Here is a 288,358-nt window from a genome sequence, read left to right as displayed (position 1 = left end):
TTTTATGCCTGGTGACGCAGGTAAACCTGTGTACCATGGGTCAGCTTTGACTGACAGGATTAGAAACTGGCCTTCCTGTCCTTACAAGATCTATCAAAAGATCTGACTCAGGGTTTAATGAGAAACCCCTGACCCAAATGAACTTGGTGCGTCATCATGACGTAAATTTACACTTTTCCACATATAATGCATAGCATGTCACTTTCAGCTGCAAAAAAAGGACTAAGCATGGTTCTTTTCCTCTTCAAAAGCATGCATTCCTCAATTGGCTATTTACATGATTAAGTAAATGAGACACCATGGGAACGGATCCATAGTCTGTGCTGCGTGTGTATTTGCCAGTAATGCTAAGTCACCACAGTGAACTATAATCCCAGAGAATTAAAGCTCTATTTAAAGACACAGAGTTAAGCAGGATCATGTCAAATCAGCCAGAACAACAATTATGCATTTATTTTAGCGCTGCCAGACAGTAATAAATAAATTAAATTTAAGTGCTTAAGAGAGAAATAACATTGATGGCTATGACACGTGTGTGAACAGAAGCTAAAATGCTCAAATACTTAACTTGTCATCATTCTTTGTTGCTAAATCCGAAATACACATGCGAAATGCTAAGTTCTGTTATGAAACTCTAGATGGCACAGGCTGATGGGTCCTTAACGCAAACTGACGATAGGCACAGTGTTAAGCTACTTGGCAAAAGCTGATTGGTTAATGTTACATATTTAGTTAATGAGCTTGCTGCTTTGTGGCTGGTTAGCATTTACTAAACAAACACAGTATGTACCGTGCTTTCAGAGTTCCTCAAAACCCTCACCTTCCCTAGCTCCACCTGTATAGATCTGCTATAGGTCATTTTATACGCTATTTGTGCAGCAGTAGTGTTTCTTAAGAACTCAAAGCATTGTATTGATGTATGTATCGGCAGTAGCAAGTTTCTGTATTTACTTTGCAGCAATATTCTACATCAACAGCAATAGCTAACAGCAGCAGCATCGTAGATCTATTCCACCAAGACCAAATACATTAACACTGTCATATCCATTACCATGCTCAAATTTTCAGAGAGTTGTCATGATAGAGCTACGTCTTTCACCCCACAATCCTGTGGGGAGCATTTACACGACACCGTTTTCAACTAAAAATAGATTTTTTTCTTCAAGTGTTTTTGCAGTTAGTTCAAGTTCGAGTTTTTGCGAACCATACCATTATAGTCTTTGTTAACCACGAAAATATGAATATGTGAGAACAGTGTTGTCATGCACATGCATATTACATGTTCACACTATATAAATACCTATACGCACGTAGTGTCAAATACTGGCCAACTTTTTAACACCAACTATATTTTTCTAGTTCCATGTGATTGGCGTCGTTACGGAAATGCTACATGCTAAGGTGTCCCGAATGTTCTGGGCTGTGTTTCCCAAAAGTATCATTAGCTTTAAAAACTTGAACTCCAAGGCACTTAAATTGTATAGTGAAAAGTTCGCAACGCATAGATGTACCTCTCAACAAAAGAGTTTTAAAGGGGGGGTGAAATGCTCTTTTTCACTCAATATCCTGTTAATCTTGAGTACCTATAGAGTAGTACTGCATCCTTCATATCTCCAAAAAGTCTTTAGTTGTATTATATTTATAAGAGAAAGATAGTCTGTACCGATTTTTCCTGGAAAAACACGAGCGCCTGGAGGCGTGACGTGTGGGCGGAGCTAAAGAATCACGAGCGCGAGTAGGCTTTTGCGTTGAGAGCGTTTGGAAGCTGTCACATTACCGTGAGGAAAAAAACATCCAAAACAAACCATGGCTAACAGTCAGATTCAGACATATATTTATGATCCAGAATCAGATCCAGAGGCTGAAATTTAACAAGTCACATCTAACCATCTAACGTCTCACAGACCCATACTCGAAAAAAACTTTCCGAAACTTGTGACAAACCGGAAGAGGTATTTTTGGAACAAAAATACTCCTTCAAACGCACAACTTAATTTTTGAAACTTTGTCCATGTTTAGCATGGGAATCCAACTCTTTAACAGTGTAAAAAACTCAGTATGCATGAAATAGTATTTCACCCCCCCCCCCATTTAATGTATAAAGTCAGTGATGTAATAAAGGCTTTTTTAACTTTTCACTATACGATTCAAGTGCCACACATACGATTTATCGAATAACCATTGTCTAGGTGGCATTTTGGTATATGAAATAAGACATTTATTGACTTAATCAGGCAATTTTTAACATGAAGATTTGAATTCTTAGGTTTTACGAGCATTCAAGAGATGTTTTGACAATGATAAACAAACAAGATAACTCACATTCAGTACACCTTATAAAGGATCAACTATACTTTTAGCTACATTCCCTCTCTGTCTCTGGCCAACTGGATCTTAAATGTGACATTACGGTTTTCCATAGACCAATATATCCAAAACAACCTCCTCATGGGAACTTCATAATATCTGTCTGACTTCATAATTTTGGTCTGAGCAAATTTGGATAAATGGGCATTAATTATCTCAAATGATTAAACGAGCAAAAGCTGGCAAAGTGATCAGAGTCGTCTTTGTTTTTAGAGAATGAGTGAAGTTTCTTGCCCATTGCTCATTTATGTAAGCTCTGCCCACAGGAAGCTGTGTGGTTTCATTGTTATTATCATGACCCTGATCCAGCTTCCTTCAGTCTCCAGCTGTGAGAAAACAGTACAAGAGTCTTGCCCATTTTGTGAAAAACAAAACTTCAAAAAGAAAGAAACTCAAACTTTCCAACATCAACATTTTGAAACTAAGACTTTCAGCACAGACTGTGTGTGCACTTGAAACCTTCTCTTCCTGCAAAACCAAAATATATAGTGCCTCGCACCTCTGAGTCGTATCTGCGCTGGATAAAATGACAATACAAACTAGAAAATATAATTCCCTCAGACTACTCAAGTTTGTATTGTTACATAAACATTGTTCAGGATTTCTGTCAATTCTGTCAACTTTTCTCACAGACATACAAAGCATTCAAGCACATTTGAGAACATCATATAGGCAGGCTGGATAGTGAGCTAGCCTAAAATGGAAAGAAAATTATGCTCATCATAATATTTTATTGGCATATATATGGTCAAGTCTAAATAACTTGTGGGGAAGTCATGGCCTAGTGGTTAGTGAGTTTGACTCCTAACCCTAGGGTTGTGGGTTTGAATCTCGGGCCGACAATACCATGACTTAGGTGCCCTTGAGCAAGGCATTGAACCCCAAACTGCTCCCTGTGCGCTGCAGCATAAATGGCTGCCTTGTGTGTGTGTGTGTGTGTGTGTGTGTGTGTGAATTCTGAGTCAACATACTTGGATGAATGTCACGTCACTTCATAATGATAAACCACTATTATTTCAAATATGCATTCTACATTCCACAATCAAGAGCTGCTTTACAGATGATGAAAACCAATGGAAACAGCTGCTGGGACATTTCCATACCGTGCAGGATAAGCTGACTGTATCCATCTGCACATGAATACCTGGGGGCGTCGAGTTTGTCTCATGTGACAAGCTGGAACATCGATGGCCTGATTGACTTCACACTGATCTGATTGCAGAGTAGACTGATGTGTGTGTGTTCTGCATCCCTTCAGCCTGAAGCTCACAACATTGAGCCATAAATAACCATTAGAGCTCGCTGATAATAGTCACATACACTCCTGTTCCACACTGTCATTTACTAGCCTACATGCTCATTTTAAATCAAGGGATTGCTATAATTAAGTATATATATAAGGATTTTACATCATTTCATTTGAAAAAGTTAAGGCTGATTAAAAAATCATTTCTGAAAATTATGTTTCCCAGTTTCAATCCACCTTTTCTTGTCGTTAAAAATAGGCGCAGCCATTTGTAAATTATGTGGGTCTGGCTTCCGGTTCCATCAACAAAACACTTCGTTTTGCTGCTTGATATTAGAAATTAATGTGTATTATCATACACTTTTAATGTATTATCTTGATTATGAACACACTTGTTTGTAAGTGCAAACTGTTTTACCGTTTACGGCACGTTGTTATTGTCCTCGTTAGCAGTGGCTAATGTACCGGAAGTCTAGCCGAAGAAAAAGGTTCATAGCATTCCTTTTTTTTTTTTTTTTCTCTTTCAGAAACAAACAAACATAAATACTTAACACCAATTAGAAGATAAACAAAAAAGGGGGATATATATAACAAATATACATCATGGACAGTAAAAAAAAAAAAAAAATTACAGTTTACAAATGACATTTTTTTAATATGAGGGATGTTTTTATACATTCCTTGTTCCTGGTAGTTGAAATCAACGAGTCATAAAATATTTTAAGTTCTTTACAAAAAAAAAAAAAAATATATATATATATATATATATATATATATATATATATATATATATATATATATATATATATATATATATATATCACCTTCAAAGTTTTATCAACTACATCTGATCCAGTATTACAATAAAAAAAAAAGATAATTGATTCGTCTATTTTAATTATTTTATAAAATATATAAAAAACCAGCCGTTCATAGCATCCCTATTATTGTCATAGACGTTTAGGAAGTAAGATGAAGCCACAAAAATGCTGTATAAAACAGTATTTTTGATTATTGAGCTTGAAGATGATTATTACTGACATTTCCTTTAAAAAAACGGAACTCTAGCCTCTATTTGAACCTTGTGATCAGCTGAGTTGTTCCCATAATTACGATGCATGAAGTGAAACCGTTTATTTAAAAGGAGGAAAAACATAACAGTTGAAATTAAAGTACAGAAACGTTTTTCATGGTTTCCATGAAAATGCAATAGTAGGAAAAATATTTTATACACTGTTTAGTAAATTAATTAAAGCATTACATTATTATTATTAATAAAATACAGATTTTATTTTGTCTTTAGTCTGTTTATTAAAACATTTATTTAAAAGGAGGAAAATTGTATAACAGGGTTGAAAAAAAAAATATGAAAGCCCTGTTTCATTAAGTAAAATGTATATTTTTATAAAAAATAAAACAAACACTCATATAAATAAATAAACTTACACAAAGATTGAAAAATAAACTAAAATGTCCAAATACTTATTTTGCCTATGCAGTGATATCATGTATTATTGCTGTTTATGAAAATGTAACTACTGTCTGTGCTTGTCCTTCAACTAATAGTTGTTTTTGTTTACAATGGTTATTATACTGTTTATACACATTCCATGTTTTCAAGTTTAATCGGTTGCACTCCTGTTGCAGTGAACTGTGGGCATGTGACTGATGCCGTGTGACAAGCATTTCATGTAAATTGCATCATTGCACAATCATTTGAATAGTAAATGAAAGGTTTGACTGGTTAAACAGCAAGTTTCCATTGAGGTTATAGCTTCTGTTGTAACAGGTGAGCAAAGCAGAGTCCAGAGGCCCATAAATTTCAGATAGTGCTCATTAGAAACGAGGCGGATGTGGTTGCAAACAGCAAACTGACTGAAAGCTGCAGGATGCTCAGTGGGATGGGAAACTGTCGCCCTGTATTTGACCATTTATGGAAAAATTGCAAGAAAAGGAAATGCAGTTCTGTGAAAAAAAAAACACACACCCACAAATCCTCTTTTAGCCTGTTTATTGAGTCAGTAAATGCATATAAATGATTCACTTTCTTCAGAAAGAGACATGTTGATGTGCTGTGATCTCAGTAATGAACAAAGTGCTTGAAAGATAATGCCTAGTACAAATAAATAAATATTATTTTTTACAAAAAAAGGAAAAAGAGATTACAAAATGTAGTTCAAGTATCAGAAGCGATCAGATGAATTACCGTTAAGAGCCAGTATATACAGCATTGCACCTAATCGTGTGATAAACAGGATGTTTTACACTAAAAATGGAGCCAAAAATGGCTGTTCAAAGCAACTAGATCTCTTCTCAGAACTGTATATTTACAATTAAAGCTGGTACTTCGATTCGAAAGTGTTAAAATTTTACTACATTCCTATAAAATCTCTTACAAAGTCAAACTGTAAACATTTGGTTAACAAGGGTAGAACTGTACATACAATATCAAACACTATTTCAATCTCTTAATCAGGCTTTGACGAAGCTGAAACTAAAATAATAAAAGTACACTAAAATCCAAATGTTACTTTTTTCCTCCAATATAATTCTCATAATGTAAAAAAAAAAAAACAGCTCTGGCCTGATCGCTCAAGCACTAGGCACTCTAGGAAATTAATAAATGAACAGTATAAAAAATGTGTCTGATATCCATCAAATCCATAAATTTAAATTAAATATAAACAACAAATATAAACACTGCTTCACTTTGTCCCATCCAAACACACATAAAACACCCTGTTTTCATAACCTTGCGCATTGACCTTGTCATCAGGTCTTAAAAAGACACACAAAAACAAAAATACACACTCACAATCCATATCCATAACACAAATCATCTGAAACTGCAGTGGACAACATGAGAACTTTTAAACAACGTTCAAAACTGCAAGCAGCATTACAAAAGGTAAGTCATCATTGCCCTCAGAATTTAAGACAAATAAATGCATATTGTCTAAATGTGCAATTACAATGTGCAATATATATGCAGCATATGTTTGAAAGTGAGTGCAGAAAAGCCATGAATCAGCCCGAAAGCATCCGCGGGTGATCTTTGGTCTGTTTTAACATCGTCCTTCAAAGTTCAGGGCATATTCTTACCGTCAGTGTTAAAAAAAAAAACTGTCCGAAATCAAAATAAAAACATCTCCAAGTGGTATCCTGTTACGTAAACAGGGAATAGTGTTCAAAAATGTGGGGGTGGTTTACAAAATCATTTAATCCGTGCCACTGCCTCGGATTTGCCTTCATGCACAAAGACACAGAGAGAAATCACTAAACTCCTTACTAGGACAAACCACAGGACACGTACAATAATAACGAATAAAGGACAAATAAAAATAAAAAAACCCAGGTTGCACTCAGTGTCCATTTTTTGAAAGATGACCACACACTTTCTCTGGGACGAAAAGAGGAAGCAGCTTGACAGGAAACTCTTCCGCGCTGAGTAAAGCGATCCAGTCTTCAAATCTCACAGGCAGAGCTGAGGGGCTTCGTGGCACTCTATGGAGCATTTCTTCAGGTTCTGTGAAAAAAAAAAGAATGAAGATTGTTTGGTTAATCACTGAACAGCGGATCTACTCAATAAGCTAGCTGCTAGCTAAGTGCATTTTAGCATTACAGCAGTTAGCATAACACAAAAACAGTGTTGTTTTTGTTTTGGGCCAGTCTGTATGGAATCTGCAATCAAAAAGTGAATATTTCCAAAGTGTTTCAACAGCAAATCCAAGCTCTACATATTTTTGCACACTTTACGAGTTTATTTACGTTGACAATGTTTTTAGCTAATTGTAACCTTGTTATTCAGACATCAGCATCGGTGTTCGCCATGAATGCCAGATGTTAATGCTGGGTGTAAACAGGGCCCATTCGTTCTACATCCATTTAACCCATTTTACAAGATTTCAATCCGATCTGGAGGATCCACTTGATTTTATCCGAAAATGTTTGCAGTCTGCTAATATCATTTACTATTTAAATACATTTCTAATAGTATTTAGCTACTCTACTACATTAGTTTATATTACTATTACCTCTGAAACAGCAGCACTGACACCACTTGTAGATAATGTAGAAAAGTGCGCCTTTAAGCGTGCAAAAGAGGAGCGAGAGACATACAGTGATCATTTACAAGTGGGTATCCAGAAATAAATTGTAGTGTAACTACAGTTAACAGTTGCATAATAAAGGGGCTATATTTTAAAATTATAACATTTAGACTTCATGATCAGTTGTAATGTAGTTTTACATTACCATTTTCTACCCTTTCTCTAAAACAAATAAGATTGCCACTGTACCTTTAAGACTTTTATATGCAAATAAGGCTGTCATGATTGGCTAAAGTTTAGATACTGCGCTTATCTTAATTATGAGGACATCTGGGCCAAAGGTTTAATTGGATGTCAATGACCATAAGATATGAGAAATGTTTTCTTGTTGCATTAAGAGTTGATAATTAGAGTCAAATTCATTGTATGGCCTATTTTAAGCATTTGAGGAAGTATAATCATTTGAAAAAGATAAGGAAGAAACAGAAGGAGGAAATACTTACAGACAAGCTTCACTAAGCCAGTGCTGTTGCACATAAGGTGGAATGAGGAAGAATAAACAGAATGAAACAGAGAGAAAAAGGAAGAGAATGTGAAAGGTCAAAGTATGAAATGATTAGGGGTTCTGGAGAGATGATATGACATGGATATAAGGACAGTGAGAGTGGCTCACCTGTGTGGGCAGAGCGAGAGTGGTGTGTGACGCTGAACACAGGGACAGCTGGGCGGGCGTCAGCTCTCTGATGATCGGATCGTCCAAACCCTCGATGCGGGGCTTCTTATTGGGTTCAGGGCTGGTGAGAGGGGTCACGCTGTTTCTCCTGATCAAAGTGCTCGGGCCTCTCTTCACCTCCTAGAGAGAGAAGACATAACAAGAGATTAGAACCTGAAATAGTAAAAAAGTGTTTGTGTGGAGTGTATATGTTTGTGCTTACCTCTGGTCTGTCTCTGTGTGTGTTCACTGCATCCACATTAAGAGAGATGGATTCAACTTTGCACCCTTTAAAACACACAAACAAAACACACAATTAGTTTGTGTTATTCTTATCAATATTATTCAAATATGATCCGAGACTATACTCCTACCATAAGCCACCGGGGTCAGCTTCAGTACTGTGTGGAGTGGACACTTCAGGTACGGCATTTCATCTGCCGACAAGAAATTAAAAAAGTTAGTATAAATGCACTGCAAATAAGTACAGGGTGCGGATGGAGATTAGGGGTCATTTACTTATGACTCATGTCATTCCAAACTTGTATGGCTTTGTTTTTCTTCTATGGAACAAAAAAAAAAAAAAAAAAAAAAAAAAAAAAAAAAAGAGATATTCTGATGAATGTTCCTGCTGCTCTTTTCCATTCTACGAAAGTGGTGTTGTCAATCTCTAAAATAAACATCATCAAGTATTTATTTTTAAAGCGTGTTATTTCAAGTATGCTTTGGTAACACTTTAGATTAGCAAACACATACTCACTATTAAAGAGTTTTCCCTTAATGAACTCATAGTTTTGCTTCTTATGGACAGTAAGGTAGTTTTTGTAGTAGTTACAGTATATTTAAGTAGCTAGTAGGATTAAGAGATCTAGAATATGGATATGAATTAATATGTACTTTATAAGTGCTAATAAACAGCCAATAATCTAGTTATGCATGCTAATAAGCAACTAGTCAATAGTGAATAATGTTCCCTAATCTAAAGTGTTACCTACTCTTTTAAAAGTCTCCTAAAGTGTATTTTTTGGAGCTCAAGTGGAACTTTATCATCAGTTTGTGTGGGAAAGAGCATATGGGAATTTCTACCAAACCTCTATTGTTTTCCATAGAAGTGAGAAACTCATAGAGTCTGAAACTCAGAGTCTTAAATGACACAAAGGTGAGTAAATGATGACCCCAAGTTCTATTTAAGAATCTCACCTGCACTTTTGTCCAAGAAGTAGGCTAACAGGCAGCGCATCACAGCCTGATGACAAATGACAAGAACATTTTTCTGTCGTTCCATTTCCATGGTCACAGGCTCCAGCCGCTGAACCAAATCCTGATATGACTGGAGAACACAGAAGCATTTTATTAAAGACACTTTCTTAAACCTTGCCATAGTATAATAGGGGGATTTTATCGGTTTGTACCTCTCCGGAAGGGTAGCGGTAGTAGTATTTATCTTGATCTCTGAGAGCAAACTCCTCTGGGAACCTCTCCCTCACTTCTTCATAAGTCATCTCCTCACACACACCCTATAGACAACATACGAACATCTTAAGAATGAAATTGAAGTACCTTTGGAGAAACACCAAACCAGAGACGCACGAGTTTACTTACAGCGTCAATCTCATTCAGGGCTTTCCACGGTTCGTACGGCACGTTGAGGGCCTCGGCCGTTTGGATACTACGGCGCATCTGGCTCGTCCAAACCTTCAAGTCCTTCAAGTTCTGCTCCTCCACAAATTTAGCAAGAGTTCCTGCGAACTACAGAGTGGAACGTTTGTTATTCTGGAGAGTTTGGATAAATTTGACACATGGGTTATTTAATACTCTTGGCTAGGACACGGATTCAAATTTTAACCACCAAATTGAGCTAACTTGGCAACAACACGCTTGTTTATGAAAGCTACAAATCACTTTTAGATGAGCTACCCAATCTCACAAGTCAAACATCCTGCATTATTTTCATTCTTTTCCAAGATTTACGAGCGTAAGTACCTTTCGTCCTCGTGTAGACAGTCCAGAGTCTCCGCCCAGACGGCCCTGCAGGTTATGTTGGCTCTCACCGTGGCGGCACAAATAAATCGACCGCGGCTGCACGTGGATGTTCATCAGGTAATAGACGATCCGACTCTGGATGTGGTCTTGAATGCGGTTCACCAGGAATCTACGGCCCACGTCAATCACTTTGATGAAGGACAAGTTTCTGTGAGGACAAACAAGTTGTTAACCTTGCGATGTCAAAGACAAGTCATTGACAGAAAATTTGCCTGTGTGTTTTGATAACATACTTGTCATAATGGTCAGGGTCAAGTGGCTGATAGTTCATTCTGTAACACTCGATTCTTTTCTTAAAGTCCTCCATGGCATCCGTCTTGTTGCAATCTTGATAGTCCGGACATGACACCTTAACTTCCTGTTTAAATATTAATGCAGTGTTTAGCGGTTTTGCACACTTTAGCGTCAGTGATTTAGCAGTCATTTATATAATTAAGCTCTACATATAAATGTTAAATTTGTTGTCTGAAACTCTTAATCATGAAACATACCAGGATATTACAGGCAATTACATTCGGGTCGTCACAAAGAGACTCGATGAAGAAAATCTGCAAAAGTACATTTGTATTAGTGGTCTTCGTCCTTCTTGTAATTTTCATCAAAGGTGATTTTCAAGATATTATGACCGACCTTGAAGCCATTTTCTGCACCAAAATCCAGGATCATATCCCGTCGCTCTCTGGTTGAGTTTGTGGCATCAAAAACCTGTGGAAAGATACGGAGGTGAGAATCTGCTCTATCTTGAAACTTTCTGCAAGCCGTTTATACATCTACAGTAGTGCGCTCAAACGATTAATCGCGATTAATCACATCCAAAATTAGGGATTTATTATGTATATTTAAATACACACACACACTCACACACATATATTTTTTTTTTTTTCAAAATCGTCTTTTCAATTAATCCACAAATCACATTAGTCAAGGGCCGGGCAGCAGCTGGCCTGTACAGTTAATGAATAACACGGATCAACTACGACAGCCTTAAACGACACATTGTGCAGCCCTAATATAAACATTTGTATTTTTCCTTGAATATATACGCATTCATGCATGCTTATGTATAGATACATAACAAATATACAAAGTACACACACATATATTATGTAAATAAAACGTTTATTTTGGATGCCATTAATCGTTTGACGGCACTTAAAGATACAGTACTCACAGCCACTTGACCTTCCTCTTCGGTGAGGTAATTCTTGACATCTCTCAGCGCGGCCAAGGCACACTGGCTGGAGACAAAACGAAATGATTAATTACTTCATAGATCTACATAAAAGAGTGGAAGAAGAATTCATTTCTATCTCATGGCATAGTGTAGTGCAGGCACACAACTCACTGTCGGATTTTTACAGCATCCTCATTGTCCGATTTGAAGAAATCGTAAGAGCTGTAGTTTTTCACTGCCTCTCGTCGATACTCGCCAACGTTAAAGACTAGAAATACACATTGCGCAATTAAGAATTAAGAAAAATAATAATATAAAATACAAACATATTTATTCATTTAACATTGCTTGATTTGTTTACCTTTTGTGGGAATACCGATCCAGTTGAGGTAGCGTGTGAGTTTTCTTGATATGTACGTTTTGCCCCGAGCAGGAAGCCCTACCATCACGATCACTGTTGGGGAGTTTGCCAGGTGGGGGCCTCCACGTGCTAAAATTAAAAGAGAAAATAAAATACATGGTCACAATTTGCTGAAAAATGTTTAATCGCAACTCACCATTAGCCTACATTTTAGGGTTTTTCAAGATAAATGGAAATTTTTCTTTTAATTTCCCTCATTCCACATGATGTCCCAGTCACGTGCAATGTGCAGCCTTTTAGTGACCCTCCCCACCAGCTACTGACCAGGTCATGTGCACACAGATGCACTTTCAAAGCTAAATATTTACTACACTTAAATGCACATTCCATGCCGCCGGCAGCGACGCAGATGAGTCTCACTTTCTCGTACACACACACAGACACATAAATCCTCCCAGAAGTAAATGTTTCTGCACAAGTCTGACGTTTCTTAGGAATTGCCACAAAAAAAATGTATTTATGCAGTTGTGCATTAGGCTAGGATTCACTTTGAATATGTCTCTATTCCATCATGGTATTGATGAGGTAAAAGTAATCCCCGTGAGAGGGAGAGTGAAAGTACACCGCAGTTTTTCTCAATGAACTACAGATGTCCATTGGCAGGTGGCCATGTGAATAGGCAATGTGAACCAGTGCAGTTGGGGTTAATCCTTAAGAAGCTCCCCAACAGAAAACTCAGCTCAGTCAGCAGAGACAGACCATGATCTTATTAGGCTTTAACTGGCTGTCCACGTACACTGACCAGACAGAATCTCACGGAGAACATGTCTACATCATGATTCACCCCAAAATATGTTATATTGTATTTATAAATTACACTATGTATAAAGGAAATTGTGAACGGAGTCCCCACCCCCCATTTATTTATTCCTTCCTTCTTTCATTCTTAATAGCGATTTCATTATATTCTACATTATATGGTAACACTGCAAAAAATAAATAGATAAAATACTGTCCTGGATACAAGTTTTTTTTTTATCTGCAAAAATAAAATGTGATACAAAAAATTAATAATTGCAGAAATTATTACCATTATTTATATTAAAATGTTATGGTTTACTGATTTTTTGTATTTATGCGTTGTTTTTTTGTTTGTTTGTTTTTTCAATTTATGTTGTCTCCTGCGAGCTTTTTAGCTTCACAAATTTGAGCAATCGATTTATTATTTATTGCATTAAAGTATACCTTAATTTATCGCAGTAAGCAACATGAGGGTCAGGGTGATATCACTGAAGCAGCAGATATTAAAAAGCATCACTTGTGTCGTGATGAGTAATTCCTGTGCGTACGCTCGCTCCGAGTCCAGGTGAATATATTGACCAATCAGAACCCAGTATGATCGGAAGACCCAATATTCCCACATTCCTCTGCAAATCCCTGGCGTCATCAGCGCGCCTTTGAGTCCCAAAATCTTTACAAAAGGCGATGCGTGTGGGCTTCCGTGAACACCGAAACACTTGAGCCACCGTTTAGAATGTTAAAGGGACAGTCATTCTGTTGTCATGGCTACCGATGACCAAGTGCGCATTACTGCTGAATATGCTCGCTGATCTTTAACAGAAAATTTGATGTAAATATAAAAGTAGGTAACTAATGTGGTTACTCACATGGGCAGGGGATTGAAGGTTTGTCATCCTTAGAGGGAATCCAGATTTTTTGGATCCTGTTCTGTGTTAGTTCCTTTGGCATTCCTTTAGGATTGGGGAATACCGGCAAGATCACAGCGTCCCGTTACACACCGGATTCGGAAATTCCAAGACTTTTTGACGAACGCGACCGAACAATGACGAGTTAACGTCGCTCTTCTTTGTAAATCTTCTTCTTTAAAACGCTGTTTGATGATTTGCTTCCACAATAAAATCTTTACAGACCTACTTGCTCTGCTTCCCGGTAATCTCTAACGGCACGTCTCTCCTCGTCTGCGCCTTAAATACGGAACCGGCAGTGCGATGCTGTGACGTCACCACAGAGGGCGTGTCTGCCCGAGAGAGCGATCACATGCGCCACCTGGCGGCCAAAAGAGAGCTGAGTTATTATGAATAAAAAAAAAACACCGCTATGATGTTCACACTTTATATTCGTGCGTTGAATAACAGAGCACTTATTATAATTATGTTGATATTTTGTTATATTTCTAGAGGCTAATGCTATGCACAAACTGATCAAAGGCTTGCAAGGCTGTGCACTCAAGTGAATTCAAAATGCAGGTCACGCGTGGAGTGGGCATCCCCTCTTGCCTACGTGCAGAGAGTCACTACGTCAACCCATCAATCTCCATAAACCAGTGAAATAATAGCAAGCGTCTTGAGCTATAAATTCACAGGCTTGTTGTGTTTCAAATGATTATCTCCTGCCATAAAATTCGTAAATTCATACTATATTTAACGGTCAACACTTAGGCTGCATGTGAAATAACAGGAGTCCGTTTTATTTCCGCATCAGCTTGTACTTAAAAAAACAACAACAGCTGATGAATCAGTAATTAAATGAAACTTAATGTGCATGTAATTTCTAGAGTTTGTTTGTTTTAAAGCCTAAATAAGAAAAAATAATTTTCCGAAAGAGTTCCGAAATTCTAGAATCATGACAATTTAACATTTTTGGAACATTAAATTGTGACTTTTCTGAACTTAACGTTAATGCAGACCCCTTTTTTCCTTTTTATTTTTTTACATTTTTTAATATAGCTGAATATTGCTATACTTAGTGATATAATAGAGAAACGTCTATGAGAAACAGATGACTGCGCTGCATTTATTAATCACGCCTTTGTTGGTTTTGAGCTCTTCGGTGTGATGCTGAGAGCTGCACGTACAGGATGAAAACCGAGGATGTGACATCACTCTACTACAACATCACATCATCTCTAGTCCGAGAATATTACACTCATCGTTAAATGGAAACATTATTTATTTTAATTTTTTATTTTATGTCTAGTTTTCACGTGGCAGCGCTTTAGAACACTCACCGACCGATATTTTAGAAGACATTTGAAGGTACATCGGGAAAAAAGTCATTCTGTTTCTCCTCTTTTCACACAGACATGCGATACCCAAAGAAAACTAGTTAATTACAAGTAATGTGAGAACAGCTTTGTTTTCCCCAAGCTTCATGACACTTTCCCTCTCTTTCATGTCTTTGTTAATGCACAATGAACGTGTTTCCCATCGACTGCCGAGCTGACCCAGATCCCTGTCTGACCGAACTCTCAGTTTTTTTCTTTTGGCTGATATTTGCGCGGGACACACTGGGTGAGCTGAAATAAATATCATCCCAAAATATGTTTAGACTCTGTAGAATTTATAGCAGTGTTTGAAGGAAATCTTTCATAAAGCACTTATACTGTCCTTTTGTTTGTTAAAATGCTTTTATTGTCCTCATTTGTAAGTCGCGATGGATAAAATGGTCTGTTATCTTAAATTATTACATGTAAATATAAATGGTATATGTCTAGAAGTTAAAAGTAGGCTAATAAACTACATGTGTCTTAACTTTGTACTATGGAGATTAATTAGCCTATAGCCTATCCGTGGATTTTCTTTAAAATATTATAAATACACTTTAAATAAATACTTTATCCATTTCAACAGGCTATAATTGACCACTAAAGGCCCAAAACTTCATCTGGCGATTTGGAGGTGGGCTCTTTTGACTTGGGAGAGTTAGCAAACACCAACCACCCAGATCACGCTACAGATCACATAGAAAAGCTGTAAAAACCGCCCAGAACATCTTTGCAACCAACAAACACCTCTGCAAACTTATCACAATGTTGCAAATTCATATGACGTTCTTAATTTTTGTATAGGCCTAATCTGCTCTTGCACCACAAGAGCTAGGTTTCAAAATCATACATTTCCATGTGAATCGCATAATACAAACTTGTGCCCAATTGCAAACATATGCTTTCTCCTGCAACTGGATTGAAGCATTCTGAACACCTTCATTTAAAGTTTCATTTGAAAAACAGAAAACTCTTTGAAAATGTAGAAACTCTCAAACCGGTCTCATGGCAGAAATCTTGAGCTATTTAGGAAACAGTCTAAATAATGTTTAACGGGCTCCATGCAGGAGATTTTACTGGAATTGGGGTTACTGACTGGCAGACATGACGTTGATGGCTGTTCAGTGAAGTGAACTGCTAGATCTGTTATTGAAGTTGCTTGCAAGACATGTTTCACGTGAAAGATGTGGAAATGTGAATTGCTTCATGCATATGAACAAGAACAAACAAACACCTACAATAGGAAACGACTCTCTGAGGTAAACACTAAACAGTATGCAGGGTTGTTGTGATACACACTGTTACTGTAAAGTGTTATCTGACTCTCTATGAGTAAAAATAAATAAGCAGAGAGGGTGAAAGGCAAGTGATCCTGAAGTTGTCCCAAGAGCTGATTAACTCTGCACAGGGATAAGATGTCAAAAACAGGAATAGACCGGAGAGAACACGACACACACACACAGTGAAGTGCACACACAATCACACACTTATCAATGTCCTGAGCTAGTGAGTAATGAATGGATCTTTTATTAAAGGAAGGAATCAAATTCTTAGTCAACTTTTGAGATTATATTTTAGAGAAAGTGTTGTCTAGTTCTTAGGAAACAACTTATATGATCGTTTGGAGAATATTATTGTCAGCTGTATCCTTCAGGTGTATTTTAAGGGAACTACTCAGCCGTTATTGTAAGGTCATATAAAAAAAAATGAGTCATGCACCATAAATTAATTTCACAAATTTCAAAATTTCCGATAAACACTGTCCAGAGCAGTGTGCTGATGTCCTGTTTACTGTAAATGAAACTGGCAACTCAACCCCTCAACACATGCACAAGCAGAGTCAGTGCAGTTCAAAAACAAACAGCAGCTAATCAACACCTCGCTAACATAGCTAACGGATTTCTGTCTGGTGACGGTTGTATAAAGTCCAGACGGGAGTGTCAAAGGGATAGTTTACCACCAATTTACTCACCCATGTGTTGTTCCAGACTTTTATGATTTTATTTCGTCTGCGGAACATAAAAGGTGTTGTTTAAAGAATTGTTTGGTCAGACAATGAAAGCAAATGGGGTCCAAAACAAAAAAACAAAACAAGACAAACGAGAAAAAAAAAAAAAAAAAAGCACAACACAAGACAAATGAAAACAAAACACAAAATATTTTCATTTGTTTCCAACAGAAGAAAGAAATGCATACATGTTTGGACAAACATGTGGGTGAACTTATCCCTTTAATTAAGAACATTTAAAAGTGGGCAACCCTAAAAATAAACCACCAAATCTAAAATAGTGTATCATAAAACTGCATAAACCCCCACAACTGTAAATATCTCCTTCCACCTCTATAATTATTTCCCCATACACACACTCGGATGAGTTGAGAAATCATGTATGTGTATGATGGGCACAGACTCTTTTATCTTTTATCTTCAGACGATAAATCCATTCAGTCGGAGGATATCAAACATGTTTGATATTTTGAACTAATTGTTTTAATCTTCTGGAAACGATGTGCATGTGCACTTAAAAATATATATATATATATATATATATATATATATATATATATATATATATATAGTTTTTCCAAGATCATGCAAGCCCTGGTTCTTCAAAGAAAAAATAATAAAAAATTATTTTAAATAAATTTGAATTTGCAGTTTGTAGTATTATACTGAGGCCCCCTAGTGGGCTCTGACTGAGAGCCACTGCACTACATTTTACTATAAAATTCAATTACACAATTCAATGACAATTCGTTGCTATTTTATTGCTAATTCCACTCATTTGTAGGATTTCAAACAATCTGCTGTCACCCTGCTGAGGGGTAGGACTAGTAGTCAAGCTTACTTTTTCATATAAATCTGATATTTTCATACACAATTTTTGTAAGCTCTATTTGGATTCTTGAACATTTTATTACGTGCCAGTATAACGTGCTCAGAAATAGTATATCTTGCTTCCTAAAGCTGCACGATTAATGGTCTCCTTTATGTCCATAGCACAACAATTGAAAATCAAATGTCCTAAAACTATCAAAGCCATCACCTCAAGCTGCCACAAATAGATTTGTTCTAGCTCAATACCCAGTGCTGAACTTGTGACATGAACAGCTCTTCCCCTTTCTGCCATTATTTCAGACACTGTGTTCATACAAGAGTCATTTGATGAGGATCTGTTCTGTTTAAACAAATCCTCATGGAGTTCAGTCTATTTTCTTTTATTCCCCAGCATGCACTTCGTCTTATGCAAGTGTGTTCTTCTCACCAAACCAGAACATTGCACCATCGTTGACCCAGTCTAACATATTTCACAATGAACATAAACCATCATACACCTAACATGCATAGTTATCAGGTACAACACAAAATATTATTTAGCTGATGCAGTCATATGCAAATAAGATAAAGAAAAAAAAAGTACATGTTACGAAATCACCTTTTATTGAGTAACACACCAAACCCAGTTTCTGCTCAGGTCAAGACACACATTACTGAAAAGTATCATTCTTTAAATCTATCAATAGTGTGTGGATCAGAGAGTGAGGGCTCATGGGAGTCGCCGTTATGTCACGACAGAAGAATGTAGGTGTACTACTTTTTAGGCTCGCACAGGGACTTGTATGTCTGATTATATAAATCATGAACCAGGACTCATTCAATACCATCATCATCATCATCATCATCACCCCATTCAACATGAGCTTGTAACAGTTTCTTTCTTCAAAACCATGTAGTAGCTTCTGGAGAAGATGAGTTTTCAATACTAACAGCCCTAGTTGAGCCAAACACATAGTCCAACTGCAAACTCATGGACATGGCTTACTTAACTCTCTGCACGTTAGACTGAGATGTCAAAAACGTATTGTGGAAAGGGGCACAAGCTAATATTTTACAAGTGTGTATAAAACTACTCATGCTATTTACAAGACGACAGAAGACTTCCTCCTGGTGTTGATTCTCTCCTGGCGTTGCAGCTCTGGATGTCCCACTCACACCTGATCTCCCAGGTCTAAAACACGGAACCGATCCAAGTTATAAAAACAGGCCTTGACCACGCGACCTCCAAAGTACCGCCCATTCAGATCCACCACAGCTGAGGAGGACAAAAAAACAGCACAGTTATCTTTACATTTCAAAATACTCATAGATCAAGATCAACTGTAAATACACTATGACACTGGCTCAGTACACAAAAATCTGATTACATATATAAAATTGTTTACAAAATACTATATATCAAATTTAATAGATATTTTAGCACATAGTTAAATAATTCCAATGAGGTTGCAATTATGAGAATATGAGCACAAACTGCTCATTGTAAAGTGGAACAGAAATGTTTAAATGGTTTCTGACTTTTTTGAAGGGCATTATAAATACATTTAACATGTATAAGTTATGACCAGTTGATGGCACTGTCCTAAAGCATTAAACAGTCACTTAAGGCACAGCCTCAATATAAAAGTTGTCAGGATATGACCTCATTTCCTATTCCATCTTTGCAATTTCTTGGTTAAATGGATTTTAATGATTTTGACTCGTTTATTTGTAGTAGTAGTAGTAGTATATATATATATATATATATATATATATATATATATATATATACACACAGACACATATATAATATAATGGTACAATATAATATCACAATGTATATATGTTACAAAGATTTCCATTTTTATTTTTTAACAAGCTTTTCTTTTCAATTCAAAGAACCCTTTTGTATAATTTCATTATAAATATCAACTCAATTGTTTTTAACATTGAGAATTAATTAATTAATATTTCTTAAACACCAAATATGAATGATTTCTGATCATTTTAGGGCTGTTCACAAGGTCCATTCCCGTTTTTTGGTTTGAAAAACATGAGACCCGGGCAGATAAATGAAGAAAAAAGCTAAACCACACAAGGTTGCAAGACGTGTACTTAGCTGCTAAATGCATCATTAAAAACATCCCCTACAGAAAGTGTTTGGTTTTCCCCCACGTGATCTCACCAGAGGGTTATTGCCATTTTAAACTATTAAAGTGGGTTTTTAATATTGACCTATGATCAAAAATATTTGATGGCATGACAATACTCAAGCCAATTTAAACAAACCACTAAAAAAAGCCTCCCCAACCAACCATTATGAAATGTCTTTGTTTGTACGGTTGCATTCTTCCAGCTTTATCCCAACCCCGAGAAGTGAAGCAGGTGTTCATTTCAGAGTGTTTTTTCAGCCTGGCATTGTTTCCAGATGCCTGACTCACAGTGGCCAAAAAGAAGCGTGCAATTTTAGATGCAGAATTGCAAAAACGATGATTGTATTCGAACGGGTCTCTCCTGTTCTCTTCTTTCTCTTTTTTTAACCAGTACTTCTTCAGCAAGGGCACGATCAGACATTTATAATGTTTTAAACGATTGATATTTCAAAGAAATGCTGTTCTTTAGAACTTTCTTTTCGACAGAATTTTCAAAAACATATACAGTGGAGACTAAGCTTTAATTCAAGGGGTTGAACAAAAATATTAAATAAAATGCTTTGCGCTTACAACCACTTTTTCAGGGGCTCAAATGTAATTGGACAAACAAATATTAAGCTAATATTTCACAAAGCAACATAACATGAACACACAAATCAAGTTATTAACCTAAAATGTTGCCCTTGTTGAGGTAAAAAAAAAAAAAAAACCTTTGAAGGATGAGGTCATATCCAGCCAGTTAATATTTCGGTCAGTGTTTAAAAGTGAGTTGAAACTGGTTTGGTCTGGTATCCCTTGAGGTGAGGGAGTGATGTAACCAGCAAGGTGATGCAACACCTATGGGACGGCCTTCACACATTTCCCTGCTTTATTAAGTGAGATCTGGGACACTTGAAATAAAGACCACCTGCACACACACTCTTTAAGTTTGTCTTTAAACCACACACCTTTAATGGCCGATTCGACTCGCTCGAACTCCAGGAAAATGCGGACGGCCTCTTCGTCACAAACACCAGCGATCTGTAAACACGAGCCAGACACAGGGTTCATGTCAGTGACAGATATCCACATGCGAGACGCGCTTCACATAACGCTCACCTCAAAGATGACACACTTGATGACTTTGCCATATTTCTCACACTCTTCTTTAGTCTCAGCTTCCAGGTCTTCGTCCACTTCTCCCCTTCCAACCATGTTCTACACACAGACAGTTGGTACGTATGTGCAAACTAAACTAAATTGTCCTGACTATCAGCTGCTTCTCATGTAATATCTTGTCAAAAGGGGCACATCTTAACTGGGACTGGGGCCAAAAACAGCATGCAACAAAATAAGTGCGAGAAATTGAGAACTTAATGTTTCAAGCTAAATGGGTGCAGCATATAACTCTAATCACACTTACATTTCCAAAACAGACATTTGTGAAGCTCTATTTAATTCTTAAAAAGCAGCTGCGAGAGCTTTTAGCAAGGTTTAGAAAGAAAACACACAGCTTACCCGCAGCAGCACCACTTTTGTGGGACATTTGAGAATCTCTGTGAGAGGGTTGGCCTCGTTCTTCTTTGAGGCATCCGCTATAAAACAGACAGTACATTTCTATTTAAAATCACAACATACTGCTTCACATACCAGCACAAACAACTCTTCACTGATGATGACAGTAATAAACAGGTGTCGCAAAATGGTTATTTGTGTAAAAAAAAAAGAAAAAAGGTAGGTAAACATTATATAATGTCTATGTGTTGTAATTCTGGTGCATACAAATGAGAGTGATTAAATGATTCTTCCTTTGTGTTCATGTAGTGAAAAGCATTGTGGGAAACAAGAGTACTTTAACAAAATGTTTTTCCATAGTTTAATAACTGAACTTGATGTCTGTTTGGTCAAAATGACGGTTCTAATGATATGAAAAAATATAGTAAAAAGGCTTCAAAAAAATTTCAAGATAATATTTTAATATAATATTTTAACTAGGGCTGCAAATGATTAATTGCGATTAATCGCAGTCAGGATAAGTTTGCTTAGCATACTATATGTGTGTGTATTGCGTATATTTATTATGTATATATAAATACACATATTTTTACAAATATCTGTATGTATATATATATATATATATATATATATATATATATGTATATATATATATATATATATATATGTATATATATGTATATATATATATTTAAACTTGTATATAATTTATATAAATATAAATATTTTATATATAAATCTAACCTATTTTACCTTGATGTATACATGTATGTGTGTGTATTTAAATGAACATAATAAATATACACAGTACACACACATATATATATATATATATATATATATATATATATAACAATTAAACAAACTTTTATTTTGAATGCGATTAATCGCAATGAATGCAGCCCTAATTGTAACCATAAAGCACACCCTGAAAGGACATCTCATGATAACATCATTATTTACTGTAATATCTGTATGCCCATGTTAGGGATGTTATGGGCATTATTAACGTAACAGACATGTTGGGCACAAATGTGTGTAGTTTCTGGTTTCTAGTGACTAACAGGGCACATGTGGGTGATCAAGGCGGAAAAACACATTAGAAGCAAATGTCTGGTATGGGAAACAGGAAATAAATAAAGCCAAACCTGAATTAGAGGCTTGTGGATCAGCCACATTCTGACTGGATCCTGACGCTGAAACATACACATACATTCACATGGGTTGGGCAAATGACAAAACATGGGGTTGAAAACAAACATGATACAAATCAAGAGGACGCTTGTTTTGGACTTGTGGTGTGTGGGTTTGGACATATTTGCTTTGTGCTTGCAAATGCGTGCGTGTGTGTGTGTGTGTGTGTGATCTTACTCTTTTCCGCTGAGTCTCCAATAATAATCTTGCCCCCGCGCTTGCTGGTTTTCTCCACCGAGAGCGCCGTGCTCAACCCCTGCTCGTGTTTTCCCAGGCCCTGCCCTTCTCGGAATCCATACTTCTGCATGATTTTATGAGCCACAGTACCACTGAACAACACACAGACGAGTAGTGGACTAAATAAATGACAAATAATACACTTCATATATATAAGTGTAATGTACAACTGATCACACTTAGATTTAATGCTTATGAGCTTAAATGTTATATTTCAAATAAATTCTTTAAACAGAAATTCGTTTATATCTTAATTCATAGTTTAAACCTTCTATTGTATTAAATGTTATAAGATTTACGTAACTTTTAGTTCAATCGAAATGTTATGGTTGAATTCAACCCTTTAGTTAGATGTTAACTCAATTTAAAATTAATTATTTGAAAATCTATATTGACTGTTTAAGCATAAATCTTTGTTATATTAAGAATCCTTGTGTTACATCATCATTTTCTTGTTAAATTCAAATCATTTTATTAAATCTAAATATTATTCATTAAACAGAAATCCGGGTGACACTTACCAATTCCCACTATTAGCAAGTTTCTTATTAGCATGCATATTACTAGCATATTAGCTGCTTATTACAGTACATATTAATGCCTTATTCTGAACAAACATATTTAGATTGCTTAATCATACTCCATGCCTCAGGACTAACTAAATTTAAAAAAATCATAGTTAATAGTGACAACTGGAAACTGGTCCTCAAACTCAAGTGCGTGTGTAAACCCCAATCCCAATGAAGATGAAAACATTCATTTCCTGGTTGTCATACACTCATTAAGTTACAATTTTCATCTTTTCAAGCAGAACATTAATGTCATCTTGTGCTTCAGCAAACTAGCTAATGGTAAAGTTAGTGAATCCATGCTATTACAAACTTAAATAGCGATCCTGCATGTTGCCATCTGCAATATAGTATAATATATAACAAACGTTATATGAGGCTTCTTCTGCTTGCACTGTGATCTGTAAACCCTTGCCTCAAATTACCCACCATAGTTATTTTAAAATATTTGATATATCCCTCTATGGAATATTTAATTCCCATGTGAATGGTATGCTTTCTGTGTCCAAAATTGTGCAACAACTTTGTGGGAAAATGTTTTCACCCTGACAGCTGTCTTGCGAGACAGTCAGCTGCTCCGTTTGTTTGCCCAAGAGAGCAACAGTAACGAAGGGGGGCGGGGCTTACCAATAGGTCAATGATGTATTATGCCAAGAAGGTTGTCTGTTAGTTCACACAGACATGAAAAAAAGATTGGCAGCTGTCTTTAGCGGAGCCTTTTCCAATGTAGACTTCGGAAATTCAAATGCAAAAGCAACTGCGATTCGATTTGAGTTTTGGCAGGTTACACGCACGACGCAGAGAGAGTGGAAAAGCTAATGTGCTAATTAAAATTGCTATTGAAATATGACATGCTCATAACTCGCAAGATATGGCAAATACAGTACAGTTGCAAATGGACTTTGCTTTTTCATTTGAAATGTGGCAGTCACAGTGCAAATTGTAATGTGAAATCGCACTTGGATTAAGTCACAATTTATACGTCCACATATGGAAAACGCAACTGAAAACACAGTCTGCAAACACAAGTCCTGAATATTCCTCCATAATTCAGCCAATAAGAATCTTCCCGTATCTATAAACGATAATGATTTTATTTATAGCTCTCTTACCCCATGTTGGCCAGGAATGTATTTGTTGGTCCCGGTGGAGATCGTGGTCTATCAGACTCATCGAAAACGGGAGGTGGGATAGCTGCTTTCGACCTCTGCCGACCATCTTCATCATATGAAAATGATGCTGTCATGACAATAAACACACAGTTTTAATGGATTTACTCACATATCCCCAACTAGACAAAGACTGTGTAAAGCCACAGACGTGATTCGACAACACACAAAATCAACATCATTAGAGATGCACCGAAATGAAAATTCTTGGCTGAAGCCGAATAAAATGAAACACTGGACTGAGGGCCGAATAACGAACAAGATTGTTTGCATTTATTTAGCCATTTATTTCACCATTGCATAAATTAAATAGCCAAACTGTGCTTTTTACTGTTTTAGTAAAGTTATATTTTTTGGCAATTTTTGAGACCCCCTTCTTGAATCAGGCATGTATTTTTACTGCACAAATAAATGCAGCCTTGCCTTGCAGAATAAACTTCTTTGAAAACATTAGCGCAGCCCTCTATATGATCGCCTCGCGTCACTGTTCAGTACATATTATTTGGTCTCTTCACTTATTTTGGCTGCTGAACATTCTGTTCATCCCCAAACATCATGTTATGATTTCAGACTCTGGAAAGATTTTTTTTAAGGTCAGTGAAATTTACTTACAGTCTCGCTCCATTAGTGATGTCGGAGGGGCGATGGCAGCTCCACCCATATCTGTGTGCCACATAAACAATATCTTTAAACAACACTGATGCTCATATCAACTGCCCTACTTCAACCTCATGGTATTACCATCTTGGATCACAAGTGACAAAATATAGGGAAGTGAGATCGAAAGACAGAAATGTGAAATGAAGAGATGTTTCAAAGGCACTCACTCCTCTTCCTCTTTTCTCTCTCATACTCCTCCTCCTCATCTGATTCGCCTTCTGTTGGGAAACGTGAAAATCCGCTCGGTGCTCCACCTCCTTCGTGCCTCTCTTTACGTTTCCTAACACACAGTTCAAAATAAAACAACACTAATCTATGCAGATCAGGAATACAGGACATGTCATATTTTTTTAAATAAGTCTCGAGTACACCAAGGCTTTGTTCATTCACAGTGAAAACAATAATATCGTGGAATATTATTACAATTTAAAATAACAGGAATTTGTTCCAACAAACATAGCCTTGGTGAGCATAAGAGACTTCTTTCAAAAACATAAAAAAACTATTTGTTAGTATTCATGTCTGTTTTGGACACATTACTTTATGCATAAATTAGAATAGTGTGTAAGTGCAGTGTATAAATCTGTCTAAATGTATTAATTTTTGCAAATATTGTGAACTATGAGGTATTCTTTGTTCAATAAATTGTGAATGAGTCAACATTAGAGCTATATGCAGCAAAGCATATAGTGTAAAATACACATCAGAGGAAGCAAACTTTCTATGTCCTCTTTTTTTTTTGTAATAAAAAATTTGTTTTTGGTAATTGTATTTAGAATTATTTTAGTAAACCTTATGCAAAATGAATATTAACATAACTGTCATGGTTGTATTATTTATTATTAAACAAAATATTCTGATAGCAGATATATTGGCCAGACTACGCTCTAAGATATTGGCATCAGTCACCAAAAAAATATCGGTAGCCATATTGGTTGGCAATTAACAGATCTACCAGATACTGACAACATTTTCTGAATAAATTAATGGGAAATCATGGAGGCATACTTCTCTCTCTCCTCAATCTCTTTCTGTCGCTCCTGTTCTCTCTGTCTCTGTCGCTCTTCTCGGTGTCTCTTCACCACTTTCTCATAGTCGTTGGGAAACATGGGGTCATACTCGTCAGCCAATGGAATCAGCACCTCTCCGGATGAAAACCCAACTGATGTCGAGTCCTACCATAGGCACACACAGTCAAAGAAACATAATGAACCACTCAGTGGGAAATCCTCATACATTTTTAATGTGACATATTAATGGGTGAAAGGTTTGTTGTTTTTAACGGCCAAACATTGTGATGCCTACATTTAAAAAATCTTGGAATGGCTGCTATTTAATTATATATATGCACTACTATTACTAACGATATAAAAAAGAAATCAATGTGTTTATTTTAGTCCTTTTTTTTGGGGCAAATGTGTGTAGCCCTACTAACATACAAAGTAAAGTATCTGGAGATTTTATTATTATTATTAGTAAACAATGTGCAGCCATTGATGCCAATATTCAGACAGGGGTATACACACAGTTTACCTTCATTCCTGCAGCAATGTGTGGAGGTGTATCAGAGATCTGCCGGTCATCTCCAGCGCTTCCTCTCTTCAGATCAACAACCGGAGCCAGAACATTGGACTGTCTCGTCCTCTGAGTCTACACAAGATGTCAGATTCATTTATTGGTTCTCACAGCTTATTAATGAACATGTCACAAGAATAAATACCCGTAACTTTTCCAGCTATTGTGGCTACTGGATAATGATGCAAATAAATAAATAAAAACAGGAACAGATCAATTTTCAGCCAATTTAACACTGTGAAGTATAATTAACCACTTATACAGCTAATTGCATAAATGTAAAGTATAATGAATAACATGAATATGGTCCCTTTTCCAAACGGGAAATCATTTTAAAATAATAAATGTAATAAAATGAAATAAAAGTAATAAAATGAAATATTCCAGGTTTTACATGACAATGGGGACCTAGATATGTTTTATCTTTAGTTATGAATCTACATGATCATATAAACACTCATCCACCTTTGCTTGTGTCAGTGCAGCTTTCTTCACTTTCAGCTGAGACTGAAGCAGTTTGAAGTTTTTAGACCAGCCTTCTGTTTTAGTGTCGTTTGTTGCGACCCCCAGATCATCATATAAAGACATTTTACCTCCTTCCCAAACCACAACTCTGAAACACACACACACACACACACATATATATGAAACATAAATACAAGAGCAAGATTAAACACGTTCAAACGCATTCAAAACATCGGTGTGTTAAGTAACAAAAGCTAGCGTATTCAGAAAACAAGGAAATTTGGCGTGTTTCAACGTAAAATCACAATTTAAATGAACATGCAGTTAGAATTTTCCTTATTAAAAAAAAATAATAAAAGAAATAATTATTTATATATTTAGCATTCACTTCCATGCGGCTTGCAACGATAATTGTACTATATAAATAAATAAAATGCCTATTTTCTAACCTTAAATAACTAATCCACTTTAACGGTCAAATATATGATGTAAGATGCACACCTTTAACGAAAATAAATCCTCTAACGTTACTCGTTTTGCCCAGTCGGTTAGCATAACATGCTACGAGTGTGACGTCGCGGACGAATGACATCATCAACTGACCACGCGTCGCTGGCGTTTCAATTTCTTTTTTATTATTTGTGTTTGGTTTTATCGTTTTATTTATTACGCAGAGCCTTCAATCGCAGTGAACAGAAATAATAATAATAAAGATTCATAGACTTTGGCATGTTGTGTAAAGGTCATTCAGCGGTGACGTGGCGTTTCCATAATATTCGGAACTAAGTTAATGATAATGAATCGGCGGGCATGTAAGTAAATAATGCAGGTAACACTTCAGTATAAAGACACATTCTCACTATTAACTAGTTACTTATTAGCATGCATATAATTAACATATTTGGCTGTTTATTATTACTTATGCACATATTGTGCATGATCATATTCTTCATCCCTAATCCTGCCCAATATCTACACTTAATAACTACCTTACTAACTATTAATACGTTAATTAGTATATTGAGCCAAAGTCGTAGTTAATGGTTTGTTAATAGCGTGAATTAAACTATGAAATAAAGTGAGACCATAATGTTTTATTCTAGTCTTCAAAAGGGAAACTTGCTTATGGACTATTGCGCAATACTTTTCACTTAAAACAGAATATCACTGGTAGACTAGGCTGTATTATAATATTAAAGTATTGTATTAATTAATATAGCAATCTACATTAATTTACTCAACTGTTACTAATTTTTTAGAAGTCTATTTATTATTATTATTATTTTCCTTTTGTATGCATTAATGCAGAATATAGTATCCTGCAAATGAAGAATAAACTTTATAATATATTTTTGATATGGTTCAATGGTGCCTTATTTTGTAAGGATCATCTTATCAAGAACGGTCTTAACGGTAAACATCATTCTTTCGTTTCTACACATTTTAATGAGTGAAGTTTCAGATCATGAATCATTGGGTGTTGCCTGACTTTGACACATATCTTCAGAACAAAACATAATGAAAGAAAACTCATTTTGATATGGTCAAATGTAATTATTCTGACTCGTTGAGTTTTATTCAAATGAGCCAATGGTCAAAACAAGAGGGAGAAACTGGGTAACGGGAATCTCACGAGGGGAAAACACAACAAACAAAACAGAATAGTCCATCTGTCGGTTCAACCGCAATGTTATGACGTGATGAGAATACTTTTTGTACGGGAAGAAAACAAAAATAACGACTTCTTTTTCGAAGACGAACAAAGTTTTTTCGGGTTTGGAACGACATGGGGGTAAGTGATTAATGACAACATTTTTATTTTGGGGAGGAGTATCCCTTTAAGTGGCCCACATCTGCATGCTACCTTGGTTTCCTCCTGACGCTGGGATCTTTCTGAAGTCTGTACAGAGATGCAAATGAGCAATTTAAACTGGACACATCATATCAAATTCTCTTTCACTTTTCCATTAGTCCTGTTGTTGACAGGCCTTGTCCTAAATGAAACACTTCATGTGTGCTTTCGGTCTTGCGGACAATGGCTCCTGTGTGAGCATGTCTCTTAAGTCCACAAGACCGTTGGCAGCCCCATTCTTCATTTTAGCATTCCTAAGGGTGCTCGCACTGCGGGGGAAAATATTCTTTTTTCTATTCTATCTACTTGTTTTCTTTTTATGTATTGGTGTGTGTGTGTATGTACCTACTTTAGCAAATCCTACCCAAAATTGAGCTAAACCTGACACGAATCTCCAAAAGCCTCCCTCTGGGGTCATTCTTGTTTGTAAAACTGGTTTAAAAATAAAGAAAAAAAAGTTTTTTGTTTTTTTATTGTAAAAATGCTGAATGTTTTCTTTAAGGGGTAGGTTTAGGTGTACAGGATATAAATATATATATAACCTTGCTATCTGTACTGCATTGTGCTAACCAAGTCTTTTCATAGCACTTGTATTTTATTGCTCTTTTAGTGGTTTTGATTGCTTTGGCACATCATAGCAAATGTTCTTTCACTTTTCCATTTGTCCTGTTGTTGACAGGCCCTGTCATAAATGGAACACTTCATGTGTACTTTCGGTCTTGCAGACTTACAATGGCCCCTTGTGTGGGCATGTCTTTTAAGTCCACAAGACCGTAGGTGTCCCATTCTTCATTCTAGCATTCAAAAGGGTGCTCGCAAGGGGGCGAGCTCCACAGCAGACTGCTACTCAACAATCAAAGCGGCATTAAGTAACACAAAGTGTGCATTCAGAGAAAGACTGTGAGGGTTTAGAGGGTCATTTTGGATAGGGGCACATACTCAAGTGTGTGGAGTATGTCAAAAAGGGAATGTCTATCTGTATACTAGCGTTCTATATTCTTTTTCTATTCTATCTACTTGTTCTCTTTGTATATATGTGTGTGTGTGTGTATGTGTTTGTGTGCCTACTTTAGCATATTTTGAGGATGAATTTGTACCCAAAAGTGAGCTAAATCTGATAAAAATCTCCAAAACCCTCCCTTTGGGGACATTCTCATTTGTAAAACTGGTTTAAAAAGAAAGTAAAACATTTTTTTTTTTTTTTTTGTAAATATGCTAAGTTTTGTGTAATGGTTAGGTTTTGGTGTAGGGAGAGAGAAAATACAGTTTGTACAGTATAAAAACCATTATGCCAATGGAATGTCCCCATTTAGATAGCTAAGTAATGTGTGTGTGTTTGTGGATACTTGTGTGTGTGTGTGTGTGTGTATATTTGTGTGTGTATAATTCAAGGTTTGATTTAAATTGTCATGACCCCTTTAAGCCCATAATTGGGAGCATGTCAATAAGAAAACGGTGACACATTACTTTAAGGACCAGTTCTCACTATTACTAGTTGCTTATTAGCATGCATGATATTACTAGCACATTGGCAGTTTATTAGTACTTATAAAGGACAAATTAATTCCTTACTCTGCATGAGCATATATAAGATCCTATTGTAAAACTGTGACACAATGTATAACGAGTAATTTACAGCACCTTCATAAATTGAATAAAAACACATGATGCTAGGTATTTGTTCATCACTGAAGAAAGAAGAGTTGAAAAATATTGCTGGCTTGTACATCACCATCTTGCTTTGAATTAAATGCACTTGATGTCGAAGGCACCATATTATTCGAAAGAACAAACTGTAGTTTTTTGGATGTTTTTTGGATTATTATTTTATAATTGAGTAATTATTTCAACTTGAGTATCTGTTTTAGATACTGCCACCTCTGAGTGCACTCATTCAATCCCACAATGTACGGTAAGAATTCTGCACAGTTGGAGAATGTTCATGTCATTTGTGAAAAGCATGAAAATTGAATCAGGAAATGTTAAGATTAGTTACCTGCTTCATTATGAAAAGAGCATATGAATTCTGGAAAGAAAAAATGAGAATTTTGGCAGTAAATGACATGAAACAAACAAATCAAATCACAGCCATTTCCAAAATTGCCTTAGCTCTTTTATGGAGAGAACTCCTAAGCTATTGCTAATTTTTTGTCCAATAAGCGTTGAGGATTATCTCTCTTATTTACATTTATTTGCATACTGAATTGTGATGGGTCCTTTTTTCAAGCATCTGTTTTACTCTCTAGTCTTATATTTAACATTATATAGAAAACGCGCTCACTGTGGTGTAGACTTTTATTTACAGTAGCTATAGCCTACAGACGTATGTCTACCCAAAGTCCACGTGAAGCGTATGTGTCCTAACCATGTTCTTGAGGAACTGCATATTCCCTGCACGCAGCTCGCACGGACTCGCCCAAAAGTGAAAGTGAAAGAGAACGTGACGTTTAAACTAAAACGCGTACAAATGTGGCACCTCTCTGCCAGTCGCTGTTATTTCACATACATTCATGAGGATTTCACGAGGATTTACCCTTCGGCGATCCCTCTGAATTCTCCGTGACAAGTGGACATGCATATGCTCTTTACATTGATTTTCATAACGGCGGCAAATATGCATAGTATTGCCAGAGCAAGCGGTGAGTTTGGATCAACATTTCTTAAAAATACATGTTGAGCAAACCTAAACAGCGTTATTGCAGATACTGTGTTGAGGCTCAGCATTACTAGCTTATTGACTGTGGATTATGCTATTAATAACTGAACAGCTTGGCTAAAGCACGTTCTCTATGAGGGCCTTCAAAGTAAAAAAAAAAAACCGAAACCATGTATTGGAAAAAGAAACTGGTAAAGGAACAAGCTTGAATGTGGAATATGAAATAGCCTAGTGAAAACCCGTTCACGTGACAGTCCCTAAATTATGGAAATAAGAGGCCTAATTATAGGCGATTATTTGCAGCTTGCTTATATATTTATGTGTATATTTATTTGTTTGTATTTGTTTAAATACCGTGATTTTTTTTCTATATTTTATGCTTGTAGAAAAATGGACAATGCAGTTGGTGTAAATGCGGGAATTGAACACTGCTCAATGTGAGCCATTAAAACAATCGCAAAAAAACATTACATAGTCTAAATAGCTATGTTTGTCCAAATAAAGGCAGCTATGTATTAACCAACGGCAAACGATGATCAGCTTTACTAGTTCAGCAAAGAAACCGTATGTACTGATACCTGAGCTGATTGTTTAGAAATTAGAAGTTTAAGTGATTACATATTTTTTTTTCTAGATAGGCTATTAAATTAAGGGAATAGTTCCCACAAAAAAAAAAAAAAAAAAAAAAAAAAAAAAATTCTGATACTATTTACTCTCCTTTAAAGTTTGAAAGCCAAGTGCTATTATGAACACAAAAGGATCATTTTGAAGAATCTTCAAGCAGTTCTTTTTTAATACAACAGAAGTTTACAGTGACCAGTCTGTAGCTCCAATAAGAACCACAAATGACTTGTTTTCTGAAACCATACAGTGTTTTGTGTGGTAAACAATTACATGACGTTAACCACTAATCTTTCCCTCTAATTAGGATTCATTATGATAAAACTGGTTCTTTTCACATTGAACTCATCTGGTGATGACTGGTAAATGTCAGCATGAATAAACAGCAAAAATAGAATGCGTTTGTGCAAACCAGCCTTTATTTTTTTGGTTTAGACAACATTCCCAGAAATGCACACAAAAGAGGATGTGGCATTTTTGATCCATTACAGAATGGTGAATTAGTTAAGTGAATAAGAACCTACATTTGGCTCAGCTAAAGCGGAATATATACTGTTGAAAAAAGTCACTCACATGTTGTCATCAACCTAAAGTATATTCATTTTTGTGCTGCACACAAAAGAAGATATTTTGAAGAATCTGGATAACCAAACAGTTGCTGGTCCACATTGACTGGGAAAAATACTCAGAAGTCACTGTGAACCAGCAACTGTTTGGTTTTCCACCTTCTATTAAAATAGAGTTTATGTTTAGCAGAAGAAGGAAACTCATTCAGGTTAAAAACAACTTTTGAGTGGGTACATGAAGGTATAAAAAACATAACACTAACTCATTTTAATTTTGGGGTGAATTATTGTTTTTATGTCAATAAAACACCAAACACAAAGAGAAAAATCACTAAATACTCTTGACAGAAAAAACACATAATACAGTTGCTTTAATAGGAATCAGTGTATAGTGTTTTATTTTTATTTGTTCATAAAAAAATTTGGATGCCCCTGCTAAATACTATTGTACCTGAAAATAAAACACTTTATTATTATTGTATATTATGTGTATTTGTAATGTGTATCTTTGTTCTAATTTTTATTTTTAATAGCAAAGATAAAATAATGACAAAGATATTTATCTTCTCCCACTTTGGCCTAAATATCTGCAATACTTTTTCATATGTTGTGACCTTAATGTAACAAGCTTTTTCTTTATTATAGGAATATTAGTTTTGCTGTAATGCTCAAACAGCTTGCAAAATAGAAATCATGATATTTCAAAAAAGAATTGTGATTGTGCCCTCATAACAACAATTCACCCCCCCCCCACCCTCTGTGGGGTGGTTGAAAATGACTTCTACAGATTGCAAAGGCACATCTTTACTGCACAAAAGCTCCCTCACATTTTCTTCCAACAATATAATCAGGTTATGCACTTTAGCTAATTTCCAATTCATTGAGATTATTCTCACTTAAGTCACTGAACATCAGCAAAGCTGGTGAAATAAGTGCTATATTTTGAGGTGATTTGTGTTTCAGGGCTGTTTTTTAATAAAATGTAGGTGTCAGATAAATAGTGTGTCCTACAACCCCCAAACTGTAACTTTACCCTCTTCTTTTCAATAGCTATGCGTACAGTCTTGTCCAACAATGTACTGAAGATTTTTTACACCACAGATATAGCCAAGGATTTTTGTACCAGAATTATTTGAATCTGACCTTTTGACTTTTTATTTTACGCTTGATTTGATGATTTGAAACACACTTAAAGTGCAAGTTAAGTTTGTTGCATTCATGTTGGTCTAATATGGTTTTGAAAAGCTTTTTATACCACTTCAAAAACTTTTGATTTTTAATTCAATTAGTATTAATACACCATGTCTTTTAACCAGATAGTAAAAAATAATAACATATTTCCCTTGTGACCAGGAGAAGCAAACATTGCTAATAATATGTTGAATAAACCCCGGGCCATTTTGTTTTTTTCAGATTTACTCGGGTTTGTTTTTCTGGTGTGTATCAGCTTTCACACCAGCTAAAGTAAACTCTGACAACAAGCTGACTGCCCCCGAAAAAGTTCCTTACAATCTTTGTGAAAGAAAGCATAACAACACTTACCTAATGACTTTGGCATTGAGTTTTTGTCTGGGATTACATTGTGACTAGGTCACCATAGAATATGTGGTAATAATAAGACTAACAATCATGAATTGATTCAAATTGTTTCAAATCCTTTAGAAGTATATGTAGAGCTATAGGTGCTACACAAACCCAAAATCAGGAAAGTCTTATCACTGTTGGTGGGCCAAGTTTCTGATCACCTAATAGCTGTCATTTATATTTATATCCACTTACCTGATGCCAGATAGCTGAATTTTATTTAAAAAAGAAGAGAAATGCAATATAAATCAATATATTTCTTATCGTTATTCTTATTGTTTTTAACACATTTCCCATTTAGTCAACATTTTCCATCAACAGGTCGAATGTACATCTTGACATATGCAAATACTGTGATTCCCATTCATTGATTTATTTGTGACAGCCAACTCATTATCAACACTGACTGCCACAAACAGCTTTTCCAAAAGGCTTTGACTTTGTTGAGAAAAACTGTACTATATAAAGTCAAAACGCCTTTGAAGGCAACTGAATATCTTCAGAAAAGTTTAGATGTCATTTTCATTGCATCATTTATATTTAGCTTGATAAATTAGCTTTCATAAGTGCAGTTCTGCTTTGTGTACAGCCAATATCATGGAAACTGCTGTATTTCTGCAGTTCCAAAAGCGCCACCTGCTGGCAGGGAATGGATAAGCATAGTCTATAAGCCTGTCTGCTGGTTTTATGTACATAATATATATATATATATATATATATATATATATATATATATATATATATATATATATATATATATATATATATATATATATATATATATATATTATCATTCATATGTGATATTTATATATTTGTATATTTTAGTGACAGTTCTCTTACTTTTTCTCAGGTGTTTGTGGAAAACCAGAACTGGCAGACAACACAAAACCTGTGTTATCATATATTGGAAAGAACATCGGTGAAACTATTCGCATTGAGTGTGCAAAGGGCTATGTAAGGAAAGCAGGGACATCCAGCCTGTTCCGATGCACTCAACAACAAAATAGCAACGCATGCTGGCACTCTGATCTTCCTCTCAAGTGTATACGTAAGAGTCTTGTTTGTTGTAAAGATACTTGATCCCTGGACATGAAATGTCTGCCCCTTGTTTATGGTCTGTGGATCAGTGGTAGAGCAATTGGCAGTACAAAAGGTCATGGGTTCAATTCCCAGGGAGCACACATACTGATAAAAAAAAGTATAGTCTCAAAGCACTCTGAGTCACTTTTTTATTAAATGCATTAATGTATATGTGGCCAACATTTTATTAAAATGAGAAAATAAATGTATAAATCACTGGAATAAATTCTGATTTGGTGGACACAGATACTACGTTTTTTGTTTCCCAAACTAAGTGCCATCTTCCTCATAGTTTAAAATGAGCTGTCAGCCTCAAGTTAGAAAAAGTCATATATTTTTGGAAAAACATAAATGATGACAGAATTTCACATTAATCTTTATTAAGCTAAAGCTATGTTTATATATATATATATATATATATATATATATATATATATATATATATATATATATATATATATGTGTGTGTGTGTGTGTTCTTACCCTTATGAAGGGAATTCACTAAACAGAAAAAGCCTGTTTGTCCATGGTCCCTAAGCGTAATAGCTGAGTCTTATTCACTAACCATCACAATCCAGTTTACTGTCAATTAACATTCCTTTTTTGTGCAAACATGCCTCCTTTAGGCTAATTGCAAACTGTGCTTTAATTACAAAAATTGCCTGTTACAATTTGCTCTGCACTGTTGCCCCCGATTAATGATTGAAGGCACTTTCAAAGAAACCACGGCTATGGTCATTAGAAATGAAAATCACTGAAAATAACTATGCTTTGGCAACAGCCCACAACAACCTTAGTAAACATGACATGATTCTGAAATGTAGAAGTTGGTTTAGTCATCTTAACAGATATCAGATTATCAATGTAGTGATTTTATTGTTTCTACTTTGCAGCTGATCCCAGAAATCCACCTGTGGCCACAAGTAAGTGCCATCTTTCCTAATTCCTCTCTTTTCTGTATATGTTGTTGAAAAGTGCAGTGTGTCATTTATGCACCTCAATACCAAATGGAATTTAATAAATAGCACACATCACCCTTGAGACCTATCACCAAGATAGGAAGTCGACTTAAATCTCTGGTATTATTTATTTGCTTTAGCAGAGCCCACAAGTCCTCATCCACAAGTCACATCATTGACCACAGAAAGAACAACAAGTAAGCATCCCACACTTCATGACACAAGCTCGCCAACCACAGGTATGTGTGTTATATTGTGCTAGTATGTGTTGATATTGTTTGGGTAGGCTTACATTTAAGTTAATTGCATGACACACTCCAGCAACAGGACATATAGCTTTGACAACAACAAATGAAGTTTTCACAACCAAAACAAGAAGAACCACCAGCCAGCCTTTGATGAGCACAACAAAAGAGACGGAGTCTATTACAACAACCAATGAGACAACAACCAGCTACACAAGCAGAGAATATATGACAACAACATCGTCACATACGCTGTCAGGCTCTTTCACTACAACAACAGGTGAAGCCATTTACTATGATGGGTTAAGGTGCATGGGGCTAACTAGTTAACACAAAAATTAACATTCTGTCATTAATTACTCACCCTTGTGTCATTCCAAGCCAATATGACTTTCTTTCTTCCACAGAACCCAAAAGGAGAAGTTTAGCAGAATGTTCACGCTGCTCTTTTCCATATAGCATATAAAAACTAAGAGCTGTCAAGCTTTTTAATTACTCATGTATACATTCAATCTTCCTATAACAGGTTGCATCAAGTTTGAAAAAGTCATAGAGGTTTGGAAAAACATAAATGATGACAGAATTTCCATATTTATCTTTACTAAGCTAAATCATTGTTTAGGTATAAAAATATGTCCTCACACTTATTAATCCGGGCTCAGACTACAGGTGTTTTAAAATCTTTACCGATTATGAAATCTGGTTGCAGCACACCCATAAAGAGAATCTTCACAGATTGTCTTCCCTCAAATCTTATACTGTACATATAGACATTAGTTAGCATTCTAGCAGCTTTCAACACTCATGCAGTACGTTCAAAACTGAGGCGATTTCACTCCAGAGTGTGGTGTGTTTTGGACACATCTCCACTATTTAAAGTACCCATACAGCAGCTTTTTTTGTGGTCATGCACTGGTTATTATGAAAGTTCTAATGTAATCATAGCCAGAGGTGCAATATTCTATGTAATTTAGAAATAAATTGGCCTAAAAATTTTAGAGCGGAATTCACTAAACTGTAAAACCCTATTTGCACATGGTAATTCAGTGTAATATCAAAGTTTTATTCACTAACCATCCCAATCCACTTTACAGAGTACAGGGCTGAAGTTGCACTGCATCGTGAATATTTAAATTAACTAGTCAAGTTACCACCATTCCTTTTCATGCAAACATGCCTCCTTTAGTCTCAATATAGACTGTTCTTTATTTGCAAGAATTGCCTGGCAGAATTTGTACTGCACTATACCCACCAAATGAAACTAAGCAATAAATTAACGTAGCCTAGGCACTTTTTATGTGCATTTTATTTCAATGGTAATTTTAACCATGTGATGACATTGCCAACCCCTGCAATATATGTATATTTTGAACAAGAATAGGTCAGCACTGTTAGCACATCGTCCCCTTGGAATTATAAGGTTCTATCTGACATTTTTGTCAAAATTGAGTTATTCACATTTTCTTATTCTGTGAAAATTTATTTACATTATGTGATGTTTTATTTTAAGTTGTGTACATCTTGGGATTTTTTATTGAAAAAACAAAAAAGTTCTATCTACAGAAGTCTATGGAACACAAAAATTTTAAAGCTCAATATCTCAAAACTACTCAGAACGCAGATAGAACCTTGTAATTCCAAGGGGACGACATGCAAAACACACTTTTACTGGCTGGAGTTCATTCTTAGTGATACAGTTCTCTTCTGACCAGATGAAACCAGCAGTTCAATTCTAGGCTGCAGCAAAGTAAGATTGTGCAGAAGAAACATCTCTTTCCTGTGGTTTTGTCCCGGTGGCCATCTAGGAGACAAGGTCTTTACTGTGGATCTGTCTCTGTAGCTCATATAGTTGTCCTGGTCTCTGCTAACATTCAGGGCTGTAGAGGTCCTCTCTAGGTGCTGATCCACAATCTGTTCTGGATACGTACTGGATCCGGGTGACTGGAGTGACCATATGATCTGGATACAGACTGGATCTGGTGGCTACGGTGACCTCGGAATAAGAGAGAAGCAGACTAATATTAGCATAGATGCCATTCTTCTAACGATGTAGCAAGTACATATGGTTTCCGGTTTACCTAATTAAGAAAACTGATTTTAATATTAGAAATGTGTTGGTGTGTTATGTGTAAACCAGGTTAAAGAGGTGGGTCTTGAATCTAGATTTAAACTGACAGAGTGAGTCTGCCTCCCGAACAGTGTTATGTAGGTTATTTCAGAGTTTGGGTGTTAAAAAGGGAAAAGGATCTGCCGCCTGCAGTTGATTTTGATAATCTAGATATTATAAAATTGCCAGAGGTTTGAGAGCGCAGTGGACGTGGAGGACTTTAGCGCAATAAGAACTTGTTCAAATACTGAGGTGCTAAACTATTCAGGGCTTTATAAGTAATAAGCAAGATTAAAAAATCTATATATTGTTTGATAGGGAGCCAGTGCAGTGTTGACAGAACCGGGCTAATATTATCATACTTCCTGGTTCTAGGAAGAACTCTAGCTGCTGCATTTTGGACCAGCTGGAGTTTGTTTATTAAGCATGCAAAACAACCATGAGATGGAAAAATGCAGTTTAACAAATGGTAGAAATGTGGCTTTCAAAGGAAAGATTGCTATCAAATAGCACACCTAGGTTCCTAACTGATGTCTTAGACGGTGAAGTCTTAGACAGTGTTCTAGGTTATTACATGCAGAGTTTTTATGTCCTATAATTAACATTTTTAATGGTAAGAAATTACTCCTATTTCAGGTTTTTATATTTACTATGCATCCCATACATTATTTAATTGGTATGTTTCTCTGGGCCTCGAAGAAATATAGAGTTGAGTATCATCAGCATAACAGCGAAAGTTAACACTGTGCTTCCTGATGATATCTCCCAAGGGTAACATGTAAAGCGTAAATATAAAATCCCAAGTACTGTGCCTTGAGGTACTCCATACTGCACTTGTGATCGATATGATACCTCTTCATTTTCTGCTACAAATTGATGGTGGTCAGATAAGTATGATTTGAACACTAAGATCCAATAGCACTAACAGAGAGATAGAACCATGATCAGATGATAAGAGCAGGTCATTTGTAACTCTAAGAAGAGTAGTCTCAGTACTATGATACGGTCTAAATCCTGACTGGATAACCTTACAGATACCATTTTTCTCTAAGAAGGAATATAATTGTGAGGATACTACCTTTTCTAGTATATTGGACAGAAAAGGAAGATTCAAGATCAGTCTGTAATAACTAGTTCTTTGGGGTGAAGTTGTGTTTTTTTGATGAGAGGTTTAATAACCGCCAGTTTGAAGGCTTTGGGGACATATCCTAATGACACTGAGCAATAAATAATAGTCAGAAGAGGATCTATGACTTCTGGAAGCACCTTTTTTAGGAGCTTAGATGGAATAGGGTCTAATATACATGTTATTGGTTTAGATGTTTTAACAACTTTCTCTACTGTTCTAGAGAATGAGTGGAACTGTTCTTCATGTGATCTATAGTGCACTGTCTGATGCGATACTGTAGCTGACGGCAGCATGGTTACAATTTTATCTCATATAGTATCGATCTTAGAAGTAAAGTAGTTCATAAAGTCATTACTGCTGTGCTGGTGTGAAATGTCAGCACCTGTTGATGCTTTATTTTTCATTAATTTAACTACTGTATTGGATAAATACCTGGGTTTATGTTTGTTTTCTTCTAAAAGAGATGACAGATAATCATAGTTCAGTGGTGCCTGGGCAGAAGAGGGAAGGGGGGGCAAGTTCGGGAGTGAGTTCAGCTTCCTGACAGCCTGGTGGATGAAGCTGTCCTTCAGTCTGCTGGTCTTGGCCTGGAGACTCTGCAGTCTCCTCCCTGATGGCAGCAGGCTGAAGAAGCTGTGTGACGGGTGGGTGGGATCACCTGCGATGCAGAGGGCATTGTGAGTGAGAAGGGTTCCATAAATGTCCTGGAGGGAGGGGAGAGAGACACCAATGGTCTTCTCAGCTGCTCTCACTATGCGTTGCAGAGTCTTTCGGCAGGACGCGTTGCAGGCGCCATACCACACAGTGATGCAGCTTGACAGAATGCTCTCGATGGTGCCTCTGTAGAAAGTGTACATGATGGGGGGCGGGGCTCTGGCTCTCCTCGGAGGAAGTAGAAATGGTGATTTGATTTCTTGGCCAGTGCTGCTGTGTTTTTTGTCCAGGAGAGGTCCTCTGTGATGTGCACACCCAGGAACTTGGTGCTACTCACTCTCTCCACAGTCGCACCGTTGATGGTGTGGTGTATTTTGCTGGTTCTCCAAAGAATCGAACTCAGTCAGGGATTTTTCTCTCAGAAGAAAATACTTTATTTTGCGCAAAACAAAGCCGAGAGCTCCTGGCAAGGAGATCTCTCGTATACTATTTGGTTTTTCCTTATATACACTATATGGGGCGGTTCCACATAGTCAACAACTTTATCTTTAGTCTACACATTTCATACATCCCTAGAGGAAAGGCCCTCTGCTTGATTTACGCAGGCCCTCAATGTATATCTGACCCTGTGTTTCTTATCAGTTTGGTACATTCCAGGGCGTAGGCAACTTTCTATTAGATTTTAATAGAATAATAACTTAAAACAAAAATGGCTAGATTCACATTGATTATATACTTGATTAATTAAAACCTTACTACTAAAAATCTTCCACATATTCTCCCCTTTGAGACTTAATAAGTCTCACATTTGATTATTCTTATCCAGAGTGCTACTCCATAATCCAGTCATATTAGTTACACTACCTAGTGACTAAATAAGTCACATTGTATTATCACCAGTGACTAGATTATGAAATTCCACTCTGAGGGATTACTGGACCAAACATCTCTCTCCTTTTTTGATTAGGAGCGAGTAAAAGATCCAGTCTCCCTATTTCCTTCTTTAATAGTACACAATGTTAAAAGCGTGAGCGTGCAATTGGTTCAGCATTTGCCTGTGGTTATCACAGTTATGTATAAAAGACATAAACATACATACATCATGTCACACATTGAATATCACAAGATTATAAGAGTTGATCTTCGGCTCAGATACCTTACGTATCGTAGAGAGCCTTTTCGGTTACCTTAAAAAATCTATTTCCCATTGTCTTGACATCTTTGAATTTAATTTGCTTAGCTGTGGCTTTGACTCGTGACCTCAATATAGGAAGTATACAGTATAAAGAATAGTAAATATCCTGTTAATAATGCAATTCCTAAAAACTTTCCCAATTTAGTTATAAACTATGCTCCCCATGCTCCTAACTGTAAATCAAACCAGTCTTACATTTTATTATCTTTTCCAACAGTTTCTTTATCTACCCTTCTTAGCCTTTTCAATTTGATCAGTACTTCATTAAATGCTCCTTCTTGAGCAGTATTATTTGGTATATAAATACAGCATTGTCCCCCAAACATAACACATACTTTTCCTTCTTCAATTCACAAATAATCTTGAGCTTTTCTATTTTGCTCCTTTCATTCTATTTGTTGCATCCAATTGCTCTATTCTCCCTTCTATCCTTCCTACATCCATATTTCCCTTCTCATAACCTTCAAATTCTTCATCTACCATTACTTGACATTCTTTTTCCACTTTTTCTTTTCTATTTGTTGGCTCATATCTGCACCCAAGTATTTTGATCTCAATAGCAGTCCCATCATTCTCTCATTCCATCTTCACCAGGGAGACTCTTTGCGAGTCGTTGCAATGGTCTTTCCCTCGTTGGCAAGGGTGGGTCGTTACTAGCACGCCATTCATCCCTCACTTCATGCTGTGTGGAGTTGTTGAAGCTGGTTGGATTATTTTAAGGTTAGAGATGTGAACTCAGGTGTCACTCTGTAACCATTTTGCTGATTAATGCCAGGCTCTCTTGAGATCATAACTGCACCCTCACTGGTTCTCTTTGATGGGGCGAAGCATTCCTTGGTCTTACTGGAACTGCTGTCACCTGTAAATGGAAAACTTAAGAGTTTTTTGTTAGTGTTATCAAGCATGCTAATTTGCTCATCTTGCTAGTCGTCCTTCTTGGTGTGACCTGTGGAAATGTAATGTGGGTTGAGGGCTGTCCTGGCCCCTTTTTGAGTTTTCAATTTCAATTTACAATTCCAGTGCTGTCTTTACTATTTTTTAATTCATTTCAATTTTATTCTCAACAATTTGCTTATTTAGTTATCTCTTTGTTTTGTAAACTGAGTTCCACTAGATTAATGGATAATTTATCTAAGCCTATGTTGCTCAGTAGCATAGGCCTTTTGACCTGGAAAACACTCAACCCACTTTATGTTAACATTTAGAAAGACAATATTTTATCCTTCTGACACAAAATCAGCTCCCTAATGTTATGCTGAAAAGAAAGTTAGATGTGGGTGGACAGAGCAAGCTTGCTTTGCTCTGCTCTGCCTTCCCATGTTATACGCTGCGCATGTGTGGCACTGTTTTTCTTTCTGCCACAACAAAGACCTAGGTACTGACCAGGAAACTTAACCAAATTCATCCATGGTCATTATTTTTCTGGGCATAAGTTTGCGCTGTGGGCCCACATTCAAATTTTTATACAGCTGTTTGGGCAAATTGATTGAATTGCCTCAGTGTCTCGTCAGACACTCTCTTTCATGCCATACAACACCATCATTCATACTTTTTCACACACTTTCACTCCCCCTTTTTTTTTTTTTTTTTTTTTTTTTTTGCCAAAAACTTTTATTTTCTTCTCCTTTTTTCAAAATCTGGGAATTTGTTTAGAATATTAGGCCTAGGCATTGGGCATTTGAGAGAGCCAATTATAATTTCTCAAATGTCACTTGTTCGTCTAATTTAAAGTTTTTAGTCAAATACTTTTTTGTTATTGCTCATGAGCAACTCTGAGAAGAGGATTGGAGATCTCTGTAAATCTTGGATCCATGGTCATCAACATTTCCATCTTGTTATCCCCAGTGATGACAGCATATTTGATTTCATGATTTTGGATCTTTGGAATAATTTTTTATTCAATATTATTTTATTCAGTTTTACCTTAGAAAATTACCTTTAAACAAAATGGAGTGACCAATATTTCTATTTTTTTCAACCATATATATTTTTTCTATTGTTCATCAAGATACCCTTTTTTTTTTTTTTTTTTATTTATTCTCTTTTCCCAAAGCACTCAGCATTGTTGTCAAGTATTCAGTTATGCATTTTCCCCTAGTTGGTTAATGAAACAGCCCTACTATGCCAAATCCAGCTCCATGTTTATCTGATCGGTGAGTCAAGTACTCACTTCTGTCTGTCAGAATATATATATATTTTTTTCTTTAAAATATAAGATTGGACTGGAACCTATTGAAAAGCAGATTGAGAGAGTTAGTTAAAACACAGAATTTAAAGAAATGCTGTGAGACCAGTGAATAATCAAGATTAAAACATAGTAAATAAGATAATGAAATAAAATAATTAACATTTGAAGCAGTCTCTATAGTGTTCATTGAATATGCAGGACCTGTGCACTGAAGGGATGGAAGTCCTTCTGATGACATCATCAGCCTGGGCTGTTGTACTGGGTCGTCAGTCTGTGATGGCACTCAAAGACCTGATGTTGTGGCGTACGGTCTCTGTTGTTCCTCTGCTTCGCTTCTGGTTGCTTTCTGCCAGAGTTTGGCATTTCATAATGTTCTTTTCACCCTCAGGAAAAGTCTCAAGTGAAAGATTCACCTTTTCCTGCTTTTATTCAGTCTTTCTCCTTGCTGCAGTGTGTTCTTCTCTTTCAGGAGGTTATAGCGTCCATTAGCCCCTCCCTCTTCTTCTCTCTGCTGCTGTCTTTGCTGCTTTGCCACTTCTCCAGTTCATTGCTTTCCTTTGTCAAGGCACTGTTCCAGAAATCATCTGAAAGTTTAACACTCAGAGACTGCATTAATCAAATGTACCTATGTAACTTCTGACCAAATTGTTTCTGAGCAGTCAGCTCTTTTTCAAATTTTATATACTTTTAATCCTCCTCTTTCAGTGGTCCCTTAATAAAAACAAAATCATCTGGTTGAAAACAGCAGTTCTCTTATTCTTTGTTAGTTAAGCAAGTTCTTCATTGCAGAAAAATAGCAAGCATTTTTTCTTCTTTGCAAAATGCAGAAATCAGCTACCTTTATTATCTAAGTATACTGCAATAAAATAAAATAAACCCTTTTATAACAGCATGACATGCATATGGTAAAATAAAGACTTCAATCATCATTTTTCTTCTATATTTGCATACATGATTCAGCATAATCTGGTATTGGTGAATTAATGTTTCCTAACCAACATAAAATAATTCCTATTATTGTAAATAAAATAATTAAATTAAATTATTTAAGCAACTAGTTCCCTTCCTATTGTAAAATGCCTATGGCTTTTGTATCAAAATGTCTATTAACTTGGTCACCCAATCTTGCTTTCATTCCACATTGCACAAGTTATTTATTTTATTTTTTACATTTAAACAAGCCCAATCTCTGAAACTCTGTAATGGATTAATTTTCATACTGTGTCCCAGGGATAACAAGATACAAATTTTAGATGTCTTCACATATTAGGTATAAAGTTTTAAGCACGTGCATCTTTTAAATTAATTAATCTATTAATATAAGTTATTAAATAATAAATGCATATCTTATTTTAATTAATTTATTATTATTTCTATATTCCACCATATCTACCATCTCTATATTAGTCCATTTCTTGGAACATTTGTATTTATTTTTCTCTAAAACAACCTTCATACAGTTAACTTTATTGTTTTAGGGCTCCTGCACTTATCCTTTCTGGGTTGCCTCTGTGTTTTCACAGCTGGCTTATTTTCCTCATCCATGTCTAACTGCCCTTCTAACTCTAGTTCTCCTGTTACCTCCATGGTTCCCTTGAGTATTGGGAATTCTCCTGCTAAAGGCAGATAAGGCAGATCTGGGTCGAGTCCAATTCTACCAGTTCACACCAAAGTGAAGGTCCAGGAACGGTGCTCGACCCTTACCCACCCAATACGGAATTTATTTGTTCATACATTCATCATCGTTCACACAGTCATTCGTCCGGACACAGTTACATCCACACAACAAAACACAGCTCTTCCTAGAGCTCCTTAAGGGCCCACCTATTCAGTCCTTAGAGAATTTCACTTATACTTTCTCAAAGCGGTATCCGTGGGACTTTTCCTCGCGATTCCTTAACTAATCTGCTTATCCGTTTATCACTGCCCTTTCCTAGGTCACAGCTATCCAATAAACACAGAACATTGCATACAATGTCTTTCTGCCTACACCATTTTTGTTTTAAATCAAGGTTACCTTCCAAGGCTTTCCTATTAATAACCCAAATATGTGCATGCAGTTATTTCTTCTGGAGTAAAACCCCTTTTTCAATTTAGATATCCTATTATTTTTCTAAATTTGGAAGAGCAGATTTTAAGTGTCTTTACCACTCAGAACTGACCAGTCAACAACACACACTAATTATATAAGCAAAAATGCTTACCTTATTCTATGGTGGCCACCACTGTGTGTGTGTGTTGCTCATCAGTCAGCTCAAAAGCAGTCGTCCACTCTGCTCCTTTCCAGTCCCATCTGGGGTGCCAAATATGTGGTGTATTTTGCCGGTTCTCCAAAGAATCGAACTCAGTCAGGGATTTTTCTCTCAGAAGAAAAGACTTTATTTTGCGCAAAACAAAGCCGAGAGCTCCTGGCAAGGAGATCTCTCGTATACTATTTGGTTTTTCCTTATATACACACTATATGGGGCGGTTCCACATAGTCAACAACTTTATCTTTAGTCTACACATTTCATACATCCCTAGAGGAGAGGCCCTCTGCTTGATTTACGCAGGCCCTCAATGTATATCTGACCCTGTGTTTCTTATCAGTTTGGTACATTCCAGGGCGTAGGCAACTTTCTATTAGATTTTAATAGAATAATAACTTAAAACAAAAATGGCTAGATTCACATTGATTATATACTTGATTAATTAAAACCTTACTACTAAAAATCTTCCACAATGGTCAGAGGAACGTGCTGAGTGTGTGCTCTCCTTAAGTCTACAACAACCTCCTTCATCTTCTCCATGTTCAGAGAGAGATTGTTGTCACTGCCCCACCTGGACAGGCGGCTCACCTCGCTCCTGTAGTTTGTCTTATCATTGTTGCTAATGAGACCCACCACAGTCGTGTCATCTGCAAACTTAATAAAAAAGTTGGAGTTGTGTGAAGGTGTGCAGTCATCTCTTATCATCCCTTGGCTGCATAATTTCAACACCATCAACATCAATTCCATGCATCAGTATTAAATCTAGAGTATGATTTCAACAATGAGTAGAACCTGACACGTGTTGTCTAACCGCAGTAGAGTTCATTATGTCTATCAATCCTGGTCCCAATGCATCTTTTTCATTATCAACATGGATATTAAAATAACCAACAATTAAAACTTTATCTGCAGCCAGCCCTAACTCGGATATAAAATCAGCAAATTCTTTAATAAATTCTGTATGGTGCCCTGGTGGCCTTTATACAGTAGCCAGTACAAACATCACAGGATTTATCATCATTAACACTTGTTTCTCTGGATAATGCTATATTAAGTACCATTACTTCAAACATGTTATATCCGATCCCGCCCTCTGAGAAATACTGAAAATATTTTTTTAGAAACTGAAGCAACACCTCCCCCCCCTTTACCTTTTGGACACAGCTCATGTTTATAACAGTAATCATGGGGGGTAGACTCATTTAAAATAATGTAATCATCAGGTTTTAGCCTGGTTTCTGTCAAACAGAGCACATCTAGGTTATGTTCAGTGATCATTTCATTTACTAAAAGTGTTTTCGTAGAAAGGGACCTGATATTCAATGAGCCAAGCTTTATCATTTGTTTATTCCGTTACACTTTTTTCGATAGTCCACTTTAGACATTCTGCTAACAATAAGTAACTTTGTAACTACAAGTCAACTACATGTCAACTAATTCTCTTTAATTTGCAACTAAATGTCTACTAACTCTCAGAGAAGACTGTTAGGGTAGGTTTAGGTTAAGTATAATTTGACTATAAGTTGATAAAGAAAGTGTTAGAAGATATTAAGCAGATAGTCTACTAATACACTACTAACTGCTAATTGACATGTAGTTGCAAAGTTATTTACTGTTAGTAGAATGTCTAAAGTGAACGATCAAAATAAAGTGTTACCATTTATTCATATTACATTTGTTTTCTTATTTGTTGAACATCAATTAAATTGTTACTCTTAAATTGGTTTGGTTTTTTTGTAGTTCTTGGGACAGACACTATCTCTATATTGTGATATCTAGATGACAGAGTCTCTATGTTCTGAGAATTAACTGTTTCTGTGGCGTAAACAATGGATTAAAATGTTCAAAGAGAACCTTTTTAGAATATTGCATGCTAATTTTCTATTTAGTTAAATTTCAAATGTTCTCAAATAACTTTGATCTAATTTAATGATGTCTGTGGGGATTTGTATGTAGAGGCCCTGACCTCCACATTACCCCAAGAGATTAGGTTACATAAAGATCCCAGTGTTGAACTTGAATTTGAAACAAGACAGGATGCATACCACACTTTGACAAGATCTTCCTTTTATGTACAAAAAATGTTGGTGCATAATCACAACTACATATCACCAAACCCAGAGTGTACAAAACTAACCACGTACAACCAGGAAAAAGACATGACACACTAGGGCTGTGCAATTAATCTAAAAAATGATTCGATTTAGATTTTGGCCTCCAAGGATTATGAAAATCCAATAATCGAGATAAAACGATTATTGTGCCCCATTCCTCCCCCTTTTGCAGCACTGTGCTTTCGTTCCGCCATAAAAGCCTAATTTCCATGCAAATCAGTAAAATCATGTAACGTGACATTTGCAAAATGGAATGTGCATGAATTATCGAAGTATATTTATTCATTCTTTTAAAAGCACCCACCTTTACACATGGGCATACATTTAATCAAATAGGGGACAATAAACAACATTTCTCATGCTATTTTTCAAGGGGAACACCATGTTTTGTCTTAATATGGGGACTTTTTGTACCTGGCATTTTGGTGCACTTAAAAAAAGTGATCTTGCCAATTCTGTCAATCTCTCTCAATCTTGTCTTAATACTTTCTTTACACTTTTCTACATATGAGTTACTAGTAAACTAGCTACCAAACAATCTAGATGACATTATAAATGATAAATGCATCAGTTAGCATTTTTTGTCACGACTAATTGGTTAATGACTCAACATTAATTGTATTAAAGAGAAAAGATTCACTGCATCTGATGTTTAAACTGAATGAAATAGTCTTGACAGCCTACTTACTGGTCTTCCAGAGCTACTGAATTGTGTATATAGGCTTTTAAACTTAAAACATATTTATTTATTTACTTATTTTTTCCTTTCTTGTTTGCACAAATTAAGTATATATTGTTATATAATTAAAAAAGTGTGGTTTTAATTATATTTTTAAGGGGTACAACCCTCAGAAAAGGTGTGGCCATTTTTTGTTTCTGACTTTGACAATAAATAGGTATTTTTACTGCTGCACCTTTATGAACTCCCTTATCTCAGAATATAACTCTTCATGATACTGCCTTTTTCAGTGTATACAGGTGAACAACAGTAACAAAGTCTGTGGCAGTGTCAGCATATGCTGGCTTGCAATCAATGAACTAAAGAGTGCTCGCCACTATTGACATCTTTCTTACAGATTTTAATTTATAATATTAAACTTATCTGATCTCCTACAACTGGCCTCATTTTCCTTCTCCTGTTTTTATTTGTATTTTTTATTTCTATCTTTTATTAGGAGTCAATGCATCTGTGAGGACCTCAACTATTTCTGAAGGTAATTTCTTTTCCTTATTCATAGGGACAATATTCTCAGTCTTCTTTCTTTATCATTATTCTCTATCAATCACAAAATCAATTACATGGAATTTGAACCTGAATTTCTTTGACTAACCTGAAAATTTGAGACCAGTAGAAACAGTAACAAAGAATAAAGCCACGATTGCAAGCTTGCAAGCTATCTACATTTCTGTCACTGCATCGCAAGATGTAATAATCCATTTTAAACAAATCAAAACTCTTATAATATTTGTATGCATATCTTTCATATAATTTTAAGGAGCTGTCAAGCTCCCAAAATGCTGAAAACTACAGTGAAAGCAGTACTTTAAGAAGTACATATTCATGAACTGTAAGTCTCACGAAGCTATATGACATCTTGTTCATGAAGCAGATGGAAATTCTAGTTATTCATTAAAAATCTTCCCCTCTGCTATAGTTCTATACACATGCATTTATTAAAACATGAAAAAACATGCTTTTACATCACTGGTTGTTGTATGTTCTTACATGTAAACTAAACTTTAGAGCAGTGGTCTCAGACTCAATTTCTGGAGCATCACAGTTCTGCAGAACTTCGCTCCAAACAGCTGCAAAAGCTGTGGCCTTTCAGGAATTGAGTTTGAGACTGGAGGGATGATGTTCAGTAAAAAACATCTTTCAGTGTGTTCTTCACAAAAAAAAAACAAAAAAACTTCTCAGTGGCAACAGAAGACTTGGAATATAGCATAGAAATCATATGGGCTTTATTTATATATATGGCGTATTTATGTTTTTGGAGCTCTAAAGCCTGTTAAACTGTTTATGATTTTTCCACTCCATGAAAACACAATTTTCATCATGTTAAATGATAGAAATTAATCATTTAGGCTTGGAACAACGTGACAAAAGATGTTTAATTTTTGAACAAAATAAACCTACTTAAAATCTCTTTCATTTAGGAGGAAATGCAGGGGCAGCCTTTTCTAATGCTTATACATGTAAGTGCCATTTATTGCTGTTAATTTCTTACACACACAAACTACTCTTCTCTACTTTGTGCTAACAAATTTTTTTTTTTAACAAGTTCCATTATTGTTGTTTTTTATTTTTTTCAACACTTAGCAACAGCAGGTGGAGTTACAGTAATAATTCTCCTTTGCCTGGTGGGAGCATTCATTTTCGTGTGGTATGTTTTAAATCTATTGATGTTTGAAGTTTGACTTTTTGTAGCCTCTTTTTTAATAATTTTCACCTTTTAATCCACAGCTTAAGACGTCGAAATCATAGAAACCACCATGAACATCACCCCCAACCAGATCTCTGCATTTCTTACTCAGCTTTACCAGTCGGTGCATCTGAACCCAGTTCGGCTCAATCAAACATAGCTGAAAACTCCACAGAAGGCTCTGTCATTGACAACAATCCAGTCATCACCCATGGTGTGGACACTTGTGATGAGCTCCTCCCACGAACAGACTCCTGATAAACCTTGTTCAAACTGTCGGTCCAAATCTAAATTTTTGAGCATTCAGTATCTGATTGGAATCTGATCATATTTAGCAAGTGCGAACGGGGAAAATAAATCTCATGGAATACCATTTTTTACACATCTGTTTCAAGATACTTTAATTTGTGGCCTGTTCAGATCCCATTTCTGGACATCTGATTCAAGTCTGACCACTTTTGACTGGGTTTCGTCACTTTTTCATGCCATGTTTAATGTAAATACATCAGATTTTGCTTATAGAAAACACGCCAAATGTCTTTGCAAAAACAAGGTTTGTGTTGTTTTGCAGTGCAAGTCGAGCAGGAATGTACTGCTCGATATACTGCACACCTCTTTTAATAGAGACAGGTGGAGACAGTGAATTGGAAAAAAGCCACTGCCTCATAGGAGATGTAAATAATCCAGTATTTATACATAATAATCCAGAACAGATAATGCAGATAATCCAGTAATAATACTGTAGGTAATAATCCAGAGCAATGGCAATAATGCATGCCGATAATGCAGATACTCCATTAAACAAAAGGGCAGCACTGGACACAAAAATCGAATGTGAACAGTTGGGATACACAGTGTGGACATTCATTGATCTGATTCCAGTCAGATGCACAAAATACTTCACACTCCACGAAATACACCACCATAAATGCACGTTTAATCACTTCCATCTAATGTACCTCATCTAACTCTCCAGTCTTTTAATGTTATCATGAAATGAATAAAGTTTTTATATTGTTTTTAATACATTGTGTTTTTATGTATATTTTTTCAATGACAAAACACACGAGTAACATTTAGATAAATGGCTGCAAAAAGTGTCTCCCTACACTGATCATTCAATAGAAATGATTTGAATGCAAACACACTTGTGACTGTGCATTTTTTATTATTAAATTATTGTGCATAATTGTCAGGGTTTGGAAACAGATATTTTGATACCCTAGGCAAGATATCTTTTGTCAACCATCCACATTTCTTTCTAACAACAATTCAGCTTGAATTAAGGATTTTATTTGGAAGCTTCATGTTCAAATAATTTGTTCAACTTAAATATCAAATGCATTATGATTGCACTTTATAATTTCAGGGGCTTTATCACATGCAGTAAGCATCAGAAATAGATTGTGGTATGGCAAGTAATGTAATAGACCAGTGGTTTTCAACCTGTAGGCCGCAGTGGTATTGCAGGTGGGCTGCCAATTACTAATAAAAGAAATAATAATATTGTTAATAATGTAAATGTAAAAAGTCATAACAATAACAATTTCATATATATATAATTAAAGAACAAAAAATAAATATTATCCTGTAACTATGCTTCCACTATTCGAGCTCGCTGAATAAACTGCCAATTTATCTTAGATATTTTTGCTGCATATGCTACTGAACAACAAATTCAAACATGCATAAATGGCTGTCAAGAGGGTTAACATAAATGGCTGTCAACATGTTCCCTCCTGACTGCATGCTCCACTGACTGTCTACCTGCTGCCGAGCTCTGCCTGGATCTGGTTTTCCCATTTTGCTGAGCGGTGCCAGCCCGAGTTATTTTCTTTTCATTGCCAGTTCATTCAATAAAGACAGTTAACAGTCTAACTTCTGAGTACTAAGTTATTAACCCAACAGTAACAGGGTCAGTTCATTTTTTTGCAGTGGGCCGTGCAAACATATGTGTTTGGTTGTGTGGGTCGCGAGTTGAAAAAAGTTTGGGAACCACTGCAATAGACAATATAATACAAAGTTACATTTCATTATTTTTGCAGATACTGTTTACAGGTGCATCTCAATAATTTAGAATGTTGTGGAAAAGTTCATTTATGTTAGTAATTAAACTTAATTTGTGAAACTTAAATTCAATGCACACTGACTGGAGTAGTTTAAGTCTTTGGTTCTTTTAATTGTGATGATTTTGGCTCACAAAATTTTATTTAATTTGGAAACCAAGGTCCTAGAGTCTGGAGAAAGGGTGGACAAGCTCATAGCCCAAGTTGCATGAAGTCCAGTGTTAAGTTTCCACAGTCTGTGATGATTAGGGGTGCATTGTCATCTGCTGGTGTTGGTCCAGTGCACACATTTACCAATACATTTTGGAGCACTTCATGCTTCCTTCTGCTGACCAGTTTTTGAAGATGCTGATTTCATTTTCCGGCAGGATTTGGCACCTGCCCACACTGCCAAAAGCACCAAAAGTTGGTTAAATGACCATGGTGTTGGTGTGCTTGACCATCCAGCAAATTAACCAGACCTGAACCCCATAGCATTGAGTGCATGTACAGTAAATTTACATTATTTAAGTCCATCAATTCACTAAAAATGTAATTTTATTGGTCTTATTAAGTATTCTAATTTGTTGAGATCAAAATCAAGACAATTTAAAGAACCATACTCTTAAACTACTTCAGTCTATTTGCACTGAATGTATTCAATACACGAGTTTCACAATTTGAGTTGAATTACTGAAAGAAATTAACTTTCCCAAAATATTCTAATTTATTGAGATGCTCCTGTATGTATGAAAAAAGGCGCTGTGCTAGTGCATGCCAGGGCGTGCCAGGGCCAGTCGCGTTTCCACTCTCACTACCGGTGCTTGATCGTACCTCATCGGGGCTAATCAAAGTATGTGTATGTGGTTTGTGTCAAAGTAAAATCCACATGAATGCCAAGACTCTGGTTTTAGCAGGACGTTGACCAGAGCAAAACACTGCCTATCTCTCATAGTGCATCCTTCTGCCATCTCCCCAGGTAAACTATACACATGCGCCCAGCCACCTCATCTAAAATAAATCTTGATTCATCATACCTAACAATCTTTTTCAATTGCTCAATGGCCATTTTTTGACACTAACATGTCCTTTCAACTGTAGGTACTTTTATGCAGCCCCATATGCAGCAAACTGTGATGACCAGACCACATTTATTTTAATAATTAACACAAAGCACATTATGGGCACCACATTTTCTGCAGTGTTTAGTTTAGTTTATTGCACAAGTCATACATAACTTAATACATTCATTCATTCATTAAATACATGAACGAACAGGACAGGAAGAAGAAAATCTTATGGTACCTGTCGCTTATTTGTGCACATCAAGAAAACAAAAAAACAGCTACTTTATAAATGAATCAACCCCAATCCTCACCCAAAACACCAAGTATTTTCAGTAATACCTATCTTTACACTTAATTATCATCATTATAAGCATGTTAGTCATCATTTTTCTTATAACATTCCTGTATTTTTTTCTTATACAAATTCTTAAATTTACAAACACTTTTGCAGCACTTCTATTCATTGTCCAAGGTGTTCCATAGTTTAACTCAGTAAATAGACAAACACATCTGTTTTTGTTTAGTACATGCAAAAAGAGTTTTAAAATAATATTGCTTTCTATGGCCATCTTCCTCAGATACAAGAGTAAATAAATTTTGCAAAAACATAGGCAAAACTCTCTGCTTAGCTTTCCACATAAAAATCAAAATCTTCAAGTCAACCAAATCTTTGAATTTTAGAAGTCCAGAATTTACAAATAAACTATTTGTGTGTTCTCTGTAGCCTGTCTTGTTGATAATCCTTAAAGCTTTTTTCTGTAACAAAAACAGAGATCTTGTGTTACTAGAGTATGTATTACCCCAGACTTCTGTGCAGTATCCAAAATATGGGAGTATTAGGGAATTGTACAACATATGCAATGAAAAACTGTCTAGAACATCTTTAACCTGATACAAGACCCCAATACTTTTACAAACTTTACTCTTAATATAAAATATGTGATCTTTCCAATTCAATTTATCATTCAAAATAACACCTAAGAATTTTATCTCATTAATTCTTTCTATTTCATTTCCTTCAATTGCTATTCTTACATTTTCATTATTTTTACAATTACCAAAAATCATGTATTTAGTTTTCTCCCAATTTAAACATAATTTATTTTTGTCAAACCACTTCTTAACTTTTCCCATTTCTGAATTTATATTTTCTGTAATTTCTGACAAATTATTTCCAGAATAAAAAAAGTTGGTATCATCGGCAAACATCAAAAAATGTAACACTTTAGAAACTTCGCAGAGGTCATTAATAAACAAAAGAAATAGTAATGGGCCTAAAACGGATCCTTGTGGAACTCCACATATTATATCTTTTAAATCAGATCTTTGACCATTAATTTGAACAAACTGCTGTCGATTATTAAGATAACTTTTGAGCCATTGATAAGCTGGACCCCTAATGCCATAGTTGTATGATTTTGACAATAGCAAACTGTGATTTATAGTGTTGAATGCTTTACTTAAGTCGATGAAGACCCCCACTGTATGTTGCTTTTTCTCAGTTGCAAATGTTATTTTTTCTATGAGTTCAATTAATGCCAAAGCTGTTGATCGTTTTGCTCTAAAGCCATATTGTTTTTCAGTAATTAATTTATGTTTTTCTAAAAAAAATAATTAGTTTTTGAGCAAACCACTTTTCAAGGATTTTTGAAAACTGAGAGAGCAATGACACTGGTCTGTAGTTGTTAAAATTATGTACATCTCCTTTTTTGAAAAGTGGAACGACTTTAGCGACCTTCATCTTCTCAGGAAAGACACCCGAATGTATAGACAAATTAAAAATAAAAGTCAGTGGATTAATAATACAGTCAATGGTCCTTTTTACAATGGCCATGTCAAGTCCATCACTATCAGTAGAAGTTTTATTTTCACATTTACTAACAATAGATTAAATTTCATTTTCCTGAACCTCACCCAGGAACATGGACTGCATTATTCTACTTTCCATTCTACAAGTTACATTTTGACTTTGGTTAGATATATCAATTGATCTGGCAATATTTTCCCCAATATTAATAAAAAATGAGTTAAATTCATTGGCGACATCTATGCTATAGTTCATAACAGTTTCATTGCACACAAAATATTCAGGTAACTTAATATGTTGTGAATTTGGTTTTATTATATTATTTAATATATTCCATGTTATTTTCATATTTCCTTTATTATCTTTCGATCGTTTATTATAATAGTCCCTTTTAGTTTCTCTTAAAATTGTCGTCAATTTATTTTTGTATGCTTTGTATTTGGCCTCACAATTAGATCCAAGGTTTATTACTTTTAGGGGTTTTCTTTGAAAGCTTTAGTGGGCAGCATTTATCATAGCTAGATATATATGTGTTTAAGAAGGTTTCATATGCTGCATTCACATCATTCACATAGACACCTGACCAGTTCTGCTGTGAAAGCACACTCCTAAAATCATTTATTGTTTTCTCGGTTCTCACTCTAAAATATAATGGATGATGTGAACTCTTGTATATCTCAGGTTGCATGTCATATATGGTAAAAACAGGCAAATGATCGCTTAAGTCATTTATCAATAATCCACTTTGAACAATTTTTTGAACATCATTTGTGACGATATTATCAATTAATGTGGCACACGAGCTAGTGATTCTGCTAGGCTGCGTAATTAGAGAAAAAAGAGATCTTGTATACAATGCTTCTAAGAAATCTGAAATAAACTTTTAGATTGATTAAGAAAGTCAACATTGAAATCACCACTTATTAAAAATGTTTTATTGTTATTCTGTGTAACAAGTAATTGTTCAAATTTGTCCTGAAAAACATCAATTTTGGATCCTTGAGCTCTGTAAATGCAAGCAGCAATCACATTCCTGTTTTTTCCCATATCAATTTCAACAGCTACACATTCAAAAATTCCCTGGATTGCAATAGACATCTTTTCAACAAGTTTGCATTTCAAATGACTATCAACATACAACGCCACACCTCCTCCTCTTTTTTCTGATCTACTTACATGGTACAGCTTGTATCCTTCTATTTCAAAGTCTACACCCTTTTCATCGTTAATCCATGTTTCAGAAAGTGCTATTATTTTAAATCGACTTGTAAATGTAGTGATATAATCCTTCAATTTGTTGAAATTTGCATTAAGACTTCTGATGTTGAAATGAAAAAGCAACAGACTGTCCCTTGAATTAACGTTTAAATTAAATTCATAATCAGTATAATATTTAGAGGTGTCACAGTATAATATTTAGAGTGTTCATGAACCAATGCAGAAACAGAGAGTATAGATAGCCAAGCAGTGATCTTCCTGGAAAAAAAATTGAGGGCAAACCATGTCAGGAGGTAGGGCAGCCTAAGCCCCAACATCCCACGGAATGTTCTGGAACACGTGTTGAAACAGATCCAGAATACACATCCCCAAGTGCATTTGCAGTCATGCTTGAGGATAATTTTTCTGAGCTGTGCTGCCAAATTATCTTAAAGGTCTAATGCCCGTTGCTGGGATAATTCAGAATGCAAACGATTCAAGGCCTTAAAGGCATCTGAGCTGCATCTATTTATATGCCAAGCTGCCTAAAGTAAAACTCAGAAATGCTGTATTTTATCAAGGGAAAAGGGAATCTCACTCTGGTTGCATCTTTAAAAAAAAAAAAAAAAAAAAATATTATATATATATATATATATATATATATATATATATATATATATATATATATATATATATATATATATATATATATATATATATATATATATATATATATATATATATATATATATATATATATATATATATATATATATATATATATATATATATATATATATATATATATATATATATATAAAAATAAAAATAGGAAGTCGTGGCCTAATGGTTAGAGAGTCGGACTTGCAATCGAAAGGTTGTGAGTTCGAGTCTTGGGCTGGCAGGAATTGTAGGTGGGGGGAGTGCATGTACAGTTCTCTCTCTCCACCTTCAATACCACGACTTAGGTGCCCTTGAGCAAGGCACCGAACTCCCAACTGCTCCCTGGGCACTGCAGCATAAATGGCTGCCGACTGCTCTGGGTTTGTGTTCACAGTGTGTCTGTGTGTGTGTGCACTTCGGATGGGTTAAATGCAGAGCATGAATTCTGAGTATGGGTCACCATACTTGGCAGAATGTCACGTCACTCTGGTTGCATAAACCCTTTATGTTTAATGCATTATAAAAGTAGTTTTAAAGTACTAATTATGCTTTGCAATTAACCTTATAATGCATTTTATGAACTCAGTAATGCAGTTATAATTATTGTTGGGCAACACTAATCATAACAGATTTCTTTAATCACAATTAATTGCATTATTATACAACAGTCACTGGCTTGGTTGGAAGAGGTGGACAAGAGCGCGGTTCAGTTATACATAGATCAGTGAGTTTGACTGCTGAATGCGCCGGAGTGCAGATCTTCTGATACGTGCTGCATGATTGCGTGAAAATTTCTGAGAGTCAAAAATGATAGATTTGTAAACTAATATATTGTGAGAGGGATGTGTGTTACCGTGTCCCATACGACTTAAAAGAATAAACCACACCGTTAACAAAACAAGTCACTCCACTGTGTTGAGCAAACGCTTCTCTGCTGTCTTCACGTGTTATCGGAAACTTCCTAAACCCAACTTATAAAGTCATTATTACGAGCTCATTGCATTCTTTTTTGTTAAAAATAACAGTGGACAGTTAATGTTGATACTTAGCCTTAATAATTTGATCAATAGCAACCCCAAATGTGACCCATGTATGTGTATTCACTGTATTATTTTTTTGTAATATTATTATTGTGTATTATTATTTATTTTATTTTTTTTCTCTCCTGGAATAGCCTTACCAGCTGTCCAGCTCTTATGCCTGGAGCATTTGGGCCATTCGCTGGAGGACCACACCAGGGACTTTCTCGATCTGGCGTGCCTTACCCCCTTCCAAGACCGTACGCTCTGTACTTTGTATTATCACAGCCTGAGCGAGCGGTATAAACCAGCGAACGGTCCCAGAGCGGATTTGGGTAGAGAGAGGAGAGGAGTGCTAGTGAATAACAGATCCCTGTTCAGATCCACTCCCGCTGCATGGAGTTACTGCCTGAGTCCACTGCAGATGGAGAGCCTAATCCCGCCACGACTGAGCCGATCGTCGCCATGGAACCTGAGCCTTCATCATGGACTGACCAAGCGCATGAGACGGCAACATCGTCCGCTCCCGAGGGAGTTTTGGTGAAGATTGAGGGCTTGGAGGGTGAGCAACTGAAGGTGACCTGCATCTGGTTTCTGGATTATATTTTGAGGAATTTATAGGCGTTTTCCAGACAGATTTAATTGACTGGTTTGGTAAGGCATTAACCAATTCCCCTCTGTCTCCGCTGGTTCTGCCCAGCCCTGAATCTCATGCTTCTCCGCTTTTTCCGCCCAGCCCTGAATCTCCTGTGTCTCCACTGGTTCCACCCAGCCCTGAATCTCCTATGTCTCCACTGGTTTCACCCAGCCCTGAATCTCCTATGTGTCCGTTGGTTCTGCCCAGCCATGAATTTCCTGTGTCTCTGCTGATTTTGCACAGCCCTGAATCTCCCTGCGGCTCCGCAGCGGTCTTCTGGAGCCCAGCCTCTGCTTCGGTCACCTGTGCCTTGATCGCCGCCTTGGACCTCTGGACCCTCTGTGTCATCCTGGCTCTCTGTCTGCTCGGCTCCATCCTGGGCTCCTCATCCATCGGTGCAGTCTCCATCAGTTGGTCCCCTGGTGTGGTCGGCTCTCATTCCACCATGGCCCCTCCCGCCATCGACTCCACCGTGGATCATCTTCCTGGCTGGCCTCTGGAACACCATCTGGCTCCTCCTGCTCCTGGCTCCTCCCTCCATCTACTCCACCCTGGTACTAAAGTCTATGCTCCCTCTCCATTGCCTGTCCGACGCCCGCCTCCTGAACCCCCACCCTCCCTTGGCTGGTCTATCTCTGTTGGTGCAAGGACGCACTGTTATGGGAGAGGGTGAACTGTTACAGTTATGGACTTCTGTTCCTTTTGAGTTCTCCTTTTTTGGTCATGTTCTGTTCCTTGTTTTGTTAATTGATTGCTCCCCACCTGTTTCCATTCCTCTTACTTTCCTTGCCATTTTAAACCCTGTCTGTTCAGTTCTGTTTTGTCTGCTATTGATGTGATGTTACAATGATTTGAATATGTTTTTCTATGTGCCCTTTCTACTACTGAGAATCATTAAAAGAACTGTTAATATATCTTCTTCATTATGTTATATTTGGTTATGTTAGTTTGGGGGGGGGGGGTGAAAGGACATGGGGGTTCGGGATCTGCCGTGGGGTTCATAGTTCAGTGGTGCCTGGGGCAGAAGAGGGGGGGGGGGCTTCAGGAGCGAGTTCAGCTTCCTGACAGCCTGATGGATGAAGCTGTCCTTCAGTCTGCTGGTCCTGGCTTGGAGACTCTGCAGTCTCCTCCCTGATGGCAGCAGGCTGAAGAAGCTGTGTGACAGGTGGGTGGGATCATCTGTGATGCAGAGGGCTTTGCGAGTGGGACGTGTTCCGTAAATGTCCTGGAGGGAGGCGAGAGAGACACCAATGATCTTCTCAGCTGCTCTCACTATGCGTTGCAGAGTCTTTGGGCAGGGCGCTTTGCAGACACCATACCACACAGTGATGCAGCTCGAAAGGAGGCTCTTGATGGTGCCTCTGTAGAAGGTGCACATGATGAGGGGCAGTTCTCTGGCTCTCCGCAGTTTGAGGAGGAAATAGAGACGCTGTTGTGATTTTTTTAGCCAATGTTGCGGTGTTGTCGAATATAGATTAATCAATTAAAGTTATTAAATTATATTCAGTCAATATCAGTGAATGATTTTCTTTGAACATTAATGACAGGCAGTGCGTTTATTAGGCTGTCTCTTTAAGCATGCATATCCAAAAATACTGTACATGTGTGTTTTCTTTCTCATCGGTTTACATTCACGTAAGATAAAAATGTGTTTTTGTATATACTGCATATTGGTTGACAAATATGAAAGAAGTGAATTTCTGCCTGGAACAACCTTTTCTACAGTCGAAATACACGGAACGGTTCGAGAACGGACACAAACCTGGAACCTGTCCCGTACTGCTAACTGTTGTTCTTTGTGCTCATGCTTGTGCTTTGTGTGCACTGCACGCAAACAGGGTAAGTTCAGGGAATCAGTTCTCTGAAATTTGGAACCGGTACTAAAATTGAACTGGTTTTCAATACCCAACCCTGATATCAGAAAAAATGTATTACAGTTTTTTTCAGTCGCTAACAAGCATTTGTCCAAGCAGTTGTCACATTTTCAAAACTCTAAACACAATTATCACAGCATCTGTCTATTGTGGCCATACCATTCACACATTTAATGTCGTTTTCACACAATATGGAGTCATTAAATACATTTCCACAATGCTTACATATTCTGAACAGACAAGCTATACCTCCCAACAAAATTATGGATCGTTTTTGTAGTATTTACAAATGTTAACACACAACATCCCACAATAGCAAAAACAATGTTCCAAACCTTAGATACAGTATAAAAACCTCTGCTTCTGCAATGATATCAGTTCAAAAACAATATATCTTAGCTGATTTATGTTGTGTAAATTGGGCCAACCACAACTGATTCCAATCTGGATTAGACTCAATGGCAGGGCTTATTTTTTAGACAATAAACTTATACAATAAAAGGAGGACTTTGAAGAGTGATGTTTTTGGAAACAGAAACAGAAAAAGAGAAACACTGTAATGTATGGACGAGGAAGAATAAGAGCAAGGGGCCCAGGGAGAAGAGCAGGAGCAGTGAGAGGAGCAGGAGCAGTGAGAGATGCAGTGAGAAGTGAGAGGAGCAGGAGCAGTGAGAGGAGCAGTGAGAGATGCAGTGAGAGGAGCAGTGAGAGGAGCAGGAAAAGTGAGAGATGCAGTGAGAGGAGCATGAGCAGTGAGAGATGCAGTGAGAGGAGCAGGAGCAGTGATAGATGCAGTGAGAGGAGCAGGAGCAGTGAGAGATGCAGTGAGAGGAGCAGGAGCAGTGAGAGATGCAGTGAGAGGAGCAGGAGAAGTGAGAGGAGCAGGAGCAGTGAGAGGAGCAGTGAGAGGAACAGGAGCAGTGAGAGATGCAGTGAGAGGAGCAGGAGCAGTGATAGATGCAGTGAGAGGAGCACGAGAAGTGAGAGGAGCAGGAGCAGTGAGAGGAGCAGTGAGAGGAACAGGAGCAGTGAGAGATGCAGTGAGAGGAGCAGGAGCAGTGATAGATGCAGTGAGAGGAGCAGGAGAACTGAGAGGAGCAGGAGCAGTGAGAGGAGCAGTGAGAGGAACAGGAGCAGTGAGAGATGCAGTGAGAGGAGCAGGAGCAGTGATAGATGCAGTGAGAGGAGCACGAGAAGTGAGAGGAGCAGGAGCAGTGAGAGGAGCAGTGAGAGGAACAGGAGCAGTGAGAGATGCAGTGAGAGGAGCAGGAGCAGTGATAGATGCAGTGAGAGGAGCAGGAGAACTGAGAGGAGCAGGAGCAGTGATAGATGCAGTGAGAGTAGCAGGAGCATTGAGAGGAGCAGTGAGAGGAACAGGAGCAGTGAGAGATGCAGTGAGAGGAGCAGGAGCAGTGATAGATGCAGTGAGAGGAGCAGGAGAACTGAGAGGAGCAGGAGCAGTGAGAGCAGCAGGAGCAGTGAGAGATTGTTTTTATTTTAACCCCCACCCCCCCTTTTTTATCTGGGCTTTTTGATGTTGTTGTTTTATGTTCAGAATGCTCTTATGTGTTTCATTGCTATTTTGTTCACTGTAAGCAATACTGTCGAGCCTGTTCTGTTCTATCATACCGTGTTTCTACTGTACTGCCTCCTGCAGTAAACAGTAAAGGGAAAAATAGCTTTTTACTGGAATGCTTTTGAATGTGAACATTACTGTACATTTGGACATACAGTTCCAAACCAATAAATTTAGTGTAAAACAGTGAATTGCATGTTTTGCATGCAAATACCTGTAAAACTGAAACATAAAAGTCAATGCAGTTTTAGTAATGTCAAAAATAGCCAGTATTTTGAAACCTGGTGTACTTTGATTGACTGTATGTACCTTGTGAGGTGAAAACAAGTGTTATTCTTTGACAGAATAATTTAATTTTGAGTCAGATTTCCAGTGTTTTGGTAAAGTTGGTGTGTGCAGATAAAGATGTGTTCTATTTTGAAATGAAGATTTAGTATATATTCAACAAAATGTGTTTTTGAGAAGAAAATTATCCATTTGGCCAATTGTGTTTTGTAGGTGTGAGTCTGTGTTAAGAGTTTAGAAAAAGTATCTGAAGTATGGTTAAGCGCTTGTTAGCGATTGAAAAAAACTGTAAGTGACCAGGTGTAAACAGCCCCTAAAATTCTTTGAATGTAAACTGCTTTTATTTAGAGTGAGAAATACAGGGGAGTGGCTTCATTACATCAGCTATATATCACTTTGCTCACAACTGATTGGTCCAGTTTGGGTTTGTGATCTTGAAACCAGAATAAAACTTGCTCCACAGCAGGTTAGCCATGTATTCAGGGTATCGAGAGTTTGCTCAAACTAAACGTGAACTTACCTTGAGAAAAATAGGCCTCTGGGCAGTTAAAAAAGTTCACAGTGAAACGAAAAAAAGATAATATCATAGCTGAATGTTTTCTCAAAGTTTTGGGATTCCTTTGGAACCCATTTAAATATTTTGCTGGTCACCTGCTATCCTATGGGGACTTATCAAAGTGAGAATCCCTATTTCCTTGTTCAGCCTTTCTGATGCTTCAATTTTAGAGTCATGCTTAGCATTACAATGAGATGGTTTATTAAGTATGTGTGGCTGACCAAACCGGTTTTACCTTGTGGAGAGAGAGCTAACATCAGAATCAGAAAGAGCTTTATTACCAAGTATGCTTGCGCATACAAGAAATTTGTTTTAGTCACATAAACTACTAGTACACAGAGACAACAACAACACACAGAGAGACTAAAAAATAAAAAATATATTAATAAATAAGATGGACTATTCTGACCATGCTTTTCATACTTTCCTGGACCTTGACACTGTTATTTATTTGGCAGTCTATAGGACAGTCTCAAACCTGCCAGTTTTCATCAAAAAATATCTTAAATTGTGTTTCAAAGATGAACAAAGCTTTTAAGGGTTTGGAACGACATGGGATGGAGTATCCCTTTAATAATGAATAATCACTTGATTTATTACCTAGAATAAGGTGAACCTAGAATACCTTATGACTTCCAGTAAAAACTCTTTCCATAAGACTCAAAAAGTGAAAATTCAGTCACTTCTATTTGTCAATCTTTGAGCTTTATCCATTCATTGTATCTATTTAGTAGTTGTTAGTTACTCTTGTCTATTACTTTGTTAATAAAACTATTTTTTATTACACCTGTGTGTTCCTAGTACAGTAAAAAGTCTCTACAAGTTAACGATATCTCACAAATCCTTCAGATTGGACAGATTGCAACTTTCTATTGATTGTAATTCTTATTTATTCAACTACCTTCCATGATAGTTCTTTATTGTTAAGGTGCAAATCCTTGGCTGGTGCCCCATAAAATAGTATGACCAAAACGAAATGTTTATATTTATATTTAAGTCCAAAGCCATTACACTGGGGGAAGTCGTGGCCTAATGGTTAGAGGGTTGGACTCCCAATCGAAGGGTTGTGGGTTCTAGTCTCGGGCCGGACGGAATTGTGGGTGGGGGGAGTGCATGTACAGTTCTCTCTCCACCTTCAATACCACGACTTAGGTGCCCTTGAGCAAGGCACTGAACCCCCAACTGCTCCCCGGGCGCCGCAGCATAAATGGCTGCCCACTGCTCCGGGTGTGTGCTCACAGTGTGTGTGTTCACTGCTCTGTGTGTGTGCATTTCGGATGGGTTAAATGCAGAGCACAAATTCTGAGTGTGGGTCACCATACTTGGCTGAATGTCACTTCACTGGTGGTGCTACATATTTCTAAAATCACTTCATTTAGTGGTGCCCCGTGTTTGGCTTTCTAACATCTGATATCACTACAATAAGAAAAGTAAAAGGTAACTGGATAAAAGCTTTAACTCATCCATTATGAAGTCATGTCAAATGATGCTCTAAATACATGGTTTCTTGGAAAGTCAGTGTGCTACAGTATATAAATAGATGCGCAGGTGTGTAAAAGAAGTCCTAAGAATAGATATGCCAGGCAATAAGGTTAATTCATCAGTGAAGGTCAATAAATGAAACTGGATACTCGAGAGTCATCGCAAAAGGCCATGGTAAAAATGGGATTGCACAGACAAGGGTGATGTACCAGCAGAGTCATGTGGAACTGGACACATTGTGAGAGTGAGACTGAGATGCCATTCTCCAAACAGTCTTTCACAGTCTTCAAAATTTTGTTGTGGTAGTAGGATGTTTTAGCAGTGAAGACATTTGCTGAGAAGGAAGAGAGGAGAGACTGATACACACTGAGGTCGGTAAAGTTTCTTGATTTCTGCCATTTCCTCTCTGCAGCCCTGAGTTTAGAGCGATGTTCATGGAGAACCTCGGACAGCCAGGGGGCAGATGGGGAGGTGCGTGCTGGTCTAGACAACAGTGGGCAAAAGTTGTCCAAGCAAGATGTTAAAGTGGAGCAAAGAGTGTCCGTAGCGCTGTTCGTCTCCAAAGCTGAAAACTGAGAGAGTGCAGGAAGCGAGGATGAAACCACAGAAGATAGGCGAAATAAAGAGAGTGAGCGTAGGTTCCGTCGAAAGGTGACCTGCGTTGGAGTGTGTGTCGCTTCAGGAGTAAGTGCTAGGTTAGCAGTAATGAGGAAGTGGTCTGAGGTGTAAACTGGAGCAACTGAAGAGTTGTCCACAGAGCAACAGCGCGTGTAGATGAGGTCCAGTTGGTTGCCTGATTTATGAGTCGCTGTAGTAGGCACTTGCTTGAGATCAATGGGGCGAGCAGAGTTTTGAAGCCTGGGGTTTATCTAGGTGGATGTTGAAGTCACCAAGCAGTAATAGAGGAGTACCATCTTCAGGAAAGTTTGATAGCAGCACATCCAACTCCTCCAAGAAGTTTCCCAATTGTCCTGGGGGACGGTAAATGACCACAAAGTGGATTTAACTAACCCTTTGAACTTGCACGAACCCGGTAGTGAGATTTTTGGCACAGAAGTTCTCTGTCATACATCCAAAAAGTTTTTTCTCATGTTTAGCATGAGAATCCAAATATTTATCAGAGTAAACAACTCTGAATGCATGAAACAGAATTGCACTCTCTTTAATAAAAATTGGCAGTAGGTAGCGACAAGTCATAACAAATAAATAACTAAACCAGTCATTCAAATATATTTTTTTAATGATTCATTCGGGGACGAAACAAAACTTGTTCTTGTGTTGCTTGGAAGATGTACAACTTTCCAGCGTGGTTTTGTACCTATTTATAGTGAAAAGACTACATTTTTCGAAAATTTAAGTTAGTTACTATTAAGTTACTTACTAACTAGTTCATATTTATCACATTTGTAATGGTGCCCATGTTCAGGGAAAACCGCAATCTTGCTTGTGTGATAACTCTTTACTATATTATAAATATAAAATTCACATACTTACTATTGGAGCATTTTTGTCCACATAACTTGAATATTGGAATTTGGTCATTTTTATGCTATTTTTGCCCTAAGCTCCCATGTATGTGCGTCAAGTCAAAATCCACAGACTAATTCAATTTCGAGGAATAAAAACATGACAAATTAAATGGTTTAATAAAAGCAAAAGTTTTTAGCCTCAGTTAAAAGCTCCTCAAAATTCATTGCCACCATTAAAGTCCTCAAAATTCATTGCCACCATTTGTCTCATTATGGCCGCCAGGCTAAAGCTTTGTCACATTATGCCACTCCAGAGTCAAATCCGGGCTGCTCTGCCAAAGTTTCTTCATTTTATGACCTCTATACCAATGAACTGCAAGCAAGAGCCTCCTAGAGTTGGGGTACTCATACTCGAATCCGGTCTCAAGTAGAATTTTTTTAAAAGACTCTGACTCCGATGCATTTTTATTGGACTCAGACTCGAGTCCAACCGAGTCCAGGGACAGTTGACAGAAATGTCACTGTCTCGATGCATTATCACAAAAGTGATATTCAGTATTTTCATGTGTTTTTAAGTCTTGACTAGTACTTGAAATCCAAAGGGTATTTCTGTATTCACACACCGAAAACGCGCTCACAGTTCTGTTATTGCTACACATTTAAACAAAAAGTTATGTTAAACTGTTCATTATTTATTTATTTATTTTTGAGCTAATATACTTATTTATTATTTAGCTTGTAATAATTGCCTTCAGTAAACTTGAGAATGTTTTATTACATTAGTTTATTATTTTGCATTTGTATTAGTAGCAATTTCTAGCTTCAAAGAAAAAATATTTTTCAAAAATTTTTGCTGCAATAGTTTTTATGGGTCCAAAATCACCTTGGGTGTGCATTATTTTCAAACAATCATCAATTACTCCTTACATAATGTAATTTATTGTAATTAAAGTTATTTAATTAATATTAACATTTATTAAAAAAAATAAAACAGGTATGAGCTCGCTGTGACTTATAGAAAGTATATGTAGGGCTTTTATACACAGTGTGTAGCATGGTACAGACAAGGTTTATCCATCACAGCCTCATTTTTCATCCTGCTCCATCATGGCCTCATGATCCTTGGTCGCCAGCTCCAACCTGGTTCCCTGATCCTTCATGGTTGTTCCACAGCCAATGGCCTTGGCCACTGTTCCATGGTCCAGGCCATAATCCGGTTCCAGTTCATGTCCCTTCCCCTTGTTCACCACCCTCTTGGAATTTTTGATTAATCTTGGGCTTCAAGATCCGCCCATTAGAAGGGAGGATCTGTCAGATGTGTTTTTGGTTTTATGTACACGTCTTTTATCTTGTTGTAGCCATGTTTTTTGTTCCCGTTTCCCTTGCCCTCATGTGATCCTGCTATTGGTGTCTTTGCTGTTTGCATCATTAGGCTTATTTAACTTCATGCAGCAATGCAAAGATTGGCTGCCGCCTGACAAAAGCAATGGATTATGGTGAGAAAATGTCTTGACTTTTTTTTAATTGGCGCAGCTTCCGCCGCCTTAGTATCACATGTGCCATCAAAGACTAGCTAGCCATCTATTTCAGGTGCTGCAGTTGCTCAAAATTGTAAATTGAAAACAATTCAGTTTTTATAACAGTAAAATCTTTTTTAGTGTAGTTGCAATGCTGTCACATAAAACCTAAAATACTGATAAAAGCATACATACCCACACTTTTTTGGCATTTAAATAATATTTTTATGTTGAAAATTATTCATGAACTGATAGCAAGGTATCAGGAAGTTTATAAAAAGTGTTTCTGCTGCTCATTAAAAGGTTTCTTAAACACCTGTGTATTTGACAAATACTGACTTTATTTCACTTTACCTGTGATAAGAGTATGCAAACACTATCTGTAAGTGTCCATCTTGATGTCTCCACTTTTAATTCCTCCAAGACTGCAAGCTGCTACTCTCGCCAGTCGGTGGCAGGCTAGTACAGTTCATCTCAAACAAGCCTATTTTCTTTGTCAAATCTCTGTTCATCTTGTATTTTTTCATGGATATCAAGAAAATGCACATCACAATCCACATGACTCCAAGTCCATCAGTTAATGTGTTGTGAAACAAAAAGCTGTGCGTCTGTCCATCGTTAAGGTAGATTAATTTTACAGTCATTTCAGGCCAAAATAGAAATCCATAATGTATATAAAAATGTTCTGTTCTTTGAAAAAGCCCTGTTGTTTTCTCAAAAATCTAACTTCACTGACATATTTTTTAAATTAGATTTGGACAGTTTTCAGATAAAAAATGAAACCTGAATTTACACCATCCTGTCCAAAATGGCACACTTCATGTGCACTTGCTGTCCTGCAGACCTTCAGTGGCTGCTGCATGTGTGTGTCTGTTCACTCCACGAGATTGAGGATGTCCAATTCTTCATTTTAGTTTTTAGAAGTAGTGAAGCAAGTGCCTCCTTTATGCACCCTCGATGCTCATTGCTGCCAAGCCCACATTGAGGCAAGCTCCACAGTAGACTTCTACCCGACAGTCAAAGCAGCATGACATCATGAAAGTGTGCACTCAAAAGAAGACCACGAGGGTTTAGGGTGTGATTTGTGACAGGGTCTAAGATTCCTGAGTCCATGTCGGCTTCCTGGTGTGGGCCTCATGGTCCACAGCAACCCCACTGGGTCTGTGCCTTCATAAGTGCCTCCCAAACTTTCATCTTTGATTTTTAAAGCATTTAAAATAAGTTTTGTATGCTCATCAAGACTACATTTATTTAATCAAAAATACAAAAAACTATAATTCTGTCATATTTTATTGCAATTTTAAATATCTATTTAAAATGTTCTATTTTAACATACTTTAAAATATAAATTAGAATTTATTCATGTGAAGCAACGCTGAGTTATCAGCATCTATTCTCCAGTCTTCAGCGTCCCATGATCCTTCAGAAATCATTCTAATATGCTGATTTATGATCATTGTTGGCATCACATCCATATTCTAGAGTGCCCATGACAGCCACAAGGGGGCACTCCTTTCGTCTCATTGTTGGATTGTTTTCTGACAGGTTTCCATCACCCAGAGAAGGACTTTGGAAGAACACGTCTACGATCTTCTACGTTCGGCTGCCCTGGCAAGTTCATTACAAAGGCAATGACATGGGAGTAAGTGATTAATGACAAAATGTTCATTTTGGGGTGGAGTATCTCTTTAAGTTGATTATCTAAATGAGGGCCACCTGTGCTTAATTAGTTGATATCTGAACATTCCCCTCCCGAATGGTGTTAATAAAACATATTTTTTTGGGTGAACTATCACTTTAATTAGATTTCTCATTATTGGCTTCAGACAATTTCCAGTGCACAAAGACTGACAGATTACTATCTGCGCTGTTGCTTAAAGGGTTTACCTTCTTTCATACATTTTTAACATTCTTTGTACTTGTAATTATTACAGAATCACAAATACCCCAAAAAATAAATAAAAAGATGCATGTTTATTTTACAGATTAATATATATATATATATATATATATATATATATATATATATATATATATTGTAAAGTAATTTTTTATATATTTCTACATTTTGGAATTATAGAAATATATTTCATATAAGCTATGAATGAGCTTTTAATTTATTTAAATTGTATAGTGTGATATCATATTGGCTTTATATAGACCCTGCTCTAAGATATCTGCATAGGCCATCAAAATTAATATCAGTGTATTACTAATTTTACACATTTGACCTGATCAATTTCATTGAAATAACTCACAAATTAGCTTTTTCTTAAAAAAAAAATTTGGCGAACAAGTTGAGCTTAACCATAACCTACACTAAACCAGAACTATTCATTTAAACAAATAACAGGTTTCCTTTAAAGGCTCCAGCCCCCCCCCCCCCCCCAACACACACACACACACACACACACACACACAAGTCATCACAATTTCGTCCGCTTATGCGGATATCCGCCCAATCTGGCATCCATATACCTTGTGTTGGAGTTATGTATGTGAGTCAACACTGGATGGAAAATATAGAGACACTTGTACAAGGACATAAAAACACATGGATTAAAATTGCATTATTATGGTATGCAACCGATCGTTATGTTGTCCTTTAATACTGTGCAGATTACTACGATGATATAGACGCATTTTCTTGGGCGTTTTCTTAGGTGGTGGAGCTTCGGTTGCAGTTTTTGGGATGTTTCTGTCCTGCAAAATGTCATGCTAAATTACGGTTTTTACTCTGTATTACACAAAACACAAAACATTGAAACAGAAAACGGATACTCTAAAGGACTTATAAACGACCTTTGCTACTGTAAGCACACAAACAAAAGTGTCAAAGGTAACATTTCGTCATCAGCATTAGCCGATGAGCTACACTTAAGGTTCTTCATTATTACAGGCATTAATACGACAATCTGATAGCTAGATCATCTATCTTCCATCCATATTTCTTATTATTAATCATAATTTTCTAAAGGTACGATTTGAAATATTTGCAGAAAAGTACAATTCGCAGTTTTCTCTTCCTTCGGCTGGGTCTCAACACCACCGTGCACAACTTCAGCTAAACTCATGTCTCATGCCAAGTGGTTGTTGTTTCATTCATAATTTTTCTATGGTAACGTGAAGTTTAACTGTAAAGTGAATATAATGCTGCAACTTAAATGTTTTTGGTTGTTGTCGTTGTTTTTCCAGACATTTCTGCCCCGACGCTGTTTGAATCAGTATAATATCTGATACGGAACCTTTCCTAGAAGAAACATCATATCGGACTCATTTATATCATGTTGGCACCTATAAGGTACAGACATTTTTTTTTTTTTTTTTTTTTGCAAAGACAGACACTGGTGGCAGCGTTAGCGCATATGCAGCTGGGTGGAAAACATATACGTTACCATGTTGTAGTTCATTTCACAAACGCTATCGTATCATCGTTTATCAACCCTCAATTTTTTTTAATATAATTTATTTATTATAATTTACTCTAATTACCATTGTACCAAAGCCCATTTTTTTGTCTTTCTTGTTAAATTATATGACAATGAATGTCAATGCTGACTGAATGTTAACTTACTTCAAAAAGAACGGGGAGCAGAACAAAAACATCATAAATATGGTCGACATAATAATTATTCTTGCCTTGTATTCCAATTCGTCGGAAGCCATATAGCAGTTGTTTGAAGGTCAATCATGAAAATTCTCGAAATAAACGTCGTTATTGACTGAAAATTCCAAATCCTCATCAGCTATTCTGAAGAAGAGAGCGAAGCCCGATTCATAACCGTTTGTGATTCGGATCTTTTCAATGAATCAGTTCGGAACTAATTGGTTAATCATTTGGTTTATTTACCAATAGATGCTTACCCAAATCTCTGCCACTACTTTTTTTATTTATTATAATTTATTTAAACATACTTGATGATACACAACCATGCTGTTTAATAGAATACAAGACATTGTTTATACAGTTTTCAATCTCATTTCATTTGTATAGGACTGTGAGCACCGAGAGGGGGACTTGTCCTCTGCTGACTGTTCAGCCCAATCGAGCACAGGTGGACGAGAAATTTCAGATTGTCGTAATGAATTTACTGCCAAATCAAAAGGTGACGCTACACTCTCTACATCAATCAGAGGACAAGGACTTCTGGGAGGCTTTCGGACACTACATCAGTGATGAAAACGGGACAGTGACAGGTGCACAGTCAGTCTAATGAATGACATTTAGAGTTTTAAAGGTATTATGTAATTTAGTTCCTGCCAACAACCTACAAAACCATTCAAAAGTTGAATCAGCAAGATTTTACAGTAAGATTTTCTACAATACGCTCAAGTAACATTTGCCAATACTGAAAACATTTGTGCTGCTCAAATTTTTTGCTCAAACCATGATACATTTCAAGATCCTTAGGAGAATAGGAAGTTCAAAAGAGCAGCTTTTATTCGAAATATAAATTTTTTGTAATCGTATAAAAGTCTTTATTGTCATCTTGGACCAATTAGTTAATCTCTACCAGATAAAATCCTCCTGAAGGTGGTGCGTAGGCTACAAATATAGTTAATTCCTTAACTATGTTTACTATAGGGAGATAATGAAAGGACCTAAACCTAAACTACATTGAATGATAATGAATAACCTACATTGACCAACATAAAAAAATTGAAATTTAGTGGCCAAAGATGAAAGTTTGGGAGGCACCTATGAAGGCACAGAGCAGATGGGGTTGCTGTGGAGCATGAGGCCCGTGCCAGGAAGTCGACCTGGACTCAGGTAACTGAGGCTGGCAAAATCAGATGTTTTTAAGTTTAAATTCCCTTTTTAAACAAATGAATACAAAAAGTAAGAAGTACTGTAAGTCTTGGACGAGTCATCAATTTCTTCAGCATTGTCCTCCACTAATCTTTGATTCCTGTCTCTTGTATTCAAGGCTGCGTAAGATGAATATACTCACACCAATAGTAATTCACATCTCAGTATACAATGGGCATCTCTCTCAAGACTTCAGCCAGCAAACACCCTTGGCAAGCAGTGTCATTGAGCGCTGGTATGTTGCTCCAGGTGTGCAGAGGGTGAACATCAGGGAGAATGGAGTACGAGGAACTTTATTTCTTCCTCCAGGTAAACACACCCACATAATGATGTAAAGCCATAATATATATATATATATATATATATATATATATATATGACAAAGTTGATTCATTTCTAAATTTTATTACCGTATTTTTTTTTTAAATGGCAGTATGACTGTTAGTATCATAATAAAAAAACGTAATATAAATAATAAAAGTTCTTTAAAAATATTTCTAGAAATAGTTTGGCATAATCTTTTATTATTGCTTATCATTGGAAAAAAATTTGTCTGCCGATTCAAGATTATGTTCAACTTGTTTAAACATAAATGTCGAACCCCTCATGACATGTACTGTATGTCAAGGTCGCTATATCTTTTAAAATATATGAGATGATTTAACAAATTTATGACAAGGCAGTTTTAGTTCAGGTTGTAAGATGTCAAAATTGTTTGAGTTAATAATCCAAGAGACTTAGAAATACCTTTTATTAAAAAATATATTTAATTTGATATACTCGGATGTAAGAAAAAATATATATTACATTTAATACACGTTGCTTGACACATGGCATTGTAATGCAGTACAATATTTACTGCAAGCTGTTTTTTTGTTTATCCATTTTACTTGATGTATGTCACAATAAAAAAGGACATCTTTCTATTTAAAATAAATGAGAACCACTTTTATGCTTTCACCCAGCGGGTTATTATTGAGTACATACAGACGATTGTCTTGGAGACTTTTAGGTCCTGTAAACTGCTTGTAAATAGATTGCCATGTGTTTTTTTAAGGTCCTGGGCCGTACCCAGGAGTGCTGGACCTGTGGGGAGGAGGTGGTGGTTTGGTTGAGTATCGTTCTGGCTTGCTTGCATCTCATGGCTTTGCATCCATGGCCCTCGAGTACCTCGCTCCAGAAGAGCTGAGAACAGCTGATGTTGATGTGTCGTACTTTGAGGTAATGTCATTCAAAACGTTTGACAGTCTCCTAAAAGTGTAGCGACTCTGACATGATATCCTTGATGATCTGCAACTGTCACCGACCTGTCATTTCATTTGTCACCCATGCATTTTGGTGCACTTCCAGTTTCCCTCTTCTCAGGTCTTTCTGTCTTCATATTTGTGTGTGTGCATATAAATATACTGTTCCTGTAGAAAGCATACCAGATCCTGCAGAATCATCCGAAGGTACAGAGAGACCGTATGGGAATGCTTGGGCTGTCTTTTGGAAGTGCCGTCACACTCAGTATGGCAGCCTACTCCAAAGTCATCAAGGTTGGCTTCACCTACACACATGGACAGTTATCTACATTTAAAAGCAGCTTTTTAGCTTTTAATGTCATATTACTGTGTTGTAGCCCCAGTGCTGTGTGTGTATCAGCGGAAGTCATGTGTTTCCTGTTGATAAATCCCTCTTTGAAGTCTTTGAGGAAATGAAAAAGTGAGTGAATATTAAACATTATTAACATTATTATCCGACTGAGCCTTATCCAAAGCTTTGGTGGTTCTTGAACTTTGGAGTTTGAAGAATGTTTGGAGAAAATGTGACCTTTTTTATTAAAGATAATCATATTAGTTTAGTTATCCAGAGCATTTGAGGGAAATTTTCCCACACATTTAATTGCTAGAATATTTAAACGAGAAGATTGTAAAAAACATTTACAGTCCTAATCATGATCCTAATCATAAACGTTTTTTTTTCTTTAGGTATATGGGTAGGATATATATGAATAAAGAGAACCAGGTAATACACAGAGACATTATCTTGCCAATTCCCTCAGACCCAGCTCTCAAAGTGGATGTAAGTACAGTTTACAGATTATCTAGATTTGTTCATACGTGGTCTTTTTCTTTGTTGTTGTTTTTAATGTTAGCTCTGTTTTTTCACACACACACAGGTTGGGAGAATAAAGTGCCCTCTTCTGTTGGTGAACGCTGGTGACGATCAGAACTGGGCTTCTGTTGAATCTGCTGAAGATGTGAGTCACGTATGTTTCACTTTGGCTAAACTGAACAAATAACATTTATGATTTCATAAGATATCTGAAAAGAACAGCACTTGTAAAACATTTGACAGTAAGACAATATTAAAGGAATAGTTACCAAAAATGAAAATTCTGTTATCAATTCATGCACATCAGTTCACCCCTCCCCCCCCTTTGTATCAGTATTATTGATTACTAAAATTATGAAAAGCTGAAATAAAATATAATTAGAAAAACACTTTTTTTAATGTAGAGCTGAAATTGTTGAAGCACTAAAACTATTTATTATTATTATTATTATTTTTTTTTATAAATAAAATATTTTTAAATAAACACTTACTGAAACAAACTAAAATTAAAATAAAAATTGATCAGATAAAAACAAAACCGTAATAGAATGTTTGCAAGAGTTTTGGTGACCATTGACTTCCAGTGAACGGACAAATATAAAAGACTGAGATATTTCTCAAAATATGATATATTATTGTGATTATATATTCACAGAATATTAATTTCTGAGCTGCAACTTTAGACATGTGCTATCAATCTTGGCCACTAGGTGCCACGATCACTATAAACATGAAATCTTAGGAGTTCTTGGAAACTTAGATCCTTGATATGGGTCTCTTACACTCAGATGGAGATGATGATGGAGAAAGCAGGAAATCGACACCTGTTGACGGTCCTGACGTATCCTGACGCAGGTCATCTGATTGAACCTCCGTACTCGCCTCACTTCAGAGCGTCTAACTTCATCCTGCAGGAAATGAAGGAGAAGAGTAAGCATGCATGAGCTACTGTTTCTTTTCCTTCATGCATTTTTTTTGTGTATGATCAAAGTATTAAGACCTTCTTAAATGTATGATCATATGTGCAATGTATTCCTTGAACATTCACTGAATGTTTTGTTGTTGCTGCAGTTGTCATGCTGTGGGGTGGACAGACGAAACCGCACGCATACGCTCAAGAGGACTCATGGGAGAAGATTTTAACATTTCTGCGCCAGCACCTCTACTTCAGTTCAAACTTTGCAGTTAAAGCCAAACTGTAGTTCTATCATCTAGAGCAATTCAACTTTATTTCAAACAATGTTGATAATGATCGCCAGCACGTATTACTTTTCACCTTGGTATCTGTAAAAAATTAAAGTTGAGCAAGTATTATATTTTTTAATACTTTAGTAGTATAAGTTACACATAAATGCATTATTAAGGCTTGTAATGATGTTATAGGTTATGATGACAATAACTAAAGGCATTACAAGAACAGTTTAGGATGTGCTGAGCAATATTTCTTGATGCATTAAATACAATATTTGGGCAGTATTTTTTTTATGTACTCCTGTTTGTACCCAAAATCCATTTCTAAGAATGTGTTAGAAAGGCAAAGTTGAAATGAGATCAGTCCATTCTCTAATTTAACTGTTTAAAATTGATTTTGGGAAAAAATAAGTATTTTCTAAAGCGAATATCATGATTGTTATATAATTATGATAATATTTTGAACAGGAGGACTGATGCAAAAGCCACCAGATCCTAGATTTTAAAAACAATGACAATAATATTTAGTTTGTTTTAAAATTTGTAAGTATAGGAATGTGATATAGAAATGTAATTCACTTTGAATGTAATATTGAATGCCATGTTTTTAAATTCACAAATCAGTTGTGGATGAATAAATATGTTATTTTAAAAACGCTGTCTTTTTCATTTAAAAGTGAAAGAGTGTTTTATTTTTAATTTATGTATATTGTATATTGCTTAGGTATTAAGTAATTACAATTAGGCTTATGTTTTTTTTCCATCTTTTTTTTCTGTTGCATTTGGCTTTGGTGGGATGACATTGATGCTTGGGGGAGAGACAAAATGTTTGTTTTAGTGTCTAAAATGTAGAACAACTAATTCCAAAAATGGAGATAATATTTTAACACAGTTTTATTCTGTTAACATTAGGTTTCCAAGGAAAAAGCTAATAAAAAATTAAGAAGTGTTTTACATTATTCATAATGCCACATAGAATCATCGATTTAAGAAGGTTTTTTGGTTTTTGTTTATCGAAAGAATTAAGAATATGTGGAAAGTATGATTACTAAAATTATGAAAAGCTGAAATAAAATATAATTAGAAAAACACTTTTTTTAATGTAGAGCTGAAATTGTTGAAGCACTAAAACTATTTATTATTATTATTATTTATAAATAAAATATTTTTAAATAAACACTTACTGAAATAAACTAAAATTAAAATAAAAATTGATCAGATAAAAACAAAACCGTAATAGAATGTTAGCAAGAGTTTTGGTGACCATTGACTTCCAGTGAATGGACAAATATAAAAGACTGAGATATTTCTCAAAATATGATATATTATTGTGATTATATATTCACAGAATATTAATTTCTGAGCTGCAACTTTAGACATGTGCTATCAATCTTGGCCACTAGGTGCCACGATCACTATAAACATGAAATCTTAGGAGTTCTTGGAAACTTAGATCCTTGATATGGGTATCTTACACTCAGATGGAGATGATGATGGAGAAAGCAGGAAATCGACACCTGTTGACGGTCCTGACGTATCCTGACGCAGGTCATCTGATTGAACCTTTTTCTGTTGCATTTGGCTTTCGTGGGATGACATTGATGCTTGGGGGAGAGAAAAAATGTTTGTTTTAGTGTCTAAAATGTAGAACAGTAATTCCAAAAATGGAGATAATATTTTAACACAGTTTTATTCTGTTAACATTAGGTTTCAAAGGAAAAAGCTAATAAAAATTAAGAAGTGTTTTACATTATTCATAATGCCACATAGAATCATCGATTTAAGAAGGTTTTTTGGTTTTTGTTTATCGAATGTTGTAACGTAATACCGTGTTTATTAAATTAAAACGTTGTTTGTCAGCGCGCCTGCGGTACGATGCCCAAAAAAATGCTGTTCGTGCGTGCGCCATCAAAACATGCTTATTCTAAAATGTGCAGCCCCAAAATAACTGTCTTGGTAGGCAGCTTACAAAGATTTGAGACTGCTCCAGAGTGTTTGGCGTGATATAGTGTTTGCAGCAGCACTACAAGCGTAAATCAGCGTTGACTAACATCAAGGGCGGAAGCTTCGCTGCTCCCACGCTCCACACACACACACACACACACACGCACACACGCACACAGTTACTCAGCTCTGGAAAACACTGCTGGAGAACGAGAGCAACGATGTGGATTCTCCAGATTACAGCTCTTACAATATGTAAGTTTATTTATTAGTATTCTTCCATTCATAACGTAAATGTAAAAGACAGTGGCTTTCATTTGATACAGTTTGTGTATGAAGTTTGATGGTGAGCCAGAAATATTATTGTTTTACACAGATCAATGTTTTGGTGTCTTTAAGGTAGAATTCGAAAGAACTAGAGAATAAAAGTTGTTTAAGTGTCCCTGTCACGATTCAAAACAGTTTTAGTTCTAGTTTGAAACTTTATTTTGAAACTTTACTTTATTCTGAAGTATAAGTATTGGAAGAAAGGTACAGGTATGTAGTGTTTGTGAAATGTTTTGTGGTCCAAAGTCAGCATCCAGTTTAAATGTAGTAGGTTTTGGTGTTACTAAGTGTCAAGTTTGGTGTCTAGAGGTTTGTGTGCATCCCATCTGGTTTCCTGCATGCCACATTCAGCTCTCCATCAGGTCATTAAAAGTTCTCATGTGAAATTCATTTCAATAATTAGAAACAGACTCCAAAGACTGTAACCAGAAACCAAAATGATTAACCATGTACTTAGTTCACCCATGTTTCAGTGATTATAATAAAAAATAAATAGAAATAATGTATGAGTTACATAACTAAGGGGCTAGTTGTCACAGAAACTATAAGATTTTGAAGCAAAATCACAGGTCAGTGTTTGTTTATTGTGTGATGTTAGTGGTTGCATGTAAAATCGAAAAATTAAAAAATGTAATGGAAAAATTACCCTGAGAAACATTCACTGGACCTATAAGTATGACATCTGGCTCTCTATAAAGGAACTTTTATTGTACTTTTTAATATTTCTGGTTATCATTTGGGATTCATGACACTAGTAATGCGGCTCATGTTCAAACATATTAGGATGCAATCTAATCGGTACAATCAATGTGATTCCCATAGCTATTGCTTTACACACCCTGGCACAATTACCTGATCTTAATGACAAGTGTGCGGAGGGGAGCTGTTACCCTGCTACTGGTGATTTGCTGATAGGAAGAGCACATCGGCTTACAGCCTCCTCCACCTGTGGACTGGATGGACCAGAGAGATTCTGCATTGTAAGCCATTTGCAGGTAATGCATAGTTAGACATATACAGTCATGCACTATTACAGACATGCACTTGAGAATCAAATATCCAAAGATATGTTCAATTGGTTTAAACAAACATTGTATGCATAATTATTTGTAATGCACTTTTTTAATCTCATATACAACCTAAAAACATCTGATTTGGTCATGATCTTTCTATGTTGCTGGGTGGGTTTCTTTCCATGCTTATATTCTCTGTCTGATGAACAATCAGATCTCTGTGTGGAGAGTATGTGGTGGGAGGATGAAGGCACATGCCCGATGTTCCAGACCCCCTTAGGCCACTGTTTTGCTCATTACATTCTCTGTATTCTGAGTTCTATATTGTGAGAGATAAACTGAGCAATGGTAAGAAGCTCAGACTGAAGTCTGACTGTAAATGTCAATGTGTGATGTGCGTGGGATCTGAACTGTGTGTATTTGATCTGAAACCTAATAGTCAAATGTCTGGATGCACAAATGTAAGATGCTTTCAATCTTTAATGACGTTCCAAATCCTTGAAGTTTTTCAGAATTTCCTTGCAATAATTATAAATGAAGTTGGAAGATATTTAGAAACCCATCATAAAAGTATGCAAATTTGCTCGGATCTTGGTAGATTGCGTTGGTCATTGCAATCAGACCATTTCCATAATGACCAACGCAATCTACCAAGATCTGCGCAAATTAGCGTACTTTTATGACAGGTTTCTAAATAGCTTCCAACTTCATTTATTATTATTGCAAGGAAAATTATGGAAAGTGATTTGATCAGAAAGACTTTCAATCCTTAAGGATTGATAGCATCTTGTTCGATATTGTGTGCATTGTCAGCGGATAAACCGCAAAACTCTTGAGAGTGGGAAAAACAGGTGCATGTTCAGAACATCTGGATTCCTGCAGTCCGCATTAATGTGTTTTTCTTTTCGCTAAACCCCGAAAGACACTATATGTCTCACTCGCTCCACTAACATCTGCATCTCGATCTCTGTCCATCGTCAGGATGAGGCAGACTGTTTTGAATGCAATTCTCGGCGGATGTACAATGAGTTCACCAACCCCAACAGCCACACCATTGAGAATGTGGTGACAACCTTCGCTCCCAACCGCCTCAAAACCTGGTGGCAGTCCGAGAACGGTAAGTTCTCACACAACAGTAAGAACAATCACAAATAATATCTCAGTTGTTTCCCCAGATTTCTTGGTGATCAAATATGTCTCCTGTAGAGTTTCAGAGGAAATCTCAACAAAGCACAGATTTATAAAGTTGCAATCAAAAGTCGAATCTCATATGCACTGAAATATTCAAAAAATTTCAAAGACTGAAATTTCTGAAGTTTACTATGTATACATATTTGTAGCTTGACTATATGCCAACAATTGTCTAATTTGTGTGTTTTATTAGAAATATTAGTAACCCCAGAGACAAAATTGATATTTAAAGGTACAGGTTGTAGGACCTGCCTCTAGAGGACGCACTACCAAAACAATAACAATCGCATAGTTTGATGACGCTAAGAAGGAGCGTGGAATGATGGCATTTGTTGTCTTCTACCCAACCACCGACGGCCATTCAAACACAATAATTGGGCATACATAGCAAACGCTAGTTCAACGATTTGTGATACTAATCTTGTTGATCATTATAATAGCATATGTTTTCTGTAAAGAAATCAAAATAACTCACCTGTCGAGTAAAACACAAGCGAGATCGGCATCTCTTTCTAGTTGAAGTTTGTCGCGATTCGCGAAGCTACTTCCGCATTTGTCCAGGACACTGTTGTCATGTGGTTTCTACGTCAGTAAAGGCGCTAACAAAGGGTAACTAACGTCACTGTTTCACTGTTTAGAATGGGAATTTTCTCATGATTTACAAGTAGTTCAAAAAATTAGAGATATTGTTATTAATCAGCTAGACAAAATATATAACACTAGCCTAGTGGTTTTTGGATATTTTGCTGCAAATATCTTACAAATTGTACCTTTAAAGGGATAGTTCACCCCCCCCCCCCCCCCCCAAAGTGTTTCCAGACATGTTTGTCTTTCTTTCCTCTGTGGAACATAAAGGAAGATATTTTGAGATATTCCACGTTGTGGAAGTTGGTTGTCACCAGAATTACTTTGTTACCAAACATTCTTCCAAAATATCACCAAAATGTATTTCAATGTGTTCCGAACATGAAAGGAAGCCACAGGGTTTCGAACGACATAATGGTGAATAAATGATGACAGGTTTTTTATTTTGATTGAATTTTCCTTTAAATGGAACATAAATGAGACTCAAAGTCACTCAAATAATTTGAAATAAAGAAATGCACCTTAAAGTCTCGCAAAAACACACAATTCTCTTATCATTGCTCCCAGAAAAATATACATTGGAAGAACATACAGTACAATGTATAACTGCATAAACTTGGACAGACAGAGAGAACAGGAGGGAAATCAAGTAAAAGAAATAGTTCTGCTGAGAAGAAGAGCTGACAGGAAGTAGTGGGAATGAGAAAATAAGAGTTGGGATGGATCCTGCCGCTGGGCGTGGGAAACAGCTGGCCTGCTCTCTCCCTAGCTACGAGTTTCCACAACAGTCACGCTACCAGACTGAGTGTAAGTGTGTGGCAGGGCAGAGAATTTAGGACTTTGGATGCTTTATTTGGCATTGTGCTGCTCTTTTGTTGCACCATTGTTCCCACTAAATATAAAGAAAATGTGGACATTTTCTATAATGTTTCAATTTTGTTTTTAGTAAAAGGGATTTAAAGATTACGCTTCTTTACATTTTCAGCTTCCTGTAGTGTGTAATGTTACTTTTTGTGCAGTAATGGCTTGTTAACTTATGGACTGCATAAAATGTTACATTTCACATTATTCATAACCGTTTTCCATCTGACAACTAGAATTAAACAGCCTGTTTTACAGTTGCTACTGTACCTTTAAGGTTTGGGTTGTATGGAGACCCTAAAAGTACATGGTGATGGAAAACGTATGTTTCGATGCTTTTGCATTCTCTTGCATAACTTTTGTGTTCCCTCAAGAAACTTTGCATTCTCTTGCAGAAACTTTTCAATTGCCTTAAGAACCTTTTTGTTTGCTCACAAAAATGTTGTGATGGAAATTATATCAGGTGTGAGGAAATACTTTTGCAGTTAAAAACAACATTTCTCAGAGGACTAAAATACATTTTGAAGAGAATGCACAAGTTTTGAGAGTGAATGCAAAAGCTCTGCATCTGTGTACGTAAAATGTACATTATATTATATATATTATAATATTTACTCATTTTCCATGAAGTTTAATATTGTTTAAGCAGCCCAATCCTTCTCTTTGCAAACTTAATTTAAATTTTGGATGAAAAATCTATCCAACTATGTTGCCATCAACCACTGTGTTGACTATGTTAAAGTTCAGCATTCCTGAGCATGATTCATTGAGCATGTTTTCCATTTCCCTGTACTTATATTATCCTCTTCTGGGGTTTTGGAATACTGGTATCTATCCTACTTTGTACCTTCTCTGTATTACTTCATGGATGCCTGGATGTTTCTCAACACCCAACAGGAGTCGTCGATGTGCAAATATGGGTTGTTGTATGTTAATAAGGAATTGCCATGAATCCATTGATCGGAGACCAAGTCGTTTTTGGAGCTTAGCTTAAAAAATGAGCTGTATCTGAAATTGCATAGTCTTAAGTAGCTAGTACATCTGATGATACAATAAACATCACACCCGTTAACAAAGTACTAGACATTATACTCATTTTATGTACTGTTTTTTTATACTATATGTTAGGGAAGCAGGCATATTTAGACAAAGGGATCTTTTTAGACTCAAGAGGAAGTTTTGACTTCTAAAATTTACAATATGTTTACACAAGACAGTGAAGTCTTTTGTTTCAAAGATCAAGGAAAATTCTTTTTTCATGAAACAACCCTCTGACTTTTTGATATTATCAAGATATTATCAGGGAATCAAACCCCCAACCTTGCACTTGATAAAGCAATGCTCTACCAATTGAGCTACAGTACATACTTCACCAGTCAAATTAAATGACCGTTACTGTTGCATAAAATATTATTTAGAATGGGTCCAGTTTATCCTAACCTCGTTTATTTATTTCTTCACTCATTTATCCATTCCTTTATATTAGGAGTTGAAAATGTGACCATTCAGCTGGATTTGGAAGCTGAATTCCACTTCACACACCTCATCATGACCTTTAAGGTGAGAAAGACACGGTCACGCACGCATAAACACACTGAAATAGAGCAGTCTTGAGGAATGTAGAACATATGTGCAGATATGTTTGAAGTTCTTCTCTTTAAGTCCAGAACTGTGTTACTAATTGTAACCTGATCATAGAAGCCATTGGCGGCCTCTATGACCTCCTTGCTAAGCTGCTATGATGCTTTTGAGAAATTTTAGCCTTTTTTAGTATCCGATTCTAAGTGAACGTATTGCTTTTTTCCACAGACCTTTCGGCCGGCAGCCATGCTGATTGAGCGTTCTGCAGATTATGGGCGAAGCTGGCAGGTGTACCGTTACTATGCTTTCCAATGTGCTGAATCCTATCCGCACGTCCCTCAGGGGCCAATCAGAAAAGTGGATGATGTTATTTGTGTCAGCCGCTATTCAGGCGTTGAGCCATCAACAGAAGGAGAGGTGTGTACTGTGTAGTGCTCATGCATAAACAAATATAAACATACTTACATATACTATGCAAAATTAAACTCCTGAGCCACTGTTCTTGTATACTTGCACACAGGTCATATTTAGGGCACTTGATCCTGCGTTTAATATTCCGGACCCTTACAGCCCACGCATTCAGAGTAAGTAAATCAGGGCAGCAACCCTCTTGTGATTTGAAAAGATTTCTACAGAATTTTCACACAATTGTTTTTATTTTATTTTTTATTTTTTTTTTACTACTTTTAGACTTACTGAAGATTACAAACTTGCGTATACGGATGGAAAAGTTGCACACTTTAGGTGATGATCTGTTTGATGACCGAGAGGGAGTGAAAGATAAATACTATTACGCTCTGTACGATATGGTCGTCCGTGGAAACTGTTTCTGCTATGGCCACTCCTCCAAGTGTGCACCAGTCGGCGTTGAGGCAGGGGTTGAGGGCATGGTGAGTAAACAAAACAACAACTATCACAATCCAGATCCACTTGCACATTACTCACCTGTGTCTCTGTGTGTGTGCGTGCAGGTTCATGGTCATTGCATGTGTAATCACCACACTACTGGACTGAACTGTGAAGAGTGTGAGGACTTTTACCATGATCTGCCCTGGAGACCAGCAGTGGGTCGGGAGACAAATGCATGCAAGAGTATGACAGCCCACAGTTTTAATACAAAACACAACAGCATTATTTCCCACTGACATTTCTGCATTCTAAAATGAAATGAAAGCCTTTAAATTTAGTTCATTCATCTTTAGTTTTTTCTCTCAGGATGTGAGTGTAACCATCACTCGCATTCCTGTCATTTCGACATGGCGGTGTATCTGTCATCGGGGAATAGGAGTGGAGGAGTGTGTGATGACTGTCAGCACAACACAGAGGGCCAGTGGTGTGAGAACTGCAAACCCTTTTACTACAGGCACCCTGGCAGAAACATCAGAGACTCCAGGATCTGTGAGCGTAAGTGTGTTTAACACTTTAAAGAGGATAGATTTACCGTATTTTTCGGACTATAAGTCGCACCTGAGTATAAGTCGCATCAGTCCAAAAATACGTCATGATGAGGAAAAACACATATATAAAAGTCACACTGGACTACAAGTCGCATTTATTTATAACCAAGAACCAAGAGAAAACATTACCGTCTCCAGCCACGAGAGGGCGCTCTATGTCTTCAGTGTATAAACTACAGGAGCACTGAGCAGCATAGAGCGCCCTCTGGCGGCTGGAGATGGTAATGTTTTCTCTTGGTTCATTTCTCTCAGTTCATGTCAAATTAATTTTGATAAATAAGTCGCACCTGACTATAAGTCGCAGGACCAGCCAAAGTATGAAAAAAAGTGCGACTTATAGTCTGGAAAATACGGTAATTGTGTTACATTGCAGAATGGAAGAAATAAAGGTTTTAAGGAAAACATTCCAGGATTTTTCTCCATATAATGCACTTTAATGGTGACCAACGGATTGAAGGTCCAAATTGCAGTTTCAGTGCAGACAAGGAATAAGGGAAGGGTCTAATCTAGCCAAACGATTGGTCATTTTCTAAAAAACATTTAATTTATGTACTTTTTAACCACAAATGCTCACCATGCACAAGTTCTACTTCATGTATAACAATAATAACCTTGGAAAGGTCAAGTAAAGGTCAGGTAAGCGGAAGTGTTTAAAAAGCGTGCGTGCAAAAAAAGTCAAATGCTCTCTACAAAAAAATAAGTTAAATAATGATGTTGGACGAGTTGGAGGAGAAAATAAGATGTCATGTTTTTCACCCAAACACAAAAGTACACAAACGAAGAACTAACTGTGCGTGACCTTTCCAACGTGATTACGTAAAGCATGAAGTCGTGGACGTACATCGCAGAGCTAGTGCAAGATGAGCATTTGTGGTTAAAAACTATATACATTGTATTTTTTTCTGAAATGACAGAAATAAGACCCTTATTCTTCGGCTAGAGACCTTTGAAGCTGCAATTTGAACCTTCAACCCGCCACCATTGAAGTCCACTATATTGAAAAAACTCCTGGAATGTTTTCCTCAAAAAACGTAATTTCTTTGCAACTGAAGAAAGAAAGACATCTTGGATAATTTTTCTGGAAGTGAACTAATCCTATCAGAACAATTCAATTTTCATTTGAATTCAGAGTTAAATAATTAAAAGTTAATTGACTCTACATATTCAACTGAGAAATTGAATTAATTTGATCTTATTTTATAACTGTGTCATTTGTTTGTATTTAGCCTGTGATTGTGACCCACTTGGTTCTCTGAACGGAGGCTTATGTGACAGCGCTACAGATGTTCAAAGAGATATGATAGCCGGACAGTGTCGCTGCAAAGCTAACGTGGAGGGACAACGGTGTGACCACTGTAAAAAGGGACATTATGGCCTCAGTGAAGACCCATTAGGCTGTCGGCGTGCGTAAACACACACATATTCACACACCAGCAGCTTTTCTCATGGGTTTTTTTCAAGGCTTTGACCCCTGGCTTCCTCTATGACCATGTTTGTTTCATTCTCTCTTTTGTGTGTGTTTTTGTAAACCCAGCATGCAGCTGTAATCCTCTAGGCACACTCCCAGCAGGAAGTTCCTGTGACATACAGACAGGAAGCTGTTACTGCAAACGTCTTGTGACTGGACGAAATTGTGACCAGTGTCTGGTAAAAGAGCGTTATTACTAGTTTATGTAATCTGTGTATTCGTGCTTGGGCATAACACAGTTTCCCCTTCAGCCGCAGCACTGGGGTCTCAGTAATGATATGGATGGCTGCAGACCATGTGACTGTGACGTAGGCGGGGCTTTGAATAATAAGTAAGTACGCACATAACAATAATTGATTATCATAACAAGCCTATGTCAACTGATTTCAATATTTTTATCATACTGTAAATTAATTCATCCAGGCCTACATACATATTCTTCCTAATATTTCTGTTCTCTCTGTAGTTGTTCTCGGGAGACAGGACAGTGTGCCTGTAAGAAGCATATGTTTGGTAGACGATGTGACCAAGTGCATTCTGGGTACTACTTTGCGGCACTGGACCACTATATTTACGAAGCTGAGGATGCTTCCTTCGGACCCGTAAGTGTACCATTCGCCTTCATTCATTATATAGAAGCAGAATTAGTTTTTCAACATTTTAAAACAAAAGGAATTCAGCATTTTTAACTGTGACATGAGTGTTTTGAATGTGACAACTAGTGAGCTCTGTACAGTAACAGGTAACAGAACTACCTTTATTTGAACGAGTAAATTCAGAGTGTTTGTTGACTGTATGCAGGAAGTAAAAGTGCTTGAGAAACCGTTACCTTTGGATCGTAAACCAACCTGGACGGGTAAAGGATTTGCAGATGTACCAGAGGGTGAAACACTGAGGTTCAGCATTTACAATTTACCACGATCTATGGAGTACAACTTAATGATCCGCTATGAACCACTGGTAATAAACATACACACCATGTTCACTTTAAAGTGTATCTGCTACACAAATAAACACATGTGTTTGATGCATTTATTGTAGTTGCCAGATGAATGGGAGCAGGTTGTAGTACAGATAGAGCGGCCCAGAGGCACTTACCCATCAGCACACTGCACTTCTACATACAATGATAAGCAGACTGTCTCACTGCACCCTGGATCCAGGTAAGGGTGCATAAGTGTGTGTGCAGAGTTTAGTTTACCATGTATTTGACTCCTGAACGTGCTTGTGTGTTTCAGACATACGGTTCTGCCTGGTCCAGTGTGTTTGGAGAAGGGTCAAAATTACACAGTGAAAATTAGCTTCCCGCAGTACTCCTCATACAGCCATCACTCTTCTCCTCATACACTTGTTGATTCAGTAAGTTTATTTAATGTGCATATTAATGCAATTTATAGCCGTTTTAGGTTTAAAAAATATGATATAATTTACAAATTATGTACAAATCAAGATGTCAGATTTAGCTATAAAAATGTATCCAAATGTAAAAAAATATGCAAATTATGCATTTTATGTAATGGTGATGGCTTTTCATTTACCTTTAGTGGCTTTAATGATATCGATAATGATAATGATCACTAAACCAATCCTTTTAAAGACAACCTTTTGGTCATCGGGACTATTTATATTCCAAATAAGACATTATAGTACCTTTATGAAGCTGTTTGAATGCATATTTGCCAAATTGTACACTGTTTTGAGAACCTTAACATACTGAAAAATTTTTTGGAGTACAGTAGAAAGACTGAAATTGTAGTTTCTTGCAAAATATACTCAAATTATCTGTTTTATTTACAATTTTTGAAAAATCTAGTGCATGAATATAAAACATACCCACTAATACAAGTAAATTTTTCCTCTAAGCTCTACATTTACAACACAGTGGTTTATTACGATATTCATTCATATTGACTTAAACCTTGACCTTGGACTTCTGTAGATAGTGCTTTTGCCAGAGGTGCAAAACCTGGCTCTGTTTTCTGGCGGACCACAGCAGCGGGAGGACTATGAGATGTTCCAGAAATACAGATGTATGGAGCGCAGCCAGGGTGTTATTAAAATCCCCCTAACGGATATTTGCAGAGATTACATCTTCAGTGTGTCAGCACTACTTCACAATGGAGCTCTGGGTGAGAAACACAAAATGCAGCTAGCTAATACTAGAGATTTTCCAAATAAGTACCGGTTTATGCTTTTTTGAGTTTATATTTCCCACAATCTTTTGCTGCTGTTTTAGGGAAGCCCACTTTAAAGCAATCATTATTTTGCTATTTAGTTTGGTGATGCTAGTGGTGCAGAAAGTGCATATACTTCAGCTTTAAAAGTACTGTACATTATTTTTATGAGTTCTACTTAATAACTGCCATTTGTCTCTCAATTATTTATCACTGGCAGAGTGCAAGTGTGACCCCCAAGGTTCTCTGAGCACAGTGTGTGACAATGTCAGTGGGCAGTGTCAGTGCCGACCCAACATTTTAGGAAGGAACTGCGACACCTGTGCCCCGACCACCTACCTGTTTGGACCCTCAGGATGTAGATGTAAGTGAAAACTACTCATATGCACACATAAACAAACCAATGGACACCAACATAGCCATTAGCAAAGAATAACATCAACAATGTTTTTCTGATCACTTCCTCGTTAGCATGTGACTGTAACCCACTGGGCTCTCAGAACCTCTTCTGCCACCCCACCACGGGCCAGTGTTTATGTGTGCCAGGGGCATATGGGCGGCAATGTGACAACTGTAAGCCCAACCACTGGGGCTTCCCTCAATGCCAGCCCTGCTTCTGTAACAGGAACAGTGAACAGTGCCACCCAGTTACGGGCGAGTGTCTGAACTGCAGGGGTCACACCACAGGCCACAACTGTGAGAGGTAAAAGAGGATAAAATATTGTTTAACAGGTCTGATACTGTACATGATTTGGTAGTATAATACCATTATGATGCCATATATATATCTATATATATATATATACATATATAAAATCCTGGCTTTATAATGGCAATCAATGAGAACGAAAAAAAAAAAACGAAAAAGTGCACCACAATGGTTTTCCTTTGCTGTAAACAAAACATCCTTCTTAAGCCCCCTTCACACCAAGAACTATAACTATAAAGACAACGATATTAGCGTTCACATCAGTGAATGCTATCGTATGTTTATATGTCTGATATGCGCACGCTCGTCTGCCGCTTTATATTCTCCAGCTCCTTATAGGAGCAGGATGGGTTCTGATTGGCCGTTAATGTTTTAATCGTTCATCGGCAGGATAAAAATCATTCTGAAATGATATCGTTTCACTTTGCCGTTATTGTTATTGCTGTGGTTTGGAATCTGCTATTCTTTAATATTGATATTGAACTGTATCTTTATCGTTATCTTTATAGTTATCGTTCTTGGTGTGGACAGGGCTTTACGCTATGACTACCGTATTTTTCGGACTATAAGTCGCACCTGAGTATAAGTCGCATCAGTCCAAAAATACGTCATGATGAGGAAAAAAACATATATAAGTCACACTGGACTAAAAGTCGCATTTATTTAGAATCAATAGAAAACATTACCGTCTACAGCCACGAGAGGTTCTATGTCTTCAGTGTAGACTACAGGAGCACTAAGCAGCATAGAGCGCCCTCTCACGGCTGGAGACGGTAATGTTTTCTATTGATTAATTTCTCTTGGTTCATGTCTCTCGGTTCATGTCAAATTAATTTTGATAAATAAGCCGCACCTGACTATAAGTCGCAGGACCAGCCAAACTATGAAAAAAAGGTGTGACTTATAGTCCGGAAAATACGGTACATCCTGTCATCCGCTGGAAAGCCATTCCACCAGTCAGTGGATGCTAGAGAAGGATATTTTTCTTACACAAACACATCACTTTCACTTCAGAAGGCCTTGTGAAGCTCTATGGAGCACTTTTTATATTAGATGGGTGCACTTTGTTGGGCTTCAAAATTTCTACCCCATTATATAGCTTGGAAGAGCCAGGACATTTTTTTTTGTCTGAAAGAAAAAAAGTCATATATACCTAGGATGACTTGAGGGGGAGTAAATATATTAGGTAATTTTAATTTTTGGGTGAACTCTCCCTTTAACAGTGGGTGAACCTCTTTTTTGGACCTTTTTGTGGTTAGGATGAAGTTTTTATCTTTTTTATTATTAAATTACTTTTATGGCTTTGACCCTGAATTGTGGTACCAAAAATAAACCATATCATGTGAAAATGTTATATTGCGTTGTTTAGCAAGGCTCACTCAATCATAACGCTTAGTCCATAAGTCATTAAATATTCATGCACTTTGTGCAGTTTTTAGTCTCTTCGGATGAGGAAAACAGTGAAAAAATGTCAGTGATGAAGAGATACTTTTCTTTTTTTAGACAGCAGATGTATCTTTTTAACAGATAGACAAGCAGTTATTAAAACAAGGTGCAGGCTCATTGTTTGCTGTAGAGTTTCTTTAGGCTCTTGGCACAGCTCAATATCTGGGCTCTATGGGTGCATATAGTGCAGCTCTGGGCTCAGTAAGCTCTTTTGAGAAGCCAGTTATTTAAAATACATCCAAGTTGTGCATTTAAAGTGGTAAATATTTAAAAAATATTGTTGTACTTGTCTTAAGTATAGGTTAGTCATAATGTTTGTATTGAAAGTTTATTTCGCTGAATTTTTTTTTCCATTATTAGTTCATAAAAGGTGATTTATTTCAAAGATTAATGATTTGTGTGATGTGTATTTGTGTTTATTCCAGGATGTATACTTTTTTTAAAGCATTTTATGACATTGGGGTTGTTTAAGCCACATTAAATGATTATTAAAACCCTCTGTTCCAGGTGTGAAAGTGGTTATCACCGTAACACACTGCTGGGCTCCAGCGAGCCGTGCCGCCCTTGTATGTGTCCTAACGGACCTGGAAGTGGAATGCAGTTCGCTGAAAGCTGTTACCAAAATCCCAACTCTCTCCAAATGGTGTGTGTCTGCAGCTCTGGCTACAAAGGTGAATACAGCAGTCTGAGAAATTAAGAGAAGAAGCTATTATTTAAAACTCCAATTTAAAACAAATCTCACTCCTCTTCCATCCTATAGGACCCAAGTGTGAGGAATGTGCCTCTGGATACTATGGTAACCCTCAGGTCCCAGGAGGACGGTGCCATCCGTGTCAGTGTAACAGAAATATTAACATGCAGGACCCTGAATCATGTGACGCCCGCACTGGTGCCTGTCTCAAATGTCTGTTTCACACCGATGGCAGTGCATGCCAGTACTGCAGTCGTGGTTATTATGGAGATGCCCGTACTCAGAACTGCAGGAGTGAGTATTCGGTTTAAACAAGTGTGGGCTCTTGTTTAAAAATCCATCCATTTTCAGTGCTGTTTTAGTATGTGACATAGTTGTTCTATGTTAGAGAAAAGAAGTTCTGTCATGACAACTCTCGGAGTGGTAATATGCATGACAATGTTAATGTATTTGGTCTTGGCGGAATATATCTGAGAGAGAGAACTGAGACTTGCTTCTGCCAATACATCCACAACATGCTGCCGTGAGCATGTAAGAAATATTGCTGCTGCACATATAAAATAGCATACATGGATCTCTGCATAGCAGATTTATACAGGTGGAGCTGGGGAAGGTGGAGGGTTTCTGAAGTGCATTGCTACTGCTACAACAAACACTAGCCAAGTATTTTAATGTTGAACAGCTTGCTCATTGGCTACCTATACAGGAGAGAACTAGTCAGCTGTGACATGTCACTAATAATGTCCTTATGTCATATTGAGTTGCGCTATCTACAGTTTCATGATAGAACTTTGAAGAATTTTTCAGCTGTCTTTGTGCATGCAATGAAAGTCAAAGGGGTTCAAAAGAACAACAAAACAACTTTGTTTGTGGTCCACCAAAGAAACATTGGCAGAATCTTTATTTTTGAGTGAACTATGAAAGAGCAACTTCTGAGCGACATAGGATTAACCTTTCAATCATCTTTAAGCTATTGTAAGGCCTTTTTTGTTTGGTTTTGTCTTCAGAATGCATGTGCCATCTCGTGGGAAGTTCTAGGCAAGGATGTGTTGACGGCTTGTGTGAGTGTGACAGGGTTACTGGCCAGTGCCCATGTCTGCCCGGCGTGGTGGGACAGCACTGTGACCGCTGTGCCCCGAACACATGGAACATCAACAGTGGCAAAGGATGCCAGCCTTGCCAGTGCCACCCTGAACATTCGTACACGTCCTCCTGTGATCTGGTACGAACACACATTCGTCTTCATTTAATTCATATATCAACTGAATCACAAACAATGTGTTTTCATGTGTTCACGCTCGTCTCAGCTGACCGGTCAGTGTTCCTGTAAGCCTGGTTTTGGAGGCAGGACGTGTGAGGAGTGCAGGGAACTGTTCTGGGGGAACCCGGAGCTCCAGTGCCATGGTGAGTCTGCACTGCTTCATTAAAACTGATCCGTGCTGTTCTTTCAGTGCAGTTAAGTAGCACATTTACACCCTCAATTTAGTGCCGCACATGTACTTCACCAATAGCAGACTTTTAATGAACACATTTCTATTCAAATTTTGGCATAGTGTATAAAAATTAATGGATGAAAACATCAAGTTAGCATGAAAATGTGTTGATGTTTTGTTTCTATTTATGGGAGAATTTCTAAGTATTCCTTACTCTTGTGTTACTCAAATACAACATAGTCCCCAAAGTCATAATGGATTTCTCCAATACACAGTTCAAAAGTGACCAGACAATGTTTCTGTGGTACGCTGACAAGGTTTCCCTTGTGAGACTGGGCTGCTACAAACAAATACATGCAGAATGTTTCAACTGGTTGGGAAGTATATGCATGTGTGTTTATTTGTGTCGGTGTGATTTATTCTCTTCTCTCTAATATTCTACAGAGAAGTTCAAGAGACCCAGAGTAAATTGTGTGGATGAGTATTCTTGTTGAACTATAACCAAACAAACAATATCTCCTTTGGTGCTTTTTATCTTTCTGGTACAATTAAGTGAGCACTAATGCAAAACATCTCGGGATTGAAGTGGATTTTAATGGTTTGGGGATAATGGCTGCATTTACATGCGCAATCTTTGATCTGATTGAATAAACACCTTTAATGGTTTTCTTTTGTCAGAAAAAGACCATAAACCTGATATAGAGTTAAAAGGTTGTGTTTATGTTTCAAAGTCAAATAAAAAGAGGCATAGGAAATTCCAATGGAGATAACAAAAAGCTCTTAATATCAAAATAAAAAGGGCGAAAATACACATAATATTCCAAAAGGAATGTTATGAACCAAACACTGTTTATAACAACAACAAAAAATAAATAATAATATTTAATCATTAAAATAATTTGTTTTGTGTTCATACTAGTGCTATTTTAGTATCATACATATACTGCGTTAATATATTGAATAAGATTAGATTTTTATATTTTCTGTTTCAATTTGAATTTAGTTCATTTTATTAGGTGTTTTTGAATTTTTTTTATTTTTTATATAGTTTATTTTCTTTTTTAGTTAGACTTGTTGGCCTTGGCAGCTAATTGAAATAAAAGAAATATAAAAATGTTTATAGATTTTATTTCAGTTATTTTACAAGTAATTCAAATATTTTTTAGTTACTAATAACCCGGATCCATACTGTACAATTTATTTATTTGTCATATCGAGTACAATTTATTTATTTGTTTGTATTGTGTACACAGAAAAGGATTAGGGCCAAACAGTCATAAAAAAATTAATAAAACCATCTCAAGATTAAAATCATTATAATGCGGGATTAAACTTTTTACATTTCGAGAAAGATTTCAAAATCTTGAGACTAACTCTTAAAATTTTGAGAATAAAGTTGTTTTCAGAAAAAAATGGGTCAATTTAAAAATAAAATAAATAAAATTCAAAATAAAATGAGTTTACTCTCAACATTTTGTTTTGTCTTTTTTCCCTCTAAATGTAACCAGTTTTTTTCTCGAAACACAATGACTTTATTCTCAAAATTGTATGCGTTTACTCTCAACATTTTATTTCAAAACTTTTCTCAAAAATGTAACAAGTTTAATCTGGCATTATAATGTCTTTATTCTTGAAAAATAAATTAGTTTTTCTTAACATTTTATTTCGATACTTTTCTCAGAATTGGTTTTATTTTCTTTATTTTTGCTTGGGCCTAATCCTCTTCTGTATTTTTCCAACTGCCATAATGAGAATATTTTTGATACCTAACAATATTAAACGGTATAAAATTTTGTATTAATAATTAAAAATAATGATGCTTTTCATATTTTTCTTTTGGTTTTGGGGTTAATTATGATCTAGACATGGTCTTTAGGAGATTCACCCAAACACATATTTCCCAGTTTTCTCACACAGTTTATAATGCGTGGTAATAAGCAGATGTGTTCTCACACATTCCATCGCACACATGCGTACAATAATTCACTGTTCCTTCCAGCACTCACATCCAAGATTTTAAATCCTAAGAATTTTGGCATCATTTCATTTTTTCAATCATTTGTGCATGTTTGTGTTCCAGCATGCGACTGTGATCCACGAGGCATTGCTACTCAGCAGTGTAATAAGATGACCGGAGAGTGTGTGTGTGTAGAGGGTGTAGCTGGGCGGAGGTGTGACTCATGTGGACGTGGCTACATTGGGACGTTTCCTGACTGCGAGGCCTGTCATCTGTGTTTCCGCGATTGGGATGTTAATGTGGGAGAGCTGACCAATCACACGCAGAGACTGGTGGATACAGTGGAGGAAATTAAAGACACTGGCGTGGCTACACCCTACAAAGACATCATATCGAGTCTGGATGATGAAACCAGACAGCTCAGACAGATTCTGGAAGATGACAAGGTTCAGCAAACGCTCACACACGTGCAGAGGAAGCTGCAGCAAGTCAAGTGTGTACTACACATTCACACTCATATCACAAAACTTTTTTATTTGGTTAACTCTTCTAAAGAGATTTTTAAGCCAAATAGAGTTTTAGAGATTTCAGCGTAAATTAATCGTAAAAACATGATTTGATTTAGCCATACATTTTTCTCGCCATGAAAAACGCACACAGAAGCTAGCATGGTGTTAAACACAACCAACCCAACACCTTTAAAGCAATAGTTTTTCAAAGTAATGGCATAAATGTAGGTCATACAATTTGTGCATTAGTAAACACACACACACACACACACATATATATATATATAGTCAAATACAAACATTTATGATTGAAGTCAGATTGAAGCCATGTTTTCATCTGAGATTCTTGGTGTAAACATTATTCAGTAAAGGATACGGTATGTACTCCTGATCTTATATGTTTATAAACATATTATATGTTTATAGACATAAGTCTAAGACCTTATTATTTGCCAAGAGACTATGGAAATATCTTCATCTGTGCCATATATATTCCGCCCACTGGGGATGCTTCAAAAGCTGCTTATTTGTGTCCATCAGCAATTACATAACAAACCTAATGCACCAATATTTGTATTAGCAGACTTCAGTCATTGTAAGATGGACTATGCTCTCCCAGGGTTTCAGCGGTATGTTTGTAACACCAACTTGTTGATTCTGAAAATACATAGTTTTGCACATGGCTAAAATAAAATACCATTAATAGTTAGTTGATCTGGATGTGTGAAAACATCAGTGTTAATAGAAAATGGATTGAGTCTCAGACTCTCAACGAAAATGGACAAAAGAGATCCGAGTCTGCTTTCAAGACCAGGGTTAATGTGAATGCAGTTGTTTTCCACACTCTTCACTTTCTGATATTTCAGTTTCTTTCTTCTGATCTTAGTGAGACAGCATCTCTCCTGAGAAAATCAATGAACCGATCTGTAACAGATCTGGACAAGGTCTCTGCTGACCATCAGCAGGCTGTGGAGAACCTAAAAGGCCTGACTGAGGAGGCCCAAAACCTACAAGAGATCTCCTCTGACAAACAGCAGCAGGTTCTGAATATCAAACATTCAGACCCGAGAGGTGAGCAGAGCACACAAACATACCGGTTTGAATTTAAGACACACGTGATGTTATCTGAAGTGTGTGCTGATCATCTCCTGAAGGTGCGGTGGACAGCATCAGAGAGTATTACAAGGAATCCGGAGAGGCGCAGTTTCGTGTCAATCGAGCTGTCTCTGATCCAAAAAGTACAGTTAAAGAGTCTGCCCAGATACGGAAAGCTACAGAGGCCAAATTAGACAGCACAGTAAACGAATTTAACCTGAAACATCAGCTGCATTTACAGAGGCTGGACAAAATTGAATCTGACCTGGACGCCGCAGACCTTTCACGACTTAGCCATCAGGTAATTAAACTATTGGGTCTTGATTGTGTCTATGCAGGATCAGAAAGCTCTCGGATTTCATCAAAAATATCTTAATTTGTGTTCACACTTGATGTAAACATCGGCACATTTTGAAGATTGAAGTTTAAGTTTCACTTTAAGTTTTAGTCATTTTAGTACTCATTTCGGTTAGTTGTCAATTTGTCTTATTCTACAGTTTTTCATTAATTCATGTTTTACGCTGATATAGACTCATTATTGGTGCAACATTTTTGGGCAACTTTGAAGGAATTAGTTTGCGTTACAATTTTGGTGCTCGTGCTAATAAGTTCTCAGAAACATATCCTATATTAGTCAAATGTTAGTCAAAATCCAAACAATGTGCTGCTTGCTATTTGAATGTATCAGACCTATTTTTTGATGAGTTATAATATCAGATGTGTGGGTGTGTGTGGAGGTGTGTGGAGGGGGGTCAGGTCTAGATGGTTGCGGTAACTGTGGCGGTTTGGGATGTGTGAGCGCGGATGGCACGTCCCAGTGTGGTGGGGAAGGATGTGAGACCATTGTGACACGATCCCAAAAGGCCCTGAACGAAGCCAAAAACTCAGACCAGGAGGTCCTGCATGCTTTAAGAGAAGTAGACAAGCTAAACAAGATGGTAAGTATCTGCAACAGTTTTAACTATTATTACTCTATTTTATTTATTATGTCCACTGAAATTCGTATATATATATATACATTAATATTTAAACGTTTTGGGTCAGTATGATTTGTTGTTGTTGTTGCAAGAAATCAATACTTTTATTTAGCAGTCACATGCCGTATTAAATTGATCAAAAGTGACAGTAAAGCCATTTACACTGGAAATTGTAAAAATTTTAAATAAATGTCAAAACATCAACATCAACATTCAACATTTCAACTGTTTTCAACATTAAAGTATGAGCATGCATAAGGGCATGCATATGTGTTTATTTTTTTTTAGGTGTCAGATGCTCGAGGACGTGCCGATGAGGCCAAGCTCAACGCTCAGGATGTATTACTGAGAGCCAATCAGAGCAAAGCGCGAGTGGAACAGACCAATGAGGAGCTCAGAGACCTCATTCAGCAAATACGAGACTTCCTCACAAGTATGAATTGTCACGTATATAGAAAACACTCACACTTTGGCCGTGCTGAGAATAGCATACTAACAGACGTTCTTCAAACACTCAGTATGTATTGTGTGCAAGCTATGCAGATCTGCATCAAATGATACTAGATTTTTTTATAAAGTATAAAAGCTTTAGATTACCCCTATATGTCCTATGCTACAAACCCTTGATATCATATATAAATTATGTCACAAATACAGTAAAAATCTAAATATTGATGTTAGAAACTTGAATCTGTTTGTTTGTGTAGACGAAACTGATCTGAAGCGTATAGAAGAAGTAGCAGATGAGGTGATGAAACTGAGTTTGCCAGTGTTGCCTGCTGCACTAAAAAACGTGACCACAGAGATCCACCAACATTTGTCCAGACTGACCCAGGTGGATGATATCCTGTCCCAGACGGCAGAGAGCGCACACACTGCACAGAGACTCCTGCAAGCAGCACAGGCTGCCAAGTCAGTGTTCACATACACACTTTCAAAATATACCTTTTGTTAATTATTTACGTTATTGATTTTCTAAATATATTTATATTTCACTCTTTTTCTTAGATTGTCATAATTAAAAAAATGATTACTGGGTATGGGACAAGGGAAAAGGCATTTGATAAGAAGCAAAAAACTACATAGAGAACAGTGTGAATCTGTAACATACTTTAATAAAATCCCTGCATCATAACAACATCCTTGACTAGAGAAGTGTGTGTTTTTTGTGTGTGTATCACAGGGAGAGAGCTACAGCTCTGAAACGGGCCACTGATGAGGCGAAGGAAACTCTGGAGGACACTGAACGTGCTCAGACTGCAGCCGGCGAAAAACTGCAAGAGGTGAAGAGCGACATGAACCAAACAAAACAACAAATCGCAGATGTGAGTATGTCTACCTTTAAAATCACTATGCGTCTGTTTTTTGAATTTCTTACTTACTCAAAATGTGTGTTTACAGGTGCAATCAAAAACTGAAGCGACTGAGTTCAAACTGAGTAGCAGCACAAGAAGGTTTCTGGATCTCGAGAGAGAGGTCGACGAACTCCAACACAAAACTCAAGAAACATCCCGCAGCGCAGATGAGACTGTAAGGCTAAAGGAGTACATCACATCAGAAATCGACCTCACTGAAAAGGTAACTGGATTTTAGCGGCGATTTATTCAAAAATACATTCAAATGAAGTTCACTCATTAAAATACTTGAATACTACGCTGAACATGTTTTTAATGTGTGTATTAAAACACATTTTGATATTATTTTGGGGGACATACAATTAAAAATGTTGGAGTGATGCAACTGTCCTGATATTCTGATGAAGATCAAAGAAGGAATGTCTCGAAAATAAGACTTTGTCAAGTTGTTAAGCATAATCATTTATTATTAAAAATTACTCAAAACTATACTATAGATTTTAATATATTTAAGGTGTAAGGAAAATATTAGTTGATGGAGACACCACAGGTATTAAATTGATACTTTTCTTGAATGCATATGCTTATACTCTCTTATACGCTTTTGACCCTTTGTGTATTTTAGGACATTGACTTACTCGTGCAACCGAAGTACCAACTGGCCAGTGGTGTGATAGATCAGAAGGCAGCAGGTGTGGTGGATGCACGTCAGAAGGCCGAGGAACTACGTCAGGAGGCAGAAGCTCTATTAAAAGATACCACGACCAAACTGCAGAGACTGAGAGGTACAACTGCTCCCAGGTTTGAAGATTTGATTATAGATTTACCTAGGATTCCTCACTTTTCTTCTTTTTTAACTCTTCCAGAACTGGAGAGATTATTTGAGGTCAATCAGGACATTCTGGTGGAGAAAGCTCAGGAGATGGATGCACTGGAGAACGAGGCCAGGGATGTACTGCAAGAACTCAGTCAGAAAATCACCATCTACAGCACCTGCGCTTAACTACAATGACCAAGAACTAATTAATAACGTTATAAACTCAGATTATAATCAGCTGTGTATTATTAAAAACATGTTGCCATTGCAAAAGCAATGCAAGATTTTAATTTGACCTTTCATTGCATAGCTAAATAAACTTGAATTGAATACATATTTTTGCCTTTTCTATGAAACTATAAATAACTCATCCAGTTTATTGTGTCCTTTATGAAGAATATTGCAATGTGCAATATTTTCTCAACAAACATTCCTCTTGGCAGAATAGGAGAAAGCCCCATGTCCCTTGTGAACAGCAAATCAGTTTGGATTTGCTTGATAAAACTAATGGTGACATATGAAATGCCAAAATAAAAATTACATGTGATAACGAAGCTATGACAACTGTGGATTTTTGTTTTTATTCCTTTCATAAAACTGTGGAAACAGTAAAATAATGAAAACAAATATTGTACGATGTTTATTCAATATTAATTGTGTTAATTGTTAATTGATCATGTGTTAATTGATCATACAATGATCATTTAATAAAGCTTGAGCCAACTGAATTTATAAATTAAGCCTTCTCTAACTTGTCCAAACAAGATTTTATCGATTTTGATGGTGACCCTGCTGAAAAAACAAAACAGCATATGCTGGTTAGGTATGTTTTGAATAATCCAAAAATAATCTTTTTGAAAATCCATTGGCCAACAAGTACACGGACCATGTTTTGATGCTGGTCCTTTGCTGGTTTATGCTGGTCCTTTGCTGGTTTTCCTTCATCAACCACAAGAGGGCGGCATCAAGATTTTTTCTGAAGCAAACGCGTTATCAGTGACCTTTAAAAAATAATGAAAGACATTTAACGCTTCACTTCAGGCCTCGCAAAGGATTATGTGTCAGGTAACTAATGTCAAACAGCACAGGCAGTGTAATATAAATATTGAACTGAACAACTACATTTGAACAAGAAATAGTTAGAAGAAAGAACTAAATGGTTCCATCCACTGAGAAATTCATCTGGTGGTTGAGTAAATAAAGAATCAACAAAGTCAAATTTCAGTAAAAATGAGGCCGTTTATTTTAGGTTTAGACCATATTTAAGACCAGACCAGTCTCCTACCACATGGACACTGTATAAAATAAAATCACTTTCCCCATGCTTAAAGGTAAAAAGGCCTCTAAAACTCTATTTACACACCACATTTTAGTTCAGGTTGATGGGTAAATTCAGATTTAGTGGCTTATACAATCTTCAGTCAAAATCACAGACAGGCACACACTCAAACAGACAGTGGTAATGATGCTGAAATCAGTTTGCATGGTGGGAATCATTCAATTATACATTAAACAAAGCAAATAAAAAAAAATGTATATAAAAATAGTAATTCTAACTCCAATGAGGAACAGTTCAGAATATGTTACATAAGTTTTTTTCCTTTTTGTTTGAAATTTGTGTCCTTCTTATGTTCTAGTTTCTATAACCCCAAGGCATTTCTATTACACAACAAACAAAAAGACAGTGTTTCCATCTTCTGTGGTCAGTACAGAGAACCACTTCTCAGACTAAAGAATAATAATACAATTAAATCAAAAAAAGCCCCACACAGAATCTCATAAACCTGGGCACTGTGTTTAAAGTGCTAGTGAAAAGAACTTCAGGCCATTTCAGTAGTACAAATAATGCTAGAAAACAGTAAACGGATAAAACTGTGTCTAAAACATGTCCGTATTTGTTCTCTATTTTAACATTAAAAATAAAAAAAATAAGCATACATTTTACTGCATAAAGAATCAAGCATTTTTTTAAGACTGTTACCTTTTTTGCATTCTCATTCTCATTACTGCAATACAAATCGTATTATAAAAAATTAGAAAAAAAAAATATTGTTTTCAAATCAAATACATCACAGTAATAAGACTAATGAGAATAATGAAGAACATTGAGAATAATAATAATAATGAGAATTCCTCAAAAGTAAACCACCCATGAAAAAATCATGACAATAATGTCACAGTAAAAAAAAAAAAATAATAATAATAAATCTATGGTCTCTAATTATTCTTCATGTTCTTTACGCAAAATATTTTGTTCTTATGATTACAGGATGAAATATTATATAACAAAGTTATTTGAGATAACACAGTATAGTCACAGAGGTGGATCCGTTTCTGCTACAGTACATCATGAATACTCTTTCACAAACACACAAAAACACAACAGACCAAAAAAAAAGAAGAAACGAAAGAACGTGTTAAAGCCATTGTCTTGGGACAGTCACATTATGAAGGGAAGATCCCAGGAGGATAAAATCACTGAACATGCATGTTTCGCGTCCCTCATCTGGGCAGCAGCATTCGTTCTATTGCACACTGCAGATGCTCCCAGTTGCTCCAGCTATACAGCAGCAGACACACGCATACGAAAGTCCCGAACATGTGTAGACGACTCCGCATCAGTGGAGCGGAAAACTTAGCAGCAGTGGAGACGCACACCAAGATCACGGTGACGATGGCCAGCATGATGTTGATGCATTTTCCCAGCAGCACTTTGGCGTCGGCGCTTTCCAACTGCACAACCTGCTGCTGCTGCTGCTGTAACTCCAACTTACTCACTCGCGTCTGACAAACTTCTAAAGCATCCTGCGGAGAGGAAGAGAAAGATACACAACTCCAGTTTTTTAATCCGATTGTCCAAGCAGCGGTTCAAAGAGATTGCGGATCTTTAATATAAGGGCTCCTTGAGGGATTATGGAGCACTTTTGCATTGGTGAAGATCTACAGAAAACGTATGCTCCAAGTTCCGTCATTAACAAAGTCAGAATATTTGGTGTCTAGATACAGTTAAGTGGAGTGAGATTTTACCGCGGGATGTTGTGGTTGTGGCTGGTTAGGATTAAAGCTCAAATTAACATTGAAAAGATAACTTCATTGTTTTATCACGATTAGAGTAACATAGTATTCCTTTTATTCAGCACTTTACATAAGCGTATGTGAGTGTTTTTGTGTAGGTCTGTACCTGTATATCCCGTGCTCGTTCATTAGCTTGATAGGCCATCTTCTCTTCAATGCTGGCTAGCTCCAGTTTGAGGTTTCCGGTTTCGTTTTGATGGAGCTCTGTGAGGTCGTTCAGCTGTTCTTCCAACCGCTCACACCTTACACAGAAGAATAACAATTAGGGAGAGTGTGTGAGAAATACAGAGTGGAAATGAAGAGTTGAAAGAGCCGGCTTATGTTGAGTGGCGTGCTGATGTCCCAACATGCCACAAATGGTCACAAGACACGTGGGAGCCGATGATATTTGGTATTCATGCTGATAATTACTTGCATGATATGGCCAATAATGAAAGATGAAATGTTGATATTATAAAATGTAACCTATTTTTTCATCCTAATTAAATAGAACACTAAAAGGGCTTCAAGTGGATTTTAGAAACAACATTATAAATCCAAAGTTCTATCGTGAAACTCTAGATTGGCGCAGGCTGACGTAAAGACATCATTATTCACATGGCGCAGCTGATTGGTTCTTTTTGTATCAGCAAAAAGATCTTTATCCAGAACACTTCATGTGTTACCAAGACTATTTACCTGAATCGCTCCTCTTGTAGTGTTTGCATAATACTGTCAAATTCACATCTAAACTGGGTCTTCAGCGTGTCAATGTCTTCTGACAGTAGATTCTGAGCTTCTCTCAGGTCCCTGATCTCCTCCCAGGCTTCCACCAGCCGGCTGCTGTTTTCCCCTTGGCCCTCTTCTCTCCCAGACCCTGGCACACCTGATCCAGTCACATGACCATTACTCTCAATGGACATTGACGTCTCTGTGGAGCACTCGTCATCGCTTGGATATTTGGGTTTAGGGGTTATGGTGGCGCTGCCGCTCAGATTTCGGGCCCCCCCTTCCACCTGCAGCCCACTTCCTGTATCCATGGTGCTCTTCAGGTGTGCAATGTTGTCCGCGCTACCAAATTTGTTGCGAATGAGGTTTGCAATCCCTTTGGACTTGCTGAAGAAGAACGGTGGCGACAGTGAAACTCCCGGACCGATAGTTTTGACTTTCTCCAAATGTGAGTGGTGCCCACTTCCTGTGACCACACTGTCCTTGGGGTTGTCTTTGAGCAGCTCATTTTCTTTGGAGTGTGGTGGCATGTGTTTGGTCAAATTTGAGAGGTCCCACTCCTTCAGCTTCCGTTGATACTGCTCTAGCTTCTTCTGAAGCTGAGCGATATTGTGTGCCGTTTTCTGGTTCTTTTTCTCAAACACTTGTTTGATGCGGCTGCTCTGCTGCTTGTCGGCACTGTTAATGAGTTTGAGATACTCAGCCACGTTCTCATCCTGTAAATTTTGCTCAATTCTCAGCTGCTCTTTCACTTTCAGCACTTTCTGCTGTAGGGTGTTCAGACCAGCGCGTGATCGTGGGGTGTCCCGTACCACCAGATTAGAATCCAGATCTAAACAAGTCTCTGAACCTCCTCTACGCATGACCATTGGCACGCTGAGGGTGTTCACATCACCACCTCTCTCTGCCTGAAAAGAATGGAGAGAGACTAAAATTAATCATTTTAGAATGGATACAATAAAGTGTCACACAAAGAGCTTGTGTTTAGTACTGGCCAAAATAATAACAATACATTTGATAGATGTCTTTAGCTACATAATGGTTCAGAATTTCTCCAATGCAGGGCTCGTCAATCAAATTGTTTTGACAGGTTAATCGCTCATTCATTAGTCCAAGTAATAAAGGTTTACTTGTCCAGAATTTTTTTTTTAATAATATTAAAACAATAAGACACTCTAGGGCTGTTAACATTAAAAACTATTTCCGTTGGCTAACTTGTTTTGAATTTTCATCTCTCTCACACAGAGATTTCTTATGGACTTGTTACTGTCAACATATTATCCATAATCATAACAATGTAATAAAATCAGAGACATTCTTTCCAAAGTTTACTGCTTCTCTCATTATTTTCTGTTACTAGAGAAGCACTAAACGTTTTAACTAGCAGTAAAATTCTCTTTCACTTTCCCATTAAAAAAATATCCACTTGTCCTGGACATGCAAAATAACGACTATAGATGAAGGAAATGGTTATTGTGTACCTATAGTAGTAAATAAAGATTTGGGTCAACAATTTTTTGACTGAAATAAGCCGTGGACCAAATGGAGTGGAAGAAATTCCTCTCAGAATGAGGAAATGAATGAAGCCCTTCATAAGGTCACTTTACAATCCTGTGAAATGGGTTGGCAATAATAAGCCATCCCCAGGGTCCTGAAGAACATAAATTCATTCAGGCAAACTAAAAGGGTAGTTAGTCCAAAAACAATTTTCAGGGCAATGCAGTGGTCCAGTGGACCTTCCATGTTCTGCATGCACACTGCACTTTGGTACCCACTCAAAAAATTTACTGTATGTCATTTTTTTGACTGTACTAAAGCATACAAAATATATACATTCGCAGATAATTAAGAAACACGCTAAATTAGTTTTCTTGTTTCTCTGAAAAACAATGGCACAGCCAGTTATTCTTCTTCTTAAATGTGTGATTCCACCCACAACCAATTTTCCCCAATAGTATTTCGACACTCCAGGTTGCCAGTTGGTGTAAAAAACAGTGTACTGGAGCCATGGAAGCGAGCAAACCAACTGGGTCAGAGATCCAAGTGTTAAGGTGCCGTTAACACAAAATGCGTCTTTGCGTCGAATAAGTTTTTTACAATAGTGCAGCACTCCACTTTGAAACGTGATGCAATAACAGAAACAAAAACAACAAACAAAAGCTCACAAAGCTGACCCCGCCTCCGTGGTCTTCTGATTGATCCACTGTTTTGGAACTGCCATTGATAAGCAGCGTTTCATCTAGAAGCTAATTTTTTTTTTATTTATTTAACTTGACACGGCCTTTTAAAAATTTGGCATTCATGTGCAAGATGCTGCAAAAGATGCATGACGCAAGCGCAATGGTCATACATACGTATTTACCTAGAAAAACAATGTGCAAAAGTGGCACACTGGAATGGAAAAACGAATGGTGAACATCCCCTAAAGCCTTAAGCAATATCAGTCCATAGAAATAAATCATTTAAGGTAGATTTCAAATGTTCAAGGACCCTACTTAATGATGTTTTGGGCCTTTACTCAATCATGTCAAACTCACATTAATCTTCCATGCAACACAAAATGATATATTTACTAAATAATGTCCCAGGTGCTAAAACGGATGCTGATTTAAACTGTCAAGCCCCAAAAAGACTACAAAAGTAGTGCATAAAGACCTCATAACCTCATAGCATTTTGATAGTTTTAGAATTTAAATGATTAATTCATTTTCCGTTCTGAAAACCCTTCTGTTGTTGGGCTAAATTTCTTCCCAGCAGCTCTATACAAATCAGAGATGGTGCTTTAAATGAATTATTTGAAGCAGACAGTCGATTTTTGAGCTAAAGTGGAAACAAATTAATAGCTAACAAGATGAAAAATACAGAAATTACATGAGGATGAATAAATGGTGACACTAAGTAATTTTGGTTGAATTAGCCCTTTAAATTGCCCGGGATGAATCATCTCTTCTACAGGATTGTGAAGATGGTTCATTTTCATCAGGCCACGCTCGAGCCTTACTAAGAGCTACATTCAGCATCTCAACACGTACAAACAACACTAACAAGAGACAGATGGAGGCTGCAGTTTTCAAACATATGAGCCATCGCTAGCTTTAGAAAAGCTCTTTTCAGAGCAAAATACTTATTATTATCAGCTCTTAGTGGTGAATTATTTGTGTACGCTTATATAAAACTTAATTCAAATGTCCAAATGTCAGATATTTGCAATGAAATTAAGTCTGTTACCATGGCAGCTAGCCATGAAGCAGTAACAGGCCGACAGAGATCAGGGACAGAGGCTTTTATGACTCGAACTGCAGTCAAGGAGAGGGAAGATAATACAAGCATATGCAGACAACATGTCAACTCAAGCATTAGTGGCTTGAAGTTCATGAATCTGAAAAGAAATAATAATAATAATAAAAAAAAAACCTTCTGGTGAATCATAATTTTGACACCAGATACATTCATTATTTTATTCAATACGTGCATCAATCAAAACATTTTTCAAATCGAATATGTTCACTTAATCTGCAAAGGAAGAACAATTATGATGCTGTTAATATCAAAACAGTTCAATATCATCCACTTATTTGGACTGTCACAGGTTAAAAGAGCACGACTTTTCTTGTCAAATGGCGTTTAATGATTAATGCTTGTGAAAGAGCTCTAATCATGTTTGCGCATGTGTCACTGAAGCAACTCTGAACCTCTTCTAACTTTGACCAGACTGTATCCGTGTCTTCAGGGCAGAAACGGTGCTCTGGAGAACTAGGTCAGTCAGATCTAACGTGTCTGCTCATCTAACCTTCCTTACTTTCTCCTTCCTGTGACACACACACCTGGCATCTGATTTACGTCATCAGTAATTTGTGCAATCTGGAATTTGTCTTTTGTTTTTTTTACATGCAGATTTCTTTAAAAATATTGGCATATAACTTTTTTTCTTGGATGATAATCTTAAATACTTAAAGGATGAGTTCACTTCCAGAATAAAAATTGCCTAATAATTTCTTGCACTAGCTTGGTCTTGTGTGTTATGTAGTCATGTTGGAATGATCAAGTGTGACCATAATAATATAATAATAATAGTTTCAACTTAAAATATTTTGTTACCCCACTGACTTAAACGTTTTGTCTAGTCCAGGAGTTCTGCTCCAACACTAATTAAAACTCACCTTTCTGTAGCTTTCTATTCAGGCCACCCCTGGTCTAGTCAACTAAAATATCTTTTAGTTTAAAATAAGTTTACGCGACTCAAAAAAGTTAGCGGGGTAACACATTATTTGAAGTTGACTCAAATTCTTTTTTACAGTGTTAAGAAGAAAATCAGATGGACCTTGTTACTACTTCTGCCTGGGTCACGCATGACCATTCAAATGTGACTGCATAAAGCTGTGGACAAGCATCACAGAGCTAGAACAAAATGAGCATTTGTGGTTAAAAAAGTAAAAAAAATTCCGCTAGATATAAAACCCTTATTCCTCAGCTTGAAAATGCGATTTGGACCTTCATCCCACTGCTCCCCATTGAATTCTACTATATGGAGTCAAATCCTGGAATTTTTCCTGTAATTAATGTATTTTTGACTGAAGAAAGAAAAACATCAACATCTTGGATGAACATGGCGTTTAAGTTCAAAACTAATCCTTTAAAATAACCTTAAAACATAATAATGTATCTAAATGAACCCTGTCTATCACATGTCTGAGTCATATTTCTTTTCCCCAATTATTTTTAACTTCACTATAAAGCATTATAATAATTCCACATAACAACAATTACGCATGCACATATATATGAACAGAATCTCCCTCTGATCTTAACAAACCTGTTAGTTTACATATTACAAGTACATCATGTTATTCTCTGTAAACCTAACGCCTGACTGAGGTTTACACCCCTACTGAACTAAACTGAACAAGGAATGTGTGTACTGAGATTGTATAATCCAACCCTTGATTATTACTGGAGAGAGAGAGAGAGAGAGAAAGAGAGAGAGGGGTTAAGATAAAAAGATTAGAGTTAGCATGTGGCCAGTGGAAGTGACCTCACAGCGGGCCTATCATGTGAAGAGCTCTCAGCCTCTGAGCACAGAACAGCTCTGTACACAGAAGACTTATAAAACCCTTGTGCGATGCTTGTTCACATGCTTTACATAATGCTGATGTCTACAGAAAGAACACTGTTGAAATGAAACTACATGAAATTCAAATCAAAACGCCAATGGAATTTCCTTTCTGACACACTCAAACAAGCAGACCACAAAAAAGCACTTATCATTTGCATTTAACAGTTTGAGTGCCAGATAAAATGAGAAAATGAGGAAGTGAAAAAAAAAAAAACAAAGGGCTGAGATGGCGGTTTCTGACACAATTAATTTGTATTTTGACATCCCAGATGCAGCTGCATACACACTTCTCTTATTACACACACAACACAGAGAGTAAGAGTGTCAGTTTTCAGCCCGAAAAGGGAAACCAGTGTTTTGTAAACTCAAATGTAATCTGAAATCTAACGTTCAAAGGCTGGGACAGTTGTAGTGGAACAAGTTTTTCTACTGGCAATCCCCTAAAGATAAACGATCAGATTGAACTGGTTAAACTGCATACACAGGTGGTGTGACTATGCATACTTTACAGGGTTTCCGACACAAATTTGCATCATCCTACATACTGAACAAAACAATAGTGCTTTTCACATCTTAATGTTTTATCAAAATACAGTTCATTTTAATTGTAAAAACTGCAATTTAATTGTAAAAACTGCTTATTATAAATAAAATAAAAAACATAAATACAAATCACATACTCTCTTTAGAACGTACTTATTATTTACTTCGCAACGGCTGAAAACAATGTTTTATATAGTGAGATTGTCTATAATACAAATGGACCTCGTGTTGTCATTGTCCTGACACTCAGTTGCATCGCTTTACCGCCATTTCAGACTCATCTACTATGGCCTTGTGGTATAATGAAGTGTCTATTGAATGCACACCTCAGTATCTCGCTGGAAGTAATATGTCTTAAGTCGTAGTAATTTAAGAATACTGTGAATTTTCTTTTCACATCAATTTTTCGTCTATATAGTTGGGAAATAGGCAAATTTGGTTGCAGCCTTTGTTTTTGCGTCAAGTCAGAGGATAACGCAACAAATATATGTTGTATATTGATTGTCATTAGTCATTATTATTATTTAGCATTACACAGTTGCGAGTTGTTGTTCCACTTATGGTGGCAAACAAGAATTGTATACATATAGAAGCTACTAGGCACAAAGTCCAAAACATAATTCCCACAAACAAAAGCCCAAAGATGTGTTCACTCACTTTCTTCTGACTCCACCCCCCATCCCCAACCCCACCCCCTTAGAGGTAATGTGATAAAACCTATAGCAAAACTGCACAATAAACAGCCAAATTCAAGCAAAGGGCAAAGGGAAGCAAGCATCAAACTGGTTTATATCTGTTTGCATTAAGTACTAAAAAAGAGTCAAAAAAGGTCCTGGTTGAAATGTCCATTTGTGTGGATAACTGCCTGTCTTTGGCATCCAGGGCTTTCTTCTCCAACTGTGGAATATGCTGCAGGAAACAGTTATGTTGTAATAATTGTAAACTGTAAAAGGAAGTAACAAAAAAAAAACTGAGAAAGTGTTTCTGAGCACTGTCAGAGGTGCTCATAGACTATGAAAGTATTGACCACGGAGTTATTTGTGCCGCTTTATAACCCTTGAGCGTTTATACACACACTTGTATGTGTTAAAACACCCATCTCTGCAAGTATGCTTGTCATCACAGTCATTTTCCTCTTAAGTGAAAGCAAACACATGTATAACAGTATATTGGATCTGGGCAGCTCTTAAAGTGACAGCAGTCTTAATATTCTTGCTGTGTGTCATTCATGTTAATCAAACAGCAAAAGAGAGAAAATCTCTCACTGCTCTTCTAAACCACTTTTATAATAAGAAATATATATTTTATCTACACAGAGAAGAATAAGCAGTGTTTATGTAGAAGCCCTCTTACATGAAGAGCAATAAACTATCACACTATAATGAGGTCAGTTCATCTCATATCAGGATCTGACACTGAAACCCATAGTTTCTTCAATACTATAGAGAAACAAGCTCATTTAAATTGAAGAGATCATTTAAGCCTTTACCTGTAGAATTGCAGTCTCAAAAGTAAAAACAGAGGCATGTGGCACTCTAAAGTAACTGTAAATACAAGAAAGTAAAGCACTCTGGGACACAAGAAATAACTGTGCCTTAAATTCTTTGTGTAAATACGACAGGTCAGAAGCTGTCTGTTATCACACTGTTGTCTGTGAACACGTATCTGCATGAAGACACACATACAGTAGATACTCGGGTGTGTCCAGCATGTGCGTCCTGCAGAAACTTGCTCTGTCTGCTTGTCACGTGACTAACTTCATAGAAACTCCAAGCCAGAGGGCAAAGACATGTTTGCCTTCAAAACTATGTTCAAACTTCTCTAAAACACACGAGCAAATGTATTTCACATAATGGCCATTTAAAGAAGCACATGCACAGACATAAAAAATTCAATGACGTGATATCATAATTAATTTCCTGTACCTTATCCGTCCTCACTCAAGAACTGAAACGCTTCATGTATGCACATTTACAAAGAAAATAAACCTTGCTTACATGGCATAATTAAACAGAGTGACAAAAATCATAGTTAATGCTTTAAAAGCGAGAATTGGACTTTAAAATAAACTGACCGAAAAAAATGTAAACGACTCACTAACTGTTTTTTTTGTGCAGATCTTTGAGGTCCGCTTATAATGTTATCAAGATTTTTTTTTTACATAAAAAAAAAAAACTATTAAGAAGTTATAGGCTGTTTTCTGTTTGTTTTGACCCCCTCATCACAATGCTCTGTTTGAATAGGTGTGGCGGATTGTAGACTCAGAGTAAACAGCCACTATGATTGGCTAATAATTGTGTCAACATCCTTCACAGGTGGACGCTGCTGTGATATAGGTTAAAAACTATCTGTTTAACAGACAATGCAATAGCGATCACGTAATAAAAACATTAGCTGTGGTGGATGAGGAGATACCCCCTCACAATGTAAAGCACTTCGAGTGCTTAGAAAAGCGCTATATTAATGTAAGGAATTATTATTATTATTATTATTATTATTATTATTATTATTATTATTATTATTATACCCATATCCATTAATATAAGCTGATTTTAGACCAACAAGCCTGAAACAGGATGTTTTTAAAAGTACTGTGACCTCAAAAGATCAAGGTTATTTTGGTTTTTCAGTTCGAGACCTTTTTAAAACACTTGCCAAGTTCTCAGAAATGCATTCGTGTTGGTTTCGCATTACTTTGGAATAATTCAATAAATAAATGAAAACGTCCATCACTGTCAAAGAAAGGTTTATAAATGTTGACTAAATGTCATGTGGTGTAACCGAGCATAAAAAGCATTAACATTTTCCTCACATCTTAATTCATTTTGTTTTTCCAAGTATTTTTAACAAATTTAATGAATTGCTAAATTTCATATATTCATATAAAATTATTTGAAGGGTCACACCACAAGACATATTCATCCTGAACTAACCATATTGTGCAAATGTGTGTGGTTGATGTCTTTACATTTTGAGTTAAATGACTCTGTGCGTACAAGATTAATAGGCAATTTTACACTCATAAATCAATTCACAAAATAAACATATTTTAGCTTTCCAAAGAAAAGCCTTTCCCTGTATATTTCCATTGTAAGCTCATTACTATTAAGCCCCCTTTTGTTTGCTTTTACAAACTCTGTGATGCGTCAATTGCTTTCTGTAGAAATCAACAATGTCAGATGCTCAATTTTATTAAACCCAGAACATTCCTTTAATCTGTTTTTCCCCAGTACACTACACACATCTTATATCTCTTCCAATATAGCAGGAAGATAAAATACTAGATCCATCCTCATCCACAAATCTTGTCTTCGCAGAGAGCACTCTGGGGCACAGCCAGTTCCACGATCTTATTTGTGACACACACACACACACACACACACAATAGTAGAGCAGTAAGTTATGGCCACATCGGACAGTTTCACAACAGAGACGGAAACAGTAATAACTCTGAGTGAGACTGAGAGAGTGTGTCAGGAGTGCAAACATCTGACGTGAACAGCACCGCTGATGGGAGCGTTCTAGTGTTTTTAGCATTGCATCATGCTTCACATGCTGGTGAGGGGGTTGAGGGGGATTCTACAGGTAACCCTGGAAACAACAGGAATGCAGGACACCCATGACCACCAAAACATCCCCAGAACAACAGCTTCATTCTCACGTGTTTGCGTGCATACAGTAGTAAGTCATATAAATTAAATTAAAATTAAATTAAAAATTTAATTATATAAATTATAATTATGTTATTTATTATATAAATGATGACAAAATCACCATTGAGAGAAATTCCCTCAAAAAAATAACAAATAATAATTTCTACAAGTCTGCCAACATTTTCACCGGTCCAAACACCAAAAATATTACATTTCTTTAATGTTGTAAGAACTAGTGTTCGTACATTGCTTTTGTGTTCCTCTGGCTCAAGTTGAAGAGCATTGTGTTAGCAGCGCAAGGTTGTGGGTTCGATTCCCAGGGAACACATGTTAGGTAAAATATGTTAGCCTGAATGACTGTAAGTCGCTTTGGATAAAAGTGTCTGCTAAATGCATAAATTAAATTAATTAAATTTCTTTTTTATAAATGTCTTTACATTTATTATTGGTCACACTTTATTACAAGGGCCAATTCTTGCTATTAACAAACCATTAACTATGACTTCAGCCTCAATAAACTTCTAATTTGCTGTTTATTAATAGTTAGTAAAGTAGTTGTTAAGAATATGCTCATGTACAATATGTGCTTTATGAGTACTAATAAATAGCTAATATGTTAATAATAGACATGCTAATAAGCCACTAGTTAAAAGTAAGAATTGTTCACTCTTCTAAAGTGTTACATTACTTTTTAATATTTTGTTTATGGTTACATCACTTTTTGTAACCCTCATCACAAAGTAGGGGTGGGCGATATCTCGATATTTAAAATATATCGAGATATTTTTTAAACACGATATGGATTTTGACATATCGTATATATCGATATATTGTTTATATTCTGATTCCGCCACTTTGCTTGTTTGCCTTCCCTGTGCTGTGCTCGCCCCCGCTCGAAAAGATCAAAAGTCGGTCATGCACTTACATCAAATCGCGAAATGGACTAATATCTGCAAATATTAACCCGGAAAAGTCTATTTAAATATGAATCCTGCATGTTCTGCGTGTCTGTGTCAACGAATGGAGCAGAAGCGCGTCTTCATTCATTAAACACGGAAGCTCGCATAACGCTCGCGCTGATTTCATTGTCTTTCCTCTCTCTAAATAAAGACGTGAACACATGAGGAACATCTCCAGAACTGCACTGAGAGTCACTTCATGAGCATATGACCGTTTGATTTGAGTAAGACTAGCTCATATCACATCATAGACTGTGGTATCACATACACAGAACTGTGAAGGTAAACCCGTCAAAATAAAAGTATTTGACAGAAATCTATTACTATTGTACAGCAGAATGTAGATAGCCCACTACTAGTACTATTAAAATGAAACGAACATAATTTTATAAGGAATAATCACACAACATTTCTCCCATGTTTTATTTTTAATAGTAAATCCCCTTTGTTTACCAAAAAATAAAGTTTAATAATTAGAAGATAAATTAAATTAATGTTTTATGCCTTCATTTGATAATCAGAAAAATGTAAATACACAGAATTTCTGAAGGGAAAAAAACATTTCACATAAGGCTATTTTAAGAATTGTTTTTAACTAATTAAGTTGTTTTTATGCATTTAAATAATTGCACATGCTAAAACACAGAATTAGGTAACAATAAAACATATGGTGAAGAAAAAAATAAAATGTTTCATAGGCCCCTTAACATGTAATATTTGCCATATTTGTTTTTGAAGTAGTTTTTTGTGGGTTATTTTTCCTGTAAAGATATCGAGATATATATCGTATATCGAGATATAGCAAAATATATCGAGATATATTTTTTGCTCCATATCGCCCAGCCCTATCACAAAGTATGAAATACAAATGTACATATCTGCCAGCTTTACATGACCAAAATGTTCAAAGAATCAGACGTTCATTTTGAAATTCAAGTAAATGAATATAAAACCAATTCAGGTAGATGATAGATCTGCAAATGTGTTTATTTTTGTGTTTTTAGGAGCCCCAAAGTGTCAAAACCCAATTCGTATAGCATCACTTAAGCATTAGTCACATGAACTCAACATATGTTTCCATTTGATCTGTCATTTAATCAATACTTCAGCCACTGGGGAGATCCATAAAGGCAGCTTCACTAACGCAACACGTTTGATACGTCAAAGCATACACGTAAAGCAATTCAATAACGAAAGGCTAATCGAATGTGTTTTACGTTCTTTCTCTCCATTAACGCCAGGCTTAGTAATGCACTGGCAGACACATTCAAAACAATCAGAGACCCTTCCATCCTCTAACCCTGCATCTCTGCTAACAGCATGTAAATGGGTTTCCTCCAAGAACCTCATTTAAACAGACTGATTCAGTGCTGCTAATGCACTCATTTACTTCACTTGAAAGTGCACAAATACTCTTTAGGTTTAGCAATGCAAACCAACACGTTCTTTTAACAAAGTGGCAACAGCATCAGTCTGGCACACACATTGTCTTGGTGCCAGGGGTCGGGGGTCTACACACAAACACACACACACGTTGGTTGGACACAGAAGCACTTGTTCTGCTTACAACAGCCGACTCAAGACCAGAGCACATGCCCCAGCAGGCCACCATCACCCCAGTGTTTCCAATCGCATTTCAATGTGGTTTAGGCGTGTGTGTGCAACAGATACTTGGAATTGAGATTTTCATGAATGCTGAAGCGTCGCCATTAACTCGTTCTGTTACGGCAAACTCCAGCGCAACCGGTCCAACTGGGGTTAAGTATCATTCGATCCAGTGACCTCTGAACACACTCTCCGAAGAGAGACACAGCTTCAGCATTACTGAACTACTTTACTACTCAGCTTATTTTTAGGATGTTTATACCAGACCTAGTTACAAAAAAAAAAAAAAATGATTAAAATAATGAAATAATTATAATAACCAAGAGATTTTTAACAAATAGTAGATTCCCATCTAGTGCTTTTAGAACTGGTTCCAATTCATGATGGAAATTCCACTGGCATTCCTTTTGGAATTTTTGTTGTTGTTGTTGTTCGTGCTTGAGCATCGTGCATAGATCATGCAAATAACTGGAATGGATCGGGCATGAACACTACTGTTCAAAAATATGGAGTCGGTAAGAGACGTCGAAAAGTCTCTTGTGCCCTCCAAGGCTGCATTTATTTCATGAAAAATACAGTAAAAGTATTGCAATATTACAAATTTAAAATAATTGTTTTCTGTTTTCATACGTTTTTAAATTGTTATTTATTCCTGTAATGGCAAAGATGAATTTTCAGCAGCCTGTACTTTCCCGATCCTTCAGAAATCATTCTAATATGCCAATTTGACATTCAATGAGCATTTCTTATATATAATCAATATTTTTGTGTAAACCATGATATTATGTAAATGTATTCACTGCAACTTTTTTTTTGATTCTGCGTATTAATTACTTTTAGTTTTTTAAAATCTTACTATTCTCAAATTTTGAATGGTAATGTACTATGCCAGGGATGTCAACTAACCTTGAGGTAAATGTTACTTTTATGAGATTTACAAACTATAATATTTGAATTAAAGAACTATTTTGAAAAAAAAAGAAAAAAAAGAAAGAAACCAAGACATAATGTCTCGGAAAATAGCAGTAAATTATTTTTTGAGGTATATGTTGCCATTTTTAGAGGTTTAACAGAGATATCATATTACTATATAGATTATAAAGGTTGTAGATGCAATGCACATTAATAAGATACCCTTAATAGATTTAAACCTTGTAAAACCACAGTAATGATAACTATGCAAATAAAACAACACGACAGCAGTGCCATATCATGCATGTAAAAGACAGTAAAATCGCGGTACGTTAACAGAACCACTGTAACAAAACCATTGTTTACATCAAAACAATAGGCTGGTTGGAGTATTATTAGTAAAATTAAAGATATTTCAGAAAAGCACGCTTAACAAGAAAAACAACATCTTCTTCGGAGCCATAAACAGCAGAAACACATTTGCTCATTCAATATCCAGACATATCATGCACAGTGTCAGGGTTAGATAACGCGCTGCATGGATGGATTAAACACACTTAAGCATAACTACCATTTCGCAGTGAAAGAAAGAGTTCCTCTCGAGTTCAGGTAAAGTTCTGTCGGCGCTGGGCATAGTTCAGTTCACTTCGGTCCGGTCCGGTCAAACTAGACTCTCTTGTGCGATTTCGGTTCGCTACATTGTGTCGCAGGTTGCGGGGCGCCGCCGCGCGCTCTCGGTCCGTGGACTCCTCTTTGTAATCTGCGCGACACACACATTCACTCACACACACACACGGTCACAGCCACTCAACCCTCGAGCACACTTATCTGGTGAGAGAGAGAGAGAGAGGGGGGGGAGGAGCTGGACGCGAGCTCATCATTACGTCACAGCCATTTAGGGGCGGTACAACAGGTGGTCAAATGTGTTCTTTTCTTTCATCAAAATAAAAAATGTCATTTTAAAGTAGCTCTATATATATTGAGAAAAATTAATGATTTTTTTTTCGTATTAATCTGATCAAAAATGCAGTTTTTGGTAATTCTTACCCTTTTTTTTCCTTTATGTTTTTTATGTGTTTTTTTTATTTTATTTTATTGTGAACTCCTTTTAGGCTTAAATTTATTTTAAGAAACTTAGAAATGTTGCCTTAGCAACTACTAAATAATAACATATTAAATATAATAATAATAATATAGGTGAAGTACTCAAATTTCCAAAACTACAATTGAAATAAAAAATAAATGAAAGCTAAATAGAGACATTACAAAAGTCATAAGAACTTATTACAAATTAAAATAAAAGTGTACAATGTAAAACAAAATAATACTGGTTCTGTGTCCATGAAGCATCAAATAAAAAAAGTGTACTAAAATTAAATACCAAAATTTTGTTAAAATGAGAATAAGATTCAACATTTGGCTTTTGAAACAAAGATGTTTTGTAGATAATTTCAATAGAATATATATTAATACACAGGTAAGCAGAAGAGAATGATTTTAAAAACATAAAAAATCTTACCGTCTTTTGACTGATAGTGTGTGTATATATATATATATATATATATATATATATATATATATATCTGTGTGTGTGTGTTTGTGTGTGTCTGTGTGTGTGTGTGTGTGTGTGTGTAGTTTCATAAAACAAATTTTCCACTGTCAAAACTTATTTCCTATTTTTAACAAGATTTACAACTTTTCTTCCCCAAAAGTCATGTCCAATCAAGTATAAGCATCTATTAAAACTTGAGGATTAAAATGTTCAACAAGCATGAGTGATCATAAAAAACTTACAGCATCTCTTAGTCAAGTAATTATTTATCTCACCTGGACAGGAGCTGCAATTCACAACGCGTCACCCGATAGTCCCAACTCCCCAACCATAAATAACCATCATATCTTACAGCATTAATGTTTCAGAGGAGAAACCTTTTCAAATGAGTGCTGAATTTTTAAACATCTTCTGGTCTGAAAGAGTTACGTCAAACTCATTCTGGGTGTGTCAACTGTCTCTCATAGAAACACACACATAGACTGTTTTGTCATGGTGAAAGGTCATTACCACAAGGTCAGAGCTATTGTTTACTGAATATACCCACATTTAACTGTTAATCTGTTGTTTACTTCATGAGTTAACAAAAAAGGAACATTAAAATATCAGTACCCAGATCATTTTAATGTTTAATAATAATAGTTATGCTAAGCAAACTGCACAAATTATAATGAAATAATATACCAAAGCTACTTTACTCAATTTAATGGGTTTAGTAATGTGTTTCCCAGAGGAACTGTTACAATTATTCTCATCTGCCCTTCTGTGATGCTACATAATCTCATTTTTATGTGCACAAATCCCTGTTGAATTGTCAATCGCATTTAAGCGCAAAGTTCTGATGGTTCTGAAGGTCACGGGGGGGTCAACAGGTTCGAAAATGCTAGTTTGGGAGTGCTAGATTCAGAATAGTTTTAACATTGCTTTAGGGCATGAATAAAACAGTAAAATGTTTGATTCATTACTTCTTGAATGATGCAGCTATTGCTAAAGCAATATGTGGTTATAGAAAAACACTGATGCTTGCATTATGTTTTTGAGTTGGTAATTGGCCATTCTTAAATGTGAAAACATTCAAAAACACTTAACAATGTTGTAAACAGCTAGGGAGAGCCATCTACAATACTACAGAAACAACAACATTCTATTATAAAGACAATTATTAGCATTTTTCCCCTATTAAGAATGTTATGCAGAAACTTTGGTAAATAATAAGACACTGGCCTTGGAAGAACTGGAATTAATTCTGAAAAGCCAAGAATTTAAACTCTCAATTTTTCCAAATTAGTTCTTTCAAAAAGATTGTTTAATGAAACAGCTCATAAAGTACCATTGACATAAAATTCCTGACATCCTGTCATGGCAGGTCACATTCTCGAAAACGTTGTAATGTTGCCATATGTACTACATATTTTTGTTTATTACATTTTGTTACTTTTTTATTTATTTATGATTAAATGTTTTATTATTAAAAGTGACCATTGTATTTTGTGTATTTTTTTTTATTTCTTATATAAAACAACAATATAAAGTAACAATAATACATAGTTCTGTCATGAAACAGATGAGACAGGCTCAGTCGGACATAATGACATCATTATTCACATGGCGCAGCTGATTAGTTCTTTTTGTATCAGCAGCCAATGAGCTCGCTGCTCAACATTCAATACTTGGCTTCTGTAGCAGTTCAGAAACCCTCCACCTTCCCCAGCTCCACCTGTATAGATCTGCTACGGTTGATTAATTTATGTTATATATGGGGGTTATTTCATACATGTTATATGTGGGAATTATATTTTTTGCTTGCTCACAGCAGCATGTTGTGGATGTATTTGCAGTAGCAAGTCTCTGTACTTTATTTATATAGCGCTTTAAACAAAAAGGATTGCATCAAAGCAACTGAACAACATTAATTAGGAAAACAATGTGTCAATAATGAAAAATGACAGTTAAGGGGCAGTTCTTTTTTTATTTGTTAACAAGAGTTGTTATAACACAAATAATATAATTTGCATGTAAAAAAAATTATAAATATAATAAATTTCTATCATTTCTAACCTATTGGTTATGTTTCGTACATCATATATTTAAGTCATAAACACATTATGCTATTCTGCTTTTATACTTACAGTACATCAAATGTACTGTAGCTGGGAACTGTTTTGTAGCTGGGAACCAAACCTTTTTAAACGCTTTTAGTTCTTGATTTAATCTGTTCTTCCTCTAGCAAATCTACAACAACATCTTTTTGAAATGAAAATAGCTACACACCTTGCTGGACTATGGCCAGTTCTAGGACATCTAATCTCTGGCTGTTTTCAAAACAAATAGGAAGCATAAAATATTCACTAATAGAAAATATACTGCTCTCGAGGGCCTACTTTATTTCAAGTCTGTGAAATAGCCCAGCTTGTAACACCAGCTATACATACACTAAACAGACACTCGGGCTGAAACCTTTTCACTTGATGTTCATCAAACTGAACAGACAATGTTATAAGACCTTCACACACAAACACACACTCACACACTCCTGCTTACTCTCCATGCACAAGCACCTTGCACAATCACACCAGCACTTATCCTACTTGTGAGAGCTTGTACATTCATACCAGAGCGAAATGAGTGTCTGGAGTTCAACCTTCCTGTCTAAAATGAAGGATTGTGTGTATGTACTATCATGTAGACAGATTATTCATATGTGTTACTGTAAAGTTACATTTGCATTTAGACTCACTGAGAAGGAAATAACCATGTGACGTCAACCTAATGAACAACAATGACCCCCTAACCGCTGACCCTCAAAACACGTTGGTCAATGCGACAGCAATTAGTGATTTTTAATAGTAGTAAATGTCAAAAACGGTAAGCACATAAAGGGTCCATATTCAGGCCAGATTTAGTAATCATCTTTTGGCGTTAAAATAGTACTCTCAGGATTTACTAAAGATGATGAATATGCATTTGTAGGAGTTTCCCCTTCAGATGCAAAATGATATTTTTACCATTATTTATCAACCAAAAAAGGATGTCTTAAAGACGGCGGAAATTTGAACTGCTCTTGCTATCGCGCTGGTTATTATGGAAATTTGTGTGAATCATCTGTAAGATCTAACCATTTTAGTTCATTCCAGCATAAGATGCATGTGAGAGCTGTGTTTCTCGCCCAGCCTCTGCTTGATCAGAACTGCATTTTAACATCGTGATTAGATACAGACAGATGGAAATGAAGCTGTTCTAGTGACCTACAGACTGTGTCTGCCAAACATAATGAAATGAATGAATCATCGCATCTGACTCTTCCATAATCTCACAACTGCTTATAATCACAATAAATATGCAACTACTCTAACCCCACCCCTAAAATAACATTTTAGAGTAGAAATATTTATGAAAGATATTTATGAATCAGTTTCAACTTTGATGATGTTTCCTAAAGGGAGGTTTAGAGAGATTTAAGTGATTTTGTACCCAAAATATTGCACACACACACACAATAAATGTTGTAAAGGCCGTGACTTTTATTTTTAGCAATCTGTGGAAAACCTAATCCATGAGAATAGCCATAGGCTGTTTCTGTCTAGCTGAAAGCTTTTCTACTAAAAACAAGCCGAAACAGAGTCTAACAGTTTGATTGGCACTGATCATGCAGAAACCCCATTAAACAAACAATAAAATCAGGTTTGGTAACCAGATAAAATGGAAAAAAGGGAGAAAAGGAGGGGTTCGTTGTCTGAAATAAACACTTTCATCTACTTCCACCTCATGCAGCATGCAAACAGCTTAGAATCACATAAGTGTTCTACGTTCTTAAAGGGACAGTTCACAAAAAATAATAGAAATTTGTCTTCACCCTAATTTCATTCTATATGTTTTCTGACCTCAGCATGCCAAGCTTCAGAATGTATAAGCACTAATTAGATTAGAAACTTGAGGAAGGGAAAACTTTTAGTAAATAACACCTTGAATACAATTCACTGTAGAGCTTTAGATGACATGAAATACAGTGCGGATTACTTCTTATATGGTGCTTTTTTGTCCTTTGAAATGATAGTAAATGGAGGCTGGGGCTGTTTAGTTCCAAACAGCAGTAGTCCCCATTCACTTTCATTTTATTTAAAAGAGAAAAATGAACATCCTTAAAAAAAATTGTGTTCCACAGAATAAATCAAATGAAATGGGTTTAGAACAACATAAGGCTAGGTAAATGTTAACCTTTCAACCATTCTGACATGTCAGGTTTGTGTAAGTGTAAATAAGATTTAAAACCTATGTGGGATCTGTATCTTTGTTGCCATCCTGAAGTCTCTTTACTTATTCTGTTCCTCTCTCTGACCCTATTTCCCATGTCTCCTCTTCACTCAAAAAAAATAAAAATAAAATAAAAATAGAAATTTCCACAGAAAAAAATTAGGCAAAATATTCCTTTAGCAACAACAACAGGTCAAGCTAGTTTATTGGTAACCTATCTTGAAATATTACCCTGTTACCTTTTATTATACCACTCCCTCTCCCCCTCTATCTCTATCCTTCTTTTATTGTCTTTAGTTATTGCGCTAATACTCTTCTTTAGTCTCTCTAACACACCCACTTAGGTCTCTTTTGTCCTTTCCCTTGTTCTTGTGAATTAGTGCCGTGGACTGCAAAAAGCAGAAAGACAAAGAGACTAAGAACTGAAAGATAAAAGAAAGAAAAATGACCTTCACCCTTTCAGTTCACTCAGCCCCCCCTGCAGGACATGACATCACTACGGTGTAGTTTTGATCCTCTAAGAGGGAGATGAAAAGAGCCGGTACACACACACACACACACACACGGGAATGCATCAGTTGGTCATCCTTTCATCCCAGGCAATAACTGCTTTTTCTTTCATGACACATGCCAGAGTTGGCGTCAAAAAGCTCATCCCTTATTACCAAGATGCAGAGATGCAGAGAAACGGTTTTACTTTCCACCGACAGTTATCATTAAATCCTCCCTTATTAATTTATAAATAATAGAGCACAAGAACAAGCATCCACTTTAAAGGGATAGGGCACTTAAAAATGAAAATTCTGCCACCATTTGCTCTCTCTGATGGAAGAAAAAATTCTGCTTTACTTTCTTGTCTCTGGAGGTTACCTTCTTCTGATCGAATTTTGAAGGCAGCGTATATGTATCCATTGTTGCCTTTGATATCCTACAATCCTGTGCATTTCATTCCTTGATCAGTAGTACTTAAATATTTGTTTAGTTTTCAAAGAGACTGTTGAAACCAACATTTTGAGTATTTTAGAATGAGCTTGTTTAAAAAAGCCCTCAAAGTGATGAAAAATTTAAATGCAATAAATATTTTTTCTTTATAGAAGAACATGATTTAAAGGGAAAAAAAACCTAGTCCCCTTTTATGTATATCTATTGGACCTTCTGCTCTTTTTTTGCGAATGCATCGCCTATTTGAAAGGAGTGTACTACTCATCCCATAAAGCATTGCAGATGACATTATCAAATTCACTGGCTACAAATTTAATGCAAACTATTTATATTTTCAAGTTGCTTATGAGTACAGGTCTGGTTAATTTCAGTGATTTCGGTTTCCATGTTAACATGCCTCTGTTGGATCAGATCTATCTTCAGCATTATGTACTGGGTAGTGAATTTATGTCTTTTAACTATCTCAGGGTTCACTGAATGTCTTGAAAGGCGTATTTATTTATTTTATTATTTATTTCTGGAACCCAGCTGTGGCGTTCTATTGTATTTAAAATCAATAGAACTATAATAAAACTGAAGATCTGATATATCAGCAACCTTTCGCTCAATAACTCTAATGAACATCATACACAGCCTCTAGAGGAGCTTTCATTGGAAGTCTTGCTGTCACATTATTAATGATTCATCTTCCTGACTACCATTCAAAAGTGAATTATTGATGAATGCAGTCTGTGCGTGTGAAATGACCAAAGACTTGAGTCTAAATATAGCTCCCCTTTAATTGATGATATTAACTTTCACAAGTCAGTGGCATCGTGATTCTTTGAATATAGGCCGATCAACACTTGAATGATTTGTTGTCATTTTAGTGCTGAAAATGGGTCTGGTCTCAGTTTACATAATCTTTACAGTGGAAAAAACACAACAGGAAGTTTCCACCTGTTGCCCTGAAGAATTCCCTTAAAAATCACAGCATGAATCAGTCTCCTCTTTTCATCTATGCTATTTCTGCGACATGCTGTCCTTTTTCAGTTTGTATAAAACAAGCAAAAATTGCATTTATAGAAATCCACTTACAATGGAAGTGGATGAGGAAAGACAATTTAAGAGCATAAATATAAAGCTTCTATATCTGGTTACTGACCCTTATGTCATGCAAATCCTGACATTCTTTCACAAACAGATTGTTTTTAAAAAAAAAATTATCCATATGTAAGCCACTGAGGTCCAAAACAATTAACACTGACATTCATTTTGCAAGCATAAAAAAAAAAAGTGTGTTTGATCACTTCACTGCCATTTTCTAGTATGCCAGTGTGTATTGTGTGAAAGTTAACTGGTTTTGTATTTTTTCTAACCAATAAATAACTTTGCACAGGTAGGGTTAGCATGTGATTCTATGCTTGCCTTGTGTTTTGTATATTATATTCAGTTCCTGTGATTATACTTGCGAAACTCTGTATCTCAAATACAAAACTTTGCCCCATAGACTTCTATTTTAAGTGCATTACTGAAAACACAATTGTAGTTTGTTGTTATAAGGAACGAGTCAAAATCTGTGACAACATAGAAACTGTTGATAGAACTTAACCTGAAATATGAATGTTGCTACATTTACATACCAACAATACAAAACAGCGAGCAATCTAAACAGATCATTAACAGACTTGACACTGTGTTCATGTCACTTCCTGTGACTGTGTGAGGCAGTGTGTGCTCTTGAAAGCAAGTTGCAACTGTATGAAGTACAACGTACACTGACAACAGTGTAAAACTGGTTATAGTACTATATAATAATATATGTTTCAGATGTGTTCAAAGACTGTTGAGTGTGTAGTGTCCATCAGTCTATTTCAACGGGGCAGTAGCCGGATTGGAAAAGCTATTTGTTTTGTACCTCTTGCTGTTGATAAAACCTCAACCCTATCCTACAGGCTTGGTCTTCTTCTCTTTAAGCCCTTCAGTGCAGAAAAAAATCTAGGCCAGCAATAAACTGATCATATTAGGTGCCTCAAAATAAGAACATATTGAAACTCTCATAACATGATCCAACATTACAGTTAGATTAAAAATAAGTAGCATAATTACTGCACTGACACTGTTTCTAGGGTGTTGCTATGTGTATCTGGTTAGCTGGACGTTCTGGATGGTTTCTGGGGTGTTGCTTTGTGTATATGGTTGTCAGGGTGTTCTGGTGTTGGTATTGTTGAAATACAGGATAATATACAGTTGCCCAAGTTCTGGTTGCGTGTATTTTTTTTTACCTGGGTCTACTCTTAGTGGCTTCTAGGTTGCTATGCCGATACTGGGGTGTGATAAATTGGGGTTTCAGTGTTTTAGTGTTCTGGATAGTTGCTATGAGGTTGTGTTATGATAAATTTTGGTTGTTATTGTTGATTGTCTGGGTTATATATAGCCCAAGTGTTCTGGGTGGTTTCTAGGGTGTTGCTATGTGTATATGGTTACCTGGGAGTTCTGTGTGGTTTCTAGGGTGTTGCTATGTGTATATGGTTACCTGGGAGTTCTGTGTGGTTTCTAGAGAGTTGCTATGTGTATATGGTTAGCTGCGCGTTCTGGGTGGTTTCTAGGGTGTTGCTATGTGTATATGGTTAGCTGGGCGTTCTGGGTGGTTTCTAGGGTGTTGCTATGTATATATCGTTAGCTGGGCATTCTGGGTGGTTTCTATGGTGTTGCTATGCAGCTACTAGGGTGTAATATATTTGGTGTTGCAGTGTTTTTGTGTTTCTGGATAGCTGCTATGAGGTTATGTTATGAGGAGTTACTATGATGGGTGTAATGAGTAGTCGCCAGGGTGTTGCTAGCATGTTCTGGATGGTTGCCAGGGTGTTGTTAGGGTACCATACAGTTGTGTTAAGTGTTGTTGTCATTTCTAGGGTGTTGCTATATGTTGTCAGGGTAATATACTGTTGGGTGTTCTGGATGGTTTCAAGGGTGATATTATGCAGTTGTTAGGGTGTTATTTGGGGCTGTCACATTGTTACACTTTTTTGCGGGGTGTTGCTAAGGTGATCCACATAGTTACTAGGATAATAAAGAAACAGAAACACTCCAGCTCAGCAAACTGCACAGTATGACACAGCATAATCCAATAGCAACAGTGAAACCTAACCACTAATTGCAGACACTGGTAATAAAGAAAACGATTATGCATGGAAATAGTTCAGTATTCACTAACGACAGTGGTAAATGAATCTGTAAAGCATGGCACACTGTAATCGAGAGACCTGACGTTTATCTGACATACAAATACACCCTATACACTACTCTAACAGCCGCTTATTCATGGAGATATGAAAATTGAAACCACTTGGCGGTGTGAAATTACACCAGGCTAATGTGTATATCCATAATTCATTACCTCTTTCCATTTTGCAGTGAACTTTTGTGTGTGTGTGTGTGTGTTTTGTGTGTGTCAGAGAGAGAGAGAGGAATGAAAAACAAAACTAGACATTGTAAATTACCAGTCTGTTTTACACAGAAATACTCCTGTTAGTGTGTTAACCATAAGCTGCTGGTGTCATGCACATATTCATGACCTCTGCTGACAGCATAGTTTGTTCTTTTTGGTGGGAGGGTCATCCGTCATGCAGTGCAGCCTACGGGGCCTGAGAAATAAATCAAAGAGAGAAAAATAGAAGATAGATATATATATATATATATATATATATATATATATATATATATATTGCATTATACACACACACACACACAACATCATAAATAAAAAAATGTGCATTAATAAGGCATAATACAACAAATTTGTGTACAGACAGTTAAAATATGTATACTCATACCGAAAAAGTATCTGTTGTCCTCATAGCATTTGTTGCCATATTTGTCAATACCCACCAAGGCTCCAGTCTTTATATCATTCACCCTGAGAAATACAGTTTTTTTTAAATCAATTATTCATGTAATAAGTGCATAGAAATGAATAACATACAAATATCAAGAATAAATCCCCAAAAATATTTAATGCAGGTCCAAAGACGAGCCACCCACCTGATATGCTGCAGCAGGAAACCTCTAATACCTTCGTGACCGGTTAGCTGACCCACGCCATAAGCGACGGACTGCAGCGTGACTCTCACGGTCACACACGACACTTTGTCTCTCGTTATGTATTATGTATAAATCTAAATTTTAAATGGAACCTTATCACTGGTTTTGTGGTCCAGGGTCACATATACAAATTTTTAAAACTTGATTTTCAAAATTATCTTTATAATTTACCTGAAGCTATGAAACGAGTAGTTTACAGTACAAACAGCTTTTAAAGATGCAAATCATATTATTTCATATTTTACCACAGTATCGCAATTACATAGACGCAAATTCTAACGATTAAATCTTGTTTAATCAATGTTTTTACTTTGGTATGTTAAAAAACAATGTTTTTACTTTGGTATGAGCAGATCACGTGTCTGGGTGATGTGTATTAGCAGACATGAGTAGCTAATTAAGAAATATTCCAAGTGTTTCATTGATAGTAATAATGATTTATAGTGCAATTTAAGTGTCCAAGCTGGTCCAGAACATGTTTCTGAAAGTCTGGTTCATCCTTTAATAAAAATGCAACACAAACATACTCATTATTTAAACGTTATACAGAGTTCAATCACTTGACTAGACTCCCACACACTGAAGATTGCACTCATAGATTAATATTTGGCCAATTAAATATAATAGAGCATAAACAGAAACATTTACATGCACTACATAATTTCCAATGACTTTTCCAGGAATGAAAATAAGATTTTCTGTCACTGTGGGAACCCTGTATATCACATTTAATGTGTTGATAAAAAAGGAACAGTCTCCAACAAATACCATAATACAGACATTTCCCCCCTTTGATTGGACATTTATTATTCTTATATACATCATTCATTTACATAAAGTCAGTGCTTGGGGCGGGGGGCAAAGTTCTCTTTGGGACAGGTTCTTAAGAACAGATTCCTTGCACTTCCTGTATCTTTATAGACACTTTTTCTAAACATAATTACACTAGTACAATAAAAGTCAAATGATCCAAACGCAACAGTTACATAACCCATAAACACAACCACTGACCAAATAAAAAAGCAAAGTCTGAACAAAATGATGTCCTTATGCAAAATCCACATGATTATATCTGTTTCGGCTCAAAGGGTCTGAGCAAGCAAAGCTGATGGGTGTGGCTGTGGCAGGGGTTTCTGTCACTCAGCAGGGCTGATTGGCTGGCTGTTGTAGTCGGTAGACTCCATTTTGAGGATGTAGGGAATGATGCTGTCGATCTGAACGTTCCCGATTAGGCCGGTGAAAAAGAGCTCTTCGGTCACCGCCGCGCTCATGAGCCGCAGAGCAGGCAGACGAACTAACAGTTTTGAAAGACTGAAAGAGGATTTAAAGTTTCGTTTAAGGCCCATTCACACCAAAGACGATAACCATAAAGTTCTAAAATTGTTATCAAGATTAAAGAATAACAGACTGTCCACACCACAGCTATAACGTGAAAATAGCAGGATTTTCTGTTATTTATAGGCCAACTACTTATTGCAAAGAGTGTCAATTATCTGCACCTCAGTATTATAGTACATTATAAAACAGTATGTAGTAATAACGTATTGGGTGTAAATTATTATTTTTATTCAAATTATTAAATGCATGCCACCTTACTGGGACAATAAAGCCCTCCCTAAACCGACCCTAACCTTACCCAATATTTTATTTTCAACTTTTTGATTATTTCCTTCATTTTTATTGAAAATATATGCCTTACGATGTGATGTGAGATTTGAAAAGGAGGGAAAAAAAGTTTGGTAAAAGTCATATTCGAACTTTTTGACGTCGATTGCGTCAAAAAGACAACGGTACGCGCGTTACTATCTCTACCACTGAAGCTGACGTTTGTCTGCTGTCGGTTATAGTGTTGACTATTCCTATCACAAGATTGTGGGTGGAGCTATTGTAAATAGCCTCTGCCAACAAAGTGGGCTATTTGCCCTTAGTGTAAACAGACACTCTGTAACGATAAAGGCACAGGGAAACGATATCGTTGGAATCACTTTCAGAACGATTTTTTCCAGCTAATGAACAATTAAACATTGACAGCCAATCAGAATCCATCCTGTAACGAGCTGGAGAATTTAAAGCGGCAGACGAGAGTGCGCGGAGAATAAACAGACGATATCGTCCGCTGGTGTGGACGCTTAATATCTTTATAGTTCTCGTTCTTGGTGTGAACGGTGCTTTATAGTCAACTAGCTTATCACAAAAAAATATATATTTTGACAATAATTATGCACTTTATAATTGAGAATCTATGCTGATTGGTTGGACAAATGCAAGCTACTATAGTCACTCACCGATATGTGTCCTCTGGATACACTTTGCTCACGTAGTCCTGCAGTTCCATGTAGGCTTTCTCCTGAAAGCGGTCAATCTGAAGAGTGCCGTCCACTCCAGAGTGATCTACGACAAGCACACACAATCAACTTCAACTACATTTCATTCATATTTTTCAGATAAACTCTAGGTGTGCTCACCTGGGCTGAAGAGAACCACAGCTTTGAGGTAAGCATATTCATATGCGTCAGGACTCATGCGACTCATACTGTTACAAAATTCCTGCATACGCCAGATATGCTCCATGACTAGCTTCACGCGCTCCGGGGACAGTTTTTCTGTTGAACACACACACACATTTCTCATTAGGTATCTGTGTATCAAGTTAATTCAAATAATCATTTCAGATAATATTTGAACAATTTGCCTTAGTACAAAGGCAGTATAAAAGCCAACAATTCAGCTTTCTCTTTACAAGAACGCTGCATTTATGGCATATTTTTTTGTTAGCATCACTCTGGGTCCTTCAATTAAAAAAAGCCAAGAGAATTTTTCCATTCGCATTTGGATTATTGCAGAAAGTAAGCTCTGTGAGCAACAGAGGTTTATGAATCTTGCACATTTTGCTCATTGTAATTCATTTCAAAGACTTGCCAAAGACAGATTGGCAGAAAACTTATTTTAAAACCTTTATTAAAAAAAAAAGAATCTATTTTATATGAATTATAAATTAACTATGAATTTCTTATATATGAACTATGAAAGATACAAATCTTTTCGAAGCTTCAAATCAATTGAACCAATGACTTTGAAATTGATTGTTTCGAAGCTCTCAAAACGCCACACGCTACTGACAACTGCTGGTCAAAAGTGTGTAAATGCAACAAAAACAGTTTTTAATAAAAATACTCATAAAAAGCCTTTATTAACATGTCTTAAAAACTGAAAAACAACATTTGTGCACCGGCGCGTTTGCGGCCAATTTTCTTTCATCAGGATGTCAATTTACAAACTAACTCAAGAGTTTTTAAAACATTAAATACAATAAAAATAATAAAACACCATTAAATACAAAGTGTCTATAATACGTGGTTTTATATTAATTTACAGGGCTTGTTTTGTTTGTTTAATAGAGAGCTTGTATATAGAGGCCGGTAAGAGACTATTAACTACTACTCCTCCTTTTAACTACACAAATGTCTCAGTAAAAATGTCTACAAATTGATGAAGCTGATCCGAGATCAGGAAACACCACAGATGCTGATTCAATGGTTTGACGCCGCAATGTCAAACCATTGTAATTCTGAAACGTTTAGAAACAGTTATGTACTGAAATCACGTGGCTTTGGCTTGTTTTAATATGCGCTCCGAAACCACCGTTTCGAAACAACTGATTCACAAAAATCAGTGCTTCAATATATAATTGCCTGAATTAAACAAATGACAAAAATCAGCTGAATTAATCAACTGACCTAAAGTTGATAAGCTAACATAAATCAGACAGGACACAGAAAAGTCAAGAGCTACAGGTCCACATACCTTCATCCAGGCTGGTCTGTAAATGGTTAATTATGGCTGTGAGGATGGTTTCTACATTCATGATGTGCGAACACTGAGCCAGACCTAAAGCAAACAACTCATTCCAGCAGGCCTTCATCAGTGTGATGCTGTTCTCGGAGCTAAACACCACAAATACAGAACATAAAATGAGGAAAATACAGAAAATATTACACTGTGAGGAAGAAAAAACACCAATGCCTGGAGTTCTGTTTCACTGCATAGGGCCAACATATACTTGTATATAAAACATATTCAAATGTATAATGTGATATGTTCACTTATTTACATCTGTATTTAGTGCTATCTACTTGTGATCATTAATACACTCACCCAAGGGCCTGGAAAGCTGGAATAGAGCGTGCCCAGTGCATTGAGAGGAAAAGCAGACGAGAAGCTGATTCACAGATGTAATTCAGATTCAGGAAGTCTGGCATGGGCAGCGGCATCATCAGCTACACACAACATTCAATCCAGAATGTTATTGGTCCATCATTGTTGGAGATGTAACTGCAGTGTGTGCAAGTCAACAGTGATGCCTGACCTTAAACGGCACATGCATATCTGAGAGCAGCGGTCCCTCTAGTTCCAGCAGGGCGGTGGTCTGTTCCTCGTCCCTGACAGCCCCCTCAGCGACCTCTTCCCCACAACCCCCCTCCGACTGAAGCACCTTCGTGAGCGTGTCAAAGGCCCTGCACACAAACAAACAGAAATTTAAGCATAGCCATTTGCCTGACATCTTCCAGGCTTGAGGTCTACAAAGTTGCTTTCCGCACCGTGTGACGTCATTTGACTCATCCCTTTGAAAGTCCGTCATAACGCTGTCCTCGTTACTCATGGTCTCCATCCCCGACAGGTCGGTACTGCTGTCCATCATCTCACGACTTTTGCTGAGGTGACCGAGTGATGTGACCACGCTGGCCAAGGTACCCAGATCTCCTTGACTAGAATCATTCTACAGTGAAAGAAAACATAAAACGAGAACTGAATCAAACTGACGCTCTCCACACGTTTTGTACGATTGGATGTTTGCTGCACGCGCCCTAGAGTTAATCACAAGCTCTGGCTCAAACTCAGAGAATGGTGATGGACAATGTTTATATCAAGGTACTCAGAGTCAGTTACCATGCTTTACAAAGACTTCATCAAAAGTATCTTAATTTGTGTTCTGATGATGAACGAAGGTCTTACAGGTTTGGAACAAGATGAGGGTGAGTAGTTAATGAAAGAATTGTCATTTCTGGGGGAACTATACCTTTAAAGGGATTAAAGAATTAAAGTTAGGTCCTATGTATCTAGTAGTATGTGGAAGTCTTTTTGTCAGGTGCCGATGCCATGGTGAATCATTACTTCTGAGCTCCACTGATCATGCCGTTTTTTAACTCTGATTCAGCCTCACAGATTCAGTGGATTGAATTGAACCAGCTCAACTCAATTCCGCTGTTCTATATTAAAAAAATACGATGGATTTCATTTGAATAATTACCTGGTCTGGTGAAGAAGGAATTAAAATGGTGTTGTCCAGTTTGGAAAGAGACTGCTGGATGTTCAAGAGCATGTTGGAGTCCAGTAAACTGGTGGACCTGTGATCAGACACAGAGTGAGCGTTACAAACAAACAGACAAAAAAGAGATTCTTTTTGACCCAAACACACCTGGCAGTCTCTTTTTCACTAACAAACGTTGGCATGGCAGCGAGAGGGCTGCAGAGGTTTTTACGGATGTAGATCTTTTCGATGGAGGGCGCACAATTTGCTGGCTTCTCTCTCGACACCTCCACCGGTTTCCTCTCACACTGAACAGCTGTTGGAGGAATTTCAGCAGGGGGAAATCATGATCTCCTCAACAAGCTGCGTGGTTTGAGTCATCGGTCATGAATCTGAATTGGACTCACAGTCTTGTTTCATGCCAAGGGCCATGCAGCGCTGCAGTCTGCAGTACTGACAGCGGTTCCGATGGTGTTTGTTGATGACACACTCTCCAGACCCGCGGCACGTGTACACCAGACTCTTCCTGATGCTGCGCTTGAAGAAACCCTTACAGCCCTCACAGCTCACTGCTCCATAATGACGACCTGAACACACGTACAATAATAGTTCAGAAACATCTATCTACAAAAAACCCCACAATGAATCGAAGTCTGTTTGAGGACTCAATTATTTCAAAGACGGCTGTGTGTTATTTACCTGAGGCCTTGTCTCCACAAACTACACAATACTCCACTGGAGGCTTCGTAGAGCCCTGTTCTGAGCCTTCCGACACAAACTGAAAAACAAAACATAAATATGAACAATACTATTGTGTAAATTACAAAAGGAAATATTGTATATATAAACACACCTGAAATACAGATTATCACAATACAAACTTTTATGAGATGACTACAATAATAGTAAGTCTTACCCAAAAAAGTAAATCAAAAGGTCATGTAGGGGTACCATAATGCAGTGTGTTGAGTAATGTTTTTGTACTGTAGTATTTATATGGTGTTCCTCCACACCTGGGGCTTGACTTGCTATTGATTTCAATAGTTTGACATTAGCATGATGCTAGGCTAACAGCACAACACTCTAATGTGGCTAAAAGAAATAGCACACACAAATGTGATCCTGAACCACAAAACCAGTCATAAGGGTCCATTTTTTTAAATTGAGATTTATACATCCCATGGAAGCCTATTATATAAGCTTTCAATTGATGTATGGTTTCTTAGGATCTGACAATATTTGGATGAGATACAACTATTGAATATCTGAATATCTGGAATCTGAGGGTGCAAAAAAAATCAAAATACTGAGAAAACCGAATAAAGATCTTAACAATGCATATCACTCATCAAAAATTAAGTTTTTGACATATTTACTAAATATCTTAATGGAACATTATCTTTACCTAATATCCTAATGATACAATGTTTTTTTGGCTAATGCTACAAATTTACCCCAGTGACTTAAGATTGGTTTTATGGTCCGGGGTCACAAATTTTAAGTCATACATTCAATTTAAATTATACCAAACTATTTTAAAAACTGAATAAAATATGTGTCCTTTTTAGAAATCGGTCACACTTTATGTTAAGGTCTAAGTCTCGCTATTAACAAACCATCAACTATGACTTTTGCCTCAATAAACTCTTAATTTGCTGCTTATTAATAGTTAGTAAGGTATTTTAGGGACGTAGTAAGGATTAGGGATGTAGAATATGTTCATGCAGAATATGTGCTTTATAAGCACTAATAAACTAATAACTAATAAATGCTAATAAGCAACTTGCTAGTTGTGAGAATTGGTCCCTAAAGTCAGTATTAGCAAGAATTTTAATTTCTCTCGCTTGTCCGCTATACTGAATTGTTTTCATTAAACTAAAACAAGTAAAGGCCAAAGTAAAGGCCAGAGTATACTGAAATCTTAAGGTGTGCACGCATATAGAGTTGAACGTATACTTGAAAGTGTACATGAAAACAGGATGTCCACACACTCGCACTAGAAACTTTATCTTCGTCCAATGTCTGCGCAATTTCTCTATAAAACTAATGATGACCAATAAAAATGTCTTTGTACACTTTAAAATTAAAGTTGTAGTTGTCTATTTTTGTTGCAGTCTCTAGGGGTGAGCGATAAATATCGTCCGATGATTAATGCACATCTCGTCAGTAAAGCCGGTTCTCTAATCAGTGGTAAATTCCATCAGGTGTGTGATTTCACATAGAGCAGCTGTTACTACACAGAGCCATTGTTAACTGTCTAGCAGCGCAAAATCAAAGCTGATAATGAAAGTGCATTTGCACAACTTGTCAGTTTACAATGGTCTCTTGTAGGCATAGTACTGTTCTGGGCTGCATTTTCCAAAAGCATCATAAGTCTAAGGTGCCATTTACAAATGTTTTTTAGGCAAAAACTGGAAACTTATTATACGTTTTGCCTGTTCGCTTACATTGTTTTGATGACTGAAAACACATATTTTTAAAAACTGGTTTCAAAGTGCAAGTTTGAAAATGCCACCGTTATCGTTTCTGTGTAAACACCCAGTACGAGAGTCTTTGAAAGCGGTGACGTCATGCGTGTGTAGTACGTGTTAGGTATGTAGACATGCGCAGTAAGTGTCAATTTTAAAGGCAAGCGCGAACAAAGAACATGAGTACATGGTACTGTTGTTCCTGTTTAAGAGTTGGGTAACACTTCTTCAGCAAAGGGTGGATTTAATCCACCAATATTACAACCAACAGTGGAGACGCATCATATAACTTACATCATATAATCATCACTTCCCTATGGGTACTGTTTACTAACAAGGTGACAGCGCTAACTACTAGCCTGGCATACGTAATACAGCATTTTATGCCATTTTCCTGAATGTGTAAATGCGAATCATTTTGAAAACATTGTGGTGTATACAGTACGTGAAACTTTTAAAAATGCAAGGGAAGTACCTTTTCTGTTTTTGACTACATCGTTGTTGTGTAAATGTAGCCTAAGTTTCACTTTCACTTTCAGTAGATCATAGCTCCACTGGTGACAATGGGTCTACGATTTACTAAGGCTTACGATGCTTTTGGAAAATGCAGCCCTGTTTGTTTTTTGAAAGTGAAACAATGGGCCAGTCTCGCCAAATTGTAGACCAACTAATCCAGGATGCGCACATGAGCTGAGCATAAACACTATATGCATTTAGAAAAATCATTGTGCGTGTGTGCAATGCATGTCACTCACTGAACGCAAAGTGTAGCGTGAACATAAAAATCAAAGTATACTTTGGGCTTAAATCAGTGGTGCCTGTTTACCTGGATCTGTTGTCCTGTCAGCTCAGGTGAAGCGAAAAGCAGTTGATTGACAGCAGACCCATCAGCAGATGTCAAGATGACCTTAGCTGGTGAGTTCTCTTGTTTGATGAACAGTTTCTCCTGGTTGGGGTAATCCAGGTTAGCTAATATAAACTGCTGCTTGCCGGCTCCAGCCTGATCAATGGCTGTGACTATCTGCAGCTTCTGAGCCAACTGCTGCTCCGTCACAATCTGATACAACACATGACAACCAACACCAGCAGAATGAAACTAGTGCTGTCAAGCGATTTATCACGTGCAAAATAATAGTTTTAGTTTACATATAATATATGTGTGTGTACGGTGTATTTTGGATGCGATTAATCACGATTAATTGTTTGAGAGCACTAGTTGAAACCTAATTACATGTACAGTAATAAAGCAAATAGAGTAAATGTCGGTTTAAATCAAAACAAATTATGTCATGGATATGCGGTCCAATTTTTGTATGCCATTTGTCCATTCAGATCAATTGCAAAAAAAACTAATGAAAATACAAATTCAGTCTATAAGGCGGGACGCAGAAATACAGTGCTACACAAGGGCAGTGGGGCACAGCTTTACGTTTCTGAAAATGTCACAGTAAGCACAACTCTTATTGGTTGGACAGCTTTTTTGAAGTGCAATGGAAAATAAAATAAATTGTAACACCCCTCAATTAAAAATAATTGAATTAACTGATTGCATACGAAAGTTTGTACTGGTCTGAAAATGCATGAGTGCAGTTTTTTTTTTTTTTTTTTTACAAACATGTACTGTGTAAACACGCAGTGTAAGTCACCTGTAGGCCTCCATCTGCAGACACCAGCTGAATTCTGGGACTTTCTCCTTCCATGATATCTTTCTGTGAAAACCGAGGCTCAGCGACGCCCCATCAGCCACACACCCACTGAGAAAAATAACACACAACTCAAGATAGGATCCACATCAACCATTTGCACTAACACCTTGTAAGAGTCTGGGGGAACAAAATATTACCTATCAATATTTCATGCATATCGATATTTATTTTTAGACTGTTAGAATGGGGTCCCGCGCACAAGGATGATCATATGGATGATCTATGGAATGTAAAAAATTGAAGACCCCTGGTACATATGAACACATTTTTTGGTGTGGTGTCTTTTGAGTGGTGCAAAATCTGCTCCCAAGATGCTAGTCACAGCTGACAAGTTTTTATATGTTACGTGACTTTGGGCTTCTTTTTTTTTTTTTTTGAAAAGTTAGTTGCGTTAAAAAATCGTGTCGTGGTTGCGTTTTTTTGGGGCTTTTTTTAGCAAGTATGGTTGCTTGTTAGGAAAACCTGGCAAGCAACTTTGTTTCTTTACATTTATGGTCAATGTTTTTTTCTCCAATATATTGTTCACACTTTCTGCTCGCAGATAAAAGCCAATCAGTGCAATAATTAATGTGATGTAGTGTTACTCGTCAACGCACATTGCGCCCCCTTATTAGAGTAAAATTACATTTAACGTGCAAACATGTAAAGTTAGTAGAGGTAAACAGACAAACAGGCCACCAACAGAGATGTACAGAGATGGAGGAAACATGGGATAAGGTGAGCAGTGTGCAGAGGAGTAAAGGGACCTAATTTAATTCATAAAATACTTTTATAATACATTAATCATTAGCAGTAATACTAATTGTAGATTCATATGATTTGAGTTTATTTTATTATAATTAGCCTATGTGGCTATATTAAAGCTCCCACTTAGTGCACTTGTTTTATTCTCTTTTTCCATCTCCATAGCTATCGGAGGATAGTGTGTGGCCTCCCGCTTTATAGACATCTGATCATTTTTGTAAAATAACTTCTGTTTTTGCTTTTGAAACTCCAAGGGGTTTCAGTTTACTATATTGCAAGGCTGATTTATTGATTAGAAATTATATCGATGATAATAAATAATATAGGGCTTGTTTTTGAAGCTGCGTTTGCTTGCAGAACCTGATTTTACCAAGTGAGACATGTTCCTGGGACAACATCGTTGTTGACCCTGGAACAACATTGTGATTAACCAATCAGATTTGAAGAACCAGTTTTTAGATTTTGTGAAGTTTACGCTTAAAATCAGTGTTTGGTGCTTGTACATAAGTGTCATTCATCTATCATTTCCTCTGATTTTAGGGATTACTCATGGTTAAGGTTAGGTTTAGGTGTAGGGATATGGTTAAGAATATATTTTTGGAGTAAAATGTTGTTCCAGGGTCAACAAAATATGTTGACCTAGGAACACTTCGAACTTGGCAAAATCAGGACATGCGCGTTTGCTTCGAGAGAGTTAAAAGCAGTGTCTAGACTAGTGTCTAGTGTTGTTGATGATTATTGACGCACTGGAGACTTACTAGAGAAATTGTGAAATTCTGTTCGTTCTTTAATGAGATTCTCCACTCGTTTATTGTCCGCCAGACAGACATCTCAAGTTGTAACTTGTCTGGGATGAATTACATGCCTAGGCTTAACATTTAGGTTTAGGGGTTGTTCATTTAAATACACAAAGAGGTTTGCATCAATACCTGAGATGTTTCCACCTTTTTATTATAGGTCAAATTGTTCATAACTTTGAAGTTATTGCCATCCCATCATCTGTATCACCATAATCAACTATTTAAATCAGGGCATTTATTATTAATGGTCCATCTATGTGCTCCACACGTTTAAGTTTTTTTTCTATTTAATGTTGTCAATCAGTTCAGTCGGACTAAATCTAACAGTCATGTGGCAAGCAGTAGCTACATTAGCACACAAGCCAGCAGTTTCAAGGGACTAAATGATTAAATGATGAAATAAAAGCGATCCAGCGTGAATGACGGCTGGGGGTCAGTAACTCATGAGGAGCGTGTGGGGGTTGATCCGGGAAGATGAAGTTAGATCTGTTCCTGTAGGTTAAAGGTCATGATTGAAGGGTTAAAGCTCACACACACACAGAGGGATCTTCACTGCAGCTGAGCTTCACTCGTGGATCACAGGACACTACTAGTGCCTTCACATTTTTTTTAATCTCAAATGACAAATGAATACATCCTCATTATAGGCTTTGTGTTATTTCGTGATCGGATCCGTTGTGTTTATCATCGCACTGATAACAGATTAGCCAACGGATAGTGTTAGCCTGCTAAATAACGTAATGTCTGCGTAAGATTTGTTATGATGTCCACTAGCTGCTTTGTTATATGTATATTTAATGTTGTTAAATAACCAAAAAAGCTCTGACGGTTAGTTTAATCGCAGGCGTTTGCCGGTATATGGCGATATTTTCTATTATGCTAGCGGCTTCTACGCTAACGCGTGTTAGCAGGCCAGTGCTAATATTCTCCAGAATTTTTCATCCTAAACAATAAACGCAAACACAGCGGGCGTTAACCAATATCGAAAGGGTTATTCTTACCCTGAACGCGTGAGAAAATTATCCAGCTACTTTGATGGTTTGATAAATTATTGTAAACTGACGGCTCACTGCAGCGACAGGAGGTCAGAGTTCGCGACCCGCTCAGAGCAGACCTACACATCTGCGCATGCGCACATGCACTCGTGAGCTCGCGTCGATTATAATATAATGAAGGTTCAGCGGTAGTGCATTTACAACGTTAGCCAGCATGATTTACAAGAGATCACACTTTATAGTGCTTCTGAATGCCAAAACTATACAGTGAAGAACTGGATACAGATTTGGTACACACATATATATTCAGCAAACCTTTACGAAAATAAACCATGGTTTTACTACAAAATAAAAATAAAACATGGTTACTGTTGCTAAACTACAAATTAACTGTGGATTTGCTACACTAACCATAGTATTTCCAGTAAAACGGTGGTTATACAAATGATAAATGCGCAAAAAAAAAAAAAAAGTTACTACACTTTTACTGTGATAAAACCATGGATCATTTGTTCAAGGAAACATACCCGTAAAGTTAAACCAGACCTACAGACACATTTTCTCATTACATTATTTATTAAAAATTATTTGCACTTTACATTTATGTTGGGGCATAGCCTACTGTCTTGAAAAACTCAAGATATTAACACATTACTTCAGGAGGACAAACCTTCCTTTGGGACCTAGAGCCAATCTGACGAGGAGCATCAGGAATATCAATGATATTTTTTCTTAAAAGTGGATCACACGAAGGAGAGAAACAAAACAAAAACATGACAGTGGTGTATTTAAATTTTCCCAAAATTCCAAACAGTCTTACAAAATGTAAACAAACATCAGTATTACAAACAATATTGAACTTATACCGCAATACCGATCAAATCCATTCCTTGGACTTGTTTTAGATTTAAACGGTGAAATATCAGTGGCTTTCTGTGGCTGGAGCTGAATGAAAACTGTAGAGGATATAATCAGGTCATACTCATTGTCAAAGTATTAAGAGAGGTGGTCCTGAACAAGGTGCATTAGAGTATTTAATGTGTGTTACATCCTTCCCTGATAAGAGCACTAGTTTTTCTCTCTGTATTCACAGCCGGTGTGCTATAATGTCTAATATAGTAAGTTAAAACAGTGCTGAGTCAGCCAGCCTAGCACTGTGTCTTTACTACCCATAATTCACCGAGGCCATTAAACATCCTGAACTATTTTAAATACGCCAGCATTATATTACTATTTACAAAATATGTACACTTCCAGTTCTGTCCAGTATAAGGTTTAAAACAAGTCTAAACACCCACTTTGTACAAAAGAGTTTAACATTTTTTTTAAAAGATTATTAAAACAATTTAGTAACAGGCTGAGAACCAAATAAAAAAGGGCCTTTTTTCAGGGATTACAAGCAGAATAAATATGTATAAATTGTTCATAAAACCATTCTTCCACAAATTGTTGCATATAATGCATGATTTCATGTAATTCATTAATCTTTGTTTAAAAAAACAGCTCACATTCCATGCATGAACCGATTGCAAAATCAACATGTCATTTTTCAACACGCAAATGCATGATTTGTTCTAAAAAACACATTTAAGTCAATGGTTGTCAATATTTCTCAATAAAAAGTTTACATTTTGTTACATTCAATATGTGAATCATTTGTAAAATAATTTTTACGTAAATTGCAGGTAACAAATTTCATAAAAAAAAGTTTATACGTTTTTTTTCTCTTTCTTTTTTGCGTAAATGGACTCGTTCAACAAACTATCACCATTAATGTCCAAAACAATGGTTTTATGTACAATTTTGACAAATAGTCGCTCTGTGCTTTACGATTAAGGTCCAGTCATTTTTTAAGCTTTCACAGTTGAATTCGCAAATCTCCCATAATGCACCACGCCAGACTGCACGGACTGCGCCACATGACCGTGCCAAAGGTGCCACCTGGCATCAGATATTCCTTTATCATACTTGCTCATGCACATTCAGACTTGACAATGAATCACACCCTTGACCAAATCTTTTTAAAACCCTCTTCAGGCAACAAGTGATCCAAACTGCCCCATTACATCATAATGGAGTGTTTCAGAAAAGTGGACAGGATTGATTCATATTTAAATAAGATTCATCATAAGCAAACCTATTGGTCAGGAGTCAATGAAATCATCTGTATCTAGAGCTCATGACCAGTCATTGCCTGATGTTTTTGACCCTGAATGCATGGTAATGTTAAGCACCAAAAGGAACTGGCACAGAGAGGCAGTGTTTCCTAAAAATGACATTAAGAACAAAAAGATGGATTAATGCCTCACAATGGAGGCAGACTGAATCAATTTACCTTCATTAGGCTGCTTAAAATAGATTAATGCATAAACTACATCTACCAGCATCCTTTGCTTCAAACTGGGTTTTGATTTATGCAACTTTAAACTCGCTGCCTGTGTAAACAGTTCAGAAACCCAAACGAGCGACATTTATTCATTCCATTTAATCCAATCCAGACCAGTCAAAGGATCATGGCCTCTTGAAACGCTTCAATCCATCTGGAAAAATAAAGCACAGATTGCGAATCTTAGACTAGACTCATAGAACAAACTCTTTTCAACTCCATACAAGTGCTTGAGTACCTCTGAGCAGTGGGGATGTCCTCTGCTCTGAAGATGTAGTAAAGTGTGTTTTTATGATACAGTTTAAACTGCATTTTTTGAGCCGGTCCGGTCTTCTCCTCTCGGAGGAAAAAGCCCAGCAGCGGCTGACTCTCCAATGCCGCAACATCCTGAAAACCACGCAATCATCTTCACCTGACAGTTTTTATTACATACATATAATACATCTTTTATACATCTGCATAACACTAAGAATCAAAAAGAAAAAAACAAATACCAAAAAGCAGTGTAGGGGAACAATCGACTAAAACAGTGACGCTACTAACGTAATTACAGTTTTCAGTATTGCAAAAATAGCCGTTTGCATAACAGTTTTTCTGATAACAAACAACTTTTTTCCCCCCAACAAATGATCCTGTAGATTTGCAAAAAATTTAATTCAAAGGACATCTCAAAACGGACTATGCTGATTGTAAATGCTTTAGTTAAAGGAATGTGACATGTTTAGTCATTTATCGCAATGTTTACGATGTTGGTTTCTTGCATAGCAGACAGTTTTGCTGCTGACCATGACATGATTCCAATTTTGTGGACATTGATTAGGATCCTTGTAGTTTTACTATGAGGTGTGACTTTATATTATAATATAACTATATTTTCATATATTATAATATATATTTTCAAATTGAATGCTGAAATCTTTATTTGCGAATTATTTTCGGCTGTTTAACGTAACTCTTATATTAACCAGCTATCTGTACTAACAAGTTGCAGTGTAGCATGAAAATGCACTACATTGTTGATTTTTGTCACATTGCAAAACAGTTTTTAAGTAATTGTGAAATCACTGTTACTTAAAATTGAATGCAAAAATTCTTACATTTTTGGTATAAAACATAAAAATGTGGTGGACATTTTGATTCATTTTAGTAAATCACTGTTCAAACTGATTTCATAAATGAAGTGGTTAAAGAAAAATATTCATATTGACAGAACAAATATCCCTGTGTGCAATATTACAACTTTTTTAATAGCTATTTAAATTTTTTTTACAACATTTAACAGAATTATGTTAGCGCTTTGAAGGATATTTAAATCTATAAATTCATATTTCTTGTCCCAAACAGATACTGCTTTCATTGTAAAAAATCATATATATTCTGTTGGCTCCTACTGCCTTGTAGGCAATGTGCCGACATTGCGCTATGGGCGTCCCGAGTTCGAATCCTGACTCAAGGACCCTTTCCTGATCCCGCCCCCATATCGCTCTCCCACTTAGCTTTCTGTCAGTTTTTAAAAGAGATGAAAAAAGGATATAATCTGATAATGGTTGTGTAATTAGAAAAATATATCCACTTTAAATAGTTTTAATAGTAGCTAGTAGCAAATCAGTAGAAAATGTTTGGCGTTTTTCCACTGCATGAAGCGGCTCACTTTTGGGAGGTTTTCCACCGTGTACAGTAGCTGGTACTTTATTCTGTACCACTTCACCTGAGGTTCCAAGCGAGCCAAAATGTAAAGTGTACATCCTGCTGATCACTGATTGGCCGAAGAGAATCATCACTACCTGCGTCATTGAACTTGTGATACGAGACACCAGATCTGATAGATTTAAATGAGCACAGCCAGCGAAGGATCAAACGCAAACTTTTTTTAATGATAAGCCCTTTTTTTAACAACCAAACCAACCATGGCTTTTTCATGGTCTGTTGAAGAAATACAAACATTCCTCTTGTTGATAGCCAAGGAGTGAATCCAGCGAGATCTTGATGGGGTGACGCGGAATGAAAAAGTTTTCAGGAGGTCGCTCAGCTCTTAATTATACATTATGTGTGTAATCCCACCCACTCTTGTAGTAATACTGCCAAAAATCTAGCTTCAATGTAATTAACTGCTTTTTTAAATAGTTTTTATTGTAGTGTAGCTATTTAGATAATCATGAGTCAAGCTTCTATTGATAAATTATGAGTAGCTTCCAGAACACTAGAAGTTATTGCATAAGTAAAGGTGGCATACTTCACTAGCGGCGTAAGTGTAGAGGACTTTGTTCTTAATGACGAACCACAGCCTCTTCCACGGTTTCTTTTGGCCTTTGGATCTTTGCAGATATCCACTCATGGAGGAATTCTCAGTGTTGGCAGACACCTGTGAGCGAGATGTCATTTTAATAGTAACGTATTAATATGACATCAGCGTCGTGGTAGAAACAGAAACCTTCATTACAGCGAATGCTGCAAGCCATTGCAATATGGGTAAAGTACAATTTCAAGTCACCTCTTTGAGGGCAGAAGGAATCTTCTTCTGTTTTCTAGAAAAAGCAAAAGTTGAACTCCTCCCACTAGGGGAAACGGTCACATTGGATTGCTCACCTATGAGATAAAATCAAAACAACATATTAGCAAAAATGTGTAGTGTTTGCCTGTGCGACAACATTGCTAGTGCATTCTAGTTTCAAATTTCGTGTAATATTTTTACTATTGATAACGTTTAATTTTAGTTAACAATACAACACTGTTGTTATGTGGTTGCTCAGGTTAATACTTATGTTAAAGGGTTAGTTCGCCTAAAAATGAAAATTATGTCATTAATAACTCACCCTTATGCTGTTCCAAACATGTAAGGCCTCCTATTATCTTCGGAACACAGTTTAAGATATTTTAGAATTAGTCCGAGAGCTCTCAGTCCCTCCATTGAAGCTGTGTGTACGGTATACTGTCCATGTCCAGAAAGGTAAGAAATACATCATCAAAGTAGTCCATGTGACATTAGAGGGTCCGTTGGAATTTTTTGAAGCATCGAAAATACATTTTGGTCCAAAAATAGCAAAAACGACGACTTTATTCAGCATTGTCTTCTCTTCCGTGTCTGTGTGAGAGAGAGTTCAAATCAAAGCAGCTGGATTTCCGGTTCGCGAACGAATCATTCAGTTCACCAAATCGAACTGCATCGTTTTAAACGGTTCGCATCTCTAATACGCATTAATCCACAAATGACTTAAGATGTTAACTTTTTTAATGTGGCTGACACTCCCTCTGAGTTCAAACAAACCAATATCCCGGAGTAATTCATGTACTCAAACAGTACATTGACTGAACCGCTGTGATGAACACCGAGCCGAGCCAGATAACGAACAATAGACTGACTCGTTCACGAGTGAAGAACCGGTTGCATCGGTGTTCGGATCACCAGTAGTTCTTTCGGACAGTTCGATTCAATAAACCGGTTGAAGAAAACGGTTCACCAGTTCTTTTGTGCTCGACGTAATGGCGTCATTGCCGATGATTGCCCTTGATTCAAGCCTTCGGTTTACCTGGGCTCATAACATTAGCACAGAATCAGTTCAGAATCAATCACCAAAAGAATCAGTTCAGTTCAGACGCTCTGTGTGTCGGTCTGCTTCACGCTGAATCACACATGCGCAGTATCATCAGCTCCTCGGTTCACGAATCGGACACGTCTGACAGAAACGGTTCTTCACACGTGAACGAGTCAACCGTTCGTTCATTATCTGGCTCGGCTCGGTGTTCATCACAGCGGTTCAGTCAATGTACTGTTTGAGTACATGAATTACTCCGGGATATTGGTTTGTTTGAACTCAGAGGGAGTGTCAGCCACATTAAAAAAGTTAACAGCTTAAGTCATTTGTGGATTAATGGGTATTAGAGATGCGAACCGTTTAAAACGATTCAGTTCGATTTGGTGAACTGAATTATTCGTTCGCGAACCGGAAATCCAGCTGCTTTGATTTGAACTCCCTCTCACACAGACACGGAAGAGAAGACAATGCTGAATAAAGTCATCGTTTTTGCTATTTTTGGACCAAAATATATTTTCGATGCTTCAAAAAATTCCAACGGACCCTCTGATATCACATGGACTACTTTGATGATGTTTTTCTTACCTTTCTGGACATGGACAGTATACCGTACACACAGCTTCAATGGAGGGACTGAGAACTCTCGGACTAAATCTAAAATATCTTAAACTGTGTTCCGAAGATAAAAGGAGGCCTTACATGTTTGGAACAGCATAAGGGTGAGTTATTAATAACATAATTTTCTTTTTTGGGTGAACTAACCCTTTAAGTATAAGCAAAAACTATTATAAACAAGCATGTACGATAAAAAAAAAAAGAAAATTCTAGTGAAGTAGTAGGAGTAAGAGTATATGATAGAAGAGTAGAAAAAGCCGAAATCTCATACCCTTGTGCTGTAGTTTGATATAGCAGTGGTCACACACTCGTGCCAGCTGATTCTTTAGGTATTCCAGGTAGTATTTATTGGATGAACACGCCTGACACACCACCTGTTGCCAGATCAAGCGCAAATCAGGCCTATTTGTTAATAAAAAAAAGAAACAAAAAAAGAAACAAAGACTAGAACTTATTTCTAACCTTTCCGCAGGCACGGCAGTGATGGCGTCTCCAGGTGAGCGTGAACTCACACGTGCAGATCATACACATGGTCGTTCTCAAATCTGGAATCCAGATAGGAGCTTTAGAGCCCAGCGGCAGACCATCATCAGAGATTCCCTCCGACTACACAGGGGGAAAAAAAAAGACAAGAGTGCTCTTTATCTTTATGATTTACCTTTATCTTTAAGAATTTCTATGAGCTCCTTCAAAAAGTGTCTGAATATTGTCCTGCTATTATGTGTTGCTCTTAATTGTAAGCTCAGCCATTTGTTGTAGTGTGAATGCTAAGCAAAATCTGAACTTTTTCCAGAGATTTGACAGATTATTTTTCAGGAATTGATCTTCATCAGGCGCATTGATTGACATGACTTTCATGATAACATGTAAATTAACATGACCACCTTGTTGAATGATTGCATAATATTTTTAATAAAACTTTCATGAAACATACTTTTATATTTTCAACGGCAAGGTCAGTGTTTTAACTGTTTGAATTAACAAGCCCAATCAGCTATGGGAAATTTATGTGTGTATTATGTGTTTTATTTTTGTCACAGAATTAGAATTATGAATATATGACATTGGTCTTGGTATGCATATTTCTGGTGCATACGGTACTTAATATTTTATGCTTCAATTACTGTGTTAAGCTAACTGAGACTTGTTATAGCACTTATATATCATTGCTCTTTTTGTTGTTTTTGATTGCTTCCACTGTCCTCATTTGTAAGTCGCTTTGGATAAAAGCGTCTGCTAAATGAATAAATGTAAATGTAACTGGCTATCATACATCAGTATTACTGCAAAAAATATGTTTTTGTGTTTTTTCTTCTTCTTCATGCATTCCAGTACAAATTAACATTCTTAAATCAAAATACATTTATTTGAGATGCAAAATTATTATTTTTTTCATTAGGTTAAGGAATTGGTAATTTATTAGAATTTACATTTTAAATGGCATTAGGTTGAATTAATTCTTCAAAAAAGAACCAATATCTCCCAATATGGAAGATATCAAAGGGTAAACAGTTTTAGTTTTCTTACCCCATTGGCTGATAATGTTTCCTAAGCAAGACGTAATAAACAAGACTTTGTATTTAATGTCATTTTGCATCTCAAGGAAACGCATGTTCAAAGAAAGTTGAAATATTTATGCTGAAAAATGAGAAAATCACTTTTAGCAGTATATACACATGTCAGTGTAGACTATACATTTTTAAAACGATCTAAAAATCAATCACACAATGCACCCACCTCTTGGCTTCGACTGGAAAAGAAAGAAATCTTCTTTCTGGTGTAGTCATCTATTGCTTTAGCGATGGCTTCCAGCCATTCGTCTCTTTCTGTGGCTGAACTACAAACATAATTTACAGTCTGTGATTTCTATTTAATTAAACATAAGTACCAAATATTGATTTGGCACAAGTGATCAAAGCATCATCATAGTGTATAATTATTCTTTCCACTGCTATTTCTTTCATGTAGACCCCACACATAAATCATTATGTGTGTGTGTGTGTCTCTTACTTGGCAGACAGTATGAAGGAGCGTTCCACACTCTCTATGTTTAACTCATTCTGATAGGCCTCCTGACTTGGTTTGCTCACCTATTGAAGACGTGGGACACACACGTTATATCTCTTGTGAGTTTGTGTGTGTGTGTGTGAGGGAGTATTATGCTGGTGGATATCTGACCTTCATGCCAGCCAGAGAGAGCATGCTGTTGACTTTATACTGGCCAGACTGAACTGGTGTTGTGTACAGCAGAATATCATTGAACTGTTAAGAGAAAGACAATTTACTGAATCTGCAAAAATATTGTTTCGTGTCATATGCAGCAATTCTCTTGTATTGTAAATGACCACATTTATGCACATAGCAATATTTGTTTGTGGTCGCAGTTGTGTTTCTTTTTAGTTTTACTGCCTCAAATATGATTCAGTCGGTTGAAAATATACATTTTCTGGATTATTATCATTGATTAAAATTAAAATCTTCAAAATATTTGTTAACTGAAAAATATTTTTTTAAATATTAAGATGCAAAATTATTTTGTCACGTACACATTTATACAGACATACATATAACAATGTAGTGAAACGTAAATCAGGTTCACTCCATAGACTGTGCAATTATTTATATTATATAAGTATATAAAAATAAATAAACAGAGATAATAAGACCCGAACAAAGATGAAAAGCTCTAAAGCTAAATGAATGATGAAAAATAGAAATGTTGCTTTGGCAACTAATTCAGATAAGTTAAAGTTGTTGCACTAACTTGAAATAAAAACTAAAATACATGAAACCTAAATATCAGTATTTAAAATAAATAAAATAATAATAAAAATTACAAAAACACAGAGAAAATATAATTGTTTTTTTTTTTATATTAATAAACACTATAACAGTATACTAAAAGAACACTTTAAATTTTATAAGAAACATTTTATCATCATTTAAATATCAACATATTTGACCGTAGTTTCTTACCAGGAAGAACATTCTGGGCTGCATAACTTTCCTGGAGAGTTTCATCAGAGTGCCCTCCTTTAAGAAAACCTGCGTGTGCAACAAGAGCTTGTTAGATTAGCAACACAGAGACATGATGAATCCGTTTTAAGTTTCTTACCCTGCCAGGCTGGACGATTTCATGGTGACCGTTCAGACTGTACTGAACCTGCATCAGCTTCTGAAAGTTATCCTAGCAAAAGTGAGATGCGTGTTATAAGACAAAGTCATTCATATTTATGAGGTCTTAATGGTGGTTTGTTGTGTTACCCCTTGCTTCATGATGTCGTTCGCGTGGTTCGCCACTTCTTTCACCACACTGAGAGCAGCTGGGTAAACCAAACAAACAGTAGTACAATAAACATTAAAAAAAATTGTTGAATGCCAATGATCAATAACATTAGGAATACCTGACCAGCATTTATGACTTTGATGAATGAGGTTTAAAAATATGAAGCTGGTCTAAGATAATGGCCATAGCTGTAATTGCTAGTTAATGTGAATTTTACCAGGTAATTTTATTTATTTACTAGGCCTTGGTCATTTACTAAAAGTGGCATCTTAGCTGCATAATACGAGTCCCTGCTCGTGTGTGTATTATTTCTTACTTTGTGTGTCTTTATAGTCAGATGAATCCTCAGGAAGGTTCTTCAAATAATCTGAGAGAGACATGAAAAGTACTTGGAAGATTCAAAATTGGTGGTTACAGAGATTTATTGTATTCATTAAATTGCTTCATGTTTAAACTCTTAACCTGCACCCAGACGCTTGTCTGAATGATACACTGAATAAAATAATACTACAAGCAAAAATATGGAATACAAAGAAATACAAATCAAAACAACAACAACAAATAAAACTATTTTAAAAACAAATAATACAATTGTTTCATTAAAAGCTACCCTAAAAAAATTGTTTTAAGGTGAGATTTAAAAATGCTGATTTTGAGCCTGCCTTATCTCAATAAGTAAAGAATTCCACAGTTTTGGAGCTAATGAAGAAAAAGCCCTATCACCCATCAATCTTAAACGGGTTAATGGAACAGTTAAAAGGCCTGTTTCAGATGAGAATTTAGCCAAAACTCAAAAAGTCCACTAGCTAAAACAAATGAAGTATCTGCTGTGTTTGGCTTCCTGTGATGGGCCTGCTATCCTCTTGTTCTACTGTTGATTGCAGTGTGTACTCATCTGATGGTGTGTGTGTACCTGTGAGCAGGAGCTGGTATTGAGGTATCCGCTGCACCGGTTTCAGCAGGTAATGCTTCAAAGCAAGATTAGCACAGCGTGGACTCATCTAAGAATAAAAAAAAGTGAAATATTAAAAGTGAAGCATTACCAAATGGAAAAAACTACCAAAAAACCCCCCCAAAAAAACATTGGCCTTGTTTCCATTAAAGATTAGCGCATTATCGTATTTTATAAATAAAGAATAAACTATTGCGAAGTGAAAGTGTTCCCATTAACCAATGTTATGCGATTAAAACACATTTTTTTTCCCATATGGTAGGTTTATGTATAAAGTGCATACTGCAGTGGCTGGAGTGGTTGCATCTGAGCTGTAAAGCACCACAGACGTGTGCAGTGTAAATAGGGTTTATTAAAGCATTAATGGCAAGGAGAGCCCCTTATACTTAAGAGCTGTATAGCGGTACAATATAAGGTGTTTTTTTGGAGGTTATAGGTTATTTCTCATTGGGCGCATTTTCATTTTCAGTTTGCAATAATGATAACGGAAACGCAGTAAATTACTGTTTTCAAACAGGTTTCCCTATTAACAAAAGACCACTGAACATTGATTGCTCAGGGTAATAGTATAATATGGCAAGTAGAGCCCCTTATACTTGACAGCGGCCTCGTATGAGGTGTTTTTGGAGGATATAGTACATTATAAAAAATAATGTGACACACTAGGTCAGTGGTTCTCAACCACATTCCTGGAGGACCCCCATCAATGCATATTTTGCCTTAATCAAACACACTGAGTTATCTGTTTATTACTAGAGACTCACAGACTTGAAATGGGTGTGTCAGACATAGGAGACATGCTAAATGAGAAGTGTTTGGGGTCCTCCAGGAATGTGGTCGAGAACCACTTCACTAGGTGACCTGTAAATGCGAAAAAACAAACACTGTTTTCAGTGCAGTTTTGTGAAATTTTCCTTTTTCTATTTGCCTTTAAAACCAACTCATTGGAGCATAAAAACCCTTTATTAGCGATATATATATATATATATATATATATATATATATATATATAGGAGTTTTTACAAAAAGTACATTTTCCATTGGGTGCATTTTCAATGCGCAATTTCAATTTGCAATAATGGTAATGGAAACTCAGTAAATTACTGTTTTCAAACAGGTTTCTGTTTTAAGAAGTACACATATCCCCTTTATCAAAAGTGAAGTGAAGTGAAATTTGCCAAGTATGGTAGCCCATACTCGGAATGGGTACTCTAGACTTAACCCATCCAAGTGCGCGCACACACAGCAGTGAGAAGTGAACACACACCCGGAGCAGTTGGCAGCTATATATCCAGCACCCGGGGAGCAACTAGGGGTTCAGTGCCTTGCTCAAGGACACTTCAGCCAGGGGTATTGAGGGTGGAAGAGAGCACTGTTCATTCACTCCCTCCCACCTACAACTCCTGCCAGCACCGAGACTCAAACCTGCAACCTTTGGGTTACAATTCCAACTCTCTAACCATTAGGGCACAGCTGCCCCAAAAGACCACTCAGCATTGATTAATAAGTGTAATAGTATGTTATGCAAAATATGTTATGTAGTATGTTATACAACTTGTATGTTGTAATTTGAGATCACTTCAAAAGTAAATTTAAATATCAGAAATATTTTTTGATCTACTAAATACAATATGATTGGAGAAAGCTTCTTTTCTGGTTTATTTCTATAATAATTATTATTATTATTAATGATAATAACTTTAATAATAATACATTTTCATTCCATCTTTCTGTATTGTCTGATAAAATATTGTTCATGAGCACAGCACTGCTTTGTTTACAGCCGTTAGCAGGAAAACTGTTATTTCTGCTGCTTCAAAAGTACCTTCTGCTGACAGATAATGAATTTGCATTTTCAGTAAGACTGTCTGATGTTTTCAGTATGTATTGTATATATTTTCCCTGTGGGAAGTACTATGCAACACATATAGTGTAAGTTTGTGGAAACACTGGTGTCTCACACACAAACATGTGCTTTTATAGCATGATTTATAAGTGATTCGAATTTTTATTTAATTCACATGTTATTAATCTCTTTTCATCATTGGGAGAGTGTATTTTTAACATCATTATAACAATATTTATTCCAATAAAGATGGACATGCACAAACTCCTACCTCAAACTGACGCACAACGCTAGCAAAAGGCGGATTTTTGCGACATTGTTCATCCAGCAGAGCCACATTACGGTCAAACTCTCGTATGTAGGTAGAGTACATCTTCAGATACGGACCTTTCTGAACAAAGATATCAGCCAATCTCTGATGATCAGACCTGCAGTAGTCAGAGAGATGCCCAGAAACAAAATTTAGGATTAGGATTTTTTTATTTATTATTTAGACTTCTTAAAAAGATCAATAAACACCATTCAAATTCTAAATACACCCATTCTTTTGCACCCTTTTTTGAACTCTCTCTACTGCTATCCACAAAACATACATACAGGTGCATCTTAATAAATTAGAATGTCATGGAAAAGTTAATTTATTTCAGTAATTCAACTCAAACTGTGAAACTCTTTATGTAATAAATAAATTAAATGCACACAGATTCAAGTAGTTTAAGTCTTTGGTTATTTTAATTGTGATGATTTGGCTCACATTTAAAAAAAAAAAAAACCACCAATTCACTCTCTCAACAAATTAGAAAACTTCATAAGACCAATTTAAAAAAAAAATAATAATTTTTACTCTATTGTTGGCCTTCTGGAAAGTATGTTCATTTACAGTACATGTACTCAATACTTGTTAGGGGCTCCTTTTGCTTGAATTACTGCCTCAGTTCGGCATGGCATGGAGGTGATCAGTTTGTGGCACTGCTGAGGTGGAATAGAAGCCCAGGTTTCTTTGACAGTGGCCTTCAGCTCATCTGAATTGTTTGATCTCTTGTTTCTTATTTTCCTCTCCTCCAAAATTTCTTGGTAAACGGGTGCAGTGACTTTAGTTTTCAAAAACACAATGGACCAACACCAGCAGATGACATTGCACCACAATGTTGCACCCTCCAAACTCAAGGACCTTGGTTTCCAAATGAAATACAAAACTTGCTCTCATCTGAAAAGAGGACTTCAATCCAGTTCTTCTCCTCCTTAGCTCAGGTAAGACAGCTCTGACATTGTCTGTGGTTCAGCAAATCCCTTGACACGTCTGTGTGTGGTGGCTCTTGATGCATTGACCCCCAGTCCTCAGTTCTTGTGAAGTTCACTCAAATTCTTGAATCGATTTTGCTTGACAATCCTCATAAGGCTTTGGTTCTCTATGTTGGTTGTGCATCTTTTTCTTCCACACTTTTTCCTTGCACTCAACTTTCTGTTAACATGCTTGGATACAGCACTCTGTGAACAGCCATGTCTCAATTTGAATTGAATTACTGAAATAAATTAACTTTTCCATGACATTGTAATTTTTTGAGATGCACCTGTACTACTCAAAAATTAGATGAAATTAGTTTGCAACACATTTATCACTAAAAATGTTTATGTGTGTTACCAGTGGGCCACTCTCTCCTCCAGCTCTTTCAGTAGGTCTTTATTGAGTTCGTAGAGTTGGGGCAGATAGTATAATATCTGATTCAACACTTTCTCCTCAACCGGCGGCTTCCCGCTCGCACGAGTTGCTTTAGCAACTGCATCCCGGAAATCCTGACACAGAAATGAAGATGTTAGCCACTGCCAACAAAACAGAGACAGCTAGACAAGAAGAGTAATAGCAAAAAAACATCCATAAATACAAACCGTGACTTCATTTACTAGCACTTAAACTTCAATATAAGCACAAACAGTGCCAGTTTTCGCAATAAATTAAAAGGTACAATTAACAGCGCTCAATTAAACATTTCCAAACACAATCAGGGTAAAAACAAACAAACTGAAGCGCATAAACTGACAGCCCAGTCCTTCTACAGCTTTAACAGGAAGAAGAGAGAACATTTTCTCTCACACACACGTCTTTAGGACAGCTGTTCGGGGTCACGGCCAAACAAGTGGGTTAAAGGGAGGGTGGGTGTAATTTCTTTCCGAAACTCTCTCTGTCCGCTGATCTCTTATTCCTCTACCACAGTCTCTCTGGACAAGCTCTTCCTCTTGTCTTTCCTCTGTTGTCTCTTTCCTGTCTATTTTCACTTTTTTTTCCCTGACTTTCTAATTCTTTGCATCTCTCTGAATAGGGATGGATCAGGATGCAGCACTACTTAGCTAACTAGTTATCTAGTGAAGTTGAATGGAAAGTTTCTAGATTTGTATTTTTCTTAGAAATGGGGCTTTAAATTAGATAAATAAATAAAAAATCACAATGTCTTGGCGTTGTTTTTATTGTTAACTAAAAATAAAACTAATGTCAGCGCCGATAGCCTTGTGGGCAGCTGGCTGACATACAGTGATGTTGCACTATGAGAGTCCCGAGTTCGAATCCCGGCTCGAGTCAGGACCTTTCCCGATCCTGCCCCCCACCCCCATCTCCACTTCCTGTCAAATTTTTAATCATAGTCAAAAATGCTTCGAAAATTGAAAGTAATGTAAGAAAAATAGTTTGATATTTTTGATAAAGCTAAAATACAATATAAATATTATATAAAAAACTTTTTTAACTAAAGTTTTGAAATGTTGGCCTTAATAATAGTTAAATACCAAATTTGCTAAAACTAACATTGAGATAACGGGGGGAAAAAAAATCAAAGTTAAACAGAAATTAAAAACATACATGTTATAAAACTTACACATAAAACTACTAAAACCTAAACTAAAGTGAAAACTTAAAATATACAAATACAAATTTATTCAATATTATAATAAAGACTATAATAACATTGTTGCTTGGAGAGGGTTTAGCGAGTTGACAATATTCTGTGCTTTAGGATGCTAACAGTCTAATTTTAGCATGCAAACTGCCTGCATTCAATAATACATTTCTGAAAACTACTATCAGACTTGAAGTTTGGTGAGTGATGTGTTTATAGTAATGATAACTTAGTCTCAAATAACGTAACATATACCTGGCCCCATAGACTTCCTTTGTATTCCACTCATTAGTCCTTTTTCTTTTTCAAAAATATCAGAGACGAGTCTGAATATTATTTTGTGGCAATCAATATTATGCATCAAATGCTGTTGACAGCTGAACTTGTGTTCAACCTGGAAAATTTCAACACCATTGGATGGTTTTAAATTCATGTAATCACACATCCTTCATCCTGATAATACACTTGCGCAGAGCATACAGCTGCTCATTAAAATCCATAAATAAACAGTCCTACTGTGACTGTGAAAATCAAACACTATTCCAGAACACATTCATGTGAAATTAATAAAACACAAACAGATGACTGAACCCAAACAAGTCCAGTGAAAATAGTGATGACTTACGATGTGAAGTAACTTCAGAACGTCCACAAACCTACGAAGACACAAACACACAACCAAAATATAACTCAATGAAATGATTCCCCCCTAAATGTGTTCATATGAACTATTAAATATGAATATACATTAATGAAATACTTTTTGTTTTTGTACATACACTTTCTCTGAGCTCTTGATCTCTGTTGCGATGTGGACCACCTTGTTCCTCTTTGCCCTCTCTACCTCCTAAAGACAAACATGTTAAAATGCTATTATAATAGAAGACCATTTTAGAATCTGTTATATGATTTTAAGTGCCGTCAATTTACCGTACACAGTTGCTACATCCAACCATTATTACCAACAGCATACAGCCTCATAGCAAAACAAATGCAGTGCTCCATGTGAGCTCTAGTGTGTGTGTGTGTGTGTGTGTGTGTGAGTGTTGTTATGGGCTGGTGAGAGGCTGCAGGCTTTATTTGGATCATGGTCTGTATAAATACAAGGCCAAAGTTTGACCTAAGCACCCCATGTTGCCCAGATTGGGGTGTGTCTGGGGGTCTCTCTGGATTACCTCGAGACAGAAAGTCTGTTGGACACACCTTCCCAAATCTGATTCATTCACAAGTGATTGGAGTTCCTACTTCTAAAGTTTTTCTCTTAATTACAAGATGAATAACAACATTCTTGATGCATTTAAAGAGATAGTTCACCAAAAAGGTGTTTACTTATCTTCACATCATACCAAACCTGTAAGACTTTTGTTCATCTTCGAGACACAAAACATTTTTAATTAAACCAGAGTTATTTCTATCATTTCTTTAAAAGGCCAAAACATTAATGCTTCAAAAAGTTCATAAAGAAATTGAAAAAGTAATCCACATGAATTAAGTGGTTTAATCCAAATCACTTTAAATGATGAACAGATTTCATTTAGGCTTTTATTCAGTTAAAAACACTGATCACTGCACATATTCACTCATCAAATATGGTAAATGAAAGCTCAACCATACTTGTTAATTATCAATTAACAATTATCAATTTTTCTTTTATGCCAAAAATCATTAGGATATTAAGTAAAGGTCATGTTCCATGAAGATATTTTGTAAATTTCCTGCTGTAAATATATCAACAATAAATTTTTGACTAGTAATATGCTTTGCTAAGAACTTAATTTGATCAACTTTAAAGGGAATTTTCTCAATATTTTGATTTTTTTTTTTCACCCTCAGATTCCAGATTTTCAAATAGTATCCCGGCCAAATATTATTTTATTATAAATAAATAAAAATGTACCCTTATGAATGGTTTTGTGGTCCAGGGTCGCATATAAAATGAAAACAGAGATAGAATACAAAAAGAAAAGAGAAGCTAGTGTTCATTTTTTTAAAAGAATAGAATTAGAATAGAGAGTGCTAGAGTTAAATGGTCAAATAAAGATGGAAGATATGTGTTTTTAGCTGATTCCTGAAGATGGTTAAGGACTCAAACAAAACATGTTTGCACTGGAGCTTCCATTGCCTTAATTGATGTGCTCTGTGAATGTGTGTCAATCAATGTGAATAAAAGCCTACATTAAATCTTTACGTCGTAAAATCATGGCAAATTACTCTATTTTTGAAACTTTAATTTTTTGTGAACATGGCTTACAATGGAGGGATAGCAATTTCTCAGGTTTCATTAAAAATATCTTCATTTGTGTTGTCATTTCATTTCAGTCTTTTGTTCTGAGATTGGAATTTTCACTTTTGGACGAACAGTTCTTTGAAATTCAATAAATAACTTCTAAGTGAAAACACAATATTCAGAAGTAAAAAACGTAGGACGGAATTTAATTTGGGGGATTTGACATATTTTTGGCAAATATGTTTTCCCGCCAACATGGTCTTTGTTAAATCAGCAGCTGGCCAGTATGAAGATGGAAGTTGTAAAAGGACTGTTAAGCTTTATCGACAGTATGTGTCATGCCAATGTATGCAGGTCCTTCTCAAAAAATTAGCATATTGTGATAAAAGTTCATTATTTTCCATAATGTAATGATAAAAATTTAAATTTCATATATTTTAGATTCATTGCACACCAACTGAAATATTTCAGGTCTTTTATTGTTTTAATACTGATGATTTTGGCATACAGCTCATGAAAACCCAAAATTCCTATCTCAAAAAATTAGCATATCATGAAAAGGTTCTCTAAAAGAGCTATTAACCTAATCATCTGAATCAACTAATTAACTCTAAACACCTGCAAAAGATTCCTGAGGCTTTTAAAAACTCCCAGCCTAGTTCATTACACAAAACCGCAAACATGGGTAAGACTGCTGTCCAGAAAGCCATCATTGACACCCTCAAGCGAGAGGGTAAGACACAGAAAGAAATTTCTGAATGAATAGGCTGTTCCCAGAGTGCTGTATCAAGGCACCTCAGTGGGAAGTCTGTAGGAAGGAAAAAGTGTGGCAAAAAACGCTGCACAACGAGAAGAGGTGACCGGACCCTGAGGAAGATTGTGGACTGAGTCTGGAGTAGAATTACCCAGAACCACCGTGCACAGGCGTGTGCAGGAAATGGGCTACAGGTGCCGCATTCCCCAGGTCAAGCCACTTTTGAACCAGAAACAGTGGCAGAAGCACCTGACCTGGGCTACAGAGAAGCAGCACTGGACTGTTGCTCAGTGGTCCAAAGTACTTTTTTCAATGAAAGCAAATTTTGCATGTCATTTGGAAATCAAGGTGCCAGAGTCTGGAGGAAGACTGGGGAGAAGGAAATGCCAAAAATGCCTGAAGTCCAGTGTCAAGTACCCACAGTCAGTGATGGTCTGGGGTGCCATGTCAGCTGCTGGTGTTGGTCCACTGTGTTTTATCAAGGGCAGGGGCAATAAAGCTAGCTATCAGGAGTTTTTGGAGCACTTCATGCTTCCATCTGCTGAAAAGCTTTATGGAGATGAAGATTTCGTTTTTCAGCACAAACTGGCACCTGCTCACAGTGCCAAAACCACTGGTAAATGGTTTACTGACCATGGTATTACTGTGCTCAATTGGCCTGCCAACTCTCCTGACCTGAACCCCAAAGAGAATCTGTGGGATATTGTGAAGAGGAAGTCGAGAGACGCAATACCCAACACTCTGGATGAGCTTAAGGCCGCTATCGAAGCATCCTGGGCCTTCATCAACACCTCAGCAGTGCCACAGGCTGATTACCTGCATGCCACGCCGCATTGAAGAAGTCATTTCTGCAAAAGGATTCCCGACCAAGTATTGAGTGCATAACTGAACATAATTATTTGAAGGTTGACTTTTTTAGTATTAAAAACACTTTTCTTTTATTGGTCGGATGAAATATGCTAATTTTTTGAGATAGGAATTTTGGGTTTTCATGAGCTGTATGCCAAAATCATCAGTATTAAAACAATAAAAGACCTGAAATATTTCAGTTGGTGTGCAATGAATCTAAAATATATGAAAGTTAAATTTTTAGCATTACATTATGGAAAATAAATCACAATATGCTAATTTTTTGAGAAGGACCTGTATTTGCTTGCATTTTTCTTTTACTTTGCAACGGTTAAACCATGCTAAAATTAAACTAACTTAAAAATGAGTTATTCAACAAAGTTCGTCAACTTTGCTGAGGCCAGTATGCAAATTTATCACAATAATCTGAGGCATAATATTCATACTTTCAAAACACTGTGTATGTATTTCAGTGTTTATCCCAGTGCAATGTACTTTCTCATAAACTTCCATTGTATGTGGATTATTGTAAACAATTTTTTTTTAGTGTGTGTGTGTTTACTGTTTACTCTAACTAAGAGATGAGTTGAAATTACTTCCTGTGGTAATGGAAGAAACAATCAGAGATGTTGTCAGAGCTTATCTTGTGCTGAACCCGGCATGCCAAAAATGACAAACCGGTTTGCTGTTACTTACTTATGTCTGTCTGTGTAAAGGTGTAGTACCTCTTTGTCTATTGATTGGCTCAAGTCTTCTTTGCTGGAGTCCGAACTGTTGCCATCTTCCTCATTGGAGCTCATTTCATCCTCTGACAGATCACCACTCACAGAACATCTGTCATCAAACAGAAAGTCCAAAGTAAAAGCAATCAAACGTTTGTTACTGATAGATGGTAACTGGCTCACAAATATGTGCAAAAATAATAATAAATACAATAAAAAATATAGTTAGATATTTCAAAATATTTTACATTTTAAACTTTACCCTATTTATTTCCATTCATTGTATGGAAAAGTGCAACATGGACAATCTTCTAAATTTCTGCTTTTTTGCTCCACATCAGATATTATGTCATACATTTGGAGTGACATTCGAGGTGAGAAAAGCGAGTTTCAATTATGGGTGAACGGTTCCTTTAGCATCCAGCACCAGATAGCACAAGCAAACTCTCACAAACACTCATGCATTCACACACTCTCTGCCCTCTTTCTGGTTCCCCTCGCTCTCATTCTTTCTCCTGCAGCAGGACAGAGCTGCACTTGTTTACAGCTTATATAAACTCACTCTGCAAAGAGACACACACACACAAGCTCTCAAGTGCACAACCTCTCTCACACACTGAGATGCACAGGCAGGAGTTTGGAGTTTCTGTCATGCCTGGACAATTAGTCTGAAAGTTATTAAAAATATGAGCTATCTATCTATTAATGGCACTCAAATTCAGAAGCTGGAATCTACCTCATTGAAAGAAAATGCATTAATTATAAAGAAAAAGGGAAACAAGTGGTGCAAGTAGTGATTTGCTGTTTTCACACCAATTGCATCATCAAGTTTTGTGCTCTAAATGGATTCTGATTTGATGGTCATCATAGGATAAGTAATAATGAAGGACTGTGCCTCAAAACATCTGACATTGGCAGAATTTAATCAAAGATCCTGTCAAACTACCATTCAAAGACTACAGATTTTGGTCAAGGATCAGAGGAATCTTTGAAGATTTTGAAAATTTGTAGAGTGTGCAAGGTCAACCGGGACACTGCACAGACTTCTATTGTTTTTATATACAGTCCTGTGCAAAAGTCTTGGGCCATTAATATGTAAAAAAAGATTTCAAGACAATTATTTATATTTTTTGCTGTAGTGTAATGTCTCCTAGACACTTGAAGAAACCTACCTAGAAAGCTACCTGAAAAACTCTGTGCAAGTGTAGCAGGGTTTCCCACACATTGATTTTGTTCTTGCTTTTGTTCACACAGAGCTCGTTCCGGGACTGAACCAGCAATGTTACTAAGTACCTAACTGGGGATTGATCCCGGAATCAGTCCCAGGACGTGTTTGGGTTCACACAGAAGGTGACCCGGCAATGTTCCGGCAATTTTCTGGGTCCAAGGTGCAGTGTGAAAGGGGCTTTAGTGTTCTGTGCTTGTCTTTACAGCTAACAACAGAACAGTTAGCATGATTTGCTCAAAACATTTCGCCATGGTGTTAGAACTGGAACACCTTTGTCTTTTGTCTTTTCCGTGGGTGGAAACATGCAGATTAAGAGGCGGTGATATTATAAAATCGCCTTACAATGCCAAGGTGGATCGAAATCGGAGCGGGTAATTTTTTCACAAGCTCGCAGAGAAATGCTTACCAAAAACATTACGGTGTTGTTATTTTGACATTTTCTGGATTATTAGATCCACCTTTGAATAGACAATAGTACAAATTTAACAAAGAATAAGGAGAAATGTCTGATAAGATGATGGCGAATGATTTGCAGATCCTGAGCACCAATGACAAATATCTAATCTTGTCAAATGTGTGGCAAGTAATGCTGCTCCCTATATAGTCCTTGTGATCTCAAAAGTAAAAAAGAAAGTAAAATGAGAGCACACAATCAAAAGCAGTTTCAGTAGCGGCTCCCTGATGCTTGCAATATATATACAGTTGCCTATAATTACCCAAAGATATAATTGCCGAAAAATCTTTTTTTTTTTATCCCGCCATCTTGTAGGCTATTTACTCCCTTTAGGGTTTCCGAAGTACCCTTTATTTCCTTTCCAAACACAAAACTGGGGTGGAGCATATATTGCAGTAGAGGGAGTGTTGGGGGTAGGGGGGGGTTAACGTTGCGAAGTCTGTCAGCCATCGGCGATGGACAATGGCATCGTCTATTGGCCCAACCCTATTATATTTATACAATCTGCAGTACATATATACATACAAGGAATGAATTCTTGAAATATATTTGATTTACAAGGGGGAAACAAGGGGGAGGGGGCAGTTCGACAAATAACGTAGCCTATATATGCTGAGGTTCAGTTCATTTTTGTGACGCGCTTAATTTGTTCAATGAAAGGAAATTCAAATGGGAGAAAGCGACATCCTATTTGATTCTTTATTTTACAAGAGCACAAAATTTTGTTTTTATTGTGAGTGTACAAGCCTTTAACGTAAACTCCTTTTTCTGTTTGTGAGAGATGCATTTAGAGTCAGCACATGGTCACTTTCTATTGTCTTTGTTTTCAAGTGCACAACTCACAGCATTTACTGTTCTTCTGTTGGCGGCTGGTTATCTAACAGCATTACATCGCTGTGGGCACCCCCTTCTGAATTGGAGGGGAATTGCCTGTATTTGTTGTAAGGCCTCATGCACCAAACCGAGATGTCCGTACCTTAAAGGTTATTTATGAATACATGTATTGTCCACCCCTATCTCATTGGACAATTAATGGCAAAAGGAATGTTTGGAAATGTAAACTGATATTCCCTATTGAAACACTACAGCAAAAGATAAATAAGCTTAAAACCATTTTTGTTTTGGTTTGTTTGTGAAAATATTTATGCCTTTTTGAACAGTATCGTATGGCTAGTTATAAGTACGATCACAAAACCCTAACCCATGTTTTTACAAAAAATATCCCCCAAGGTTTTGGGAGATTTTGTCAGGTTTAGCTCACTTCTGGGTACAAATCTGTCCCCAAAATATGGTTTAGTATGTACTTAGATGCATGTTTCACTCAAAGTGCTTCAGCATGACTCCCATTAAATGAGTGCCAAATCAATTTAAGTCCCACAGTTAAAGAGAAAGTTTAACTTAAATTTTTTTCAGAATGCAAAACTACTTTTAGATGCACTTCCTACAGAAATACATTTCAGAGTAAGTTTAAACATAAGATTTCGAAGATGTCTGCAGTTTAAACAAATAAGAAGTCAGGAAAGAAAGAAACAGATATTTGCATTGTTGCATGGTAAAACAGTATAAAACAGCGTTTACTGCATTGTGTAACTGAGAGATCAAAGATGATAATGTATTATTACTGGGATCAAGAGCTGCTGCCCACATGACTGTAAAATATTTGTTGGTAACATCTTGCTGACAACTCTAAACACACGACCACAAACTTGATTCAATGTCCCATGCATCTGGAATGCAATTGCGAATTCAGCAAAATCCTGTAAGTTTTCACCGTCACTGAGACCCCATTACTGACAAGTTGATGTGTGATGAAGGTCAAGAATGTGTTTACAAAGTCCAGAGTCATCACAGTAAACACACTCGAAGTCAAATGTTTGGAATGAATGCTTCTAAATTTATGATCTCTCGATTCTTTTTGATCTACAGGCTTGAAATTAGTTTTGTAGACATAAAATTAACCATGCTTACGCATGACTTTCTCTACTAAACTAAAGCAAAACTTTTATAAAAACACTTACTGCTGAGAAAAAGTAGCTGTGGGCATTGATGTTTTCTAATGATGTCAGTAATACAGTCAGCGGTTGGGATATTTTGCAATCAGAATGAGATGATTCATGGTTTGCTGATATGACTTGATTTTTGCTACTGTGTTGCAAATGCTGTAAATACAAAGCATGACTGTGAGCCAGAAGATTTCAGTTTAAAAAATTCAGAGAATGAGAGAGTGTGAGAGAAAGAGTGTGGGAGAATGAGAGAGAGGGTAAGGTTATTTTTCCAGTGGCTCAGCTCTCTTCTCTACAGACATTTCCTGCTCTGGCCACTGAAAATAACCCACAGGAAAGTGGCCCAACCTGGACTAAAAGAGTACTGTAACCCTCGCACACACTTCCATGATCACACAGATCAAACCAATATGGCGCACATTAATATATATAAATATATTAAAATGGGATCCAGGTTCTATAGTTTTGGGGTTAAACAAGCCATTCACAGCACAGACAACACCGTTTAACAATGACTTTGTTTAAAGATTTAATTACAGTCATAATTCCATGAGAACAGGGAAGTCCCCACCACAACTATAATGACACAGAGGAATAATACTGTTGTAATCACTTGCAGCAATCACGTTTCTCCAGCTGATGAATAATAAAAACATTCACAGTCCATCAGAATCCACCAGGTTGTAAAGAGCTCAAGCATTTAAAGCAGCAGATGACATAATTGTAACACACGTTGATAAAAAAAATATTATCCATCAGTGGACGTTCATATACTTATCATTATTGTTATCTTTATAGTAACTGTTGTTGTTGAGACCAGGTTAATGTTGCGCAGGCATTCAATCAGGAAAGATGTGACTATATATTGTAATTTACAGACATGACTTGGACCTGTGTGAAAATGTTTTTAGGTATTCTACTGACTGCCTGATTAGAAAATATAGCTTGTTGATCTATCAAGTCTTAACCGAGGTGGCCTTTTTTCAGTACAGTAGTGTAGTTATGTCTGTTATTAAGGTAATAGTGATAGTTATATCTTTTTTAGAAGCCATTTCGGCTGTATCTATGTCATCAGTTTTTTGCACTTTTCTCAGTATTATCAAAGTCCCTTTAATGCAAGTCATGTGAATCGGTGGCCATCTTTGCAATGTCTTTCAGCAACAATGTCATAAATGTAGATTCTTTTGCTCAAAAAGCATTATAAAAAGTGTATTTTTTTTTCAGGCTAGATCAGTCTGCACGTGCAGTCACGCATGGACTTTACTGATTAGCGATTGACTCTTTCATTCAGAAGGCTGGGCTTCGTGCAATTGAGTGTCCATATTGAGCATTTCATTTTTTCCATTCAAAACCATACGAGTGACACGTCTTGGGTATTTGATAGTCTTTGGTATTAATCCGTAAGTTCCGTATCAGTTACAAAATATTATAAATAGCCTTATACCAAGCTACAATCCATCATGCTCCCTAAGGTCACAAAACACTGGACTTTTGGTAGTTCCTACAATAGCAAAGTCCACTAAAGGAGGTAGAGCTTTTTCGCATTTGGCTCCCAAACTCTGGAATAGCCTTCCTGATAATGTTCAGGGTTCAGACACACTCTCTCTCTTTAAATCTAGATTAAAACACATATCTTTCGCCAAGCATTCAAATAATGCATCTCATAATGTTGGACTTCAGTTATATCTGATCAAATGCACATTATTAATCTTTAGCTTGGTTAAACTAATTAATTTTACTTTGTTGGAAAAGCAGCTACGCTAATGAGATCTCTATTTTGCCAATTTACAGAAGCTCCAGTCTGGATCCAGAACACCTGAGAAGAGATGATGCCAACCTCAGAGGACCCCAGATGATGCTAACTAGGGCTGTCACTTTTGTGAAAGAATCATTTTCAATTTTTAAGACATAAGTGTTCATAGAATCGATTGTAAAAAAACAAAAAAAGACTTTTCCTTTTTCAACGTCAAATAACGGACGAAGATAAAGAGAGCGCTGGAAACGCACAAGTCAGCAATATTTCTTATTTATTGGCATGAAGTTTCGTGCAGAACAACAAACAGCCACAGGAGTGCAACATTCTCGAAAAAATATATATATGCAGAGGGGACGGCTGCCATAACAAATGAAAAAGAACACTGCAGGCTGATTTAGGCAATTCATAAATCTCCAAGATCATTTTAAATAATGATTCAATCCATTTCAAACAACTGTTCAAAACGAAGATGCACTCCGACCGCACTGATGTCCCAGGGACACTCAGGTACAGATGCGCAAGGTGGGGGTATGTGACGAGTGGGGTGGGGCCAAGAGACGTGGGAACAAGGAGTGAGGCCAGGTGTAGTCATTGGAGATGAGCTACACCTGCGACCCACCACCTGTCTCGAGTCCCACGTAGGAGATGGAAGGATATAAAACTGGAGCGACGACCGTGAAGGATGAGAGAGGACTAGGCCTGGGCCATTATTTTATGTTTTGCTTTTTATTTATGCGCACCAGTCGTCCGTGAGGGGCTGGTGCGCTGTTTTGTGTTTATTTGTGATTATTAAAGTTTCATTTTGATTGTGCGCCGGTTCCAGCCTCCTTCTTCCAGATGAATATGGAGATTTTATCATTACAGGGTATTACTGCCAATTTTCCACCACAAAAGCCAGTCACTGTCAGCTTGCAATGGTCCTTTTCATAACTCAGAATTTCCTGTAACTAGATGCGGGAATGAGGCGTATGAGGTGAATGAGGCGTAAATGCGTCTTTACATTGACTTAACATTGAAATCATTCGCGCCAGATGCTCTATTCGTTTGGTGTGAACGCAGCATAAGAGGACGCTTTCGACGTCACTGGGTCTGGCGCGTAAAAATTGCTGGTATTTTCTGTCTAGCTTTCGCAAGGCATACTGCACTTTCGGAATTCTTTATTTTCTTTTTCTGCTTGTTTGTGAGTTTTGTTACATCTATATTTTTTAATTGTTTAATTATTTTAACATTAATAGTGTACATATTTGGTTAAAAACGATTCCCTATTTTCATTTTCGAAATGTTTTTTGGTTGGTCCGATCGATTGTGCAATCGATTTTCGAACTAAAAGTGACAGCCCTAATGCTAACCCTGAAACCACATACAGAACTACCACATTTAGCTACAAGTGTGATTGCTGTTAATAGTGTTCATCATCTGTTTGACCCTAACCCTAACGCCTTTTATAATTTTTTCTGAAAAATGTACATAAACTGACAGTCACCACTGATAAGCTACTACTAAATATAGTAGCTATACAAATAAACTTGAATTGAATTATTCACAAAAATGTATTCTTATAATCTAATCACTGTGCTATATTATGCATGTGGTCGAATTAAAGAGGAGAATTCAAATCAAGTGTGTCGAAAGTTTTCATGAACTTTTTCCATATATCGTGTTCCAAACATGAACCAGCACTGTGTATGCACACATATCATGTCTTCTATTCTTCAAATGAAATATGTGCAAATAAGGGCACTGATACAGTGGTACGCAATGACATGATGGATTATGATGATGCCGTTCCTATGTCCCAATTTTTTGTGCTCAAATTTGTTATTTGTAATGTAGCTGCACGGAAACAGAAGTTTGAAAGGGCCTTTATAGCTGCCAATTATACACTTTGGGGGGTTTTGTTATTAAAAAACAAATAAGAAAGCCCAGCCCAGGTGACAGAAATTGTAACTCAAAAGGAACATATAATTACTTTCTGAAAATTGCAATGAGTTACTTTTTATGGAATAAAACAATATTTTAATGCATTGCTTTAAAAAGTAACTTTCCCCAACACTAAGTACACATAATCATAGAAAACTTTTCTCAATGTTTTCGCAATGAAACATACTGTAATACCAAATTTTTACCTAAATTGCTCAAAGGGAATGTGTTTAAAAATATGTTTTTAATTTAGGAATCATAGTTGAATTGTTACAAAGCCGTTACCATATCTGTAACCTCAGTCAATCACAGTACATCCCTCAAATCAAAACATATTAAACAAGACAACTGTAGTTCAGGATGGTGATTTGAATAATGTCATATATGCACAAACTCACCTGTTCGCCTCACATGGTTCCTGAATTTCATACACGCCTGTGTCCACATCCTGGCTTGAATAAACCCAGGGCAGGTTCATGTACTCCGGAATCTCCTCATATAATGGGACATTCTCGTATTCCACTCCGCAGTCTGCCTCACTGTCATCTTGAGCTTCTTCATCATCGCCAGGACCAACCTGATTAGTGGGCGTGGCTTCATGCTCCTCGTATTCAGCATCAGTACGAGTGCAATCCAGCGATTGTCCACTGCGAAGCAACTTCGGAAGCAACCGTGCACACACACGCAGCTCTAGAAGTTTCCGCAAGCTACGGCGCGTTTGATCGGAGCGCACCAACTGCTCAGAAGATTCGGATCCTGAATCCACTCTCTGAAGATCTGCAGAGGAAAACGACTTTGCCCTCTGTTTAACAAAAACAGATCCCAGACCTCCAGCCTGTGGTTGGCTGTTACTGCGAGCCGACTGGTTTCTACTGAAGAGAGGGATGTTAGGAAGAGCGACACGCCATGAAGGTTTCTCCTGAGGAGGTGCCGGAAGTTCTCTAAATATGGGAGGACTGGAGTTAGGAAGTGGAGGAGGAGTGTGCGTTAGCGGAGGCGTATTTTGCTTTCGCAACATGGCGGATGCGGGAAGACTGTTTCGTTGGGGCTTTTTAGGCATGACTTTCGGTGACTTTTCCTCCCCGCCCAGAGACGTCTTGGTTATAGCTTCCACTTGTGATCCACAGCTGAGCTTAATCTGTTTAGGAAGACTCTGAGTTATTGGGTATCGAGCAAAATCTCCATATGCACAATCTTCATCATCATCATCATCATCATCTTGGACCTCCTCATCTTTACACTCGACCTCTTTAAGATCTTGGTGGCAATGCAAAAGCAGGTTGTCTACTGATGTTGAGGCCTTGCATGAGGAATCAACCATTTGTGAAAGGGATTTCTGTCGAAGTGGTGGAGCTGGAGGTTGCGACCCCTCCTCCGCAGCTGTGCTCATGGAAGCTAAAGTTACACCATTTGTTGGAACTGAATAATGGGTGGAGTCTAGATCAGGACGCATGTCTTCAGTATGTGCACTGTGAAAAGAGTCTACATTGTGCAAAGAATCAGTGTTGGTTGAGGATTCAGTGTCCGTGTTTTCCGCATTATCTTTAGGGGAACATAAATTTAGAGGTGTGTCCGTGTAGGTGTGACAGCTTTTTGAAGTGTTTTGGGGATTTTCTAGTAATGTGTCTGTCTGAACGTGTTCAGGAGTCTCTGTAGGTGTATCTGCTTGAGTGTCCAAAGGTGCAATTTCCACAACATTCTGCCTAAGAAGCGCCCTCCGAGGGCGTCGTGGATGGGGTATGGGGAGTGGCTTGCTGGGGGGTGCAGGAACACTATCAATACCACTGGGGCAAGAGCTAAAAATAGAGTTCCCAGTGTGTTTCTGGTCTGCAGACCATTCCTGCAGACTTTCCGTAGGACTGTTTTTTAGGATCGGCACAGATGTTTGTTTTTGTGTACCTGCCTGGTCCTTTTCTAGTGTGGCAGAGTTTGGTTCTTCCTGTGCCTCTGTTGAAGCGTGGGATGAGTCTGTTGGAGCATGCATTTGTTCCCGTTCAGATCGGGAAGCATGTTCCAGTGTGTCATTGTAAAACAACTGTTCTTTTGGAATGTCCCCCTCTTTGAAAACACCTACCTCTGCTGTTCCACATACTTCCTTAGAATCATCTGATTTGCTGTTACCTAGCTGATGACTTTGAGTACTGGGTGGTATAATGTAATGTGACAGGTGTGAGGATAGTAGAGCAGGACCTCCATTTTTGGAGACAGGGGGATGTTGGGTTTTGCAGGGATCTTGTCTTGGCTGGAGAGGTTTCTGAGGGGCTTTGGGCAAACATGGTTTGGGGGCGACAGCAGGTTTTCCTCTGTTGTGTGCGGTGGGTGAGGGTGAAGGCAGCAGGATCTCTGGTTTTGGGGCGATGGGGGGAGGTGAGGGTTTCTGTGACTGAACCAGCTTGGGTTTGGGGGCAACTGGTGGTTTCTTCATTCCTACATAAACTCACACAGAGAAGAAAGAGAGGGAGCTACATGAATTCCATGAATAGACTTGCATACCACATACACACAGCTGAACACGATGGCTCATGACTTGAGTGCAAGACTGAATTGCAGCTCTGAAACATACATTAGCATCTGCACAAAGAAACTTGATTTATCTGATTCTCTGCTATTAAGACTGTGTGAGGTTCTGTAAATATAGCTCCAGTATGAGTCATTATCAGGTCAAGATTTTGCCATCTTTCACAATAATGCTTAATAGCATATTATAGTAGAGCATTCTAAACAGTGGCTTCTAATATACAAAATCTAATATCAGACCTTTCCTTTATAGCCCTTATAAAAAGCACTGATTCTTGAGAAAAAATAGGCTACAGGCATGCAAAAATAAAAGTTCATGTAAAGCATGTGAGTTTAACATTTTGAGGCATTCACCTATGTTTGGATGTTGAAGAGCATTCATCTTTAAGAATGAATGGATAAAACAAAGTCTAATTAGCTCCATTTATTGTATTGAAGGAGATGACAGCTCCGTATTTTACATATCATACAGGTATCAAATGTTGTAGCCACTTTGTTTTTCTTGTGTTGTTATTAGGGCTGTACAATTAATCGAATTTCTAATCGCGTTTACATTTACGGATGCCACAAGTACATAATCATTCAAAGTAGCAATTAATCGTTCAAAGTCCACTTATGTTAATCTGCACGCTTAAGATGCTTTTTTTTCTTTCTACATGTTATCTTAAGGGTTTTCCCATTGTTTTAGTGTTAGTTTAACATTATAATACCATGGTATTATAATGTTATAAAAATGATGTTAAATGTGTTAAAATTAAATGTTTCTTTGATCGCAGGAGTAATATACATTTTTAAAAAGCAGTTATTTCAAATAGTAAAAATATTTCACAATCTTACTGCTTTTGCTGTATTTTGGATCAAACAAACGCAAGGTTGGTGATCTTTAAAAAACATATTATTATTTTTTTTTTACTTGAAGTGTGTAAGTTGTAAAAGAGAAAATATAAAAATGATTAGTGCAATCTAAATTATATATAACTCAGTTTCTCCTCAGCCAATGTTAATGTTGTTGAGATGATGAAATTACAGTTGAAGGATGGTTTTGATATTGCCTGATTTATAAATGTTCTCATAAACATACTTAAGTCTCAGATATCATAGAGACACAGCTGTTTTCTAAACATACATTTTTGTATATCCATCTTAGTTTATAAAATGTAATCTATATGAACTACAGAGTTACAGACACAAACTGGAAATGTTGCTATGTTCAGAACTAATAACAGGCATGGGATACATCCTACAAAATGCAGTTACTACTATTCTTGTTACTGTTACTTCCATAAAAAACATATTATAAATATTATTTAAAAAAAAAGATGTTTACATGGTTTGAAGCAGATCCTGTTAGTTTAAGGTAACTACAGTTATCATAGAAACTTTGTGCATGAGACCACATCATACAGTGGGATATTTCGATCTCAGACCTCTCCTTTTACATATGCCACAATTAACGATAAAAGGAGAAAACATTTGTGTTGATTTCGCTGAATTCACTAAGGCAGCGCTCTCGGGAAAAACAACAACAAGTCGGATTTGTTGATGCTCTCTTGAGGAAATGTGGTCTTCCTAATCCAAGACTGATCCCGGAGGCGCCCTCCTCCGTCGACCCGGAGCTCGTGCTTCAGTCCGGATCCGGGAACCGAGCTCACGCACCGTCTCTCGCCCGGAGTCCCCGCTTCTCCACCGACAGCACGCGAGACCGAGTCATCATCAGGCGGATGTCCTCCGAGAGAGAGAGTTCCTCACAGCAGTGGAAAGACAATCACGGGACTCTTCCACGTTTTCCTCCTCGGTTAAACCCTCCATAACAGCGTCCATATCGATTGACGAGAACAAAGGAAAAAGTCAACTTTAACCAAAATGGTTATTTGTGTGTATAAAAACCCAAGGGACTGGGGAAAGCAGATAAAGAAAGGTTGAAACAAAAGAATTAAGTCAAATCAAAGTAACGTTATTCCGTGCGGTTTCAATTATATACGCCTGGGGGATAGAAACCTGGATAAGGCTGGAAAGGCAATATCCCTTCAGGGTTCAGCTTTTAAACATGACAAAATAACACAACATCGTCCCTTAGTTAACTTACCTTCTTCATCCAGGAATGTGTTGTGCTTGTTTTAAGTAGTTCGTCCCGTTAGCACAATATTAGCCTCTAACACAGAATGGGAATACTGAGGCTGCTAAGTTACTTCTATAAAGTTGAAACACTTGGAAATATTTTAATGAAACCGTTGAAAATAGCAAATTCTAACCATAAAACCCCTAGGTTTCCGACTTCCCTGCCTGGAGTGCCCTTTCAACAGAAGTAGCTGATGTTTATTCATCCAGGAAACTAACCTGTACTCATGATCCCCAAACGACTCGCTCTACTCCATGAATGAGCTGCATTCAGCACAGTTCCTTCAGATCCAGCTCTTCTCTTCTCTTCTGGAGGGAGCCATTGCACGTCCTGAAAGGAGAGACAACTCGATGTATTCAAAAAATCTTTGTATTTCTAATAAGTCTGAACGTGTCCCATGCTTGCCATGGTTTTAGCCATCGCTTTTTTATGTAAAGCTGGAACGGCGAAGTCCAGTCAAAGAGTTCAATAAAAACTCCCTAGATCCGCCGCAAGAGGCGTACTTGGGAAGGACGATGCTTCAGTGAATCGGTTCGTTGAACAGATCGTTTTAAGGAATCTTTTCAACAAACAGATTCAGTTATTCGTTTCAGCCATGAAGAAAAAAAGTGGATGTGTTTGATTGTGTCACTTGCATAATGGTTGCTTCAAGACGTGATATACGAATACACAGCATTGTTTGGACTCCCATGTTGCCCACACCATAATTTCAATTTAAAGATCTTCTTGCAAACAAAGAATACATGTTGCACAACCACAACAATTAAATCTGATATATTTTTCAGCAACGTTTCCACCTTTATTTACAGTATGTCATTAACAGTTAATAATATCCCTTCTCAAATTATGGTTTTGGGGCAGAGTTCAGTCTTGCGCGATTCTATGACAGATTCTTTGAAATGAACCGATTCAAATGAACGTTTCGTGTGCGAATCGAACATCACTAGAACGCACCGTCAACTGCTTGTGAATAAAAAATAGATGCTGTTTGTAGCAAGAAAAAAATGAGATGGTTACAAGTTGAAACAGAAATAAATTAATCATTATTCCACATTGGGGCACAAGCAAATAGTGTTCTAGTTTATAAGTTTATATATTTAACACACCCGACTGTATTCACTGTAACCAAATCTTACCGTTAACAGTTTAATGTCTGTGTGATGATGACCATTTATTTATTTATTTATTTTTTTTATTCACTGTGAGTTTAGTATTTTATCTGTAAATTGTTTGTATTGTTATATTACAAAATGTTTGCAAAGTGTTTTATATATATATATATATATATATATATATATATATATATATATATATATATATATATATATATATATATATATATATATATAGGGCTTTTTGGAGGTCGAAAACAGCCCAGTAGATGTCGATACGTTCTGCGAACCGTCGTCGAATAACAGAAGAAGAAGCGCTATGAATCATGGGAATTGTAGTTCAAGTCATGGCGTGTCTCTGCGCATTCAGCAGAAGCTGTAGCGATCCCTCCTGTAATTCTTATCGACTACCATCCCAGCACGCGCAACTGATGGACACATATGGCGGAGAGCTATGACTGAGGATTTTGATGAAGAAATTGTTTTCGAGGTGAGTTTTTGATCCAGACGTTTGCGTTACGCGGGCACAAAACAGCTGCTCGGATATCTGTGATAGATGTGCAGTTAGCAGCCTGCACTTAGCACATAAAACACTCCTCCCTGTGCACCTCTACAATGACTTAGAGCTGGGTCTAATGACTTAGTCACTCTGGGTTTAATCAAATACATACCGCGCCGGAAACTATCTTAACGTGGTTTTTCATACAATACAAAATGTTAGGAAACATAAATCTTGTATGGACAGGAACAGCGACTGTGCTTCAAAACATAGTGAGCTGGCTACCTAGACAGCATTTATAGGCGCGTCGAGCACTAGGTAGACAGGTCACTAGGTTTTGAGACATTAATGACATAAAATGTGATCTAAATCGGTAGTTCGTTAGGTTTTAGATTAATAAATGCTGTCTAGGTTGCCTACTAACTAGGCTTTAAGAATAAGACTCCCAAAAATGTTGTCTAGGAAGGCATCCCACTAATTTTTTAATTAAAATGCCCCCAAAATGCTCCTTAGGTTTCCATACTATGATGATTAAACATGCTAGATGACCCAAATACAGTTTAGGAAGGCACTTAAATAGGTTTGTAGTCACTTTTGTCTGTCTGTCTCTGTGGTGTGTTTCACTTTATTCTCTAATACCATTCTCTTCAATACCACGACTTAGGTGCCCTTGAGCAAGGCATCGAACCCCCAACTGCTCCCCGGGCGCCGCAGCATAAATGGCTGCCCACTGCTCCGGGTGTGTGCTCACAGTGTGTGTGTGTGTGTTCAATGCTCTGTGTGTGTGCATTTCGGATGGGTTAAATGCAGAGCACAAATTCTGAGTATGGGTAACCATACTTGGCTGAATGTCACTTCACTTTCTATAAATTGAATTAAAAGCATTATGTATTAAAGCATGTGTGGTCTTGATCTGCCTTTAAAGATCAAGATTGGGACAGACATATCAACATCCTACTGATGGTGCATCCCTAGGGAAACCATGCTGACATATAGATTAAGCTATATTACATCTTTATTCATTCAATATGTTTGTGGCAGTGATTGTAAGAATTTACTGTAGAGCAAACAGTCATACGGAATATTTATTGGGTAAGCCTAGTTTTTCCTGGATTAACAATTTAAAAGTTGATTTCAGCCAATATATATCTATTAATTAGTGAAATAATTAAATAAATAAAAAATAAATACCCTAGCAGCTTGGAAGAATTTGGAAGATTTTAAGAAAAAGCTATGTTTAATACAATTATAAATATGTTTTTACACACACATATCAAATATAGTTTAATAACTGCAAAAAAGTTCCAGACAAAGCTTCTGTTTGTGAGAAAATGAATTGGTCCGAAATGAAAGAAATCCTGATGTGTGTTTGGTCGGTTGTTGTTGGCGTTTGTTGTTGTGCTGGTTAGATTTCGGACATACTTTCACAATGCTCTACATGGCCACGTTCAATCCAGACTTCAAAACAATAACAGTTGGATTCAGTTCACTCTCATTTGGTGACCTAAAATCCGGTCTTTCACCGCAGGCCAGTTTAGCTGCTCTCTCACGTCAATAAACACGCGCCAACCGATTCCTCTCACTGCAAATGAGCTTTAGAGCAAAGAGATCCAAAGGTCGCCACGGGTGGCAACAGGGTTTGACCAAATAAGAATATGAGAATTATAAACCTCTTTAGCAACTCAAATCCAGTGGCAATGGTGAGCAGTGGGAATGTGCCTGTGATTCTGGATATCTGCTTGGGAATCGGGGGCTTTAAGAGTGTCGGATCTACTTCCTCTGTTGAGCAATGGTGCGTTTGAGAAGATCCAAGACAAGAGTGAGGGACATGCGAGAGGTAAGGGAGGAAAAAGGCAGGAAAGCATGTTGTTTGTAGTTTTTTTTTTTTTTTTTATTCAGAGAGAGAGAGAGAGAGAGCACAGCACAGCCCTTTCCTGAGAGAGATAGTGGAATCATGACCCCTCTTTTTCTCTTCTTCCTCTCCATATTACTATCAATTACTCGTTCATCAAATTGTATTTCTTCTGTGTGTGTCTTATTCTTTCCTTTCTCCATTAAACGAATGGCTGCTGCATTGGATGGCAAATGTGAATTGAAAACCAATGCTGAAACGTGTTAAAATGCATTTCGGTCAATGACTTGACAAACAGAAATCAGATTTTTAGATTAGTTTTTTATTCGGTAACTTGTATTAGAGTGCAATAATTACACCTAAGTATTTTTACACATTAGATTTTTTTTTTTGTAACAAATTAAAAAAAAAGTAGTGTTTTAAAGGTTTTGCAGTTACGATTATTTATTTATTTAGGTGGGGCATGATAAAAAAAACTAAAATATAGAAAACATTTTGTTGGGTCAGTAATGCCCCTATTATGGGTAATGAAAGGTTTCATATTCAACAGTTTGACATGCATGCAAGGTCAAAAAACAGTTTCGTTGTCTTATAATACACGTTTATTTTTACTGACTTGCTCAACAACTCCCAAACAATTAGCTCAAAGATTAATTTTTCCAAACCCCTCCTTTGCGTGACGCTAATCTGCGGTGAATGGTCCTTTTGGTCTCATTTTCCTTTCATCATGAGCCTATAATGCCTGATATAAAGCCTTGTTTGTGAGCGCAGTGCTGCTTTATATACAGAGTTATCGGGTAAACCGCTATTTTTACTGCTCCAAAAGTGACAAAGAATGAATTAGCGTTTTCATTCACACCAATGGAAAAAACCAATGGAAAAAAAGTGGATGGCAATATGCAAATGATTCATGTTGACTAATTTCAATGATGCAATGTCTTTCTTTTTAGAGACAATTACTTTATAAATATGATGCACTTTTAGATTAAAATTTTAACAGTTTTGATGTTTTCATTCACTGAAACATGAAAGGTATCTTTCAGAAATCCATAATGGGGCACTTTAAAAATGTCAATTTATTGTACTTTTTTATGACATGGTAAGGTTTGTTCAGGCAGTCGAATAGAAAAATCTCAACAAAACATTGATATTCATTTACCAAAAAAAAAAAAAAAAAAGAGAGAGAATAATGGTTTATAATGTGTACATTTTCATATTCAGGATGTAATGTTATTACTTTTTGCTTGTTGGTTGCACCACTTGACATTCTTTGGGAGAAATGGCTTAAAATAAAAACGCATTTATGGAATCTTATATTTATAAAGGTTTAATAAGTAATAACTTATTAACCTGATAACTGTCACTCACGTTTTTGAAGATAGACTTGAATGTGCATGATACAAACCTTAATTTTTATATTTCATGACTGAAAACATTTTGTAACATAATTGTGATGTGCCATTTACATGGTAATGCAATGTCTGATTTTAAAATGGGTTTTGAAGGATGAATTTTGAGATTTTATGTTTTCAAGTGATATATAACTTCTGATGATTTCTAAAATGTGATAGAGAAAAAGGCAACGAGGAAGTCTTTTTTTTAAACAAAGGTAAAAGCTCCTTTTGTAATGTAGATTTCTGAGGGTGCACTCTTGTCATAAATTGATCTATTACTTTTCCTACATAATTTTTAACAAAACATATTGGTATAATATATATTTGGGAGTCTTAGACCTTTCCAACGTTATATAGTTTGTCAAGATTAGATTAAATTTGATTGTAATATAGTATAGTCAACGTAGGTGTCCCGTATATGGGACGGGGTGACATTTAACAGGTTAAACCTTTATAAATACATTCCATAAACTTTTATTTTAGGCCATTTTTTCTTTCTGTCATCTTGGACACCCTCAGTTGTCACTGACCCATGTTTATTTGGAGTTGTGTCTCTGTGGTCCCTCCAGAACTCTCCACTGTTCCAGTACTTGCAGGATCTAGGACACACAGATTTTGAGGCATGTTCTCCCGTTTCTCAGGAGGAGGAGCCAAGCGCTGGTGGAGAGGAGGCACAGTTTCCTCAGGATATCCTCCCTTCTCACAGAGTGAGTGTCGGCACTTACCTTTTCAATACGCTAACCGTACAGCAACTACAGATTTCTACAGTGTTTAATGAAAGATCTTAATCCTTGGAAAAACGAGACATTTTTGTAAACTTGAGCTGTTTTGCTTGAATGAACAGAAGTGGATTAAATGCTAATCTGAATAGTGTTTTGTAACCAGCACCTTTTGAAACACACACTGAAAGGTCAAATTAGAATCCAATGCGAAATAGAAATCTAGAAGTGAATACTTTTATTAAGTCAAGGATGCTTTAAATTGATCAGAAGTATGATAAAGACATTTATAATGTTACAAAAGATTTATTTTAGATAAATGCTGTTCTTCTGAACTTTCTATTCATCAAAGTAATCTGAAAAACTCTGCTCAGCTGTTTTCAGTAATAATAATAATAATAATAATAAATGTTGTTTGAGCAGCAAATGAGAGTATTAGAATGATTTCATAAGAATCACGTGACAACGTTTAGGTTTGATTACAGGAATAAGTTACATTCATGTATTCAAATAGAAATAGGTCATTTTTATTGAAAGCTTTATTTTTTTGTGAAACTGAACGCAGGTTTCATAGTCACCTCAGAAACAGGAAGTGATGAATGACTAGAATTTTCCAGTCTCTTTTGGGAATGTGCTGTTATTCCACTCAATGTGTAAATAGAGCTCATTCCTTTGGCAGAGCAAATAAAATTGTGTGTGTGTGCACGTCTATACTTTATTTTAGAATTTATTTGGAATGTTTCCACGTTGAACATCATTATTGTCTTCAGTTTACACAGTTCAGTCTGTCCTTGTTTGTGTTCCCCAGTCTACGATGTCTCTCTTTCTCTCTCTCTCTCTCTCTCTCTCTCTCTCACACACACACACACACACACACACACACACTTTCTTTTTCTGTTCTTTAGTTATCTGACACACTCAAAGGATCTAGAATGTGAGTCCTACAGCAACGGAATACTAAAGACATGAAGAAAGAAAAGAAGACAAAACAGGCAGAACCTCCTCAGTGTGTGAGGCTGAATGCACATTATACTTCCCCAAAACTATAGTCACTTTCTTTCGGATTTGTTCTGACATTTCAAGATATCAAATCTGAAGTTTTTTTTCTTAAAATGTTTTGTATTTCCTTTATCTTTCTCCGTTTCAGAGGATGTTTAGTATGTAGGCTAAAATGGTAAAGACCACAGACATGTGGTTTGTGTGTTCATGACCCAGACAAAAATCAATAATCGTTCTGTGGACCGTTACTCAAGAGGACATAAATATACCAGCATTCGATAATTTTAGTAAAGCTGTAAATAAAAGACACTCTTCAAGGCTACATTTAGTGGATCAAAAATACAGTAAAAATAGTAATAACGTAAAATAGTATTACTATTACTAAATTACTCCAGTCTTCAGTGTCACATGATCCTTCAGAAATCATTCTAATATCCTGGTTTGCTGCTCAAGAACAATATTATCCATGTTTACAATGGTTGTGCTTAATATTTTTGTGGAAACCATGATGCATTTTTCTCAGGATTTTTTGATAAATGGCAAGTTCAAAAGAAATAGAAATTATTTCATTATATTTAGATGATCCTATTAAAATCAGTGAGATAAACTAGAGAAAGGTTTGTCCAGACAAAGTTAACTTTAAAATTGGCTTGAGAAAGCCTGAACAAAAACTTAAAAGTAAATTGTTTTAATATTTTTTTTAACAGTTCTCAGTCTGAAATGGTATGAAATTGAAAGTAGTTTAAAGCTTGAATGTTTTGAAGGCAGTACAGTCAGATAGATTGATAGATTGATAGATAGATAGGCAGATAGATATATAGATGGTAGATAGATGGGTGGGTGGGTGTATAGATGAATGGATGGATGGATAGATGGTAGATGGGCAGATAGATGGATAGATAGATAGATAGATAGATAGATAGATAGATAGATAGATAGATAGATAGATAGATAGGTGGCTAGATGGGTAGATAGACAGATAGATAGATAGAGAGATAGATATATAGATGGGTAGGTAGATAGATAAATGGGTAGATGGGCAGATAGATGGGTAGATGGGCAGATAGATGGGTGGGTGGGTGTATAGATGAATGGATGGATGGATAGATGGGTAGATGGGCAGATAGAGAGATAGATAGGTAGGTGGCTAGAGGGGTAGATAGATAGATAGAGAGATGGATATATAGATGGGTAGGTAGGTATATAGATAGATGGGTAGATGGGCAGATAGATGGGTGGGTGGGTGGATAGATAGATGGATGGGTAGATGGGCAGATAGAGAGATAGATAGATAGGTAGGTGGGTAGATATCAGATAGAGAGATATATATATAGATAGAGAGATGGGTAGGTAGATGGATAGGTAGATAGATAGATATATGGATGGTAGATGGGTGGATGGATAGATAGGTAGGTAGGTAGATAGATAGATAGGTAGATGGCTAGATAGATGGGTAGATAGGTAGGTAGATAGATAGATAGATGGGCAGATAGATGGAGAGAGATATATAGATGGGTAGATAGATAGATAGATAGATAGATAGATAGATAGATAGATAGATAGATAGATAGATAGATAGATAGATAGATAGATAGATAGATGGGCAGATAGATAGAGAAATAGATATATATATGTAGATGGGTAGATAGATAGATATAGAGATGGATAGATAGATGGGTAGATGGATGGATAGATGGGTAGATAGAGAGATAGGCAGAGAGATAGATGGATGGATGGATAGACAGACACATAGATTTAGAGACATTAGACATAGAGCAGGCATTTCACAGTTTCTTCTGAGTAAAACCAGTGTCAATTTAAAGGTATTCATGGTAACCCGTCAAAATAAAAGTTCATTTTTACATAAAGGCATTGTGCTAGAAATATTACTATTATTTAGTAGAATGTATGTGATACTGCTACTACTGTTGAAATGTTTTTTTATAAAACTTTATTTTTAAAAAATAAATAAATCACACAATATTTCTTCCATGTTTTAATTTTAATAGCAAATCCCCTTTATTTACCAAAAAATAAAATGTTTAAATTTCATTAATTAAAAGACAAATTAAATTTGGGTGAAACTTGTTTACTGTTTTTCATAATTATGACTTGTAGAAAAACTTTTGTAAATACACAATTGTAAATAAGTATAAAGAATGGCATTGGTTTTATTTTTAGTGATAAAATTAAAATAATATTGCTAGTTAGTGGAAGGTACTTTTTCGACCAAAGCAGGACATCATATTTATTTATTGGATTTATAAAGAAAGTGCAAGATGAGTTTGCTTTCGCTCCCATCCACACAGAGAATTTAGAAATTGTCTTTTCTGTGTCATGACAACCATTAGATCATTGAAATATGACTTCCCTGATTTGCATATGAACACTTATTCATTCTTCAGTTACTTGACTTGCTCTGATGTGTGAGAGCATTAACTACGTTGGTTTGTGTGTTTTTGCAGAAGGGTGGTGTTTGGAGGCTGGTTGATGTTCTGCACAGTCTGAATCCTCTGCGTCGAGACAGCGCCACCCACTGGCAGGAGCAGCAGCTGGTGAGAGTGAAGCTCAACATACAGCTGGGTTTCAGTCATGTAGAAAATATGCATAATCACATAAATATTTAAGGGGACTATAGTTGTTTGGAGGTGTGCAGGGTTGCCAGATCTGTTTTAGAAACTCAGCCCATTGGCCAATCAAAATGATCTCTGTTTGACCCATTAAACTATCCCAAATTCTGCAGGTCCCATACCTAAAATACATAGTTAACAGTCACTGTATGCACAAAACACAATTTCAACTTAAAATCACTGTATAGTGTTAATCATTAACATTAATGACTCTGTTTGACTGAGTTGAAATCTTGTGTTAAGATTGACAGCTAGTGAACAAAACTGTTTGGTGGGGTGGTAATCCTTTATTTTTTTACCATTCAAAAATGAACTATTTGCAGCTGAACAGAAATAAATGTTTCTTTTTTTATGTGTACAGAATACTAATATGAATAAATTAAAATAATAAAAGAAAAGGCACTTGAAAAATGTATTTAAAATTAAGTAAAAACAATATAACTGTAGTTAAACATAGAAAATAATATTTTTTATATTAAACATATTCATCTATTTCATTGAAAATAATTGTAAATATATTTGGCAAGTAGTTACTGAATTGTCAAATAAAACAACTGACAAGGACTTGCTATTTAAAAAATGCTATTTAAGTTATATATATATATATATATACATTTAAAATTGAATAAAAAATTGATAGCCTGAATGCGCTGTAATATATAATATAATTAAAACTTAAAATTTAAATGCCAAATAAACTTATTTCTCAGTTAAAGCTGATTTCTGTGTAAAGTGCTTTTTGTTAAAAATAATAATTTATTTTTTGTTTACTTGTCTTTTTTCACATTACATAATAACCTATCCCATCCTTATAGACTTTGCTTAATCTAACTGATACTAATCTAAACAAATTATTTCAAACTCAATTTGATCAAACTAAGACCCAGAGACCAAGATCTTGTTGTGCGTTACAGTACAGAAACCCATTACTGCTGCAGGGCTGTGTACTGATCCGATAATTAGATTGATTTGCTGTGTATTCATCTGTGTTTGTTTTCCCGCAGGATGCTGCCTTCCGCCAGTATTCCCTGCGCTGTTTGTTATCTCAGGACGTGCTGTTGCAGGAGGATGTTGAGCTGATCGAGCTCTTGGATCCGAGCGTGCTCTCTCTGGGCTCCACTGATACCGTCTGCCCCAGTGCCAGCACTTCTGTGCCAGCGCCACGCTACCTCTCGCCTCCCTCTATATGGTACACACCTACGGCAATACCAACAAAAACATCTTAAAGGGATACTTCACCCAAAAATTTTATTCTGTCATTAATTACTCTCCCTCATGTCGTTCCAAACCCTTAAGACCTTCGTTCATCTTCAAAGCTTTCTGCCCCTCCATAGACAGCAACAGGTCTTACGTGTTTGGCACGACATGAGGATGAGTAATAAATGCCAGAATTTTCATTTTGGGGTGAACTATCCCTTTAACACTGTCAGCTTGATAAGTTACTGATGTGTTTCTGTGTTACAGGGATGTGTCAGTTTTGGTCGGGCTGCTAGCTGTCCTCCTCGGCGTGTGTTTTTCGTACCCTGACCACGAGCGGGCTCTGTGGCTGTGCGGTGTCCTGGTGTGTGTTACGTGTGTGTGTCGTGGTCTGTCTCTGTGGCGTAAGGCCGTTCTACAGCGGCGCGTTCAGTCTCTGGCCGTCCAGCTTGAGGGTTTGGTGAACAACAGCCGAGCGCTGACCAGTCTCTCTCGCAAGTCACTGCGACTCATACAGGAGACCGAAGTCATCTCACGAGGTTTCACCCTGTAAGTGTCATCACACACACACACACACATGTTGGTATTGGTGGTTTATAGGGATTCTCCATAGGGACAACGGTTTTTATACTGTAAAAACTGTATTTTCTATTGCACTACACTTAACCTACTCCTCACAGTAATCTTTGCATTTGTTTTTTAAAGCATTTTAAATTACAGGAACATAGGGAACATACAGGAAGATTCCCCATAAACCACCTTCACCTTGTTATACCTCTGTTATACCCATGTCACTATACAAATGTGTGTCCCTCATGAACCGCATAAACACACACACACACACACACACACACACACACACAGACCCCAACCACTGTAGTTAGTCAAATCTTGTCAGAGGTGGACAGTAATGAAGTACACTTACTTGAGTATAATGTTTTCTGGAAACTTATGACTTCAACTTCACTACATTCTAAAGACAAATTTCTGCTCTATTTACATGTGGATAAATGGCTACACTTTCAGTTAACTCACTTGCTTTGTTTCATTCTAAAAGCTCTTTAAGATACTACAAGCTACAGTAGTTAGTGTATTCAGTAGATGTCAGCTATTTAAAGTTTTTTTAGAGGCATAATGTATTGCAAGCATTGCATACAACAATAATTAAAACGCATTGACATAAAAAATGAAGAAACTTTGGTACTTTGAAAAAACCAAGTACTTCTGTACTTAAATAAAAATCTGTCTTTACAACTTTGACTTGTAATGGAGTAATATTTGACCAGCAGTATCTGTACTTTCAATCAAGTAATGTAATCGTTTACTTCGTCCACCTATGCATCTTATTTTGTTTGTTTGTGTGGTGTCACGTATGGAAGCTTATTTCCGACAGAGAATTAAAAAATATATAAAATACAGAAAAGATAATTGAAACTTTACATATCTCATTCTGACCTTTTTTAAACTGTCAGTTTATACCTTAAAACATTTTTTTTCTTAGAACTTCAAAATTATGTCAGTTATAAACTTGTAGTTGCTATAGTTTACATCCCAAAATTCAGACTTTTTCCTCAGATTTCTGAGTTTACACAATTCTCACAATTTTAATTTTTTCTCTGAATTCAGATTTTATAGAATTTTTAGACATCTGAACTGTATTCTACATGTAAACTCATTGTTCTGAATTTTTGTCTCAGAATTGTGATTTTACAGCAACTATATGTATACTCATGATTATGAGAAAGTCAGAATTGTGTAATGTAAAACTGGTTGTGAGATAAAAAACTTACATTCTCAGAAAAAAAATTGAAATTGTGTGATATAAACTCAGAATTCGGATAATTTTTTTTAATTGGGAGGTATAAACTTTCAATTATGAAACTTGGAACTATGAGGGGAAAAAGTCAAAATGTGAGAGAAAAATTTTGATATGTTGTCAGAATTGTGAGAGAAAAAGTTAAGTAATTACCTTTTTAATATATATATATTTTTTTTTTTTGTGGTGGAAATAAACTACATTTATGAAATTTGACTAGTTGTAGCATGTTTTCTGCATGAAAATCTGTGATTATTTCTTCATCCGTTTTGTACTAGACAGTTTTGCAGTTGTTTAAAGCTGAAGTGTGTTCTTTCTGTGAAACTGAGTAACTGTTTTCAAACAGGTTTCCTAAACTCTCCTGTTTATAGTCGCTCAAACCAGCTGAGCAAAATGCTTGTTAACATCACCTGATGATTGCACAGTTTTAGTCTATTTTAGAATCTGGACATAGGAGTCTGAGATAGGATAAGTATTTTAATAAAATATTACACACTTCATCTTTAAATGCGTTAACTCTATTCATATTTGGAATGATATCTGGATTATTTGACTTAATTGGTGCCTTTTTTTCTTCTAAATGTGTTATTTCTGGTGATTTGGAGAAGCGGCTCACAGTTTTGAATGTTTCTCATTTTGAGTGGAAATATGAGCTTGAACTTCTATTTTTCAATATTTAGAATTAGTCATTTTGAGATGTTAAACTGCAGGACTACTATCTTGGCATGCTTTATAAACATTTACTACATTTTTTGTTTTTTAGAAATATAAGTAAAAAATTTAAGAAATTAGTATAATGCATGCAAATTACTGGCATGGGCTCATGTCCTCTATATAAATGAATACCTGTTATGTGTATTTGTGTACGTTAAGTTATAGAATTATTAATTTAGTTATGCGTTGTGCATTTTGAGTGTAATTTGTCTTTCACTAGATATATTAAGTGTAATTATTATTAGTTAAATTGTGGTTCAAATGTTTAGGTTAAGTGATATTTATTATTTTCAAGAAATTCTGTCTTCTGTCTAACAGGCATGCATTAAATTGATAAAAAGTGGTAGTAAAGATTTTTACACGGTTATAAAAAAAATATATTTCAAATCAATGCTGTAATAATGCTGAAACTTTAGCTTCTCCAATCACAGGAATAAAATTACATTTTTAGTTATATTTTCAAATATAATTTTTTATTGTACATTATAATAACATTTCACAATATTATTCTTTCAAAAAACATTTAAAAAAATCTTACTTACCCAAACTTTTGAACTAGTTTGTCATTTATTTGTGTTACTTTTGTGTTCTGTGTGTTGCATAGTGTTATTTGTGTACATATGTGTTGTTTGTGATGTGTGTCTGCCCTGATGGTTCTCGGACGTCTGCACAGTTGGATCACGTTTCACTTTGTCAAGTTTACTCGACAGGGTGAGTGGCGCCTGTCCCTTTAACAGGGCGGGGCTGCTTCGCAGCCAGCAGCTGATTGGTCTACGGAAGGCGGCCTATCAGAGTCTTCGTTGCGCATTCCGAGCCTCTCGCATCGCCACATGCATCATGCTCAAGTCATATCCTGATCAAACAACATAAATTGTGATCAGCAGCTTTTAAAATATGATTTCTGAACATTTAATTCACTTGTTCGAGTCCTTGACTGTGTTTTACATTTCCGCTGAACTCTGAGATTGACAATGTCACCAACTACGTGTCTACCGTGCCAATCAGAGAGCTTGGTCTCGGTCTTGGGGTGGAGCATCTTTCTGACGATCAGGCACAAGAACTGACCAACGATTACAGTCTGCCTGCACTCAAGGTACAGAAACTCACACTGTTGAGTGCTGGAGCTGAATTTCTTTGAATTTTTCATATTTTATATTGTTTTGACAGTATTTAGGTATGATGAAGATGATTATGTGTATCTGTAAATAAATCATGATATTTAACTATTTTTTGTGAAGGCATTTTTATTCTCCCCAAGGCACTTCTTCCTTTGTTCACATTATAACAATAAATAAATAAATATATATGTATGTATGTGTGTGTGTATACTGCATTTATATATTTCAGATACATTTATATATATATATATATATATATTATTTATATATAATATAAAATATAAGAATATAAATGTATATACATGTAAATATTTTCAAAATATTTATATATACATAATTTAATATACACAGTTCACATACATATTATGTAAACACAAACTTATTTTGGATGCGATTAATCGTTTGCCATCACTGTTATATGCCAAACAACAATTGTCATCAAGTAGATAAGTAAATCAATGTAATATACATTTTTACTATGATTTACTTATCTACTTGGATTTTGCCCAGTCCTATTATTTACAGAAATGCACATTATTTTCTTCCATAACCTTTGGTTGTTTTTGCAGATGTTGTTCCAGTTGTGGGTCGGGCAGAGCTCAGAGTTTTTCCGGCGGTTAGCTCTGTTATTGTCTCCAGGGAGGGAGGAGCTAGACTCCAAGCCGAGCCCCCTCACGTACAGCAGCGTCCCGTTGATAACTGACTCTCTCCATCGCACGCTGGCCACTTGCCTCAGAGACCTTCAGCGCAGCTTTGATTTCCATCGTTACTTTGAAACACAGCACCAGTCGCTGCCCTCAGAAAGAAATGGACGCGCTCAGCAGAAGTGTAGAGAGCTCAATGCTCTGCACACGTCTGTCCGCAGTTTACAACTTCACCTGAAAACACTCTTAAATGAGTATGTACTTCTTAGGGTTTGTTCTTATTTTTATTTTATTTATTTCCTTTTTTTTTTTTACAGCTTTGTGTTGTTTTAAAGGGTTAGTTCACCCAAAAATGAAAATTATGTCATTAATAATTCACCCTCATGTCGTTCCAGACCCGCAAGACCTCCGTTCATCTTTGGGACACAGTTTAAGACATTTTAGATTTAGTCCGAGAGCTCTCAGTCCCTCCATTGAAGCTGTGTGAATGGTATACTGTCCATGTCCAGAAAGGTATTAAAACATCATCAGAGTAGTCCATGTGACATCAGAGGGTCAGTTAGAATTTGTTGAAGCAAAATACATTTTGGTCCAAAAAGAACAAAAACTATGACTTTATTCAGCATTGTCTTCTCTTCCGTGTCTGTTGTGAGAGAGAGTTCAAAACACAGATCTTCTTGAACCAGTTCACCAAATCGAACTGAATCGTTTAAAACGGTTCGCATCTCTAATACGCATTAATCCACAAATGACTTAAGCTGTTAACTTTTTTAATGTGACTGACACTCCCTCTGAGTTCAAACAAACCAATACCAATTCATGTACTCAAACAGTACACTGACTGAACTGCTGTGAAGAGAGAACTGAAGATGAACACAGAGCCGAGCCAGATAATGAACGAACGGTTGACTCGTTCTCGAGTCAAGAACCGTTTCTGTCAGAAGCGTCCGATTCGTGAACCGAGGAGCTGATGATACTGCGCATGTGTGATTCAGCGTGAAGCAGACCGACACACTGAACTGAACTGATTCTTTTGGTGATTGATTCTGAACTGATTCTGTGCTAATGTTATGAGCGCGGGTAAACCAAAGGCTTGAATCAAGAGCAATCATCGCCAATGACGTCATTACGTCGAGCACAAAAGAACCGGTGAACCGTTTTCTTCAACCGGTTTATTGAATCGAACTATCCGGAAGAACTGGTTCGCGGGAAAGAACCAAACTTCCCATCACTACTGGTGATCCGAAAACCGATGCAACCGGTTCTTGACTCGAGAACGAGTCAATCTTTTGTTCGTTATCTGGCTCTGCTTGGTGTTCATCTTCAGTTCTCTCTTCACAGCAGTTCAGTCAGTGTACTGTTTGAGTAAATGAATTACTCCAGGATATTGGTTTGTTTGAACTCGGAGGGAGTGTCAGCCACATTAAAAACGTTTTTTGTGGATTAATGCTTATTGGAGACACGAACCAGTCCTAAATCGCTGGGGTATATTTGTAACAATAGCCAAAAAAACATGGGTCAAAGTTATAGATTTTTTTTTATGCCAAAAATCATTAGGATATTAAGTAAAGATCATGTTTCATGGATATATTTTGTAAATTTCCTACTGTAAATAAATCAAAACTTGATTTTTGATTAGTAATATGCATTGCCAAGAATTAATTAGCACAAATTCAAAGGCAAATTTCTCAGTATTTTGATTTCCTTGCACCCTCAGATTTCCAGGTTTTTCTAAATAGTTTTTAAATAGGCCATAATATTGTCCGATCCTAATAAACCATACATCAATGAAAAATGTATTTATTCAGCTTTCAGATGATGTATAAATCTATTCTAACAAATGTCTAAAAGGTCCCATTTTTCACGCTTTTTTGAAGCTTTGTGTTTACAGTGTGCAATTTAAACTGTGTTCATTTTTCGCGTGTAAAAAAAAAAAGTATTTATCTGTATACCGCTGTTTTCACTGTCATAAAAACGGGCTGATGTCTTCCTTGTTCTATAAAGTCCCTCCTTCAGAAATACGTAACAAGTTCTGATTGTGCCAGCGGTTCCTGTGTTGTGATTCGACAGCAGCTGAGCGCAGGCTGCCCTCCTGGAAATGCGATTGGACTAGAACACACGTGCTGGAGATGTACTTCTAATCACAGAATGCCTTTACTGACGAGATGCGCATGAAAATCGCATTCGTTTTTTTTTTTTTGCACAGCCCTAACATCTAGTTAACAAAGCTAAACAGCATTGCCCTTTGTGTAATAAGTTACGGAAACTGTTAAACGCACCAACTTAAATAATAAAATACAGTTACCAGTTGTGGTCCATAAACAATGCCTTCTCCAGACAAAGAGGGAACTGCTCCATCTTTCAATAATAATCTTTGTGTGAATCCGGCATTAAACTGATTGAGATTGAGGAATCTGTCCTTAGCAAAATGTGCTGCACATAGGTTTGCATGTGGATTTTAATTTTCGGCAATTGAGTTAAACATAAATTGTAACCATTAAGCTCCAAGTACAGCATCCCTGGGAAGCCCAAACAAAGATGATTGGTGAATTCCCCCCTTTTTGTGAATTCATGTGGGCGGAGGTTAATCGAAAAACTGTTTTAGTGACGTCATTACTGCAGGAACTAGGGGGATGTAGTCCAAATGGGTCGTTTTTTTGTAGGCAAAATCTGTTAAATAAAATATCTCGCTTGGCATTAAACTTTGAGCTTTAAAATTTTACAGATATTATTTATACTCTAACAACAACATTGCACACTAACTAAAGTTTGAAACATGGGATCACGAAGAAGGGAACCTTTAAGGGTTTGGAACGACATGATAGTGAGCAATTAATGACAGAATGTTCATTTTGGGGTGAACTAACCCTTTAAATGACCAGAAAGTGCTTAAATTAATACATTTCTAAATAATAATTATAGTAATAATAATAATTAAAAGTAAAAAAAAAAGATCAGACTAAATGTCAGTTGTGTAAATATATATATATATATATATATATATATATATATATATATATATATATATATATATATATATAATATAACTACAGTTCACAAACTATGCCAGTATAACACCCTGGTTATTTTCCTGTAGAATAAGCTGATGCACCTAGTTTAGTTTTGTTTTATTTGTCTTCTCATAGGGTCATAATACTTGAGGATGATCTGGAGAAGTTAATGGTTGCTAAGGAGACAGAGGAGATGACGTGTGCTGGCTATCAGGAGCTGAAGGAGCGTCTGCAGCTGCTGCAGCCTCACATGCAGGCCAGCACCTGCTGCTGGGACGACACACTCGCGCAGGTCGACCGCATGCTACGCCGAGTCTCCAGCTGCCCAGGTCAGAGGTCATCCTCTCAACCAATCACTTCACACTGCTTTGGAATCTGAATGAATGACTGTTTCATTCATGTGCTAATCTGATTTTTATTGTGTTTTAGGGTGTCTTTTTCTAAATTAGTTTAGTTATAATGAAGTATAGTCCTAAGAAATGGCACCTAAATTAAAATTGAGACATTTTAAACTTAAAATGAAAAAATTCATTACTGGGGTACAGTCAGGCTAAACGTCCCTCTTACAGGAGTAGTTCATCCAAAAATGTCATTATGTACTCACTAAAATTATATTCCAAATCTGTATGCTTTTTTTGAGAAACGATTGATACTAATAATAAATTAAATAGATCGTTCACCCAAAAAAGTAATTTACTCACTATCATGTCGTTCCAAACCTGTATGTCTTTCTTTCTTATGTTGAACATAAAAGAAGATATTTTGCAGTAGATAAGTAAATCAAAGTAAAAATGTGTGTGTGTGTGTATATATATATATATATATATATATATATATATATATATATATATATATTCAAAGCATCTTCTTTCTATGTTTTTGTTTAACTGTACCTTTAATACTTTTATAAAGCAAGGACCCATTAAATTGATCAAAAGTGATAGTTAAGACTAAAGATTTTTATTTAAAATGAATGCTGTTCTTTTGAGTTTCTATTCATCAAGGATCTTGATAATTGATCATAATAAGAATGGGTATTAATAGTTTAGCAGCAAATCACAACATTATAATGATTTCTGAATCATCACAGGAATAAATTACATAAATGTTTTTTTGTTTGTTATTCTAGTTGTTACAATATTTCATAATATTACGGTTTTACTGTGATTTTGATCAAATAAATGCAGCCTTGATTAGCATATGAGTCTTAATCATTATAATTAGTAGTGTGGTTAATTTAAAAGTTTTATAAAAAGCTGAATATTTTATTTTATTGTAGTTGAAGTATTCTTGACAGTGTCACAAATCCTGCTACCATAAATCGGTAAAGAAAAAAAGTAGGACAATAGACAGGATAATGTAAGTGAGTTTGTACAGACAGCCAGTAATAGTGCAGTTATTATAGAAAACCATTTCACTGCAGAAACCAATTGACCAATCAAAATCAATTATTGCAGAGAGCTTTGCCACTTGGAAGTATGACCATAAGTGTTTGTGAGCTCTTGAAATGACGTACTCACCGTATAAGAGGTGCATAAGCCTTTGTGTGTTTCTCTGGTAACAGAGTGTGTCTTGGGATATTTTTAGAGTTCCTTATTCAACTTATTTTCCTCCCTTGGGTTATTTTAGGGAGCTCTGGGGAAGTAGGAGGGTAAAAAAGGACAGGGAGAGAGAGATAGGGTGTGTGACGTCCTTTACAGAACAGGCCACAATGTACAAGAAAATAAAAACATACATATAACCCTCCTGAGACTGGTGCTTTTGATGGAGGAAGGTCAAAGTTCAGCTGTGCAGTTGTTTGATGTACTTTTGAACATCTGCATGTGGGTGCCAAACAACAGCAGCTGGTTTTACATTTACATTTATTCATTTAGCTGACACTTTTATCCAAAGCGACTTACAATTGCTATATATGTCAGAGGTCCCACGCCTCTGGAGCAACTAGGGGTTAAGTGTCTTTCTCAGGGACACATTGGTGTCTCACAGTGGAGACGAACCCGGGTCTCTCACACCAAAGGCATGTGTCTTATCCACTGCGCCAACACCAACCCAACAGAATAACTTCATTACTCAGCACAAGACCCAGTAATGGATCAACAGATTTATAATCCATGTCAGTTTTTGGCCGTAATATCACAATGAATAATAATACCACAACATATGATTCACATAGAAACTGAATTTGTCCTGTGTCATTTGCTGGAAAAAGACACACATTAAGAGGATGCTGTGTATTTGTGTGTGTTCCTCAGAGAGTTCAGATCAGCCAGAGGAAACAGCTGTCCCAGATCCCCCTCCTCCTGCCCCCTTCACACACATACAGGACAGAGACCCCGTCCCAGAGGAGCAGGTACTGCGTCTGTGTACTTAAGCATGGGAGAAATATCAGCATCTGTATTAGTAGTAGTGTTTAAGGCAAGCTTCAACATTAAAATGTTCATGCTTCATGCCTTAAAAAAATGAAATAATTTGAGTTTTTTATAAGGCAACATTAGTTCAGGCGATGCAACTCCCAAAAAGCATATGAATTTATCAGTTAAGAAAAAAAAGAACGTCTTTAAAAAAAAACTTAATTAAAAACTTTCTAAAATACATTTAAATATGTGTTTAAAAACGATAAGAGTATAAATGAAGAAATAAACACAAGCATAAATTTAAGAAGAATTGAAAATATATTTATTTTTGCTGCACATACATTTTAAACAAGATTTACTTCATTATTTATAATTCAGTTATGGTTTATCAGTGACCCAATCAAGTATTACATTTCGGCATAACGGACAAGCACCACTTATATTTTTGTCCAGATCTAGTTCACTTGTTTATTGTTCATAAGTAAATGCTTTTTTCCCCTCTTTATATCTCACAAAGGATTTCCCAGCAGCAGATGTAAATTGTGGAACAAAGCAAAACAAACTGCTAAGACTTCAGTGTTGTTGTTAGCAAAAATGCAGAGAGATTCATAAACCATTAACAATTTTGTGGTGGTTAGCTTAGCTGGGATTGACAAAGATGCTTTTCTTGGCCAGGAGCTGGAGGCGTACGTCTCGGACTCAGACTCTGAGACGGAGTGGAGGGGGGTCACGGACATGCTGTCGCCATGGGAACAGGAGCGCCAGCGGCGGGAACGTGAGGAGTCCAGACGTGTTTTACTCGAGCTGAAGTCTGTCCTGGGCATACGGACGTCAGATGGAGAGCGAGACAAGCGCAAGCTTCTACTGTTCAGTGATCAGGGTACTACATGCACAAACACAACATCGGAGGATTTTTCTTTCCCAGAAGCACTTGTTTTGAGTTTGAGTCGGCTGGTTCTGTTTCAGTTCTTACAACAGTCTTATTTCAGCGGGGAATAAAAAATGTACTATGATATAATTAAATATTTAGTCTTTTTTTTAAATAGCTTTGGATAAAAGCGTCAGCTAAAGACTAAATGTAAATATTTAAGATGTGTACAGTATATATATATATTTTTTTTGGACAATAATGCCAAGTAGACCAAGCGAATCAGTCCAGACAGTTCATTTTAATAAACTGGTAAAACAACAAACAAATAAACAAACAAACCGTTTTTAACAACTTTTTTTTTTTATGAGAAAAATGTATACTACTAAATTTTTTTAACTGTGTTATATTAGCATTATTTATATACTGTTATAGTGTTTGGTATTATTTTGAATGAGTTTTTTTATATTAGTTAATATTTTAATAAACTAATTTTTTTAAGTTTTAGTAATTTAATGTACTTTTGTCCTTTTTATTAGCTTTTTTTATTTGTTTATTTAAATGAATTGTCCGAACTGATTTGTTTAACTGGTTTTCAAATCTAGTTTAGTCTGTTATTTTTTTATTCAGTTTAAGTAACTTTAGTACTTTTTTCAGGCAAAATTTTAAATATTTTGTTGTTGTTGTTTCTCATCATTTATGTGTGTTTTTTGTTTTGTTTGGCTTTGTGGTTTTGTTGTTGTTTTTTTGTGCTTTTGTTTTTTTTTTTTTTTTTTTTTTCTTTCAATTATCAGAACAATGAAAACATACAAATTTAGCTTGATAAGTAATATTTAGAATAAACTTGCGTTAGTCTAGTTTTTGCTTGTTTTTAGCTTGCTTTGATTCAAACTTTCTTTATCATTGACCATCTGTAATGTAACCTTTTCAAATGCCACTTTCAATCTACTTTTAGCTTAAACTACTTGTCTTTTTTGTCCTTCTAGCCGCCCTGGCTCCATTTGCTAAGGACACATCAGAAACGGACACAAACTCTTTAGAACCGCATATTTCAGCAGAGTCCGTGCCTACCACGGAAAACCATGTCTCCCAACCAGGAGAGGAGAATGAATGTGAACCGCAGACAGAGATCCTGAGTGAGGCGGAAGGAGAGAGAGATTCTGTGACTGAGTTTTGCTGTGGAGACTCTGACGTAACTGGGGCAGCTAAAGATACCAGAGATGAGACTGCGGAGGAAACGCAGCTCTTCCAGTCAGATGGGCTTATAGAAGAGGGGCATGATGGGACACACCCGCTCACACCCAGAGTGCCCACCCTCTCTGTGATCGACCGATTGACAGAACTGCATGGCTCAGAAGCGATCAGTTTCAGCTCTGCCCTTGCTGCCCAGGTAGCAGCGCGCTCGCATACGTTCACACACATGCAGGAATGCACCTATGAGGACTCGGAGGAGGAAGAGGAAGTGACATCACCGCAGAAGAGAGAAACTGACGAGGACTGAAACCTCAAAGATATTTATTCTCATCCTTTTGGTTGTATTTATGAAGCTTGATTTCAGGTCACAGACATCATTGGATGTAGCTGGTGTGTGTGTGAATCTGTTTTTGGTCTCTGTTTTAAAGTGTGTGTGTTTGGGGGATTTATGTTTCATGTGACATCCCACGTCCACTCTCCCTCATGACAGGCCTCAGGTACAGACTAGAACGTGCTAGTACACAAAAATAACAGACCAAAACCTAAACATTAACGCAAAACTACATGTCCTTGGCCATATCCCAGTGTCATTCACTGTAATGGAGGTCCTACACAGAGTAACCAAAACGAGCTCTTAAAAGTCAGTTTAATTGGATATATCCCATAAAGCCCAACAAGAACATGTCAGAGTCAAATTTGACCCCAATTCAATTAAATTAGAGGAAAAAGAAGTCTATTTTAGTATTGCTGTTTTTTTGTTTTGTTTATTGCTACATTATTTTAAGTAAACACTTTTTTTTTCCAAATTAAAGCACATTCTTTTTACTGCAATACAAAACAAATAAAGTTGGCCTTAGCGTAATGCAAGAAATATTGTGCATTTTTGTGGCTTTAATATATATATATATATATATATATATATATATATATATATATATATATATATATATATATATATAATGTCAAGTAAACAGTGCACAAAATCTTAATTTGTACAAAATTAGGCTTCCCTTTCTCTATTAAGATTTTCATTTCAATTTTGGGCTGCAGTATGACACACACATGCTATTCACCTAATTAATTTTAACAAAAGGCAAAGTTAACAACCACACTGCAACTGGTATGTTGACCTAAAAAAGACAGCATCTCTGCAGAGAAGCCTCCATTTCATAAGTTAGTTTTTGCGAGGTCGTTCTTTAGGGAAATAAATAGCTGACCTGATTTCATTCCTGTATCAGCCTTTGACAGTTTCTGTTCAGACGAAGCTGGAGTTTCACCACTGTGACCATCACAGGGTTATTGCTTCAAAGTAATAACAAAACTTTAAAAATCGACTTATTGCCAGTTTCAGCCTTTCACACAGAACCCTAGTTCTTGAAACTTAACCCCTTTTTTAACTTTAAACACGGTGGAAAAGGTACAAAGTTACGGTTTAACTTGCCTTAAACAATGTTCCCTTGTAAGAACTGTTGCACTTTACAACTACACTCAAATCTTATAATGAGACTTAGATTGTTAATGACAATGTTGATTCAACCAGAGAGCGAAATCGTAGATATAACTATGTGCGTGAATTGTATGATGTCTTTGTTTAACCTGAACTAATTTCCCTCCATGCATATGCATGACTCTCAAACAATCGTCTTGGCCATGACAGAGACCATCTCTATGTGTTTGTCCTCACTCAACACCAGTTTTGCCTTTTCTAAAGGCTAAAGTTTTTCCTCCGTCCAAAAGTGGCAATCCTGCATTTCTTTTGTGAAATAAAGTACATGTACATATATGTGTTTGTCATTGTGAGATGAATCAATGCCTTTAACATTAAAAAATAGACTTCTGACTCTGAGCACACTTGCAAGACAAGAAAACCATGCCATCAGAGGAAAGATTCTGACATCTACTGGACAAAATAATAATTCTATTTTTATAATTATAAATATATAACACATTTATACATTTAGATAATATAAAGCATAATTTATAATGTAAAGTATATGTATTATTTTTATTATATAATATATCAGTGCATTCAGAATGGTACTTAAATTTATTTTTGTTTTATTTATACGTGCACAACCTAATCTACTATTATTATTAATACTTTTTATTAAAGAACATGGTGTACCAACTAATTAGTGTCTATAGATATTATGACTAAATCTCGTACGTAACTATATAGAAACTTTAGAATATACACTTTGGATATTTAAAAATAAACCTGCACTGTCAAACTTTAGTGTGAATGGATTTCCATCATTAATATTCCGCTTGCTGCTTTACAAACCTCACAACGTGGATGCCTTGATTTGTGAATTATATGTATTCTATAAATTGACGTTCGCGCAATGGTCTTATCTGATTGGCTAAGACGCAGAACGCGCTAGTCAGCTGGCCAATTAACGGCACGGTTCATGAATATTAATTCGATATTTTTCCAGCGTCATCACGATCTAATTAACATTCATGAGGTTATTCCTCGCCATAGTATGAGTAATTTGGCATTTGGCGTCACGCGCTCAGCTGATCCGGCAGCTTTTCTCAGCTCCTCCCACAACGCACCGGTCTTTCTCCACTCGCGTCCGCGGTCATGGAGGCGAACGGGACCGAGCCGCTGCCGGTGCAGCCCGGCGTGGACACGTTGATCCTGAACGGGGACGGGGCGGAACGAGAAGAAGCCGACCCAGCCAAGAAGAAGAAGAAGAAAAAGAAGAAAAGCAAGTCCGCCGCTTCCGGTGAGTGTCTCATTCATAGAGTGCCCAGGCCCCTCAGGCTTTAAACGCTCCGCTGTGAACTTCTCAGATTAACTGGACTGGATCTCTACTGTATCTGTCTGCGTCTGGGGTCAAGCATTAGTAAGAGCCACCGTAAAAAAATAAAATAAAAAAAAAAGGAAGAAAAAGTTTTTTCCCAACCTTTCAAATTTTATCTGAGATGTTTTGGAGAAAATAGATATATATATATTCATATTGTATCTATTATTTTCATTTTTTCTTTGATATAGGTTGCAAAACATGCTGTCTGTTTCCTAAAGAAGTGCTTTTAATATTATTTTCAAATGTATATAAAATAAATATAAAATATTGTTACTTATAACATACCTTTTGTATATACTTTTATACCTAGAACATTTACAGTATAATAAATATAGGCTATTTTGCTCCTACAGAAATTACTTTCAATATACTTTTAATATATTTTTATGAAGTTATAAAATACATAAAACATACTTAGAATTTATTAACAAAATATGTAATAATTATTTATTAAATATACTTTAAAAAATATTTGTATTATTTCTTTTTATATGTGTTTTTTCTGTTTTTGGTAGCTTCCTAGATTTCTAGCATTTATTCATATATATATATATATATATATATATATATATATATATATATATATATATATATATATATATGCTGAAAATGCTGTTTTTATTTGTGGTCCACAAAGTTTTGAGCCCAAAATGCAAACCAAGTAGACAGCTCACTAGGTTTTTAACCTAACACATCTCTATAATAATGTCTAGTTAAACAGTTGACATAAATGCTACCTAGTTAGGCAGCTAGCCATAAATAAATACTTGAAATGATATGTTTGCTAGCAGCCCGGCAGAAGTGTGATTGCCACTTTTAATGTTGCTATTAAAGTTACTGAGTTTTGAGAAACAGTCTGATTTGCATAACACTGTTCTTATTTAAGGTTATGTCAAATTCTGCCTATGCACACACTTGTATTTTACAGTATGTACTGCTCTGTGTGCTTGCATCATCAGGTCTGATGTGTTGCCCTCCCAAGGTTATATGATGCTGCAGATTGTTTCTCAGGCTTGTTTCCGAGCCAAGTGTGCTGTCATATAGATCCTGTATATGAGATGAAGCTGTGGACAGCTTCCAAACTGACAGCAGTTACTTACTTCCTTGTCACACAAACACACACACACACACACACACACAGTGTTGGAGACTGCAGCCTCTGATGTATCTGGCACACTTAGCACTTCCTTTGCTTATGGGCTTGTTCACCTGTGTGTGTGACTTTGCAGCAGGACACAGCGAGCAGGGTGAGGATGGCGAGCTGGAGCTGAGGAAACAAACCCAACAGCAGAACCTGGATGAGAAAGATAGAGAGGAGGATGGAGAAGAAGGTATTCAGCTTTCAGACGCACGTTTCTAGTTCTTTTACAGCATCAGTGATCTAACATCGCTGGTTTCCTACAGTGCTTCAGCGCTCTCGTTCTCACAGACCGTGTGTTTTCACACTACCACTTACTTTTCCTTGCACTGGGTTTGTATCTCACAATGCAATACATTTCTAGGTGTTTTTTTTCTTCTTCCTTTTTTTTTGTTGGTAGATTAACATCTCTAGATTGATGTGTTATTATGCTAAGATACAAAATATAATTTTATATTTCAAAAATAACTCATGGTCTCAAGGTCAAGTCACAGCAATTCACTGTAGCATACCACTGCAGAAAATGATCATCATTTATGTTTTTTTTTAATATACTTACTCAATTATAAGTAATGAATACATTTCATTATTATATAATAAATACAGTACACACACACACACACACACACAACAAATATATATATATGTTTGTATAATTTAAAAAAAAAAAAATTCATTTATAAAGAATGTCACATTACCTTTTTTGTTTAATTCAAGATACCACCGTGCTTTTTTTAGTTTTTTTAGTACTTATTTTTAGTTTTTTTATTAATATTTTGAGTTTGTCTTATTTTTCATATTTTCCATTATTCTTTATTTTAGTGGTTTTGTTGTGTTTTTGTCATTTTTATTAGTTTTTTTTATGTGTATATAGTTTTATTAAATTGTATTTTCCCCAGTATATATATATATATATATATATATATATATATATATATATATATATATACACATATATATATATATATATATACATATATATATATATATATATATATATATATATACATATATATATACATATATATATATATATATATATATATACATATATATATACATATATATATATATATATATATATATATATATATATATATATATATATATATATATATATATATATATATATATATATATATATATATATATATACATATATAGGGCTGGCAACAATGAATTGCATCAAAATTATGACATTTTGTTTACGTAATATACTGTAAGTGTGTGTACTGTGTATATTTATTATTTGTGTATATAAAAACATATATAAACACATGTATGTATTTGTATATATATATATATATATATATTTACATATATATTTAAATATATATATATACACACACACACACACACACACACACACACATAATGTAATTTATATATGAATATATTTATTATATATATACACAAATGAATGTAAGTCGCTTTGGATAAAAGCATCTGCTAAATGAATAAATGTACATATATATATATATATATATATATATATGTTCTCTTTAATTACACAACACTTGTGTCTCAGATGGTGAAGAAGCTGACAGCGTCTCTGGGAAAAAGAAAAAAAAGAAGACAAAGAAGAAGAAAGGACGTAAGTGTCTTTTCTCATCTCCTTGTACATTGTGTTCCCTGCAGGACCAGAGTCAGAGCGGAGCTCGTTGGCTGATAAAATGCCCTTGCTCTTTGCTGATTGGACAAGATGTTAGATAATGACCACTGAAGAGAAATGAGGAGTAATCAGTTATCATCAGTGTGAATGGGACCGTGTCAGTGCAGCACCTTTGAGTGTGTGACGGTACGGGGACCTCAGGAAGACTGTGTGTGTGTGTGCGTGCGTGTGTGTGTGTGTGTGTGTGTGTGTGTGTTGAAGGGATCAGAGAGCGTGTTTGACTGCCGATGCAGCAGACTGGCCAAACGCCAAATCGCTGTGCCTCTGGGAAAATCCTGCAGTGCAGACTTTATTTCAACAGGATTTTGAGCAGGTCACCAAATGCTTGACATTATTTAGCAGATATTTATCAGAGTCATAACATAAAACGTTCAAGTCAACATGAAAAACTGATGTTATCAGTTCATTTTAACTGACAGGCCTTCATATGGTCAAATATTTTCTCCGAAAAATGAAGGAACATGTATTCACACTCATTTTCAGTCTTTCAATCTTCAATTGAACATTTTAATTTACATTATAAAAAATAGATTAATTTTTTTTTTATTTACTACAGATTACATTTAAACTTGAATTATTAGTGTAACTTCATTATTATTATTATTATTATTATTATTATTATTATTATTATTAGAGTATTTTTTTAAGGGGCAAAATAATCTAAAAACTACAAATGGAGGGGGAATGATTAGTACAATAAATATCTAATATCAGCTGATACTGATAAAAAATAAAAATAAAACTATTAATGTGATACCAATATATTATTATAGGTGTCATAGGCAACTCAAAACTTCAAATTTCATTAAAACATTCATTCTAATGCACCTCTTTTTTGACCGCTGTGTTAGTGTCTTTAGAGTCTCTTGTGTTAGAGTCTTTTTTTCAGCATCTCACGCATGGGAGGTTTTAGTGTGTGTGTGTGTGTGTGTGTGAGTGTTAGAATGGCCTTGTAGGAGCATTTGAAGTGATGGCCACATGGTATCCATCCACTCAGAGAGCTTTCTTTAGGCCGTTCCCACCAAAATGTTTTTTCTCAAGGCTAGCATATTAATTTTTTTTCAATTGCTTTCAATGAGAGAGACTTATTTTATTTAAACGCCATGAATGTGACGAGGCGGTAAGCTATTATTTAACTTATTTTAAATCCCAGCTCATCCCAGCTGCCCAATCATATTGGACGAGGGGCAGGACAAATACCACACTGACCAATCACCACATCCACCACTACAGCAAACCTACGCCAACAAGAAGCACAACAACGGAACAAACACATTTAAAACAAGGGCCAGAATATGGATCTTATAATATGACAAAACTAATTGAATTTGTGTTGTGTAAATTTGAATCATTGACAGGTGTTCGAATTTCCTCTTAATCCTGAAAACTTGAAGCTGTATGTTTTAAAAGATTTCAGAACAAAAAATTTGCTGTTTAAAAATATGTCTTTAAAACTCCGGCAAAAAAACATTCAGGTTGTTAAATTTCAAATGTTTAATATTCAATTTAAAAAAAAAATCTGATTCAGAATTATGTTAAATGTCACATAATATTCAGTTTTGTTAAATGAAACTTGTCAGTAATTCAAATTTACACAATACAAATTCAAATTCATAAACTGGCTGCGAAATCAGATAATATTAACATTTTCGTAGATGTTCCGTATTACAGCAACCAAAAAAAAAAAAAAAAAAAAAGAAAGGCGTTTCCAGCTGGCTAATGCTTTTGTGGACACCAAAACATAGTCTTACATTGTATGGAAGAGAGCAACGTGAACATTCTGCAAAATATTTCCTTTTCGAGTTCCACAATCCACGGATAAAATTCATTTTGATGCACAACTAAATTAGATTGAACTATCCCATTAAATGCATTTGATATCTACCATCTCTCCTCTAGCCAAAACCCAAACGAACCCTCCATCCATCCCCATCTGTGATCTGTACCCCAGCGGTGTGTTTCCTGTGGGTCAGGAGTGTGAATACCCTCCGTCACAGGATGGGTAAGATATTTAGTCTTTTCTCAAAGTGAAAACCCTCTTTAACGCCCCCCTCAGGTCACCTTGTACTTTCTACCTCATATTACCCTGTGCTCTGTGTAATATTATATCGCTGAGACTACTGACATAGAGGTCACTCATGTTCCCTCGCGCCTAAACTACTCCAAAAATAGTTGTGAATGCTGTGTGTGCGAGGAGCAGCTCATATACTTAAACTTCCTCACATCATCTTGTCCCTTACTAGAGTCCTACAGCAGTCTTCAAAAACATTTATGGCCTATAAATGTATGATCTTGACCTGACTTTGCCTTAACTTTAACCGTAATCATCAGAGGAAGTACAACCAAACAACTATAAATAAAAAAATTTAACCCGACTAGCCAAATGTTAAAATAATGTCATTTATAAATTTTTGTGTGAATTTTTTCTTGTAATTAATATTGTTCTTAATTACATTCACTAGTTTTTATCTTTCATTTAACCATTTTTATTATTATTTATTTTTCTATTTAATAGCCTGGTGCAATATTTAATAACACATCCACAAAACTGAGCCATTTCATTTTACTCTAGCTAATAAAAAAAACCATATTAGACTTTATAAGACTTTTCCAATCTAAATAATGGCTTGGAAATACATTTACGGTTCCATTTCTTACAGTGTTTATATGATCAAGGTTATTCTCAAGGTAAATAAATGTACTTGCATCATAAAGTGTTTTTTTTTTGACCACTCAGGCGTAGCGCTGCTTGGAGAAAAAGCAATGATGAGAAGCAAGCGATGGATAAAGCCAATGAGGAGATGTGGAATGACTTCCGGGAGGCGGCCGAAGCCCATCGTCAGGTGCGCCAATATGTAAGAAGCTGGATCAAACCTGGAATGACTATGATTGACATCTGGTGAGCCCATTATGACTTTGATATCTGTACACCTGTAATGTAAAAAACAAAAAAACTAATTGGTTGATAATATACAAAAAAGTAACTTCCCCAACCTAATGATGCTATTCTTAAAAGAAATCAAGCCCAAGTGTCCAAATTTGCCAGTTGTTTTTGATATTAATGACATGGGTCCTAGTTGCCAGCTAGATCATAACACACCCTATTTTCATGTTCTGTCAGTGAGCGTCTGGAGGACTGCAGCAGGAAGCTGATCAAAGAGAACAGTTTGAACGCAGGGCTGGCGTTTCCAACCGGGTGCTCACTGAATAACTGTGCTGCTCACTACACACCAAACGCTGGAGACCCTACCGTCCTCCAGTACGATGATGTGTGCAAGATTGATTTCGGCACACACATCAACGGTATGGCTATATTGGGCCTCCCTTTGATTTAAAAAAAGTGGACTGGCTGAGATGCCACTGATAATAAGAAAGGGTTAGTTCATCCAAAAATGAAAATTAGCCCATGTTTTACTCACCCTCAAGGCATTCTAGGTGTTTATGACATTCTTCTTTTAAACGAATCCAACTGTGCGCACTTTATTTGACTACTTTTGGACTGTTGAACAAAAACAGCCGCCTACTCCCATTCTAAAGCTTGGAAGAGCAAGACATTTTTTTTTTAACATAACTCTGATTGGATTTGTCTGAAAAAAAAACAAAGTCATATACACCTAGGATGATTTGAGGTAAAACACAGGCTTAGTTTCATTTTTGGGTAAACTAACCCTTTAAGAAGATTTTTATTAAGTAAAAATGTACTGTGTGTTTTAGGCAGGATCATTGACTGTGCCTTCACTGTCACCTTCAATCCAAAGTATGACCGCTTGCTTGAGGCTGTGAGAGATGCTACCAACACAGGCATCAAGGTGAGTGTGTGAGCGACTGACATGACAAAGTTATTGTGTGCGCGGAAATAACTTTTTGTCTTTCCACAGTGTGCAGGTATAGATGTACGTCTTTGCGATGTTGGAGAATCAATACAGGAAGTGATGGAGTCGTACGAGGTTGAAATAGATGGCAAAACGTACCAAGGTATTGATGAAATATATTTTTTATTGCAAATTGTTAATAGTAATTTTAATCCCTTAAGTGCACCTCATTTTGTGTGTATTTCTTCAGTCAAACCTATTCGGAATCTGAATGGACACTCTATTGGTCAGTATCGGATACATGCTGGTAAAACAGTGCCTATAGTGAAGGGAGGAGAAGCCACCAGAATGGAGGTGTGTGTGTGTGTGTCAATGTAATTTCATTTTGTGTTGCCTTAAAGGTGTCTGTGTTACTTTGGCTATGTCTGGAATAGCATACTACTACTTCTATTTATGCAGTATGTATACGTTGCGCAGTATGCATGGAATTTCACACCTTTCTCTAATCTTGAAGGTTTACATTTCAATTTAGCGTACTAGATTACTCCTCTTGCTATTTCTGGAGTATGGAGTCATACTGCATGGAAAACTGTATCCCATAATGCAATGCACTCAGCTTGACCTTTCACATATTAACTGGAACAAGGCTGTAACCGTGTCTTGAAATTTGACAGGATCACAATTCCTTAAACAAAACGTATGCCTAATGTTTTTGATTCGTCATATTCGTTATGAATCATGAAAGAATAATAGCATGTATTTTTCGGAAACTTCAGAATAGGGAACACATTAACTATTAACTTTTTTAATAGTTTAAGAGTTTTCCACTGCTGCTTATTTATAGTTACTAAGGTAGTTGTTAAGTTTAGGTATTGGGTCGGGTTAAGGGATCTAGAATATGATCATGCAGAATAAGGCATTCATATGTGCATTAAGGACTAATAAACAGCCAATACGCTAGAAATATGCATGCTAATAAGCAACTAGTTAATAGTGAGAATTGGACCATAAAATAAAGTGTTACCATATTTTCTATTCAAAATACAAAATTGAACCAAAATTAGAGTAGTCTGCACTAGATATTTCTGTTGGTTGCTTGCCATTTCTGTCGTAAATATGAAATGTTAAAAGTTTATCTGCTTACCTCTTTACTCACTCTTTCACCATTAAAACGGAAACTTTGTGCTGGAATTCATGTTCAGCTTTTTTAAACCGTAAAGTAATATTAGTAAGTAAAAAATCAGCTGCTTTGATCTATCTTGATCATATTGACATTTTTACCACACAGAACTGCAAAACACTGAAAAAAGCAGCCATTTTTATTTATGACATGAGATCAAGTGATAACAATGTAGTATACTGGTTGAAACTTTTTTTGTTACAATTTTATGTATTTATGCTACTTTTTTATTATTTGTGAAAAGTACGATACAAATGATCCGTAGTATCCTACTAGCATATAGTCATTGCTTACTGCAGTGTTAAAAAGCTAATTGCGCAAGTTGTATTCTTTTCTGTACACATTTTAATTATACTATCTGATAAACTCAGACATTTAAATTGTTGAAAGAAAAAAATGGTAATATATTACATCCATTTTCATGTTTATAGAATAATATGTAAATATTTTGACTGCCTCTCTATTAATTTCCATTCACATCCAGGAAGGAGAGGTGTACGCTATCGAGACATTCGGCAGCACTGGTAAAGGAGTGGTCCACGATGACATGGATTGCTCACACTACATGAAGAACTTTAATGTTGGACATGTGCCAATCAGGTAAGAACCAATGATAATCAGCCGCTCATACATTTACATAAGCACATGTAGCATATCTGGAAGATCTGTTTTGTGATTTGACAATATATGCATTGAATGCGGCAAAGTAATTTTTGTGTTGTTTGTATTTACGCATTTTACATTAATGTTTTTGCCACAATGCAGGTATTTACAGAACCGTTTTAGGTTTAGGAATGAGTATGATTAATTTCATGATGGATGAATTGTTCGCAAGAACTGAAAACATTTACACATTGAATGCAAGAATTTCATAAGAATGGTTTTATTAATAATTTACACGTTGTATGCATTAATGATTTCTACATTAAATGCCAGAATATTTTTAGGTATGGCAAACAATTTATGCATTAAATGAGATAGTTTCATATGGGTGTTTTTAGTAATAATTTACACTTTGTGTGCATTGACACATTTTACATTAATATATTTAGCATAATGCAGCTATTTACACAATCTTATTTTTCTTTTTCTTTTTTTTCACAAATAACTTGTGCATTATATGTGAGAATTGTTCGTTAAAACCTAAAAAAAATTCCACTGAATGCGACAATTTACACAATACATTTAGGTTTACGAACAATGTATCCATTAAACACTTCAGTTTACGCAAGAATGCTTTTGGATTTTGCTAACTATTTACACAATTCATTGTACATGAACAATTTCCTAATTTTATGAATTTAGTAAAATGCAGCAATTTATAATATTCTTTTAGGTTTTATGAAATAATTATATGAGAATTATTTCTAAACAATTAGCAGAAAACATTTGTTTTCTTTGTATGCTTTTTTAAAAAATAAACTTCAGGCTGCCCAGGGCAAAGCACTTGCTAAATGTTGTGAACGAGAACTTCGGCACCCTGGCGTTCTGTCGCCGCTGGCTCGACCGTTTGGGTGAAAGCAAGTACCTGATGGCCCTGAAGAACCTGTGTGACCTGGGCATCATTGACCCCTACCCCCCTCTCTGTGATGCCAAGGGCTCATACACTGCTCAGTTCGAACACACCATCCTGCTCAGACCTACATGCAAGGAAGTCGTGAGCCGCGGAGATGACTACTGATACGTACATATGCATAAACACTCGCACTCCAGTCCTGTGCGAATACATACACAAACATATAAGTATTCTTAAAAGAAGAAACTAGTTTAAAACCCGAACTGCTGTTAAGGAAATGCTGCTGTGAACACACAGCTTATACTCAGCATTAAGTAAGGCATGAAAATACTATGCATGGGTACTAGTCAGTGCCCGAAGTGATAAAGATAAAGACTTTATACTCATTTGTACTCCATGTAGGGAATAAGAGAATGTAAAGAGTATGGCTGCTTGCCTTTACACGTCACTGAAGGGCTTTTGCGAGAAAAACAAATTCATCAGGAAATGAATCTGTAATGCGCACAGCTTTTACAGTTTTTTTTGGTATTTGTATAATATCAAATGGCTGTCTCATATAGTACCTATTACATTTTGAACTCCCTGAATTATTTTTAAAAAAAATAATAAATTGTACAATACTACAAAGTGTTTGTAGTTCTTTACAGGTTAAATCTTTCGTTGAAGGCTGTGGCATGAATATTATTCCTGACATTAGCATTCAGAGTAGAAGCTTTGAAACAGAAATCATGTTAAAATAGTAGCCGACATAATGAGGAATCTCTGTTCAAAATAAGATTTGTAATTAGAATTATGTAAATGTTATGACTAATTTTTGACCTGTATGTGCAATTTATGTGAGAATGATGCATAATGGTTTCATTCATTTATGCATTGTATAAATGTACACATTTAGCCTGATACAGCTATTTGCATAACATTTTTAGATTTTCTAAAGACATTTTATGCATTGGTGTTTTTACACAGGTATGGTTTTATGAAATTAGTCCAATGTAGACATTTAGTAATTTAAGGTTTGTTAACTATTTTGCCATTGAATGAGACAATTACATAGAATGATTTTATTAATAATTTATGCCTTATACTCATTTACATATGGCACGATGCAGCTGTACAGTAGTTTAACTCATATGCTGCAATTTGTGCAAGAATGTTTTTAGGTTTTGCAAACAAATTACGCATTTTTATACATTTTAGTATAATGCAACAATTTACACAACAGTTTTAGGTTTTATGAATGATTTACATGTGACAATTGTGAAAGAATGGTTAAAAAGGATTTGCATTTTGCTCATGTTTTATGAAAAAAATCTTTCTTTCCAATAGTTTAAAAGAATTGTCAAATATTAAGAGACATGCACATTTCATAGAAACTTAATTTCACCAAAAGTTTCAAGACAATCTTTAAAACCGTAAAGAAAACGGGTGACAAGTTGTTTAGAAAAATGCAAAAATATTCTCCTTTTATTGAGGTAAATTTCTCTATGAAGTGAGGTAACAATTTGCATAGTTTTACATCTATACCTGCTCAAAAGCAGAGGAGGAAAATGGATTTGAACAACAAACAAGATGTGGAAACGCCGTAAGATATTTGAGCAAGTGTTTGTGTGTCACGCAAACATCCAACAAATTGTACAGACTACAGAGAGCAGTCATTAACGCCACACACAGAAGGGGAAAATATAACAGCATCCATGTCTTTTGCTGGTGAAAAAGTCTTTTACATTTTCCTGTAAAATGGAAAAAAGAAATCTCTACCCAAATACCAGGTATAAAACTACATTTTGAGAAGGTGACAGAAAAAATCCTGAATCGAGTCTTGTTTAAAAGTCTCAACAGCTTTAAACTGATTTGACTTGGCAGGGCACTTTAAAAAAAGAAAATGGTTCGAGACATTAAAACACTTGTGATATGAAGAGAAAAAAAGCATTTGTTTCTTACACCTTCTTTCATACTGACCCTAAAAACATTTCAGGCTCGATACACATTCACAACTCGACTTTGGTTTGTGGACAACAATCAGGAATACATCCAGACACCCATGACAGTGGCATTAATGCTGCTGACTTGGACCAATTTCACTCCCTTCGTTCACGCACACAAACGAATGCTACAATCACTGCAAGAATGACTCCTACCGAAATCTGTCAGTTGTAAAACTGTAAGGCATAAGTGTGCGTGACAAAAGCATACTTACCACAATTGCTGTACACTGGAAAAAGGATCTAACCGTTTTAAAACTGTATTAACACAATGTACAAAACAAACAGTCTCTGTGGGGTTCATGGGGTACTCAGAAGGGGTCAGAGGTCACTGGCTTTGCTTTTGTCCTGAGAGTTTCTCTGTGTGTAGAAGAGAATGTAGGCCTGGGCCTTACAGACTTCCTCCACGGCACACACACTCAGTTTGGAGTCGTTACAGTGCACCCAGAACCCTAAAAAGAAAAAGGATAAGTTGGTTTATAATACTCATGCCCTCTTTTGGTATCCTGCAAAAGTACAACAGATTGACAGAGTAGGCTATTCAGTAGTGGCAGATGAAAAGAATCGTATTTTACCTCCTTCTGTATTATAGCAAAAGGCAGTGTAATGGCCAGAGCCAAATCCCTTCCCATGATGCATGACGACGGCAGAGAGTTGGTAGAGGAAGTGTTGAGGGTGGGGGACGTTACTGGGGTCTTTGCAGCAGTAGGGTTCCATGTTCAGCTCCTGCTCAAACTGAACGTGAACGCCAATCTTCTCCCTATGGTTTCGCCCAGACCACCTAAACATACACGCACGCATTAACATCCGACCGATAACAGCAAGCTCAAAGCAGGGAAAGTAGGTCATGTTTATGTAAACGAGTACCTGAAGCGTTTGAGGTGCAGCCTGAGAACATGAGGCAGTTTGTGAACCATCAGCTGTTTTTGAGCTTCAGTCAAGACCACCTGCTTTGAACAGAACCGCCGTAGTTTGCCTTAAAAAGACAACAAAACACCTGCATTAAAGCATTTTTGATGAGTGGGATTAACTCCTCAAAAGGAGCTTTGAACCGTTGAGGTGAAACTTAAAAGTAAGGTGTGTTCTTTCGATACTGTAGTACTTTCTTTGATCCCAGTTTAATATTTAGATGACTAAGTTAGCCATTAAAATGTTGATATCCTGAATAGTGTAAAAACGGTCAACGAGGCTTTCAAAATATTGCTCTCATTGTTTGAGCAACTCAACAACAACTTCAGACTTGGCCATTGATGTGAGTTTAGGTGTTATCTATTTGACTGTCCAATCAAAAGAACAGTGTAACAGTGTAACAATCCTCTTTACTAAGCAATACCTTTGAGTGCCATGATATCCCCTTCAAATTCCAACTTATTTACTATCCCAAACATTTTATTAAAGTAGCATTGCATGTAATTGTTTCCAACTCACTGTTGCAGTGGTCGCAAGCATAAATTGCTCCCTCCAAAGCTTCGGTTTCTGTAAACTTGGCCAGCATCTCCGTCAGCCCACATGGAACCTGTGCAGCATCCTTACTGTTGCTGTGGTAACGTTCCGGGAATTCCAAAGAAAGATCCCAGAAGGGCTCTATTGTGTTTGAGCGGTGATCGCACGCTAAACACCTCACCTAACAGAGAAAAGAGAAAAATACCTAGCAAAATTGTATCTCATAAATGCGAAAAAGTGATTAAAGGACACTCCATTCAGGTATGTGAATGCAAATTAAATCCAACTGAAGCATCTGAAATTCGTCAGAAAGCTAGCACATGTGGCTTTCTCAATGTTGGCATAAAGGCGTTGTAGTACCCCACTTCAGCACCCTTTGTGGCAACTCAGAGAATGCAACACCCAATGTACACTGTGTTCTGCTATAAGTTTTTTTTGGTCCTGTCCCAAATTCTACCCTAATCCCTTGCTGTCCTTCATAATTTTACATAGACCTTTGGGTCGTCATCCTTAATGTGCACTTTTGCCAAGCGTGTACTAACATGGGCTCTACAAAAGTGCACATAAATGGCAGCTTCAAAGAGCGGCACTTTTGAGCACCCTTCTGAAAACTAGAAATGTCAAATGGGACACCCAATGGCAGGTGTTTCAAACTCAGTCCCTGGAGGGCCTCAGCCCTGCAGAGTTTAGTTCCAACCCTGCTCCAACACACAAACTATGAATTTTTCTAATAAGCCTGAAGGACGTGATTAGCTGGATCAGGTGCATTTAATTGGGGTTGGAGCTAAACTCTGCAGGGCTGTGGCTCTCCAGGAATTGAGTTTGAATCCCGGTGAGGACAGATTAGCTCAAACTCCATACGTCATTGTATGTTGCGTGCAAACTCTACCTGACTGAGGAGCTGGCCATGAAAGATGGTGTTGACCACACTTAGGACTTGTTTGATAAGCCGTCTCTGATTGGCCGGAACAGTGGCAGGTGTCAGCGTTCTGGTCCTTTCCAGCTCATGCTGTACTTTATCTAAGAGTTCGCAAAGAAATTCCTGCGCGTCCTGCTGTGCATATCCCCGGAACGCCGGGATCAGCTGCCACACGGAGTGCAACATTGCAAACGGAGACACCAGAGCCCACTTGCCTGACCACATCACCTGAAACAGTGTGTGTAACTCGTGACAAAGCGAGATGTGTTTGGAGCTGGGCTCCTTAGGTTGTATGAGCTCCATGTTGCGCGAACGGGAGGCCCCTCCGCTGAGCCCTGACCCCTGGTTGGAGCCTTTTTGCTGGAGCACACGCTGTGTAGAGAGTCCTAACTTGCGGCTGACTGCAGAGGCTAGCAGCTCTAGTGCTTGGTTCAGATCTAGCCTCAAAAAGCACTCCCGGAATACATGCAAGTGACTCAGAACCTGCAATATCGAGTTCATGTAGCAAGTATTTCCAAGGTTGCGCAAACCCGTCACTCCTGGAGTTACGGTGGGTCGCCGTTTGACAGGTGAATCGCCTGTTTTAGGGGGAGGGGCCCGAGGCCGTTTAGCCTTGGGTTGTGGACGGGGCCTCTGCTGAGGCGTTCTCTCTCTAGGAGTTCGTGGAGTAGGGGTGGAGACACGAGAAGGAGCAGACCTACGCCTGACAGATTTGGTGCTTTTGGTTGACACTGCCGTGGCATCCGTAGAAGCTGCCTTTAGGCTCTGACGACGAATGCGATGGCTCTTCCTCGGAGGTGCGCTTTCCAGCTCCTCCTTGAGCTGCCGTTTGAGTTGCCGCCTTCTTTCCCGTGCCTCCCGCTTCCTCTCGTCCTCTTCCTCCTGCTGCCGCTCCTCCTCCAATCGCTTCTTCCCCCGTTCTGTTTGTGCAAACCACAAGCGGAACACACGGCCAATCAGGGCACGACGGCGGTGCCACAGCGCTGTGAACATACGGTCTTCGTCACGCAACTGCAGCTCCTGCGTGCTGGTCGACAACTGATCACCTGCGACCGAGGACGAGCGCAAGGTGCGGCCACTGCGTGTGGTGACTTCATAGCACTGGCTCTTGATGGCACTTAGCGTGCTACGCAGTAGCTTCAAGTCACCCGTCGCATTATCATTCAGCACGTAGTCATCGCATAAGTAGCAGTATACATACAATTCATTCACCTCCAGGGCCAAAGGGTGGTGCTGCTCCTAAAGACAAATAAACTATAATATGAATATAACATCAAAGAAACAGTATTATAAAATCAGACGCAATCTAACAATAGGTTTGCCATTTTTTATAGATATTAACACGTTTATATCTACATTTACATTTAATCAGTTAGCACAGCAGACACTTATCCAAAGAGACTTACAAATGAGGGAAACAGAAGCAAACAAAACCAACAAAAAAGCAACAATATGTAAGTGGTGTGCCAGGGTCCCAGTTAGTCGAAAACAGCACCCAATTTTTGGCATAAATTGTATATATTAAAGGACTTTAAACAATATATCAATTACTTGTACGTGACTCATCATTTAATCATACCTTAAAGTGCTGAAGCGCATGTTCTTCTATGTAGCGTCCACACGCTACATGCGAACAGCTGAGACATGCCCACACCGACTCGGTGGTGTTGCAGTCCACACAGTGCCATTTCTGCGGGTTCAGGATCGAGTGGTCCTGCGCGAGCCTTAAGCGACCCACGTGCTTACACCTGTCCATCACAGTCAGTCACCGCCCTCTTCACATCACCAAGGTGACGGCAGCCAGCAGTGAAACCAGCTCCTCCCAAGGCATGATGGGTAATCTGCAGAAGGCAAAAAATGGATCAGATGAAAACAAATGTGGGCTTTTTTTGTAGAAGTGGGCCTATCCTTCATTCGTGACATTATTTCTAGTCATATATATTTCAAACAAGTACAGAATCATTCGAAAATTCAAGGTTCATGAAGACTTTATTTTTTTAAGTGACAGTAAAGATTTGAAAAAGAAATATCTAATTGCTGTCCTTTATACTTTCTATTCATCAATCATCAGAGAACACTGCAAAACAAATCGCTGCTGTTTTCACATGCAAATCAGCACAATAGAGAGATTTCTGAAGGATCATGTGATACTGAAGACTGGAGCAATGATGAAAAATCAGCATTGCATCACAGGAAAAAAATTAGGTAACACTTAAAATCTGTTAAAATATAAAGCAGTTATTTTAAATTTGTAGTAATATTTATTGTGTCTTCAGTGTTTTGTGAAACCCATTTCAGTGATCCCATATCAAAGGAAACCTTAGATACACACAGTGTACATGAGGTTATATTAAGACAGCAGTTTAACAGAGCCATCATAAAACTATTGCACAAGAACACGGTTGAGCCGATACTACAGGAGGAAGAATCTATTCCCGCCATCTCACACACACACACACACACACACAGAGAGAGAGAGAGAGAGAGAGAGTGATCACAGAGAAACTAACAATCTCTGTATTTCTCCAACACAGTAATACCAAGGTAAACTGAAGTATACATTACAGAGCGAGCGCTATATTCAGGTACTACAAAGTGATTTAAAGAATACCATGGTATGTCATGTCCCAAAAAAAAAAAAAGTATAATAAAAACTGTTTTACATTGATACACTATAAACCACTACATATACATACATACACACACACACACAATACAAAGGTCAAATAGAATTAGTTTAGGTTTCTGATATATCACAACACTGAATCTTCACCATAGTCAAATAACATGGTATTTATGTCACTCTAAACATATTTAGCACAGTATTTCCATGACATACCATGTTTTTAGACACGTTACCTCGGTGCTGTGTCTGATAATATCATGGTGCTTTAAAGTGTAATCTAAACTAAAGCATGAATCTCAAGCCATCAGAGAGTATTTATCTCCGTATGTAAACAACCCGGCTTAAGCAAATATGTCCCTTATTTGGCTTCACGGACGCCTTATTATCTGTGTCACTACTAAAATAACACCTCGCTTTCTCTGGGCCCCACGTGTGTTAAACAAAAACAAACCAGTAGTCAACCTAGAAACACATCTTTGTAGACACTAGTCTTGTTCAGAAGGTTAAACATGCGTACAGCGCATTGTTATTCTGTCTAAAGTTATTAGCGCACAGCCAGTGCTGGTCTTTATCGCTATGGTTTTACTCGAAGTTTGCTCTGGGATTGTGATTTAACGAGGATGGACAAACATCCTGATCTCAATTAACTAGTCAAAACTATCAGTTTGACTTTGATGGTGTTTAGGCGCGAGAATGGCGAATGATGCTCGGCACTAACCACTTCCTTCATCTCCCTCACGGTGGTTTCAAAGAGCTAACCAGCTCAGAGCAGCTCCGCTAGTCTAGTGTCTCTAATCGGCAAGTTATAGAGGAAAGTTACCTAGCGCAAGGGATGCTAGTGCGCTAATGCTAAAATTACACAGCAGTGAAGCGAGGCGGAGGTCCTGGGCGTCTGAAACAAACCGATTGTGTTTTATTTCCGCCGCTGGTGTGCACACGATATGATCGGAGCTGTTTGAAATCGGTGATATTTCACTAACCTGATTTGTCGCCGAGCACTGGTTACTCCTGCGGCACAGCAGCGCGCGCCATCTTGTCCGCACTTGTCGCGTGGAGTGTCCCTGCGTGACGTCACGCCTGAGAGGACCAGACAGCTAAAAACCGTCTATGCTCAAAACAAAAGAGTCACTTCAACACCCCTCACTTTTACTGTCTTTATAAATAAATACATCTCGAGACGCTCGGTGGCGAAACACGTGAATGATGTGAACCAGTTTAAACGGTGGCTAATGTTTACGTGTCCATCTCTCTCTCAGTCCTTGTGTGGAAATGAATGTGCATTCAAATGAATAAAAATTACAGGTATAATGGTGCTTTTTGTAAAAAGAACTTACTTATATTCCTCATATGTCACTAGAAAAGAGCATATGAATGCATTCGGAAATTGAAATGTGACCCTGGACCACAAAACCAGTCATAAGGGTCTATTTTTCGAAATTGAGGCAAATAAATAAGCTTTCCATGTATATTTGTTAGGATCGGACAATACTTGACCAAGATACAACTGTTTGAAAATCTGCATTCTGAGGGACCGAAATAAATAAATAAAACTTTTTTTTTTTTAAATCGCATTTAAAATTGTCCACATAAAGTTCTTAGCAATCCATTTTACTAACCATATATTACGTTTTCATATATTTAAGGTAGGACATTTACTAAATCTTCATGGAACACGATCTTTACTTAATATTCTCATGATTTTTTGGCATACAAGAAAATTTGATTATTTCATGTACCCGTGCTTATGTCTTAGGACATTAGCATGTGAATTATTAATTTATTTACATTTAAATGTTACGCCGAGCGTGTGACGCCATTTCCGGTGCTGCGATGGTGGTGGATTTGAGTCCGCGTGAACTGAACAGTCAGAGCTGTTTCAGAGAGAAACAACAACTGTCAGGTACAAACACAAACACACGGTTTACATGATGATACGCGGACGTTTACACACAGTTTATGTTGTTAGTTATCTGTATGCTTCCACTAGTTTAATAACGATCTGGTTACACCAAATGAGTCAAGATCCTTATCAGGAGAGCTAACGTAAACGTTAGGTTAGTTAACGTAAACAATTTTACTGTGTCTTTCATTGTGTTTATTATGTTTTACTTGTATGTGATTCTTCTATAAATGTATTTACTGTATTTACACTTTTGGTGTTCATACTCAAAAAAAAAAAAAAAAATTAAGTCAGTTATTAGGAATTTATCCTAAAATATTTTTTTTTTATTCTTTTTTTTCCATTAATACAAATGTATGCATTATTAATAATTGCACAGTACATCATTATTGGATTAATAAACAATACTTTACAAAAGTATATTTTAAAAAGGTTACTTTTTTTAAACAGTTTTAGTGAAAATTGTTATATTGTGAGATATTGTTACGTTTTAAAATATTTCTATTTTTCATTTTTTACATATATTTTAAAATGTAATTTTATATTTTTTCATAGGTGAAAATTGATAGCCTGAATGCACTTTAAGTTGCTTTGGATAAAAGCGTCTGCTAAATGCATAAATTTAATTAAATTTTCATTTAATTTATTCCTGAGGTCAATTTTCATGTGTCACATGATCCTTCAGAAATCATTCCAATATGCTGATTTGCTTCTTAAAAAAAAAAAAAACATAATTCTTATCATTATCAATGTTAAAAAAAAGTAGTGCTGCTTAATATTTCAGTGGAAGCCATAAATACTTTATATATATATATATATATATATATATATATATATATATATATATATATATATATATATATATATATATATATATATATATATATAAATGTACCATTCAAAAGAACAGCAATTCATTCAAAATAGAATGTTCCTTGTAACAATGCAAGCCTTTTCTGTCACTTTTCACCAATTGGATGCATCCTTGCAGAAAAAAAAGTACAATCTGTTTAAAAAAGAAATTTGTTGTTCTGATCCATATCTTTAAAACTGTGATGTAAATGTTTCTAATAACCTTAAATTAAATCCACAGCCTAAATGTTCACTTAAAATGTAGGGAGTTTATCCAAAAAAAAAAAAAAAGGAAAACTGTGTAAATGAATGATGTAAATGAACAGGCTCTTTATGTTTGTGTTCAAACAGCTTTGGTTAGCAAGACGTTTGTGAAGGCTGTGATCCAGAAAATGACTCGTGTCCAGTGTGAACAACTGCTGCTGTTCCTCATGGATAATCACACACAACCTTTTTACTTAAACATTGTCTCTTAGAATTCTGTGTGATTCACACTAAATTTCATCCTTTATCTTCCCTACATTCAGACCCCATTATCACTGACAGAGGCTGTGAGGAAGACACTACGACCCTTGCAGCAAGGGAGGGATCTAGATAATGTAGCACGTAAGTCCGCTTCCAATCTCACTGTAAAACTGATTTCCAGTTTGATTCGATTTAACGGTTCCTTTCATATGTTTGCAGGGTTCACATTCTGTAATCAGGTGTCGCCCCAGCAGTATGAGGATGACAAAGATAAAGCCACTCTCTACAGTTTGAAGCAGTTAATGCATCAGATTGTTCACAGTGACGGTCTGTCCGTCAAACAGAAGAGATGACTGGCCAAACACTTCCAGAGACATCACACAGTGATTTTCCTCCAGCACTTATTTTCTTCATTCTAGAAACACTGCATACAACTGATCTGTTAGTCCATGAATTTGCAAGTAGACTCTGATTCGTACAAGCTTTATAAGCAGGACTGTTGTTAGAAATATTAATTTAATGAAGAAACTGCTAATCACTACTGTACACTATTTCATCTGGTGAGTTTCAGGAGTGTTTTATGAACATATCAGTGTAGAATTACTTGAATTGTGTGAAATGCTCAGGGTTTTTTTTTTAAAGCTATTAGAAATACTTGTAGCTGCACTTGAAATCAAGATATAGATACCTATGCCTTAAAGGCAGAGATTTGAGTTATCACTTATTTACTTTATTCTTGCAATGGCTGCGAGCGCAGATGATTTAAATTAATGTTGACCTCGTATATTACTGTTCTCAATATATAAGTCTCAACTTCTGGTTTTGACTGTCAAATCATAAATGCACTATGTTCATTGTGGTGTTACATATTGATGGTATTTATTAATAAGTAATTGAACAGAAGGTGAATGGCATACCTTACAAATTATTGTAATTGCATTAAAATTATTTTTTTTATATGCACTTAAATTTTCCTGATATTTTAAACTTATTAAAATTAATTCGGAACTCTCATTCTGACTCTTATTTACTAAAAAAAAAGCGTTTAATATTTATATGAAATATAAGTGATCAGGTTTTAATAATATCCAGTGGGGTTTCATTAGAAAAGAGGAATATAATAGCAAAAAATAGCTTAATTATTATTAAGAAACTGTATCAGGGGTCCAAAATGAAATAAAATAAACATCAGCAAAAGATGCTGGTTAAAAGCGAATATTTTGAAAGGCAGGACTTTTATCGTCGCTGGTTCGGTGAGGACCGTTCGCTGAAGCGGAGTCTCAGGTGTTTGATGAAGTGTCATGGAGGCTGTTAGCCACCAGCACTGCTGACGGGTTTCTTACTGTCTAAATCCTGCTCTTAATCTCGCTGTCATCTCCTCTAGTGTAAAGGTAAGACTGAATGCTCTGTGTTTATGAGCGGGATATTTGTTCTGAGACTCTGTTCCGCGGTTATCGATCCGTTCTGTGTAGTGACGCTTCACTCCATTAGCTTTAGCCTGTTAGCTCGGTTTATGTCGTGTTTTATTATATATCTGCACTGTGAACGTTATAATATTTCTCCGTTTCAGTTAATTTCTCATAGATAGCACTTTGAGGTTTTGTTGCGTTGAGAAACCCAAGTAATATTTACAGACCTAACGTTACTGACAGCATTTTGGGCATCATGTATAATTCAGGCGACGTTTTCTTATTTGGTGTCGAAGGAAAAAGTTGATGTTTTAAGTGAATACGGAAGTTTCTTCCGTCAGTAACGAGTAGTGTCTTGTTCTGAATCTCAATCTGCCTGGCGCTCGCTCATTCATCAAATACGTGTTAAATACGTCACACCCTCAACAATGAAAAATATGAGGATATGATATCTAATGATGATATTATATCAATAAAATAACTAACATTCACCATATTTCAGTCTTTTATGATGTCATGGTTGCTTATTATTTAACGGTTTAATTTCAGTCTAATTAATGTATGATTAAATGTGGTCATCCTGTAGTAGCAGCCTAATTTCTAATTTGATGGAATTTTAGTATAATTGGTTTACTGCTATAGTTTTGTTTTATTTTGAGTTATTAATTTTTTTTAATTATTTTATAATTTATTCATTGAGAACACACACACACACACACACACACACAACTATAGTAATTATTTTAATATTATAACGATCATAATCTAATAGTACTGTTTACTTACTACAGTGTATTATGCATAATTACAAGCCATTAATAATAACCTTAGAATAAGTACATTTTGTTAATTAATTTTTATTATTATTATTTTTTTTGATAGTTTAACATAATGGGAAACTATTATTATTATTATTATTAACATTTAATAGTAATTAAATAATAAAATATGCAGATGTATTAGTATTTATTTATATTATTATTTATTGTATTACAAGTTAGTCAGGGTTAATTTTTTAATTAAAAATTTTTATGGTAGTAATTTATTTTGTGTGTGTTCTGCTTAAAATCCAGCCAGCTAAATCTGGAGCCAAATTAAAAGTGTGTAAAGCAAACCATTACAAGAGACGGTTTCCTATATTCATCTGACAGAACAGTGGATTCTTCTTCCTGGTCTCCTGCAAACTCCCAGAGATGCTGTCAGCATCAATACAGAGTTTATCTTGAGCCTGGATCACTTGGACCCTTCTGAAAATTCACAGTGACAGATTTTCAGATGCATTTAGGTCAATTTTTATTTTTTATTTTTGTAATTTTATCCTAGCAGCTATTATTTAGCAGTGCACTCGTGGGTATAATTCAATTTATATTATATTATATTTTAGCTTTATTTCAATTATCAAACATTCTTTAATATTTGTATTTTTAGTTAATAACAAAACCCTCTAAAGTCTTTGTCCTACAGGAAGCATGACAACATGATGAAATGACTCTTAAAGCCTATGTACTGTTTCTGCTTCCTGTTGCAGGTTGAAAGCCGGTAGAGTCATGGAGTCCATGCTCAATAAACTGAAGAGCACCGTGACCAAGGTGACCGCTGATGTGACCAGTGCTGTCATGGGCAACCCTGTGACGCGGGAGTTTGAGGTGGGCCGACACATCGCAAGCGGGGGTCCAGGAATGAGCTGGAGGATCTACAATGGCACCAAAAAATCCACCAAACAGGTGTGTGGGGTACTTATTATAGTCTTTTTCATGAACAGGATCACGTTTGATGTTGATAAGATGTTTACAGTGGAAGAGCAAGCATTTAACCTAGAAAACTTACAGCACAGTTTTTTGAATGATGTAATTGTCATGACTTATCAGGACCGTTCTTGCTTCCTCACATTGCCACATTCATGCGTTTGTTGATCGCGTACATGCGTTTTGAAATGAATTCGTTGCCATCAAAATAAAATAGTTTGGATGGCTAATACAGATGTGGTTTTGGTTAAAATTGCAAATGATTTGTGGTAGCCTTGGAAGCATCAGTTAGAATAGGTTGAGATATTAAGAAGTAAATGTAATGTGTAATTAATATGTTGAATGCACATATGAACAGATACTGTTGCAAAATAAATAACAAGTGTTTTTCATTAAATTGTTTGCTGATTGTGCCAAAGTACAGATGTTTTTGTAAAGTGAAAAATTTCTATTTTTTGGTCGAATGTACAGATATTATTGCAAAAGTAATACGAATAATAATGTGAATATTAATTATATTAAAATTATTATTACATCTCTTTCTATATATTCTATATATTAATTTTGCAGATTTACAGATAATTTTTCAAATGTAATATGATTTTATAAATTAATGTTGAATGTACATATAAACAGATATATAAAATTTGTGGAATGTAGAGACATTCATTTGTTTGCAAAATAAATGTAAAATGTATTAATTATTTGTTGGAATTGATTAATAAATACATTGTTTATTTAATTTCATTCAGGCTCTTTATTGGAATTTATGTATTTTATTTTATTCTATTTGAATTTATTTTTGTGTATGTGTGTTCAGCCATTCAAACGTTACACTGCTACAAATTTGCTCTCTGTTTCCCCCAGGAAGTGGCAGTCTTTGTGTTCGATAAGAAGATTATTGATCGCTATCAGAAGTTTGAGAAGGATCAGATCATTGATTCACTGAAGAAAGGAGTTCAACAGCTGACGCGATTAAGACATCCGCGCCTCCTCACGGTCCAGCACCCGCTGGAGGAGTCCAGGTGACTACTTGCAGTGACACAGACAACCTAGTGAGCTGTCTACATGGACAGCCTTTTGTCCAGCTTAGATAAATATGCATATGATGGCCGAAAGTGCTTTCTAGGTCAGCTCATTACTGTTTGAAGAAAGCCAGTGTTATCATCACTGCACTTCATTTTAAATCCACTTTGATTTATTTTCACTTTGATTTATGGAATAAAACCGATATGAAGCTTCAGAAGCAAAGAATCTAAGAGTTCAGAGCTTTTTCTTTATTTAAGATTTGGCTCCTGTGCTGCTACAATCAATACGTGTCTGTGTGGATGCGTGAGATCAAAAGCAGCAGTTCGTCTGTGGAAAATCTCTCCTGAATAAAACATGAATCTCTTAGGAGATGTGAGACTTAAGCTCCATTCCAGAATCTAGCCTTGCTGTCTACAGTCTACATGTTATTCTCACTAAACACGATGCAATAAGATTCCAGGGCAAGCAATTTGTCTGTTCACAAGAGATGCGACAGAGCTACAAGACACAACCAAACCAGTTACAAAACAGAAGAGCAAGTTTGCTGGCTCTCTAAAAGTGCATAATCAAATGAATCAACTTTAATTCAGTTTAAATTGGAAAAAGAAAATACCATTGATAAAATCCTTGTCATGAAATTGTCTTGTTTGTTGGAAAGGTTTGTGTCTCAAGGTTGAGCTTTCAACTATTAATAACTACATAATATTGTGACCGAAGTTCCTAAATTTGAGACATGAAAATGCATCGAAAAATAAATAAATAAAAGATTTATAAGTTTTGCTGTTAATGGTGGCTATTTTTCATATGGTGTCTAAACAAAATCTCACAAGGAACTTCACTTTTTGTGTCACCTTCAAATTTGGAATAAAAGTTATGTTCCAAATTTGAAGTTGATCTCACAAAAATTGAGGTTCCTGTAAGATTGTCTATCTTGAATATTTATTTTATATAAAATGGAAACATTTTAGATCATTATGTTTTCTTTACCGTCAATATTTTATGTCAGCTGCATCATAGAGGAAATTTATCCTATATATATTATATACCATAATTCTGTGTTGCTAGTAATACTTTGCTGTCTTGCCTGGTTAGGATAAAAAATGCATCTTGCATCAAAAGCAAATAGAATGTATTATAATTCATGTTCACATACTATAGTAATAACTACACATTTTTAATTATCGTTCTAATTCTATGAGATTATCAACGTTTACAGCTATAACGATAATGACACAGAAGGACAATATAATTTGAAGCACTTTTTCAGAATGTTTTTCCTCCAGCTGATGAATGATAAAAACATTGACAGGCAAATCAGAATCCTTCGAGCAGTTTCTACTTTCTGTGCTTTTATCTGTCTGTCATTATTGTTCTCACTGGATGTCTTCGTCTCTTTACCTCTAGAGACTGTCTGGCTTTCTGCACAGAGCCTGTGTTTGCCAGTCTGGCGAATGTGCTCGGCCAGTGGGACAACCTCCCTAGTCCTGTTCCCACAGACATCAAAGAATACAAACTCTACGACGTTGAGACCAAATACGGCTTACTGCAGGTGAGGTGTTTCTCATTCAGCTAAAAAGAGGTATGTTTTTTTTCTTTTGAGTTAGTAGAGCCTCTGGGTAAAAGTGATGTTATCTCAAAGTGACAAGAAAAAAGTCTGAAACTACAGCTCACACACATTTTTACTTATTTGTATAGCATATAATGCAATTTAACAAATATATTTTACAGTATTTTTTATCTCTTTGTTTTCTCTCTTTTAGGTCTCAGAGGGTTTGTCGTTTCTTCACAGTGGGGTTAAAATGGTTCATGGTAACTTGTGTCCAGAGAACATCATCTTGAATAAGAGTGGAGCCTGGAAGATCATGGGCTTTGACTTCAGTATCTCCTCTAGTAACCCGTCTGATGCTGAGGTTAGAAACAGTCATTATTGTCTCAGAAACAAAGCAGTCAGAACATTCTTAGCTCTCTCTATTGTCTGCTGGTTCTTAACATAGTTCTGTATTTCTGCCTTTTAGCCCAAGTATGTTTGTAAAGAGTGGGATCCCAATCTGCCGCCTCTCTGCCTCGCGAACCCTGAATATGTGGCTCCTGAGTACATCCTGTCCGTCAGCTGTGACGCAGCCTCTGATATGTACTCACTGGGCGTATTGATCCACGCAGTGTTTAATGAAGGCAAACCCGTATTTCAGGTCAACAAGCAGGACATATTCAAAAGCTTCAGCCGACAACTGGACCAGGTGAAGAGTCCACACACAGCAATTTCAATGCAGTGTTTTCCTGTTTTAAAGCGCATTACCTTCGCATTTTGTTTGAAACATTGTTTCACTGTAAACTATTGCTATAGTAGTAATGTGGTACCCCAGCTTTAAAGAGATAGTTCACCCAACAATGAAAATTGTCATTAATTACTCACCCTTATGTTGTTTCAAATCGGAAGACCTTTGGAACACAATACGATACGTTACGATATTTTTTTATGCATACCGAGAGCTCTCTGACCCTCCATAGACAGCAAGGATATTACCACAACCAATGAACAGAAATGTAGCAAGGACATCAGTAAAATAATCCAAGTGACATCAGGGGTGAACCGTAATTTTATGACGCTACAAGAATACTTTTTGTGCGCAAAGAAACAATAATAACATAATTTATTCAGCAATTCTTCTCCCATAGTTACCGTCTTCCGCCATTTTGGAGAGTCCCCAAGAACGTAATCCGCGCTGTTTTCATTCAAAATGCGCACGACTAAACATAAGCAACGCTGATTACGTTCTGGGGTACTCTCCAAAATGGCAGAAAATGGTAACTCTGGGAGAAGATTTGCTGAATAAATGCCACAACATTTTATATACAATATATTACACACATTATATAGTGCTACAAATGAATAGTATTAATCATTAAAAATGAATTAATTTATTAACAATTAATTTGTAAATACCAATATAATAATTCAAATATCAATAATGTATTTGGATATACTGAAAACGAATTGCCACAATATTCAGCTAACACTAGTTTTCGTACCCCAAAACATAATTTTAGTCTTGTGATTAACTCTTAAATATGTGAATCTCATTATGTTCCTCATTCTTCTGTGTAGCTGAGCCGTCTGAGTCCAGGATTATTGAGTCAGATCCCAGAGGAGGTCAGGGAGCATGTGAAGATGTTGCTCAGTGTCACCTCAAACGTGCGTCCAGATGCAGATCAGATGACAAAGGTCAGATCTTACTATCTTTGACGATTTTTTTCCTCTTAAAAAAAAAAAAACATACATAATGTTAACATTATGGTTTAAGACTATGAGAGTGAAATTCTGACTTCTCAGTCTATGTGTGTGCACAGATTCCCTTCTTCGATGATGTTGGAGCGATGACCCTTCAGTACTTGGACTCGCTTTTCCAGCGGGACAACTTACAGAAGTCTCAGTTCTACAAAAGTCTCCCCAAAGTTCTGCCCAAGTTGCCCAAGGCAAGAACAATCAGTATTTATGTAATAAAATATCTGGTAACATTTTTGTGACCAATTGTCACTATTAGCTAGTTGCTTATTAGCATGAATATAATTAAAATATTGGCTGTTTATTAGTACTTATAAAGCACATATTCTGCATGACCATATTCTACTTCCCCAATACCTAAACCTGACAACAAATTGGACGCTAAAATAAAGTGTTTCTCGATATTTGAGGTGTATCCCTTAAATAAATTCATGTCAGAGGAGTCCAAAGTTCTGTGATATTTTTGTTCATGTAATTTATGGCATTAAGTTGTTTTCTCTCCTCAGAGAGTGATAGTAAACAGAATCCTCCCGGCGCTCACGTCTGAGTTTGTGAATCCTGACATGGTTCCGTTCATTCTTCCAAATGTGCTGCTCATCGCTGAGGAGTGCACAAAGGAGGAATATGTCCGCCTCATTCTCCCAGACCTCACCCCAGTTTTCAAACAGCAGGAGCCAGTACAGGTACACACACATACTATTAATGCATTCCCCATCCCACTCAAAGCATTCCGCACCAGTAAAATTAACCCATATAATTTATCTAACCTCATAAACACCCATTTTGTTTCCACTCCACATACTAGCTGACATATTAGAGCACTAAGCTGACACTTAACCTTTCTGGCCCTGTCTGCACTTGGTGTGGACTTGCAGTGGCTGCCACATGCCTGTGTAATCCATAAGGTTCAAATTTGTATTTTTTATTCTCTCTTTCATGCTATCAGGCTAGCAACATGGTGAGTGAGGTTTGAACTTTTGTCTTTGTGATAGTTTATTTCATCTTAATTACATTTAGTGCTGTCAAACAATTAATCGTATCCAAAATAAGTTTTTGTTGACATAATATATGTGAGTGTACTGTGTATATTATGTATTTACAAAATACACACACATATACATTTATATATTGAAAATATTTACATGTATATATTTATATGATTATAATTAATATTATTTATTAAATTAAATCTATTTAATATATAAACAGTAAATATTTTTCTGAAATATATACATGCATGTGTGTGCATTTATATATACATAATAAATATACACAGCGCACACACACATATATAATGCAAACAAACTTTTATTTTGGACTTATGATATTATAAATTGTGCTGTCAAATGATTAATTGTTCGACAGCACTATTTATGTTATAATAGGTTCATATTTTTATTTATAGTATATTGGCTGCTTTTGTGTTCTCTATCATTTGCACTGATCTTTTAATGTGGTTCTCATGATTATGTTTGGTTGTTGTTTTTTGTCTTGTTTAACTTTTTGTTTAACATTGTTTTATTTTGTCTTCAGAGTTTATTTATAAAGCACATTTAAAAACGAGTGTTAACCAAAGTGCTCTACCAGCATACTCCAATTAAAACAATAGACACAGAAAAACAAACATAAGATCAACACAGGCTTTTTTTTATCCATTTGTTTAGCATTGTTTTGTGTGTGTGTGTGTGTGTGTGTGTGTGTGTGTGTCCTTTTATTTTTCTAGTGATACATGTTCATTTGTTGGCTCTTAGAAATCTTAGTTCTTTAATTCTTTTTCATATATACAGATCCTACTAATATTTCTACAAAAGATGGACCTACTTTTGACCAAAACGCCTCCTGAAGACATCAAGAACAGCGTTCTGCCCATGGTGTACAGAGCGGTGGAAGCCCCCTCTATTCAAATACAGGTGACCACATCATAAACTTGTTTGGATAGGAAAAAATGTATTTGCTTATCAAGTTGTTTTATTAGTATTTGAATTGATAATCTTCAGTAACTGTTAATTGTCCAATTTATTGTTGTAGTGTTTTAAGGTGTCAGTGTATTTTGACTTCCCAGTAGCCGAATCATTTATTTCAGACATTTAGGTATTTCAACATTTTAAAGTATAACAACTAGGGATGCATAATATTATCGGACCAATATCGGTATCGTACGATAATGGCTTTAAATGTAAATATCGGCATCAGCCCAATATGAAAAATCATGCCATATGTCTTTCCTATAAGAGAAAATACATTAACTCACATGTGCTGAGGGTGTGGTAGCGATTAGCTCAGGTCAACAGTGTGGCTCATTCTTGAAGAAACGTTTTGCCTAAATAATTAGATTCACGGTTTTGGATCACAGCATTTAAATTCATAATGCACATACAGAATGAAGAGTAAACGCTAATAGCATGTGCAGCAGCAGCAGCCTGGGTCCTAATGCCCACTCATTAATTAGTTTTAATTCTGTAGGGGGTGCTGTTGGCATACTTCTAATAAAATGAAAGCAAAATAAACATAGACAGAAATAATATATAGACTGTTTATGATTAAATAAAGCAATTAAAGTAATTGATGCCATAAATTTCTGCACAGGAGAGAATTGGTGTTGGTGCCAAACAATAGGAAATATATCGGCTATGGACCAAAATGAGTTGAACAATATCAGCATATCAGCAAAATCCAATAACGTGCATCCCTTATAACAACTATTTTTGCTCTTTTTCGAAACAGGAACTTTGTCTAAATATCATTCCCACATTTGCCAATCTAATTGAGTACCCATCCATGAAGAATGCACTTATTCCTCGTATCAAATCTGCTTGTTTACAGACATCCTCACTAGCGGTTAGTGTCCTTATGCTTCTTATGTTTTCAGTAACATAAGTGAATATCAGTAATCCGTTATATAGCAGGTTTGTTTTACTAAAGAAGATACATTTCTCTTTTTTTCAGGTGAGGGTGAACTCTTTGGTGTGCCTAGGCAAGATTCTGGAATACCTGGATAAATGGTTCGTCATTGATGAAATTCTACCATTCCTGCAACAAATTCCATCCCGGGAGCCAGCTGTGCTCATGGGCATTCTGGGTAATAATTTTTTTTAAAAAGAACATAAAATCATCATTATATAGTAATCCGTACATCATCTTTGTCAGCATTTTTTAAATTCTTTATTTGAAATATTTTTAGGCATCTACAAGTGCACTTTCAACCAAAAGAAACTGGGCATCCCAAAAGAGCACCTAGCTGGAAAGAGTTTACCTCATCTGGTCTCACTTAGTATTGATAACAACCTTAACCTTAACCAGGTGTGAACACACATTCTCTCTACACATAGAATATGCACAGAATATTGATTCAGCGTCACTTCAGCTCAGTGGTATAGATTCTGTTCACACATTATTAAACTGTTTTGTGTCTCTGTGTTTCAGTTTAACTCTTTCATGGCTGTGATTAGGGAGATGTTGAATCGCATGGAGGCGGAGCATAAGACCAAATTAGAGCAGCTGCACATCATGCAGGAGCAGCAAAGGTTCCGTTTCAGTTATTTCTCTGTTTGTTGTGTTTATTCCTTCTTAAAATGCAGTGTTCTTAATAAAAATATTCTGTTTCTGCATTTAAAAGACAGCAGTGAGATTCTACATCGAGTGGTAGGGCTGTCACTTTTGTGAAAAAATCATTTTCGATTTTTAAGACATAAGTGTTCATTGAATCGATTGTAAAATCGATTTTCCATGTCTAAAAAAAAAAGAAAGAAAAAAGACGTTTCCTTTTTCAACGCTAAATAATGGACAAACATAAAGAGAGCTCTGGAAACGCACAAGTCAGCAATATTTCTTATTTATGGGCATGAAGTTTCGTGCAGAATAACGAACAGCAACAGGAGTGCAACATTCTCTAATAATATATATGCAGAGGGGACGGCAGCCATAAGAAAAACATCACTGCAGGCTTCAACCCGGCTGCATTTATGATTTAGGCAATTCAAAAATCTCCAATATTTTAAGTAATGATTCAACCCTTTTCAAACAACTGTTCAAAAAAATGAAACTTTAAATGACTTGAAGTTGAGAACAGGCCTTGTGTGTAGGGCTGCGCCGATCACGATCGAACAATCGTTAATGCGCATCTCGTCAGTAAAGCCGGTTCTCAAATCAGCGGTAAATTCCATAAGGTGTGTGATTTCACATCGAGCAGCTGTTACTACACTGACTAGCTGCGCAAATAAACGCTGATAATGAACATGGATTTGCGCAGCTAGTTAACAACGGCTCTGTTTAGTAACAGCTGCTCAAGTCAATCAGCATTTTCGGGGGCCAGAGCAGAGCATTTTTCCAGCTGTTGAGAAAACGCGCTCCCAGGGGTACTTATTTTTACTGCCAATCTTCCACCACAAAAGCGGGTCGCTGTCAGCTGGCAATGGTGGCTCATTTTCATAACTCAGCACCTTCTGTAGAGGTCGCTTTCAACGTCACTGAGTCGTAAAATTGCTGGTATTTTCTGTCTAGCTTTTGCAGCGCCTATCTGCATTTCGGAATTCTTTTTTCTCTTTCTGTTTGTTTGTGAGTTTTGTTACATCTATTTTTTAATTGTTTAATTCTTAAAATTAATAGTGTACATATTTGTTTCAAATCGATTCTCTACTTTAATTTTCGAAACTTTTTTTTTTATTGGTCCGATCGATTGTGCAATCGATTTTCGAACGAAAAGTGACAGCCCTATCTAGTGGTTCACATTCTTAGATTTTGCTGACTGTTAAGTGGACTATTTCTGTCATTAAGCCTGTTCCACACTCTAACTTGCTCTGCACACTTAAGCATGCTGTCTCATAGTTATAATTATAGTAGTGCTGTCAATAATAAAAAAAAACAACAACAAATTAATCAAGTTTTCCTGAAACTAATTGCAATAAATCGTGATTAATCGCACTTAACATTAGACTTTTTAAATACACTTTTTTATATTTTATATATTTTTTTTAATGGCTTAATTTTTTTTTTTTTATGACAGAAGGCAAGGATCATTGATACTACTGATTTTCCTAGGAAATGTTTTTTTCCTAATATTTAACCATTGACTAAACCCATTCAGCATTTGAACATTTTATTAGACTATTAAAAAAAATCTAATTTAAGTTAACTTAAAGCAGTCATCACTTAAACCTATGTCCCAATGTCACGCTAGTGCCCTTCAGCAATACAGAAATTGAGTAAAGTTATCAAACACTAAATTCTAAATTAAAAAGATGAATTCTTAAAGCTACAAAAGTTATTGATTTCCTAGTTTTTCTTCTGTTCTGATTAATAGACACCACAGCAGCTGGATTATTAGGTTATTTGGCTGCTATTACTTTAAGAGCTGCTGAATGTGATGTGGATCTGACTCGTATGCTTGTAGTTTCATTTGCGCTTTATTTTAAATGATACAGGCTTCAGTATAATGATTCTACTGAAATTCCTTGTCACCTGTACCCTTTCTGTGATCGTTTGAGGCGAAGTGGAGTGTGAATCTGAAAAGTCTCTTGTCTGATGTAAATAAACGCAATTCTAAAGCAGCAGTTGTGAACCCTAGCTCCACCCCAGTGTTAACTGTGTAAAATATTTTTAATGCCGTTAAACTGGAAAAATTAAATGCGCTAATTTTTAACAGTGCTAAATTATAGTAATTTTTACATGGAAAGAGCACAACAATATCCATACAAACAGTTGTTGACGAACTGTTATGAAGAAAAAGCGTTGTGTCTTTTTTTCAGGAGTTTAAACATTAACCAGATCAACCAATCAGAGGAGACTAAGAACACACCCAGCCCAGCCACACAAGTCAGAGATGTGAGTAAATATCCCACAACCAGTCCACAGTTTTGAAATGTTGCCACACTACGAAATGAACTGTGATTGTGTGTTTTTCTTTGCTTTCTTATAGATCGATGAGATCTTTGGTAGCAATTCAGGAGGTGCAGGTGTGAATGGTAAAGTGAACGGTTCCTCATCGACCATCACACAACCCTCACGAGTGAGTACATCTTCATTCTTTAAAATATTTTGGGATTGCTTTGCTTAACTATGTGTTTTGATGAAGCTCAGATGGTTGTTGACATTAGACGTGGTTGATGTACTAACCGTTGTTTGGGGTAATGTTCAGGTGTCTCTCACCCTGGAAGAAAAGCAGCGTTTGGCTAAAGAACAGGAACAGGCTGCCAAACTAAGAAGCCAGCAGCCGCTGGCTCCGCAGAGTATCAAACCAGCCACAACAACACCTCAGGTAACATTTACACTGTACAGAGGTATCATGGGAAACCTATTGTCACTTTCACACATAGAATTAATTTTTGCAGTGAAACCGGTAAACTTTTCTGGTAATAGCTACTAGTATCATAATTTTTTACTCGGGGTTATTCTGTTTAACCCGAGGTAACCTTGCCTTTTAATTAAAAAGCCAAAATGCCTAATATCAATCTCTGATGTAATTTACTGGAAATGACCAATAACCATTTGAAACATAAATAGTAAGCTACAATATAAAGAGTCAAAGACTGTATGTCTTACAGCACCCAGTGATAACAGAATCTTTGTGGGTAATGGAGAGTCATATTTTGCTGTTCTTTTTAAATTGCTTGACTTTTATAGTTAAACAGCTTGGTTTTTAAAATAAAAATCAAGCCAGTCTCCCTACACTCTTAAAACATTTTTTATAATTAAATCAAGAAATGTCTACAAATGTACTGTTTTTATATGGGCTAATCAGTGTCTGTAGATAATTAGGTTTTATTTGCTTGCATAATTTTCAATTCTTTGTGGAAAAATATTACATAACCTCCCTCCCCTCTGATTTTCGCAATTTTTTTTCTTCAAATCAAAGTTTGTTGATGTGGGTTGCTTCATGAAGAAAATTGAGAAAACGAAAAGTGCTTTCAAAAGCAATGCAGCTGAAAGAGCAGTCAGAAGAGAAAACATTTTATTATTATAATTTTTTTCTAATTAACTAATAACTAATAACTAATTTATGCAGTTCTAGGCCAAGGTTATATGACACAAAGTACAATGGGTAACACTTTGTAATAACCTTTATTAATAAATAATTAACAAAAATGATATAATATATTACACATTATATAATTTATTCTAAAATCATTTGTAGATTTTAAAAAGAGCATTATCAAACATTAAATAAGTAGATTTGTAAATATTTCTCAAGATTTTTATCTTGTATTTCTAGCTATATATATATGATCTGTTAAGCATTATATAATTTTTGTTAATGATTTATGAATGTTATTATAACGTGTTACCGTAAGTTATAAAAGTGTTTATTTATAGAAATTTACATTGATTTAAAAAGATGAAACCTTTGCTAGATGGACAATGTTAATAACTATGAAAGTGTGTAAACACTTATCACGATAATTAATGCGCATCTAGTCAGTAAAGCTGGTTATCTAATCAGCGGTAAATACCATCAGGTGCATGCTTTTGCATATATAAATAATATATGGAGGTTGTAGTTCTCACAATTCTGGTGAAAAAAATATTACACATCAAAGTCTTATGGAATTTATGAATGGAATTAATTGATGAATGACTCACTCAAGATTACCTCGTTTTTTGTGTGTTTTTCAATAAATTTATTGAATGAATGATTAAAAGTCAAATAAATGTTTAACAGCTCCTTTTCACCACGTAAAAGATGGGCATTGATAGGTAGAATTGATATTTTTAATTTACAAGTTAACAAATATCCGATTCCTGACCTTAAGTATCTGATTCTGGAATTGGATTTGATTTTCAATTCCCAAAGCTTTTTAGAAAAGGGTGGATTTAGATTTTTGAGATGTATGTACTATAACTACAGATTGTTGTTGTAAATTTGTACAAAATATTTATTTCATTGACTTTTATTGTTCAAGGCAAAGGATCTGACCAGCAGTCTTCTGAACAACATGACATCTCTGAACAACTTCTCTTTGAACTCTGGGACCAGGACGATGCCCATGCAGGGCGGCACTATATCCTCTACCTTCCCAGCTGGACCCACAATGGGTGGAATGGGCACCATGGGCGTCAGCAATGGTTTCAACTCACCCATGGGATTCCAGACGGCAGGTATGGGAATGGGCATGAGACCCGCTGCTCCAGGCCTCTATGGAGGCATGGCCACCACTACCAGCACTCCTAATTTCAGTGCCCTGAACCAAAACCAACCCAGCAAGTCCCCAGACATGTCCGTCCTAGACTCCCTCTTCACTTCTAGCAAACCCAAAGTCAGCATGAACCAAATGGCCCCTAAACCGGCCCCAGGAGCCACTGCACCTTCCCCATGGCTCAATCAGTTTGGTACAGGCCAGCCTTCCCAGACTGCACCCATGCAGGCGACTCCGATGGGGATGGCGGGAGTTCAGGGTGGTTTTGGAATGCAAGCAAACCCGTTCTTCAACCCTCAGAACTTCTCTCAACCTGTGGCCTCTTCAACAATCAACGCTGGGGGGATGAAGCAAAGCACTTCAGTCAACAACGATCTTAAAGACCTCTTTGGATAAAGCATTTGCATTTCGTTCATGTTCCCCCTTGTGTGGGAATCAGAACCATCAGCAGCGACGATGACAGTCAAAATTTGGTTGGATGGTTGTTGGACATGGTGTCCTTGAAAGACAGTGTTTAAAAGTTATTCTGGTTAGTTTGGTAATTTTTTTTTTTTTTTTTTTTTTTTGCCCTTTCAATGGTGCACTTACCTTTTGAATTAATCGAAGGCACCAAACAAACATCGTGTTTCACAGAAAGCTTGGGCTATTTCTCCGAAAGCTGCTTCAATTGGTGGATGCCTTGCATTCGTTGTATCGTTAGACTTGACATGTGCCCTAGAAGACACAAGAAGTAACAAACTTGAGCACTTCTGGTTTAATTTCCTTTTTGCTTGAGCCTCAAGTTACCCTCTCGCCTGAATGAGCAGACTTTGTCTACCAGAGCAAATGTCGTCGATAGCCTCAGGATGTGCTGTTATTCCGATGGTGTCTGGAAAAATGAAGTCTCTATCATGCTGTCAGTAAAGGAAGAAGTTGTGTAATCCATAGTTTGGGCCGAAATGAGTGTTTTAATAATTGTGTATATACTGTATCTGCTGATTTATTTTTTTGAGTTTCATACTTATACATGATCCACTGTGGTAAAATATCTTATTAAAAGGAAGGACACCGTCTTCGTACTGTAGGTGCACTAAAATTATATTAAAAAAATTTCGGTTTTGAGATGTTGTTGGGATATTGTCAGTGCTTTAAAGTGAGTTTGTGTAAAATGGAATCCATGAACTTCATTCATGAAACACCTAGCAGATTTATTCTTTTGTAAATTTCTCTCTCGGATAAAGGGTTATGTTTTAAAAGACAAAGTCAGATGTGCTTAATTCTAAATAAATATGCATTACTGTAATATAATAGTAAAGATTTTGCTGTATACTAGGGCTGGGCGATATATCTAACGATATGATATGCGCATCTAGTCAGTAAATCTGGTTCTGTGATTACCACTAAATCGCCATCACCTGCTTTCAAATGGAGCGGCATTAAATAGATAGAGCCGTAGATCACTGACAAGCTACACAATATTGTGTTCATTATCCCAGATGAATTGCATTCGACAATGAATGTGATATTGCGTGTCTTTGTCAGCGATCTATGGCTCTGTCTATTAAATGCTGCTCCATTTCAAAGCAGGTGATGGAGATTTAGCGGTAATCACGGAACCAGATTTACCGATTAGATGCACATGATCATATCGTTTGATATATCGCCCAGCCCTACTCTATAACAACAACTTCATACAACTTTGTATGTATATTTTTTTGCATCATGTTACTGAAAATGAAATTTTTTTTCACACATTACAAAAATGTTGTTTTTATGGAAGCCCTTTTCTGCCACTGAATAAAAAATAAAACAAGGTAATTGTGAAATATAACCTCGCAATACGGTCTTTCTTTTTTTCTCTCCCAATTTCGAGTTCATATCTCGCAATTGTTTTGTTTTTTTTCTAAGAAAAAACAAATTGTGAGATAAAAAGTTGCAATTACCTTGTTTTATTTTTTATTTAGTAGTTGAAACGGGCTTCCACCGGTTTTATATTTTTTTAATGTGTGAAAATATTGACTTATTTTTTTTATTTTTATTTTTTTCTTCGTGGTTTGAATTACTGGAAAATTAGTTTAATTCAGAAAGCTATAAATAAGCATCTTTATGCAAGATATACAATTTTTCGCATTTAGTTCTGGGGTTTCCTATCGTTATTTGGATAAATTGCAGCTATAGATGGTCAATTGTAGCATATTGTATACAACAAATTTGTAACAGAAGTATGTGTTTCATGAATGAAGCCTGATACATTTGTTTCGCTTTTGGTTCTCTGCTGTTACCTCTTACCTTGTGTTTGTTCAGTCTGTATTTTCTTGTAATGTTGTGCTTCTGAAGGAAGTTACGGATCATTACATTAAGTCCACTTTTTTTTTGTTTGTCTGTTGTCATTATATGGGCAGTTTCCTGTTGTAGGAAGTGACCAATTGAATTCCTTATCATGTGATTACATATCATGACCAAACATACCATTGCAACACAGCAAATCACCAAAATGTGTATTATTTCAAAAAAAAAAAAAGTGTACAGTAAATAGAGGAGACCTGCCACTTAGAGCTCTTTTTAATCGTGTTGCAAGTGAATCACTTTCCTGGGGAGAATCTTTAATATCCAGACAGGTTTTATTCTAAGGGAATGCTTGTCCTGGTCTAATGAATGAGAGGCCTTATATTGAGAGTTGTGCAATAACAGGTCTGTGATGGAGATTGTGGAAATAACTTTCTGTATGAGTGTTTCACTACATGCAGTTTTCAAATAGTCTCGATTAATGTACATAAAACGTCTGGATTGTTTTCATAAATATATATATATATATATGTGAACTGGATGGTTGGAAAGATTGTGATTTTGGAGTCAAATAAATTAATTATTTAAAAGGTAATATCTTTTCACTTCAGTCATTTATTTGTATTTTAAAGGCTTGTTATTAGTGAAGCATGTGGCACCGCATATATTTTAGAAGTAGAAAGAATATATGTCATTTTAAAATAATTTTACAAGCATATGTATATGCATAATTCTGCTATCTTAAAAAAAAAATTCTGAGTCAAAAACAGTAACAGTTGGTCCTCAGCTAGCTAGTGTTTACTAAGTGTTAACTGAATTTATACAATTCATCAGACTGACATTTCAAATATTCATTCGTTCATCTAATGTAGTCAGTCTAGAAAAGTACAGGTCATATTTCACATTTTATAACATATCTTAATAGTAACCTATTTTAAGACCTTTAAAACTGACATGAGAAATTACTCACATAATTTCAATTAAGTGATAAAAATGATTATAAATCATGGTTTTATTTACTATTGGATAAAAAAAAAATGTGTGTATATATATATATATATATATATATATATATATATATATATATATATATATATATATATATATATATATATATTTGTTAATAAAGTGTATTCAATTGTTTAATAAACAGAATTACAGGACCCCCCCCCCCCCCCCCCAAAAAAAATTAAATATGAAATTCGTAACTTGATATGAAAAAGTAGACAATGCATTGAATTGCACTAAGTTCAATTTATAAATCTTATTTTTTCCATTTAATATCATAATTGAGATGCAAGTCATGAAAACGTTTAAAAAGGTTTTAAATTAAAATTTTATTAACATAGAAGGACTCCAATAAAATGTATAATAACAATAAAAAACTTGTGCAGACACGAATGTTGAAAGCGGTCAAAGAAACGTATTGCACAGGAAACCGAGTCTTCAAATCATATAGTAAATGTCTTGAAAAGAAAAAATGTAAAGAAGAAAAACTGTTTCAAGAACGTAATCACCACGAGTTAGAGTTAGTCTGTGCATTCTCACACCTGAGAAGTCTAGCTCATCGCTGAATCTGCCCGCTCTGAAACTCATTATCCCAGTGGAGTCCTGCTGGTACTGTGCCACTGGAAAGGAAAGGAAGCCACTGACAAAACCATTTTAGCTATTATTGGACACTTTCAGACCTGTTCTTAAATAATGTTGTGAAATTATTATTGGAAAACACACGATAAGTCTACTTACCAAATATACTGTAGTTCCAAAACGCTGGAATACATTGATAGTTACTTAGCACTTAGCTACCATTTCAGTCTGTAGTTTTTGAGAAAAGTATTTGTGCCAGTTGCTCAAAAATGACCAGCACCAACACAAAAAACTTTTTTCACCAAATGATTTTAGACACCATAATTAACTTGATATGTGATTAAAATTATCATATGATTGGAATTCATTAAAATATTCTGTGGAAAATTAATATTGGGTCAAAGTAGCAGTGTGAAATTGTGTGTGTGTGTGTTAAATAAGGCCACATTTATAATTTTATATTTTTATTTTTATTTTTTCCCCATCAAGTATTACATAAAGGTATCCATTTGATATTACAGACTCTTTGCAAAGCATGCTGTTACTTCTTAGTAAACAGCTCAGTTTGTAAATAAAACTCACACCCAAATTACTGTTTTATCATAATGCTAGAGATTGAAAACGAAACTGTCCAGCTGAAAACAATTTCACAAGCAGTGTTCAAACATTGGTTCTCAGGCAGTTTCCAACAGGCACTTAATTGTAAATTATTGTAAAATTTTGCAATATAATGCTTGTATTGTTATGGCACACTGGCTAGCAAGAGTAATTATAGAATAACCAAAAGTGATAGCATCTTAAAATATAAAATTCTTTAAGATAAATAAACAAAATATATGCTTCAGGTTGCTTCAGACACGTGTCATCAAGCTGAGAAACAGCTTTTAAAATCATTCATATTACATTAACATTTGTCAAAATTCCCGAATACAATTTCTGAATTTCTATTTTACCAAATAATACAATAATGATGATTAAACATTCAAAATTACAATCACTAACATTCATCTCAGTCAAAATCACTATATAACGTTTTGTTTACTTCCACTTCAAATTCTACTCTTATCTGGATCTTCTGCAAGACCTTGAGCATCCTTATTATTTTACACACGCCTTACCTTGCGTTCGGCCCTTGTTCTCTGGTTTACTTGACTCATCTCTGCATAAAAAGAAAAAGACAAAACAGCATCTTTTATAATATTCAAATCACTACTTTCACAATGCATTTTAAAGGTTAATTCAAGAAGATCACAGGGCACCTTATATTAGAGACTAAAGAAGACATTTGCAATCTATCAAATGTTTTTGCTCACATACTTGCAAAATCCAGAGTTTAACTGTCCTCATTCACAGTGAAAGTCATGGTTGTTTGGTTTTGTTGGTAACACTTCTCAATGTCAGCACTTGAGATTGAACAACCTCCCTGTTGTGAAACAACATCAAGATCAGTGACAATGATTTGAATCTCTCTGTGGCCATAAATACAGTAGTCAGTGTCATGAATTAGGAGATAATGTACATTCAGTCCATGATTATCACAAACTAAACCCTTACAGGGTGATCGGGTTTGGTATTGTGTTTCCCTGGAGGCTTTATATTAAAGTAGGTTCGGGTTGAATATACACTATCCCGCTTATTACACTGCTACCAAATATATAATTACATGGTCATGGAAAAATTCAGTTCACATTTCAATATTTGTATTTTGTTACAATTATTGCATTATTTATTTTATAGATTATCTTCAAAACTCAAAAATAATACATTTGTAAATAATAAGTAAAATAATAAAATTGCTTCCTGATTTCAAAAGTTGTCACTGATTAAAACATCACAAATCAGTCTGCCTAGCAACAACATGAACATTAACAATGCAATATTATATTACTTTGCATATTATTATTGATCTGCCAGACAAGTTACTACAATTAGATAAATATATTTACATCCTAATTCCTTATGTTTAATCATTTGAACTGTTCTGGTGAAAGAAATGTGAAAAACCAGCCTAAGCTGGTTTGCTGGTCTGTTGGCTGGTTTTAGAAGGGTTTTGATTACCTTTAATCTAAGAGTTTTCACCAGATTTGTTCCAGTGTTATATTAGTATCACTGAGATTGTCAGTTTTTTATTGTCATTTTAATTTGAAAATTGTATACATTTTCAAATATGAAATTAAAATATGACTAGAATCAACTACTGTAGAAAGCTGTGTTAAAAGCTAAAATGAATTAATATATTGTACACATGAACAGTAAATATGCATTCAAAGTCCTCATTAACATGTCCAAAAAAGACTTGTGCATTTGTAAAATAAACAAAGAAAATTATACCATGTTCTTGAAGGTGTACCACTGATTTCTCCCTTTAAACTGCCATTTTGGGGTTGTGTTTGTTGAAGGGCTAAAGATGTTTTTTAATTGGGAGGTTATTCCAAGGAATCTGTTCAGTTAACACATTACACTTTTAGAAGTGCTGGTAATGTGTTCTTCTTTCTATCACTTCTTTAAGTCAGTCAGTCTAATCCTAAGATTTAATCTTCATAAGGTAAAGAGGCAAACATAAATCTGTTCAGTAAACTCTTCATATTTACCCTCCACTTTCAGATGGTTCATATTTAGGGCGTCGTCTAACATGCCTCTTATGACCTGTAGATACATTTCTTTGACACATTTCTGAAAACACAAAGACATTTATGATTGTGATCTTTCCTGTTTATAGAAAAGGAATTTGAAACAGATGTGTGTGGGAGAATACAAAACAAACCTTTAAAGCTAATCTCATACTGGGTAGAGTCAAAAGTGAACTTGACTGAACCACGGCGGTTGTTTTGATATGCCATCTCCAGTTCTGAGCTCTGAATTGGACTGGCTTTGCCCTATAGACACAGATACAGTCAACAGATAGTCATTAAATATAACCCAACCCATTAATGCATAATATCATTTACAGTCAAACCAAAAATGATTCAGACACCAGATATCATTATATATATGTTTTTACTAGTGGGTGCAGGACACTATAATTAACTTATGTAAACGAGGATAGCAAAAAAAAAAAAAAAAAAAAAAAAATCATACAGTGGACTACCTGTAAAAATTTGGGACCAAAAATTATTGACATTAAAAGGCACTTTGGCATGGACATTCTTCCATATCTGATCCTGTTTTGATTAAGTGTTTTTTCTTTAATTGTTAATGCTAACTTTTTACACCACAGACTAAACAAAATGAAGCATTGCTTGGTAATTGGTTGACCTAAATTTGTATTATCTAATTGTGTACTTAAATTAGCAGCTGACAGCTATTCAGACTAATTAATTCCAGCCCAGAGAGAAACTGTAAATCATCCAGCCCAGAGAGAAACTGTCTGATCTGCCATGGTACCCTGAGCGGCCTGATCCGCCTGGAGGTAATGTCAGACCTGTGTTGTGTTCATGTTTTGTCGTTGTTTAGCTCTCCATGCCCTCCTTTCTCCCTCGTGTTTCTTTGTGTCCATATTTGGTTCTTCCTGTTCCTACTCCTAGTGTTTTTCATTTGTCTCAGGCGTGTCTCATTTTCCCCTCGTTTAGTTGTGTATTTAAAGTGTTCTGTTCCTGGTTTCCTTGTCCGGTGTCTTACTGTACGTCATGCCCTGATTCACTTTGTATTCCCTTTGGTTTTTAATTAAAGACTGTTAACTTTGAGTTTACTCCTGTTTCTCCTCATTTCCTCTCTCCCCGCTCCTCAGAAGCATGACAATTACATTATATTATATATTATATTATATAGCATGGAGTGTGTCCTAGAGCCAGTGCGTTGCATAGCTAAGAAAAATAATTGCTTTTAAATACTTAAATTAATGACATGTAGGCATAATAATCATTGAAATCACATATGTCAATGTTTTTAAGTATGTTTTGTGGAAGATACTTTGACTTTTTATTGTAAACAAACAATAATTGAGTATTTTTGATACAGTATACTTTTACACCCCATTACACATATACCTGCAGATGTGGGTCTGCTTCTTCATGTGCCCTGTCCTGATGATGAACTCTGACTGTTGTGATTGAGACGACATCCAGCACCAAACTTGCACGATCCCTTCAGGAATTCCTTGCATATGTGCTCATTCCTACACTTGTCCTGAAATCGGCAGTGACCATGATTGTAATGCATACAGACATTCCGCTTGAACACAAAGCATCATAATTAAGATTTATTCACCTATTGAGCTCCAGCTGCATTCACATTCAATAATGTGGTTATTACTAATCATCTTTTGAACTGTGAGACTGTTATATTATTTATATTTTATTTATTTTATTAATATGTATTACTCGTTTAGTAGTAGTGCACAGAACATAATTATATAATATATTATATAATATATATTATTATATTATTATAAAAATAATTGCTTTTAAATACTTTAATTACTGTACATGTGGGCATCATTTCTAGATAAATGGATTTAATTACATATGTAAATGTTTTTAAGTTTAAGAATGTTTTGTGGAAGATTCTTTCACTTTTTATTGAGTTTTGTTGATACAGTACATTTGTACATGTTTTCCTTTTAAACGTTTTACATGCTTTCCTTTGAAATGTCTTAATAATTGTACCTTGCTAGATGTTTGTGCATCTTCTTCAGTGTCAGATCCAGAATCACTGGTTGTCTCTGAATCTGTGTCTTCTCTGGGGGACTTGATTTCTGGTTGCAGCCTTCATCTTGAAAGAAAAAAATATATTCTGAGAACAGTTTGAACACAAGTTACATGTGTTACGTGTGTTTTATGCAATTTATTTATTTGATACCAGAATAAAGACTAGGCCTATATGAGACTCACCCGAATCCTCTTGATAGTTCGAAGCCATATTCATAAATGACACAGGACCTATGTTCTTTCTGTTTCACTTTATCGTAAACATAACTGCATATGCTTGTATATCCATTATACAGTCCATATAGCTACGTTGTTTTGATGAATTAGTACATTGTTTCACAATATATTTAGTCCACAATGAAGAAAAATAAAAAAAAATAAGTTTAAAACTTAAAAAGAAAGGAAGAAAATAAAAATAAAATAAATCCTCATAATACATTACAGTACAAATAATGTATTTACTTCAAGTAGGCCTAGTCTTTCAGGCACTGGCACCATCAGTAGGGCAGAATGCGCATTTAAATAAGCAAAGCTGGGATTAATGCAAGTGATATTTCTGTCACGGTTTGTTTAAAAATGTTTTATATAAAATAAAAATATAGTATAGTGTTTTCTGTACAACAAAATACAAATACTCAAAGCATAGTCTCCCTGTTGAAAAAAAAAAAAAACCCTAGCATATGCTGGTTAAGTTTTGACGCTGGGATGCTGGTTTATGCTGGTCCTTTGCTGGTTTATGCTGTTCCTTTGCTGGTTTATGCCGGTCCGTTGCTGGTGTATGCTGGTCCTTTGCTGGTTCATGCTGGTCATGTGCTGGTTTAAGCTGGTCATGTGCTGGTTTATGCTGGTCATGCGCTGGTTTATGCTGGTCCTTTGCTGGTTTATGCTGGTCATGTGCTGGTTTATGCCGGTCATTTACTGGTTTATGCTGGTCCTTTGCTGGTTTATGCTGGTCATGTGCTGGTTTATGCTGATCCTTTGTTGGTTTATGCTGGTCCTTTGCTGGTTTATGCCGGCCCTTTTGCTGGTTTATGCTGGTCCGTTGCTGGTCCGTTGCTGGTGTATGCCGGTCCTCTGCTGGTTTATGCTGTTCATGTGCTGGTTTATGCTCATCCTTTGCTGGTTTATGCTGGTCCTTTTGCTGGTTTATGCCAGTCCATTGCTGGTTTATGCCAGTCCATTGCTGGTTTATGCCGGTCCTTGTGCTGGTTTATGCCGTTGCTGGTGAATGCCGGTCCATTGGTGGTTTATGCTGATCCTTTGCTGGTTTATGCTGGTCATGTGCTAGTTTATGCCGGTCCTTTGCTGGTTTATGCATATATATATATATATATATATATATATATACACACACACACACTAATCTAGATTACATAATCAGCTACTGTGTAGGCTACATTACTTTAGTAAAAAATTACATTTATATTGTTTTGAATATGTCTGTGTCCTAAATTGTTTGGAAAATATTTTTATTAGCGGACCAAAATTAGACAAAGTAACTGGATAGATTGTGTATAAAACATTTTAATAAATAATAAATTATAATTAATTCATGGGAATATAAATAATAACAACAGTAGCCTACTCCACTTACTTCTTTAACTGACCACTAGATGGCAGCAGTAGTAACAGTAAAAGTCATTCATCTTGCCTTCAGCTTTCAAGCGAGCGACACAACGCTTCATTCAAATACCAGGCGTACGTTTGAAATTCAAACCATGTTGTTAATGTCACTTCTCGTTGACTTTATTGGAAGAAGATTTGAATTGAACCTGTGGTTATCGCATAAAAAGAAACATGGACCTATCTGATAAGAACAGCGAGAACACAGTATGTTTTGAGTTTTGTCGTCACACGTTTGTATCTGAGGTCCAAGTCTTCATCATGTGTGTTTGCTTTGAGGTCATCTGTAGTGTAAATCTATTACAATATAAAGTCTGTGTCCTGAACAAAAACGTGTTTAGGACATCCTGTTTTCTGTTCTGATCTCCATCTTGTGACATGATGTCAGTTTATAAAAGCACTAGAGCAATAGTGATACATCCATATCACTTAAGGCCTTGAATCGATGTTTAAGTCATTTTCAGTGTCTGGGAAAGAGTGGGGTGAGATAATGGTAAGAACATGCCACAACAAGGCTTTTAATATCACTTTGAATGTCACATTTTACTTTATATATAGTGGTATATAAAAATATTTGCCCCTTTTAAGGTATCGATGACTGACTGTTTGAAAAATGCTCAGACAAAACACAATGAACGTGATACAGAAACACTGAATGCTGATGGAGTGCAGTCTATTTCTTGAATCATGAACACCTTTTCCACAGGGGCAATATGGTTAATTGATGACCTTTTCATTATACAAATCAAAAAAATATTTTAAAGCTTGTGTTTAATGATCAGCCTGCAAAAAGATGGAAATCCTCACTCCAGTATATCTGACTTGAAACTATTTAAGATTAAATCATATAATACACTGGCATCAGTTGCAAACCACTATTATCACTGTCAATGATCATATGTGCTTGCAAGTTGCAAGTCCTTTTTCCGATCACTCTCACATTCAAGCAGAGATGCATTAAATCAAACAAGCAATGGCGAAAGTGATTTAAAATGCCCAAGTCTTGGGAAGAATCTGCACATTAAATAACCTGAAACTAGGCCTTCATTATCTCTACCAAATGGTTTCAGTGAGATACACAGATTACTGTGTGAATAATTATATTCTTTGATATATTGTAAGTATTTGTGTCTTGTTTTCCCAGTAAAAACAAGTGAAACATTTCTGTTTGGATTGGTTTTTCATGTATATACAGTTGACAGTATGTATATGAATACAGTACTTCACCACTTGGCTCTTAATGCATTTTTTTTTCCTTCTGGAGAATCAGTGAGTGTTTCCTGAAATAGTTGCATATGAGTCCCTCAGTTGTCCTCGGTGTGAAAAGATTACGGTACTAAAAATCATACATTATTTGTTGGAAAGGGTTCAAATACACAAAAATGCTGGAATATTAAAGAATTTGTGCATGGGACCTGAAAGATTTTTCTGAAGAGCAGCAGGCAGTTTAACTGTTCAGGACAAGGGACTCATGAACAACTATCACTAAAAAAAATAACACAGCTGTGGATCATTAAGGTAGCAACCACAGTTTATGGTAGCAACACAGTATTAAGAATGATGTAAACTTTTAAACAGGGTATTTTTTATAAATTCAACTATTTCTTCTGTGGACTATATGTAAACATCTTTTATGTAAAATATCTTATTCAAGTCAGTACTTAATAAAAAATAACATTCCTCTTATTTTGGTAAAATAATTAACATTTTAACACCACCACCAGTCCTAAATTCAGTTAGAATGTCTATGCATTCATATATGCAGATTTTTCTGATTCTGAAAGGGGGTTGTAAACATTTGACCTCAACCGTATGACTCGCACATTTGCACACAAACACACACACACACACACACAGAGAGAGAGAGAGAGAGAGAGAGAGAGAGAGAGAGAGAGAAGACAGAAAAAAGAGAGGTCAGAGACCGAAGACTGCGGTGCCAACACACAGAAACTTGCTATCAACACTCTTCTGCACCTTTTATTAATAAAATAGCCTAGATGCTAGATTGCTACATTATATTCCTCGGCAACGAGCACAGTTATAAAAAGTACTCAAAAATTATACTCAAGTGTAAGTGCAGATACTCAATTTAATTAAAAGTATCTGGCCTAAAACATATTTGACTAAAAGTAAAAAAGTAAAACTTTAAATTGTACTCAAGTACTAAAAAAGGAAAAGTACCCATATATTTATGGGTTTCTTCATCAGATGACCACAAACAAAGAGTTTTAGAAAAAAAAAAATCTCTCTTCGTATAATGCAAGTGTACGTGACGTCCAAAAATGACACTTCAAAAACCACACAAAGTGAATATGACTGTAACTCATATAAACCCTGTTGATTTTTTTTTATGCAGTATGTGTGTTCCCTGAAAAATGAACCCACAACCTTTTGCGCTGCTAATGCAATGCTCTACCACTGAGCCACAGGAAGTCCTGAAATCATAGCTGAAGTAGAAATGTGTGTGCTTCATGCATTAAAACGATCATTGGTTCTCACGTCAACTGCATGTTTCAGCTTCAGTTTAACATATTTAATGTGCATAAGTTAAAATAAAAAATGTAATGTACTTTTCAAGATTAAATAATATTGTAAGGAGTTAAAAGTTCTGTTTCCTCTTCAGAAATGTAATCAAGAAAAAGTATAAGTAGTCAGTTTAAACTGTACTTGAATAAAGTACAAATCCCACAAAATAAAAAAAATCCCACATTTTAGAGTGGCCTTTTATTGTGGCCAGCCTAAGACACACATGTGCGATAATTTCACGCAGTGCATCTTGATATGCCACACCTGTGAGGTGGATGGATTATCTCGACAAATGAGAAGTGCTCACTAACACAGACTGAGACAGATTTGTGAACGATATTTGAGAGAAATAGGCCTTTTGTGTACACAGAAAAAGTCTTAGATCTTTGAGTTCAGCTCATGAAAAATGGGGCAAAAACAAAAGTTTTGTGTTTAGGGGTGGAATGGTTAAACTTTTTCACAGTTCGGTTTGTTTTACGGTTTTAGAGTCACGGTTTCGGTATAGTTCGGTATTGTTAATGTAAAAACTATGCTTAAAAAAATATAATATTCTATCTAACTACAAGCAACAGCGCAAATAAACACAACAGAGCAAAGATACAAATCAAATAAACAGTGATTTTTAGTTTTTTTTAGGGGCGTCTAGCATTACTTTTAGGTACAGGAATTGAATAAAGTAATCAAATGTAAAACAGCCATGTATAGTAGACTGTATCAATTAAAGATGGTTCTTTATTAAAGTTACAAAAGCTTTTTAATCAAGAGCAGTGAGTGATTTCTTTGTTGCTGTTCGATTAATATAAAGACTGTCACTTTGAGAGAATACACTGATACAGTGGGCCTACGTTCAGGCGGCTATGTCTGCTGTAGGATACTTACCAAGACGAGAATTTTGACATAATTTTTTGTGTGATTTTGTTTACTTAAACACAATACTTCAAGGAGAGCTTATTTGCGCATGTTCTGAGGCACGGGTTTGCATGTTTCGGATGAGCGCACGCACAAATCGTCTCACTGCGCGTGCGAGTTTGTGTCCTTTGGCACTTAAATGTTTAAACTGGCAAAGCTTAAATGAATTTAGTTTAAACACAGATATAAACATGTGCTGTTCAGGTCTAGCCTGTGTGCACGTGCTATCGCCAACCAGGTGATGACGGAATAAATGACTGCTATTCCAGCATACGGCATTCGCATTGAATATTGAGTGCATGCTTGTCCAGGTTTTTTTTCATCGCTGGTGTTGTCATTTCCGGGAAACCAGAATGCACATCCATCAACAGAAACATATATTAGCTGAACCCTGTTTGTTTTATGTGTTATTTATACCAAACCATATTACAGATGCTTAATAAGGTTTAAGTTAAACCGCGGTCCTAGCACGTGCCGAACCGTGTGTGGAGAACAGAACGGTTCGTTTTTGTTCAGCAAACCATCCCATAGTGAGTTTATAATTTTGTTCAGTGTAATAAGATATTTTTTATTTATTTATGGATGCAAGTATTCAAAACACATAAAGAACAGTGTACTTTGGCAATTCTTTTAGTTGTACAAGCTAAATTAGCCATTTGTACGACCTGTAGAATGGTTGCTGTGGGGAAAAACATCATTGTACTACCAATTTTTACTACTTTGATTGACTTGAGGATCAGGGTGGAACATATATTTTATCAAATTACAAAGAATTTACTTAAATCTGAGTTTAAATAGTGTGTGAATGGTGCTTTATTGTCAATATGTGAAGATGAGACTATAGTGTTCAACTTGTGATGCTTGTCGGAAAATTTTAAATGTATGTAATTCATATATTTTATTGCTTATTATTATATATGTGTTTTTATATGGCATTGATGTTTTTTTCTGCATATGCAAGTTGTAATAGTGTTTCTGCATGGGTAGAACATATTATACTTCAGTGTTTTAGTATGTTGAAATAAAGAGTTGTAAAGTCTCTCTCTCTCTCTCTCTCTCTCTCTCTCTCTCTATATATATACTTAATTAAAATAAATGCTATAATACATTTAAATAAATATGATCTTAATGCACTATTTCATCTCCGTATTTGATATGAAATGTGCAGAATGCTAGAGCTAACGAGTCTTATCTGATGAAAATAACTGTCATATTTCACACTTAACTGCTCTGTGGAAGATGTATTGACAACATGCAAAATAACGAACACAGACATAGCCAACACATTTGCAAAGACCTTAGGGGGAGTTTACACAGCACTGTTTTCAGCTAAAGACTTTTTATGTACTTTGGCCATTCATTTACATGACAGTGGTGTTTTGACATTGCCAACTACTGACCAAGGATGAAAAATGCACAATTTATTGTAATTTTTGCTAATCTGGGTCAATGTTCTGCATCGTTTTGACAACACTGTCATCTGTTTGCAAAACGTCTCATTGTTCCCTGTGTAGGGAACAAGTCACTGTGTCCTCTAGGGGTCGCTATGGGGAACACCTCAATGTGACCTGTGTCTGAAGCATACATTTCAAAACAACAAAAACATGTTAGCTGGTGACAGCCTATGATGACCCTGCTGGTGTGACCACAATTTAAAGCGGCGCTGGGAGAACATGTCATCCACTTCTTTGTCTGAAGTTTGCGTCCAAAGCATGGCAAGGAATGTGACAGCTATAGCCCTTTTCCTGAAGACGTCTGTGTGTGGTGACTCTTGAGACGCTGACTCTGGCGTCAGTCCACTCCTTGTGAAGCTCTCCCAAGTTCTTGAATCAGCTTTTCCTGACAATCTTCCCAAGGCTGTGGTCATCCCTGTTGCTTGTGCACCTTTTTCCTACCACACTTTTTCCTTCCAGTCAACTTTCTATGAATATATTTTGATACAGCACTCTGTGAACAGCCAGTTCTAGTTTTTTGAGATATTGAATTTTTTATTTTCTCTAAGCTGTAAATCGTAATCATCAGAATTAAAAAAAATTAAAGAATTAGAATTAAAACTCTTGAAATATTTAAGTTTGTGTGTAATAAATCTAGAATATAAGAAAATATGTTTAAATTCAATTGCCTTTTCCATGATATTCACATTTTTTTAGATACCCCTGTATAGTGTGTGCCATTGGAAAGATGGTAAGCCTATATCACTCACAGCCTTCACACTTACATTTGATTCAGCATGCAAGGCTTGTTTACATCTTTTTGATTAATTGGCTGATTACTAAACCACTCTTAATGATTAATTTACAAGTTTGAGATCATTTTCCTGATGGAAAATGATTAAATACTTACATTTATGTTCAAAAGTTTGTAATCAGTAAGACTTTTTAAAATAAATTATTACTTTTATTTAGCATGGGTGTATTCATCAAAAGTGCTTTTCATAATTATCAGTTTATTGTACATTAAAAAAGATCTCATCTTGAGGTTTTCTGAATTTACTCATTCACACTGAATAACAAATCCTAATGGTGTTGCCTTAATCTTCTTTTACTTTTCTCAACAATTTCTTCTTTATAGTAGACTAGATCAAAGTAAACAATATTGCTAATCAATGACATAAATCACACAAATAGGATGGATAATGTATCTGCCTTTAAAATCCTTTTATGAGTTGCCTATATAAATCTAACTAAAATTAAAATATTTGACTCCAGGACAAGGCTATGGGACCCCTATGGGAATACCTAATGGATGAAAATAGCTATCTGGCAGGATATCCTAAAGAAGTGCAGATGGAGATGTGGAGGCGGAGGGACTCCTGAAGGTCAATCACTAGAGTTAGGTCATTTCTTCATTTGAAATGTATTGGTCAGTTATAATATATAGTAATTATAATTTCATACTTTCTAATTCTTAATTTTATAAATTTTGTAATTTAATTTAATATTTATTGTAACAATAATATATAGTAATTAAGGTATTATAAAGTAGTAAAAAATAATAAAACTAAACTTTATTCTTCTTTTTAAAATTTGTATACATACTTGGGAAAAAATTAATTTGGGGAGGAGCCATATTATATGCTTTGTCAGAAAGCTGATGGCATATCAGTGCTGGGTTTCATTCATGAGACCTAACATATAATTGGCAATAATTTATTTCCGTCTAAACTATGATATCAGCAGCTCTGAGAGGGAGTTTCCAAGCCTTTCATTGGAGTCATTCCATGTATAGACTAAAATACTGACATTCCTGAAATACTATTCTAGGATTCAAAACAAACTATTCTTTTGGATTTTCCCAAAACTCTATGGACACATAAAGGACAGTTGTTTAATCCACGTTTGCTGCTTCAGGGGAAAACCTAAAAGGATTCTTTTACAGCCACACACTTCTGTAAACATCTTTAAATATCAGTAGCTCTGATTTTATAGAGGGCACAGACTGCTACTGTACTCAACAGTACACTATTGCATTACACACTGTCAGCTGTTTTGTATTATTGATGGCAATGTGCCTAAATGTTATTTTCTCTCTGCCACAACACAGTGGCCTAAAACACCCAACTACCGCATAGACAATATGAAAAATAGATAACAGAAATAGACAGAGAATGCCTGAAGTTCATGTGTTGATGACAGAAGGCTGTTTGTGCATGCAGCAGCACAAATATTTGCAATTATGCATGCTGTTTGTCCGTGAGAGGCCGTGATGGTGCATAAATGTATATTTATGCACAGTTGTAGGAAATCTCAATGGGTGAATATAAATGTCTGTGAAAGTCTAACCGAATCTGTCTAATGAGGTCTATAAATAAACCTTAGCTAACCTGCCTCAATCTATCGTATGCCTGTGAAACTCACTTTCACTCACGATTTTTCCATCTCTAAATAGTGTGATTTGTGTGATCCTAAAGGGATTTATCCCTTGATCTTCTGAACACAAACACACACGGAATGTCATAAACATGAACACATATGCAACAAAGAAAAAATTCTGTTATATTTTCCCTTCCATTGTCTGAACGAAATGCAAATTCTTACCACAGACAGTGTTGCATAGTCTGCAAAAATTGGGCTACTTTTACACTGTTGCCACGGGTAAGTCTGTGGGTTAAAGTGACCTTTAACCATAGCTTCTGTTTACACTATGTAAAAATAGCAGTATTTTCGTTTGTTTTCTTTTTTTTTTTAACTTATTGCAAATAGTGGCACATATCAGTACTGTAGTACATTATAAAACAGTATGCAATAAAGTATTGAGTTTAAATGATAAGTTATTGGGACTTAATAGGACAATAAAAACCTCCCAACACCTAACCCTACTCCATACTTCTGTCATGCCCCTGGACTCACTAGATTATGTTTCAACTCCATGTGTTCCGTGTCATTATATTCAGGTGTGTCTTGTAATTACCCTCATCAACATCTCCTTATAAGTTGTAATGTATCCCCATTTTACTTCTAAATACACACAATTTACAGTTTTTTTCAGTCGCTAACAAGCATTTGTCCAAGCAGTTGTCACATTTTCAAAACTCTAAACACAATTAGCACAGCATCTGTATATTGTGGCCATACCATTCACACATTTCATGTCGTTTTCACACAATATGGAGTCATTGAACACATTTCCACAATGCTTACATTTTCTTAACAGACAAGCTATACCTCCCAACAAAATTATGGATCGGTTTGGTAGTATTTACAAATGTTAACACACAACATCCCACAATAGCAAAAACAATGTTCCAAACCTTAGATACAGTATAAAAACCTCTGCTTCTGCAATGATATCAGTTCAAAAACAATATATCTTAGCTGATTTATTTTGTGTAAATTGGGCCAACCACAACTGATTCCAATCTGGCTTAGACTCAATGGCAGGGGTTATTTTTTTCTATTACATTGACACTTATACAATAAAGGGAGGACTTTGAAGAGTGATATTTTTGGAAACAGAAAAGACAAACACTGTAATGTATGGACGAGGAAGAGTAAGAGCAAGGGGCCCAGGGAGAAGAGCAGGCCCAGTGAGATATGCAGTGAGAGGAGCAGGAGCAGTGAGAGGTGCAAGAGCAGTGAGAGGAGCAGGAGCAGTGAGAGGAGCAGGAGCAGTGAGAGGAGCAGGAGAAGTGAGAGGAGCATGAGCAGTGAGAGATGCAGTGAGAGGAGCATGAGCAGTGAGAGATGAAGTGAGAGGAGCAGGAGCAGTGATAGATGCAGTGAGAGGAGCAGGAGCAGTGAGAGGAGCAGTGAGAGGAGCAGGAGCAGTGAGAGATGCAGGAGCAGTGAGAGATGCAGTGAGAGGAGCAGGAACAGTGAGAGGAGCAGTGAGAGGAGCAGTGAGAGGAGCAGTGAGAGGAGCAGGAACAGTGAGAGGAGCAGGAGCAGTGAGAGGAGCAGTGAGAGGAGCAGGAGCAGTGAGAGGAGCAATGAGAGGTGCAGGAGCAGTGAGAGGTGCAAGAGCAGTGAGATGAGCAGGAGCACTGAAAGGAGCAGTAAGAGGAGCAGTGAGAGGAGCAGTGAGAGGAGCAGGAGCAGTGAGAGGAGCAGTGAGAGGAGCAGTGAGAGGAGCAGGAGCAGTGAGTGGAGCAGGAGCAGTGAGAGAAGCAGGAGCAGTGAGAGGAGCAGTGAGAGGAGCAGGAGGAGTGAGAGAAGCAGGAGCAGTGAGAGGAGCAGGAGCAGTGAGAGATGCAATGAGAGGAGCAGGAGCAGTGAAAGGAGCAGTAAGAGGAGCAGTGAGAGGAGCAGTGAGAGGAGCAGGAGCAGTGAAAGGAGCAGTGAGAGATGCAGGAGCAGTGAGTGGAGCAGGAGCAGTGAGAGAAGCAGGAGCAGTGAGAGATGCAGTGAGAGGAGCAGGAACAGTGAGAGGAGCAGTGAGAGGAGCAGTGAGAGGAGCAGTGGGAGGAGCAGGAGCAGTGAGAGATGCAGTGAGAGGAGCAGGAGCAGTGAGAGGAGCAGGAGCAGTGAGAGGAGCAGTGAGAGGAGCAGGAGCAGTGAGAGAAGCAGGAGCAGTGAGAGGAGCAGGAGCAGTGAGAGAAGCAGGAGCAGTGAGAGGAGCAGGAGCAGTGAGAGATGCAATGAGAGGAGCAGGAGCAGTGAAAGGAGCAGTAAGAGGAGCAGTGAGAGGAGCAGTGAGAGGAGCAGGAGCAGTGAGAGGAGCAGTGAGAGGAGCAGGAGCAGTGAGTGGAGCAGGAGCAGTGAGAGGAGCAGGAACAGTGAGAGGAGCAGTGAGAGGAGCAGTGAGAGGAGCAGGAACAGTGAGAGGAGCAGGAGCAGTGAGAGATGCAGTGAGAGGAGCAGGAGCAGTGAGAGGAGCAGTGAGAGGAGCAGGAGCAGTGAGTGGAGCAGGAACAGTGAGAGGAGCAGGAGCAGTGAGAGATGCAGTGAGAGGAGCAGGAACAGTGAGAGGAGCAGTGAGAGGAGCAGTGAGAGGAGCAGGAACAGTGAGAGGAGCAGGAGCAGTGAGAGATGCAGTGAGAGGAGCAGGAGCAGGAGCAGTGAGAGGAGCAGTGAGAGGAGCAGGAGCAGTAAGAGGAGCAGTGAGAGGAGCAGTGAGAGGAGCAGGAGCAGTGAGTGGAGCAGGAACAGTGAGAGGAGCAGGAGCAGTGAGAGATGCAGTGAGAGGAGCAGGAACAGTGAGAGGAGCAGTGAGAGGAGCAGGAACAGTGAGAGGAGCAGGAGCAGTGAGAGATGCAGTGAGAGGAGCAGGAGCAGTGAGAGGAGCAGTGAGAGGAGCAGGAGCAGTGAGAGATGCAGTGAGAGGAGCAGGAGCAGGAGCAGTGAGAGGAGCAGTGAGAGGAGCAGGAGCAGTGAGAGGAGCAGTGAGAGATGCAGGAGCAGTGAGAGATGCAGTGAGAGGAGCAGGAGCAGGAGCAGTGAGAGGAGCAGTGAGAGGAGCAGGAGCAGTGAGAGATGCAGTGAGAGGAGCAGGAGCAGGAGCAGTGAGAGGAGCAGTGAGAGGAGCAGTGAGAGATGCAGGAGCAGTGAGAGATGCAGTGAGAGGAGCAGGAGCAGGAGCAGTGAGAGGAGCAGTGAGAGGAGCAGGAGCAGTAAGAGGAGCAGTGAGAGGAGCAGTGAGAGGAGCAGGAGCAGTGAGTGGAGCAGGAACAGTGAGAGGAGCAGGAGCAGTGAGAGATGCAGTGAGAGGAGCAGGAACAGTGAGAGGAGCAGTGAGAGGAGCAGTGAGAGGAGCAGGAACAGTGAGAGGAGCAGGAGCAGTGAGAGATGCAGTGAGAGGAGCAGGAGCAGTGAGAGGAGCAGTGAGAGGAGCAGGAGCAGTGAGAGATGCAGTGAGAGGAGCAGGAGCAGGAGCAGTGAGAGGAGCAGTGAGAGGAGCAGGAGCAGTGAGAGGAGCAGTGAGAGGAGCAGTGAGAGGAGCAGGAGCAGTGAGTGGAGCAGGAACAGTGAGAGGAGCAGGAGCAGTGAGAGATGCAGTGAGAGGAGCAGGAACAGTGAGAGGAGCAGTGAGAGGAGCAGTGAGAGGAGCAGGAACAGTGAGAGGAGCAGGAGCAGTGAGAGGAGCAGTGAGAGGAGCAGGAACAGTGAGAGGAGCAGGAGCAGTGAGAGATGCAGTGAGAGGAGCAGGAACAGTGAGAGGAGCAGTGAGAGGAGCAGGAACAGTGAGAGGAGCAGTGAGAGATTGTTTTTATTTTACCCCCCCCCCTCCCCCTTTTTTTATTTTGGCCTTTTCGCTGTTGTTGTTTTTTTATTCAGAATGCTCTTATGTGTTTTATGGATATTTTGTTCACTGTAAGCAATACTGTCAAACCTTTTCTGTTCTATCATACCGTGTTTCTACTGTACCTCCTGCAGTAAACAGTAAAGGAAAAAAATAGCTTTTTACTGGAATGCTTGAATGTGAACATTACTGTACATTTGGACATGCAGTTCCTAACCAGGAAATTCAGTGTAAAACAGTGAATTGCATGTTCTGCATGCAAATACCTGTAAAACTGAGACTGAAAAGTCTATGCAGTTTTTGTAATGTCAACAATAGCCAGTATTTTGAAACCTGGTGTACTTTGATTGACTGCATGTACCTTTTGAGGTGAAAACAAGTGTTATTCTTTGACAGAATAATTTAATTTTGAGTCAGATTACCGGTGTTTTGGTAAAGTTGGTGTGTGCAGAGAAAGATGTGTTCTATTTTGAAATGAAGATTTAGTATATATTTAACAAAATGTGTTTTTGAGAAGGAAATTATCCATTTGGCCAATTGTGTTTTGTAGGTGTGAGTCTGTGTTAAGAGTTTAGAAAAAGTATCTGAAGTATGGTTAAGCGCTTGTTAGCGATTGAAAAAAACTGTAATTATATTTTCATACCCTTATTATATTGCAACAGAATTATAATTTGATTGGGAATAACACACAATAAAAGGTTATTACTTAAGGTTTGGTGAATTTGGAACAAATTGATGTGAATTTAAAAAATGATCGATTTCTGGAGAAAAAAGGTTAACTTAAGGGAAAACACATTGATATGGTAAATTTATGAAATAGATCATAAAAATGTATATGAATTTGTCAGCAATTCAGTACAATAAAATGGTTATGAATGAAGAGTGCTGAAAGTGACCCTGATAAGTGAAAATTAAGCTTTAAAATTTGACTTTTTTCTTTTCCTGTCTTTTAAGACTTGACTTTTAGACAGTTGAATGTAGTAGATGCAACATGTTGGAATTAAATAGGAACTAACTAAAATAAAATAGATATAATAAGTAGAAGTACTAACAAGTGCTGTCAAATGATTAATACATTAAAATAATAAAATATAAATAACTAAACTTTTTTGTTTACATTATGTGTACTGTGTATATTTATTATGTATATATAAATACACACACATACAGTATATATTTTGAAAATATTTATGTTTATCCATTTTTTATTTTATATTATATATAAATATATTTAATATATAAACATAGCATATTTTTCTTAAATATATACATGCACGTGTTTGTATTTATATATACCTAATAAATATACACAGTATACACACATATATTATGTATGTACAAAAACTTTTACCTTGGATGCGAATACGACATTATTCGTTTGACAGCACTAAAAATTACAGAAAACAATAAAGGTTAATATAAAGATTAAAAAAGGAAACTAAAATTAAAATGAAACCTGAAAATATAAAAATGAAAACTAATTCAGAATTTTATCAAATACTATTTAAATAACAATCTTTTTTTTTTTCTAAACACTGAACTAGAAACACTATTCAGAGTACCTTCAGACAGGGGTCTTTCTCTTTCTGCCTCAGTGGCAAGCATTGATTCAGTAGAGTGGGGCCCAGATTGAATTAGTTGATTTACTTCTCCCTGCAGCATTTGCTGACGCTTTTAAGTGGACTGGTTCCTGTGAGTGCTGGCCTGGGAAGGTCAGACTCTATCCATACTCATGCACTCACTGTTCCCTCTCCAGCACAAAGCCATTCCTTTGGCAGGTATATTGGCCTGCGTCCACCACTGCTCAGCTTTCATTGGCAAAGAGCTTGTTGGGCAGGGACTGTGATTTGTTGCCTGCCAAATAAGGGCTTTTTTTTTCTCTGCGTGGAGAGATAGAAAGAGAGAGTAAGTGAGCGCCACAGAGAAAGAGAGAGAAAATGAACATGTTTGGGGCTTTAGATGACAGTGCAGCTCAGAAAGAGAAGTGAAATCAATACGACAAAGACAATGAGGTTACTGTCCTTATCTGTTCACCATTAAGGAGGCACACAAACCCCTGTTGATAATCAAACATCCTTCTGTTGCACTTACAAGACAGATATTTGAGATACTTGATGAATTGTTTCAATATCGCCAAGGGTTTTCATTTAACAGACTAAAACAAAGGTATTAATTGTACTGAGAAATATCAAGCACACCTTTCATCAACAAGTTTAAGACACATTCATTGGAAATATTCACAATTTAAGGTATCATTCATGTAATCGTCACACAAAGAGTTAGTGACAAGATGAATAAGCAATAACAGAGATGCCTGACTTAGCAAACACCACTAATTACAATGAAATGCCTCTAATTATGGTGTGAATCATTGTGTAAAATGGCTGGCAAAGACATTAAACACTGAAATCATACTTATCATCCTAAATTATATGGATGGCGTGCATTTAGTAATGATAGGTGTATCAAAAACTGTCTGTGCCACCAATGCCATAGCATGTACCGAGTACTTTGCTTCTGCATCAAAACAACTGACAGTATTTGTGTTTGTATGGAATAATGGATTAATATAATGTACTGTAATCTAATATAATGTAAATTACTCTTAATTTGTAATTAATTTGCACTTCATAGTGCAATTGTAAAGGAACAATAGCTTAATTTGTACTGAATTTAACTTTATTATTTAGGATCAAAACATTGAAATTCTGAAATTCTCTTCCAAAATTTTTGCACATTAAAAAATAAATACGACCTCATGGTGTGTCGATCACATTTACACACTGCCTTTGAAACCTATGTTGGTCATAAAAAAAATAAATAAATTTGATTTTCGATTTTCTGTGTTTTCACATCCGTAGCAAGCATTTTGATGGTAAAGGATGGCGAATACATTTTTTTGATATTCGTTTGCAAGGACCTTTACTGTTCCAAATCCCTCAACAATTTGTCCTTTGTCGGCTGTCAGGAATGACTCAATGTCTTTGATGCAGTGAAGAAAAAGTACTGTAGCTAGCGTGGCCAGAGTTGATTAGTAGTGCACAAGCACTTCCAAGACAGAGAGAGAGAGAGAGAGAGATTCATTGTAGTCCTGCTCAATCAGGACAAACGGTTACAATGGGTCATTTCTCAATGACCTCTGTGACCTGGGACACTCCTCTAGAGAATTCAATCTGCTGAGTGCCAGAGGCTGCATGTGGTTGAAACAAGGGAAGATAATGTAGGCAGAAGGCAAACGGGGGCCAGAAAGAGAAAGTGCGCCCAGACGCATCTGTCAGTGGTCGACATTATGTTTAAAGATGAATGGCAGTGTGTGAATCGCCAGCATCTGCTCCATTGATCTCACTTAATGATCAGATTAATTTGTTTGCCAGTTCAGTGCACTGCTGTCTGGTTTTTGCTTAGAGCAGTAAAGTGCTTTGATTAGAGATATATTCCTGGTCCTATCTACCACAATTTCTCTATTGGGTAAACAAAAGCATTACCAATTACAGAAAAATCCTGTCAGGTTCCTGTGTCATGCTTGACTCTTATCAAATATTTACCTTACTAATATTATATTAGTAATATTATATAATATTTAACTTACTAATATTATAATTGCAATATACAGTTTATTATTGTTAGTTATTTAAACAAAAACCTCCCAATGTTCAAGATACTACTCAGACCACTCTAAAAATACCTAGCAATAAGCCAGAACACCCTAGCAACACCCTACCGATCTCCCAGAACACTATGTAGTATCATTACATGTTAAGGAGCTCATGACTGTAATTTCATAACTATCGGGGTGTTTAAGCAACACAAATTTCAACTAAAACTGAAAACTTTATATGCATTTTGACTGTTGATTTACACAACAACGGACCTTTGAGTAAACTACAAAAACGCAAATTTGCTAAAATGTTGACGTCAGATCTATCTTTATTACGTGTTAGTAGTTGTATATTATCCTTTGTGTCAGACTGATGATTTATGGCCTGATTTATGAGTCCTGTCAACGTTGATTGAAAAGGTTGTCATATGTGTACATGGTCAGATTTATGAGGTGATTTATGACTATATGACCTGTGTGTCACAGTGACTGCCATGTCACCGAGGTCCTGTCACTCTTGATTGACATGATGGAGGAATGGGTAAATCAAAAGATCAAACAGATGTCAGATTTGACTTTTGATGTACGTATTACTGGATTTATGATGGTTTTATCTCTAACCTGAGCAGTGGGGGTTTCTATGTAGTTCCTTCCTGACCAGTAACTCACTTCCAGTCAGGAGGTGATTGTGTTCTTCCTGGAAAAAAATGGCTGCTCAAAGGGTGTGTATTGTCACCTTGACAGGATCAATGTTTGTTTGATCTATATGTTATATGTTAATATCCAGACAACAACAGTGTGGCTACCGACTGGTCTACATCTAGCCTTAAGCAAGGATGTTGTCTGGGCGTCTGGCTTCCGTGTTTGTGTTCTAGGTCAACACTTTTGGTGGATTGGTACCTAGTCTGTTTCCTTACAGTGAAAGCACCTAAAAATGTAAAACTGAAACATTGAATTAATCACCAAGAACATAGCCCATCACACTTTCTATATGCTTTTAAAAAGGTGTAGTGTTTGGCCATGTGTGTATGCTAACACCTCTTTAGGATCAGAACAACCTAATTTGTAGGCTGATTAGATAAACGTATGAGGAGGAGTCGTAAGTTAAAAATTATTCAACATCCTAACCCTTGCCCACCTCCCTCCCTATTTCCTTCTAGCAATGTGTGCTGGTGTTAATGGCTTTACAACATGCACCTCATATTATATGCACAGAATCATGCTTTAGTTCAGTACATTTTATTTATAAAGCACAATAAACCAACAATGATTGACCATTGTGCTGAACAATATTGCTTAAAAGAAATCAAAGTTCATTAAATGATGCGACATGACAAAACATTCATTTTAAATGAATCCTGCTTATGAAGAATCAACAAATCAACACTTTAGCTGAATCTTTGGTCTCTCTCTCTTTCTCTCTCTCTCTCTCTCTCTCTCACACACACACACACACATGGGTTTCCATGTTTTATGGGACATCCCATAGACATAATGGCTTTTATACTGTACAAATATACTGTAAGTATACTGTAAACTGTATTTTCAAACACCGTACAGCAACCTTTCACATAAATTTACCCCTTACAAAAAACTTAATTCTGTATGATTTATAAGCTTGCTTCCTCACAGGGATAAAAAAGAATCCACAAGGATTTATTTAATCTAGGTTATTTAGTCTAGCCTGTAGATAGGATGTGTACTGTAAAATAACAAATATACATTTTGCTTAAACTCAGTAAAATAATTACACCTACAATTTTAAACATGTTTAAAAGCTTAAACACATTGTGTGTCACTAAAGCAAGGCAAACTGTCTATTTTCTTCCATTTTTTTAAAAAAAAACCTGATGACCAGCATTGTCATTTATGCACCCAAGTGCTTTTCTCACTTGAGTAGAAAACTCTTTGGATGTGTTTGACAAACACATCATTTTTACTTCAGAAAACTTTTTAAATGTATGACTGAATCTTTCTCTTTCGACAGAACTACTATTTTCATATTATATACTCTGCCTATAACACTTGGTGTTAATGTTCTTACCTAGAACAGACTTTGACTGTTTGACTATTTTGTAGGCATGTTTTTTTTTATTATTATTCGCTAAAAGATTAAACACACTAGAATCTGTGATTTTTAAAATGAAAGAAATGTACAAGCTAAGGATGTTTCAACTATTTTCATCATTTCCTTTTGACCCTGATGAACCGTGGACAAGGGTTAGGATGTTGAATAATTTTTAACTTATGACTCCTTCTCATATATTTATCTAATCAGCCTACAAATTAGGTTGTTCTGATCCTATAGAAGTGTTAGCATACACACATACAGATGAGGTAGAAAGAACATGCCAAAACATAACACCTTTTCAAAAGCATGTAGAAAGTGTGATGGGTCATGTTCTTGGTGAATTGTTAAATTCTATGTTTCAGTTTTCAATTTATAGGTGCTTTATTAGCATGGAAAATATTTTGTACATTCGTATTGCTAGAGCATTCCAGTATTGTTGCAAACAATCAAAACAGTGATGGCTTAGCTGTTAATATTTAGCCTATAGATAAAGCAGAACTGAAGGATTTAGTGTTTGAGGTGGACATGTGTTTGGATATCTTCCAACCCCAAACAAACCGCATTCCTGTTAACAAACATATTAAAACATTATACCGGACACCGACTACATCACTGTAGGGAAACAGACAGGGGAGAAGCTTGGGGTTATGGTGTCTAGACACCAATCCACCAAAGGTGTAGACCTAGAACACAAACACGGAAGCCAGACGCCCATACAACATCCTTGCTTAGGGCTAGATGTAGACCAGTCGGTAGCCACACTGTTGGTGTCTAGGTATTAACATATAACATATAGATCCAACAAACATTGGTTCTGTCAAGGTGACAATACACACCCTTTGCTCAGCCATTTTTTTCCAGGAAGAACCCAATCACCTCATGACTGGAAGTGAGTAACTGGTCAGGAAGGAACTACATAGAAACCCCCACTCCTCAGGTTAGAGATAAAACCATCATAAATCCAGTAATACGTACATCAAAAGTCAAATCTGACATCAGTTTGATCTTTTCATTTACACATTCCTCTATAATGTCAATCAAGGGTACCTCGGCGAGACCTCGGTGACATGGCAGTCACTGTGTCAGACAGATCATATAGCCATAAATCAGCTCATGAATCTGACCATGTATGTACACATATGACAACCTTTTCAATCAATGTTGACAGGACTCATAAATTAGGCAATAAATCATCAATCTGACACAAAGGATATGATACAACTAGAATATCAAAATCAACTGCGGGCGGCAGATCCTTTTCCTATTTGGCGCCTAAACTCTGGAATAACCTACCTAACATTGTTCGGGAGGCAGACACACTCTTGCAGTAGATTAAAGACCCATCTCTTTAACCTGGCATACACATAACATACTAATATGCCTTTAATATCCAAATCCCTTAAAGGATTTTTAGGCTGCATTAATTAGGTAAACCGGAACCGGAAACACTTCACATAACACTTTACTTTCTACATCATTAGAAGAATGGCATCTACGCTAATATTTGTCTGTTTCTCTCTTGTTCAGAGGTCACCGTGGCCACCAGATCCAGTCTGTGTCCAGATCAGAGGGTCACTGCAGTCACCCGGATCCAGTACGTATCCAGACCAGATGGTGGATCAGCACCTAGAAAGGACCTCTACTGCCCTGAAAGACAGCGGAGACCAGGACAACTAGAGCCCCAGATACAGATCCCCTGTAAAGACCTGGTCTCAGAGGACCACCAGGACAAGACCACAGGAAACAGATGATTCTTCTGCACAATCTGACTTTGCTGCAGCCTGGAATTGAACTACTGGTTTTAGTCTGGTCAGAGGAGAACTGACCCCCCAACTGAGCCTGGTTTTTTTCTCCATTCTGTCACCGATGGAGTTTCGGTTCCTTGCCGCTGTCGCCTCTGGCTTGCTTAGTTGGGGTCACTTCATCTACAGCGATATCATTGACTTGATTGCAAATAAAAACAGACACTATTTAAACTGAACAGAGATGACATAACTGAATTCAATGATGAACTGCCTTTAACTATCATTTTGCATTATTGAGACACTGTTTTCCAAATGAATGTTGTTCAGTGCTTTGACGCAATGTATTTTGTTTAAAGCACTATATAAATAAAGGTGAAAAATAAAGGTGACAACTACTCATGTTCACTCTATAGAAATGCATACATGTGGCATAGTGTTTTTTTACAAAGTGATATCAGCAACTACTGGCCTGGCATGCATAATGTATAGTTTTTAGTAATTTTCACAGATCTGTGGGAATGGTAATCATTTTGACATTGTTGTGTCTATGCAAAAATCCATGAGAAACCTTTTACATTTTTCTAGTAAATTATTGCTGTGTAAACACGCCTTAAGATGATGTCTGAATAACCTGTTTTTGCAGCTTGTTGTTGGTCAACACTAGTGGTCGCCTGAAATAGTTTTCTTTTGACAGCCGATGCCGATATCTTTGACAGATAGATAGAAATTAGAAATCATTTGAAAATTTCTAAAAAAATAAATGTGTAAAATAAACTCAAATAAATGTGCATAATTTAGATTAATGTATTGAAGTATTTTTCACAAATAAATAAATATAAAACTGTACTCTTTTATTTGCCTTCTGGTTTGCGTTTCATGTAGCTCAGTTAGTAGATTATTGCGTTATACCTTGATATGTAATCATGCTATCGTGGGTTCAATCCCAGGAATGGATGTGCCCGAAAATGTATATACTCAATAACTCATAATTTAGCATGATTTCTGTGAGGGTTACGTTTAGGGGTGGGGTTAGGTGTGGTCATTCGAATGAATAAGCCACCTACAGTAGTAAAATATGTAGGAAATACTGTGAGATCGGTGTAACCCCACACATTGCATTTAAATAAACATGCGTTTTATTGGTAATGACGTTATACGTCAATTCATGACGACACACGCAATGCGATACTGTCATTATTTTTACGCCCGCTAGAGGGCGCTTAACTTTAAAACGTAAATATAGGTCGTAATAAGGTGCTTGCACAAACGACCTATATGGTCGTTTTTGTTGGAGGACAGGCTCTTTATATTTAAAAAATATACCTAAACACTGTAACCAACAGGGCAATCAGTTTTCTGGGAGGTTTGTGTGTATTGGGAATTGTAATTCTGCATGATTTGTGAAATTAAATGTTTATTAGACATTCAAAGATTTGTTTAATTGATATAAATGCGTATTTGCTGAATGCTGACAGCAAACAAGAAACGATTATAATGTTTGCCTGGAGGAATGCATGGAGGAAACGTACTAGACTGCTGTCTGAATATTATATTTAACTTTAGAACTTGAGCAACAAGCTGAACTAATACAATTTCTAAATAGTTTTTTGCCTGTTAACAGAGGAGAGGGAATGCTAAATTGATTATACATGAGTAACCAAATTATTAAGTAATCATATCTTGCTTGTTTCGAGACGTGTCAGGTTAGTGGAGTACTATCGAGATTCTGGAACTTAGGTCATTTCTGCTCTAGCCCTAATTAAACACACCTGAACAAGCTCATCATGTTTTTCAGGATCATTATAAACTTTCAAGGAATCATATTGGAGCTTAACTCTGCATGTAAGGCATTGTTCACACTAATAATTTTTTGTTTGAAACTGTATCTTTTTCTCTGCGTTTTGGCCTTCCATCCACACTTTTGATTCAAAGTCAGATTCATTTCCAGTTCTTTTCGGACAGATTGGCTTATTGAACTGGTTCGAAAAGCCGACAGGTTCCTGATATTATCAAGCAGTAATGTCTCTATGCATTTATTATCTAACATCTCAGTGCAATGTTGTATCAATGAAAAATTCAAACAAGTAATTTGTGTCGATACATTGAAAAATGCAAAAAATAAAGTTATTTGTGTGAAAGCATATTGCTGTATTAATAGCATATAATTCACTTACATTAATGGTGTTTGTTGTCAGATCATTTGTCATCAGTCATCAGTCATTTGTCATCAGATTTGCAGATCATTTGTCGGATACAACTGACTGACAAATATTGACTAGCCTACAACTGGGATAAGATTCTTAAAATTTTCGGTTGCACTTTATTTTACAGTACGTGTACTTACATGTACTTATAGTGTACTTACAGTGTATTTATCTAAGAAAGTTGGGGTAAGGGTTAGGTTTAGGGGTAGGTTCAGGGTTAGTACCTATTTATTACATAGTTATTGTAATTACTATAATAAGTACATAGTATGTACATGGGGAACAGGACTGTAAAATAAAGTGCTACCAAATTTTCAATATAAAGAATGAATAAACCAGTCTTATAAACTCCTTGATTTAGCTTAAGCAACTTTAAATACAATATGCACGCACAATAAACTATTGCAAAATTTATTTAGGATACATCACTCGACAAAGGTATTTTTTGCATGTTTTATTAAAATATGAATTAATAACAATCATAAGCATATTCCCAGTATGCTCCTCAGGCTTGCACAGTATCATCAACTCACTACAGAATCTTCTGTAATCCTTGGCAAACTGTGCCACAGCTCATTCGGTTCTTGTTGAGTCCTCGGTAATCCTCAGCAAACTTTGACAGTTGGTTGAACCGGCTCATTTGGTTCTTTTTGAGTTGGATGTGCTACTTCTGCTGTGTGTCCTGCATCATCAACCTGGGACTAAAGTTTGATTCAGTTCGACTTGTGATACGGCTCGACCGGTTTCTTCCTGAGAACGGGCTCAAAAGAATGATTTGTTTTCGTGTTCTATTGTATATTGTGAAAATGGAGGCGTTTGAAAACAACGAGACATTTTTAGTCATGTGACGTGTATTGCACTAATAGATATTTATGTTCATACTGGTATTGTGCTTGATGAGTGCTCTTACCTTTCACACTGTTGCTAAAGATTTGTTACTTTGTACACTCTTCTTATCATGGTCCTGAAAAGATCACACAAAATTCTTAAAATTTGTTGTCTTGCAGCAAAATAGCAGCTGGCAGTTTTAGATCAAACATCTGATGGTGACCTGAACACGTCAGTGAATAATGAGAAATTTTCTTACTTTTTTTGGAAAATGCTTGAAAATGCCAATGTGGACAGAGTGCGAATGAAAACGCCATTTTCAAATGTTCCTGGATTAATGTAGATGTAGCCTAAGGCTAAATTCACACTACAGGATTTTAAATGTTGGCAGATCGCTGTGCTGTTCAGACTACATGACTAGATTGTTTGTCTTGAAGTCGTTGTGGTGTTCACACTACATGACACAGCATAAATGCTCTGCAACAGGGGGTGACACACTACTTGTGATGCATCATTGAGTACTTCAAATATAAGATTGGTGAGTGCTGATCACCCGCTGATTTTCCCCCGATCACAGCCCGACCTGAGCCTGTAAACTTAAAATCCTGTAATGTGAATTTAGCCTAAATTTTCCTTCAGGACAGCCCAGTGCTAAAATGTATTTTTATGGGTTTGGGTATGACAATTTATGTTGTAGAATAAAATATGAATATATAATATAATAAAATAATTTTACTCATTAACTGAAGGTCATCAGTCTGAAAACAAAGATGGAAATACACAACTCAAAAATGCTAACTCTTTTTTTGGGTTAGAGGATTACAAACCTAGCAGCTCTGTTTTTATTACTGATTTTAGGGCATTTTAGCCCTCATAAGTGAGGACAAGGGTAACAATGTTTTGAATTAAACATTTGTCATGGTGGTTGAAATTGCTGCTGTAGGCTTTGAGTGTGCTACTCTGGTAAGAAATCAATGTTCTTGTTCTGAGTGTGTGCCAATGTTATTGGGAAATTAAGGTCAGGAACCCCAGGGCTAAAAGTAGTGTTACTGCAGATCATTCAGCTCGGCACTGTTTTAAACATATGTTTTCTTGTTAAATGGTATCTGAATGGTTAACCTTTTTCATGGCCAACTTGAAGCAAGCAACAGTGCTTTCACTGAGATTAAACACACACACACACACAAAAATCCATATTTGATGTAATATCATTTAGCAGACCAAGAATGGTCATGTCAAAGTAGATTGAAGTCTTTTTTTTAATGCTTTAATTTACCATTTCTGTTAATATCAGTGGCATAGCCATTTGCCTAAAAAGTGGCAAAAGCACGTAAACTAAAATGACAAATGTTAATGGTTTCTAGATATTGCCAGTTTCATGGCAGGCACCACAGATAAGTTTGAGTCTAGTGTGTAGTTTATCTTTACAGAAAGTCTAATATCCTTTTGAAATTCAGTTCTGGGTATAGCAGGAGAAATTATGAAAGGACTAGCTTCTTCAAGTCAATTCAAGTTTTCTTTATTGTCAGTTCTTCCACATGTACAGTACATACATACAGAGAATTAAAATCGCGTTACTCTCAGACCCTTGGTGCATACAGGTAACACTAACAGTAGAACATAAAATACAGATAATAAAGTATAAAGTACAACTATACAAATAGGTCATGTAAAAAGAAAGATAAGTAAAGCAGCACAAGGCTCATGGAAGATAGAGTGCAAACCAGTAAAGTAAACAGTGCAGATATAATGATTGTAGAGCAAAGAGGTGTAGAGAAGGGTCTTCCAGCATGACGCGTTGTAGGCGCCATACCACACAGTGATGCAGCAAGTCAGGATGCTCTTGATGGTGCCTCTGTAGAAGGTGCATCTGATGGGGACCAGGGCTCAGTGCCTCACTCCTGTTGGTGCTTTTGGACCTGGGAGGAATGTAAATAGCAACGAGCAGTATGGCTGGATATTCCCTCATTAGATAGAATGGCCGGTACTTAATAATCATAAACTCCACCAGGGGAGAGCAGTGTTTGCAGACCACAAAAGCATTGTGGCACCACGCATCATTGATGTAAACACAAAGCCTGCAGCCGCATGATTTACCTTCCGCGTTGAGGACACTGTCCCCTCGATAGCATGTAATCTGATCGATATATGTGCTTAAAGACAGTTAGACAAGATGAAGACGTACAAAAACACTGCGAATCACAAGACAAAAAACACTAAGACACCATTCTGATGGGAGAGAGAAAAGCCGCTGCGTGTGGATGCGCCGCCGTCACGCCATCATTCTTACATTTCAAAATGGATATTGATATATCTTCAGTCACAGATAGGGTAAACGTACCTGTTAAGCACTTAAGTTTTTGAATTCTGATTATAAAAAGAAAAAATAATTAATTATCCTTACTTAATGTCTTACTTAATGTCTTAACCAATTAATGTGTTTGTTACTATATACTGTACTATATACTGTAATTTCAAGTCAGTCAAACCATTGGAGACATGGGTCTCCTTGTGTTCACACTGTCTGGCGGCCATTTTGAAAGCTGTCTGAAAACTTTTACCAAAAGAAGAGCCCCTTAAATGTACGTATATATATATATATATATATATATATATATATATATATATATATATATATATTTTTTTTTTTTTTTAGATGTTTAAGCATTTACTTTGATAGTTTCACTACATACTGTAAAATTAAGAGATTAATGTTTAGACTTTTGCATATAATACCCTAGAACTTGGATACGGCAATAATTACACTTAGATCCAAAAGATAGTTTTAGCAACATAGCGCAAACGCCACAGAACATAGTTAGTTGACTAGCTGCATACGATTGTGTGGTAAGCTAATATATAACTTCACAGTCATTTTAATATAAACACAAAGTATAGTTGTAACAGAAATGTATGTGTTGAATGGCATAATGTTTCTGCAATATGGTAAACTCATAAGAGAGCTCATTAGGAAAACAGTAAACATGACCCGAGGAATCATGTTTGTTAGATGCATCACAAACCCACAAGGGAAATTCACAAGGCCTGTGCACTATATACTACACCACATGATACTTTGCATGAACAAAGGAAATGTATGTAGCAGACTGAAGAATTCTGCTTAGAAAGTAGTGTGAAAAGTAAATGGCTCATAAAAACTACACTTATGTATTTGTGCAACAACGCCAAAGTGTTCGATTAACACAGAGATTATTGCATTCTGTTGTCATTTAAGTGATATTAGAGATGTTAGGATGGAAGGAGAGATGACTGTTGAAGGATTCTGATAAAACTCAAGATTCTTACAGAGTTTAATTATAAATAACTTAGGGGTGACTTGGCTTGGAGTACAGTATGTAGGTTGAATCAGGAGTGACTGCTGACACAACTGCGTTATTTGTGTTGTGACCTTTTGCCAACCACCATACATACAGAGATCCCATGGCTAATTTTAGCTCAGTGTACAGATCTGTGAACTGAGAAACTGAGAAAGATGTCACATGCCAGTAGACTTTGGAGAAGCACAAGAGTTCATTTCTGCTTTGTCATCAAGAGCCCTGCTAACCCTTCACAGATCATTGCTATTTACGTCTGAAGGGAGGTGTTTTTTTATATATAACATCTGATTATAAAAATGACTAGTACTCATGATGTGGTTACCTGAAGTTATAAAATAATAATGCATATAATTATACACAATGTTAGTGTATTTGGCATTGTATCATTCAAATGTAAATTAATTTGCTTTCCCCCCACTTATTCTGAATTGTGGAACAGAAAAAGAGCAACCACTAAAATGGGTCAAGACATCTTCCCAGCTACTTGTAAAAGGGTAAGTGGAGCACAAAGTCTGCCACCACCTCTAGGGCAAGTGAGGAGTATATTGAACTGACCTTTGCCATGACAAGGCCAGCAAGAGGAAGTGTCTCTTCCACTCAGACACCCTGTCTATAGTCTGGTGAGGCCTGGGGGGCACAAGACTCTGTAGTTTCTCTTGTCAGTGTTTTCTAAAGTTGCAGTCAAAAGAACAAACACACAGTGTGCATGGTATATAACATCAAAGTTTCAGTTAATGTGTGTTCACATTTACATTCTTTGCATTTAATAATTTTTTTTTTATGGGAAAAATCTAGGAATTCATGTGATCAGGAGTTCCGCATGATGTTACTTGAAAGAATATTCTGTGTGAACTGTTCATACATCTACATTATTGACATAGACAATGGACCTTTTTTTTTGTCCTGCACCGTAACATTCATGATCTTATGCATTGAAGCACTGTTCAGTTCACATTTTAAAGGGCACCCTGAAAATTTATTGCGCACTTGCTGTCTCCATTTCTCCTATTTACTTTACTGATTTGTCAGTAATGAATGTGGTGAATTATCATGGCATTAATGCATTTCATGTAGGCTAACAACCACCACGTTTGAGTTGAAATTCTATCCTGTAAGACTTGCTAACTTATTAAAAGAATATATGCTAGCAAAATTCATGTCTTTTTATTAAAAGAAAAAACAAAAGGAATAAATATTGAACTTTTTCAAAAAAAAAGAAAAAAAGAGAAAAATTAACTTTCTACACGTATACCAACTTTTGCAATCAAAGTATTTATTATTTTTATTAATTTACAACCACAAACAAGCAAAACCTAACTGAATAATTTGTGCTCTCAGAGTGTTTTTGACTGCATGTCAATGTTGCGAGCGCGGGCATTCTCAATACTTGGAGCTAAACTGGGCAGTCTTCTTTCTTGTAACATTGTGCTTCGGAGAATTGTCTTTGATCACTTTCAGCTTCTAGAACGAATGATTAATTTTATGACAAAATCTGGAGACAAGCTAATGCTTAAAGTGTTTGCCATTGAAACAGGTCATTGTCAGAGAAGAGCAGCAGCACACCAGGGCACAAAAACACCAATATATTTCAATTAAATCATTAACAGATTAACAAAACGAAAGGGTAAGTTTATTCATTGTGACGTGATCCAAAGTTCATATGAAGAAAAACAAGGCTTTGTTTCCCATTAAATTAATTTGTTTTTGGCTTGACGTTTATAGCCTAAATACTGTTAACTTTAGATTAATTGTTGTGGAGGGAAACAAAACAATATATATTATAGCCTATGTAATGTCTTTAAAGCGTTTAGTTGTTTTTGTTTAAAACAAAATCAAGAAAAGATAATGTTGGCTATGACTAAGCTCAATTTAGGCTATACGATAATATACACACATATTTTGAGGAGCTGAAATTTTATATATACAATATTTTACAAGTTAATTTTTTTTTATTAATTTATTTAATAGAGTGGAGAGTAAGGAAGTGTAAACAGTCTGGGGTGTGTTTCCCAAAAGCAACTATGGTCGCAAGTTCCGTAATTACAAATAGATTTCAATGGAGATAGCTTGGTGGACACAAGTTAATTGCATATTTATTGATATGCATATGGCCTATACGTCTCTTTTGCATTTATGCAATATACTGGAGCTAAACCTGAGAAAGTATACCAGAATATTCCACTGCGTTCCTGGACACGCAATTTGCATAACTGTTATTCATAGGTGGAAATTATGCTAATGCATTAACATACACATATAACTGTCAAATCTCATGTTTACGAAGCATTTTGAATCCGGAGGAGAGTTTTCAGGAAGGTCTGTTTTATGTGCAAATTGCTCTGAATTTTGACCTCTGCCACGAAAATTCAAGCAAGAGGAAGTGTCTCAAATGTGACAAATGGAGTGGGCAAATTATAGTCTGGTGAGCAGGAGGCACCAGACTCTGTAGTTTCTCTTGTCAGTATTTGCTAAAGTTGCACTTAAAAGAACAAACACACCGTGTGCATGGTATATAATATGAAAGTTTCATTAAATGTGTGTTCACGATTATATTTTTTACATTTATTTCTTTGTTTTCTGGAAAAATCTAGGAATCCACGTGATAAGGAGTTTTGCATTGTTACATGGTTAGAAAGTTTCTTCTGTGTGAACTGTGCTTCATACATCTTCATTATTGACAATAGACAATGGACCTTTTTTGTCCTGCAAAGTAACATTCATGATCTTATCCATTAAAGCACTGTTCAGTATACAAATAATACCAATTTATGTCAACCAATTACCAAGCAATGCTTAATTTTGTAAAGTCTGTGGTGTAAAAAGTTTGCATTAGCAATTAAAGAAAAACACTTAAGCAAAAGATGATCAAGTCAAAGTGTCTGAATAATTTTTGGTAACATTTTTTTTTAATATATATATATAAATTTTACTGGTAGTCCACTGTTTCTGTGTTTTTTTTTTTTTTTTTTTTTTTTTTTTTAATAATATGTCAGTTTATTTTGCTATCCTCACATCAATGAACTATAGTGTCCACTAGTAAAAAATATCAACAATGATATTTGATATTATGATAATTTTTGGTATAACTGTACGTTTTCAGCTTGTATGGGCTCTGGGACTTGGCTCCAAAAGTCTGGTCTATAATGTATCCTTGCGTGTCTAATGGTTTTTGAGAAGGTTAGACCTGGATGAAACCTCAGTAGGAGTAGTACCAAAAGCACATAAAGAAGACAGAACTTAATGGGTCCACGAGCAGAACAATTCGGCTGACACCAAAGAGCGTACACTGACTGCGTTCAGCTCATATTCTCCAAAATGGTACTACAGTGATGCAAAGAGACACGGAGGAGACAAACTGTTGAATTAAGTCATTATTTCAGTTTTCTTCGCATACAAAAAGTATTCTCATCACTTCATAAAGTTACGGTTGAACCACTGATGGCAGTTGGACTATTCTGATTATGCTTTTCATACTTTTCTGGACCTTGACAGTGTAATTTACTTTGTAGACTATATACACTGAAAAAAGTAATAAGTAAATTTACTTAATTTTTATTTGGCAAGTTTTTGCACAAGCATTTTTCAAGTAAATTTAACACATTTGGAAATTAAGTAAATCTACTTAACTAAGTTAAGTAAAAAAAATAAAATAATAATAAGTACATTTTATTGAGTAAAATTTAATTAAATAATATTAAATTAATGCATTTAGCAGACACTTTTATCCAAAGCAACTTACAGTGTATTCAGGCTGACAATTTTCACCTATCATGTGTTCCCGGGAAATTGAACCCCAAACCTTGCACTTGCTAATGCAATGTTCTACCACTGAGCTACAGGAACACTTCAAGATTTTGTGAAAAATAAGTGAAAATTTATCTTACTTACTTTTTTATTTTGGAAAAGTTTTTACACTAACAAAAAACCCGAAACAGATATTCTAGAAATTTCTAAATGTAAAATAATTTTTTTCAAAACAGTTTTATCAAATGAGGGTAAATAAGTCTCTCACTTCTGTCCCTTTAAACCAGTTTACAGCAAAGACAACACGAAGGACTGGATGCACATGATAAATATTCTGCAATTAAGAAAACAGACAAAAGAAATAGTACTGTAAAACCCGATAAGTAAACTTTACTCAAACCGTTCGAGTAAATAGATTGCCTTGATTTAAACCATGTAAGTTTTAAACCTTTGCATTTAAGTAATTAAGTGATTAACTAAGTGTTGATTGAGAATTAGTGATGAACAGCTGCTGCTAACAAACAGAATCACTGAAGAAAAGAGAAACACAAGATATACTACAACTGACTTCAGACACAGCCTTAGATGAAATCAACTGAAATAAAATACATGAAATCTCTCAAGATCTGATTAAACAACCCCACAAACAGCATCACCAGCTCCACTTATTAATAACCAGACTGACTTTATTTCTGTCAGACGTCTACAGAAGATCTTATTGAGAATGAACTAAGGTTTAGATGTTGATTTATTGTTTCATTTGAAGTAACCATGTCAGAGATCAGTGTTTGCTTTAGTTGGGCTCTTGACCCTTGATTTCTGTCTTAGTCTTTTCTCTGGCTGTTATAACCATGTGTTTCTAAAACACATTTGTTATAACTCAAAAGCCCAGAAGAAAAGCCATCAAGTGTTAACCTGTGCTTAGGTGTAGGTTGTTATACTTTATATTGGTGATGAGAATCATAAATTATTGAACTGTACAGTGTCTAATCTCTAATGAAACAGGTGTTGTGTAATTAGTTGAAGTGATTCTAGTAAAAGTGACACTAAGAGCCAGTGATTCTGTGATAATCAGTTAATATAAAAATGACTTTTCAAAAAGTCACACACAGACATCAATAATCAGAATATGAACCTCAACAATGGTGACCATTAAAGAAATGCTGCAGAGCATGCTGGGAGCCATGGATGAGTTCTGTACTACAATAGTACCCAGAATGCATTGCATCATGTTTTTTTCGTCACCATTGTAGAGGTTCATATTCTGATTATTGATGTCTGTGTTTGACCAACTACTGGCATAGAAGAAAAATGTATGTGTACAAAATGTTTAGAAAGTCATTTTTATATTAACTGCTCATCACAGAATCACTGGCTCTTAATATCACTTTTACTAGAATCACTTCAACTGATTACACAACATCTACTTCATTAGAGATTAGACCCCATACAGATAAATAATTGATGATTATCATCACCAATATAAAGTATAACAACCTACATCTAGGTACAGGTTAACACCTGATGATATTTCTTCTGGGCTTTTGAATTACAACAGATGTGTTTTAGAAACACACAGTTATAACAGCCAGAGAAAAGACTAAGATAGAAATCAAGGGTCAAGAGCCCAACTGAAGCAAACACTGATCTCTAACATGGTTACTTCAAATGAAACAATGAATCAACATCTAAAGCTTAGTTCATTCTCAATAAGATCTTCTGTAGACGTCTGACAGAAATAAAGTCAGTCTGGTTATTAATAAGTGGAGCTGGTGATGCTGTTTGTGGGGTTGTTTAATCAGATCTTGAGAGATTTCATGTATTTTATTTCAGTTGATTTCATCTAAGGCTGTGTCTGAAGTCAGTTGTAGTAGTTCTTGTGTTTCTCTTTTCTTCAGTGATTCTGTTTGTTAACAGCAGCTGTTCATCACTAATTCTCAATCAGCACTTAGTTAATCACTTAATTACTTAATTGCAAAGTTTTAAAACTTACATGGTTTAAATCAAGGCAATCTATTTACTCAAACGGTTTGAGTAAAGTTTACTTATCGGGTTTTACACTTTTGTCTGTTTTCTTAATTGCAGAATATTTATCATGTGCATCCAATCCTTCGTGTTGTCTTTGCTGTAAACTGGTTTAAAGGGATAGAAGTGAGAGACTTATTTACCCTCATTTGATAAAACTGTTTTGAAAAAAATTATTTTACATTTAGAAATTTCTAGAATATCTGTTTTGGTTTTTTTGTTAGTGTAAAAACTTTTCCAAAATAAAAAAGTAAGTGAGTGAAATTTTGAAGTGATTTTGACAAAATCTTGAAGTGTTCCTGTAGCTCAGTGGTAGAACATTGCATTAGCAACTGCAAGGTTGGGGGGTTTGATTCCCCGGGAACACATGATAGGTGAAAATTGTTAGCCTGAATGCACTGTAAGTTGCTTTGGATAAAAGTGTCTGCTAAATGCATTAATTTAATATTATTTAATTAAATTTTACTCAATAAAATGTACTTATTATTATTATATTTTTTTTTTACTTAAATTAGTTAAGTAGATTTACTTAATTTCCAAATGTGTTAAATTTACTTGAAAAATGCTTGTGCAAAAACTTGCCAAATAAAAATTAAGTAAATTTACTTATTACTTTTTTCAGTGTAGGACAGTCACAGGCCTCCCGGTTTTCATCCAAAATATCTTAAACTGCATTCTGAAGATGAACAAAGCTTTTACAGTTTTGGAACGACATGGGGGTAAGTAATTAATGACAACATTTTCACTTTGGGGTGGAGTAACCATTTAAAATAAATATTTAGAAAACTAGAAAATTTGGGGAAATCAATCAATTCCTCAGGTAGTAATTCTTCAGTAGTGTCTTGCAATGCTAAATTATGTGTGGGTGGCATACATTACTGTACTGATTCAGTGATAACCAATGGAGATGGTGATGGTGGTTAGTGGAGAGGAGTGGATCTTAGGATCAAGATGTCAATAATTGGAATTAAGAAGGCCTACTTGCCTCTCATGCATGCCATTTCATACGAGAAGGCTGCTAAAATTGTAAAATTTTGTTTGTGAAGTACAAGATAAGTAAATATGCATGTGCATTCTGTTGCATGGATCCCACAAAAGAGTTGCGCAACAGGATGCTTTTTTGTCAGACATTGCTTTTCTCATGCTCATAGTCAGACTCTTATCTTCCAAGTCAGAAAATAAACCAGACCGCAGGGCTTAAGCATAACAGCAGCACACAAAATTGAATTTATAAAGTGCTAGCTATATTACAAGTAAAAGTATCAAACCACAATCATATATAACTGTTACAGTATATGAACTTGATGAAGTATGTGTCACTACCTAATAATACTGCCAACTGCAAATGGAAAGGTACTTCAGAATAGAATGGTTATGTGGGTGTTTAAAGTACTTCTACTTATTTGCATCACTATCTTTTAACAGTGACCAGCAGTTGGCCTATTTTAAAAAGGGGGGAAAAAAGCCATCATAAATGTTCATCTCACTGGAGCCACAGTGTAGCTGCAAAACCTTCTAACTGAACACCCACACCAGTACAAAAAATATTATTATTCCAGAGGACAAAACCTCAGTTACAGACCTGGAACATTGGGGAATAAAGAATATTGTGTAATAAAGTTCACTTTATTACTGATTTGTATATGCTGAATGGTATTACACATTTCTTATTTGTGACCACATGGATACGTATGTACTGATAATAAAGGGGAATGTTCTGGGTTGAGTAGTGTTGAGAAAACTGCAGCTTCCCAAAATACACACTATATACTAGGGGTGACCTGGGAGCCTGATTCGACTACCAATTTCACAGTTTAATATTTGCTGAGGTGTTATGATCATGCCATTTTCACTAAATGGGGGCGCTCAAATGTCTGATTTCATGTAGAACTACCGCATTTCTCCCAATAAGTTAATATTCAGCCTATTATGATATTGCTGTAAATAATCTGAAAATATTTTAACGTGCATGAATAAATCCAACCACCCCTAGATTTAAGTTTCACTTTCTATAATCCGTGACCTACAAAGAAGCATCTTGGCTAGAGCCCGACCAATAACGGTTTGCCGATATTATCGACCGATATGAGCCTGTTGCCGATATATTGGTATCAGAAATGATGCCGTCAACGTGATTTTTCTTTTTTTATAACAGAGCGCACTCCATTGTTTACTACAGGCGACCTGGATGAAACGCTTTAAAGCTCAAGTCTATGGATAGCCACTAAAACTTTGTACGGCCATATCTCCATAACAGCACCACAAATTCACACCAAATTTGTGGGATCACTTCAGCTCGAGGAACCCTCTCAAATGCAATTGTAGTGTATTTCTAGAGGCCCTCTTCCAAATGAGACCACCCCTGCGGCAGCCCTCGGGGTTCAGGAGTTACAGGTGGTAAAATTTGTGGTCCGGCGCCGATCGATTCCAGTTCCAAGAGAACATACACTATACATTTCAATGGGCATTAAAGTGTACGAGACATGAATTTATATTGTATTTATTTACAGAGGTATATTGTCACACTTCTCAAGTTTTATCTGTGTGTGAAGACAGTAGTGCAAATCCATGAATGAATGCTCAGAAGAGAAAAAAACTTAAAGGGATTCCTATTACTAGTCATGGCTGCTCTTAGCTTTTAGCTTGTAGCTTTAGCTTTTAGCCATGCTGTTTGTTATCACTATTCTTTGAGCACGGTTGCAGCATGCTTCAGCCTGCACGCCTGCTGCTACTTAGCCACGATGAGAAGGAACACCACCTAGCCTTGTCAAACTTTATTTATTTTCTTTTCCGTTTGAGAGTTTCGTGTTCTGAGTTACGTTTCGTAACGTCGACCTCGTCTGCGCGTTCAGCTTCAACCAGCCACACAACTCCATTTTCAACCAACGCCCCACCATGGGCCTTCCCAAGACGTCACTTCAGCGACTACTGAACTTTCAGTCAATCAGCGACATCGGGATAGCCCTTTCAACGGGATCTCCTTTTTCACAGGAGACGCAAGTAACTTTACCTCCAGACTGTGACCTTTACTGGTGTATCTACTATAATTTTAACCTCACTGAGGAACTCAATGCGAGGGCTAATTACGTGATTGATGTTTGTTCATGTTTATGCAATTTAACGTATTGCTGTAAACTTGGGATTCCATATTTCCATTCTCTTAAACTCATCTTTCCCTAACTTTCGATCTTCCTGCAACTTGTGTGAATGTGTGAGTGCGTGTGTTTATGTGTTAGATTAGTTTATATGTCTTAGATTTATCCAATAAAGCCTTAGTTATATTGAAAAGAAAAGTATCTTGTGTTTTGTGCTTACAAGTTAATGTCTTAAACTGCCGATCTTGTTACTGTGCTGATAGTGTTTTCACTATAGTTTGGATATTAATATCCAGCGAAGATTTGATGTTAAACGGCTTGTTCAAGTGAATCGCAGGGCGTCTCAGTGATCAGCCGTGAAACAGTGATTCTGTTCAAATTCCCTTTAAATTATTAAATGATTCCCTTTGAGCTAAATTGACCTGTTTCTGTTACAGGAACAAAGTTTAATGGAATTGAATTGAGTTAAAGATGAAATGAAACTTCAACTTTACTGTTCAGTGTGCTGATGTCAGACTCATTTTGGATAAAGTTAATTGTAAATTGTTAAATACCCTGCCTCCATTACATATCTCTGTCACGTCCTTATATCAAATTTTTTTTTTTTTTTTTTTGCATTGGCCTTACCGAATGTGGTCTCCTGTCAAAAATAACATGTCTGTGAAACTTGATTACTATCAGTTTAAGTTCTGGCAGTGTTGCCATCTGCAGATATTACAGATAAATCTCTTCAGCACGCAGTGTGAGTAGGAGGACAAACACCACTGCAGAATATCAATATCTATGATTGGGACTGAATAACATTATGATGAGAAAACTTATAACAAAACACTGTGAATTTTTAGAGTTTAGTTTCTGTGTTTCTGCACGTTGTTGTGTGAACGAGTCTGCAAAAGGAGTTTATTTCAAAACCACGCAAATGCATTCATCTGCATTTGGGGCATTTTGTGCAAATAGCCTGTAAGTCGTAATATTAATGTTCTGTTGTATAAATAATGAAGCGTATTCTATGAGATAAATGATTAGTTAAATCCCATTGATTAAAAACCTGCTAAATGCTTCATTCTACTGTTAATATTCAGCATGCGCAGAAATGAAAACAGAAATGCAGAACATTATTAATAACTACTGTTCTTTATGCAGTAACTGCATGTTACACATTTTCCCTGTGTTAATGTCAGTATTTATGACTGTTGAATGTCTGACTACTTGACTCTTGGTAATGTATTTTGCCCCGCCCCAAACATGATTCGACTGTCAGTTGACTATAAGCAAGATTTGAAAATTTCCATTCGACTCCATAGTTGGGGTAACTCCTACTATATACAGAGGAGATTTTTTTTTTTTTTTGGCACCAAAACTATATATATAAATGTGTGGAAATGTATTATTAATATTAATTTCCAGCTCTCTTCATTGTTTCTTTAAAAAATAAAATTATTGAACAGGAAATATATGTTCGTCCAATTTAGAATGGAGTGCTTCATCTAGGCAAGACTGTTATTCATTGACGTCACACATACTGCAGAAAATGAGTTGACAGGACATCTTTATTGTTTGAAAGTCTGTAGGCTCTTTTTTCTTATCACATTTTCAATACTGGCATAACCCAGGTGGCACGTAAACAACGTTCAGCTCTGTTCCTGTTTATTGTTAATAGATTGTGCCATGCTCAAGTACAAACACCAAATGCTTGAGCCAAGAAGATTGACATGATAGGACACATTTACAGTTTAGTGGAGTAAAATGTATCTAAGATCCAAGCTCCTGTGAGCTTCATCAATGAACAGTAAAGTTGAGGTAAGTTCAGTTTCAACAGGGCATTCACCCTCATATGGCTCAAAGGGTGGAATGCAAAATACATAATTGTTTGTGAGTTTCTTACTCAAAATCAGTTTCAAAAACCAATTACACATCAAAGTCGTGCATGCCTACTTACAAACTACCTCACTCATTCACAATACTGAACAGCACAAAAGGGTGCAAAGAAAAATATAATCATCAGCTCCAGCATTTAACACTTTCCCCATGCTTCATGTCTGCTAAAGTTAAAAAGTTAAGCTAAAGTGGTTTTCTGCCAATTAAGCAATTTAAATATATTACAGTAATGTACGTTGGTCCTTCTACAACCGTGTGCTAGCTATTTTTAAACTTGCATCCATTCACTTATCATAAATCATAATAAATTATTAAATCAATAGGTCTTTCCACATGTCTACACATCAGCCTTGGTTGAAAACAATTCTGTGAGGTTATTTCAGTCTGAGTTTGGGGAAAAAATAAATAATCCTTAGATTTGTTTAAAAACTTGTCTTTGATAAAATTATGTCCATAGCCTTTTTAATACTGATAAAGGCACTCATTGGCTTAAAGTGTGAAAATATGGTAATGGAAATTTCTGGAAATACTCAAATGAGAGCACACATTTCTTTTGCTTTCAAAGCGAGTCTCAAAAAACCTGCTAAGAACAACTCCGGGTCAGAGTTCACCCCATTTTTTTTCATGGTGACTAATACTTCTGGAACTAAGCACAAGCATTTATGCTCCATTATTTGTTATACTGTATTTTATTCAACCCATATATTTTTTTTTAGTTTTTGATTTTTACCAACACATTACGATAATGAGAACATGGACGGGAAATGTGCGGATTTGTCATTTTCCTTCTTCACTGGGGTGAAATGTGACCTGGTTATGTATTTTGTGAGATTCAACCATTACATAGCTCATAGTCTAGCTTCCCTACGCTAATGCACTAATACACAACAACAACTATACAAAAAATGTCAGAACACATTTCAATCAGTTTCAAGAACACAATCTAAATTTTGCCACGAGGGACGCCTTAGTGTAGGAGAATCTTGCGAAGCTGTCTTACAGCTAGCTACCTGAATGCTAACACACCTGCTTTAAATGGTATTTAAAGGCAACTGTTTTCCCATTAAAGGAATCGTTCACCTTAAAATAAAAAATTCTGTCATTTACTCACCCTCATGTCCTTCCAAATCCATAAGACAAATCTGAGAGATTTATGTCCTTCCTTTTAAAGTCCATTACACTAAAACTTTGATGCCTCAGAAAACTCAAACAAAAACAAATGAGGTTTGTTATCATCCATCACAAAAATATGGTTAGGCTTCCATTTACCATATTTGAGATACTCACGTGCACATGTGCGTTGATCAATCTTTATATATATATATCTTTAATCTTTATGCCTCTTTAAAATGCTTGGATTAAACTGCTTGATTGCTTTTACAATGGCTTTTTTATTTTTGAAGCATGAACCATTTCAAAACCATCTCAAAACTCTCAGGTTTCATTAAAATTATCTTAACTTGTGTATCAAAGGTTTTATGACATGGGGTGAATAGGTGACAACAATTGTCATTTTGGGGTGAACTTACCATATAAATACTGAGGTCTCTTGCTTTAAATCAACATAATAGTGCATCCTCCTACCAGTCGTACCTATTACAACTGTCTGACCGTGATGACATATTAAGACTAAGCTGAAGTGTTACATCTAGCACCAACAAATTTAAACCTAATTCCCTGTGTGCAGTTTACAACAACAACAAAAATAAGTCAAGGAAACAAGTTACTGGGCAGACTACCAAAATGGCTGCCAATACATTCAGAAAAAACATGATTCTTATGGAAATTGTAACAAAACTGATAATTGAGTATTTACATGTTCCGGACCAGGTGTCCAGCACCTTAACAGGCCAAAAAATGCTCATCGAATAATTGGTGTCCCTTCAACCATGTGGGATCATTGCACCACTTCGTTATATCTAATGACTGAATTCAAACACATACAATTAACACAAATAATAATTAAAGATACTGCCACAGTAGTCACAGCGAACCCATACTTTTTTCATTGGTACACAAACAAATCTTCTACAGAATTTGGGCCTCCATCCGTTTTGTGGAAGTCTTCCAACTAGATGTGGTCTCTCAACCCATGATTTCCCACTCTAAGCTTGACAAAACACTTTGGTCATGGTAGAAATTCGTTTCATGACTGATCTAGACTGACAAGGTGGTTCTCAGTTAATGTCCTACTTCAGTAAATGTCAAAAATAAATAAAACTAGAATTATACTCGCAATAATACGTGAACTGCAGCCTTCTTTTTAAACCGGTCTCAAATTTTTGAAACCGGATTTATTTCTGTGGCTGTACATTCAATTACCAACTTCCCTTTTCGAGGCTAAACCTGTATTTGCACACTGATTTGTATATATGGAACACTACGAGTAAGATTTTCTCATTATCCCTTATTCCATTTCCTCAAAACTCTAAAGAAAGAGTGTTCAAGACCAAAAAAAAAAAAAAAAAAAAAACGATCAAAGCATTGCTCTCAGTTTCCCTCAGAGTTCCCATTTAAAGTTCTTAAGACATTGTTTGAATCAGCCCCTTCCCCAATCTCTTTATATTAAGTGAACAAATAGTCCTTAGATTCAAAAGTCCAACTGCTGGTGGATGCAGTTTAAATGGGTCACATGACACCCGAGTCCCTCATCACCCCAGGACTTCTACAAACAGACACAACAAGCTTCCAGTGAGTGCATACATGAGAATGGGTACACATGCAAGTCTTTACAACAGTCCCTTGGCAACAAGAGGTTGGGGGTGTGTTGGTAGCAGTTGAGGTTCAAGCATATAGACACCAAAGAGAGGTCCAGCTTTGGGGGTGAGGCATCACCTCACAACCCACAGTATTCTCATGCTAATCACAGTATGGCCATCCAGTTCCTGTGGGGATATACGGAGTTGCCCTGGCAACTCTTCCACTTATTTTTCCTTCTTAGGTTCCTGTCCTTCTTTTGCACAATCGCCAACCTGCATACGCAGCGTGCCGCTCTTATGCAAGTGCCAGAGTTGCAGAAATTCCTCAGGCATGGCGTGAAATCTCGAGGATGGGAGAATGTTGTCATAATAATGGTGGCTGACTGGCTGCTCATCCAGTCCCACCGAAAATGGCCAGAAACCATAAGTGGTAACCTCTTCACACAAGCCAAGGGCAAGGCTCACCAGGAACAACCCTGTGGACAGGCGTTTGCCGTGGACGCCGTGGTTCCTCCAGAATCGACCAACATTTTTAAGGAAGTCAGGGTTGGCAAACAGGACAGTCTGGTTGGAGGCGGAGTCTGCAAGGGCGTGGTATGCCCGCAGGGAGGGGTCAGTGCCGGGTTTCATGGAGAAGGCTGGTATGTAGATGTAGCTAGAGCCATATGCCTTCATACTCTCTACAAAGGATTTGCGGGACCATAGTAGGTTCTGAAAGCTGATAAAGAGGAATGATAAACATTTCTTTTTAATGTCAATATGCAGTGATCTTTAAGTGAAAAATGTGTAAAATATATAGATTTCTGTAACCAAACTGTTTTGTTTAAATATACTGTGGCCACAATGCATGAAGAAAAGAGCATATCTAGTTGTTACTGTAATTTACAATTTTGAATCCATAACCCCCTCTTCCCCCTTAGACAAAAAAATAAATAAGTGAAGAGGAAAAGACACGTACTTCTTTTCAATAATGCTAGGATTCGCGCTCACCAGGTGTGTTCTGGTACCAACATCAGTGGTGTACTCTTTGGACAGAGGAGGAAGGTTACATCTAGAGGTAGAGGAGATGAAGAAAGATTGCAGAAAAAGTTTAGCTGGGAGTCATGTTTTTCAGTTTATGTCAAAAGAAAGCATTGTTTCTTACACTAAATACATTAATACACGTACCAGTTCTTATTGTGATGCTTCTGATAGATTTAGCCCCACATTAACACTTTGCCTATCACAGGTTAGCACAGGCCAGCAACCAGCTAATCAAGGTCTTCAGGATTCTCTGCAAGAAAAGTGGCCCTCCAGCAGCAGTATTGGACACTCTTGGGTTAGCACCAGCAACAGCATCTAGCCCCTGATTCACTGATACTCTCTGTGACCATCAAGCTCTGAGCTCCTGACAAGAGAATTTCCAAGTTAAAAGACCAAGTTGACCTGAGCTGTTAACAATCTCTCCTGTCCTCTTCCTCTTCTGTGTTTCTACTGCCAAGGCCCACTGCTAAAAAAACTAAAACTTAAAAATCAGCACTTTTTATCTGACAGGACAAGGTACCCAATAACAACCAATCTAGCTGCAACAGCAAACATTCCACTGAGACCACCTCACTGTCAATAAAACTATACACCTGAAAAGAGAGAACTCCAGATCATCTGTTCTCATTGCTTTGTTGCCTTGAATACTGTAAATAACCAGATTCTCCAGTCCAACAGTTCTGACCTGTGCATCACAGGTATGACACTGATATGTTTCCAGTGTTATGTTACAGGCAGATCCTTTATAGGTTTCTGGAGAGGAGGGTTGTCTGAACTAAGCACTGGGGTGGCTCAGGGTTCATTGCTTGGTCCTCTCCTTTTATTGATATTCACAACCTCACTATGCTTGATCAAACAGGCAAATGACTTCTCCTATAATAGTGGAACTAATATGCATCTCTACCTGTCGTTCCAACCTAATGGCCCCTTAGTCTCAGCTTGCCCTTAAGACATTTCAATTTGGCTAGAGTTGGGGTTGCTCACCTAGCAACCCCAGAGCTCGTAAACCACAACCAACCAGTTGACTACCTTGTCACTGTTCAATTGGATTCATCAACACAAACACCAACCAGGACAAGGAACCTGGTGGTAGTGTTTGATGACCAGTTTACTACCCACATCTCAACAAAAGCCTGGTCATGCAGGTTAATGCTTTAAAATAACAGGAACACCAGACTATTTTTTTCTGGGTACATTGTGCAGCTCTTTGTACAAATACTTGTCATTTCAAAACTGCACTACTGCAGTGCTCTGTTGGCCAGCTTTCCAGTCAGCACATATAAGCCTCTGCAGATGATCCAGAACTTGGCAGCACATCTACTCTTCAATAAATCAAAGATGTTCCATGCCATATTTTTCTTGATTTTACTCCATTCTCTTCCTTTTGCTGCATACTTAAAATCATTTTTGGGATTTGATACTGGATTTGATAATTGGAAATGGATCCTCCCACCTTAAAGTTCCCTTCTGCATTTTAGAGTCAATGATTGAAGGGCACAAAACATTTCTTCAAAATGTGGCACCTTTACATCTCTACAATGGGATGAACTTCCTACCTTCATCCATTATTACTTTTAAAAGAACAGTTGAAGACTTATATCTTTTCCAATTTTCTTATCTGTTCTTCAATTTCTTTAGATTGTGTTATGATGTGTTGCTCTTTAAGCATGCTTCACTTTGTCAGACAGGTTCTATTTAAGTGATTTCTTGATTCAACAGGGCTGCGTTCAGCCCCGACAAAAGTTGCAAAACGTTTTTCAAACAGAAATGGTGATGCGTTGAACACACTGTTCTGATGACGCAAGAGTTGCAACTATGGCAGCTGAGAAGGCCATTCTTTGAAGAAAAAAAAAGGCCATTCTTTGGTTTCTTTGTGAAGAATTTTCGAAGCCATCTATTTAGCCTCACATACTGACTTTATTTGTAGTTCATACGGTTTTAATACCCTGTATTTTCTTTCTCATTTTTAGGAAAAGCACTTAATTACCATTGTTTATTTCTATACCAAATGTCATACACTTGCAATGAAGCTAAAAATATAAACAACTACATCATTATGTCCTATATTTTTACAATAAAACTTACGACAAACATGTCTTCTAATATCCTCAGTTATTGCATATACCGAGCTGCAACGAACATATTTGTACATTATTTTCCTTGAAGCCATTGTGCGAGTTCACTTTAATACCGCGTGCTTTATATACATGTTGCTGCTGATTGGACTGCAGTTCTGACACACCCACCAAACAAGAGAAAACGCATCTCAAACCCCATTGTACACCGGTGCACACCGTTTCCAGGAAACATGACGTTCAATCCGGAAACCGTAGCAAAACGTTGTGCACCGTTTTTAACTTGAGGTCTGGCAGTAATCAGGCCTGTAATCAGGCCTGGGTGTGGCTAGTGAAATTTCAGAACTCAAAACTCCGCTTTCTAAAATAATGTGGTTAATCACAGTTCTTTCATGATTTAATGGGGTTTGGACACATTTTTTCCCTTAAGGGAAATTTTACAAATACTGCAGTTTGTATTTACTTTCATTATCTTCTAATCTTCTAAGAATCTTTTAAGTGTGACAAATATGCAAAAAACAAAAAAACAAAAAAAAAACAGGCTAAACGTTTTTCACGGCACTGTGTGTGTATATATATGGTATGGACATCTTGGTTTGGTGGATGAGGCCTTACAATGAAGGCAATTCACCCCCAATCCAAAAGGGGGTGCCCGCAGCAATGCGCTGTTTGATAATTGGCTGCCAGCAGAATAACGGCGAAAGCCATGTGATGGCACTTGAAAATAAAGCCCACTAGAGAGTGACTGTGTGCTGACTCTGAATGTGTCTCTTACAGACTGACGAAGGTGCATACTTTAAAGGCTTGTGCACTCAACATGCAAAATATGCAGGACGTTGCGCAAGGACTGGAGTTAAAAACCACTGAACTAAATCAAATATATTTCAAGAATTTATTCCTTGTATGTATATATGTACTGAGGATTTTATATATAACATAATGTAATAATATTTAGCATTTTCACATCTAGGATTAATCTTTTTTTATTTGTACCACTGTTCAGAATAAAAAATGTTTTCCACCGAAATCATATCGAACCGTGACCCGGAACAGTGGTACGTACCGAACTGTGACATCTGTGTACCATTCCACCCCTAATATGTATATATATACACAAATATATATAAACAAATATTACTTCTCACCTCATGATAAATTCAGCTTGGTCAATTTCTTTACCACAGCCACTGTGTTTCAGGACCCCTCCATTGCCCACGACTGAACACTTCTTCAGAGGAAACTGCAATGGTGTATCCTAGCAACACAAAAACTGTGTGTTACACAAATGTGTCAAAGCAATGAAGAGTCACACACACACACACACACACACACACACACACACACACACACACGTAGTACATTTCCATTTGTTTCTTTTGATGTATACAAATTCAAATCTAGGTTACTTCAATATTCATACGCTTCAAAGAGCGGTGAACAATTGGGTGAAACTCATTTGATGAAAAGAACCTTTGTAAGAGCCCCTGGCTATTAAGTGGCATTACAGACAACAATTTCATCTTGCATATTCATAATTAAAACACTCATCTTCAGACATTTTCTTTTTACAGGAGTTACAGACAACAAACCAAGAGAAGCCAAAATCCAAAGCAGATTACATATTATTCCTTATAAGATTTTCATAGTATTGTGGCAGGAAGTTGATACACTGTTGCTAAGCTTCCCTGAGTGGTGTTTGCATTGTTTTTTGGGTGATTTCTAGGTGGTTTCTTAATGGTCCAGAGCAGAAGGGCTTAATCCATATTCTGTATCCCATTATGATCTCTAGCACATATGGCTTGGGTCTACAAAAAAAAAAAAAAATCAACAGAATTGGTGTGTTAATAAAGAATGTATCTGTTATGCTGTCATTAGATGTGCAGCTATACTTTATATATTCTACTTCAGAGATTTATCAAATACTAAAACAAACATTTTAATATCCATTTGTTTAGACACAGACATCATACATGGCATATTACAAATTTAAATTAAATTTATGAATTTAGCAGATACTTTTATCCAAAGCGAATTACAGTGCATTTAGGCTAACATTTTACCTAACATGTGTTCCCTGGGAATTGAACCCACAACCTTGCACCACTACCAAAATGCTCTATCACTTGAGCCACAGGAACTTTATAACTTTATATTACTACTAAGCTTATGACATTTTGACTTGGGGAAAAAGCTGTACAGAGCATATACAAACATGCCTGAAAGATGAATTTTAAGGGAGTGGCTTTTTGGTCAGCAGATGATGACACATTAAACAGACGAGAAATGCACATCATCATGCTTCAACTTTTCTTCAGTCGTTCTGGCATTCCCACAGCAGGAACAAATGTAGTGAAACATCTGGTCACTCTGTTTATATCCAGTTTCCCACTAACAAAATAGCTAAAAAGCCTGAAGTATTATTCACTTAAAGAAATATGCCTGTCCGGAACAAACAGTTAAGCATCCAATTGTGTTTATACTATATATCAGGACTCTCTAATTGAATTAAAGGATAGGAATGTGCTACTCTATATTTTATACCTGTAAATGTTCTAATCTGTTGTTACAGGGTTTGCTAGTCTCAAACACTACTGGAAGATGTTTTTAGTTTAAGCACTGTTCTACACCTATGATTACAGGTAAAGCCGCATTAAATAACTAATAATTTTGACACCAGTTGGTGAAACGTCATGCAAACATCTCTAAAAGAATGAAGCTCTAGTAAGATCATATCAGTGCTGTCCTATCTGGCATCAGTGATACATAACGTTCTGATAAAAATTACAAGCAGATGGTTAAAATTCAGTAAGCCTGACGTACGCTGAAACATAATACTGAGAATGACAGTGACTGTGCATGTAAAAATGAATCTTTTCAATGGGTTTTTTTTTTTTTTTTGGTCACAAAAGAACCATTTACGACTAAATGTACTATAAAATTATTAATTGACCCCTTTTAGTTAAAAAAACTAAATAACAACAAAACAAAACACTGTGTCCATAGTAACATGGCTGCATAATCCATAGATCTCATTGAATAAACATACTAAATCACAGTGTAACTACATTAGTGTGAGGCAGGGGTGCATGAGTGTGTGTAGGATATTGCTTTGTGTGTCCATCAATAATGAGCGTGGGCTCTGAGACAGTGTAGGAGGAACACTGCGACGGAAAGGCAGAATGGTGCCCAGTACAGGACAATCAGGACCCATGCGGGTGTCTCTCCCCTGCCTGTTTATTTTTAGAAGGAGGAGTGCTGCGCTGAGCTTCATGGAGAGTGGGGGTGGAAAGAAAAAAAAAGGGACCAACTGCTTTGCTTTCAAACACTTCCACATTCCAACGTTTATCATTCCAGACATTTATCTGCAAATACACGTAACTAAAAAGAATGTTCTGATAGATTTAAAACACCAAAGTGTGCTGCGATTTTTGGCTAACCATATTTGTGTGTGCCTGTTGAGCATATAATCTTGAATTAACAGCGATTTGGAACAGTACACTCTTCTTCTGTCATGCATTAAAAATTGTATTAGGATGACAAATTAATGTGAAGACACAAAGAACTCAACACAAGGAGGTATTATCTGTTTAATATCAGTTTGACTATTTTAGTGTTATATTGTTACAAATGTAAAGCTGATGCAAAACTTGGATTCAGATAAATAACTGCATTTTACAAGAAACAGTAGTCATGCTAAAGATGTAGCAGCAAAAACTAGTCATATATTTTGGCTCATTGACTTATGATAAACAGTACCTGAACAAAGATTGGGTAGGTGTCATTGGTGACCGTGTGATAATGGTAGATTTCCCCATCGTACCACAAGACTTTGCCTATTGGCGAGTTTTCCTTAGTAACAGCAAACATCCTCTTTGGGTCACAGCATTCTGTCAACAGTTTCCTGTCAAGGAAAGAAAATATTTTGACACTGATTATGGGAAGCAGAAGTAAAGGCTTCTGAAATAGTCATTTCTAATTGTCCAGGAGCAAATACACATTTTTGAAAGAACAAAGTATCTTATTTAACAAAAAGATTTCAGTGCAATTAGATTTAAATAATTTAGTTTCCAATCTGGAAGTGAGCATAAATGAAAAGCATTTATTAAATAAATAAAAAAGAATACATGAATGAATGAATACGGCAGGTTTTGTGAAATTAAAGTTAGAATTTTTAACTCCAAGTAAAGAAAATTTAAGGAATTATTGAAAGGGGCCACAGTGAAATGCATCAAAATAAATTGCATTTATGATTACAAAAACAACATAGGTTTGACAATTTATGGAAACGTGTATAAAGACTTGTTTTCTTCAACTAATGTTTTGCAGCAGATCTTTTCTATTGTGCAACTGACACTTTTCTAATGTAATAATAATAAAATATGATATGTTGACAAAATAACAATATTTTGCTATAACAAATTTCAATCCAAAGTCAAAGGAATAGTATAATAATAATAAACAACAACATCAGAATCAGACGTCGCAAAGACCTGACCTGCTTTTACTATTGAGTTCAGAGCGGGGACAGATAACGTTGCAAACGAGGCTACATCTCTGCGCATGCGCTCTCTTTGATCGGTTTTTCAGAGGAGATGTGTGCACTCTGCAATACTCATATGTAATCACGAGGGCTTGATTACATGGATGAGATACTGATTGCAACCGCTCCATTTACTTAATTGCAGTTAGTGAGAGACTACATGTAATTCCAAATCGCGTCACGGTCCCAATTTATCCAAGATTTGTGGCCATGCGCATCCCAGATGCGCTCACAATGAATGAATAATTGAACGCGATGAATCAAAACTCATTGTAATAACGTTGACGTTACCTGTACAGATCTGCTCCGGTTTGGTTTCTGCTCCACGTCTGTCCCTGCCGCAGAACCTCATCCACCATTTCCTTGTCGCTGGGGATCCTGTACACGGGGAAGATGTAGAGCCACAACAACGCCAACACCAGCAGAGTGGCCCATATATACTTGCTCCGGTGACATCTCAAAGACACCATTCCGCCGATCTGATCAGACAAATGCCTAGCTCAATAACACGTGTTCACGGCTGTCCCGTTTATTTCGGTGCCGCTGCCATTAGGAGCAAAAAGACTCTGAAGTACCGTTATCCTGCTCTTTCCATTACGCGGTGCGTAAGAGACCAACAGTGGTAAACCACTGTTAGATTTTCATGCATGCATCAAATTCCTTCTCATTCCCTGCACTGATTCTTTGCTGATGAATGAGCTCACAATCACGGTCGACTTATTCTGGGATGCGGTTGATGCGATCGCCTTCATCGGTTCCGTCTGGCCCAGTAGGAGGAATCTCACGGGATTTTATACTGGATCCAGATTTCTGCTGCCCCATCACCCCTAACTCAAACCATCTTGAACTCTCCAACAAATCGGATCCCTGCGCTATGCAGCTTCATGTCGCCTTTAACA

At 36.5% G+C, this 288,358-nt stretch overlaps 13 protein-coding genes, 2 long non-coding RNA genes and 1 pseudogene across 35 annotated transcripts in view; 7 read left to right on the top strand and 9 right to left on the bottom strand.

Annotated features, from left to right (window-relative positions):
• Window positions 1-5,607: 5,607 nt before the first annotated feature.
• Window positions 5,608-13,931, bottom strand: pfkfb3 (6-phosphofructo-2-kinase/fructose-2,6-biphosphatase 3). Of its 3 annotated transcripts, none has more exons than XM_052554632.1 (16): window positions 13,620-13,931; window positions 11,953-12,081; window positions 11,763-11,859; window positions 11,589-11,655; window positions 11,048-11,122; window positions 10,909-10,965; window positions 10,651-10,775; window positions 10,358-10,565; window positions 9,977-10,123; window positions 9,787-9,891; window positions 9,575-9,704; window positions 8,749-8,811; window positions 8,598-8,662; window positions 8,336-8,515; window positions 8,166-8,188; window positions 5,608-7,139 (listed from the first exon to the last, which is right to left on the bottom strand). In XM_052554632.1, exons 1-16 carry the CDS (start codon window positions 13,699-13,701, stop codon window positions 7,133-7,135), a joined length of 1,560 nt encoding a protein of 519 aa, XP_052410592.1. In that variant the 5' UTR covers window positions 13,702-13,931; the 3' UTR covers window positions 5,608-7,132. The 3 variants fall into 3 exon arrangements, with proteins under 3 accessions (XP_052410592.1, XP_052410591.1, XP_052410590.1); XM_052554630.1 differs by lacking the exon at window positions 5,608-7,139 and adding an exon at window positions 7,146-7,698; XM_052554631.1 differs by lacking the exon at window positions 8,166-8,188.
• A 4,504-nt stretch (window positions 13,932-18,435) lies between these two features.
• Window positions 18,436-27,969, bottom strand: rbm17 (RNA binding motif protein 17). 2 transcript variants are annotated; one of them, XM_052554335.1, is made up of 13 exons: window positions 27,852-27,969; window positions 27,351-27,498; window positions 26,844-26,960; window positions 26,319-26,485; window positions 25,478-25,590; window positions 25,263-25,313; window positions 24,594-24,720; window positions 22,853-23,004; window positions 22,630-22,677; window positions 21,485-21,561; window positions 21,086-21,184; window positions 20,935-21,007; window positions 18,436-19,110 (listed from the first exon to the last, which is right to left on the bottom strand). In XM_052554335.1, the coding sequence occupies exons 2-13, from the start codon at window positions 27,471-27,473 to the stop codon at window positions 19,007-19,009; spliced, it is 1,251 nt and encodes a 416-aa protein (XP_052410295.1). In that variant the 5' UTR covers window positions 27,474-27,498; window positions 27,852-27,969; the 3' UTR covers window positions 18,436-19,006. The 2 variants fall into 2 exon arrangements, with proteins under 2 accessions (XP_052410295.1, XP_052410296.1); XM_052554336.1 differs by having other exon boundaries at window positions 27,800-27,937.
• Window positions 27,970-28,013: 44 nt separating this feature from the next.
• Window positions 28,014-52,003, top strand: il15ra (interleukin 15 receptor subunit alpha). 7 transcript variants are annotated; one of them, XM_052554340.1, is made up of 9 exons: window positions 28,014-28,162; window positions 35,483-35,680; window positions 36,606-36,635; window positions 36,812-36,910; window positions 36,993-37,196; window positions 49,728-49,766; window positions 50,710-50,748; window positions 50,873-50,936; window positions 51,017-52,003. In XM_052554340.1, the coding sequence occupies exons 1-9, from the start codon at window positions 28,141-28,143 to the stop codon at window positions 51,231-51,233; spliced, it is 912 nt and encodes a 303-aa protein (XP_052410300.1). In that variant the 5' UTR covers window positions 28,014-28,140; the 3' UTR covers window positions 51,234-52,003. The 7 variants fall into 7 exon arrangements, with proteins under 7 accessions (XP_052410300.1, XP_052410303.1, XP_052410301.1 ...); XM_052554341.1 differs by lacking the exon at window positions 28,014-28,162 and adding an exon at window positions 31,504-31,841 and having other exon boundaries at window positions 36,815-36,868; XM_052554338.1 differs by lacking the exon at window positions 28,014-28,162 and adding an exon at window positions 31,505-31,841 and having other exon boundaries at window positions 36,815-36,910.
• LOC127956448 (uncharacterized) lies at window positions 38,205-40,803 on the bottom strand. Its single transcript, XR_008153566.1, has 2 exons — window positions 40,585-40,803; window positions 38,205-38,909 (listed from the first exon to the last, which is right to left on the bottom strand). It is a non-coding gene; the product is annotated as an uncharacterized LOC127956448 (long non-coding RNA).
• An 18,612-nt stretch (window positions 52,004-70,615) lies between the features above and the next one.
• On the top strand, window positions 70,616-77,916 carry LOC127956198 (peroxisomal succinyl-coenzyme A thioesterase). Of its 5 annotated transcripts, none has more exons than XM_052553978.1 (12): window positions 70,616-70,747; window positions 71,365-71,470; window positions 72,164-72,366; window positions 72,841-72,940; window positions 73,098-73,288; window positions 74,037-74,200; window positions 74,398-74,517; window positions 74,601-74,683; window positions 74,950-75,043; window positions 75,141-75,221; window positions 75,865-76,006; window positions 76,148-76,922. In XM_052553978.1, exons 2-12 carry the CDS (start codon window positions 71,454-71,456, stop codon window positions 76,276-76,278), a joined length of 1,326 nt encoding a protein of 441 aa, XP_052409938.1. In that variant the 5' UTR covers window positions 70,616-70,747; window positions 71,365-71,453; the 3' UTR covers window positions 76,279-76,922. The 5 variants fall into 5 exon arrangements, with proteins under 5 accessions (XP_052409938.1, XP_052409942.1, XP_052409939.1 ...); XM_052553979.1 differs by lacking the exon at window positions 70,616-70,747 and adding an exon at window positions 71,007-71,146; XM_052553980.1 differs by lacking the exon at window positions 70,616-70,747 and adding an exon at window positions 71,014-71,051.
• A 379-nt stretch (window positions 77,917-78,295) lies between these two features.
• LOC127956196 (laminin subunit beta-1) lies at window positions 78,296-100,415 on the top strand. Of its 2 annotated transcripts, XM_052553976.1 has the most exons (33): window positions 78,296-78,466; window positions 79,361-79,533; window positions 80,533-80,668; window positions 83,675-83,748; window positions 83,998-84,186; window positions 84,290-84,353; window positions 84,460-84,659; window positions 84,741-84,861; window positions 84,985-85,173; window positions 86,453-86,629; window positions 86,761-86,873; window positions 86,946-87,025; window positions 87,161-87,296; window positions 87,496-87,654; window positions 87,736-87,857; window positions 87,933-88,053; window positions 88,634-88,823; window positions 89,089-89,232; window positions 89,340-89,571; window positions 91,531-91,694; window positions 91,784-92,008; window positions 92,722-92,936; window positions 93,022-93,118; window positions 95,228-95,597; window positions 96,500-96,684; window positions 96,768-97,009; window positions 97,446-97,646; window positions 97,974-98,118; window positions 98,393-98,597; window positions 98,869-99,010; window positions 99,087-99,263; window positions 99,666-99,825; window positions 99,907-100,415. In XM_052553976.1, exons 1-33 carry the CDS (start codon window positions 78,433-78,435, stop codon window positions 100,041-100,043), a joined length of 5,319 nt encoding a protein of 1,772 aa, XP_052409936.1. In that variant the 5' UTR covers window positions 78,296-78,432; the 3' UTR covers window positions 100,044-100,415. The 2 variants fall into 2 exon arrangements, with proteins under 2 accessions (XP_052409936.1, XP_052409935.1); XM_052553975.1 differs by having other exon boundaries at window positions 84,460-84,861.
• A 661-nt stretch (window positions 100,416-101,076) lies between these two features.
• Window positions 101,077-117,250, bottom strand: LOC127956197 (transmembrane and coiled-coil domain protein 3). The gene is made up of 4 exons (XM_052553977.1): window positions 116,997-117,250; window positions 103,611-104,548; window positions 103,039-103,174; window positions 101,077-102,662 (listed from the first exon to the last, which is right to left on the bottom strand). Exons 1-4 carry the CDS (start codon window positions 117,057-117,059, stop codon window positions 102,360-102,362), a joined length of 1,440 nt encoding a protein of 479 aa, XP_052409937.1. The 5' UTR covers window positions 117,060-117,250; the 3' UTR covers window positions 101,077-102,359.
• Window positions 117,251-127,729: 10,479 nt separating this feature from the next.
• Window positions 127,730-139,422, bottom strand: LOC127956475 (nuclear receptor subfamily 2 group C member 1). Its single transcript, XM_052554405.1, has 14 exons — window positions 139,281-139,422; window positions 136,676-136,783; window positions 135,856-136,086; window positions 133,261-133,339; window positions 132,969-133,148; window positions 132,730-132,877; window positions 132,562-132,658; window positions 131,852-132,030; window positions 131,620-131,767; window positions 131,409-131,530; window positions 131,058-131,197; window positions 129,719-129,856; window positions 129,539-129,644; window positions 127,730-128,564 (listed from the first exon to the last, which is right to left on the bottom strand). The coding sequence occupies exons 2-14, from the start codon at window positions 136,727-136,729 to the stop codon at window positions 128,390-128,392; spliced, it is 1,797 nt and encodes a 598-aa protein (XP_052410365.1). The 5' UTR covers window positions 136,730-136,783; window positions 139,281-139,422; the 3' UTR covers window positions 127,730-128,389.
• Window positions 139,423-139,831: 409 nt separating this feature from the next.
• Window positions 139,832-171,810, bottom strand: LOC127956474 (FYVE, RhoGEF and PH domain-containing protein 6). 3 transcript variants are annotated; one of them, XM_052554402.1, is made up of 21 exons: window positions 171,548-171,810; window positions 167,092-169,120; window positions 159,336-159,444; window positions 155,560-155,627; window positions 155,406-155,436; window positions 153,535-153,686; window positions 152,164-152,320; window positions 150,008-150,095; window positions 149,411-149,461; window positions 149,073-149,131; window positions 148,924-148,995; window positions 148,785-148,853; window positions 147,987-148,070; window positions 147,819-147,898; window positions 147,546-147,645; window positions 146,271-146,414; window positions 146,080-146,182; window positions 144,152-144,246; window positions 143,894-144,022; window positions 141,899-142,047; window positions 139,832-141,814 (listed from the first exon to the last, which is right to left on the bottom strand). In XM_052554402.1, exons 1-21 carry the CDS (start codon window positions 171,555-171,557, stop codon window positions 141,778-141,780), a joined length of 3,816 nt encoding a protein of 1,271 aa, XP_052410362.1. In that variant the 5' UTR covers window positions 171,558-171,810; the 3' UTR covers window positions 139,832-141,777. The 3 variants fall into 3 exon arrangements, with proteins under 3 accessions (XP_052410362.1, XP_052410363.1, XP_052410364.1); XM_052554403.1 differs by lacking the exon at window positions 171,548-171,810 and adding an exon at window positions 171,297-171,530; XM_052554404.1 differs by lacking the exons at window positions 139,832-141,814; window positions 141,899-142,047; window positions 143,894-144,022; ... (1 more) ...; window positions 146,080-146,182; window positions 146,271-146,414 and adding an exon at window positions 147,073-147,091 and having other exon boundaries at window positions 171,548-171,792.
• Window positions 171,811-172,769: 959 nt separating this feature from the next.
• Window positions 172,770-195,233, top strand: LOC127956389 (vezatin). Of its 3 annotated transcripts, none has more exons than XM_052554241.1 (12): window positions 172,770-172,931; window positions 176,756-176,893; window positions 180,370-180,459; window positions 181,539-181,723; window positions 181,999-182,280; window positions 184,972-185,111; window positions 185,209-185,354; window positions 185,949-186,277; window positions 189,170-189,363; window positions 191,287-191,384; window positions 192,064-192,268; window positions 193,243-195,233. In XM_052554241.1, exons 1-12 carry the CDS (start codon window positions 172,896-172,898, stop codon window positions 193,755-193,757), a joined length of 2,358 nt encoding a protein of 785 aa, XP_052410201.1. In that variant the 5' UTR covers window positions 172,770-172,895; the 3' UTR covers window positions 193,758-195,233. The 3 variants fall into 3 exon arrangements, with proteins under 3 accessions (XP_052410201.1, XP_052410199.1, XP_052410200.1); XM_052554239.1 differs by having other exon boundaries at window positions 184,960-185,111; XM_052554240.1 differs by lacking the exon at window positions 172,770-172,931 and adding an exon at window positions 174,613-174,777.
• Window positions 195,234-195,962: 729 nt separating this feature from the next.
• metap2a (methionyl aminopeptidase 2a) lies at window positions 195,963-206,208 on the top strand. Of its 2 annotated transcripts, none has more exons than XM_052554244.1 (11): window positions 195,963-196,182; window positions 197,496-197,594; window positions 198,930-198,995; window positions 200,973-201,075; window positions 201,811-201,972; window positions 202,195-202,376; window positions 202,788-202,882; window positions 202,952-203,048; window positions 203,136-203,239; window positions 204,550-204,665; window positions 205,494-206,208. In XM_052554244.1, the coding sequence occupies exons 1-11, from the start codon at window positions 196,038-196,040 to the stop codon at window positions 205,744-205,746; spliced, it is 1,422 nt and encodes a 473-aa protein (XP_052410204.1). In that variant the 5' UTR covers window positions 195,963-196,037; the 3' UTR covers window positions 205,747-206,208. The 2 variants fall into 2 exon arrangements, with proteins under 2 accessions (XP_052410204.1, XP_052410203.1); XM_052554243.1 differs by having other exon boundaries at window positions 195,964-196,182; window positions 197,493-197,594.
• A 419-nt stretch (window positions 206,209-206,627) lies between these two features.
• Window positions 206,628-213,699, bottom strand: LOC127956391 (ubiquitin carboxyl-terminal hydrolase 44). Its single transcript, XM_052554242.1, has 7 exons — window positions 213,532-213,699; window positions 211,505-211,766; window positions 209,896-211,164; window positions 208,992-209,187; window positions 208,431-208,539; window positions 208,139-208,344; window positions 206,628-208,015 (listed from the first exon to the last, which is right to left on the bottom strand). Exons 2-7 carry the CDS (start codon window positions 211,679-211,681, stop codon window positions 207,885-207,887), a joined length of 2,088 nt encoding a protein of 695 aa, XP_052410202.1. The 5' UTR covers window positions 211,682-211,766; window positions 213,532-213,699; the 3' UTR covers window positions 206,628-207,884.
• Window positions 213,700-214,343: 644 nt separating this feature from the next.
• Window positions 214,344-216,782, top strand: LOC127956393 (uncharacterized). The gene is made up of 3 exons (XR_008153553.1): window positions 214,344-214,451; window positions 215,655-215,909; window positions 215,988-216,782. It is a non-coding gene; the product is annotated as an uncharacterized LOC127956393 (long non-coding RNA).
• A 219-nt stretch (window positions 216,783-217,001) lies between these two features.
• On the top strand, window positions 217,002-234,223 carry LOC127956604 (SCY1-like protein 2). Of its 2 annotated transcripts, XM_052554637.1 has the most exons (19): window positions 217,009-217,159; window positions 218,251-218,462; window positions 218,706-218,901; window positions 219,790-219,947; window positions 221,356-221,500; window positions 221,712-221,861; window positions 221,967-222,188; window positions 223,058-223,174; window positions 223,300-223,425; window positions 223,741-223,917; window positions 225,022-225,144; window positions 225,959-226,072; window positions 226,181-226,313; window positions 226,416-226,534; window positions 226,658-226,758; window positions 228,979-229,054; window positions 229,149-229,238; window positions 229,368-229,487; window positions 231,130-234,223. In XM_052554637.1, the coding sequence occupies exons 3-19, from the start codon at window positions 218,725-218,727 to the stop codon at window positions 231,757-231,759; spliced, it is 2,778 nt and encodes a 925-aa protein (XP_052410597.1). In that variant the 5' UTR covers window positions 217,009-217,159; window positions 218,251-218,462; window positions 218,706-218,724; the 3' UTR covers window positions 231,760-234,223. The 2 variants fall into 2 exon arrangements, with proteins under 2 accessions (XP_052410596.1, XP_052410597.1); XM_052554636.1 differs by lacking the exon at window positions 218,251-218,462 and having other exon boundaries at window positions 217,002-217,159.
• Window positions 234,224-236,159: 1,936 nt separating this feature from the next.
• Window positions 236,160-240,072, bottom strand: LOC127956554 (uncharacterized; annotated as a pseudogene).
• Window positions 240,073-276,776: 36,704 nt separating this feature from the next.
• st8sia1 (ST8 alpha-N-acetyl-neuraminide alpha-2,8-sialyltransferase 1) overlaps window positions 276,777-288,358 on the bottom strand; it is an 11,712-nt gene continuing 130 nt past the window's right edge. The window contains exons 1-5 of the mRNA XM_052555103.1: window positions 287,751-288,358; window positions 286,676-286,820; window positions 284,065-284,174; window positions 280,780-280,872; window positions 276,777-280,539 (exon numbers count right to left, since the gene is read on the bottom strand). The exon at window positions 287,751-288,358 is cut by the window's right edge and continues 130 nt beyond it. Coding sequence (XP_052411063.1) covers window positions 280,047-280,539; window positions 280,780-280,872; window positions 284,065-284,174; window positions 286,676-286,820; window positions 287,751-287,929 — 1,020 coding nt within the window. The 5' untranslated portion in view covers window positions 287,930-288,358 and the 3' untranslated portion in view covers window positions 276,777-280,046. The remainder of the gene's footprint in view (window positions 280,540-280,779; window positions 280,873-284,064; window positions 284,175-286,675; window positions 286,821-287,750) is intronic.

This window comes from Carassius gibelio, chromosome B4 (assembly GCF_023724105.1).
Source record: "Carassius gibelio isolate Cgi1373 ecotype wild population from Czech Republic chromosome B4, carGib1.2-hapl.c, whole genome shotgun sequence".
NCBI lineage: Eukaryota > Metazoa > Chordata > Actinopteri > Cypriniformes > Cyprinidae > Carassius > Carassius gibelio.
The sequence above is the reverse complement of the archived record's forward strand: the minus strand, read 5'-3'. Positions and strand labels throughout refer to the sequence as shown.

Bases quoted from the DNA above. Each gene is read 5' to 3' on its own strand.
- LOC127956475 (XM_052554405.1), bottom strand. From the start codon at position 136,729: ATGGAAGGAGAAAGTCCCAGAATTCAGCTGGTGTCTGCAGATGGAGGC. The intron at 136,087-136,675 runs GTGACTTACACT...GTGTTGTATCAG, and splicing joins CTGCAGATGGAGGCCTACAG to ATTGTGACGGAGCAGCAGTT. The intron at 132,031-132,561 runs GTAATTATTCAA...CTTTCACTGTAG, and splicing joins TTCCTTCTTCACCAGACCAG to AATGATTCTAGTCAAGGAGA.
- rbm17 (XM_052554335.1), bottom strand. From the start codon at position 27,473: ATGTCTTTATATGATGATCTGGGGGTCGCAACAAACGACACTAAAACA. The intron at 24,721-25,262 runs GTAAGTAAATTT...TTGTCATGACAG, and splicing joins ATCACTAATGGAGCGAGACT to CATCATTTTCATATGATGAA. The intron at 22,678-22,852 runs GTAAGATCACAC...TGTATGTTTCAG, and splicing joins TGGAGACTCAGCGGAAAAGA to CGTCAGGATCCAGTCAGAAT.
- LOC127956197 (XM_052553977.1), bottom strand. From the start codon at position 117,059: ATGCCCAGCGCCGACAGAACTTTACCTGAACTCGAGAGGAACTCTTTC. The intron at 104,549-116,996 runs GTAGTTATGCTT...CATTCTTTTCAG, and splicing joins CTTTCTTTCACTGCGAAATG to GCAGAGAGAGGTGGTGATGT. The intron at 102,663-103,038 runs GTACAGACCTAC...TCCTCTCCGCAG, and splicing joins AACGAGCACGGGATATACAG to GATGCTTTAGAAGTTTGTCA.
- LOC127956198 (XM_052553978.1), top strand. The intron at 72,367-72,840 runs GTGCACAGTCAG...ATTGAAATTTAG, and splicing joins TGAAAACGGGACAGTGACAG to TGGCCAAAGATGAAAGTTTG. The intron at 73,289-74,036 runs GTAAACACACCC...TGTTTTTTTAAG, and splicing joins AACTTTATTTCTTCCTCCAG to GTCCTGGGCCGTACCCAGGA.
- LOC127956196 (XM_052553975.1), top strand. From the start codon at position 78,433: ATGTGGATTCTCCAGATTACAGCTCTTACAATAT. The intron at 83,749-83,997 runs GTGAGAAAGACA...TTTTTTCCACAG, and splicing joins ACCTCATCATGACCTTTAAG to ACCTTTCGGCCGGCAGCCAT. The intron at 89,572-91,530 runs GTAAAAGAGGAT...CCTCTGTTCCAG, and splicing joins ACAGGCCACAACTGTGAGAG to GTGTGAAAGTGGTTATCACC.
- il15ra (XM_052554337.1), top strand. From the start codon at position 31,775: ATGCATATGCTCTTTACATTGATTTTCATAACGGCGGCAAATATGCAT. The intron at 36,636-36,811 runs GTAAGTGCCATC...TATTTGCTTTAG, and splicing joins AAATCCACCTGTGGCCACAA to CAGAGCCCACAAGTCCTCAT. The intron at 50,749-50,872 runs GTAAGTGCCATT...TTCAACACTTAG, and splicing joins CTTTTCTAATGCTTATACAT to CAACAGCAGGTGGAGTTACA.
- LOC127956604 (XM_052554636.1), top strand. From the start codon at position 218,725: ATGGAGTCCATGCTCAATAAACTGAAGAGCACCGTGACCAAGGTGACC. The intron at 223,175-223,299 runs GTCAGATCTTAC...GTGTGTGCACAG, and splicing joins ATGCAGATCAGATGACAAAG to ATTCCCTTCTTCGATGATGT. The intron at 229,055-229,148 runs GTGAGTAAATAT...GCTTTCTTATAG, and splicing joins CAGCCACACAAGTCAGAGAT to ATCGATGAGATCTTTGGTAG.
- LOC127956391 (XM_052554242.1), bottom strand. From the start codon at position 211,681: ATGGACAGGTGTAAGCACGTGGGTCGCTTAAGGCTCGCGCAGGACCAC. The intron at 208,540-208,991 runs GTGAGTTGGAAA...TGTCTTTTTAAG, and splicing joins TGCTTGCGACCACTGCAACA to GCAAACTACGGCGGTTCTGT. The intron at 208,345-208,430 runs GTACTCGTTTAC...GTGTATGTTTAG, and splicing joins CTGCACCTCAAACGCTTCAG to GTGGTCTGGGCGAAACCATA.
- metap2a (XM_052554243.1), top strand. From the start codon at position 196,038: ATGGAGGCGAACGGGACCGAGCCGCTGCCGGTGCAGCCCGGCGTGGAC. The intron at 202,883-202,951 runs GTGAGTGTGTGA...GTCTTTCCACAG, and splicing joins CTACCAACACAGGCATCAAG to TGTGCAGGTATAGATGTACG. The intron at 203,049-203,135 runs GTATTGATGAAA...GTATTTCTTCAG, and splicing joins AGATGGCAAAACGTACCAAG to TCAAACCTATTCGGAATCTG.
- LOC127956389 (XM_052554239.1), top strand. From the start codon at position 172,896: ATGACTGAGGATTTTGATGAAGAAATTGTTTTCGAG. The intron at 182,281-184,959 runs GTAAGTGTCATC...CACTTTGTCAAG, and splicing joins ATCTCACGAGGTTTCACCCT to TTTACTCGACAGGGTGAGTG. The intron at 186,278-189,169 runs GTATGTACTTCT...GTCTTCTCATAG, and splicing joins CTGAAAACACTCTTAAATGA to GGTCATAATACTTGAGGATG.
- LOC127956474 (XM_052554402.1), bottom strand. The intron at 159,445-167,091 runs GTGAGTTTGTGC...GTTTGATGACAG, and splicing joins GAACCATGTGAGGCGAACAG to ATGTTCTGTGAGTGGTGATC. The intron at 153,687-155,405 runs GTAAGTCATCAC...TTTCTGTGTCAG, and splicing joins TTCTGAAGTTACTTCACATC to GATTTCCGGGATGCAGTTGC.
- pfkfb3 (XM_052554630.1), bottom strand. From the start codon at position 13,701: ATGCCAAAGGAACTAACACAGAACAGGATCCAAAAAATCTGGATTCCC. The intron at 12,082-13,619 runs GTGAGTAACCAC...TTTTAATTTTAG, and splicing joins ACCTTCAATCCCCTGCCCAT to CACGTGGAGGCCCCCACCTG. The intron at 10,776-10,908 runs GTATGTTTCATG...ATATTTAAACAG, and splicing joins TAATTGCCTGTAATATCCTG to GAAGTTAAGGTGTCATGTCC.